General features: G+C 41.4%; 1 protein-coding gene across 2 annotated transcripts; it reads left to right on the top strand.

Annotated features, from left to right (window-relative positions):
- The first annotated feature begins 66,012 nt into the window (after positions 1 to 66,012).
- Positions 66,013 to 158,210, top strand: mapk1 (mitogen-activated protein kinase 1). 2 transcript variants are annotated; one of them, XM_059983214.1, is made up of 10 exons: positions 66,049 to 66,171; positions 121,816 to 121,887; positions 125,267 to 125,449; positions 127,444 to 127,633; positions 139,085 to 139,201; positions 147,051 to 147,165; positions 149,192 to 149,323; positions 151,164 to 151,273; positions 153,148 to 153,290; positions 156,319 to 158,210. In XM_059983214.1, exons 2-9 carry the CDS (start codon positions 121,877 to 121,879, stop codon positions 153,265 to 153,267), a joined length of 978 nt encoding a protein of 325 aa, XP_059839197.1. In that variant the 5' UTR covers positions 66,049 to 66,171; positions 121,816 to 121,876; the 3' UTR covers positions 153,268 to 153,290; positions 156,319 to 158,210. The 2 variants fall into 2 exon arrangements, with proteins under 2 accessions (XP_059839196.1, XP_059839197.1); XM_059983213.1 differs by lacking the exon at positions 121,816 to 121,887 and having other exon boundaries at positions 66,013 to 66,171.
- Positions 158,211 to 223,241: the final 65,031 nt, after the last annotated feature.

Genomic DNA, 223,241 nt, shown 5'->3' with positions numbered 1-223,241 from the left:
GATCTTCAGGCCGCAGGTCTCCTTTATACAGGGGCCTGTGGGAGGAGCCACAGGAGCAGTCAGCAGGGGCGTGTCCCGACAGGCACATAGTTCACCACAGAGCTGAGAGGTTATGTTGCAATTTTACAAAATGCTGGTGAGAAAATTGTGTGCAGTTTGGGTTGCCACACAATGAAGGATGTAGTTGTGTTGTGGAGAGTGCAGAACATTAACCAACTTGTTACCTGGATTGAATGAGATCAGTTACAGTACTTAAATTGGATAAGCTGGGCTTGTTTTACTTGGAGAAAAGAAGGTTGAGTGATGAATTGATTGAGGTGTATAAAAGAGATGGGGTACATAGTCAAAATGTTATTCCATTTGCAGGAGAATCAACAAGGGTAAATTAGTTACATGTACAAAGGTACAGTGAAAAACTTGCATATCATTCAAACAGAACAGTTCATCACAACAGTATGTTGAGGGATTACAAGATAAGAGTGCAGAGTAGTGTTGCAGTTTGATAATAAAGTTTACTTTGAGCTGTACTTTCTCTAAGTACATATGTCACCATATACAACCCCGAGATCCATTTTCCTGTGGGCGCACTCTAAATTGAAAGAATAATAACCATAACAGAATTAGTGAAAGACCAGGGGAAAAACTAGGGTGTTCAGCCAGAGTGCAGAAGACAGCAAGCTGCAAATACAAAGAAGAAATACTACATAAATAAGCAATAAATATTGAGAACAAGGTGAATCCTTGAAAATGAGTCCATTGGTTGTGGGAACATTTCAATAATGGGGCAAGTGAAGTTATCCCCTTTGGTTCAAGAGCCCTGATGGTTGAGTAATAACTGTTCCTGAATCTTGTGGTGTGAGTCCTGAGGCTCTTGTACTTTCATTAGAGGGAAGTCACATGCTGCAGATTGCAGTAAGAATAATTTGAAAGAGGTATATTTAAAAGAATATTTGGAACCATTGTCTGCAGTGTAGGTAGACTGGTGCCTGGTCATAGCGAGATAGACTGAGAGATGAAGAATTCATCTTATTGTACTATGGAATCATTCAGTACTCATAACAGTGGGACAGAAGCTGTCCTTGAACCTGACAGTACATTTTTCAGGACTTTGAATTTTCTGCCAAATGGAAAGGTGGGGGGAAGAGAATGTAAAGGGTGGGTTACGTCTTTGATTATGCTGGCTTCTTTACCATAGCAGTGAGAAGTGTAGACAGTGCATGGGGGTGGGCACAAGTTTCTGTGATGTGCTGAGCTGTGTCCATAACTTTATGTAGTTTCATGTGGTCAGTTACCATGCCGAACCACGATGATTTCCATGATGAATTGCTTAAAAATTGTTGAGGGGCACACCAAATTTCATTAGCTTCCAGAGGAAATAGAGGCACAGGTAAATTTTATTTCATACAGTGTGAATATGGTTGGACGAAGACAGGTTATTGGTGATGTTCACTCTTAGGAACTTAAAGCTCTTGACCCTCTCAACCTCAGTGCTGATGACATAGACAGGAGCATGTGCACTGACTCGCCACCCTTTTTGAGGTCTAAAACAAGTTATTTCTGAGGTCTAAAACAAGTTATTTCTGAGGTCTAAAACAAGTTATTTCACTGAGATTGAGGTAAAGATTGTTGTCATGACAGCATGTCACCTAAGCTCTCCATTTCCTTCCTGTACTCTTACTCATCATTATTCGATGAAGTTATACGGTGTGCTGGCATCCATCAGTCGTGGGATTGAACTCAAGAGGTAATGTTACAGCTATATAGGACCCTGGTCAGACCCCACTTGGAGAACTCTGCTCAGTTCTGGTCGCTTCACTACAGGAAGGATGTGGATACTATAGTAAGAGTGTAGAGGAGATTTATAAGGATGTTGCCTAGACTGCATTTCCTCGGCAGTTTGAAGGGGGCACAACTGCGCAAGCGCATTAAAGTCGGCCCGTGAGGCAGTGGAAGAATTTTAAAAGCATGCAGATTAATGGAATGGGTGACAGAGTAGGAAGGCTTTGGTGAGCAGAGGCTGAGGATAAGCTTGATCCCATTCAGGAAAGGCTCGGTAAGCTCCTTTAATTATAACATATAACAATTATAGCACGGAAACAGGCCAAACACTTATTCTCATGTAATTAATCTAAATTAGCTTAGGAGTAGGTAATGGAGGCAGCAGTTAGGGCAGTCGAGTGCTCCGTTTGCAGTATGTGGGAAGTCAGGGCTAGCACAGCTGTCCCTAATGACTACACCTGTAAAAGGTGCATCCAGCTGCAGCTCCTGACAAACCGTGTTAGGGAGCTGGAGCTGGATTAACTTCGGATCATTTGTGAGGCAGAGGCAGAAATAGACAGGAGTTACAGGCAGATAGTCACCTCTAAGAGTCAAGAGACAGGTAGCTGGGTGAATGTCAGGAGAGGGAAGGGATTAGACAGAATGAGCAGAGCACCCCTGTGGCAGTTCCCACCAATAATAAGTATATCATTTTGGATACTGTTGATGGGGACGACCTACCAGCGATGTTGCAATGATTGCATCTCTGGCACTGTGACTGGACCCTCAGCTCAGAAGGGAAGGATGGAAAAGAGGAGAGCAGTAGTGATAGGGGATTCAATAGTTAGGGGGACAGATAAGAGGTTCTGTGGAAGAGATCAAGAATCCTGGATGGTCTGGTGCCAGGGTCTGCGATATCTCAGATTGAGTTCTCAATATTCTCAAGAGAGAGGGTGAGCAGCTGGATGTTGTGGTTCATGTAGGGACCGATGACATGGGTAGGAAGAGTGAGGAGGTCTTGAAAGGTGAGTTCAGGGAATTAGGTGCCAAGTTAAAGGTCAGGACCTCCAGGACAGCAATCTCAGGATTGCTACCAGTGCCACATGCAGGCGGGTTTAGAAATAGTAAGGTAGCACAGATCAACACGTGGCTGAAGACATGGTGCAGGAGGGAGGGCTTTAGATTTATAGATAATTGGGCAGTTTTCCAGAGAAGGTGGGACCTGTTCCAGTGGGACAGTTTACATCTGAACTGGAGGGAGACAAATATTCTTGCAGGTAGGTTTGCTAGAGAGGCTCCAGTGGATTTAAACAAAATACAAGGGTGGAAGGGAATCAGAGTGTAGGAACAGATGTATGGGAGAAGGAAGGAAAAGAAGAAAGTAAAGTTGTTTTCACTATTGGTGATAAACAGAGTAAGAGGTGGAGAATTTCTTAAATGCATTTATTTTAATGCTAGGAGCATTGTAAGAAAGGTGGATGATTTAGAGCATCAGTTTGATACCTGGAAATATGATGTTGTAGCTATTAGTGAAACATGGTTGCAGGAGGGGTGTGATTGGTAACTAAATATTCCTGGATTTTGTTGCTTCAGGTGTGATAGAATCGGAGAGATAAAAGGCGGAGGTGTTGCATTGCTCATTAGGGAAAATATTACAGCAGTGCTCTAGCAGGATAGATTAGAGGGCTCGTCTAGGGAGACTATTTGGGTGGAATTGAGGAATGGGAAAGGTGTAGTAACACTTATAGGAGTGTATTATAGACCACCTAATGGGCAGCGAGAATTGGAGGAGCAAATTTGGAAGGAGATAGCAGATATTTGTAGTAAGCACAAGGTTGTGATTGTGGGAGATTTCAATTTTCCACACAGACTGTGAAGCCCATACTGTAAAAGGGCTGGATGGTTTGGAGTTTGTAAAATGTGTGCAGGATAGTTTTTTTGCAGCAATACATAGAGGTACCAACCAGAGAAAGGCAGTGTTGAATCTCCTGTTAGGGAATGAGATAGTTCAGGTGACGGAGGTATGTGTTGGGGAGCACTTCGGGTCCAGTGATCACAATGCCATTAGTTTCAATATAATTATGGAGAAGGATAGGACTGGACCCAGGGTTGAGATTTTTAATTGGAGAAAGGCTAACTTTGAGGAGATGTTAAAGGATTTAGAAGGACTGAATTGGGACAACTTGTTTTATGGGAAGGATGTAATAGAGAAATGGAGGTCATTTAAAGGTGAAATTTTGAGGGTACAGAATCTTTATGTTCCTGTTAGGTTGAAAGGAAAGGTTAAAAGTTTGAGAGAACCATGGTTTTCAAGGGATATTGGAAACTTGGTTCGGAAAAAGAGAGATACCTACAATAAATATAGGCAGCATGGAGTAAATGAGGTGTTTGAAGAATACAAAGAATGTAAAAAGAATCTTAAGAAAGAAATTAGAAAAGCTAAAAGAAGATATGAGGTTGCTTTGGCAAGTAAGGTGAAAACAAATCCAAAGGGTTTCTACAGTTATATTAATAGCAAAAGGACAGTGAGGGATAAAATTGGTCCCTTAGAGAATCAGAGTGGACAGCTATGTGCGGAGCCAAAAGAGATGGAGATTTTGAACAATTTCTTTTCATTGGTATTCACTAAGGAGAAGGATATTGAATTGTATAAGGGAAACAAGTAGGGAAGTTATGGAAACTATGACGATGAGCAAGTCCTGGCACTTTTAAGGAATATAAAAGTGGATAAGTTTCTGGATCCTGACAGGATATTCCCTAGGACCTTGAGGGAAGTTGGTATAGAAATAGCAGGGGCTCTGACAGAAATATTTCAAATGTCATTAGAAATGGGGATGGTGCCAGAGGATTGGCGTATTGCTCATGTGGTTCCATTGTTTAAAAAGGGTTCTAAGAGTAAACCTAGCAATTATAGGCCTGTCAGGTTGACGTCAGTGGTGGGTAAATTAATGGAAGGTATTCTTAGAGATGATATATATAATTATCTGGATAGACAGGGTCTGATTAGGAACAGTCAACTTGGATTTGTGCGTGGAAGGTCATGTTTGACAAATCTTATTGAATTTTTTGAAGAAGTTTTGAGAAAAGTTGACAAGGGTAAAGCAGTGGATGTTGTCTATATGGATTTCAGTAAGGCCTTTGACAAGGTTCCGCATGGAAGGTTAGTTAGGAAGGTTCAATCGTTAGGTATTAATATTGAAGTAGTAAAATGGATTCAACAGTGGCTGGATGGGAAATGCCAGATAGTAGTTGTGGATAATTGTTTGTCAGGTTTGCCGGTGACTAGTGGTGTGCCTCAGCGATCTGCACTGGGTCAAATGTTGCTTGTCATATACATTAATGATCTGGATGATGAGGTGGTAAATTGGATTTATAAGTATGCAGATGATACTAAGATAGGTGGTGGTGTGGATAATGAAGTAGATTTTCAAAGCTTGCAGAGAGATTTAGGCCAGTTAGAAGAGTGGGCTGAAAGATGGCAGATGGAGTTTAATGCTGACAAGTGTGAGGTGCTACATTTTGGTAGGAATAATCAAAGTAGGACATACATGGTAAATGGTAGGGCATTGAGGAATGCAGTAGAAGAGAGTGATCTAGGAATAATGGTACATAGTTCCCTGAAGGTGGAATCTCATGTGGATAGGGTGGTGAAGAAAGCTTTTGGTATGCTGGCCTTTATAAACCAGAGCATTGAGTATAGGAGTTGGGATGTAATGTTAAAATTGTACAAGGCCAAATTTGGAGAATTGTGTACAGTTCTGGTCACCAAATTATAGGAAAGATGTCAACAAAATAGAGAGAGTACAGAGGAGATTTACTGGAATGTTACCTGGGTTTCAGCACCTAAGTTACAGAGAAAGGTTGAACAAGTTAGGTCTTTATTCTTTGGAGCGTATAAGGTTGAGGGGGGACTTGATAGAGGTATTTAAAATTGTGAGGGGGATAGAGTTGACATGGATAGGCTTTTTCCATTGCGAGTAGGGGGGATTCAAACAAGAGGACATGAGTTGAGAGTTAGAGGGCAAAAGTTTAGGTGTAATGCGAGGGGGAACTTCTTTACTCAGAGAGTGGTAGCTGTGTGGAACGAGCTTCCAGTAGAAGTGGTAGAGGCAGGTTTGATATTGTCATTTAAAGTAAAACTAGGTGGGTTAATGGACAGGAAAGGAATGGAGGGTTATGGGCTGAGTGCACGTAGGTGGGACTAGGTGGGGGTAAGCATTCAGCACAGACCAGAAGGGCCGAGATGGCCTGTTTCTGTGCTGTAATTGTTATATGGCTATATGTTAATTGGTTATATTGGAGAGCTTGCCTTATGAGAATAGGTTGAGTGAACTCGGCCTTTTCTGTTGGAGTGATGGAGGATGAGAGGTGACCTGATAGAGGTGTATAAGATGATGAGAGACATTGATCATGTGGATAGCCAGAGGTTTTTTCCGCAGGGCTGAAATGGCTAACATGAGGGGGGCATAGTTTAAAGGCGCTTGGAAGTAGGTACAAGGGGGTTATCAGAGGTAAGTTTTTGACACAGAGTGGTGGGTGTGTGGAATGCACTGCCAGTGAAGGTGGTAGAGGTGGTTACAATAGGGTCTTTTAAGAGACTCTTAGATATATACGTAGAGCTTAGAAAAGTAGAGGGCTATGCAGTAAGGCAATCCTAAGCAGTTTCTAGAGTAGGTTACAATGTCAGGACAACATTGTGAGCCGAAGGGCCTGTATTATGCTGTAGATCTCTATGTGCTATGTTCAACTTGTAGATGGCATTGAAGAATTTCGCCTCAGTCATGAGTGTACAGTGAGTAGAATAGTGGGCAGAGGACGCAGCCTTGTGAGACACCAGAGCTCATAATTGTGGTGAAGGTGTTGCTGCCTGTCTGTTGGTCAAGAAAATAAGGATCCATCTGCAAAGGGAAATGTTGAGTCCCAGATCTCAGAGTTTGGAGATGATTGTTCTTGAAATTATAGTATTAAGAGTGGAGTTGTAGCCACTAAACAAATCTAATCCAAGTGTCTTTACTGCACAGATGCTGCAGAGATGAGTGTGGATCCAGGGAGCTGGCAACTAACTGCTGTAGGTGAATTGCAATGAGTCAAGGTTGTTTCCGAGGCTGGAGTTAGCATGTGCCATGACCAGCCTCTCAAAGCACTTTGTGATGGTGGATGTCAGAGTCACTGGGCGGTAGGCATTAATGCACATTGCTCTGCTTTTCAGGGTGATAAGTGAGAGGAAGAAGTTTTAAAGGGAACCTCAGCAGTACATCTTTTACACAGCGTAATTCTCATCCAGAATACGATGCCAAAGGACATGGTAGAATAGAATTCAATTACCACATTTAAGAGGCATTTAGGTAGACACTTAAATAAGCATACATTTGGTCCTAATGCAGACAATGGGATTGTGTAGATGGGCCGACAGGTTGGCATGGACATAATGGCTGGAGAGTCTGTTCCTGTGCTGTAGTCCTGCACTTAAACTACATTGACAATTATGCAGATTTCCAGTATAGGCATAATTTTATTTTATTGCACTCAGTATTTGGCATGCTGCCTAAAGCACCAGTTCCCTATCCCCCACTCCACCCCAACAGCTTCATTCTCAGGGCAACACCACCTGCCACCGCCCTTAACTCTCTTCTGCTTTGCAGTCTTTGTTATCCAATGTTACTTGCCTAGTGATTCCACAGTCATGAGATCTGTATTAAGTGTTATTAATTTACTTGAAATATCAAGAACAATGACCGTTCTCTAGCACCAAACTAAGTTGGTATTTGAACAAGATAAATTTTATCTATGTTCCCATATAATCCCATAATATCACAGAGGGCCTGCACCTCACAACATGATTATTAGGTGAATATTTGTTCTCCAATCAACCTGGAGTAGCACAGTCAAGGGCAGAATACCAGTAGCTGTGCCACCATTGTGCATGGGGCAGTGATCAGCAATATGCAAGAGCCCTGATTACTGCTTCCGAGTGAAGGAATTCAGTGGCAGAGGCTGGTGAAACTTCCAAGAATGTTATCATGTTCTCTCAAACAGTCCCTCCATACTGAGCATAACTTCCTCACCCATTCTTTCAGAGAAAAACAGCACAGAATCATCCATCTGGTCCACACTGATCAATTAAACTAATAAACACAATTTTTGTTCTCCTGTTGTTTTACATTTCACCCCCCTTTCTTCCCCTGTCCTCCACCAGGTTCTTCCACACACCTATGCAGAGGGCACCTTAGTGGCCAATTAACCTACCAACCTGAAGGAAACCCATGCAGCCACAAAGTTTGAGGAGAATTAGTATGTCATCACATGTTTGCACATTTCTACAGGTGTACTGTGGAGAGAATTCTTTCTGGCTGCATCACCACCTGGTAATGAGACTCCAGAACACAGATCACAAGAGGCTGCCGAGGGCTGTAGACTCGGCCTGCTCCTTCACAGGTGCATTCCTCCCCACCAAGGACGTTTTTAAAAGGAGTCCCAAGAAGGCAGCATTAATCACTACAGCCCCTCGCCATTCAGGACATGTCCTCATCATTACTACTAGGGAAGACCCACACTCAACAACTCAGAGTTGTAGTCGTAGATATTTATTCTGAGTTAAATACTGTATGTAATTAGTTTTGCTACAATAAGTGTATGGGGCACTGGAAAAATGTTGAATGTTGAATTTCCACTTGGGGATGAATAAAGTATCTATCTATCTATCTAGCCCAGCACATTATGGAAACCAGCCTCCCCTCATGCATTCTGTCTGCACTTCACACTAGTCAATAAAGCACAATCAGACACCATCCATCCCAAACATTTTCTCTTTCCCTTCTCTCATCGGGAAGAAGGCAAGAAAGCATCTACCACCAAGTGCAAGGATAGCTTCTAACCCTCTGTTATCAGACTATTATGATGTTTGGATTATAAGACTAGTAGGATACGATGAACTCTTGACCTCGCAGTCTACCTTGTTATGATCTTGTACCTTATCGCTGAACTGCACTTCATTCTGCATTATGATTTTGTTTTACCTTGTTCTACCTCAATGCACTGTGTAATGATTTGATTGGTATGAACAGTATGCAAGACAAGCGTTTCGCTGTATCTTTATCCATGTGACAATAATAACCCCATTCTAATTCCAATGCAGAAACAACTTCTTCCCCTCTGCTGTCAGATTTCTAAACAGTCCTAGAACAGTACATCATTATTGCTTTTTTAGACATTATTTATTTATTTTGCAACCAAGTAATTTTATGTTTTTACACTGTGCTGCTGCAGCAAAACAACACATTTCATGATGTGAATGACAATGATAAGATAGCAGCCTCTGGTTCTGAATGTGCATTCACCACACAAACAGTGCCCAAGGGCAGGATTTAACCTGGGTCTGGTGCTGTGAGGCAGCAGCTGCCAGTGTGATATGGCCAGTGTACGCCAGCTACCCCACAAGCCTGGTCCAACGGCAAGCAGGTTGAAACAGTTGGAGACCAGGCTCAGCTGCACATCCTCTTCCCTCACATTCCCTGCCCTCAGTACCCCAGTTACCAAGGGCTCGTTCTCTCCAAGAGTGAAGCCCGAAGGACCTCTCCCGGTTATCCACCACTATTGGGCTCACTGCCTGCACTGCCCAAAGTCAAAGGACTCACTCAGGAATACATTAAACACATCCCATACTCAACTGCTCTAGCCAGGCAGCTAAAATAATACCGTGTAATTGCTATTATTGTTTTAAAATCTAAATTGGTGTTATAAAAATGACATGGTACAATTTTCCTGTCATTGCAAGAATATATCCCATAAATATTGCATTTTGCTACACACTATTCTCATACTTATGATGTCTGCTTGCTACTTTTTCTGTGACTGTCCTCTGACTCTAGGGCTGTTCTGGAGTTGTAATTCTATTTTTTGAAGATGGAAAGCACTGTCCAAAGTTTAGCAGGTCATCACAAATGAAACAAAATTCAGGAAATGCTCAATGGGGTCAAGCAGCCCCCATGGAGAGAGAAGTAGATTTGGTGACATCGCTATCAATTTGACCGGACAACCCTGAACCTCCAGTTGCCTTCACTTCAATTGTCCTTTACTCTGTCATTCTGACATCTCTCGCCCTTTTTAATTTTAGATTTTGAATGACTGCAGTTCTGATTTTTATCACAATCACCCAACTTTCACTCTTATACTTTTCCTTCTTTCTCTTAAGTTATTAATGTCCTATCCCAAATGGCTAAGAACTTTATATTTTCTCAAGTTCAGATGAAAGGAGGGGGTGATCTTATTGAAATGCCAATCCTAAAAGGGCTTGACAATAGATGTTGAGGTGTTTCCACTAGCGGGAGAGTTTCAAGCAACATTATAGTCAGTCATTTAAAATTCAGGCTTGAGTGAACTTTTGCACAGGGTAGTTAATCTCTGTAGTGTAGCATTTAACACAATGCTTTACAGTCCAACAGCTTTAATTCAATTGATCGTGTGGATAGTCAGAGGCTTTTTCCCAGGGTTGCCACAAGAGGACACAGGTTTAAGGTGCTGGGGAGTAGATACAGAGGAGATGTCAGGGGTAAGTTTTTTACTCAGAGAGTGGTGAGTGCATGGAATGGGCTGCTGGGAACGGTGGCGGAGGCTGATACGATAGGGTCTTTTAAGACACTTTTGGATAGGTACATGGAGCTTAGAAAAATAGAGGGCTATGGGTAAGCCCCTAGTAATTTCTAAGGTAGGGACATATATTGTGCTGTGGGTTTTCTATGCTTCTATGATTCCTACTGCTGCTTGTGAGGAGCTTGTACTTTCCCCACATGACTGTGTGGGTTTCCTCCTATTGTCCAAAGACGTAGTGTTAAAGTTAGTAAGTTGTGGGCATGTTCTGTAGACACTGAAAGCACAGCAATACTTGTGGGCTGCTCAGCACAATCCTTGTTGATTTGATGTGAAGCAAACAATGCATTTCACAGTACATCTGATAAATAACATTAATCTCTTTAAATCTTTCTCTATATCTTTAAGGATTGTAGAGGCAAGATAAATGGAATATTTAAAGAGGTGGTAGATAAGTTGTTGAAAGAAATGGACTGCAGACTCTGGCGAACTGACACAGAAAGGGAGATGAGGCCTGAGGCAGATCAGCCACAAGTGACTTAGGTGTTTTGAATTCTTGACACTTCTGATATTTCTCAGGGATGCTTGCAGCACTGAAGAGGAAAACATTGTAGTCTACGACCAGAAGGTTGATAGAACTAACAGTTAAGAGATAACCTCCAGTAACACTACCAAGTATTGCATCTGGATGGGTTCAAGTACACAACGGAAAGGGCAGATTAAAATAATACGCTGTTATAAATGGCAGGGGAGAATTTATTTCATGCTCATGAAAGCTTTGATAAGCCCGGTTGTTTATAGCAAAGTATAAACATATAAGAGTATCATGAAGTGGAAGTAATTGTAACAAAAATGTGAGTACATGGATCTATGGTTGAGAAGCAGCAATATGGACACAAAGGTGAAAAAAGAGTATTGATTTGGGCAGAAACTAAATGCAATGAGGTTTCAGTAGGAATGCTTTTATGAAATGCATTTATATTACTAATGCACTTCGAGCCCATACTTGCATCTGCGGTATCAGAGCAATGTGGCTGAGGACTATAACGGATGTTAACTAAATTGGAGGCATTCAGAAGAAGAGTATTGCAAATGCTGGAAATCTGAAATAAAACTTGAAAACGAAATGCTGGAAATGCTCCAGTCAGGCAGCATCTGCAGAGAGAGAGATACAGAATTAAGCTCTTAGGTGCAGGACCTTTCATCAGAACTGGGAAAGAGAAAACAAGTTACAATGAGGGTAAGGGAGGGATGGTTCTGTGATGGAGTATGGCTAGGGCGTGTTGGATTAGGGTGTGGAATTGTTACTTTCCTTATAATATAACTTTCCTTTGCTTGTATTTTATGATCATGTAATTGTTCAGTGAACTTTCCAGCTATTACAATACAGTCGCTTCTGTATTGTTCTAGAAACTCCTTAGTTTTCAGTAGTAGGTGTCACACTACCTGAGTCCAGCTATTTTATAGGTTAACTGTTATCAGTGGAATGCTTGCTATCTCTGGTCTGAGTATGAGAAGACTACGGCTTTTCCCTTTGTCCTCTTGGCTCCTCTTTCTTTTCTTCTCTGTTCTTCAAACATGTACCAATACATCAATCTTAAGCAGCAAGTTTTGTGCCTCATTCTTGACATCCAAAAAGTCATTGGATGGCAAATGCATTAGCATCCAACAGTGATAAACTGCAAATGAGGTTGTCTGTTTGATGGGTTGATGGGGGCATTTAGTGAGATAACACCGTTCTTTATTTACACAGCTAATAAATGGGGGTGGGGGGGGAAGGAAACTAACACATTGGGGATTTACAGACAGAGTGAGAATTATCTGAAGATGTCAAGTGGGTTGCAATGTGCCAAGGCAGAAGGCGAGGTGATGTTTTTCATCCTAGATTATTATAGCAGTGCAGGAGACCACAGGCAGTGTTAGTGGGATGGTAGTTTTAAGGAACAGACAATCAGAAGCTCAGTGTCTCCCCCCCAGTAGACTCAATACAGGTTTTCCACAGAGTCATTACCAGATCTGCATTTATTTTCTCCAATGTAGAAAAGACCATGCGGTGAACATTGGAGGAAATGCAAGTGAATCACTGTCTCGCCTGGGGAAAATGTTTCAGTGCCTGCACGGTGGAAAGCGAAGAAGTGAAAGGACAGGGGCTGAAACTCCTGCAGCTGCATAGAGGAATGCCGGAAGACAGGATCAGGTCCATGGGGATGAAAGAGTGGACCAGGGAGTCATAAAGGGAGCAGTTCTTGAGGGTGCTGAGAGGAGAAGCTGTGCCTGGTGGGAAGGCATTGCACTCAGCAGATACATATGGAGAAAATCTGAACAATAGGGAGCTGTGCTATAGGAGAGTGATCTCTGTGTGGCAGCTGCGAAGGAGAGACTGAACAACCAGTAACCACACCCCCCACTCACTCTCTCCACTCTTCAGCAGGATTTGTGGATCCCCAATTGGCCTCAACAACCAAATGAGGACCCACCAACAGCCATTCCGTCAGGAAACCATCGTACTAGTGGGACAAGAAAATCCGCCAGGCCGACAAAGCTAAATTAATGAGCATGCCCACAAAATCAGTGTTTTACTATACATTAAATATTACAGAATTAACTTCAGCAGGTAGGTCTTTTTACCTAGAGTGAAAAAGGTAGAAAGATGGCACAATGGAAGTATATAAAATTATGAGAGGCAAAGAGAGGGCACCTAATCATTGTCTGCTTCCCACAGTAGGGGCATCTGAAACTAGAAGGGGTAGGTTTAAAGGAGATCATAGGGGTAAACTTTTCACACAAAGGGTAGTTGTTATCTGGATTGAGCCACCAGAGGAGGTGGTGGGGGCAGGAACAATAACAATATTTAAGAGGCACCTGGACAATGAGCAATACACGTAGGAGTAGGGAATTGATACAGGCAGGACGGGTTAATATAGATGGGTATGATGGCTAGCATAGAGATGATGGGTGAAGGGCCTGGTTCTATGCTGTACAACACAATGACTCTGTGTACTGAGATGTTATTGAATACTCTGAGCAACCCAGATGATAAGAAACTGAAGCAGGAGGGGTCATTATCCTCATGACCTTTTTCACTTTTTTTGCCAGATCGGTTACCCTCCCATTCCCTTCCAATCTCAGGGATCCACAATCCCTTACAGTGGGGAACTGAAAACCCCAGTAACCCCCTCAGTGTCCAAGTCTTTCCTTGTTTCAATCTAAAAAGCTGAAAGCCTTGCTCTGAGACCTTTGCCCCATTATCAAACTGCTCTTCCGAAGATCACAACTGGGGAGTGCTATGGACCCAGCGCTGAATCTCCACTTCCACATGGTGTCTAACCTTATCCCCACCGTTTTTCCCAATCCTTCCATGTACTCCTCTCCCCACTCCCATTACCTCTCTGCTGCCAGATTATTTGATGTACATCTAATCTTGGGTTTCCTTCGTTTAAGCACAGGGGAATCTGTAATCAGTGGGAATCATTTTAACTTTGAATCATTACGTAGTGGGTGACGTCTATTCAAATGTTGGTTATGTGCTTCTCCCTGTCTGATTTCCATTTGTTTGTGATGATAAAAATAGGGAAATATACGTATACATGCAGACAAATTCAGGTTAGGAGTAGGACACGAGCCCCTCAGACCTGTTGTACTCTTCAGTCAGATTGTGTTTAATCTCATTGATGTTCACCTCATGTAACCTTTCACAATTCTTCCCCCCCTCCCTCCCCGTACATCATCTATCCATCTGTCTCAACAGGAAAGATATAAATTGGCTCTGTTCAGTTACCCTTTCAAGGAAAGAGTTCCAAGACCCAACACGCTCTGAAATTTTAAAAAAAATCATCTTTTCTGTGTCGGAAGTAAGCAACTACTTATTTTTAAACAGTGACTCTTTGTTCTAGACTCTCCCACAAGAGGAAACTTCCTCTTCACATCCATCCAGTCAAAACTCTCAAAATTTTACATGTTTCAATAAAGCCCCCTCTCATTCTTCTGACTTTTAGTAGATTAAAGGTGAGCTAATTTCAAACTTTCTTCTTAAGCTAAACTGCCCATTCCAGATCCCAGTCCGGTATACCATAGTGACTTATTTGGAATGTATTCATATCTTTTTTTAAATAAGTTGAGCAATACTGTATGCCCTACTCCAGATGTAGTCTCACCCGTAAACTATGTAATATAATGTACTATGTTATATACCGTGAAATCTAACCTCTGCAATAGGCAATAACATTCTGTTGGGTTTCCTAATTAATTAATATCTTACCCTTATGCAGATCATGTGCTTGGACTCCTAGATCCCTTCCCTTATTGACACAATATGCTTCTTTTTTCCCCATTATTCTTGTCTAAAAGGGCAACTTCATATTTTCCCACATTATAAATCATTTGACAAATGTTTGCCCACTCATTTGACCTATCCCTATCCCTTTTCAGTGTTGTCTTCACAACTTGCTTGAATATTTTTCTGTGAGTCACCATCAACTTTAACAACATAGTTCAATCCATATATAGCAACTATAAATAGCTGAGGCCCCAGCACCAATCCCCGTTGCACGTCACTCATTGCATCTAGCCATCTAGAGAAAGGCCCATTCATGTCTATGCTCTCTTTCCTGTAGGTCCAAGATTTGCGTCAATGCATTGCCACCTATACCGTGAGATTTATTTTTCTGCAATAACCTTTGAGATGGTATCTTACCAGATGCCATCTGGAAGTCTAAGCATTGTAACATGTTTCCTTTTATCCTCGACACATGTTACTACTTCAAAACATACAAAGAAAAACAAATGCTCACTTCTCATTGACACTGTTTTTGTCATACTTTTGCTTGCATTCCAGTGTTTACTTTGCCGCAGATCTTACTGGCAAGTCTATCTTCCTGAATCAGACTGTTGTTGTTAGACAATGCATCAAGCTCTGTTCATGTTGTAACATCTTCCACTTCCACTTCCCCAATATTTCTGGCTTCCTCTCTAATGTCTTGAAATTCTGACTCTTATTCCAGTCTCAATTGTCTCTAGCGTGAATTACAAGTAAATTTTATTATCGAAATACATATCTGTCACCAAATACCAACCTGAGATTAATTTTCATGCAGGCATTCACAGCAGAACAAAGAAGTACAACAGAATCAATGAAAAACTACACACAAAGATTGATAAATTGCAAATACAAAAAGAAGCAAGTAATAGTAGATAAAGCTGAGAACGTAAGTTGTAGAGTCTTTGAAAGTAAGTCCAAAGGTTGTGTTTAATGATCAGTTCAATGGTGAGGTGACTGAAAATGTCCACACTGGTTCAGGAGCCTAATGGTTGAGAGGTAATAACTGTTACTGAATCTGGTGATGTGGGACCCAAGGATCCTGTACCTTCTTCCTCATAGCAATAGCAAGAAGAGAGCATGACCTGGGTGGTGGGGGACCTTGAATTTGGATACAGCTTTCTTGCAACAGCATTCCATGTAGATGTGCTCAATGGTGGGGAGGGCCATATCCACTACTTTTTGCAGGGTTTTATGTTCTTGGGCACTGGCGTTTCCACACCAGACTGTGACTGCTGCTGAGGTAACAAATTTCACGTCACATACCGGTGATAAACCTGATTCTGATTCTGGTTTTGAGATCAACGTCTCTGCTCCCCAACTCCATCACTACAGTACTTCATTATTTCCTGTCAGTCACCTTAGGTACAGCCTAGCATCTAAAGAGACATACTTCTAGTCTGAGGTTGTACCCTCTGGCCTTCTACTATAGGAAACATCTTCTCCATTTCCACTCTATAGCCTTTCAATATTCATTAGGTTTCAATGGGTTCTTCCCTCATTCTTTGAAACTCACACAACTTCAGGACCAGAGCCATCAAAGAGTCCTCATACATTAATTCTGCGATTCCTGGGATCATTCTGGTGAATCTTTTCCGGACACTCTACAATGCGAGCCTATCCTTTAGGAGCCAAAGCTGCCCAGAATACTTCAAGTGCAGTCCAACTTCTGTACTCAATATTTTGATTTATGAAGGCCAGCGTGCCAAATGTCCTCTTTACAACCCCATCTACCTGTGACAAACTTTCAAGGAATTATGGATATATGTATATTTCCTGAACCCTCTGTTCTACCACACTCTTCAGTGCCCTTCTGTAAGTCATAACCTAGTTTGTACTCCCAAAGTGCAATACCTCACACTTGTCTGCATTAAACTCCATCTGCCATTTTTCAGCCGGTCCACATCCTGCTAGAAGCTTTGATTGCTTTTCCTCACTGTCCACTATGCCCCCAATCTTGGTGTCATCCACAAATTTGCTGATCCAGTTTACAACATTATCATCCTGATAATGGTGACAAACAACAACCAACCCAGCACCGATCCATGCAGCTCAACACTAATCACAGGCCTCCAGTCAGAGAGGCAACTATCTATAACCACTCTCTGGCTTCTGTGAAGCCAATTTCTAATCCAATTACTACCTCATCCTGAATGCCAAGTGACTGAACTTTCTTGACTAACCTCTCATGCAGGGCCTTGTCACAGGCCTTGCTGAAGTCCATATAGACAACTGGTTTCCCTTCATCAACCTTCCTGGTAACCTCCTCAAAAAATCTTAGATTCAAAAGGCACAACCTACCACGTAAAAAGCCAAGTTGACTATACCTAATCAGTCCATGTCTATGCAGATACCTGTATATTCAGTGCCTTAGAATATCTTCCAATAATTATAATTTACTCACTAGCCTATAATTTCCTGGGTTATTTTAAGAGCCTTTCTTAAGCAATAGAATAACATTAGCTATCCTCCAGTACCTCACCCATGGCTAAGGATGTTTAAACTACCTCTGCCAGGGCCTCTACATTTCCTTCCACAAGGTCCAAGGGAACACCTTGTCAGGCCCTGGGGATTTATCCACCCTAATTTGCCTCAAAATTGCCAGTGCCTCATTCTCTGTATCCATATACATTCTGCAAGCTCACTGCTGTTTTGCCTCAGTTCGATAGACTCTGTCTCCATCTCCCAAGTAAATACAAATGTAACAAATCCATTTAAGATGTCCCCCATCTCCATGTATAGATCATCACTGTAATCTTCAAGAGGACCATTTTGTCCTTTATCTTTCTGCTCTTAATATACAGTGCCAATAACAAGTATTTACCCCCTTTGGAAGCCTTCAAGTTTTATTGTATTGCAGCATTGAATCATGGTGGATTTAATTTGGATTTTTTGATGCTTGTCAATAGAAAAAAATTTTCATGTCCAAGTGAAAACAAATTTCTACAAATTGTTCTAAATTTATTACAATTGTTCATACAAAATAATTGATAGCTGCATTACTCACCCCCTTCAAGTCAGTATTTAGTAGATGCACCTTTGGTAGCAATTACATCCTTGAGTCTGTGTGGATAGGTCTCTATCTGGACATTGCAATTTTTCCTGTTCTTCGTTTCAAAACTGCTCAAGCTCTGTCAGATTGCATGGGGGTCGTGAGTGAACAGTCCTTTTCAAGACCAGTCACAAATTCTCAATTGAATAGAGTTCTGGATTCTGACTTGGCCACTCTAGGACATTAACTTTGTTGTTTTTAAGCCATTCCTGTGTAGCTTTGTCTTTATGCTTGAGGTCATTGTCTTGCTGGAAAACAAATCTTCTCCCAAGTCACAGTTCTCTTGCAGACAGCATCAGGCTTTCTTCCACGATTTCCCTGTATTTTGCTGCATTCATTTTACTCTCTACCTTCACAAGCCTTCCAGGGCCTGCTGCAGTGAAGCATCCTCACAGTATGATGCAGCCACCACCATGTTTCATGGCAGGGTAGGTAAGACCAGTAAGGCCTTTGACAAGGTCCCACATGGGAGGTTAGTTAGGAAGATTCAGTCGTTAGGTATACATGGTGAGGTAGTAAATTGGATTAGACATTGGCTCAATGGGAGAAGTCAGAGAGTGGTAGTGGAGGATCGCTTCTCTGAGTGGAGGCCTGTGACTAGTGGTGTGCCACAGGGATCAGTGCTGGGTCCATTGTTATTTGTCATCTATATCAATGATCTGGATGATAATGTGGTAAATTAGATCAGCAAATCTGCTGATGATACAAAGATTGGAGGTGTAGTGGACAGTGAGGAAGGTTTTCAAAGCTTGCAGAGGGATCTGGACCAGCTGGAAATATGGGCTGAAAAATGGCAGATGGAGTTTAATACAGACAAGTGTGAGGTATTGCACTTTGGAAGGAAAAACCAAGGGAGAACATACAAGGTAAATGGTAGGGCATTGAGGAGTGCAGTAGAACAGAGGGATCTAGGAATACAGATACAAAATTCCCTAGAAGTGGCGTCACAGGTAGACAGGGTAGTAAAGAGAGCTTTTGGTACATTGGTCTTTATAAATCAAAGTATTGAGTATAAGAGTTGGAATGTTTTGGTGAGGTTGTATAAGACATTGGTGAGGCTGAATTTGGAGTACTGTGTGCATTTTTGGTCACCGAATTACAGGAAGGATATTAATAAGGTTGAAAGAGTGCAGAGAAGGTTTACAATGATGTTGCCGGGACTTGAGAAACTGAGTTACAGAGAAAAGTTGAATAGGTTAGGACTTTATTCCCTGGAGCATAGGAGAATGAGGGGAGATTTGATAGAGGTGTATAAAATTATGATGGGTATAGATAGAGTGAATTCAAGCAGGCTTTTTCCACTGAGGCTAGGGGAGAAAAAAACCAGAGGACATGGGTTAAGGGTGAAGGGGGAAAAGTTTAAAGGGAACACAGAGAATGGTGGATGTGTGGAATGAGCTGCCAGACGAAGTGGTAAATATGGGCTCACTTTTAACATTTAAGAAAAACTTAGACAGGTACATGGAAGAGAGGTGTATGGAGGGATATGGGCCGGGTGCTGGTCAGTGGAACTAAGCAGAAAAATGGTTCGGTACAACCAAGAAGGGCCAAAAGGTCTGTTTCTGTGCTGTAATGTTCTATGGATAGTATGCTTTTGATGATGTGTGGTGTTTAGCTTATGCTAAACATAACATTTAGTCTGATGGCCAAGAAGTTCAATTTGGGTTTCATCATACTATAGAACATTCTTCCAGCTGACTTCAGAGTCTCCCACATGCCTTCTGGCAAACTCTAGCCAAGATTTCACGAGAGGTTTTTTCTCCCAACAGTGGCTTTCTCTTTGCCTCTCTCCCATAAAGCTGTGACTGGTGAGGCACCCAGGCAACAGTTGTTGTATGTGCAGTCTCTCCCATCTCAGCCACTGCAGCTTGTAACTCCTCCAGAGTTGTCAAAGGTCTCTTGGTGGCTTCCCTCACTAGTCCCCTTCTTGCACAGTCACTCAGTTCTTGAGGACGCCCTGCTCTGTGCAGATTTACAGCTGTGCCATATTCTTTCCATTTCTTGATGATGACTTAACTGTACTCCAAGGGATATTCAGTGATTTGGAAATTTTCTTGACATATTTTCTTGGAGTTGCTTGGAGTGTTCTTTTGTGTCCATGGTGGAGTTTCTGCCAGGATACTGACTCACCAGCAGCTGGAGCTTCCAGACACAGGTGTATTTTTACTCCAATCAACCCTGACTGCACACAGGTGATCTCCATTAACTAATTACGTCACTGGTGAAACCAATCGGCTGCACCAGTGATGATCTGGTGTTCGAATTAAAGGGGGTGAATTCTTATGCAATTATTTTGTGTTTTATATTTGTAATTAATTTAGATCTCTTTGTAGAGATCTGTTTTCACTTTGACACAAAAGAGTCTTTTTCTGTTGATCAGTGTCAAAAAAGCCAAATTAACTCCACTGTGATTTAATGTTGTAAAACAATAAAACATGAAAACTTCCAAGGGGAGGGTGAATACTTTTTATAGGCTCTGCATCTGTAGAAGCTCCTGTGATTTTCCTTAATTCAGCTTGTCTACTAGAGCAACCTCATGCCATCTTTTAGGGGAGAGGGAGAGATATGTAGTTAAGGGTTAAAGTCTTAAGGTACATATGTCTGCATTTAGGGGTTAAGGTATGCCTTGTAAGGAGTAAGGGGCATGTGTGGTCAGCATGCTGATATCTATTTGAAGTTACCTTGAGTTAGAGGAAAAAGAAATCCAGTGGATTCTGGTTAATCAGGGCGATCACTCATTTTGGACAACTCTGAAAGAAGAAAATCTAATCAAGAAAATAGCCAGCATTCCCCTTGCCTATTTGGGACATCTTGCTGCTTAATTTAGGGCAGGAGACGATTACTGAATAGGTTCTAATGTCAGTCATGTGCAATTATGTGGCTGTTAGACACTACAGCATGCTTACTGCAAACAGTTTTTGAATAGCATCAGTTGCACGTGTTTGTGTTCAAAAAGCACTGATTTTTCTCACTGATTGTTGGCTAGAAATAAACATTAAAGTATTTCAGAACTATTTGGCTCACCGCGGTTTCAAGCAATTGGGCTTGGAGATGCCAGAAACAGCCAGGAGTGAAAATGAAATGATTTCACTGCTCCAACAAACAAGGGACTACAAAAAATTTGAAGATCTCAACAATCATCTCAAACATTGCAATGAAAATGAAGATTTGGAGAATGCAATTATCTATAGCGTTGTATAAAGGCTGTCAATTATCTGCACCAGGTGTCTACAATGATTTTGTTCATTGCATGCACTGGATAAATTCCTCCAGCAATAACTATTAAGAACTAACACAGTTTTATAGTACAGTAGTACTATTGGGAGTGTTCTAATTTGTTCAGTATTTCATTTAAATACATAATTGGTTCTCTGTATGTCTCTTTTATACCATTCTAATAATTTCATTGGAACTTCAGCTAACTGGGGTAGGCACTTCATTTGGCCAAAATGTAGTGGTTGCGATGTGTCCCAATTAAGCAGAATGCACTCTAATTACTGTAAGAGGAAAGCTGTGAAGGCAACTGCAACAGGACTGACTGTCTGTAGGGAGGGAGAGATCAGAAGCTGCGTGCAAGGGTTAATGCATGTTAGGTACAGCACAAAGATCCTCCTGGACAATCAGAATCATTAACAATGATCTTTCAAGAATTGATAGATTCTGGCATTGTATCGGATGACTGGAGATTGCAAATGTTGCTTCGCTATTTAAGAAGGGTGGGAGGCAGCAGAAAGAAAACTACAGACCTGTTAGCCTGACATCAGTGGTTGGGAAGTTGTTGGAATCGATTGTTAGGGATGAAATTACGAAGTACCTGGAGACGCATGACAAGTTAAGACAAAGCCAGCATGGTTTCCTGAAAGGAAAATCCTGCCTGACTAACCTACTGCAATTTTTTGAGGAAGTTACAAGCAAGAGATGCAGTAGGTGTGGTGTACTTAGATTTTCAGAAGGCCCTTGACAAGGTGCCGCACATGAGGCTGCTTAGCAAAATAAGAGCCCATGGGATTACAGGGAAGTTACTAGTGTGGGTGGAGGATTGGCTGCTCGGCAGAAAACAGAGAGTGGGAGTAAAGGGATCCTATTCTGGCTGGCTGCCGGTTACCAGTGGAGTTCCACAGGGGTCAGTGTTGGGACCGCTGCTTTTTACGATGTATGCCAATGATTTGAACTATGGAATTAATGCATTTGTGGCTAAATTTGCTGATGATACAAAGATAGGTGGAGGAGCAGGTAGTGTTGAGGAAACAGAGGGCCTGCAGAGAGACTTAGATAGTTTAGGGGAATGGACAAATAAATGGCAAATTAAATACAATGTTGGAAAGTGTATGGCCATGCCCCTTGGTGGAAGAAGTAAACGGGCAGACTATTATTTAGATGGGGAGAGAATTCAAAATACAGAGATGCAAAGGGACTTGGGAGTCCTTGTGCAGGATACCCTAAAGGTTAACCTCCAGGTTGAGTCAGTTGTGAAGAAGTTGAATGCAATGTTGGCATTCATTTCCAGAGGTATAGAATATAAGAGCAGGGATGTGATGTTGAGGCTCTACAAGGCACTTGTGAGACTGCACTTGGAGTATTGTGTGCAGTTTTGGGGTCCGTATTTTAGAAAGGATATACTGACATTGGAGAGGGTTCAGAGAAGATTCACGAGAATGATTCCTGGAATGAAAGGGTTACCGCATGAGGAATGTCTGGCAGCTCAGTGCAGGCATTAAAGTCCACAAGTTACCAAAAAATTGTAACAAAAAAGGAACAACAAAGTAACATTCATCAATTGTTCAAAAATCTAATGGTGGAGAATTCTGAAATTGTTGAGTGGGGGGGGGGGGGGGGGCTTGTTTTGATGAAATTGTTAAGATGAAAAGGACTTGTCCCGGGCAGTGAGGGTGCTGAGTGATGGATGCTGCCTTCTTGAGTGCAATAACTGCAACATTTTCTATAACATTTGACAATTTCAGGTAACAATGGGTGTGATATAATTGGTAATGCTTACTATTAATTTATTTATGGCATGTACCTGTTGTTTATAGGTTTTAACAAAGTATTTAAAGGCTGTGTGATCTTTGTCTGATTTTCCCCACCCCTTCAGATTCAGACCAAATTCAGAGAGAAAAAAAATGGCTGTTGGAGAAATTACCCCCCACTGCTGATGTCAGGCTTACAAATCAACAGTTTCCTGTTTTGTCAGCTTCCTTTGCTAAAATAGCAGGATTAGGCCCTGGGCAGGGTGGGTGGGACCCTTCATGATGTTACTGTCCCTTTTTCGGCACCCTTCTGTCCATGATGCTGGTTCTAGTGATACATGGGGCAATCTTGGCTACCTGTTGTATAGCCTTCCTTCTGTCCACTGCAGTTCAGTTTTTGTACAAAGCAGTGATGCAGCTTGTTAGAATGCTCTCCAGTGTGCATAGAATGACATGAGTCTGAAGTCCAGCTCTGTTCAGCCTCCTCAGAAAGAAGAGGCTTTGGTGAGCTTTCTTGACCATGTAGAATGTGTTCTGGGACCATGAGAGGTTGTGTGTGATGTGCACTCCCAGGAGTTTGAGACAGCTCACAGTTCCCCTTTACACCAATGTAAAAAGGGGCGTGAGTGGTGCGAGTTCTCCTGAAGTTGATAACCATCTCCTTTATTTTGTTGACATTAAGGAAGAGGTTATTTGCCTGGCACCAGAACTCAAGGTCTTCCACCTCCTCTCTGTAGACCATCTCGTCATTGCTGGTGGTGAATCCCATCACTGTGGAACTCATTGCCACAGACAGCTGTGGAGGCCAAGCCATTAGGTATCTTTAAAGTGAAGGTTAATAGGTTCTTAATTAGAAAGGATGCCAATGGTTACGGGGAGAAGGCAGGAAAATTATGTTGAGAGGAGTCATGACTGAATGGCGGAGAAAACTCGATGGACTGAATGGCCCAATTCTGCTTCTTTGTTTCATTGTCTAAGATATTGGTAAAGCCCAATTTGGATTATCACATGCAGTTCTGGTCACCTACCTACAGGTAAGATATCAAAAGAGTACTGAAAAGAGTACTGAGAAAATTTTACAAGGATTTTGATGGGACTTGAGAACCAGAGTTATAGAGGAAGGTTGAATGGGGTAGGAAGTTATACCCTCGAGCATAGGACAATAGACAATAGGTGCAGAAGTAGACCATTCAGCCCTTCGAGCCTGCACTGCCATTCTGAGATCATGGCTGATCATCTACTATCAATACCCAGTTCCTGCCTTGTCCCCAAATCCCTTGATTTCCCTATCCATAAGATAGCTATCTAGCTCCTTCTTGAAAGCATTCAGAGAATTGGCCTCCACTGCCTTCAGAGGCAGTGCATTCCAGACTCCCACAACTCTCTGGGAGAAGTTTTTCCTTAACTCTGTCCTAAATGACCTACCCCTTATTCTCAAACCATGCCCTCTGGTACTGGTCTCTCCCAGCATCTGGAACAAATTTCCTGCCTCTATCTTGTCCAATCCCTTAATAATATTATATGTTGCAATCAGATCCCCTCTCAATCTCCTTAATTCCAGTGTGCACAAGCCCAGTCTCTCTAACCTCTCTGCATAAGACAGTCCAGACATCCCAGGAATTAACTTTGTGAATCTATGCTGCGCTCCCTCTACAGCCAGGATATCCTTCCTTAATCCTGAAGACCAAAACTGTACACAATACTCCAGGTGTGGTCTCACCAGGGCCCTGTACAAATGCAAAAGGATTTCCTTGCTCTTGTACTCAATTCCCTTTGTAATAAAGGCCAACATTTCATTAGCCTTCTTCACTGCCTGCTGCACTTGCTCATTCACCTTCAGTGACTGATGAACAAGGACTCCTAGATCTCTTTGTATTTCTCCCTTACCTAACTCTACACCGTTCAGATAATAATCTGCCTTCCTGTTCTTACTCCCAAAGTGGATAACCTCACACTTATTCACATTAAACGTCATCTGCCAAGGATCTGCCTACTCACCCAGCCTATCCAAGTCACCCTGAATTCTCCTAATATCCTCATCACATGTCACACTGCCACCCAGCTTAGTATCATCAGCAAACTTGCTGATGTTATTTTCAATGCCTTCATCTAAATCGTTGACGTAAATGGTAAACAGCTGTGGTCCCAATACCGAGCCCTGTGGCACCCCACTAGTCACCACCTGCCATTCCGAGAAACACCCATTCACCACTACCCTTTGCTTTCTATCTGCCAACCAGTTTTCTATCCATGTCAGTATCTTCCCCCCAATGCCATGAGCTCTGATTTTACCCACCAATCTCCTATGTGGGACCTTATCAAATGCCTTCTGAAAATCGAGGTACACTACATCCACTGGATCTCCCCCATCTAACTTCCTGGTTACATCCTTGAAAAACTCCAATAGATTAGTCAAGCATGATTTGCCCTTGGTAAATCCATGCTGGCTTGGCTCAATCCTGTCACTGCTATCTAGATATGCCACTATTTCATCTTTAATAATGGACTCTAGCATCTTCCCCACTACTGATGTTAGGCTGACAGGACGATAGTTCTCTGTTTTCTCCCTCCCTCCTTTTCTTAAAAAGTGGGATAACATTAGCCATTCTCCAATCCTCAGGAACTGATCCTGAATCTAAGGAACATTGGAAAATGATTACCAATGCATTCGCAATTTCCAGAGCCACCTCCCTTAGTACCCTAGGATGCAGACCATCTGGACCTGGGGATTTGTTAGCCTTCAGTCCCATCAGTCTACTCATCACTGTTTCCTTCCTAATGTCAATCTGTTTCATTTCCTCTGTTACCCTATGTCCTTGGCCCATCCATACATCTGCGAGATTGCTTGTGTCTTCCTTAGTGAAGACAGATCTAAAGTACTTATTAAATTCTTCTGCCATTTCTCTGTTTCCCATAACAATTTCACCCAATTCATTCTTCAAGGGCCCAACATTTTTCTTAACTATCTTCCTTCTCTTCACATACCTAAAAAAGCTTTTGCTATCCTCCTTTATATTCCTGGCTAGCTTGCCTTCGTACCTCATTTTTTCTCCCCGTATTGCCCTTTTAGTTAAGTTCTGTTGTTCCTTAAAAACTTTTCAATCATCTGTCTTCCCACTCACCTTAGCTCTGTCATACTTCTTTTTTTTAATGCTATGCAATCTCTGACTTCCTTTGTCAACCACTGTGGCCCCTTTCCCCCCTTTGAATCCTTCCTTCTCCGGGGGATGAACTGATTTTGCACCTTGTGCATTATTCCCAAGAATACCTGCCATTGCTTTTCCACTGTCTTTTCTGCTAGGATATCCATCCATTTAACTGTGGGACAATGGGAGGAGATTTGATAGAAGTATGGAAAATTACCAATGTGTATGATCTTGGGGGATCATAGAGAGGCAGCTTCCAACAAGAATGCTTGGTGTGCAGAAGTCCATGAGGTCACGAAGAATCGGACTTGAATTAATGACTGAACAACAACAACAATGGAAGATTATGAGGGGTAGAGGTAGGGTAAATGCAAACAGGCTTTTTCCACACGTTGGGTGAGACCAGTACAAGAGGTCCTGGGTGAAAAAGGTGAAATGTTTAAGGGGAACATGAGGGGATAATTCCAGCAGAAGGTGGAGAAGGTGGTGAGAGTGTGGAATGAGCTGCCAGCAATGTGGTGGATGTGTGTTTGATTTCAACATTTAAGTGAAATTTGGATAAGTTCTTGGATGGGAGTGGTATGGAGGGCTATGTTCCAGATGCAGATCAATGAGACTAGGCAGAATAATAGTTTGGCATGGACTAGATGGGCCAAAGGGCCTGTTTCTGGGCTCTATGCTGTACATATAATCCAAAAATCACATTTTTGATAAATGTAATACTCTCTTTCTCATTGTACCATCTCCATTTTGTATCCTTTAAATAAACAGATGTTCACTTTGCAGCTTTGAAAGGTATGTGTTCCTTTGTCTTACCCTTCCTGAAGTCCACAATCAGCTCTTCTGTCTTACTGATGTTGAGTGCCAGGTTATTGCTGTGGCACCACTCCACTAGTTGGCTTATCTCACTCCTGTACGCCCTCATGTCACCACCTGAGATTCTACCAACAATGGTTGTATTGTCAGGAAATTTATAGATGGCATTTGAGCTATGCCTAGCCACAGAGTTATGTGTATATAGAGAGTAGAACAGTGGGCTAAGCACACACCCCTGAGGTGCACCAGCGTTGATCGTCAGTGAGGAGGTTATGTTATCACCAATCCGCATAGATTGCGGTTTTCCGGTTAGGAAGTCAAGGATCTGCAACTTCTCAATCAGGATTGTGGGAATGATGGTATTAAATGCTGAGCTATAGTTGATGAACAGCATCTTGACATAGGTGTTTGTGTTGTCCAGGTGGTCTAAAGCCATGTGAAGAGTCATTGAGATTGCGTCTGCCGTCGATCTACTGTTGTGATAGGCAAATTGCAATAAGTTCAGGTCCTTGCTGAGGCAGGAGTTCAGTCTAGTCGTGACCAACCTCTCAAAGCATTTCATCACTGTGGATGTGAGTGCTACCGGGCGATAGTCATTAAGACCCCTCACATTATTCTTCTTAGCCACTGGTATAACTTCTGTCTTTTTGGAGTGAGAACTTCAGCCACAGCAGTGAAAGGTTGAAAATGTCCTTGAATACTCCCACCAGTTGGTTAGGATGGGAATCTCAGTCCATGACTTGGTTGATTTTTGGTTGTCTGTGGTTAGACATTCCTGCTGAAGGAATATGACTACAATGGAATACCAAAGATTTTGGAAAACTGGCAGAATTGGTCAAAACCAGCAAGGATATGTGAAAGAAAACAATGCCTAAAAATGTTATAATTTTTTGCGGATGTAGGTGGGGAAGAATCAATGGATTGGTAATGGTATTGGTTTATTATTGTCACATGTACCAAGATACAGTGAGAAACTTGTTTTGCGTGTAACCCCCTGGGTCACCTCAGGCTCGCTCAGCTCGTTCTCGTCTAGGGGGAGCAGCCTTCGGCCCCGCCAAACTGGGTAATCAGCTGGTGTGGATGCTGTGTGATGTCCCCGCCTCGCCCAAAACCAGACAGTACACCATAAGCGATTAAATGAGTGCAATTTATAAAGGTTACTATAACTAAGTGATTAATAACGATACAGTATATATGAAGAGAAAAAATAAAGAAAAGGCACCAAACTTATCAAAGTCCAAACCACTTCGTGCACAACCGTTGGAGCTCAATTACTAAAGTCTTCTAGCCACTATTCGATCCCCTCCGAACTCCTCGACTCACAGCTCAGGACCCTCCGAGTGGTCAACCAAGCACATCTAGCTTCATCCCCCCCTCCTCGGAGTACCTCCTGGCCTCAGACCCCCGCTTGGGGTCCGTTCCTCGCCCAGCTTACAGCATTGCGTCCTCTCTCTCGACCCCCTCGCGCCGATCTCCCAAAAGCCCGTCAACAAAAGCTTACAGACTCAGAAGAAAGAACATTAATCGCCATTTGGTTTACAAAGGAATACAATTCTCGTTATCAGTAAATTAGCATTCCTGCTAGTTAACAAAACAAAGAAGCCCAAAGTAACAAAGAAAAAAGAAGAAACCCCCTTTACATGGGTACTGTTCATACAGATCAAATCACAGTGCATTGAGGTAGAAGAAGGTAAAACAATAACAATGCAGAATAAAGTCTGAGGGTTGGAAGTGACAAGGGGCTGAAGATGATGGAATCTGATAAGAGAGGTAAGTGGAGTGTGGAATAGAGGTGGGGAGGTGTTAATGTGGACTAGTTGGATCAGGAGGAGAGAACCAAAATATCAAATGCCCATTTTCCTTCTGACCCATGGTGTTCCTCCAGCACCTTGTGTGTTTATGATCACCAGACGACTGGGCTGGTCAGATTAGGAAGATTATCTCCAATGATAAGTAAGTCTGAAATCAAGGTCACGGCCCAAGGATTGGTAATTTAGGACTAAAATGCGAAGAAAATTCTTCACCTAAAGAGTGACGGATATGTGGAATTCTCTACCACAAGAGACAGGTGAGCCCAAATTGTTAAATAAACTGAAGATTATGTTAAACACAGATGACCTCTCCTGACAGAGGGTGGATTTCATTCTTGCAAAACAACCTGCATCACAATTTACTCTAACTGTGCATGCATCAAGAAACACAAGTTGATTTAAAAAATGTTTATTTATTTACATTTTTCCACATAAGTTCATCCTGTCCAAGGAACTCTGGTCCTTGGTGCACCCTTTAGTGACAGACCTTATACAATTCCTGTTCTCTGGAATTTTGTCTCTAAATTTTCTGCCTCTTTCCAATTCTTTTCAAACTCATTTTTTCCAACTAACCTTTAATCTTGTCCATCATGAAGTTAATTTGTCATCCAAGCCCTTAGGAGAACTTTATGTAAAAAGAATGTAAATGGCGCTGATTGTCAAATGGAGCAACAGAGAAACAGATACCAAAATATATAACATGGAGTCCAAGTCATGAAGTTTGAATTCTAGCGAATAGGTTTTGGTGGGCTTTTTATTTCATAGCTCTTTTTAATGTTATTACTGAACTGGGCTTATCTCTTGTTTTCATTCTTAATACTTAAAAACCATCAAGTAGATTGAATACTGATAATCAGATATACTGTTGATTGCTGATAAAGAGATGTTTAACTTACTTACAGGAAAATGAATATTCTGATTCCTGTTCTTGATCACTGTCCTGCTTATCATAGAGGTTTCCATTGGCTTCTGTCTTGAGAATGAGGGAGATGATGAAAGGCATAGGTAGCTTCTTTCTCCCCAGGGTGGCAATGAGAGGTATGAGGTATAATGGTATGAGAGGACATGCCTTTAATGTGATTGGAGAAAAGTATGGGGTGGGTGGGGCGGGATTGAAGTGTTAGAAGTAGTTTTTTTAAACACAGCATTAAGCGCACTGCTGCGGTTAATAGTAGAGGTAGACATAATTCAAAAGACTCTTAAATAAGCATATGGATGAAAGATAAATGGAGGGGTACGTGCAGGTAAGGGTTAGATTGATCTTGGAGTAGATTTAAAGGTTGGCAAAACATTGTGGACTAAAGGCCCTGCACCGAGTTGTACTGTCCCATGTTTAGTGTCAGGGGACTCAATGTTTGCTTGAGACCCATACCAAAGCATCGAGTGGTCACCTAAATCTGTTTGAATTAGAAAGAGCTGAGGGGCTAATTGTCTAGACTTCAGACCCAGATCACAGACACTCAGTGGCAATTCAGGAGTCAGAAAACCTGATCTTGAAAAATACTGAAATATCTCCTCTTCCCACTGGTTTGAGAAATCTGTCTTACCTCAGGCCTTGAGATTCCTGATGAACTGCATAGCATGTTTGAAGATTTGGTTCTGTTTAGAACATAGAACATAGAATAGTACAGCACATTACAGGCCCTTCGGCCCACAATGTTGTGCCGACCTTCAAACCCTGCCTCCCATATAACCCCCCCCCCACCTTAAATTCCTCCATATACTTGTCTAGTAGTCTCTTAAACTTCACCAGTGTGTCTGCCTCCACCACTGACTCAGGCAGTGCTTTCCACACACCAACCACTCTCTGAGTGAAAAACCTTCCTCTAATATCCCCCTTGAACTTCCCTCCCCTTACCTTAAAGCCATGTCCTCTTGTACTGAGCAGTGGTGCCCTGGGGAAGAGGCGCTGGCTGTCCACTCTGTCTATTCCTCTTAATATCTTGTACACCTCTATCATGTCTCCTCTCATCCTCCTTCTCTCCAAAGAGTAAAGCCCTAGCTCCCCTAATCTCTGATCATAATCCATACTCTCTAAACCAGGCAGCATCCTGGTAAATCTCCTCTGTACCCTTTCCAATGCTTCCACATCCTTCCTACAGTGAGGTGACCAGAACTGGACACAGTACTCCAAGTTTGGCCTAACTAGAGTTTTACAGAGCTGCATCATTAAACGCGTCTCTTAAACTCTATCCCTCGACTTATGAAAGCTAACACCCCATAAGCTTTCTTAACTACCCTATCTACCTGTGAGGCAACTTTCAGGGATCTGTGGACACGTACCCCCAGATCCCTCTGCTCCTCCACACTACCAAATATCCTGCCATTTACTTTGTACTCTGCCTTGGAGTTTGTCCTTCCAAAGTGTACCACTCACACTTCTCTGGGTTGAACTCCATCTGCCACTTCTCAGCCCACTTCTGCATCCTATCAATGTCTCTCTGCAATCTTTGACAATCCTCTACACTATCTACAACACCACCAATCTTTGTGTCATCTGCAAACTTGCCAACCCACCCTTCTACCCCCACATCCAGGTCGTTAATAAAAATCATGAAAAGTAGAGGTCCCAGAACAGATCCTTGTGGAACACCACTAGACACAACCCTCCAATCTGAATGTACTCCCTCCACCACGACCCTCTGCCTTCTGCAGGAAAGCCAATTCTGAATCCACCTTCCAAACTTTATTGAAATGTTTTAAGGGCTTTAATTACAGGCAGCTTTCCAGGGATGTTTGTGGTTATTTTTGTATTGGTTAAACATAACTGATAAATTTTGGTATTAACAAATGCAATTTTACGGTAAAAGATGAGCATAAGGCAGGAAATCCCACAAACAGCACTAAAAGGTGCTGAGTAAAAAAGATCAAGAAAAGCAATCAACTTCTAGTCTTAAAAAGTGTTAAACATTCATTTTTAGTATCTTCATCATCAAGCTTTTCATCCAGAAGGTAAGGACTCTTTCTTTCAAAATAGTTTTGGATCATGTCATGATCATCGCTTCTCTTAATCCTCTGCTTTTGAAAGGCTGTTAACATATATCAATCTTCCACTATGAATTCAAGTCGAATTCCTCCTGCCACTGTACTGTGACTTCCAAAAGGACCTCAAGCTTGTCATGGTTTGGAGGATTGCGTGCCTCAATGACCTGGAAAGCTGTGTTGGCTGGAGTTAGAACCTTGTGCTTTGGCTCTTGGTAGGGTCACCCATGCCAAACAGGTCAAAGGGTAGAAGCCAGGCTAAGTGGTCCACCAGTCCTCCAGCTCAAGGTTAACAAGCCTGACTGGTCAAAAAGAGTTGTTACAGAAACAGCAATGAAGTATGCTTCTAAATCTGTGTGTGATGGTTTGCACAGACAGAGATGGAGGACCTTCATTGCTGCCCTAAACACCAGCAGTGTAACGGGCAGTAAGACTTTACTGTGAAACTAACCTGCAAGCATTCTCATGCTGGGATTCATCTCTGGTATGTTTTTGTTAAAAGTTCCCCGTATTTGTTCTTTCTTTCGGCATCTGTCTGTGTATGCTTTGTGTGTGTGTGTATACCTATATCTGTGTACAGTATATGCATGCCCATATGTAGATAGATGTGCTGTGTGTAGCCTTGTCCATACATTTTCATCCATGTATGTCTGTGCCTTTGCTTGGGCACATGCATTTCTGTCTGTGCATTTGTGCAGATCTGCATGTCTGCATGCACACATCTACTTATGTGCATAAGAAATTTGTATCTGGGTGCACACATCTGTACGTGCATCACACATATGCACTCTGTCTGAATTTTATGTGTGTGCAAGGTCACTTGCATGACACTGCATTAGTGAGCGTGTACATTTTGTGTTTGTGTTGCTTGGTGTGTATGTATGCATGCACACATTTGTGTGTTGGAGTCCTGTCAAAATCTCCTAAAATTACCTTTGCAGGTTAATTGTCAATTTTAACCTTTTCTCTAAAATCTACTTCAAATTGTAAATTAAGAAATTACTTTTCCAATTCTTTCCTTCTATTTCTTCTGGTCCTTTCTTTTCTTGGTTCGATAAAGGCAAATACTTCCCCATTCAAAGGCAGAGCTTCTATCTGTCTTTTCTTTTAAACACTGTCCATTTCCACTATCTCCCTCATTCTATCTCAGCAGCCTAGACTGAGTGAAGGACCCCCTATTTATCCACTGATCAGGGTTGTTTCTCAGTATGTGTTTCCTTCTTTCTATGTTAAATTTATTAGTCATGGTTAGGTTTTTATTGGCTTTGTATTTTTATACGCAATGTCTGTCATATCTTGTTATTTCAATGGCAGACTGCAGTCTGTTTCAAGCTAAGCAATACTTGAAGAAAAGGAAGCTTGCTCCATGTAGCCTGCATCTGCGGGCTTCACAGCCACAAAGTAAAAAAACAATTTATTGCCCAACATCCTGTCCATAAAACAAAAATTTGCTATTTGTGAGCTGTTCTGAAGCTTAGTGTACTTGGTTGCTAGTTACACAAAATGAGTAGCAGAATAGGTCACACCCTTGCTCTGTCATTCTACAAGAGCTCCAGTCTCCCATTTCTGTGTCCTCTACCAGTGTCCATAACATTCTGGGGTACAGAATTCCAAAGCTTTACAGCTGTAAGAGTAATCCTAAGTGTTTGACTCCTTTTCACGTGTCAGTACTCCTGCCTGGGTAGACAGCCTCTTAGTATCTACCCTGAATCTTCCATGTTTGAATGTACAAGCAACCCTTGCTCCATGTAAAACTCTCTTCGCAGCAATCAATCCAGCAAATGTCCAGGACAAGTAGCTCCTTCCTTCAATGATGAGAGGCATTGATCATGTGGGTAGTCAGAGGCTTTTTCCCAGGGCTGACAGGTTTAAGGTGCTGGGGAGTAGCTACAGAGGTGATGCCAGGGATAAGTTTTTTACTCAGAGAGTGATGAGTGCGTGGAATGGGCTGCCGGTAATGGTGGTGAAGGCGGATACGATAGGGTCTTTTAAGAGACTTTTGGATAGGTACATGGAGCTTAGAAAAATAGAGAGCTATGGGGAAGTCTAGTTATTTCTAAGGTAGGGACATGTTCAGCACAACTTTGTGGGCTGAAGGGCCTGTATTGTGCTGTAGATTTTCTATGTTTCTAAAACTACACTCTATGTGTGGTCTGACCAAAGCCTTGTAGAATTGCTGGAAGACTTCCCCATTGAGGTGCTCCAATGCAACATCTGTTTTGCTACCTGCTTGTTACACTTTCATTTGGCATTTCATTAACTTGAACTGGAAGATTTCTCCCTTTTCACACCATCTTCTCACAGTGTATTTCAACATTCTCCCTTTCAAGATAAATACCCTCACCTATGCCGATATTGTTCTTCACCACCTTTCTTTTCTATTCACATTGTAGACTATACATCCATCTCACAGAGTGTTACACCTGACAGAGGTGATCTTTCACTGGGTTGACAGTGGTACACCTGACAGAGGTACTCACTCACTGGGTTGTCAGTGGTACACCTGACAAGGCTGCTCTCTCACTGGGTTGACAGTGGTACACCTGACAGAGGTGCTCTCTCACTGGGTTGACAGTGGTACACCTGATAGAGGTGCTCTCTCACTGGGTTGTCAGTGGTACACCTGACAGAGGTGCTCTCTCACAGGGTTGACTGTGGTACACCTGACGGGGCGGCTCTCTCACTGGGTTGTCATTGGTACACCTGACAGAGGTGCTCTCTCACGGGGTTGACAGTGATACACCTGACAGAGGTGATCTTTCACTGGGTTGACAGTGGTACACCTGACAGAGGTACTCACTCACTGGGTTGTCAGTGGTACACCTGACAAGGCTGCTCTCTCACTGGGTTGACAGTGGTACACCTGACAGAGGTGCTCTCTCACGGGGTTGACAGTGATACACCTGACAGAGGTGCTCTCTCACAGGGTTGACAGTGATACACCTGACAGAGGTGCTCTCTCACTGGGTTGACTGTGGTACACCTGACGGGGCTGCTCTCTCACTGGGTTAACAGTGGTACACCTGACAGAGGTGCTCTCTCACTGGGTTGACTGTGGTACACCTGACAGAGGTGCTCCCTCACTGGGTTGACTGTGGTACACCTGACAGAGGTGCTCCCTCACTGGGTTGACAGTGGAACACCTGACAGAGGTGCTCCCTCACTGGGTTGACTGTGGTACACCTGACAGAGGTGCTCCCTCACTGGGTTGACAGTGATACACCTGATGGGGCTGCTCTCTCACTGGGTTGTCATTGGTACACCTGACAGAGGTGCTCCCTCACTGGGTTGACTGTGGTACACCTGACAGAGGTGCTCCCTCACTGGGTTGACAGTGATACACCTGACAGAGGTGCTCTCTCACTGGGTTGACAGTGATACACCTGACAGAGGTGCTCTCTCACTGGGTTGACAGTGATACACCTGACAGGGCTGCTCCCTCACTAGGTTGACAGTGATACACCTGACAGAGGTGCTCTCTCACTAGGTTGACAGTGATACACCTGACAGGGCTGCTCCCTCACTAGGTTGACAGTGATACACCTGGCAGTTCTGCTGTCTCACAGTTCCAGCAATCTGTGATCACTCCTAACCTCTGGTTCTGTCTGGGTATTTACATTTACTCTTATGAACACGTGGGTTTTCTCCAGTTTCCACCACATCTCAAAGCTGGTGATTTAACTGGCTCACAGTAAATCGCCCCTGGTGTGTAGATGAGTCATTGAATCTGGGGTGGGGGGGGTGGTTGTTGAAAATAACATGGAGAGAGGGGGACTTGTTGGGGTGAATGTCTTGTTTTCATTCTTTATGGCTTCACTCCCTCTTGGACCTGTATTGTCAATAAGTTGGAAGTGTTAGATTTGGATGAGAATTATTATTAAAATAGAATCTAGGTAATTAAGAGGTCACTGAATTGTACAAAATGCCATCGAGAACAGTCTACATGTTGGAGAAGGATCTATGTACCCTAGCATAGGAGGCCATTCAGCCCTTCGGGTTCATTCCAGCTTCCAGGTGAATAATTCCATTAGTCCCATTCCTCCCTCCTTCCTCACTGTTGCACTGATTACACCCTCACCTACCCCAGGGGGTAATTAACCCTTTGAGGAAACTGGAACTGGAACAAACCAAGACAGTCACAGGAAGAAGCAGAAGCCACGAGCAAACCCAGATTTCCAGATCAGTGAGAAGGCATCAGTAACTGGTGCCCTCTGGTCCCTGTCCCATCCCATTGTTTTTCTGTTCTTTAAGCAACACCCTGTCCATTCATACAAACCCATCATTTTATGTATCAAGCTGCTTGAAAATGCATTAAAACACATACCACATCCCCTTTAAGTCTTGCTCTCATAAAACTCCTTAGCTTTCCTAATCTGATGTTGCTTTCATAAACCACACTGAATCTGCCTTATCATAATACAGTTTTCTAAGTAACCATTTACTGCTGTTTAATAATGAATTCCCAGCAGTGAAATCAGGCCAGCTGATATGAGTTTATCCAGTTGCCTACATTCTCTTTCCTGGAATAGAGTCACAGAAACAAGCTCACTGTTATCCTGTACGTAGGGGAGGAATGGGTCTGAGATAAGTCCCTGCAGAAAGATTGAGCGTGACCATCTTCCAAAGTTCCTGAAATTCAGTGGTAACCAGTCCCATTCACACGTCCTACATTATTCTCACCAGATCCCTCACTTTGAATCTGTCTGCGCTAAGGGTAACTCGCAGCGGTTAATAAGCCTGCTACATGTACATCTTTGAGAGAGTGTGGCAGAAGACTATTGGAAACCTATGTGTTCGCAGAGAGGACGTGCAAATTCCACACAGGCTGCACCGGAGGTCAGGACTGAATGCAGGCCTGTGATACTGTATGGAATAGGCTAACTTGTAATTCACTGGTACAGACAGACAGACATACTTTATTGATCCTGAGGGAAATTGGGTTTCGTTACAGCCATACCAATCAAGAATAGTGAAGAAATATAGCAATATAAAACCATAAATAATTAAATAATAATAAGTTAATCATGCCAAGTGGAAGTAAAGTCCAGGACCAGCCTATTGGCTCAGGGTGTCTGACACTCCGAGGGAGGAGTTGTAAAGTTTGATGGCCACAGGTAGGAGTGACTTCCTATGATGCTCAGTGTTACATCTCAATGGAATCTCAGTACATCTCAGGTCCCACACAGGAGATTAGTGTGCAAACTTAAAGCACACAGTATTGGGGGTACGGTATTGATGTGGGTAGAGAATTGGTTGGCAGACAGGAAGCAAAGAGTGGGAGTAAACGGGACCTTTCCAGAATGGCAGGCAGTGACTAGTGGGGTACCGCAAGGCCCAGTTGTTTACAATATATATTAATGATTTAGACGAGGGAATTCAATGCAGCATCTCCAAGTTTGCGGATGACACGAAGCTGGGCGGTGGTGTTAGCTGTGAGGAGGATGCTAAGAGGATGCAGGGTGACTTGGATAGGTTAGGTGAGTGGGCAAATTCATGGCAGATGCAATTTAATGTGGATAAATGTGAGGTTATCCACTTTGGTTGCAAGAACAGGAAAACAGATTATTATCTGAACGGTGGCCGATTAGGAAAAGGGGAGATGCAACGAGACCTGGGTGTCATTGTACACCAGTCATTGAAGGTGGGCATGCAGGTACAGCAGGTGGTGAAAAAGGCAAATGGTATGTTGGCATTCATAGCAAAAGGATTTGAGTGCAGGAACAGGGAGGTTCTACTGCAGTTGTACAAGGCCTTGGTGAGACCGCACCTAGAATATTGTGTGCAGTTTTGGTCCCCTAATCTGAGAAAAGACATTCTTGCCATAGAGGGAGTACTGAGAAGGTTCACCAGATTGATTCCTGGGATGGCAGGACTTTCATATGAAGAAAGACTAGATCGACTAGGCTTATACTCACTGGAATTTAGAAGATTGAGGGGGGATCTTATTGAAACGTATACAATTCTAAAGGGATTGGACAGGCTAGATGCAGGAAGATTGTTTCCGATGTTGGGGAAGTCCAGAACGAGGGGTCACAGTTTAAGGATAAAGGGGAAGCCTTTTAGGACCGAGATGAGGAAAAACTTCTTCACACAGAGAATTATCTGCCACAGGAAACAGTTGAGGCCGGTTCATTGGCTATATTTAAGAGGAAGTTAGATATGGCCCTTGTGGCTAAAGGGATTGGGGGTATGGAGAGAAAGCAGGTACAGGGTTCTGAGTTGGATGATCAGCCATGATCATACTGAATGGCGGTGCAGGCTCGAAGGGCCGAATGGCCTACTCCTGCACCTATTTTCTATGTTTCTATGAATGAGTCTCTGGCTGAATGTACTCCTGTGCCTAACCAGTACATTATGGAGTGGATGGGAGTCATTGTCCAAGATGGCATGCAACTTGGACAGCATCCTCTTTTCAGACACCACCATTAGAGAGTCCAGTTCCACACCCACAATATCACTGGCCTTACGAATGAGTTTGAATCTGTTGGTGTCTGCTACCCTCAGCCTGCTGCCCCAGCACACAACAGCAAACATGATAGCACTGGCCACCACAGCTTCATAGAACATCCTCAGCATCGTCCAGCAGATGTTAAAGGACCTCAGTCTCCTTAGGAAATAGAGACAGCTCTGACCCTTCTTGTAGACAGCCTCAGTGTTCTTTGACCAGTCCAGTTTATTGTCCATTCGTATCCCTAGGTATCTGTAATCCTGCACCATGTCCACACTGACCCCTTGGATGGAATCAGGGGTCACCGGTGCCTTAGCCCTCCTCAGGTCCACCACCAGCTCCTTAGTCTTTTTCACATTAAGCTGCAGATGATTCTGCTCGCACCATGTGACAAAGTTTCCCACCGTAGCCCTGTACCCCGCCTCATCTCCCTTGCTGATGCATCGAACTATGGCAGAGTCATCAGAAAACTTCTGAAGAGGCAAGACTCTGTGTTGTAGTTGAAGTCTGAGGTATAGATGGTGAAGAGAAAGGGAGACAGAACAGTCCCCTGTGGAGCCCCAGTGCTGCTGACCACTCTGTCTGACACACAGTGTTGCAAGCGCACGTACTGTGGTCTGCCAGTCAGGTAATCAATAATCCATGACACCAGGGAAGCATCCACCTGCATCACTGTCAGCTTCTCACCCAGCAGAGCAGGGCGGATGGTGTTGAATGCACTGGAGAAGTCAAAGAACATGACACTCACAGTGCTCGCCGGCTTGTCCAGGTGGGCATAGACACGGTTCAGCAGGTAGACGATGGCATCCTCAACTCCCAGTCGGGGCTGAAAGGCAAACTGGAGGGGGTCTATGTGCGGCCTAACCATAGGCTGGAGCTGCTCTAGAACAAGTCTCTCCAGGGTCTTCATGGTGTGGGAAGTCAATGCTACCGGTCTGTAGTCATTGGAGCCACTGGGGTACAGGAACGAGGCAGGACGTCTTCCACAGCACAGTTGAATTTCATGAACTTCGGAAGATAATCACTCTCTCTCTTCCTGCAGCCGTATGTCTTGGACCCTTCCCCCCCCACCCCCAACATGCTTAGAGGACTTGTTGACTTTCAATCTCTTTAATTTCCACAGTGTTTTCTCTTTGTAATTATTAATACACTAGGTTCATCACTATAATCGGGTTCTTGCTCATCCATTATTTTTGATGTATCTTCAGTGAGGAAAACAGATGTGGAATTTATTGAAAGTAAAATCAGAAACATTCAGTAGGGCAGGCAGCATCTTGGAGAGATGAAATGGATTAATATTTTGAGTCATTTTCCTTCATCAGAATTGGAAATCTGAGAAAATACATGTGTCTCAGTCTGCAGGGAGGGAGAAGGAATGAAATGGACACAGGGGATGTCTGTAACGGTGGTGGTGGGGTGGAGAGATACATGCTGTCCAGGTTACACGATGTTCCCGGTGTTGTCTAGTTAACAGATGACTGACAGTATTGGGAGTCAATAAGGTGAATTGGAGGGAGGAGCAGAACTTCTTCAAGGTGGTCAAATTTGCTTATTGCTTGAATCATTCCTTTATACCATATAATAATATCTTCTGTCTGATCTGTGAAGGAATCAGTTTATTTTTTATCTCCTCACACCCAGGCGTTATGGAGGGAGACAAATAGCCCCCCTCCCCCACATATTGTAAGACTGGGGGACAGTTACTCCACCTAATTGGCTGAGGACAGCATAAACCCCCAATAGGAGCTACTCAGACAGATAGAAAATCAACCAAAGATAGGGCAGGGAAAATCAATGCAAATTTCAGAGCAACTCTGTCATTAAGGGTGGAGGAAAGAATGCATGGGATTAGTTTCTTGTCAGACATTCTGTGTAATAGCTATTAGTGTTAACTGCCGAAGACTGATAACTCTGCAGGAGCAAGTGTTGCATTGTTTTCTTGTTGCATGTTTCAGTTTCAGTACAATTTATTTACTTGTAAATAAATTCTACTTGCATTTTCAGCCTGAATAAACATCTGACTATTGTCCTTTTTAAACCAAAGATTTACAAAGGTTTGCCAATGCTGTTGGCCTCTCTTTCCTTGTTGGTTTGCTGTACAGGGAGTCCAAAGTAGGTGGAAAAATTGGGAAGTCAGATAAGGCTATTAAGGCATTGAAAGTAAACTAATTCCTTCTGATAAAGTTGACAAATTATGAGTCAATTTTCGGAGACAATTTGGCAGCATTTCCACAGAGAGAACAAGGAGGAAGGAAGGATTCAAATTAACTTATTTTCTGCTGCAGCAGCTTTCAACTAAGTCACAATAATAGACAAACACAATCTGCCTAAACTAATAACACACAAATAATTGTACTGAGTACACCATTTAAACAATTACAGTCCAGGTTCAAAACAGTATGTGAACCTCTGGGGCAATGCCTTCCACAAAAGCTATCCAATCAATGAGATGAGATTGGAGGTGTGGGTTGTAGAGGTGCCCCACCCTATTTTAAAAAAAGGCACACAAATTCAGGTTACTGGTAGAGCCTGCTTTTCTGTAGAAAGATCTGTTTATGTGCACCATGTCTCGATCAAAACAACTTTCAGAGGATCTTAGAAGAAGAATTGTAGAGATGCATGAAGCTGGAAAAGGCTACAAAAGCATTTCTAAAGACCCATATATTTATCAGTCCACAGTAAGAGAAATTGTCTACAAATGGAGGAAATTCGGTACTGTTGCTACTCTCTCTAGGAGTGGGTGTTCTGCAAAGATCACACAAAGAGCACAATGTGCAATGCTGAAGGAGGTGAAAAAGAACCCAAGGGTAACAGTACAAGACCTGCAGAAATCTCTAGAACTTGCTAAAGTCTCTGTTCACATGTCCACTAGGAGAAAAACACTGAACAAGAATTGTGTTCATGGAAGGACACCACAGAGGAAACCACTGCTCTCCAAAAAGACATTACTGTATGTCTAAAGTTTGCAGAAAAACACCTGGGTGCTCTGTGGACAGATGAGACCAAAGTTGAACTTCTTGGCAGAAATGCACAGTACTATGTTTGGTGGAAAAAGGGCACTTCACACCAACACCAAAACTACATCCTAGCTCTGAAGCATGGTGTAAGGAGCATCATGATTTGAGTCCTGACGAAGGGTCTTGGCCCGAAACGTTATAACCATATAACAATTACAGCACGGAAACAGGCCATCTCAGCCCTTCTAGTCTGTGCCAAACGCTTACTTTCACCTAATCCCACTGACCCGCACTCAGCCCATAACCCTCCATTCCTTTCCTGTCCATATACCTATCCAATTTTACTTTAAATGACAATATCGAACCTGCCTTTACCACTTCTACTGGAAGCTCATTCCACACAGCTACCACTCTCTGAGTAAAGAAATCCCCTCTCGTGTTACCCTTAAACTTTTGCCCCCTAACTCATGTCCTCTTGTTTGAATCTCCCCTATTCTCAATGGAAAAAGCCTATCCACGTCAACTCTATCTATCCCTCTCATAATTTTAAATACCTCTATCAAGTCCCCCCTTAACCTTCTACACTCCAAAGAATAAAGACCTAACTTGTTCAACCTTTCCCTGTAACTTAGGTGCTGAAACCCAGTTAATATTCTAGTAAATCTTCTCTGTACTCTCTCTATTTTGTTGACATCTTTCCTATAATTCAGTGACTAGAACTATACACAATACTCCAAATTTGGCCTTGTACAACTTTAACATTACATCCCAACTCCTATACTCAGTGCTCTGATTTATAAAGGCCAGCATACCAAAAGCTTTCTTCACCACCCTATCCACATGAGATTCCAAAACATTGACTGCTCATTTCAACGGATGTTGCCTGACCTGCTGAGTCCATTCAGCCTGCTTGTACATCATGGTTTGGGAATGCTTTGAAAATAAAAACTTAATTCTTTTGTAGCTATCTAGCCCAGTGCATGATTGAACCATGAAAACACACTGGTACTAATGATATAATGAATTGAATGAACTAAACTAATTAACAAACAGAAATGGGTGTAGAAAGAATCAAACTGGGTGAAGGACAACCAAACTAGAAGGTGAGGGTGTGGCAGATGTGACAGTTTAACTTTCAAGTCATCAGTCCTTACACCATGGCAAAAGTGAGCATAGCAACAAGACACAAGGTGAACATTCTGCATCAGCGAAGTCTCTCCCAAGCAGAAATTTTGCAGCAGATGGGAGTTTCAATATGTGCTGTCCAATCTCTTTTGAAGAGCACAAAGAAAAGAGTAAGGATGAGAACCAGAAATGCAGTGGTTGGCCGCGGAAACTGAGTGCAGCAAACAAGAAGTACATCAAACTGATGTTCCTTCTAAATCAGAAGAAATCCAGCACTGCTATCAGCTGTGAATGCTCAGAAACCCCTGCAGCAGATGATATGGCCTCCACAGAGCCCTGATATCATCATTGAGGTTGTCTCTTATGTGGAGAGGCAGAAGCAAGCAAGACAGCCAAAGTCTGCAGAAGAACTGTGGCAAGTTCCACGATATGCTTGGAACAACCTACCAGCTGATTTTCTTCTAAAATTGCTTGACAGTACTTAAGAGAATTGATGCAATTTTAAAGGCAGAGGGTGGTCACACCAAATATTGATTTGATTTAGATTTTTACTGTTTACTGCTTTTTATAGTAATTTTTTATATTGAGAAACTTTGCATTTCATTACTTTTGAAAGCCTCTTTGCTTTCCAGATTTTTTTACAAGTACCTAAGATTTTTATGCACATATATGTGTGCATGTGCAGAAGTCTTTTGTACTATATATATATATATTTATATACACACAAAATTACAATAGGAAATATACATTGTGATCTATAGTTAGACAGTAGACAATAGGTGCAGGAGTAGGCCATTCGGTCCTTCGAGCCAGCACCGCCATTCAATGTGATCATGGCTGATCATCCACAATCAGTACCCCGTTCCTGCCTTCTCCCCATATCCCTTGACTCCATTATCTTTAATATTTTGAGTCATTTTATATTTTATGTCTTGCACTGTCTTGCTGCACAACAACAAATTTCACAACATACAGTATGTCAGAGATATTAAATCAGATTCCAAACCTAAGAATCCTTTCTTGTTATATAAGTAAGTTTTATTCACAATGTGATTTCTCTGTCATGAGGCACTATCTGTATTGCTCTGCTCTGAGCAAAGTGCGGCCCAGGGCTCCTTAATTGGAAATTATGTACAAGTATTCCTATTTTGTCCCTTGCTTATAAGTAATCCTGTATGAAAACAAGTTAGTTTGTTGCATTTATCGTCTGTGGCTGAAACTACTTTACAAAAAGTTTATAAATGGTAAGGCTGTTTAGAAATATTTAAGATCAGCCATCAGGATGTCTTCATATAATTTGTGAATTTTTAAATATTTCATTGGGAATTCTAAAAGAAATTCTACTGATTTGCTAAAAACATAACTCAAAGATAAAATTGTTTTTTGTTTGCCTAGAGTCACGTATGATTTGAAACGTACTTACAAGAGACTGATTGTTACATCAGTATTGTGGTTATCTACCTAGTTTTTGAATATTTTCCTGATTACATTATGAGTAAGGGATTAGTTATAAAGTCCCATCCATCCTATACATAAAGTGCAGTGAAGATACTTGCTCGTATGAAACTCACAGAAATAAACAATATATGTTGTAATAATAAATACAACAAGAAGCACAAATCAGCAGAATGTGCAAAGAACGTCGTGTAACTTGGAAGTTACGCAAAAAGAAATCCTAAAGTAACAATTATAGAACAACCAAGAGAGATAGAATTAAGAATCTAAGAACGTGGTATCACCACTAAGGAAGGCAAAATGAAAGAGGTGATTGGTTCAGAAGTCTTATAGCAGTAGGGAATAAGTTATTCTTAAGCCTGGACATCCAGGCTTTCAAAATCTTCTCCAGGAAGGTAGAAGAGAGAAAAGGGATTGTCCAGAAAAAAGGGAACCCATATTTCAGCATTTCCCTCTGTCTTTTACTGATACTGCTAAATCCCTTTCAACTTCATCCATGGTTTTTTAAATGTAATTCTTGGAGTAATCTGTCTCTCTTGCCTGAATGTAGAGCCGGTCTCACATCTGGCTCCCAACTTACTGGGAGATGAATTGAACACTTCCAGTAACCTGTAAATGGATCTGCCATTCCTTAATAAAGTCCATTTGGATCTCCTGATCCACTCAAAATGTCAAGCATTAATCCCTTGATTCTCTGTACCAACGAACAAATGGATCACACAATCATGCCTGCAACTGGGCAGCCGGATTTTCCAATACAGCCATGCGATAGGGCATCTCTAGGCAGTTTCTAGAGAAGATTACATAGTCGGCAAAACATTGTGGGCCAAAGGGCCTGTAATGTGCTGAAGATTTCTATGTTTAAATGATCTTTCAATTGCACAGCTGGATCTCCTGATTTGTCGAACCTGATACACCATTAGATCTTTCAATTGCAAATGTTCTTGAGCACTTTCTGATTATCTTTACTGATGAACAGCTGGATCCCCAGGCAGAGTGAGCCACTGCACATCTGGATCCCCAGGCAGAGCAAGCCACTGCACATCTGGATCCCCAGACAGAGCTAGCCACTGCACATCTGGATCCCCAGACAGAGCTAGCCACTGCACATCTAGATCCCCATACAGAGCTAGCCACTGCACATCTGGATCCCCAGACAGAACTAACCACTCCACAGCTGGATCTACCGAATCCCCTTCCTGATGTTCAGCTTTTTGAACCAGTTTGGAGGCAACAGGATTAAATTTGTTTACAGGACCTTAGAGCAACAACATGGTTCTTAATTTGACAGAGAGCTCTGAAAATCTATCTAGTTGTTCTTTTATTACTGGGGAAAAAAGAGAAAGTGCTGTGCAACACTACAGAAATCAAACAGATAGTGTTAATGTCTCAGGTTAAAGATCATAACACCGTTAAGACAAAGGAGCAGAATTAGGCCATTGGGCTCATCACATCTGCACCAGCATTTCATCATGACTGATTTATTATCCCTGTCAACCCAGTTCTTCTGCCTTCTCCCCATAACCTCTGATGCCCTGACTAATCAACCACCACTTTAAGTATACTCAATGACCTGGCCTCCACAGCCATCTGTGGCAAAGAATTCCACAGATTCACCATCCTCTGGCTAAATAAATTTCTCATCTCCTTTCTAAAGGGATGTCCTACTATTTCAAAGCTGTGCCCTCTGGTCCTAGACTCTGCCACTAGAGGTAACATCCTCTCCATATCCACTCTATCTAGGCCTTTCAATGTGTGATAGGTTTCAGAGTAAATTTATTATCAAAGTACATATATGTCACCATTTACAACTCTGAGATTTGTTTTCTTACGAGCATACTCAGTAAATCCAAGAACCATAACAAAATCAGTGAAAAGCCTCACCCTACAAGATGGACAAACAACCAATGTGCAAAAGACAACAAATTATGCAAATGCAAAAGAAATAGCAACAAATAAATAAATAAACAATAAATATCAAGAACATGAGCCGAAGAGTCCTTGAAAGTGAGTTCATAGTTTGTGGGAACATCTCAGTGATGGGGTGAGTGAAGTTAACCCCAGTGGTTCAATAGCCTGATAGTTGAGAGTTAATAACTGTTCCTGAACTTGGTGCATGAGTCCTGAGGCTCCTGTACCACCTTCCTGATGGCAGCAGTGAGAAGAGAGCATGGCCTGGATGGTGGGTCCTTGATGATGGATGCTGCTTTCCTCCACAGAGCTCCTCATAGATGTATTCAATGCTGTGGAGGGCTTTACCCATGGTGGACTGGGCTGTCTCCATTACTTTTTGTAGGATTTTCTATTCAAGGGCATTGGTGTTTCCTTACCAGGTTGTGATGCCACCAGTCAATACCACACACATCTATAGAAGTTTGTCAAAGTTTTAGATGTCATGCTGAATCTTCACAAACTTCTAAGGAAGTAGAGGTACTGCCATGCTTTCTTCATAATTGCACTTACATCCTGGGTTCACGACAGGTCCCTCTGAAGTGATAGCACTAAGGAATTTAAAGTTGCTAACACTCTCCACCTCTGATGAGGACTGGCTCTTGACCTCTGGTTTCCTCACTCTGAAGCAATAATCAGCTCATAGGTTTTTCTGATATTAAGTGAGAGGTTGTTGTTGTGGCATCACTCAGCTGGACGTTCAAGCTCCCTCCTATACGCTGATTCATCACAGCCTTTGATTTTAACTAATGGCAATGGTGTCCTTAGCAAAATTAAATATGGCATTGGTGCTTAGCCTCGCAGTCATAAGTATGAAGCGAGTGGAGCGGGGGTAAGGACACAGCATCTTGCTGATGAAGATTGTGGAGGAGATGGTGTTGCCAATCTGAACTGACTGAGGTCTGCAAGAGAGGAAATCGAGGATCCAATTGCACAAGGAGGTATTGAGGCCAATCAATGTCTTGGAGCTTATTGATTAGATTTGAGGGGTTGATGGTATTGACTACTGAGCTGAAGTTGATAAAGAGCATCCTGATACCTGCATCTTTCCTGTCCAAATGTTCCAGGGTGGAATGAAGAACCAATGAATGGCGTCTGCTATGGACTTGTTGCTCTGGTAGGCAAACTGGAGTGGAGCAATCTGCCTTGCTTCACAGGCAGGAGTTGATATGTTTCATCATCAACCTCTCAAAACACTTCATCATATATATAAACTAGGGTGCCTAAGAATTTGCACAATACTGTAGAAATTTTATTTATTACACTGCACTGATGCCACTCAAAAAAGAAACAAATATGCTGACATATGTGTGTGTCACGATAGTGCACTGAGAAGGAGAAGGGGAAGGAGTGCGAAGCACCAAAGACAATGATCAACAAACCAACTGTTTGTAATCAAAAGACCTCGCCTGGTGTCTCAGGGTTCAGAGTGTCTGCACCATGCCTACTCCTGGCCCTGGTACTCCTTCTCTGCCACCTGTCTCACACCCCTCCTGTAGTGCTCCACCCTTGCCATTCCCAACATCCTTTGCTCCTTTCAGATTACAAACTCACTCTCTGCTCCACGTTGATAATTACAGTACTGTGTAAAGGTCTTAGTTACCCTAGATGTGCCTAAGACTTTTGCACAATACCGTAGGTGCTGGTGGACAATAATCACCGAGTAAGATTACCACATTCTCCTTGGGCACCGGAATAATTGAAGCTTGCATGAAGCAGGTGGGTTCCTCAGACTGCCATAGCAAGAGGCTAAAGATATTGATATTAAAGATACTGAGACTTTTCTCTCATTATTCTAAACTCCAGTGAGTTTTGGTCCAGAACCAAACATTCCTTGTATGTTAACCTTCCATCCCTGGGATCATTCTAGTGAACCTCTTCTGGACCTTTTCCAAAGTTGGCCCTTTGTTAGAAATCAGAAAAGTTCAAAAGTGAACATATTTTAAATTGCAGAAAGAGAAGCATTAAAAGAAAGGCTGGTAATTGGATGTAAAGATTCAATACCACAAATAAAGCTGGTGGCAACTATAAAATTGTGGTGAAGGCTGGTGAAAGACAAAATCCATTTGTGGAAAGCATGTATATACTGTTGATAAGTAATGAAACCTGCAATATAAGATGAGAAAATGTGAATGCTGGAAATGCAAGGAACAAGCTAATGAAGTCAATCTGCATTCAGTTATCCCCACATTGAACGTTAAGTGTGGTTGACTGGAAGATGCATAAGGTAATTGCTACATTAATTTGTGGAACTATTTGAGTACGTAAAAGTGGAAAAAATGGGAGCTAAAAAGGCAGATTTTGCTCTCCATGCGAAGGTCCCCTTTAGGATGTTGAAATGGAGTGCTTGTGTGTGTGTCTGTGTCTGTGTCTGTGTGTGGGGGTTGGGGTGGTTGTTGAAATGTGCCTGGCCCTGGTAGTAACTTCACGCATCAGAGGTGTTGGAAATTATGGAGGGTAAATGTGTAGACTGGTAGGTTAGACAAAGGAAAACAGCATCCTTGCACTGATGGGGGATCAATTATGCAAGGTAAGTATGGGAGATGGAGGACCATGGTGAAAGGTGGTCATGTTGAGGAAAGACGAGGAGATACTGGAAGCACCGATGTGACAAGTGGTGCCACCAGAACAAAGGTGCCTCCAAAATGAAGATTGAGAAAAGGAAGGGAAGAGTTGGAGGAAGTGAGAGGTGTTTGGAAATAGTCAGTAACACTTCAGAAATCAAACAAAAATTAAAAAAAGAAATGAAAACAGAAAATACTGGAAAAATGTTGACAAATGCTCTTCTCAGCCTGAAACATTAACTGTTTCTCTCTCCACACATGCTGTCTGACCTACTGAGTATCCACAGCATTTTCTGTTTGATGAATCTTTGAGTTCAGTTTGTGTCCCAGAGGCAGCACTGATACTCTGCCTTGCTTCTTGTCACCAATTACCAGATAATCTTGATGTTAGTTTGTGTTGTAACCACTTTTTCTGAGAGATTTCTTAAGCATTTCTTTATCATTGCTATGATCAAAATTGTCAGTACACAAGATTGCCAGCAGATATGTGCTGCTGATCAAATAGCAAGGCCACATTTTTTAAAATGTTTCCTCATTCAGAGATGACTCTCCCCTTGACAGAACAGGGATGCAGTAAGTACCTACTGCCAAGGAAATTGAAGGATGGTCACTTTGAACAAAAAGCTCACATGACCTGTTATGTCTAAGCCGGATTCCCTTGCTCTTTTTCCACAACCTTGCAGCTTTTGCTATTTGTTTTGCATTACTGGTCAATCTGTTTGCGAAACAATCCACTCTCACCCATTTGCAAACTATTTTAAGTCTCCCTTCTCTGGTTGTGTAGCTTGTTGCCAATGGAAACAGTCTCAGCCTATTTACTCTAGCAAAATCACTTGCAATTTTGAACCTCTCTATTATATTTCCCCCTTTTGCTTCACTAAGTAGATGATCTCATCTTTTCCAGATAATTGAAACCCTCTCACTCATCCATGGCAAACATGGTAAATGTTTGCTCTACCTTCCCCAAAACCTTAATATGTAGCACACGCAATTAAACACGTTGATTTATATGGCATCCTATACGGTCTGCTTTTTCCTTTTAAAGATAAAACAACTTAATGAATTTGTTCTGCTATCCTCAAAGATTTGAATTAAGAACAATCAATGCTGTATGCACTCAGCAGGTCTCAGAATATAAGAGCAAAGAGGTTTATGGTACAACTTCATAAAACGTGAGCTAGGCCACAGCTGCAGTATTGTGTATTCATTCCTGTAACCACACTTGAGGGAGGATGTGACTGCACGTGGAGAGGAGAGGAGACTCACCAGGATGTTGCCTGGATTTAATATAATATTCTGAATCAGGTTTGTTGTTTGGTGTTGGCAGTACTGTGCAAGACATACAACTTATTATAAATCACATACATACAGATATAAATAGCGAGGAAGAAGAAAGGTGAGGTAGAGTTTATGGACCGATCAGTAATCTGATGGTGGAGGGAAGAAGCTGTTCCTCAGATGCTGAGTGTGGGTCCTCAAGTTCCTGTACCTCTTCCCCGATGCTAATAATGTTCCAGGTGGTGAGGGTCCTTAATAATGGATGCCGCCTTCTTAAGGTAATGCCTTTAAAATATGTCCTTGATGGTGGCAGGGATGTGCCTGTGATGAAGCTGACAGAGTCTGCAAAACTCTGAAGCCTCTTTCAATCCTGAGCATTGGAGCCTCCATTTCAAGTCTTTCTTTCTGCCTGATCCCCATTATCCTACATCCACTTATATTAAAAAACAACTCATAGATTTGAATACCCCATGCTAAAGAAACTTCAGTAGTGAACAATAGGATTCAAGACTCACTAGTCAAAGGGAGCAGCCCCTCATCTACCTTTATCAACCTTTGTCAACCTTTGTCAACCTTTATCAGAATCATGCATATCAATGCTCTCTCATTGTTCTGTGCTTCAGTCAAAGGCTAAATCTTGTTTTGTACCAGAATTTCACAATCTACTGAATCTTTGCTGCACTTTTACATATGATCATCATGTCGCTGACTTGCTTTCACCAAATTCCTGTAGCAAATGCAGCAAGATCTTTTACACATACTGCAACCTTGCACTGGTGGATGGCACGGATCAAACTGAAATGACCCCTTTGTAACACTTCATTTCTCAGCAATTACATCATCAGTACAAACAAAATTCACTAAAAAAAATTAAACTGAACAGGTATTATATAAGATGCAGGAGACATCACAAATAACACTCCAGCAACCTACAGTTGTGAGTGGATTGCAATACGAATATTGATATCAGCAGCAAAATAAAGTCACTATTCATTCCCCAACTGTCAGAAGTAATTGACTTCACCCTTGCACCCCTTAGCACTCACTGTATGCACTACTTCAAACGTCCATATTATCAAAGGTGAACTCTTTCCCCAGTAATACATCTAGTCAGCTTGTTGATCAACATACATTGATTGATCAGCAGGTTATAAGGAAGTTTGCTTGTACCATCCTCACACAGGAACAGAACACGTCAGCAAAAACATCTACTGCAGATAATGGAGCATAAAGCAAAGTGACTGAAGATAAAGAGTTATCTAATTACAGTATCTCCATTTTGGTTATCAAAATCATTAATGATTAAGTATCACAGCATCCGGATTGGCCTAAAAAAAATTCTCATTTCTTTACAGCACACACAAGATGCTAGAGGAACTCAGCAGGGCAGGCAGCATCAAGGAAAAGAGTATAGTCGATGTTTTGGGCCAAAAACCTTCAGCAGGACTGAGTCTGGCTTGCTGAGTTCCTCCAGCAGTATGTGTGTGTTACTCAGATTTCCAGTATCTGCAGATTTTCTCTTATTTGTGATTGGGTCTCTCTTTTCTCTATATTTTAGCCCATTATACGTTTTCCATTCCCTTCTCTCTCATGTATTTACTTCAATAGATCAACCTTCTGCCTTGAAGTCTAGATTAGAGAAGATATTGTATCCCCATCCTAACATTGTTCTAAGTTGACTAAAGCAGGATTCTTAGGTAGCCCAAAAGCACCAATACCACTGAATTATTTAGATAAAATAATACATCTTAGTCTAGAGATGAAATGCAGTTTGGTGCATTACAAATTAGCTCATTTTAAAAAAGGTTGACGTGGAAGTTAATTCAACCTCTTAAACAATGGAAAGAGGGCCAAGTGAAAATTCATTGCAGTTTTGTAATATTAAACCACTGATGTATGCATAGAAGCACAATGGAACATTTTACGGGAAACAATCCAAACATGCTATCAAAACTTTCAAAGAGTAATGTTGGATGAAAAAAGTTTGAAGTAAATTTATTATCAAAGTACATTTATGTCAGCAAATACTGTGGATTCTGGTTAACTGATCCATTGATTAATCGGGCAGCCACTTATTTGGGACAACTCTTAAAGAACAAAAACTAGTTGAAAAAATAACTATAGTTCCCTTCACTATTTTGGGGCACTTGGCCTCTTAATCGGGACAGGAGGCTGATGTTATTTTCTAACTAGTGCCAGCTGAGTGTACTTGGGTGGCCATTGGACACTACATTGTGCTTAGAGTGAACAGTTTTTAAACTGCATCAGTTGTGTGTGTTTGTGTTCAAAAAGCAGTGATTTTTTTCAGAGTTGGTGAGAAATAAGCAGTAAGACAATTTAGAATTGTTTTGCGGTTTCAAGCATCCAGATGTGAAAATGAAACAATCTCATTACTTCAATAAGTTAGAAACTACAAAGAATTAGAAGGTATCGAAAATCATCTTGAATGTTATAAGATCTGGAGGATGCAGTCTTCAAAAGCATTATATGAAGGCAGTCCATTTTCTGCACAAGGTGTCTGTGCTAATTTTGTGCATTCAGTCACTCAAAAGGGCAGGGCAGTGTGTTGGTTGTCGGTCATATCCAGCGAAGACGGCGAAACTTGTGCAGGAGAATTTTAAAAGTGGTAAAACCATTTCACTGAGACAGTTCCACCCTCTTCATCTCAGGAGTCCAGATACAATGCCATGAGAAATCATCACAAACTGGGGTCTTCCTTACTACAGTGGATAATCATGACTTCTTCTGTGCCTTATCTTGCTCTTCGCTCTCCATGAAGCATTGCAGAACCACCTTCTTGCCCATTGGATCTCACTGTCGATCTTATCTGCTCAGTCCACTGGAGCTGACTTCTCATGCTAGGACTGGCATGTCCCTATTCCACCAGGTTATGGTTTCGCCAGCTTTCCTCCCCTGGTTTAGCCCCACTTTTGAAGTGATGTACTGTGTGGCTGCTGTTGCATGCAAACACCACTTGGAGCCACAGGTGAAAGCAGGTGTGGGCGGGGACCAAAAGCGAGTGGACTGCTCGGAATGGACATGGTAAGCCCCTTCACCAGAGCTGCAACCCCTGCCTAAACATGGTAGTGTACACTGCACTAATTCCTCTGTCAATAACTAAATACACAGGAATTCACATAGTATAATTTGCAAACCATTAGTTGATATCAACTGATTGATAATAAGATATTTTGGTGGAAAACAGTCAGCTTCATTATCACAGACATATGTTGTGAAATTTGTTGTTTTGTGGCGTCAGTACAGTGCAATACAAAAAGTATAAGCCCCAAAAATAAATAAATACTGTGAATAGCACAAAAGCTGAGTGGGGGGGGTGGTGTTCATGAGTTATGGACTGTTCAGAAATCTGATGGCGGAGGGGAAGCTGTTCTTAAAACAATGGGTGTGGGTCTTCAAGCTCCTGTACCTCCTCCCTGATAGTGGTAATGAGAAGAGAAGATGTCCCAGATGGTAAGAGTCCTTAATGATGATGGATGCCGCCTTCTTGAGGTACCACCTCTGAACAATGTCCTCAGTGGTGGGGAGGGTTGTGACGTGAGGGAGCTCTGCAGCCTCTTTTGATCCTGTGCATTGGAACCCCAATACCAGGCGATGAGGCAACAATTCAGAATGCTCCCCATTGTACATCTGTAGAAATTTGCTAGAGTCTATGGTGACATATCGAATCTCCTCAAACTCTTGCTGAAGTACAGCCTCTGCTGTGCCTTTTTTGTGATTGCAACAATGCCCCAGGATAGATACTCTGAGATGTTGACACCCAGGAATGTGAGGCTGCTCTCTTTCCACTACTGATTTCTCAAGAAGGATTGGTGTGCATTCTCACAACTTCCCTTTCCTGAAGTCCACAATCAATTCCTTGGTCTTTCTGACATTGAGTGCATGGTTGTTGCTGCGATACCACTTAACCAACTGATCTATCTCACTCCTGTGTGCATCCTTGTCACCAATTGAGACTCTGCCAGCAACCATGGTGTCATCAGTGAATTCCAGGATGGCGTTTGATGAGTTTTCTTCAAAATTTAAGGGATCATTTAAGTTTAGGGAATACAAGGTCAGAAGGGATAGTAAAAACTTATCAAGATGTTACATTTTTAATGGATAGATTTGTCCAGAAGAACAAACTGGGGAAGAGCAAACACGAGGAAATCTGCAGATGCTAGAAATTCAAGTAACACACAAAATGCTGGTGGAACACAGCAGGCCAGGCAGCATCTATAAGGAGAAGCACTTTCGACATTTCGGGCCGAGACCCTTTGTCAGGACAATTGGGGAAGAACAAGTTTTATCCAAGATCTGTTGAAATCCTCATTCAAAAAAGAAAAAGAAGTCATTGTTAATGCTCTGGAAAAAGTTAGGATGAAATCCATAGACAAGGAGATCTTTGGTGCTGCTGAAGAGGTGACAAGCTCATGCACAGGTGAATCTTAGGATGTGGTAAAGCTCATATCTCAAGGCATAGTTAATATCTAGAAGATGCCCATAAATGACAAGGGAATAAATTTAAAGTGAATCAACATGGATCAAGCTAGAGCTGGTGACAGTTGTGGAGTGAGCCTGAATTGATGCTGGATCAAAGACTAGAAAATAAGCAGAAAGTTACAAAATTTAAAAAGTTCAAAGAAACAATGGAAATCCTGTGGCAATTGTGGAATGGAAGCAACGTTGAATTAAATAATAAAGCAAAAGCAAAATATTGCAGATGGTGAATCTATGAATTACATACATGCAACTAATAGAAAGCTATTAAATATAAAGGGAGGCAGGAATAATAGCAGACAGTTTTTAAATTGTATCAGTTGGGTTGAATGAAATCCTGCCCTTCACTTAACTCCAACAACATATCCTTTTATCAGCATGCAGTTACTATGACAAATAACTGGTTTCTGTGCTGGAGACACATATATGGAGACAAAAAAATATTTAAAAGCCATTAATATTTCTGTTGTTTGTTTCATCCTTTCCTGAAGGAGATTTTACAGTTATAACATTTTAGTTAGATTATGCTTGGAGCGTTATACAAAGAACTGATCTTGTACTAAAGAAATGTTATTGAAGCACAGACAAGAAAAAAAATATGTAAGAGCCTTACAAGGATGTTAGCAGATGTGAGAGATGTAACTACAGGTAACATTCAGTAGGTTTCTGCTTTTCTCTAAAAGGGAAGAAGTTAGGCAACACTGACTGCAGTCTTTAAAACTAGGTAGGGCTCCAAAAGTATGAGCACATGTATGAACAAGTATAAACTGCTTATATTTCTAAGGAAGCTTAAAACGCAGGAGCATCATCTCAAGACTGTCAGGAACAGATCAAATAAGTAACAGGAAGATTCTGTGGTGAGAATCTAGTCTTTCTCACACTGAAATTGGGTGAAGGAATTAACATCAAATGCACTTGGGGGAAGCTTGATGTTTATGAGAGGAAAAAAATTAAGACTAATATAGGAGCAGTCAGGGGTGAGATGATTACCGTGAAAGAAGGTTCATAATGAATAGAAACAGTCTGTAGTAGTTGGCCCATATGGCATGAATCTGCAGGCTGAATGCAATTCAAACTACATGGATTACATGCTAAACTTAATTTTGTATTCTTTGTTCTGATCCAGAAGCCTCTGGAACAGCCACTCATGGTGTGTCACAGAAAATGGAAATTTATCCTTAAGCCTATGCTCAAGTCTGTCAGAAGTCCATTTACACCAATCTGACATGTCCCCCTTTCACTCTCCTCATACTGTGTCATTTCCTATTCACCTGCATCTTCCCTCTAACCTTGCAAATGATCTTCTCACATGTCCCTTTGATTATTTAAGTACTTAGGCATGCTGGGGGCAGTGACCAAGTAAACCACCAATGCACATGCCTTGTGGATGTGGGAGGAAACCAAAGCATCTGGAGAAACCTACAAAATCACAGAGAGAACATGTAAACCCCACGCAAAAAGCACTGAAGGATGGACTGAACCCTGGGCGATGGAACTGAGTAATTAATAAGAGTGGTATCCATACACTTAATGTTTGGGCTTTCCCCCACAATCCTTGATTACCTTGGAGTTGAAAAAAAATCCATTTCATAGACTTAATGATTCCAAATCCACAGCGTTCGAGAGTAGAGAAGTACAAAGACTGAAATTTACCTGAGGGAAGGAATTCCACCTCAGCTCAGTCTTAAAAGACTGTGCCTAATGTTAAGATTATGTTCTCTGGGGAAAACATCCTTACAACAAGTTTGATCAAGCTCCCTTCGGAATCATATTTCAGTGAAATCTCTTCTTGTTCAAACTCCAAAGTTAGGTTCATTTTTTCATCGAATACTTCTCATAAGATCCCTCCTATATTTCAGGAAGCAATCCAGCGAATCTTTTCTGAAATGCTTCCATATACATTCTCAAGTAAATAAAGAAACCAAAAGTGCACGCTGTATTCCAGGTAAGATCTCACCAACACTCTGACACTGGAAGTAAAACTCCTTCAGTTTTGTGCTTTTTTTTTGCTTTCTAAATTACAAGGTACCTACTTTTACGTGGATGCTAAATTTTGAGTTTTTGTACAAGAATCAATTGTGGCAACATTTAATTTTGACCCTCCTTAATGGGATTGTGATGGAGCTAGTAGAGCCACTGCCTCACAACACCAGAGACACGGGTTCAATCCTGATCTCCAAAGCTATCTGTATAGTTTGCACATTCTCTCCAGAATGTTGTGGTGCCTTAGTTTCTTACCCATTGTAGAAACACAAGCTGGTTGATTAATTGGCTGCTTTAAATTGCCTCTGGTGTGCTGGTGAATGGTAGAATCTGTGGAATTGATGAGAATGTAGGGAAAGTAAGATTAATACGGGATTGGTGCAAATGGGTGTTTGATGACTGGTTCACTTGGTGGGCCAAAGAGCTTGTCTCTGCTGTTTCTCTCTAGGGCTCTAAATTATATTTCCTATCCAAAAGTGGAAAATATAACATTTTCCTTCTTTGTTTTCCATTTGCCATCTCTGCCCAGTTGCTTAAACATGTATCTCCCTGGAAAACGTAGTCTCACTTTTTTTTGTGAAATTGGTAGACATGCTGGTTGATAACACAAACGATGCATTTCACTATATATTTCAATGTAAACATGATAAATAAACTTGAATCTTGAGGGGAAAAAACTATTCTTGGTTCCTTCATCCTGTAATTAGCCCTATCTCGCTCAATCTTTCCTCAAAAGACATGCAATCTAAGTATCCCTTATACTAGGGCTTAGTATCCCTAGTAAATCTCCTGGGCAACCTCTCTAAAACATTCACATCCTTCCTATAATGAGGTGACCAGAAATGAACACAATATTCCAAGTATGGTCTAACCAGAGTTTTACACAGCTGCAACTGTGGGCCTGCACAGCTGTATTTGTTAATTGTTGTCTATCTAGAGTCGTTCAGTCCTTATTGAGTTTATTTTGATGGTATGGGTTTTCTGTGTACTGTGATTATTTAAAGTGGACTCCCCATTAGCACAGTGCTTGCAGACCTTAATCACCACCTGCACAAAAATGTTTCCCCTCTTTGTCAGTTTGGATTCTTTTGCAAATTACCTTCATTCCATATCTCTGGTTCTGCCAATGGGAACAATTGCTTTCTGTGTACGCTGAATACACTGGCCACAATCTTAAAGTTTTATGAGAAACAATTGGTATCCACTCTTTTCCAACAAAAAAATTCTCCAGACTATCCACTTACAGTATTCACTGGTATCATTTTAGTAATCCTTCTCCAACGCCTCAACGTTTTTCTTAAAATTAAACACAGTAGTTTTTTTCAGGTTGTGCTCAAAATGTTATATTATGATCTCTTTGTCATACACTCTATGTCCCTATTATAAAGATCAGGATCCCACTTGCTTTTAACTACACAAGGTTAGCGAAGCTCTGGGTGTTCCGGAGCTTGGAGTTCAATTCCAGTGTGGTTCTGTTAGGAGTCTCTGTCCATCCTCCCTGAGTACTGTGATTATTAGGTTTTCACCTGGTGCTCTGCTTTCCTCACACAGTCCAAAGGTGTACCGGGTAGGTTAATTGGTCATTGTAAATTGTCCCGTGATTAGATTAGGGTTAATTAGGATGGTGGGGATGCTGTAGCTGCATGGCTCGGAGGGCCAGAGGGCCGACTCCATGCCATATCACTAAATAAATAAATAATAAAACTTTGCTTCAAGCTGTCCTACAGTTTTTATTGGTATAGTCAGATCTCATTATTTATGTACCCCTGTGCTCTTGAGTTTATATTCCTCTTCCCAATATTCCTACCCAAATCTAATATCTCACCTTGCTCAACGACAAATTTCACCTGTCAGCCTGTAAAGGAGTATTTTAGAATTCAATGAAGTGTAACCAAGAAATTGATAAAGAAATAGAACTGAGATAGAAAATAGAAAAAAATCTGAGATAGCTTCTGTGGGTATTTAGAAAAAATGTAATCAAGCAATAAAGGAATTTATAAAAGAGAATTAAAAATGACAGATTAATTAAATAAATATTTTACACCTGTTCTTAAAGAAGCCACAATAAAACCATTCAGAAAAACTGGAGAACTTACACAAAGGACATGAGAAAAAAATTGCATTGCTTAAAAAAAATCTAAGAGAAGTTAATACAGCTGAAAATTGGTAAGAAACAAGGACCTGACGAGGTACATACAAGAATTTTGAAAGAGATGACTGTAAATATGATGGATAATCCAATTATCCCTTCCAACATTCTAGAGAATTTAGAATGGTGATAAATGTGACTCCACTGTTTAACAAAGGGAAGAGGGGAAAAACTATTATTAAAAATACTGTATACCATAATAATGAATGGGATATCAAGTACTGAGAAAATAATGTGAGTGAACAGAGTCTATATTAATTTATGAAACAGAAATTATGGTTAACTAATCTATTAGTTATTTGGGATGTATTTAGTAGAGCAGAAGGGGGGAACCGGTGGATGTGATGTATTCGGGTTGTCAGAAGACTTTCAATAATGTCCCATTTAAGAGGTTGGTGAACAAAATGGAATTGGTGGGGAGGAGGGTAATGGACTGGTGCAGGTTGAGAGGATTGTCAGTCAGTTAATAGGTAAAAAACACAGAATAGAAATAGTGGGTCCTTCTCAGTTTGACAGAGTTCGATTAGTGGGCTATTGCAGAGAACTATGCTATCATCCCTTAGTCAAGTCACTTTTCATTGTCATTTCGACCGTAACTGCTAGTACAGTACACAGTAAAAACGAGACAATGTTTTTCAGGATCATGGTGCCACATGAAACAATACAAAAACTACACTAGGCTACAGACCTACCAGAACTGCATAATGTGCACAAAACAGTGCAGGCAGTACAATAAATAATAAACAAGGCAATAGGCACAGTAAAGGGCAGTAAGTTGGTGTCAGTCCAGACTCTTGGGTATTGAGGAATCTGATGGCTTGGGGGAAGAAACTGTTACATAGTCTGTTTGTGAGAGCCCGAATGCTTCAGTGCCTTTTCCCAGATGGCAGGAGGGAGAAGAGTTTGTGCGAGGAGTACGTGGGGTCCTTCATAATGCTCTTTGCTTTGCGGATGCAGCATGTAGTGTAAGTGTCTGTAATGGTGGGAAGAGAGACCCCGATGATCTTCTCAGCTGACCTCACTATCTGCTGTAGGATCTTGCGATCTGAGATGGTGCAATTCCCCAACCAGGCAGTGATGCAGCTGCTCGGGATGCTCTCAATACAACCCCTGTAGAATGTGATGAGAATGGGGGGTGGGAGATGGACTTCTCTCAGCCTTCGCAGGACGTAGAGACGCTGCTGGGCTTTCTTTGCTATGGAGCTAGTGTTGAGGGACCAGGTGAGATTCTCCGCCAGGTGAACACCAAGAGGAGCTGTCGATGTTCAGCAGAGAGTGGTCGCTCCGTGCCCTCCTGAAGTCAACAACCATATATTTTGTTTTGTTCGCATTCAGAGACAGGTTGTTGGCTCTGCACCAGTCCGTTAGCTGCTGCACCTCCTCTCTGTATGCTGACTCATCGTTCTTGCTGATGAGACCCAGCACGGCCGTGTCATCGCGAACTTGATGATGTGGTTTGAGCTGTGTGTTTCAGCAGTCGTGGGTCAGCAGAGTGAACTGAGCACACAGCCCTGGGGGGCCCCCATGCTCAGTGTGATGGTGTTGGAGTCAATAATTTTTGGTTTGGTGTATTTTATTCAGTGTTTTTCACTTGTTTTTTTCTTTGCTGTTTGCGCAATTAGTACTTTTTTGCGTGTTGGGGGTTGATGTTTTCCTTTGAACGGGTTCCATAGTTTTCTCTGTCTGCAGGAAGACAAACCTTAGGGTTGTATATTGCATACATACTTCGATAATAAATGCATTTTGAATCTTTGATGAGGAGGCAAAAAGTTTTTAATGAGACTATAGACAAACTGAGTGGGTAATAACATAGCAGATAGAGAACAGCACAGAAAAATTTGAGCTGAGAAAAAATGCTGAGTTTTTTTTCTTTATTAGAGAGAGAGAGACAGGTAAATATTGCAACTCAAGGGACCTAGATATCCTTATACACAACACTGAACACGGTTGTCTAAGGATAGGGTTACAGACGCTGAACATGGTTGTCTTAGGATAAGGTTATGGATACTGAACAGTGCTGTCTAAGGATACGGTTATGGTAATGCTGTGCAAGGTTGTCTGCCAATAGTGTCATGGACACTGAATACAGCTGTCAAGGATAAGGTTATAGACGCTGAACCCGGATGTCTTATGATAGGGTTATAGATGCTGAATACTGTTGTCCAAGGAGATGGTTATATACAGAGAACAGGGTTTTCTAAGGATAAGGTTATAGACGCTTAACACTGCTGTCCAAGGATAGGGTTATAGAAACGGAACATGGTTAACTAAGGATGTGGTATCGACACTGAACATGGTTGTCCAAAGGTAGGGTTATAGACGCTAAACATGGGACTCTAAGGATAGGGCAATGGTCACTGAATATGTTTGTTTAAGGATAGGATAATAGAAACTGAGCACGATTGTCTAAGTATAGGATTATGGGCTCTGAACACGGTTGTCTTACGATAGGGTTGTGAACACTGAACTCTGCTGTCAAATGAAAGGGTTATAGACGCTGAACACGGTTCTCAAAGGATAGGGTTATAGATGCTGAACACAGTTCTCAAAGGATAGGGTTATAGACGCTGAAAATGGTTGTCCAAGAGGACATTTATATACACAGAACACGGTTTTCTAAGGATAAGTTTAAGGACGCTGAACATGGTTGCATAAGGATAGGGTTATAGACACTAAACACCACTGTCCATGTTATAGAAGTGGAACGTGTTTAACTAAGGATGGGGTATCAACACTGAACACGGTTGGATAGGGTTATGAGCGCTGAACACTGCTGTCTAAGGATAGGGTTATAGAGGCTGAATACGCTGGTGCAAGGAGATGGTTATGTACACAGAAATGGTTTTCCTAAGTATAAGGCTGTAGATGCTTAACACCCTTGTCCAAGGACAGGGTTATAGATGTGGAACATGTTTAATTAGGGATGGGGTATCAGTGCTGATCACAGTTGTCTGAGGATAGGGTTATAGATGCTTATCATGGTTGTCTAAGGATAGGATTATAGATGCTGAACATGCTTGTGTATGGATTGGGTTATAGACACTGAACACAGTTGTATATGGAAGCGGTTATAGTCGCTAAACACTGATGTCTAAGAATTCAGTTATGGATACTGAACACAGTTGTCTAACGATAGCGTTATGAACACTGAACACGATTGTAAAGGATAGGGCTATAGACCCTGAACACATTTGTCCAAAGGTAGGGTTATAGACGCTGAAGTCATTGTCCAAGGACAGGGTTATCGAAGCTAAACATGGGATCTAAGGATAGAGTTATGGTCACTAAACATAGTTGTAAGGGTTGGGTATTAGAAACTGAACACGGTTGTCTGAGGATAGGGTTATAGACGCTGAACACAGTTCTCAAAGGATAGGGTTACTGATGCTGAACGCAGTTGTAAAAGGATAGGGTTATAGACACTGAACACAGATGTGCAAGGAGAGGGTTAAATACACAAAACAGGGTTTTCTAAGGGTAAGTTTATAGACTGAACATAGCTGCGTAAGGATAGGGTCATAGATGCTGAACATGGTTCTCTTAGGATAGGACTATGGACACTGAACACAGTTGTCTATGGATAGTGTTATATACAATGAACACAGTTGTCTATTATATTATGTTGATATTATATATTATAATATTGAAGTAGTAAAATGGATTCAACAGTGGCTGGATGTGAGATGCCAGATTGTGGATAACTGTTTGTCAGGTTTGCCGGTGTCTAGTGGTGTGTCTCAGCGATCTGCACTGGGTCCAATGTTGCTTGTCATATACATTAATGATCTGGATGATGAGGTGGTAAATTGGATTTATAAGTATGCAGATGATACTAAGATAGGTGGTGTTGTGGATAATGAAGTAGATTTTCAAAGCTTGCAGAGAGATTTAGGCCAGTTAGAAGAGTGGGCTGAAAGATGGCAGATGGAGTTTAATGCTGACAAGTGTGAGGTGCTACATCTTGGTAGGAATAATCAAAAATGGTAGGGCATTGAAGAATGCTGTAGAACAGAGTGATCTAGGAATATCGGTACATAGTTCCCTGAAGGAGGAATCTCATGTGGATAGGATGGTAAAGAAAGCTTTTGGTATGCTAGCCTTTATAAATCAGAACATTGAGTGCAGGAGTTGGGATGTAATGTTGAAATTGAACAAGGCATTGGTAAGGCCAGATTTGGAGTATTGTGTACAGTTCTGGTCACTGAAATATAGGAAAGATGTCAACAAAATAGAGAGAGTACAGAAGAGATTGACTAGAATGTTACCTGGGTTTCAGCACCTAAGTTACAGAGAAAGGTTGAACAAGTTAGGTCTTTATTCTTTGGAGAGTAGAAGGTTGAGGGGGGACTTGATAGAGGTATTTAAAATTATGAGGGGGATAGATAGAGTTGACGTTGAAAGGCATTTTCCATTGAGAGTAGGGGATATTCAAACAAAAGGACATGAGTTGAGAGTTAGGAGGCAAAAGTTTAGGGGTAACACAGGGGGGAATTTCTTTACTCAGAGTGTGGTAGCTGTGTGGAACGAGCTTCCAGTAGAAGTGGTAGGGGCAGGTTTGGTATTGTCATTTAAAGTAAAATTGGATAGGTATATGGACAGGAAAGGAATGGAGGGTTATGGGCTGAGTGCAGGTAGGTGGGACTAGGTGACAGTAAGCGTTCGCCATGGCCTAGAAGGACCGAGATGGCCTGTTTCTGTGGTGTAATTGTTACAAGTCAATGAAAGCTAATATGCAAGTACAGAAACCAATTAGTACATTGACCTTTATTATTAAAGAACTTGAGCACAAGAGTAAGATGTCAGATGTCTTACTGCAACTGCCTTATCCTTAAAACATCCAACACATTAATGCAATCATGAAGAAGGCATTCTTGCAGCTATATTTCATTAGGAATTTGAGATGCACTGTGACCCTAGCAAATTTCTGGATGTACAGTGCGAGAACATTCTGACTGGTTTCATCACCACCTTGTTTGGTGGCTCTAATGTGCAGGGTCGAAAATAAGCTACCTATAGACTCAGTCAGCTCCATTACGGCCACAACCCTTTCCACCACTGAGAATATCTTCAAAAAGTTGGAGCCACAAGAAGGAAGCATCCTTCATTAAGTTTACTCACCATTGGAGCCATGCTCGCTTCTCATTATCATTGGGGAGAAGGGACAGGAGCCTGAAGAAGCACACTCAATATTTTAGAAACAGCTTCTCCTTCACCACCATCATATTTCTGTTTGTGAACCCATGAACACTACCTTACTATTCCTCTTTTGCAATTTTTTTGTAATTTATAATTTTTGTCTTGCACTGTACTGCTGCCACAGAAACAATTTTCATGACCTATATAGTAGGTACAGAGGGAATGTCAGGATTAAATTTTTACACAGAGAGGTGAGTACGTGGAATGGGCTGCTGGTGACGGTGGTGGAGGCAGATACAATAGGGTCTTTTAAGAGACTCCTGGATAGGTACATGGAACTTAGAAACATAGAAGGCTATGTGTAACCCTAGGTAATTTCTAAGGTAAAGACAGGTTTGGCACAGCTTTGTGGGCCAAAGTGCCTGTATCATGCTGTAGGTTTTCTACATTTCTGTATTAGTGATAATAAACCTGATTCTGATTTAGATCACACCTTAAGTTTTGCATACAATTATTATCTCCTTACCTAAAAAAATACTGTGGAGGACATGCAACAGATTCATTAGCTGTGTTTCTATGCAGACTGTGACGCTAAACATCAATTGTTTAAAGTTTAGAAGATTTACAGGTGATCTCATTAAAATGTACAAAATTTGAGGCTCCACGAATTACATTTGTGGAGTGTACTTCTCCTTGCCAATAGTCTTGTATCAGATGATTCAAGACAGAAAAGTTTTTTCACTGGCAGATTTTTGGAGGATTCTGGTGACATAGTCATCGATTAAATCAGCAGAGATCAAAGTTCAAAGTAAATTTATTATCCAAGTACATATACGTCACCATATACAACCCTGAGATTCAGTATTTTGTGGGCATACTCAAAATACCCATAATAAAATCAGTGAAATATCTCAACTTCTGATGCATCTACCTTTGCTGCCCATATTTTCCAGGGTTGATTGAAGAGCCAATAGGATAGCATCTGCTTTGGACCTGTTGCTCCAGCAAATTGATGCAGATCCAAGTTGCTTCTCAGGTAGGAGTTGATTGGTTTCATCATCAATCTCTCAAAACACTTCATCACAGTGGATCTAAGTGCTACAGGATGATAGTTATTGTGGCAGATGACCATGTTCATCTTTGGCACCAGTATAATTGAAGCCTGCTTGAAGCAGTTGAATACCTCAGACTGCTGAAGTGAGAGAATAAAGATCTTAGTGAGCAGTCCAACCAGTCTTTAGTACCTGCCCTGGGCTGGATACTTTTCATGGCTACACCCTGAATGCTGCTTGCATGGCAGCCTCAAGAGACCAAAATCACAGGTTCATTGGGGGCCATGGGAGTTCATGATGCTTCCACCATGATTTTATGGCCAAAAGAAGCTTAGACGGCATTGAGCTCATCCGGAAGTGAGGCCCTGTGGTCACCTATGTCACTTGATTTAACTTTATAAGAAGCCTGCCGCAGCTGTTGAGCATCTTTCGTTGATTCAAGCATAGTCCAGAACTGCCACATTGCCCGTGAGATGGCTTTTTGGAGATCGTACCTGAACCTCTTGTAATTTTCTTGTTCACCAGACCTAAATGCCTACGAGCTGATCCTCAGCATAGTTAATCCAGAGCTTCTGGTTGGGGAAGACTGAATGATTTTGTGGGGACACGTTCACATACAACTGTTCAAATAAAGTCTGTAATAGTTATGGTGTATTCACTCAGGTCCACAGATGAATCCTTGAACACAGCCCTATCCACCAACTTGAAGCAATCTCGTAGCTGTACTTCTGACTCCCACTACCTCCTTTCTGAATAGCCTACTTCTGCTCCTTTATCTTATGGTCTTTTTGTTGTGCTAATATCTGGAGCTTTGGTCTTTAGCCTCTGCCTGGATGTAGGAAGAAGGAAAGACATGTGATCTGATTTACCAAAATGTGGTCTGGGCATGGGCATGGGCATTACTTACCTCAATATAACAGTGGTCTAGTGTGTTGGGACCTCTGGTGCTACAGATTATATGCTGATGGTAATTAGGCAGGGTTTTCTTCAGACAAACTTGGTTGAAGTTCCTGACTATGATTTGAAATGCATCAGAATGGAATGTTTCTTGCTTGGAGATGGCATCTCAAGTGACTGCTGACGGTATGTAAACTGCAGTCAGGACCCTGGAGAATTCCAACAGGCGTACTTATTAAAGCAATTGGTAGACATGTTGGTCTTCACAAATAAAATGACATGAGGCATTTTTTGTTAAGAAAAAATGTACAACTTAATTATTGAACTCCAAAAAAAGGGAACATAAAAACATAAAAGATGACATAATTACATCATCTCGTCAGACCAGCCTCTTAAAGTGAAACCCCAACTCAAGGCCAATGGATGTGAATAATGTCCATTTCCACCCTACATTTACGTTACCCTACAAATACAGCCGAAAAATGATGGTTCAGATATTGGCCGAAGTATGTACAGTTTCTCTTTCCATACATGCTAAATTTTGTTTTGATTGCATATTTTCAGTGTCTTAATTTTTTTTTAAATTTTCAGTTGAAGTAGAAAACCAGCCGTGACGATGTTGAACGAGAGCGCAGGTTCAGGGCGTTGACTGGTTTACAATTAAAGTCATACATTACTGTTTCTGGATCCTCTTGTGCATCGTAGCAATCAGTGGTGCTTCTAGCGCTCTTTCGCGGAGCCCGAAGACGTTCGCTGATTACCGCGCTTTCAATCGCGCGCTTGTCGTCAGGTGATAGTTCAGGCCGCCCAATACGCTGGCTGATTAACGCTGGGGAATCATCTGGTGCGTGAATGGACCAATAGAATTTCACATTGCGGGTTCCATCCGCTGACTCGTCGGTTGCTGCCGTGCAGATGGGTCCTTTATCGCCCAATCAACTTGTTCGTTCGCCAATCGCATCAGATGGTCTACCACTGTCCAATCAGTTTACTCGACGGTTGCTGCAAATCAGCTGGTTTCCAGCTGTCCAATCCCTCTGCTCCCTGTTGATCTGCCGTCACGTGTGCCTGGCAACCCAATAGGCGGAAGCCTTGGCCATTCCGGGTTATCTGTGTAAGATGGCGGCCGCGCCGACTCTGCCTCCGTGCGCAACCGGGCCTGAAGTGATCCGTGGGCAAGTGTTCGATACCGGGCCTCGATACACCAACCTCAGCTATATCGGCGAGGGAGCTTATGGCATGGTTTGGTGAGTACAGTATCTGTTGCGGGAAGAGGGGTAAAATGGGAGATGCCTGGAGGCCGCGGTAGGAATGACAGGGGCTGTAGAAGGAGGCCGAGATTTAGGGAGGGGAGAGCGGAGGGGCAACTGAAAGTAGGAGGGGTTGTGGAAATGCGTGTGGAATTTTATTCAGTCGAGCAAGGATTGAGGTGGACGAGAGGTTAAAGAGGCAATTGGGGCGTTGAGTGGGGTTAGATTGATAGGAGTTACGGAGAGTTACGGAATGGATGCTGGATAGTAAGGACCAAGGAAAATGAAGAAAAAGAGAACAAAATACAGGGGAGTAGTTCAGGTGTTTGGGGAGAAGAGAATGATTCCGGGAAACGTGAATGAGAAGAGGGAGACCTTGGTGCAGCGGGAAATAATGGATTGTAAATATGGAAAGTGGATTGTAATCAGGGTGTGGTTAGTCTTACGATATTGAACTCAAGAGTAGGTTTTGATGCCATTTAGAAATCTGCTCACTCTTTTGGAGTTATACGTCTTAGGTTCTATGTTTTTGCTTCCACTTTTGTATCTAGATAACTTGTAGAGTTGAGATATTTATGTAGTTGCCAGCCAGCCCTGATGCAATTTGTGATTTCGAGAGCCCTGCGTTCTCCAGCACAATCAGTAACGTGTTGTGAATGAGTGTTGTCTCAAGCGGCGAGATGCAGTTTAAGATACAATTTCTGCTAAAGCCTGTAGAGGATTTGCCTGTTGTGACAGGCAAGCAATGGAGCTGCTTGCCTGTGCTTGTAAATTTGGTGCTGTGTTGTTGTATAATATAAATTAGGTACAATTTGCAATTGCAATATCTTTGGTTGGTCCCAAAAGCATTGCATTAGGGGTAATCCTTAAGAGTTTAATATTTGTATCAATTTTTTTTATTGAAAAGGACTATAGTTGGGAGTTTTTTATGGAAGCTTTGTCAAATCATGATTTTTGCGGAGTTATTATTCACTGTCATTAATTGGCCTCCATTATTTTGGTAATTTTTCATGAGTCTGGGCACTGTGTGGGTTTATACCTATTTGTGGGTTGTGCTGATATACTTGACTCTATTTTCCAGCAGTGACTAAGTGAATATCAAAGGGAGACCCTGATGCAGAACATTTGTTCCATTGAAATGACTGTGCTCACTTAATGTTTGCTCAAAGAACTTTTGCATAAATGTTAATTAAATCTCACTTGTTGCTGCTTTTAAAGTGCTGAATAAGTTTTGTTTCTTACAATCTCATGATTAGATGTTACCCAAGTAAAAGATGCATCCAATATTAGTAGAAGTGTAATTGGTAAAATTAGTTTATTATTGTCATATGTACCAAGATACAGTTAAAAAAGATGGTCTTTCATACTGTCAAGAAGATCAATTACTTACAATCATCCATTGAGGCAGTACAAGGTAAAACAGTGAGTACAGAATAGTATTACAGTACAGTAAAAGTGCATTGCAGGAGGTAATTCTTAAGAGTAAATTGATTAATAGAAGTAATGAGTAGATCTGCAGAGAGCAGCTTGCAACGAGTTGCCACACTCCGGCGCCATCTTGATGAAAGTTATGGCTTTTATTACAGAATAAGGCTTGAAGAATCAACATTTGTGCTTTGTAGAATTATCATTTATGCTCTGATATTTTAAAGCAATAAATTGGAATAATAAGTTGTCTTGTGCGAATGACTTGCTGTGATACTTTTGATGGTATTATGATGACAATATTTGATTGAACTTATGCACTTAGGTAATTGGTCTAATAACTTAAGCACATTAGGGTATTAATTGGGTAAGTTCCACCATCTTTTCAGGAGTATTTCCACAAACTGCAGAAACATTCTCTTTGTCTCCCCATTTGATGTTTTGCCAACACTTGTAAAGCTACAACCTGTTTATTGATCTATTTGCCCGAAGGTTAGTATTTTCTCTACTGCAATTGCTTACAAGGTTTGCACTGATAGTTCCTCAAGAGCTTATGAATGGGGGATTACTGACCCTCTTATTGATTTTCATGTATTGTAAGTTCATTTATAAGCAGAAATGCCCCCATTCTTAGTTGCCTCCTTATAATTCAAATCATCCTTTCATTTGCAATATCCTGGACCAGAATTATCTTCTGTTGTCTAGCTGAGATTAACTTTTGATTGTATAAAGTTTTAGCAGCATCTCCTTTTTGTTCATTCGTCACAGCTAGGCGTATTTCTCTATTACAGTAAGATGCTTCTTTTGGTCCTTGTTTTGAAATATATTTTTGAAATTTATTGTGGAAAACAAAGTGATAGATTATGAATAATAAGGATTTTTTAAATTAACAAAACCCTAATTATATTGGCATTTAAACATTTAATTGCAAATGTCCATTTTGACAGCATCACACAAGTTTTATGATATTACAGAATTTCTATTGTCCTGCCTAATGTTTGTTTTTCCTAATGTTTGTCTAATGTTTGTAATGTAGCTACTTGGAAGCTACAGTTTATTCTACAGGTTTATTCTAAAGGCCTGTTAACAGAAAACTATGATATGTACAATTCCCTCACCAGAACTGGCTGATGGAGATGTTCTTCATTTAAGCATACTGCATAAATATGACTACAGTCTCCTTCCTTTTCTGACACATGGGATTTAGTGTACAGTTGCTGGCAAAACTGGTTTAGCCTTCTATGCAGTAGAATTTTACTTTTTGTTTATTGACTGCTTTCATTTGTACTAATGATTGAAGTCTTTGGTGTTAATTCACCTTTAACATTTTCCTGAAAACTGCAGATGAGGGAGATACTGTTGTGCAGAGGACAACCATTTAGTCCAGAGTGCTTTGATTGGCTCTTTGAAAGAGTTGTCTAACAAGTTGTACTTCTGTTTTTCATAACCTGGATTCTTTTCAAACTAATTTTTAAATTTCTTTTGAGTGATACCATTGAGAGTGACATGGTAGCATAAGGCTTTACAGTACAGGCGACCAGGTTCAATTCTTGCCACTCTTAGAAGGAATTTGTATATTCTCCCCGTGACCACATGGGCTTCCTCCAGGTGCTCTGGTTTTCCCTTTGAGTCCAAAGACGTACTGGTTGGTAGGTCAGTTGGTCATTGTAAATTGTCCAGTGATTAGGTGAGGGTTAAATCGGAGGATTGCTGGGCATCATGGCTTGAAGGGCTTGTTGCGTTCTATAGCTCAATAAAAATAAATCGATTTCTGGGATTCTCTCATTGAAATTCAGATCATGGGAATACCTGTTTAAAGAAGTTGCAACTTTCCTCTCATTCTGCTGTTAGTTACCCAATATGTGGCCATTCTGGTACCTGACTGTAACTGTAAACAAGGCAAAGTAAATTGTCATCTTTCCTAGTGTGCTTTTGCCAATTGTAAATCTGCACACTCTGGAACTGGCCATCCTGCCAATGATGTTGTAAATGCAGAGAAACTCCCCAGACAATTTCAGCATACTATCATGTTAAAAAAAAACAACAAACAACTACAGGTAATGATAGCTGGATCACAGGAGTGAGGGTGGTAGACTTGAGGCAGTGCTTAGCTTACAGTCGAATCATAAAGTTGTGTATAAAATGAGAAAATTGAAGATTCACTACCAGGTGATTTCTTCTACCATTTCTTAAAATGATCATATCAAAAGCAGAAGGTAACAGAAGCACTCAGTAGTATTTGTGAAGAGAGGAACTGTGCTGTTGTTTCCGGTTATTGACTCTTGTTCTCTCTTCCCACCCCAACCAGTTGTGATCCCATCAGATCTGGTTTGAATGGTCAAACCAGTTTTCTCTGATTTGAGTGCATCCCTATTACTAAGAAAGTAGAGTAAAAACCATGATAATGCTACTATAATTAACAGTACTGCTATTTGTTTCTACAATACTCTTCTGGTCCACAATCAGGTGGTTTACTGTATTTGAAGCAGGCAAATGAAATTGTATGACTTTGTTATCCTAGTTGAGTGTATGAAGTCTGCTGATATATGAAGTGTTTCCTGTTCTCTGTGCATCACCTTTCAATTGCCGTCAATTCTACTGCGGTTGGTGTACACGTAGTGTTTCTTGCAAAGCTTTAGATTCTTTACTAGTCTCTCAAAACTGAAACCATCTTGCTTCCATTGTATTGCTTTCGGGGATTATGAGAAGTCTGTTTGGAGAAATGAATGAAATACTTTGCCTCAAAGTTTTGAAGTTTGTGTGATGGTATCTTTGCTATCGATATTCATATATTTTAAGTTTTTGTTTATCATGTTCAGAAGTAATCTTAAGTTAACTTAAAAGTACCATTAGGACATTTGAAGTCTGTATAAATGGTCAGCAGATTTTGGCCACAATTTGGCTAAATGTGTGGTTTTGATGTATACTTGATTGAGTAGTTGCTACTTTGGTTGACTGCTCCTTCTGTCAGGCAGGTTTCAGACTGTCATTGCTAATCTATTATATCACTGTAGTCTGTGTCAGTAGAGACTGCTGCAGGTGAAATTAATGAGTTTGAAATGCTGTATTACGACTGTCCCTTATGTGGTTTGTTAATATCAACATTTACAGGAAAAGGATTTAAGGGTCTTTGTGGAAAGGTAGCCAGATGACATTGACAGTGAGTCAGAGATGAGGTGAAGAATAAGTACTTGCACTTTAGGAGATGGGGCCAAGGGGATTTTGACGAGTTGCTGCTTGTGCAAGGTTTGTTAGTAAGTCGGCTAAAAGCCAAGTTGAATACTGCAGCCTAGAATTACAGAAGCACAATGAGTGTTTCACCAGTGTATAAAGCAATGGCAGATCGAGGTGGTAAAGTATTTGTGTAAGAGCGGATATGGGGTTGAGATTGGAAGCTCGTCTTCGGGTCAAATAATGTTAAGTCAAGAGCATTCTACTTAACATAAAGGGATGCAATTTGTAGGGAGAGAAGGGATGGTGGTAGGACCAAAGCAATCATTTAATTGTTTTATATCAATTTTAGAACTGGATTAGATGTTGGATGTACAAGCTGACAAAGGCAATAGGGAAATTGCAATGTGTGTAATTGCAATGTCCAGTTTTACTTTGGTTCTGTTAATGCTGGTATTTTTATTCAAGTGTTTGGAATATTCATTGGAGCTCCCTGTTTTGAATGCAAGCTGTTCCTTTGAGAGTGCTATGAATTGCAATGGCATATTTCTGTTTTAAGACAATGCAATACATGATAATATAGAAAGGAAGCTGTTCCTAATTGCTGAATGTATCTTCAGGCTACCTACTATTCAATAAATGTATACTGTAATTTATTCATTATTATTTTACTTTTTTACTGTATTTTGTATTGCTTTGAACTGCTGTTAAGTTATCAAATTTCATGTCACATGCTGGTAAAAATAAACCTGATTCTGGTACTGTACCTTCCTCCTGATGGTAACAATATGAGGGCATGTCCTGGGTGATGGGGGGTCCTTAATGATGGACATAGCCTTTCTGAGGTACTGCTCCTTGAAGATTTCTTGAGTATTGTGGAGGCGAGTAGCCAAGATGAAGTTAACTAAGTTTACGACTTTCTGTAGCTTTTGGTCCTGTGCAGTCACCACCCCCTCCCCCCCCCCCCCCGGTACCGGACAGTGATACAGCATGTCAAAATACTCTCCATGGTTCATCTTTAGAAGTTTGAGTGTTTTGGATGACAAACCAAATCTCTTCAAACTTTTAAAATATAGCCACTGTCTTGCTGCCTTTATAGCTGCATCGATATGTTGGGACCAGGTTAGATCCTCACAGATCTTGACACCCAGGAACTTGAAATTGCCCACTCTTTCCACTTTTGACCCCTCTGAAGATTGGTTCATGATTTCTCATCCTTTCTGAAGTCTACAGTCAGCTCTTTCATCTTACTGACATTGAGTGTAAGGTTGTTGCTGCAACACCACTCAACTAGCTGGTATATCTTGCTCCTGTACTCCCTCGCATCTCCATTTGAGATTCTATCAACAATGGTTGTATCATCAGCAAATTTGTAGATGGTATTTGAGCTATCCTGAATCACAATCATGCATATGAGAGAGTAGAGCAGTGGGCTAAACACACACCCCTGAGTTGTGCCAGTGTTCATTGTCAGCGAGGAAGAGAGATTATCACCAATCCCCACAGTTTGTGGTCTTCCGGTTAAGAGGTCAAGTATTCAATTGTAGAGGAAGGTACAGAGTTCTGTAATTTGTCCATCAGGATTATGGAATGATGGTGTTAAACGATAATAACCCAGTTAGTAAAGGCCACATTAGGAGTGCAGCCTAGACGGTTTCAAGCTTTGCTTTGTAAGAGTTTGCAAATTCCTTTGGTTTTGGACATTTCTAACATCTATCACAATTGTTTTAAAACAAAGTTTTAAGAATAAATGAACTTAAACTGAGTTTTTTTGTTTGCCATCAAGTCAGAAATTCACATTCAAATAGGAATTCTGATTTTGCTGATGTAAAATTGCAGAGGTTGCCTCAATGTACTGGCATGTGTCACTGAATACCAAATTATATTTAGTCTATTTATACACTCACTGTCATTTACTACCTGCACAACAGCCATTGTTTGATGTTGGCATCATTAGTCACCTCACACCTTACAAAGCCATAGTAGAAGTGAGTCCTTGTTTCTGAGGAACTGCCTGAGATTAAATTTCCCAGATATCAGTCTGCAATTTTGTTGATTATGACTGAAATATTCACTTGGAAAATGTGCCATTTTCACGTGTGAATGTTCACATGTCAAAATGGCATGTTACTTGAGTGAATATATCAGGTAATGTTATTGGGTTAAATTGTTAGGATATTTTGATTATAAGTGTGACTCAAGTTTTCCTAATCAGAAGTGGGTCCTTTTCAAAATGAAGGCACCTTGGGTAATAGTGATGCTTTCTACTTTTGCAACTGTGAAATAGTAATGAAAGTGGAGTCCAAGTGTAAGTTTGATTATTCTTGAGCTGTCTGATGACCATTCCTATCTGAAGCACTAATGATTTAGAGTAGTGGACTTCTGTGTTCAGTACAACTTGTATTCTCTTTAATGTAGCAATGCCAAATCAAGAGCTTCCCGGTCTTTCAAAAAGCATCAGCTTTTAAATGAAGGATTTTCTTTTTGTGGATAATGCAGTGATAAAAGTAAGAATGAATGGTGAACTTGTCTTGCATCAGTTTGAAAGCTTGTGATCTAGTTTGAACCTTTTAGAGAAATTTGGCAGCACAATGACACTCTTTGCTGAACTTCAAGCTCTAATTCCCTTTATTTTCATACTTTTGCAGTGCAGTATTAACAGCATTTGTGTTGCACTGTTAATGATAAATTGTTCTCCTGATGTGCAGTCACAATGTGTTGCCATTGGAATCCAGCTTTTGGCTATAGAGAATGCTAAGTGCTGCAATATTGCATCTGTATCTACACAAGATGACAACACATTTAAAATACAAGTATAATTATTTTTGTAATGTATTTTTCTATTTCTATCATGTCTCTCAGTAGAGCTTTCAATGCACTGTTGACAGTAGTGATGAATATTTAATTCTGATTCCACCTATACCCCATCAGTTCCTATCCTAACCGTCCCTTGCCCTCCTACTGCTACATGATGCCAATCTTGCCTCTTCTCTATCAATCCTCGTACGGAGTCTTGACTCAATGTGGCTTGTGCCTTCTGCTTCCACAGATGGAGAACTGGAGAAGTACAACACAGAAATAAACCTTCTGGCCCAGTGAGTTCACACCGACCATCAAATACCCTTTTTCAATAATGGTGATTGACCCACTCAGTTTTTCACATGTTCTGTTTTTTGTTGCACTTGTATCTGGTGAAACTAATCACATAAGTTTCTGCTGTGAGTCTAGATTGTATGAAGGCTCCTGATTTGGGAGTGGTACATAGATAGCTTGAGTCAGCTTCTGAAAAGCATTTTGTAATGTTACACTGCTTAGCTGTGTTAATTGCCCAACCATGTGATCACACTTTATTCAAGTTCATTCAAAATGTTTAATTCTGGAACAAATCTTTGAAGTGCTCGTTAACTGCATGAAGCTACTCTTTTCTCCATCTCTTCCCTCCTCTCTCGAAAGAGCGGTATATCATTTCAGTGCTTGTCAGATTGGAATGGTAACAAGTCTCTAACCCTCCCTCCAGTCAACACTTTCATTGGCTGGGTAAATTCATACTACTTGCATGGAGCTGACTTTATATCATGGTGTACAATGGAGTAATCTGCATTGGTTTAGTGCTTCACATTTGAAAATACACAATGACCAGCTCTTTTTCTATTCTGGGGAATTCCACCTAGTGAAGAGCTATATGAAAAACACATTCATGCTAATTGAGCTCTTGCCCAGAGCTTCAAAGTTGTAACCCAAATAGTTGGTTTATTTCCAAAACGATGGTTGCGTTATAACTTCTCCAATGTGTTTTTTGCTTGTGTTTCATATCTATGAATCTCAAATACTTGCAGGGCTGCCTCAGTAGGGATTCACTGCAGGAGCATGACTGCTGTCAAACTCTCTGTGCAAACAGTAACTAGACAGTGATATTTCAAAATCTGATTTGATAGGCTAAATATAACTATTATTCAAAAGCTGCAACCAGCACTTAGCCTCCTTAGTCAAACCATTAGGACTCTTTTAGAAATAGTAATCATGTTTAACAGCTTCTTTTGTTTTCTGTATATTTAAAATGTGATGGGCTATTGGTGAAGTAGGTGGGAGGAGTTAAGAGTCTGACAGTTGAAATGACAAGACCGCGGAAGTACCTTGGGTTAATAACTGTTTACTAATAATTCTGCTCTTGCACTGTTTGAATTTGTAATGCCTCCAAAGCAATTCTGTTGGCATTGGCATTTGCTGGTTTAAAAAAAATCTTGCACCCGTTTTGTATTGCAAGCAGTACTTATCACAAGAGACAAAACTAATTAGTTACTTCTATTGCAAAATTTGGAGGGTTAGTGATTGCTGATTCCTGTTCCTTTTTACATTTAGGTTAGGAACAGTTACAGCAGTTTGCTCCTGTGTAAAGCTGCTATTTCATTGTTGTAAAACTGGCTACCACAATGCTTGCTCTGAACATTTATAATAACTTGCTTTAAGGCTCTTTGGGATGTTCTGAGGCTGTGAAACATTTTTTATTTATATATAAAACCATTAGATATAGGAGCAGAATTCAACCATTTGGCCCATTGAGTCTGTTCCACCATTTCACCTTGGCTGATCCATTTTCCCCTTAGTCCCAATCTCCTGCATTCTCCACGTAACCCTTCATGCCCTGATTAATCAAGAATCTATCAACCTTTGTCTTAAATATACCCAATGACTTTGCCTCCACAGCTCTCTGTGGTGATGAATTCCACAGATTCACCACTCTGGCTAAAGAAATTACTCTTCATCTCTGTTCTAAAAGGATGTCCTTTTATTCTGAGGCTATGCCCTCTGGTCTTGGACCATAGGAAACATCATCTCCATATCCACTCTGTCAAGGCCTTTCAATATTGAATAGGTTTTAATGAGGTCACCCCTCATTCTTCTGAATCCCAGTGAGTAGAAGCCCAGAGCCGTGAAACGCTCCTCATGACAAGTTTTTTCAATCCCGGAATCATTTTTGTGAAACTCCTTTGAATCCGCTCCAATGTCAGCAAATCCTCTTTTGGGTAAAGGGCCCAGAGCTGCTCACAGTACTCCATGAGGCCTCATAAGTGCTTTATCACATGTAGTCCTCTCAAAATGAATGTTAACATCGCATTTGCTGTCCTCACCACTGACTCAGCCTGCAAGTTAACCGTTAGAGAATTCTGCACAATGACTCTCAAGTCCATTGGTAAGCTTACTGAATATGTAGCATGTGAGTGCAATTGTTCAGTTTCTGCTAGTTATAAACACTGGGCACCGAGATCAAAGAAAGCATTTCTCGCAGCATTGCGCCAGTGTTACCCTATATAATTTACTGTTGTTCAAGATCCTTGGTGTTCTGACTTGGGTGACTGTGTTACCACTGAATGGTAACCAATGGTATTTCAATGGTATTGAAACCATTGGTATCCAAGATACTTACCAGCTTCAATCCTCTGAAGTGAAGTAACTCCAGAAGTGGTTTAATGCAAAAGTAGCTTCATAATATTGTTTTCTTTTCACAGATCTTGAAATATAGAAAAATTGATCTATGCAACTAGACTTAGTTCTAAATGATATTGGTAGAAGACAGGAATCACTTATTACTGGTCATTAATCAGAAAAGAGCTTGATTGAATTGGTGGAAATGACATGGAGAGGATTTATTTATATATATTTTTAAAGACAGTGCAGCTACAGGCCCTTCTGGCCCAATGAGTCCATGCTGCCCAATTGCACCCATGTGACCATTACCTTTACCTTTCGAATGTAGGGGAAAGCCGGAACACCCAGAATTCCCAACGTCATGGGGAAAATGAACAAACTCCTAGTGAACAGTGGAGGAATTGAACCTGGGTCACTGGCGCTGTAATAGTGTTATGCTAACTGCAGTATATGGGAAGTTTTTTTTAAGTATATATTCAAGATTGGTAGAGCAATAATCTAAAACAATTTGTTGCAGTGGAATTTTATTACCTCCTGGGTAACTTTGCACGTGGTATACATTTTGCAGTTTGTTTAGATAAAGTTTGCATGTCTCGCATATATTTGAAATGTGTTATAAAAATGTGGATATATAAAACATTCTTGAAGCTAAAGTTAGTTTATTTTTGACTAGACATTTGTTCTTTAAATGACTCTTTCCAGCTATTGAGAGAGAGGAAATTGAGTCTTTTGAATCCAAAAGAAATATCTGAATTAGAGTTGAGTTTTCCTCACAATGATGGTTCATAATTGGCTCAGCTAGTTAGTTTCCCATTCCTGAAGTAATGGAAGAACACTAGCATGACATCATTACTTCAAAGATGAATCTTGGACTTTTTGGCATTGAATTTCACTTTGAATTACTCAAGTCTTTTTTCTCAGCCACCTACATCCACCAAAATAAATTTATCAATATCTAGTCAACCAGCTGATATCAACTAATTTGTGAAGTCTACTACATGATTTCCTCTAGAGAAGGTTGGAGAATGGAGTTGATAAAGGTGCAAAAGCAGCATTGTCAGCCAGGACTTGCAGTCTCTTGGATATGGAGTGAATAATGAAGATGGGCAAGGAATTTATGGTGGCAGTATTACCACTGTATCCTCAATCACACAGATTTAAGGATGCAGGCATGGATTCAGTGGCTGTTATCTAGGTGGTGCAAATTCTGTTTTTGTGTTGCTGTATTTTGACCTTAGTAGTCATGTTCCTGTTCTACCGAAGTGCTGCAAAGCTATGACTATCCTCTAATGGAAGAGTCTAGAATGAGAGGGCAATGAGAGTCTTAGGAAAATGGTACTGGCATTTGATGGTACTTTGGCAATTAGTGGTGTTTCATTTTTGGCAGAAGTTGCTCAGGTGTACAATGTTCAGGATCATTGGGGACCAAAGTTACCCCAACCACAAACTGTTGTAGCTGCTACCATCCAGGAGAAGGTATCGCAGCATTAAAGCCAGGACCAACACTCTCCAGGACAGCTTCTTCCACCAGGCCATCAGACTGATTAATTCATGATTAGTATTTCTAAGCTATATTTACTGTTCTGGTGTATATCTTACTGTATGTACTATTTGTTACAAATCGCTGTGATTTGCATGTTCAGATGGAGTTGTAACGTGAAGATTTTTACTCCACACGTATGTGAAGGATGTGAGATGTAAAGTCAATTCAATTCAATGTTTGTTAGTATTAGCATTAGTTTTCCCCTCCTTGCTCAAAGGAAAAATATAAAAGTCATTGCTTTGATGCTTGTGCATATCTGCTTTTAAAGCCTGCTCATGGTATTGGATTCAATGAGTTCTTTGCAGATGAGTCTGCTTAGTTGATCAAGTTGATTCGATAAATGGAAACAAGGCTGAAGCAATATAGATTTTGGATTACTCTTCCTGGTTGCAATTTTGTAGCTAATAACTACATCCAAGTTGTTGTATTAGAATAGAATTTTCCAATATAGAGGGCTTTCCTCACTGCTTACAATGAGAAACTCGAATCCTTGCCACATTGGTGATCATTTTCTAATTCCTTGTTTTCAGGAGTTTCTGAAGGCATGAATTCATGAAAGCGCAGTTTTTAAATTTATCAAATTAGAAGAATATCCATGGAACCTTATTTCATTCGAGCCTTCATCAAACATTGCTCTTTAAAAGTTTTGATGGCATGATGGGATTATTTCTCTAAAAATGCTCCATTGTGTTTCTATGTATACATCAGTTATATGGTTATATAGTTGTTTACTGTCATATAAGTACAATGACTTTGCACTTGGTACCCTTTACATTGTTTGAGGTTAAATTAAATTTGTAATATACTAAACTGCTAGTCAGAATTTCCCAATTTCATTTCTAGACTGAGATGCATTACTTTATTTTACTAATGTAATAGTATCTCTGCTTTTGGGGTGGCTAAGAATGTTGATTTAATCAATGTAGTATAACGTTGGCATAGAGACAATATTATCTTTAATCCCTATCTAGTCTTTAGAGGGTTGATTATTTAAGGAACAGAGGGAAGGGAATGGAAGACACATGATGAACTGAATTATAGAGAAGGGAATTTTTTTAGGCCAATCCAGGTGCTGTGATACTTGATCTTAATGATTGTAGCAACCAATGGATGTGTAGATATTTAGATAACTCCTCATCTTCAGTCCCTTTACTTTATGCTTCATTGTCTGTGGTAGATGTCTTTGCTGAATGTGCTTTTTCTTTATGGGGGTGTTTACAAGCAATCTTCCTTTAAATCTGTTAGCAACAGAAGCCTTGAGTATTACTGAGAAAAGAGTTCACCTTTGATAATATGAACATTTGAAGTAGTGCATACAGTGAGTGCACAAGGGTGAAGTCAATTACTTCTGACAGTTGGGGAATGAATAGTGACTTTATTTTGCTGCTGATATCAATATTTGTATTGCAATCCACTCACAACTGTAGGTTGTGATATTTCCTGCATCTTATATAACGCCTGTTCAGTTTAAATTTTTTTTTAGTGAATTGTGTTTGTACTGATGATGTAATTGCTGGGAAGTGAAGTGCTGCTGTCATTTAGTGTTCTATAGAACACTACAGCTCAGTACAGGCCCTACAGCCCTCCATGTTGTGCCGACCCATATAATGCTTAAAAAAATATTAAACCCACACTACCCCATAAGCCTCCATTTTTCTTTCATCCATGTGCCTGTCCAAGAGGCTCTTAAATACCCCTAATGTTTTAGCCTCCACCACCATCCTTGGCAAGTCATTCCAGGCACTGTGTTTAAAAAAAGAACACAAACAAACAAACTTACCCCTTGTGTCTCCCCTAAACTTCCCTCCCTTAATTTTGTACATATGCCCGCTGGTGTTTGCTATTGGTGCCCTGGGAAACAGGTACTGACTATCCACCCTATCTATGCCTTTATCACCCTCTTGTAGACCTCTATCAAGTCCCCTCTCATTCTTCTACACTCCGAAGAATAAAGACCTAATTTGTTCAACCTTTCCCTGTAACTTAAGTGCTGAAACTCAGGTAACAGTCTAGTAAATATTCTCAGTACTCTCTCTATTTTGTTGATATCTTTCCTATAATTCGGTGACCAGAACTGTACACAATACTCCAAATTTGGCCTTACCAATGCCTTGTATGATTTTAACATTACATCCCAACTCCTGTACTCAATGCTCTGATTTATAAAGGCCAGCATACCAAAAGCTTTCTTCACCACCCTATCCACACAAGATTCCACCTTCAGGGAACTATGCAACAGAGATCACTCTGTTCCACTGCATTCATCAATGCCCTACCATTTACTATGTATGTCCTTTTTGGATTATTCCTACCAAAATGTAGTACCTCACACTTAACAGCATTAAACTCCATCTGCCATTGTTCAGCCCACTCTTCTAACTGGCCTAAATCTCTCTGCAAACTTTGAAAACCTACTTCATTATCCACAACTCCACCCATCTTAGTATCATCTGCATACTTACTAATCCAGTTTACCACTCCATCATCCAGATCATTAGTGTATATGACAAACAACATTGGACCCAGTACAGATCCCTGAGGCACACCACTAGTCACCAGCCTCCAATCTGACAAACAGTTATCCACCACTACTCTCTGGCATCTCCCATCTAACCACTCTACATCTGACATCTGCATCTAACATCTCCCATCTGACCTCTACATCCAGGTCATTTGTAAAAATCACAAATCTGTTTCAGGACAGATCCCAAAAGAGCAATTTTAGTTTGATCCATGCCATCCATCAGTGCGAGGTTGGAGTATGTGTAAAAGATCTTGCAGCATTTGTACAGGGATTTGGTGAAGACCCTTGGCCTTTGACTGAAGCACAGAAATATGAGAGAGTGCATTCATGTGCTTGATTTTGATAAAGGTTGACATCATTAGATGAGGGGCTGCTCCCTTTGACTAGTGAGTCTGGAATTTGAGGATATAGTCTATCAATTATGACTGCAATTTCTTTGCCAAAGGACCTGTGGCTGTACTATCTAACTGAATCTAGGAATATGGAGAATCGGGCTAAAAATGTACTTGAAATGCTGGACTTGCCATGATCTAATTGAAATGCAGATCAGGGTTTAAGGGTCCATTATTTAAAGGGTATTTTAATATTTTGTACTCTGGAGTAAAGACGATTCAGAATCCTATAGCTTTCAAAGTGGCCAGGCCTTAAATTAAAACTTCTTGAGCTTTAAATTTATTTTAAGATGTTGTTCACATTCCTGTTTCCTTTCTACTTTGGCTTGCATTTTCCTCTCCAAATGTTCAAATGCCACTTTTATAAAGGCAGAGAGAAAAAAGTGCCAATATTTTAAATTTGGATTCCAATTGAGAGGTAGTCCTGATCTCCAAATGTAAGCAGGTTCAAAAAATAAATCAATATGCTTTTAAAAAAAGAAATAAAAGCTGAAATTACTGATATCATTCTCATGTAAATCTTTAATTCAGTATGGCATTAACTTCATCCTGAATTCACCTGTCAGCCTGGCGAAGGGTCTCGACCCGAAACATTGACTGCTTCTTTCAACGGATGCTGCCCGACTTGTTTGTTTCCATATCTGTCACCCCATGTTGAACCCTTTTATAATGAACACATTTTAAAATTAGCTTTGAAGCAGTGTTCTGCATTTGTTGCTTTTACTTAATGTTGAAAATGTATATGGACTAAATTGAGTTTCTGACGTTGAAAACGTCACTTGTCGGTATGAATATTTGATGGCATATTACAGGCCTGAAACCTGTGAAACGTATGCTCATTTATAGTGGCAAAAGTGAACATCGAAATAGTAAATGGGTATTTTGGCTCACTGTAGAATTATGGGAATATTGGATAGTAATTGTGTAAGTACAATTACTATACACTTTTTAGTTTTGTAATGTCTGGACTGTTGAGTGCCTACATTTAAGTGCTGTAGATTCTGGACTACTAGCGCACCTGATTAAAAGCTGCAGGCTCTAATTTTAGAAAGAAAATCAATTTTGTACTTGTACAGGCCACACCGGATTTCAAGCCGCAGGTGTCCCACGTTGTAATATGAGATATTTACACAGAAAGATATTACACGTGAGGATTTTTTAACTTTTAATTAAATCCGTATGGTAACATAAACAAATACATATTGCAAATGCTTTTTTTCGAACAGTGCCTGTAACACAGCTACTTCTAAATATACATACATATCGGTAACACACAAATTACGTTGCGTATACTTTTTTACTGAACAGTGCACGAACAACATTCCAATATCTCCTAACAACTGGTAAAAAAAATATGTATACTGCAGCCTACCAGGAAAAGTTATTGATCGCCTTCTTCATCTTCCTCCTGCGCACTAAAACCATCAAAGTCCTTCAGTGTCCAAATTGAATAAAACCTCAGGATCTCGTCACTCACTTCAGTCTCTTCGTTGTCGCTCTCACTTGAGCGCACGTGGTCCTCTTCATCATGCAGCAGTCCAGCCTTTCGAAACCCGTTGGTGATGTTGTGACACGGCTCCACGCATTTAGAATCCACTGGCAGACTTGAGTTAAAGATGCTCTTCGCATGCGTCCTGTTTTGGTAAAGGATTTCTCGCCGCTCGTCATCCAAGCCTCCCACTCAACGCGCAGCGCCACTTTAAGTGCCCGGTTTACGCTGATGTCCAGTGGCTGCAAATACTTTGTGGTGCCCCCTGGAATCACAGCTGGAATTGAGTTTGTACTCTTGATGGCAGCTTTCACTGAACTTTCATTGTCAGCCGCTTAAAAATCACCATCGGTGGAAGCTTTAGTCCGGATGCTGTGCAGCTCAGAACACGTAAAATGCGTTCTCTCATGGCCATTTGTTTTCAGTGTGATGGACCTTTTTTATTAACAGTCCGAGTGAGAGGCAGGTCAAACGTCAAAGGTATTTCATCCATATTTATGATATCATCTGGCCCGATGGAATTCTCTGCTATCTTTCTTTGAGTGAATGTGCGGAAGTTAGCAAGTTTTTCCTCGTGGTTGGAAGGGAGCTGCTGACACAGAGTCGTGTGTACCCTGATGGACAGGCCTTTTTGTCTCATAAATCTAAAACACCACGATGGCCCACCTCTAAAATCTTCGATTTTCATTTTGGTGGCGATTGCTTTAGCCTTCAGTCTGATCTGCACGGTGGAAACACCGCGGCCGCCTGCTCTCTGTGTGTTAACCCAGTCTTCAAGAAAGTTTTCAAGTTCGGGCCATCTGCTATGATTACCTCTGAAAGCTTTTGTCGTCTTTTTGCATTGACTCAGTTCTTCACACTGGCGTCTCCACCGTCTCACCATCGATTCATTTATGCCAAGATTATGTGCAGCAGCTCGATTTCCTTCTTCAACCGCCAGATTGATCGCCTTTAACTTAAAAGCTGCATCATATGCTTTTCTTCGAGTGTTTTCCATGTTGATGAGGGTGAGTACAAATGACTGATTTACAATAATTTAATTGTGAAAGTGCGCTTGATTTATCGTACAATTTCATTGGACCTCTGTGAACTACTCATCAATATTATTGGTCTACTGTTACGAGGCAAAATGTTTTTGGCGGCATGAAAAAAAAACATGCATTAGTAGTATAGGCCGCAGTGTTGCCGCAGTGTTCAAAGCGTGGGAAAAAAGTAGCGGCTTATAGTCCAGAATTTACGGTACTCAATGAGGCTGTGAACCAGGTTTTGAAAACGGGAAAAGTTTGGTTGTTTTGGGATTCGGGTCTTTTGAGTGAGTTAATTTGACTCTTAAAGAACTTGCTGCTGAGTGGTGAAGGATCAGCATACTTTTCCCAGATACATAGTACTGAAATCTCAAATTTAATTGCAATTGATATTTCATCTCTCATTTCCTTATATGGCATTGCCAACAGCGGAATCGGTTCAGTGCATTCGGCTTAGCACATATTGTTTCTGAGTGCAGGCTTGGCAGAGGAAAGGAAATCCCATATCCAGAATGAGCTAGTTAAATTTAGTGGCAGATGGAATTTAATGTAGATAAGTATAAGGTTTTGCACTTTGGGAACCAGGGTAGGGCATCGAAGTGTGTGGTAAACCAAGAGACCAAAGGATACAGATGTAAATGTTTCTTGAAGGTGGCATCATGGGTAGAAAGGGTTGTAAAAGGCTTTTGCACAGTATCCTTCATAAATTAGGGCACTGAATTCAAGAGTTGAATGTTACATTGGAGGAGACATGGGTGTGGCTAAATTTGGAGTATTGTATGTAGTTCTTGCCTACCTACCAGACAGAGAGGGAAGAGCCCTGCATGCAACAACTGGAGGTCATAAGTTTAGGGTGAAAAGTGAAATATTTAAGGGGAATTGGAGGAAATACTATTTCACTTGGAGGTGTGATGTGGAATGAGTTGCCAGTGGAAGTGATAGATGTGAGCTTAATTGTAACATTTAAGAGAAGTTTGAATAGGTATGTGAATGAGTGAGGTAGATGGGTCTAGATGGGCCAAAGGGCTCTCATCTCTATGGTGCAGGACTAGAATGTGCCCAGAATCCCAAATACACTAGACCTTTGCAAAACATGTAAAAGAATGCATTACTCCGGATACTTGTGTCCGCTGAAAGTGTCTAAATACATTAAAGCATTTGTGAGCTCTTGAAATGAGCCAAGTAGAAGGAAAGAAGCATTAAAAGAGACTTTCTAGCAATAATAGGAATTGTATTCTTGTGGCGACCCATTTCCTGGCACATCCGAACCGGCTCACAATTAGATAGGCTACGGGGGTTTGCGAGCACAGAGCTTTGGAGCCTCTGCGCCACGGGGGGCAGGTTGAGGGAGGCTTAAAAGTGAGGCTGAAGATTTCGAATAAAGTTTTTCCTTCGACTGCAGTTACCGACTCCGTGTCGTAATTTTAGCGCTGCATGTAGCACACCGCTACATTCTCATGTTTTTATGTTTAGAATATGACTGCAGTGTTTGTGATGCCTTTGACACTTGTTCAGAATAAATCTCCTAATGCAGTATAGAATCATTACTTTGTTTTTATTTAGGGAGGTGGATACATTTTGTAAGTTATTTCCAGCATCAACTGAAAAATGCTACACAAAACTATTGGCAATGAAGATTTTTGGCTTGATGAAATCCTTAAGAGAACATTTTCAATGTTACTATTTCAAGCAGTTGTGTTCTGAGTACAGTTGATGATGTCATGGGTGTTACTTCAAATGCTCTGGAAATGTAAATCAGCCTTCAATTGATTGAATTCTGCTGTGGTGAGTCCACTCTCAGGGTGGAGGAGCAATGCCTAATTAGGGAGCCTTCAAATTGATGGTATGAACATGGATTTCGGTATTCTTTTCTTTAACCCCCTCCCCTTTCTCTTTTCTATTTCTCAGCTCTGGCCTCTTATCCCATCTCACCTGCCCATCACCTCCCCCTGGTGCCCTCCCCCTTCCCTTTCTCCCATGATCCACTGTCCTCTCTTATCAGATTCCTTCTCCTGCCCTTGACCTTTCCCACCCACCAGGCTTCAATGAGCACCTAGCCTGTCCTCCTTTCCTTACACCTTCCTTTCTGCTCATGATGAAGGGTCTCGGCCCACAATGTCAACTGTTTATTCATTTCCGTAGATATCACCTGATCTGAGTCCCTCCAGCATTTTGTGTGTTGCCTTGGATTTCCAGCATCTGCAGAATCTCATGATTTGCTACTCTGCTGTGAAATCTCTTTGAAGTATGTTTTCTCTGAAGAAGTTGAAATCTTTGATCGGAGTTCAGTGAGACCTTGTCACTGATCTCTGCTGCTCTCCAACTCTTTGACCACGTACTTGCCCAGACACTCTACCACAGCCATGTACTTTTGTTTTGTTTGACTTGACCTGCAGCTCTGTTTTCAGGTCTCCCAATTTGGACCCAGTGAAGATCCCAGGTACCTGCATTCAGTTGACTACTGCTCCCTCTGAATTTTATGTGCCACCCTCTCTGCTATGCAGAGATACCTGCGGGCCCTGTTTCAGCCTCTGCCACCGCTCTGAGCCCCTCTCTCCTCTGCCTGCCATGCACCCCTCTATTTCATCCTCTGCTGGATCCATGCTTTCAACCACTCGTTCTTTTTCTTTCTCACATTCAGGAAGGATCGGAAGATAGCTCTTCTCCAGACTGTACATCCTGCTGCCTACTCCGGTGGCCCTGGATGCCTCCATACTGTCGATACCACCTTCATCAACTCCAGCTTCAACAATCTCAAGCAACCCCAGACCATACATCCCACCGTTGCCAACACTGGTTCCAAATACTCCAGATGCCTTCAGACCACGAGTTGTGTGGTCCAACTCTAGCCAGGACCTCAGCTGCCATTACTTCCAGACTGAGATCTTCCTTGCTGCTTCTAGGCCCCTGGGCTCTCCTTTCCCCACCACTACTCTCCAACCCTGGGTCTTACAGTCTCCCCTGTCACTTCGGGTCCTTAGAGCTTCCATCTTCCACCCACCCTAACTTCCGTGACACCAGAACTTTCTCCACTCCTAATGCCACCAACTCTCATTGCCCTCCCCGATCCCAGCTCAAATCTGCGCATTCACTCCGACCTCTCCCTCTCTGAGGTGGCCTGCTCTGTTGTCAGCAAGGGCCTTACGTTTTGTCTCCCTTTGCCCACACCTCGGTGAGTTCTGTGCCAGTAATGACACTGAGCTCTTCTCCTTTGTCTCCGAGCCCACTTCTTTAACAAGAATTCCCCACTCTGTCCGCTCTGGATCTTTTCATCTTTAATTGATGACAATCCATCAGCCAACTCAACCAGCACTCCTCTTTCCTCCTCAAACCTTATCTCCTCTGAATGCACTGCCCTTCTTGCGCTCTCTAATCCCAGCATTGCCATCAAATCCACAGACAAAGGGAGTGGTGTTGTAGTATAGCAAGCTGATCTCTACCTTGCTGAGACCAGGTGGCAGCTCTCGGACACCTCTTGCGTACCCCTGGGAAAGGACCCCACTTCAGACTGTTAATCCATTGCCTCCCGCACTAACATCAATTTTGGAGGTCCTCTATTCACTGCCACCAAACTCATAGTTCCCTTACCCGGCACTCTTCGTTTCTACCTCCTTCCCAAAATCCACAAACTTACTGTCCAGGTATGCCTATCGTCTCTGCCTACTCCTGCACCACTGAACTTGTAGCTAAATATCTGGACTCCATCCTTGGTTCAGCCCCCTGCCCCTACATTTGTGACACTTCACATGCTCTTAGTCTCCTCCACAACTTTTCAGTTCTTTGGCCTTGACTACCATGGGTGTTCAGTCCATATATGCATCAGGAAAGCCTTAAGCTCTCTGCTTTCTCAATAAAAGACCCAACCAGTTTCCCTCCACCACCCTCTTCCGTTTGGCAGAACTGATTCTTGCCCTCAACAATTGCACTTACTCCTCCCACTTTCTCCAAACTCCAGGGGTAGCCACATCTACATCTGTACTCCTCTTCTTCCCATCCCCCCTCCACTCTCCACTTTCTGCAGGGATCTCTACATGATTCTGTTGTCTATTCATTCCTCCCCACTAACTACCTTCCTGCATGTATCCCTGCAAGCAACAGAAATACTACTCCTGCCCATTCTCCTCCTCCTTCAGGGCCCAAAGCAGTCCTTCCATCTGAGGCAACTGTTCACATGAAAACCTTTGTGGGTCATCCAGTGTTCCCATTACAGTCTCTTACATTGGTGAGAACTGGCATAAGTTGAGGGACTGCTTTGTTGAGCATCTCCACATCTTTCAAAAGCAGAATTTCTAACCACTTTAATTCCCATTCCCATTCTCATTCTGATATGTCAGTCCTCTTCTGCCATGAAGAGGCCACTCTCGGGGTGGAGGATCAACAGTTGGTGTAGCCTCTAACCTGATGGCATGAACATCGATTTTAGTGATTTCCCCCCCCCCCCTTCTATTTCCCGCTCTGAACTCTTGGCTTTTCTCCTCGCCTACCTATCAACTCCCCTGGTGCCCCTCCTTTCCTTACTCTCATGGTCCACTATCATCGCCTTTCTTTAGTCTCTGCCTTTTCCCACTCTCTTGGCTTCACCTGTCATATTCTAGCTCATCATCCTCTCTCTCTCTCTTGCCCCCCCCACCACCATTTTAGTCTTGCATCTTCCCCCTTCTTTTACAGTCCTGATGAAGTGGTTCCATACGAAGTGTTGACTGTTAATTCATTTCCATCGATGCTCCCTTACTGCTGTTCCCCCAGCATTTTGTGTGTGTTGCTTTGAATTTCTAACATTTGCCCAATATCTTTGCTTTTCCCATTGCTGTATAGAAAATGGTTTATTATTTGAATATCTTGAATGGACAATTTATGATGACGTAGCGCAGTTGTATTTTGCTAGATAATTAATCACTTGTTGCCTCTGAGTACACAGTTTGTCGATATTGTAAATTATTGTAATGTTATCAAACACTTAATGTTATTTTCCAACTTGTGTTATTCGAAGAATATAATTGGGAGCAATGGAAAGCATTTCTCTGCTATCCCCCACTCCTTGATTCAGTTAATACTCAGAAATCTAGTAGTCTGTTCAGAACACAGTGATAAAGTCCACTGTGTTCCAGAATAGAGGTTTCAAAGATTCTTCACCCTGAAGAATTTCTCATTTCAGTCCTAAATGTTGATGGCCTAAGACAGGAAGGGAAGGCTCAAGCTGGTGTTCAGTCACTGACACAATCTTCAAACAAAATAGGCAAGTTTGTAATTTATGGAGTTGTTCTTGAAATGGCATTTGACTAGCTGTAGAAATCGTAACTGATTTGGTTCAGGTGAATAGAAAAGGCTGCCAAAGGCCAGAGAACACTGGAGTGGCAAAGGATCCAAGGAGGAAAATCTGGGTGGTTGTATGCTCTGGAATACACTACCTGTAACTGGTAGAGGCTCTTTTAGCCATGACTTTTGAGAGTGAATATAGGAAATAGAAACATAGAAAACCTACAGCATAATATAGCCCCTTTGGCCCACAAAGCTGTGCCGAACATGTCCCTACCTTAGAACTACCTAGGCTTTACCCATAGCCTTCTATTTTTCTAAGCTCCTTGTAGCCATCTAGGAATGTCGTAAAAGACCCTATTGTTCCTGCTTCTACCACTGCTGCCGGCAGCCCATTCCATTCTCTAATCACTGTTTTTTAAAAAAAACACTTATCCCTGACATCTCCTCTGTACAGTTGGCCCTCCTTATCTGCAAATTCAACCAACCGCGAAAACCTGGAAGTGCTCTTCCAGCACTTGTTGTTCCAGCATGTACAGACTTTTTTTCTTGTCATTATTCCCTAAACAATGCAGTATAACAACTATTTTACATAGCATTTACATTGTATTAGGTATATATGTAATCTAGAGATGATTTAAAGTATACAGGAATATGCGCGTGGGTTATCGTGGATTGGGATTGAAAAAAATTGGGAGTTCTCTCAGTAAGTCGGAACAGGTACGCCTGGTTTTATTTAGCATCAGTTAGTCAAACGTTTGCATTTGTATATAGTATATATTTTACCTTTCTGTGCATATAAAACTCTTAAGAACGTTATGTTTCAACGTTATGTTGGGAAGTTTCCGAGTTCGATCTAGTGACAGATCGCTATCGAGTGCGCACTCCACCCGTGTCAGGTTCATGCGGAGGATCAAAAACCCAAAACCCAATAATTAAACCACTGAGTTGCTTAGTAATAATTGTAGTTTTCATCAGGGCACAACCTTTCTCACTTTATCCTTTAAAATTGTCCGGATTGTTGACCGACATAGCCTAACGCTTTTCCAATGACTGATGGTGTTTCACCTCTTTCGAGTCGCCTTATTATTTCCACTTTGTTTTCAATCATTATCGTGATTATTTTCATGAACAGAAACATTGTGGATACAGATCTCTGCCACTGGGTTCTAATGTCCACTGCACTGAGACAGGTTAAATAAGGTCTTTTGTTCCGCTGGATCCTAAGGTCCACCGCATTGAGACAGGTTGAATAATAAGGGACTTGAGCATCTGCGAATTTTGGTATCCGCGAGGGGTCCCGGAACCAATCCCCCGCGGATAAGGAGGGCCGACTGTACCTACTTCCAAGCACCTTAAAACTATGCCCTCTTGTGCTAGCCATTTCAGCACTGGGGGAAAAGCCTCTGACTATCCACACGATCAATGCCTCTCATTATCTGGACACCTCTATCAAGTCACCTCTCATTCTCCGTCGCTAGAAGGAGAAAAGGCTGAGTTCACTCAATTTATTCTCTTAAGGCATGCTCCCCAATCCAGGCAATATCCTTGTAAATATTTAAACACAAATGTTTGCAGGGCTGTAGGGAAAATGTGGAGAATGTGAATACAGTAGCGAGATCTCTATTCAAAGCCTATACTGGCTTGATGAGCTGCATGAATATCTTTGGCATTGTTATGCTTTTAAACTTTGTATTTTCTGCTAACTTGGAAGCACTTTGGGACAATTGATTAAAATGATAAGTTATTGATCTAAACTATATAGATAGACTTTATACCTTGGCATCCTAAACTGTAGTCCTTTGATCAGAAAAATGCACAGTACTTGGAGAATGTTTAAACTTTCTGGCTAAATGATGATATTGTATGTTTGTCAAGATATTCAAGGATCTTGGGAACAGATTCTGATGTAGAAATTGAAGTTTCATTTCAGGTGCTTGGCAAATAATCTATGCTAATGAATGACTGCCTTAAAGAACTTTCAATCACGACTGTCTGAAGTGCGACTGCTTTATTTTATAAGTCGTATGGAATATCATGTTTTTGCCAGAGAATATTTACTGCAGAGCATCTTAGTTTATCCATGGAGTTGGTGCTGTGTAGGACTCCAGCAAGTATTGGAGTTGTTAAGAGTTCAGAGGAACTTGGTGTCTTCTGTATATGTGTTGTATTGCCAGTTTCTGAATGGATCAGACTCAGTTTGAAGTGATATACATCTCAGTTTTATTCTTGAATATCCTGAATGTCAGAGGGTAAATGAGCATTTGACTTGTATTCTGTTTAAAAAAATAATTACATTTAAATTAGTATGCAGGATGTTTAGGGACACTTGAAGAGCTGTGATGAGACAATATTTTTACAGATTAGACTAGTTGTCAAATGAAGAGACAGAACTATTTGTAGAAGATGGGTTTATTATAAATATTGAAGTCGAAATCAAATTAGCTGAATTTTGTTAATGGTTCTTTAATCATGGATGTTTTCTCTTATAAAAATGATTCATTTTATTAACTTACTGATCACAGAGCACTTTGGTTGGGTTTGTTCACTTGCCTTTGTAACCTGGGTAAACCTTTTGTGTTCTGGTAGGGTAAGTCCTGAGGAAACCAGATTTGGGTTGAGATTGTGGAGGGCATTAGAAGAGAAGTTTCAATGCAAGTACTTTAAGTAATGCAGAGGGTTTTTTATCCTTAACGAAATGTATAAATTGTATAAAGTGTTGAATGCTGACAATCTATATTAAATGTGTTTCTGCTGTTTCAGAGAAGATGGTATTTAAATCATATTTTAAAATAACTTAAAATGAAAGATACTTGCAGTTTACTTTAGTGCTGTTATTACGGAGGAGGATTAAGATGGAGAGGGTTCAAATTTTGTGCTTTACAGACATTAGCATTTTATTTGAGCTTCCTGCTCTTTCTTCTATCATATACATTTTTAATATAGTAAAATATCCCAAGGTGCATTTAGAAAGATTATGACATCAAGACATGAGGACAGTTGGGCAAAGGTTTGGACAAGAGGGTTTTAAGGAAAGGGAAGTCATTAAAAAGGAAAATGATCACAGGTATGCACTAAAGAAAGCTGTCAATGTTTTATTTGGGTGCTTGCTCCAGTCTGGATGGAGGATCTCAGTCAGACATGCTGACTATCCATTTTCCTCCATAGATGCTGCCTGACCTGTCAAATTCTTTCAGCAATTTGTGTATTCCTGCAGATTTGCAGATTCTTGTGTCTCTGGTTAGTCACCATCTCCTAGACCAGGGGTCGGCAACCCGCGGCTCCGGAGCCGCATGTGGCTCTTTCATCTCTGTGCTGCGGCTCCCCGTGGTTTGTTAGTTTTTGAAATGTAATTCGAAATTTGAAGATTATGGTGATCTTGTACAATCTAAAAACGTTGTGGAGACCCCATTTCCTGGCACATCCGAACCGGCTCACAATTAGCCACCGTTCCGGCTAAGGGAGATAGCCTACAGGGGTTTGTGAGTACGTGTCTTTTGGAGCATCCGCGCCCACGGGGACGGGTTGAGGGAGGCTTTAAAGCAAGGCTGTTTAGTTCGAATAAAGTTACCTTTGACTGCAGTGTCTTTATTTTAGCGCTGCGTGTAGCGCTACACCGCTACAACGTGTTTTTTATCGCTATTAATATACATCACCACTGCCAATGCCTGACACCCGCCAGTGCGCGCTTTCTTTTAATTCTTCGATCCAAGGTAGGCTAACTATGGAGTAACCTTCAACCCAACGTCTTTTTTTCGGAGTTCAAAATGTTTTTGTTGCATGCAGAAATGTAATTTTGTTTTCTCTGCAGGAGTTCATCAATTTCATAAATGCAACACAGTATAGTTTGTTTATACATAGCATAAAGGCAAAAAAAACCCCATTGTATGCAGTGTTATTTCATTTTAAATATCAAACGGGTTTTGTGGCTCCCAGTGTTTTCTTTTCTGTGGGAAATGGGTCCATATTGGCTCTTTCAGTGGTAAACGTTGCCGACCCCTGTCCTAGACTAAGGTGCTTAATGCCCATTGTGCAGTTAAATTAGTCATGGTGAATAAGCAGTCCTTTTGGGCAAATGTTTGATCTCCTTTTTGCAGAACATCTCTAGCATTTTATGCTTATTTCTGATTTCTAGCATCTGTAGTTTATTTTTGCCACCATCCTACCTAGTTTTCATGGAAACAAAATCCTATGAAGTAACTAAAATATCTTGTTAAAGAATCTTGGTGTTTTTAATAGCTTGAAACTTAACTAATAAATGCAAATGTATGTAAATCAAGGATTGATTTTTCATTTTGGAATATGGTTTTTAGATGGTTAATATAAATATTTTAATCTGTTGGTTTTGTCACAAGAATTTCAATATAATAAGTCATTGCAAATTTAGTTCTGGTGTGAAGAGATAGACATGTCCCAGTGTTAAATTTTATTATTCTAACAAGTTGTCTGCATGTAATTGACTATTAAAAGATGGCTTGTCTTACTAGAGAGTGGCAGCATTACTTGCCATTTAGTTTTCAGTTAGGCACTAGGTAATGCATGGCTGCAGAATTTGAGTTAAGGCTAGTGGAGAATATGTTGTGCACCATTTAATATTACTGGTTGTTAACCATAGAGTTACACTTTACAACATGTTTAAAATCAAGGTTTAGTAGTGAAAGGATGACCAGGAGATAAAACAATTAAAACAAATGATTTGGTAAATGTTACCAATATGCTGAATAACTGTAGTCACAAAACTGTTCACTGAAATAAAGGACTATTGGAATGGTGTGTAAAATATGTTATATCTAATTTGAATGGCTATGGTTAACTTGTGTTTTGTAATGAAGGGAGCTTGACAAATTGTTACTGTGGTGGTAGTGGCACATAAATAACCTAAATGTGGCACAGCTGACTTTGTTCCTAATCCACAGTCGTGATTTCTTCCACCTACCATGATCTAGTTTAAGCATTAAGCTGCTCTGATTTGTTTGTATCATGATAAAAAAAGCTATCAAGGTGCAAGAATATTAAAATGTATAATCTTTGGGTAAGTGCATATTACAGCATGCTCATGCCAGTTTCAGAACTGTTTGCACTATGGGGAAGCGTCTCAGCTATCTGAATATTCTGAGATTAATTTCTTAATTTATAGCAGTGTAGAAACCTGATCTGCTAACTATACAAGGAGCATTCAAGGTGCTTGCCAAGCAAGAATCTTACATAGACCTGGGGCTGCCTTAATGTATGTTCAGCATATACTTGTTATTTTGCATTGGTGTGGAATGGAAGTGTTTGAGTTTTATGGCAGAAGTATGAAAGGCTTTGCACTTTTCTGCAGAGTTGAAGATTTTCTGTGGATGTAGAAGTGATTTCAGCATGATGCTCCAGTGAGTGCTGTCTCAAGATCCAGACAGTTCAGTCCAGTCCTAACCACAGACAGCACATAGTTTTCACATTCACTCCATGAAATACAGTTTGTGAACCCTTTGTATTGACCTGTTTTCTGCATTAATTACTCATTAAAATGTGGTCTGATCTTCATCTGATTAACAATCATAGACACAGTCTGCCTAAATTAATTACAGACAAACAAATGTATTTTTCATGTCTTGAAAAACATTGTTTAATCATTCATAGTCCAGGCTGGAAAAAGTAGGTAAACCCTTGTATTTAATAACTGGCAGAACCTCCTTTAGCAGCAATAACCACCAAACGTTTGCTGTAGCTGCTGATCAGACTTGCACAGAGGTGAAGAGGAATTTTAGACCATTCCTTCACACAAAACTATTTCAGTTCATCAATATTTCTGGGATACTCTGCATGAACATCCCTCTTCAGGTCATGCCACAGCATCTCAGTTGGGGTTAAAGTATGGACTCTGACTTGGCCATTCCAAAACACAAATCTTTTAAACCATTCTGATGTTCATTTACTCATGTTTTGGTTCATTGTCTCGTTGCATCATCCTACTTCTATTAAGCTTCAGGTGACAGACTGCTACTTTGACATTCTCCTGTAAAATGTCTTGATACATTGTTCCCGCAACCATTACAAGCTGTCCAGACCCCAAACCTTGATGCTCCTTCCACCATGTTTCACAGTTGGGATGAAGTTTTGGTGTTGGTATGCAGTGCTCTTTTTCCTCCAAGCATAGGAGGATTTCTGTGCATTTCTGTGAAAAACTTCAATTTTTTTTCTCAGCTGTTCATAGAACATTGTCGCAGAAGTGTTGTGGAATATCCAGGTGGTGTTTTGTAAACTTGAGACGTTCAGTAAAGTATGTTTTAGAAATAATGTGTCCTTCAGAGTGTCCTTCCATTCTTCTCGTAGTAGATACATGAATGGAGACTTTAGCAAGGTCTAGAAATTTCTGCAGGTCTTTTTTTGTTACCCTTGGGTTCTTTACCACCTACTTCAAAATTGCAAGTTTTTCTCTTCGTGCAGGGCAGCTCTACTGCCCACACCTCCAATCTTGTCTCATTGATTGGAGCACCTGACCCCCAAATAGCTTTTGTAGAAGGCATTATCCCAAAGGTTCATACTTTTTTTGTACCTAGACTGTGATTGTTTAAATGGTGTACTCAGTATTGACGAGAAGTACAATTGTTTGTGTGTTATTTTGTCTATTATTGTGACTTAGATAAACATCAGACCTCATTTTATGAGTAATGCAGAAAACTAGGTAATTGCAAAGGGTTCACAAACCTTTTCTTGCAACTGTACAGGGGTTTCCTCTTGTGCTTCAGCCTATTCAAAAATTCCACTGAAGTACTTGTATTGGTTATTATAAGTTATTTTTTTAGTGTAGGTTACAACATTACAGCACAGCATAGGTCCTTTGGGCCCTAATATGCCGATGTTTTAACCTGCTCTAAAATTCAGTCTAACCCTTCCCTGGTTATTGTATATTATCCATATGTCTATCTAACTGTACCTAATGTATCTGGCTCTATCAACATCCCTGTCAGGGTATTCTACTCATCCACCACTCTGTTTAAATCTGATAGTCTCTCTTTAATTTCTTCCAATCATCTTAAAATTATACCCTGTTTATTGGCCATTTCTGCTAAAAGAAGAACCAAGCAGGAGCCGAATTCTGTTTATTTTAGGGATACAGCCTGGGACAGGCCATTCTGGTCCAGCAAGCCACCTTGTACATCAACCACTTAACTCTACTGTAATCACAGGACAATTTACAATGACCAATTTGGACCATAGGAGGAAACCAGAACACTCAGAGGAAACCCATATATTTCATGGAGGTTGTACAAACTCCTTATAGAGAGCATCAGAATTGAGCTCTGAGCTCTGACACCACAGGCTGTAATAGCGTCATGGTAGCCACTGCACTATCATTATGCCCCAATTCTCTTTTTTTTAGGTTTTTTTTAATGGCAAAAAGAATCAGATGATAATTTATGGGTATGTGTGGGGAAGAATAACTTCCAGAGAAAACGTCATGGACCTTGTACAACAAATGGTTGCCGTCTGTTTTAATTTAAGATAATGCAATCCAAATCTGGGTAATAGATAATTGAATTTTTTTCTTTCTTTCCCATCTTTTTTTGGCCTGGTACATTTCCTTCTGTATATGAGACTGTTCTTGTAAATCTGTGAATTTCTGTAATGTGGCCACTTGTAAACTTGTAAAGCTTTTCTTTTCTTCTTGACTAGATTTACAACAGCCTTTCTACACCATGGTTCCTGTAACCTGCCATCCCTTCCATCTCATTGGAACATACCTACGTAGAACTCCACACAAATATCCCCTGAATATATGCCACATTTCTTCCACACATTTCCCTGAGAAAATCTGTTCCCAATTTATGCTTCCAAGTTCCTGCCTGATAGCTTCATATTTCCCCTTTACTCCAATTAAATGCTTTCCTAACTTGTCTGTTCCTATCACTCTCCAGTGCTATGGTCAAGGAGACAGAATTGTGATCACCATCTCCAAAATCCTCTCCCACTGAGAGATCTGACACTTGACCAGGTTAATTTCCCAATACCAAGTCAAGTACAGCCTCTCCTCTTGTAGGCTTATCTACATATTGTGTCAAGAAACCTTTGTGAACACACCTAAACAAACTCCACCCCATCTAAACCCCTTGCTCTAGGGAGATGCCAATGAATATTTCAGAAATTAAAATCTCAACCTATTATTACACCTTTCCAGAATCTGTCTGCCTAAATGCTTCTCAATATTCCTGTTTCTATTGGGTGGTCTATAAAAAACATCCAGTAGAGATATTGACACCTTCCTGTTCCACTCACAGGGACTCTGTAGACCCTCTATGACACTAACTCTGATCAATAGTGCCACGCCCCCACCTCTTTTGCCTCCCTCCCTGTCCTTTCTGAAACATCTAAAGCCTGGCCCCTTAAAGTAGCCATTCCTACCCCTGAACCATCCAAGTCTCTATAATGGCCACAACATCCAAGTACTGATCCATGTTTTAAGCTCATCCACTTTGTTCATAATACTCTTTGCATTAAAATAGACACATCTCAAACCATCAGTCTGGGCATGTCCCTTCTCTATCACCTGCCTATCCTCCCTCTCGCACTGCCTCCAAGCTTTCTCTATTTGCAAGCCAAACGCCTCTTCCTCTGTCTCTTCAGTTTGGTTCCCACCCCCAGGCAATTCTAGTTTAAACTCTCCACAATAGCCTTTGCAAATCTCCCCACCAGGATATTGGTCCCCCTGGGAATCAGGTGCAACCTGTCCTTTTCAGGAAACAGGCAGCTGTACTGCCTCAATGAAAATTGGACAATGTTATCTGGAGAGGGGGGAAAAATGGGAAAAGATTTTCGTGCCCTCTTCTCAGTGAAAATTGAGAACAGTGATATACAGGCTTTCCCCACAATCCTAAAGCAGAGCGTTCCTTTGAAACCTTTCATAAGCCGAAAAGCAGTAAAAGCAAGGTGTATATGATAAATATACACCCTGTATAAAGTAGAAATATTGTAGGTACGGTGTAGTTTCACTTATCAATATCGGGAAGACAATCAATTCGGAGAGAAAAAAAATCAGCACGTACACGCATGTGCAAACAACTGCCTGCACAAGGCTTCACGGTCACTGCAGTCTTTTTCGGGGTAAACATTGGTATAAAGCAGGCGATTTTTTTCATAAAAGCGAATGTTCGAAAAACGGGCCACCTGTACATCTGTCATGTATAGATTTCCAAAGCACAAACAAGGTAGAAACCCTACAGCACTGATTTGTAAACTTTATTTTGTTCTGTTCCCCACACCTCAAAGTACAATTCAAACAAAAGCCATATTACAAAACTGCTGAGATCTACAATTCAAGGTTAAAGCTCTTATCACCTTGTGTAACTCAACACTCTTTCCAGTATTACTGGCAATATGCCAGATTTTACACGCATTAGAAGGAAGAGATAAACTGTCAGAGGTGCAGTTTTCCACATGACTATGGTGCTTTTGTATCTGGTGCATACAGTGGCTTGGGAGGGGTGGAAGATTAAACTAAAAATCTCAAACAGCTAACTTGAGGTCAATTTTAATCTGAAATTTCTCCAATTTGGTAAATTAGCTGACTTTCACTGCACTATTATTTTATTTGAAATTTAGCTCATGCTGCAATAAAAGGTAATTACACTGATGGTTCTGTGGATACAGGGGCTACACTAGAGCCATGAAATTACATCAGCTACTTGCAGTAGACATTATTGATTACAGACACCCAAATTTACTCAATCTACTTTCTACTCTGAAGTAGACACATCCAGAAGGGACCTCTGCTCTAATGCGTTAGCAACTGATCCCTTTCAACATCAAACATCAGCTGGGCTCGACAGTCATCAGCTAAAGCAGCTACACCAGGGGTGGGCAAACTTATTGACTTGAGGGCCACAAAGGGTTCTAAAATTTGACAGGGGGGCCGGACCAGGAGCAGATGGACGGAGTGTTTTGGTAATACACCTCATAAGAGAAAATAAAGTATCATGGGATATGTAGAAAACATGTGCTTTAATTTCAATTGAAAATGAACAAATGCATTACAACAAAATATCTGTCTTTGAAGTCCCATGGTATTTAGCTATTTATTGAAATGTCTTTTAAAACACTGAAAATTAAATGAATAAAATACAGCTTTTTTTTAATAGTAACAGTTATTATTTTAAAGCACTGAAAATTCTGTTATCCTTCAAGATATTATCATCATCACTCTCCTCCTGACTGTCTTTATTTCAAAAACGGTAGGAGATGCAGGTCTAGTTGTCCTGCTCCTTCTTATTCAATTGTCCCCTGTGCCAAAACTCAACAACGACCCGCACAATGACAGAACAGTGAGAGTGCGCCAATATGCGGAGCTCTGTGCTCGCAAATCCCCGCAGGCTATCTCCCTTAGCCGGAACGCTGGCTAATTGTGATCCGGTTCGGATGTGCCAGGAAATGGGTTGCCACAAGGTCACAAGGTAAAGCGCAAATGTGGAGTAATACGCTGCACCTCAACAAAGGTCAATGTATATAGAGTGCGTCATCTATTGGGAAACGCCAGAATTGAGGGGAAAAACCATTAACAAGGTTTATTAATATAATTTCATCAAGTTCTGCGGGCCGGATTAAAAAGCATATGGCCCGCGGGCCGCAGTTTGCCCATGCCTGAGCTACACTCAGCCTTTCAAAGTATCCCGGAGAGACAGCCCTCAGAGGATTTTCAGGGGACATTGTTTTATGTATCAAAATGAAATGCAACAAACGGATTACATCAAAGAACAAAGAAATCAAATTAAGTGTTCACCCAGAGTCTTGCTTCCAGATCTCTGCTGCTTCTTAAAGGGGATAGTAGTGGGAGAGGAAATTAGACAGTCTTAAATTTTCTAGACAGATAGACATATTGTACATTTGTTCACTATTGTCTACTTCACATGACTAATTCCACAGAATTAGCTTGAATGGCTGACAAATCCACAGAATTAAAATGATCAGCTCAATGAAGCAAATTTGGCAAAATCCCTATTTCCAAGTTTCCAGATAACTTGCTCAAACAGGAAAACTAATGTAACAATTTACCTCATGTCCGGCCCAATTCAAAACACAATTTTATAGAATTAATCGGGTTTTGCCAATGTGGCCTCCTGTACTTTGGTGAGGCCCATCATAAATTGGCACAGGGTTAAGAAGATTATAACTAGGTGTGTGGTTCAAGGATTGGTATGGGAGAAGTGGGTTTGAATTCATGGGAGACTGGCACCAGTATTGGGGAAGGTATGAGCTGTTCCATTGGGGCAGGCACCACCTGAACTGTGATGGGACCTGGATCTTGGCGAATCGCATAACTAGAGTTCTGGATAGGGCTTTAAACTAAATAGCAGGGGGGTAGGTTCAACAGACTGGAGTGTATGGATAAAGATAAAAGCAAAAGTTTAAAAAAAGAAAAGTAGGGTGCAGAAAAGTCAAGTGCATAAGAGATAAAGATGACCAGATTTTAAAAGACACAATGAGTGTAACAGCACTTTATCTGAATGCCCATAATATTCGTAACAAAGTCAGTGAACTTGTGACACAAATCAGTATAAAGAGGTATGATTTAGTGGTTGATACAAAAATGTGGTTGTAGAGTGGGGAGGATTGGGAATTAAAGTTATCAGGTAATACGGAAGGATAGGCAGGAAGGTGGGGTAGTGCTCTTAATTAAGGGTGAGATCAGGGTGATAATGAGAGAATACAAGATCTAAGGAGCAGAATGTTTTATCCATCTGGATAGAGATTAGGAATAGTAAAAGGGGGAAAAAAATCACTGGTGGCAATTGTCAATCGGCCACCAAATAATAACATTACAGTGGCACAAGCAATAACCTGAGGAATATCTGGGGCATGTAAGAATGGAACAGCAGTTGTCCTGGGGGACTTTAACTTGCACATGGATTGGGTGAATCAAGTTGGTCCAGGCAGTCTTGAGGACATCATAGAATGCATGTTCCTTAAACTGCATGTTAGTGAGCCTACAAGGGAACATGCCACCTTGGATCTAGTCCTGTGCAATGAGACAGGTAAAATTAGCAATCTTGTAGTTAGGGGTCCTCTTGCAAAGAGCGATCACAGTACGACTGAGTTTCTCATACAAATGGATGGTGAAATAGTCGGAACTAAAAACCAGTGTATTATGCCTAAACAAGGGAGACTAAAACAGAATGAGGGAACCGTTGGGTAGGGTGGACAGGCAACACAGGCTATGTGGTGGGACAACTGAGGAACAGTGGAAGACTTTCAAAGAGATTTTCACAGTGCTCACAACAGTATATTCCAGTTAAAGGCAAGGACAGGGAGAGCCATCCATGGGTAACTAAGGAAATAAAGGGAGGCATCAAACTGGTAGATTGGGTATACTTTAAAAAGCAACAAAGAACCACTAAGCAAACAGACAGACAAACTTTATTGATCCCGAAGGAAATTGGGTTTCGTTACAGCTGCACTAACCAAGAATAGTGAAGAAATATAGCAATATAAAACCATAAATAATAATAAGTTAATCATGCCAAGTGGAAATAAGTCCAGGACCAGCCTATTGGCTCAGGGTGTCTGACATTCCAAGGGAGGAATTGTAAAGTTTGATGGCCACAGGTAGGAATGACTTCCTGTGATGCTCAGTGTTACATCTCAGTAGAATGAGTCTCTGGCTGAATATACTCCTGTGCCTAACCAGTACATTATGGAGTGGTTGGGAGTCATTGTCCAAGATGGCATGCAACTTGGACAGCATCATCTTCTCAGACACCACCGTCAGAGAGTCCAGTTCCACACCCGCAATATCACTGGCCTTACGAATGAGTTTGATTCTGTTGGTGTCTGCTACCCTCAGCCTGCTGCCCCAGCACACAACAGCAAACATGATAGTACTGGCCACCACAGACTAATAGAACATCCTCAGCATCGTCTGGCAGATGTTAAAGGACCTCAGTCTCCTCAGGAAAGAGACGGCTCTGACCCTTCTTGTAGACAGCCTCAGTGTTCTTTGACCAGTCCAGTTTATTGTCCATTTGTATCCCCAGGTATTTGTAATCCTCCACCACGTCCACACTGACCCCTTGGATGGAAACAGGGGTCACCGGTGCCTTAGCCCTCCTCAGGTCCACCACCAGCTCCTTAGTCTTTTTCACATTAAGTTGCAGATGATTCTGTTCGCACCATGTGACAAAGTTTCCCACCGTAGCCCTGTACTCAGCCACATCTCCCTTGCTGATGCATCTAACTATGGCAGAGTCATCAGAAAACTTCTGAAGATGGCAAGACTCTGTGTTGTAGTTGAAGTCCGAGGTGTAGATGGCAAAGAGAAAGGGAGACAGGACAGTCCCCTGTGGCGCCCCAGTGCTGCTGACCCAGTGTTGCAAGTGCATGTACTGTGGTCTGCCAGTCAGGTAATCAATAATTCATGATACCAGGGCCCATCCACCTGCATCACTGTCAGCTTCTCACCCAGCAGAACGCACTGGAGAAGTCAAAAAACATGACCCTCACAGTGCTTGCCGGCTTGTCCAGCAGTGTGTTGACATAGTTCAGCAGGTAGACGATGGCATCCTCAACTCCTAGTCGGGGCTGATAGTGTGGCCTAACCATAGGCCGGAGCTGCTCTAGAACAAGTCTCTCCAGGGTCTTCATGATGTGGGAGGTCGATGCCACCGGTCTGTAGTCATTGGAGCAACTGGGGCGCAGTGTCTTCAGTACAGGAACGAGGCAGGATGTCTTCCACATCACAGGAACCCTCTAGAGACTCAGGCTCAGGTTGAAGACATGGTGAAGTATTCCACATAGCTGGGTGGGGCACAGGATTTGAGCACCCTGGGGCTGACACCATCCGGGCCTGCAGCCTTGCTTGGATGGAGACGTTTCAGCTGTCTTCTCTCTCACCTGTTCAGCTGTGAAGCCCAACATGGTGGTTTCAGGTGAGGGAGGGGTGTAGTCACGAGAGCAGGGTGGGGGCTGTGAGGAGGGGAGAGTGGAATATGTGTTGGTTGGGGGCCAACAACAGATGAATCATGTGGGGGATGGGCAAGGGCCACGGTGTCAAATCTATTGAAGAACAGGTTTAGTTCATTGGCCCTGTCCGCACTGCCTTCATCTCCTCTGTTGCTGGTTTGCCGGAACCCAGTGATGGTCCTCATCTCACTCCAGACCTCTCTTGTGTTGTTCTGCTGGAGTTTCCACTCAAGCTTCCTCCTATACCTGTCTTTAGCCTCCCTGATCTTAGCTTTCAGGTCCCTCTGTATTATCCTCAGCTCCTCCCTATTTCCATCTCCAAACGCCCTCTTTTTAGCATTCAGGATGTCCTTAATGTCCTTAGTACCCATGGCTTGTTATTTGAATAACAAAGGACAGTTCTTGCCGGAACATTGCAGTCCACACAGAAGTTGATGTAACCAGTGATGCACTGTGTGAGCCCATCAATGTCCTCTCCATGTGGCTCACAGAGGGCCTGCCAGTCTGTCGCCTCAAAACACCCCTGGTGTGCCTCATAAGCCTCCCATGACCATTTCCTCACTGACCTCAAAGTTGCAGGTTTACTCTTCACCAGAGGCACATAGCAGGGTCTGAGATGCACCAGGTTGTGATCTGACCTTCCCAGTGGGGGGAGGAGAGAGGAGCTGTATGCATCCTTAACGTTAGCATACATCAAGGCCAAGGTCCTCTCCCCTCTGGTTGTACAGCTCACATACTGGGTGAAGTTGGGCAGTGTTCTAGCCATGGTAACATGGTTACCAAACAAGAAAGAAATGGACAATAGATTATGAAAATAATCAGCGCAAAATATAAAAAACACATAGAAGTTTTTATAATTATATTAAGCAGAAAAGAGTGGCAAATGTGAATGTAGGAGGACAAGGGGGAACTGATATTGGGTAATGAGGAAATGGACGAGGCTTTGGATGACTATTTTGTGTCAGTTTTCATGATGGAGAACACGTCTAACATGCTCAAGAGAGATAATATGGATGCGATGGAAGGTGAGGACCTCGAAACAATAGCTGTCACTAAAGAGATAATATTGAGCAAACTTACGGGCCTAAAGATAAGTCCCCTGGCCCTGATAGAATGCATTCCAGGGTACTAAAAGAAATGGCAGAGGTTATAGTTAAGGCTTTGGTGATAGTTTACCAAAATTCTGTGGCTCTGGGCAGGTCCTGGCAGATTGGAAGATGAATGTCACATCATTGTTCAAAAATGTAGGCAAAAGGCAGGCAACTCTAGGCCAGTTAGTTTTATATTTGTAGTTGGAAAAACACTTGAAGCTACCATTAAAGAAATAGTGAGGCATCTGGAAAGAAATGGATTCATCAGGCAGACACAGCATGGATTCAGCAAAGTTTGACAAACTTACTGGAGTTCCTTGAGAATATAACAAGCGCAATGGGTAGAGAGGAACAGATGGATGTTACTTACTTGGATTTCCAGAAGACATTTATAAGGAGCCACATAAAAGACTTATCCGTAAGATAAAGATTCATAGAGTTGGGGGGGGGGGGGTGTATTTGCATGGATAGAGAATTGGTAACCAATAGAATGCAGAGATTTGGGATACATGGCCGTTTGGTTGGCAATCAGTGGGGAGTGGTGTGCCACAGGGGTCAGTGCTGGGTCCACAACTGTTTACAATGTACACTAATGATCTGGAAGAGGGGACCGAGTGTAATAAATCTAAATTTGCAGATGAGTGGAAAAGCAAATTGTGCAGAAAATACAGAGTCTGCCTAGAGACATAGATAGGTTAAGTGAATGGGCAAGAGTCTGGCAGATGGAGTACAATGTTGGTAAATTCAAGGTCATGCACTTTGGAAGGAGAAATTAAAGAGCAGATTATTATCTAAATGGTAAAAGATTGCTAAATGCTGCTGTGCAAAGGGACTTGAGAGCGCTTGTGCATGAATCACAAAAGGTTGGTTTGCAGATGCAGCAGGCTATCAAGGTAAATGGAGTACTAGCCTTCATTGCCAGAAGGAGATGAGTCCACAGTCAGATCAGCTATGATCTTATTGAATGGCAGTGCAGGCTCAACAGGCCAGGTGGCCTACTCCTGCTCCTATTTCATGTTCTTGTGTTAAATTAGGGGACCACTTCATCGAGCACTTCCACTCCATCTGCCAAAAGCTGAACTTCCCTGTGGCGAAACATTTAAATTCTGATTCCCATTCTGACATGTTGGTCCGTGGCCTCCTCTTGTGCCAAGTTGAAGCCACTCTCTGGGCGGAGGAGCAACACCTCATATTCATTCTCGGTAGCCTCCAACCTGATGGGATGAATATCAATTTCTCCTTCTGGTTAAAAAAAATTTCCTTCCCCCTCCCCTCTTCAATTCCACACTCTGGCCTCTTACTTCTCAACCTACCTATCACCTCCCTTTGGTGCCCTTTCTCCTATGGTCCATTCTCCTCTCCTATCGGATTCCTTCCTCTCCAGCCCTTTACCTTTCTTACTCACCTGGCTTCAGCTTTCACCTTCTAGCTATCCTTCTTCCTCTCCCCCAACAATTTTATTCTAGCATCTTCTTCCTTCCTTTCTGGTCCTGAAGGGTCTCGGCCCGAAACCTTGACTGTTCATTTCCATTGATGCTGCCTGGCTGCCTGACAGCCTGAATTTGAGTTCCTCCAGCATTTCGGGTATGTTACATAGAATTAATTTGACAGTTTTCAAAATCTAGTCACATTTCCACTGTCCAGAGACAGCAACTTTCTTACCAAGCAGCAAGATTAAAGCCAAGTTTGCAATGTGGAATTAAAATTGAATGCTATCACACAAGCTTTTTATTGCTCATCCTGATTAAAATGCTGCTCCAAAAGCAGAAAATGTTAGAAACATTCAGCAAGTTAGGCAGCAGCTGTGGAACAAGAAATCATTAACATCTCCTGTCCAGGATCATTTAAACGAATGGGGAAAGAGAAACATGTTGGCTAAGGTGATGAAAGACTAACTTGTTTCTCCCTTTTCCAGTCCTGACGATAGCTCCTGGACTCAAGACATTCATTGTTTATCTTTCCACTGATGCTGTCTAACTTGAGTATTTCCCAGCATTTTGTTTTCATTACAGCACTTCCATTTTTTTTAATCTTCTAGTTGTTGCTCTAGTCTGATATTCCCAACCCCCGGTGTCCATGGACCCCTTGCTTAATGGTATTGGCATGGAATATAAAAAGTACAGAACCCCTGCTCTAGTCCCTTTGAAGATTGAGTAGAATTAGAAATAAAATCTCAATTACAAATCAGTTATATTAACTCACTGACTAGACATGATCCAATGAAGTCCTCAGTATTCAAATCAAGTGCCAGGGGTGCACCAGACATAAGGACGAGAGGTACTGGGTTCAAATCCGGCTGGCTCCTTGCTCAAGTTCCACCCGTGTTGTGTTGGTGTTGAGTTGGCTACTCTGCCTCATAAAACAAATGCAAAAGGGCAAAGTTACCGCCCTATGCACCAAATTAGGTGTGGGAGGATCTCACTGTATTTGTTCAAATCAAGATGTAATCATTCATTCTGATTATTTAAACTACAAAAGGAAACTGGCAAAAATCTTTCATTGCATTTTTACATATTACACAAAATTACTTCCAACCAGCTCAGTCCAAGCACTAATTTTTGAATCCAACCTTAGTAATTTATTGCTGAGGTGTTGCACTCCAACATTGTCCTTGGCTTGTCATTGGCATTCCTCTACTTGTTGGCTTGTTTTATCTGCAATTGCTGTTCAATGTGTAACTATCAATTTACACAACCACACCCTGCATTGCTGTAAGCAACTCCCAAACCACATGCATTTCAGTGTTGCTCCCAGTCAGTCAATATTTGTTTATAACATTCCTTCAAAGAGTAGAGAGGCAAGCAATAGTGCAGAAAAATTTTGAACCAACCAGTGTTCGGCTAAAAATCAGTCCAGCTCACAAGACAACTAAATAACAGTGGGAATAGCCCACAAGATTCCTCAAGTATGCACTAAAATCAAGGGCTAATCTATGTTTTGATCAGAAAGCCTGTTAGCAAGTTAGCTTTAAAATTAATGTAGGCAGAAGTTGATGGCTGAAAATAGCCTGGGCAGAGAGCAAATGACATCAAGCACAGTCCTTGAAGCCCTTCACAACCCTCACCCCAGTCCCACTGGACTTCAAATATTTCCTTGTCCTTCCTGCTTCAATGGGTTAAGTGGCCTTCACCTTAGCAATCTGCCCTGTTGAGCTCCAGGTGATTTGGGGGCGGGGGGAGGGAAGTTCCAACTCTTGCTGCCACTCAAGGAGCAGCAGAGCACTTTTGAAAAGAGAAAACTTGGTGGGTGGGGGGGTAGTAAAGAATGAGATGGTAAGATTGTTGAAAGGGCGAAGGCATGAGAAATGAGTCAGTGAAAAGGAAGAAATAGGAGGGAAGGCTTGAAGGTCAAGCTCTGGAATCTCACACTGGTCAACACTGAAATGTAGACCAAACCTACCTGAATAGTTACTTAATGGTCAGCCCCTTGACCAGTGTAAATAGCTTCAACAAGAATAACCCTGGGACAATTTTGCAATACACCTAACTTCCTTCTCTTTCCCCATCTAACCTCAATTTTCGACAGAATTTGACCTAATTTAGCACAAATTATTGTAATTATCATCATGCCTTCCCTCTCTCTCATTCTCTGCATCTTCAACCTTGTTTAACTCCAAAACTTTTCCAATTCCAATGAAAGATGGTTAGGAGTTCCCTGCAGATAGAAACATAGAAAACCTACAGCTGTGCCAAACATGTCCTTACCTTAGAAATTACCTAGGGTTACCCATAGCCCTCTATTTTCTAAGCTCCATGTACCTATCTAAGAGTCTCTTAAAAGACCGCCTCCACTATCAGCACCGGCAGCCAATTCCATGCACTAACCACTCTGAGTAAAAAACTTATCCCTGACATCTCCTCTGTACCTACTTCCAAGCACCTTCAAACGATGCCCTCTCATGCTAGCCATTTCAGTCCTGGAAAAAGGCCTCTGCCGATCCACACAATCAATGCCTTCCATTACCTTGTACACCTCTATCAGGTCACCTCATATCCTCTGTTGCTCTCATAAGGCATGGTCCCCAATCCAGGCAACATCCTTGTAAATCTCCTCTGCACCCTTTCTATGGTTTCCACATCCTTCCTGTAGTGAGGTGACCAGAACTGAGCACAGTTCTCCCAAGTGGGGTCTGACCAGGGTCCTGTATAGCTGCAAATTTACCTCTCGGCTCCTAAACTCAGTCCCACAATTAATGAAGGCCAATACACCGTGTATGCTTTCTAAACCATAGAGTAAACCTGCGCAGCAGCTTTGAGTGCCCTATGGACTCAGATCCCAAGATCCCTCTGATCCTCCACACTACTAAGAGTCTTATCATTAATACTACATTCTGCCATATTTGACCTACCAAAATAAACCACCTCACACTTATCTGGGTTGAACTCCACTTGCCACTTCTCAGCCCAGTTTTACATCCTATCAATGTCCCGCTGTAACCTCTGACAGCCCTCCACACTACCCACAACTTTTGTTTCATCAGCAGATTTACTAACCTATCCCTCCACTTCCTCATCCAGGTCATTTATAAAAATCACAAAGAGTAAGGGTCCCAGAACAGATCTCTGAGGCACACAACTGGTGACCGACCTCCATGCAGAATATGACCCATCTACAACCACTCTTTGCCTTCTATGGGCAAGCTAGTTCTGGATCCACAAAGCAATGTCCCCTTGGATCCCATGCCTCCTTACTTTCTCAATAAGCCTTGCATGGGGTACCTTATCAAATACCTTGCTGAAATCCATATACACTACTTCTACTGCTCTACCTTCAATGTGTTTAGTCACATCCTCAAGAAATTCAATCAGGTTCATAAGGCACGACCTGGCTTTCACAAAGCCATGCTTACTGCTCCTAATCAAATTCTGCTTCTCCAAATGTTCATAAATCTTACTTCTCAGGATCTTCTCCAACAACTTACCAACCACTGAAGTAAGACCCACTGGTCTATAATTTCCTGGGCTATTTTTACTCCCTTTCTTGAATAAGGGAACAACACCTGCAACCCTCCAATCTTCCGGAACCTCTCACGTCCCCATTGATGCTACAAAGATAATCACCAGAGGCTAAGCAATCTCCTCATTTGCTTCCCACAGTAGCCTGGGGTACATCTTGTCTGGTCCCGGTGACTTATCCAGCTTGATGCTTTCCAAAAGCTCCAGCACATCTTCTTTCTTAATATCTACATGCTCAAGCTTTTCAGTCCGCTGCAAGTCATCCCTACAATCGCCAAGATCATTTTCTATAGTGAGTACTGAAGCAAAGTATTCATTAAGTACCTCTGCTATCTTCTCCGGTTCCATACACACTTTTCCACTGTCAGACTTGATTGGTCGTATTCAGTCATGTCTTACCCTCTTGCTCTTCACATACTTGTAGATGCCTTGGGGTCTTCCTTAATCCTGTCTGCCAAGGCCTTCTTATGGCCCCCGTCTGGCTCTTCTAATTCCATTCTTAAGCTTCTTCCTGCTAGCCTTATAATCTTCTAGATCTCTATCATTACCTAGTTTTTTGAATCTTTCATAACATTTTCTTCAATGAGAGAAGAAAAAGCAGGAATGATATGATAAATACACAGCCTATATAAAGTAGAAAAAATGTATGTACAGTGTAGTTTCACTTGCCAGAATCGGGAAGATTCGACCAAAAACTGATTTGTAGAAAAAAAAATCAGCATGTGCACACACCTGCCCACACAAGGCTTCAGGTTATGGTTGTCTTTCTCGGGGTAAGCACAAGTTTAAAGCGGGTGACTCGTTTTGTAAAAGTGAAAATCCTCTTCGGATTTTTTTCATTTAGCAAAAGCAGGTACTAATGTAGGTCTTTCGTAAAAGTGAAGTGGCTTAAAGCGGGGGACACCTGTATTAAGTTATTTCTAGGAATTTAATGTTTGTATACACAAACTAATCCAGGAACTTGGGGCTAATTGCATGATGCTAAAGAAAGCAAAGGTATATGGAATGTTGGGCATGTCTGAAAGCATGCCTCATTTATACTGGTAGATCTGTTAGATTATCTAATTGCCTTTCTAATAATGCTTTTCCCTTTAAGTAATTACACCCAATTTAGTCACCAGCTCTCAGTTGAGTTGGTATTAATTGTGATAGAAGACAACTTATAGTCTTCTATACTTGGGCAAAGGATGGATATATCTGCTTGGATTCCTGATCACAGTTCGTCGTTTTCTGTTGGCAAAGTTATGAATGCAGATGTCAGGTTCAAGTGCCTAACTCTGTTTACTGTACACTGACATGGGATCCAGAAACCTGGCTGGGGTTTTGAAGTGGGCCCCCTGTAGAATCTTATGATGTGGCCTGGATTTTGTAGCTAATGGCAAAGAAACAGTTTTGTTGTGTGCTACATTGATAGCAGGCAGGCCTTTTAGATTCTGTGAAGTTCTGAGTCCATTTTTGAACATCTGCTATGCCTCAGCCTTTGGTACAGGAATGTGTAGGTGAACAGCTGAAGAATCCTCAAACTTGTGGTATATTGTATATGGGAAGCAAAATATAAAGACACCTGTGATTGAGAGAGAAACATAAAGTGTTTAAGTTATCCAGCAATAGTGAGAATCTGCAAGTGGAAAAGTAAACTTTCAATGCTAGTAGTTTTGCATTTAACTGTATGTATAGTTGAAAGAAAAAAGCTTGTGAACCCTTTACAATTACCTGGTTCTCTGCATTCACTATTCATAAAATGTGGTTTTATCTTCATCCAAGTCACAATAATAGACAAACATAATCTGCCTAAACTAATCAAACAAAAATAAGTGTACCAGTCAATATTGAGTACACCATTTTAAACAATCACAGTCTAGGTTAAAAAAATAAGTATGTGAACCTTTGGGGTAATGCCTTCTACAAAAGCTATTTGGAGTCTGGTCACAAATGAGAAGATATGCAGATGTTGGAAACTCAAGCAACACACACAGAATGCTGCAGGAACTCTCCAGGTCAGGCAGCATCTACGGAAAAGAGCACACTTGATGTTTCAGGCTGAGACCCTTCATCAGGACTGGGGAGAAAAAGGTGAGGAGTCAGGGTAAGAAAGTTGAGGTGGGGGGGAAGAGGGGAGGAAGAACCACAAGGTGATAGGTGAAGTAAAGAGCTAGGAAGTTGGTTGGTGGAAGTGATACAAGGCTCGAAGGGGGAAGTCCATAGAAGAGGACAGAAGGCCATGGAAGAAAGAAAAGAGGAACTAGCACCAGAGGGAGGTAATAAGGTGAGAGGGGGAAATAGTAATGGTGAAGGAACGGGGGAGCTTTACTAGAAGTTTGGGAAATTGATGTTCATGCCATCAGGCTGAGGCTACCCAGATGGAATATAAGGTGTGGCCCCTCCAACCGGAGTGTGGCCTCATTGCAAGAGTCGAAGAGGCTTTGGAATGGCATGTTGGAATGGGAATTGGAAGTGGGATTAAAATGGGTGGCTACTGGGAAATCCCGCTTTTTCTGGTGCATGGGGTGTAGGTGTTCTGCAAAGAGGTCTCCCAAACTGTGTCAGGTCTCACTAATTATATAGGAGGCCACACAGAGCAGTGGATACACTAGATCAACAGACTCACAGGTGAAGTGTTTCCTCACCTGGAAAGATTGTTTGGGGTACTGAATGGTTGTGAGATAGGGAAGTGTAGTACTTGTTCCGCTTGCAAGAATAAGTACCAGGAGGGAGATTAATGCAGCGGGATGAATGGAGAAGGGAGTCACATAGGGATCCTACTGGAGATGATGGAAGTTACAGAGAATTGTGTTAGACACAGAGACTGTTGCAGTGGTAGGTGAGGCCAAGAGGAACCCTGCACCTGGCGGGGTGGTGGGAGGATGAGGTGAGGGGAGACGTGCGAAATGGAAGAGATGCATTTGAGGTTAGCATTGGCGGAGAAAAGGAAGTCCCTTTCCTTGAAGGAGAACATCTCCTTAGTTCTTGAATGAAATGCCTCATCCTGAGAGCAGAAGCATCGGAGATGGAGGAATTGAGAGAAGGGGATGACATTTTTACAAGTAGATGAGATTGGAGGTATGGGTTGTAGAGATGCCCTGCCCTACATATTTTAAAAAAAGACACACAAAGTCAGGTTACTGACAGAACCTGGTCTTAAGAAAGATCTGATTTATATGCACCATGCCTTGATCAAAATGACTTTCAGAAAACCTTTAGTAGAATATTGCAGAGATGCATGCAGCTGGAAAAGGCTACAAAAGCATTTCTAAAGACCTGTGTTCATCAGTTCACAATAAGAGAAATCATCTACAAATGGAGGAAATTCAGTACTATTGCTACTCTCCCCTAAAAGAAGGCATCCTGCAAAGATCACGCCAAGAGCACAATGCGCAGTGCTGGAGGAGATGAATGAAAAGGAACCCAAGGGTAACAGTAAAAGATCTGCAGAAATCTCTAGAACTTACGAAAGTCTGTTCGTGTGTCCAATATAAGAAAAACACTGAAAAAGAATGGCCTTCATAGAAGGACACCACGGAGGAAACTACTGCTCTCCAAAGCAAAAATTGCTGCACATCTCAAGTTTGCAAAACATTTTTGGAACAATGTTCTGTGGACAGATGAGACAGAAGTTGAACACTTTGGCAGAAATTCACACTATGTTTTGAGGAAAAAAGACACTGCACACCAACACCAAAACCTCATCCAAACTGTGAAGCATGGTCTAAAATTCTACCTTGCCATTGTGCACATCTGTTCAGCAGCTGCGGGAAAAATTTGCTGGTTATTGCTGCTAAAGGAGGTTCTACCACTTATTAAGTACAAGGGTTCACATACTTTTTCTAGCCTGGATTGTGAAAGATTAAACTGTGTTAATAAAGACATGTAAAGTACAATTGTTTAGCCAGATAGTGCTGGCTAGTGATTGTGAATTAGATGAAGATCAGACCACATTTTGTGAGTAATTAATGCAAAAAACCAGGTAATTGCAAATTGTGCACAAGCTTTTTCTTGCAACTGTAGGTATTCTGGAAGCTGCTGTAAAAATTTGGTGAAGATTAGTTCATTTAGCCCCTCTGGTTTACCTTAAAATCCAGCAGTTTCCTCAACTGGTACTTGAACTTAATGGGCTCTGCACTACTTTCCTCAGTTTCCATCTATGTTAGCACTATTTCATGCATTTTAAAAACAGTTTTAAAAAGATCGCTCCTTATTTATGATTGAAATAACTAAGTTTTTCAATTGCGGCACTATTTTGATTGCTTTGCTTTACTTTTGCTGTTTCAGGCTTTAGATTTCAAATTTGATCCAGCAATATGTGAAAAGCAATGTGATGTTTTGAAGTTGTCCATATCTTTTGCATTCTGAACTTGTGTGTCCGAGCAATTTTAGTTCTAGGGGAGGATCGACAATGAAGAGAGTATTAGAACTGTTGAATTTGGAGGCACCAGTTGAGGTGGGGAATAAAGCCTTAGTACTACCTTTTTTAAAATAAAAGGTGAAGATTTTGTGGAATATATCTAATTGTGTACTTCAGCCAGTCTGAAGTAAAGTCACTCTAGCTTATGAAATTGGATACTGCTTGAATCCGTGCCTTGTACTGCAAACCCATCCTCATTTAGTAGGTATTTGTAAATTGCAAGGATGATTGTATTACTGCTGTTCATTTTGGATTTGCAGTAATGGGGATTATGATTACATGGTAAAGATCTGCCTCCTGGTGTAAGTGCAGAGATCTGAGCTTGGGTTTGATTGTTGTTAGCTAATCTCAGAGTATCATTATTTTTGCTAGAAAGAGACAACTTTGTATTTACAGTGGTGCTATCTGGTGATTTGTAGAACATGTACATTTCCCTTTTGAAATATTCCGTTTTTCCCTTTGTCCTGTCAACAATTCTGTTTTTTTTCCCCCATAGATGCCTGGACTGCTTTGTTCCTCCAGCATTTTGTGTGTTGTGGAATTCCAGCATCACCGATTTTGTCTTGTTTATGTTAGGCTCAATAAACTGATTAGAAAGGCTGGCTCTGTTATAGGAGTCAAACTGGAGACACTGGAGGCTGTGGTAGAACAAAGGACCCGACGAAAAATCCTGGACAATGTTTCTCACCCTCTGCCAGCCACCTTGGCTGAACTTTTAGTAGTAGACCAAGACAGCTGCACTGCTCCAAAGAGCGCTACATGAGGTCACTCTTACCCTTGGTCATTAGGCTCTATAATGAGTCAACTTATAGCTGGGGAAGTGATGACCCCGTCTTCTGTCAGATTGAGGTATCTTTGTATTCTTTCTTACTATTTTTCTAATATTTGTATATCTGTGCACTTGTAATGCTACTGTGACACTGCTATTTCCTTTGTCGATAAAGTATCTATACAAATTTGTCAGCTTCAACGTGATTTGCAGCAACAAAAATAGGTATCTCTGGAGTGCTATCAAATAAAATTTGTTCAACTATGTACAAGAATTATGCTCAATCTAGTCCACTGCTGAGTTCCCATCTTGCTCCATGTGCCTTGATGAGTTTTTGCACAGCTATCTATTTTCGTTTGTACCTAAGAGGTAGGTTTTTGGCTACTGTAAATTACTCCCACTTTGTGGTAGTGGAATTAGAAGGAATTAATGGGCATGTGTATGAGAGGTTACAGAGATAAGTGAGGAAACCATGGTGAGTCCATTGATGAAGCAGAATGCCTGATCCTTTGGTACTGGATTTCCAGCTTTCCCTTGATGTCCCCACTTCCATCTGTAGGCAAGGATGTCAGAGATGAGAAACATGGTGAAAGATTTTCAGGAGGGCCTTGCAGATGGAGCAGAATTGTCCAGAACCTTGAGCCTCAGCAGTTTAATGTACAATACTAGCAGTGGAGTGACTGAACGTGAGAATGGGCAAAATGCCAGAATGAAAGACTGCAAATATCCTGGATTTCAGAAAAATCAGGAATTATAGATGGGGAAGGGGGTGAATTACAAAGTTCACTGGGATTTGTAAATGGATGAGGAAATTAGTGGTATTTGCTTAACCAAAAGCTTGTGCCTTAAGGTACATTTGGGATGGGCAGACTATTTCAAATTTGCTAAAAGTAACAAGGGGGAGAGGGTGGCCAAGAACATGCTATAATTGTTCAGTTTATTTTATGTATAGTTGTGGCTAAAGACTTCAGCAACAAACGAGCTGGGATTGTTGAGCCTGGCTAGTGTTACAGTGGTAGAAATAGTGTTTCTCTAATAGAAATTTCTCCAAATTCTGCCCTTTGGGTGAACAATTTGAGTGGTTTTATGGAACAAGAAAGTTGTGGAGCTGGATCTTGTTAGTACAGTCGGCCCTCCTTATCCGCGAGGGATTGGTTCCGGGATCTCTCGCGGATGCTCAAGTCCCTTATTCAACCTGTCTCAATGCGGTGGTCCTTAGGACCCAGTGGCAGAGACCTGAATCTGCAGTGTTCCTGTTCACAAAAATGATCACGATCACGATTGAAAACAAAGTAGAAATAATAAAGCGATAGGAAAGAGGTGAAATGCCATCAGTCATTGGAAAAGCACTAGGCTATGTCGGTCAATGATCAGAACAATTTTCAAGGATAAGGTGAGAAAGGCTTTGCCCTGAAAAAATCTACAATTATTACTAAGCAACTCAGTGGTTTAATTATTGGGTTTTGGGTTTTTGATCCTCCACATCAACCTGGCACAGTGGAGAGCATGCTCAGGAGCGATCTGTCACCAGATCAAACTCGGGAACTTCCAATCCCAAGCCCAGCGCTGAGACATAGGTTCTTAAGTGTTTTATATGCATAGAAAGGTAAAATATATACTATATACTAAGACAAGTGTTTGACGAACTGATGCTAAATACTACCAAATGTACTTGTTCTGACCTACTTAGTAAGAGAACTTCCAGTTTGTTTCGATCCCGATCCATGATAACCCACGCATATCCTCCCGTATACTTTAAATCTACATTACTTATAATACCTAATACAATGTAAGTGCTATGTAAAATAGTTGATATACTGCATTGTTTAGGGAATAATGACAAGAAAAAATGTCTGTAAGTGCTCGAACAACAAGTGCTGGAAGAGCACTTCCGGGTTTTCGCGATTCGCGGTTGGTTGAATTCGCCCATGCGGAATTCATGGATAAGGAAGGCCAACTGTATTCACATAGACTCTGAGTGTTGATACGAATGTGCCACAACTCTGAGGGGCCGAAGGGTACAAAGTAGCCCCCTCCTTTTTGAGAATCGCAAGATCGCTATTAATTCGGGTCTGGGACCCAGGAAATGAGAGAGAATCCTCAAGGTTTTGGAATGTGTCCTGGCCTCAGCAAGACAAAGCCACGGATAATGGCCATTGTCTCTTGGAGATGGAATTGTGTATTGAGTACTGTACTATTCATTGAAGCCCCCAGGGGATGACCAGAGTGGGCTGGTTGAGGGATTGCATCATCCTAACCTGATTGACATCTGAGACCCCATGAGTAAGGATAAAAGAGGGTCTGGGGAACAACCCCTTCAGACGCACCAGGAGAAACGCTGGAAATCCCGTGACAGCGTTTAATAGCGACAGCCGGTGGGAGGCTCGCATGCGTCCTTTCCCTTTGCCTGGGATTGGGGCCTTACCATGGAAGAACGGCTTTAGCTAAAGGAGAGGCCATAAGTGACTGGCCACACCAACGTAACTCTCGAAGGATCATAAAAGGAATTGGCAAGTTTCTAAAAAATCTCTCTCTTGACTCCAACCAAAGGCTGCAGCCTGAATGAACTGAGTGACTTTTATATTTCCATCGGACAATACATTATCCCCTAGACAACGATAGAGCTTATTTCTTATTGATTATTATACCCGCACTTTTAGATTTAGTATTGATGACGTATATTATCTGTATGTTTGCATTGATATTATTTTTGTGTATTTTTACTAATAAATACTGTTAAAAATGGTACCATCAGACTTCAACGGACCTCTCTAAGTGACCCAGTTACGGGGTTCATAACAGTGTTCTTAGACATTGGTAATAACAGGCCAATGAAAGATCCTCCCCTTCAGAGTACTGTATATCAGTATACAGTGTGCAATGCAAGATTCTTCACTGAGTGTTTTTCATAATATAGTGTAAAGATTTGGATAAATACAATAGACCTGGGTAAATTAGGATCAGAAACGTAAAATCATTGGAAAAAACAAAGACAACATTGGAGAAGCCCAGATTGAAGGTAATTGATGCATGAATCAGTGGTTGATTTACAGATGGACATGATGGAAGGCTTGGTGATAGAGGATTGGGATCATCTGTAAATCAACAGAACTTTTTGAATGGTGTGCTTTGGCAATGTTGACTGATTTAGCTTTGGGATTTATGTGATGTTTCTCAAAGGTCAATTTATAACATAACTGAATGCACCAAGTTGTGTAAGTATTACTCCACTAAATCAGAGAACCCCTTTCAACTGTCATTCTCTGTCTGGGCTTATAAAGTCAAATATTTGACTTGTGTCCTAGATTAGTGTCCTAGATCTAGATTTTTGTGTACTTTTTTCATAGTGCTCTTTATTTTCCAAACCTGTAATTCATGCACCATTTACCAGCCAGTTGCGTGTAGTATGAGGTTTTGCCAGTAACCTCAGACTTTTGATTCGTGGTATTATGTCTAGCCATTGTTGATCTTCAAATGCTGTGTTGATTGAGTGTCAGAACATCACTGGAGAATCCAGCTGAGACCAGAGGCTCATTAAGTAGAACAATAATTTGGGTGCAGATAATATTTTATCACTAGGCCAATTTAAATTTTAATGAGCAGTTGATGTGCCCATATAATTTAACAATTAACATAATCAGCACTGCACATACCTTGGAGGTGAAAATCCCTGTACAGCATTGAAAATTAGAAGCAAAAAGTGTCACTTATTTTCTGTGAGGCCAGCTGTAGTTGCTTTGACAACAAAAAAAAACTGGAAATACTTGGGTGTGGCAGCATTTGTGGAGAGATAAACAGAATTAATATTTTGGCTCTTTATCAGGACTACAAAAAAGCGATCTATTCAAAGTTGCAGAGAAGAGGGTGGGGTGAAGAGAACAAAGCTTATATTTATAATGGGGTGGAGACAAAAGTATGACAACACTGGTAGATGCACTGATGCAGAAAAGAAGGGGGAAAGTAGTAGGCTATGTTTGAAGGAAGTGGGATTGAATGAGAGCAGAAGGTGAAATAGAATCAGTACTGGGACAGACATACAGAATACAGCTGGAAAACTGAAAATCAGAACACCGGAAATGCTCATCAGATCAGACTGCATTGCTGGAGAGGGAGATGGAGTGTTGCAGTTTGTTGACCTTGTATTAGAATCAGTGAGCTCTGATATGAACTGGAAAGACTGGTTAGCTGAAGTTGCTCAGTTCAGTACTATAATGTGCCTAGTAGGGGAAAAATAGATGAGATGTGGTCCTTTGAGTTTTGAGATTAGTTGGAACAGTATGAGGTGGAATAGTGCTGAATTAAAATGATGGGTAAATAGATCATTACAAGTACTGAACAAAGGTATTCTGCAAAGCATTCACACAGCCTGTTTAGATTCTGTATTGTGATCACTCAGTAAATTAAACATACTGTATTGTTTTCTGTATTTTTTTAATTTTCCTTTAAATGCCTGCCAGAAAATGAAGCTCAAGTTAGTATATGCTGACATATGAGATCTGAGGCCTCCATTGGTCAGAGCTGACCATGGATATTGCATCCCAGTTGACTACACACAGAAGCCTGAGTAGAATGCTATGGAGAGCAAGCTGTTGTCCATATTGTAGCAGATTTCCCCCTCTCCATGCATATTTGATGAACCCAAAGGAATGGCAGAGACTGATACAGTTTGGTACCAGCAGTGTTGCAGGAGTTGCCAGTCAGCATTGAATACAATGTGTAGGACTGCCTTAGGGACTCCAGCTGTGAATTTTTCCCTCGGGAGTTTCTCCAGAAGCCTTCCTTGTGAGTGGGTATAGCCTCAAGGTGGTGGAGGTTTGAGCTCAAGAGTTTTCCTTCTAGATGAGCTGCCAACCGTGCTGTCAAGCCCCATCTGCCTGAAGCGCCTGGTTTAAAGGAGCCAATAACCCGCTTTTGCCCCTTCTGTCAGTTGAAACTGTGCCACTGGGCTTAATATCTATGCCACACTTGAAGGCCAGAAGCTGCACTTAGTTGTCAGAATAGGTAGTGGGAGCTTGTGCCCATTAGCACCCCCCTGGGGCACCCCCCCCCCCCCCCGCTATAACCTTAAGGAATTGGTGACATATACATACTTCAGTAAATTTACTTTGTATTTCTTATCATTTGTTAGTGTTGTACTGTTTGGATTTAATAATGGAAAAATGAAAACATTTTGCGATTTTGAATTACAGCACTTTGGTGACCACTTTTTGTTACAGATATTCCCAAATAAAGTTGCTATGGACTGTTTTGAAGCTGGTAATGAAATGTAGAGTAGTTGCTAATATTTTTCCAAGAGGGATAATAATTTTTTCAAATAATTAAGCCTTTTGTCTGCCCTCCAACTGAATTATATGCCTGGGGTACTTTAACATTATTGACAAAGAAATTGGCTTCCTCTAATTTACAGGTTATGCCTTCCTATTTTGGTTATAATACTTTTTTCCATATTCTCCTTTATGCTAGCAGTTAATGACGAGAAGAAAAAAAATAAATGTCAGTTTCTCAAGTTAAGTATTTGCATGTTTATAAAATGGATTGTTGTGTTTCTAAAGTTCAATTTATCATTTAACCGTGCATGAATATAGCCAAATGAAACAGTGTTCCTCTAGGGCCAAGGTGCAAAACACAGTACCAACAGGCACACACAGAACAAGGCACAATGTCACATAAAGTGACATGTCCTGTGCATGGGTGTTATCAGCATGAACAAGCAGTTTTCGGCAGTCTTAAGATGAACTTATGCACACACTCATGAAATCCAGCCTGTCAATCAGCCAAACACTGGAGGACAATACTGATGGCATGGACACTGTGCTACACCACTTCCGGTGTCTCCTCTCCTAGATTGCAAAAGGCAAGCCCCACAGCTTGAGACCTAGTACTCGCTATAACCGAGGCCATACAGCTCTCTCCACCGTCTGTCTCGCCAGTAAATGAGGGAAATGGACCAAGCATTTTCTATTATTAATGTCCAGCAAGGTCTTGCAGTCACAAGAGAAATGTCCAGGGTAATCACACGCAGTTATTTTGCACACCACCTTGGGCCACAGACTCTGGTGCCTTCCTGCAGCAGGCAGTAACAGGTCCATACCAAGTCCAACTCCTCCGCCAACGAGAAGCTCACTGATGAGGTGGACTTGTGCATGTGTGGTCTCTTTCAGAGTTAGGAATTTGTCTTGATCAAATATGGCTGATATGCTGAGCTTCACTTCCAATTGAATAGTGAGCTATGCAAAATTGTTTCATCATAATGTGCACTCTTCAGGTGAAGAAAATCTATGCTTTCTAAAATGGGAAATCAGTTGAAATGTTAGCAGTAACAGCTATAATTAATCTTTTTAAAAATGTGTGACATATCTTTTAATTATTAATGCTTTGACAACAAGGTGTTTCCATGAAAAAACAGAATTCTCTAAAAATGGATTGGGTGCTAATACATTAGTTAGACTATATATTTGTCAAAAAGCTTCTTTTACCAGGATGACCTTTTTTTAAAGTTTCTTTTGCAACCTGAATGTTAAAAGGCTAGAATTTATTGCCTTTGGGAAGGTGGTGAGTGGTTTTCTTCAAAGATACTGCTGTAGTATTGTTAATGGGGAGTTCCAGGATTTAATAATAATAAAGGACCAGTGAAACCTTTCTGAATCAGATTCTTGTACAGTTTGGAGGAGAAGAATCTGCAGATGCAGATAAAATAGCTGTATAAATAGGGGGTGTGGTACAATTTGGTTTAAAGTAGTTTATTTGATTAAATTTTGCAATGATTCCTTTTGCATGCAGTTGCTGATATTGATTTACGTTCTATTTTCAAATGGTTTAACCCAAAGGAGTTGGAGGAACTGAATGGGTCAAGCAGTATCTGTGGAAGGACATGGGAGGTTATCTCTTGTTGTGACCCTTAATCAGGACAGAAAGGAGTGGTGGGAATAAGTGAAGCAAGTGCTAGCAGGTGATAGTAGGTCTAGTTGAGAGGGATGATGGGCAAGTGATGGGGTAGGAGGAATGGCAGTGATGCAAAAAGTTGGAAGAAGTGACAAAGGACTGAAGAAGATGACATCTGAAGATGGACAGTAGAGGATAGAATAAAGGGAAGGAGGTGAGTGGGGATCTGGTGGGAGGAGTGTGTGGTTGATGGGTAGATGGCTGGGGAGGGGAAAGGAGGAGCAGTGGGTGCTGATTGGGAAAGAGATTTCCAAATGGAGTACATCTGCTGTGCTCGAGCAATTGACTGCTGTGCCGAGAAGATAGAATGAGTTTGTTGCCTTGTATGGTTCTTCATGGAGTGGATGACAAAGTTTGTTCTAGCTGACACCATGATATTTTGTGGACTATACCCATACAGTTCTATTCGCTAGTTTGCTAAGTTGTTCGTAAAAGCAATACACACCTTATTATTCCATTTCTAACACTGGAGCTGTTGCTGCATACATTTATAACAAACCACTTTATTTGCAAGCTTTGTATATTGTTTAAATAGACAACCACTGGACAGAAGCCAACAAGATACTTGGAGAGATAAGCATAGGGACTTGTCTACCACATTGCATGCATGTTTGGTTAACCTTGCAGAGCATCAGGAATGGGTAACCATGGCAAGCTGTGCACTTAATTTTGAATTTGATACTGTCATAGTCTTGTTTTCACTCATACCTTTGAATTCAGCAATGTAGTACTTTAGTAGGAATTGTGAAAATTTGCCTTGAATCTAACAGTAAATCATTGCAGCAAAAATGGACCAGAACTGCTGTAAAAGGGCACTCATTATGTGATGATGTATTGCCCTATGGGACTGGCTTTTCATGGCTGTATAATGGTATTCGCTCTGGAAGTGCTTTCGAGGTCACCAAGATCACCTTTCAAGGTACCTCAAATTTGGCTAATGCACTCACTGAAATGTCTAATGATCAAATAGCTCTGTATAGGCTGCAAGAGTTACGTTTTCACCTTAAAGCTGAAAAAGGTGAGGATCAATTCTGAACATGTACAAATAAATGTTAGGACTTTAATATTTGTGACTGCAGTAACATGAAGTTGCATATAATCTATAAAGGCTATAGTCTGAAGTGTAGTTATTTTTGGTGGGAAATTTTACTTTGGAAATTCACAAGATGGTTTAACAAGATGCTAATACACAGGATAAAGTAGAACATCCCAGTTTTTAAGATTAATATGTATTTGTTGAATGTCTTTGAAATTGCCTGCCCTGTACATGGTGGTAATATTGTTGTTTCATCCTTCAGGGAGATTGCAGACAATGTAACAGCAGTGTTCCAGTACAATTAAAATCCAGTGAAGACCTTCATGTACATTTGGCAAGTCTTTACTCTGTGGATATCAGCTTTTGAAATTCTGTAAACAATTAGAAGAAGCAATGAGGAAAAACCAGGAAAGAAAATGTATTCAGGTTGAGAACAAATATTGATTTAAGTTTATAACGTGCAAATATACTAGTATGTTCATCTATAGAACATTACAGTGCAGGCCTTTTGGTCCAGGATGTTGTGCCTGCCTTTTAACCCTCTTTAAAATCAATCTAGCCATAACCTCCAGCATAGTCCCACATTTTTCTAAGAGTTATCTTAAGTGCTTATCTAAGAGTTTCTTAAATTCCCCTAATGTATACCCCTCTACCTGCACCCCTGACAAGGTGTTCCACACAATTGTTTTTTTTTTCTGTTATTAACCCCCCTCTTTATATTCTTCAGTCACCTTAAAGTTATGCCCACACATATTTCTGCCCTTGGGAGGGGGAGTCACATCTTGTACTCTTAAGCCTCTTAAGACCTTGCACATCTCTAGCTCCCTTAATCTATCCTCATAAGACATGCTCTTGGTAAATCTCCTCTGTATCCTCTCTAAAGGTTCCACATTGTTCTGAGTAGTAGTGAAGGTTGGAACTGAGACAATAAAAAGGCTGCCAAAACTTGTGTATGCTACTGCTTCCCAATCTGGGATCCATGGACCCCTCAGTTAATGGTAGGGGTCTGTGGTATGAAAACAAGTTTGGGATCCCCTGCTTTAAGCAAAAACTATGTGCCATGTAGAGAAAGGTACTACACCTCATAGGTAGTACCTTTCTCTACACCTTATAGGATTATGTAGTAATCAAGTGGCTGAGAACTACCAAGGTTTTACATAATCTGTATAATTAGAAATGCTGTACATCAGATATTGTTGCTGAAATAAAGTGCATATCCTGAAAAATGAGCCCCAAGTTTCATAGAAGTGCAATTGCAAGTGCAAAGAGGTTAGTCAAAAAGAAAAAAATGGTATTATTTTAGTAGGATTCTTCAATCACATTAATACTGAATGGATGACATGAGATCTATTTTGCAGCAGTACAATGTAAATATAAAATTACTGTAAATTGCAAAACTAATGTTGGAGGAGGAGGAATAATGAAGTAGCATTCGTGGTCCATTCAGAAATTTGGTGGAAAGAAGAGGCTGCTTCTGAATCAAAGTGTGGGCCAAGAGTGCTGCTTCAGAATTGAAAGTTTACTCTTTAAAGACCTGCCTTCAGATGTCAATTAACTCGTTAAATATTTTCCATTCTTCTTTGCCCAGGAATCAGTAAACCAGATTGTGACCCGCATATTGCAAATCACATCAGTATTCATTATTGTAAAAATTGGACAGCAGCTTGCAGTGTTAGTGTAAATGCAGTTAAATAAAATCCAAACGCTGCTGTATAATTTTTCTTGCTTATTCACACGTTCACAACATCACAAATTGAACACTGGAATCCACATAAGGGCACTTAGCTGCAGTGGTTCCAGGTTGATGAAAAAGATCCTGAGAGGCAGGATTTACAAACATTTGGAGAGGCACAATATGATTAGGAATAGTCAGCATGGCTTTGTCAAAGGCAAGTCGTGCCTTAAGAGCCTGATTGAATTTTTTGAGGATGTGATGAAGTTAGAACCGTAGATGTAGTGTATATGGATATCAGCGAGGTATTTGATAAGGTACCCCATGTAAGGCTTATTGAGAAAGAAAGGAGGCATAGGATCCAAGGGGACATTGCTTTGTGGATCCAGAACTGGCTTGCCTACAGAAGGTAAAGAGTGGTTGCAGATGGGTCATATTCTGCATGGAGGTTGGTGACCAGTGGTGTGCCTCAGGGATCTATTCTGGGACCCCTTTGTGAGTTTTTTTACTATATAAATGACCTGGATGAGGAAGTGGAGGAATGGGTTATAAATGTGCTGATAACACAAAGGTTGGGGTGTTGTGGATAGTGTGGAGGGTTTGTCAGAGGTTAGTGGGACATTGATAGGATGTAAAATTGGGCTGACAAGTTGCAGACGGAGTTCAACCCAGATAAGTGTGAAGTGGTTCATTTTGGTAGGTCAAATATGATGGCAGAATATAGTATTAATGGTAAGGCTCTTGGCAGTGTGGAGAATCAGAGGTCTCTTGGGGTCTGAGTCCATAGGACACTCAAAGCAGCTGAACAGGTTGACACTATGGTTAAGAAGGCGTATGGTGAATTGACCTTCATTGACGTGGGATTAAGTTTAGGAGCCAAGAGGAAATGTTGCAGTTATATAGGACCCTGGTCAGACCCCACTTGGAGTACTGTGCTCAATTCTGGTCGCCTCACTACAGGAAGGATGTAGAAGCCATAGAAAGGGTGCAGAGGAGATTTGCAAGGATGTTGCCTGGATTGGGGAGCATGCCTTTTGAGAATAGGTTGAGTGAACTTGGCCTTTTTTCCTTGGGAGTAATGGAGGATGAGAGGTGACCTGATAGGGGTGTACAAGATGATGAAAGGCATTGTTCATGTGGATAGGGGAGGCTTTTTTCCCAGGGCTGAAATGGCTAGCATAAGAAGGCACAGCTTTAAGGTGCTTGGAAGTCAGGTAAGTTTTTTACGCGGAGTGGTGAATGCATGAAATGGGCTGCCGGTGGTGGAGGGGGATACGATAGGGTCTTTTAAGAGACTCCTGGATAGGTTCATGAAGCTTAGAAAAACAGAGGTTAATGGGTAACCCCAGGTAATTTCTAAGGTAAGGACGTGTTCTGCACAGCTTTGTGGGCAGAATGGCCTGTATTGCGTTGTAGGTTTTCTGTTTTTAGAAACAAACTAAATCCACAATATCAATTGGGGCTTGTATGTTCAGATTTTAATTGTATATTTCAGAGTTAAGTCCTAAGTAAAGACAAATGGCACTCTGCCATTGAGAATATACTTTTACGTATACTCTTCCTTCAGAGTTTGATTAATGGAGGTAGTTAATGTAAAAATTTGAAAGCTTTTACTTGATATCTAGCTTTCTGTATGCGTGATTTCAGAAACTGAGACCAGACACAATTTTGTGTGCAATTGTAGACTTTATACACATTAGCAGTTGTGCTATTGACAGTGACTGGTTAGCTTCATATTTTGACAAGTTTCTACTATTTCCGCCAATGAGGAAAGTGTGAAGTTATTTGGTGTATTTTAAATATATGTGACTGTTTTCAGATGTTGCTGACTTCATTATGTTTGATCCATTTATTGGAAAATCCAATTTCTTCCCTTCCCTTTGCTCTTTCATTTCCCCTTTCATTTGCTCTTAATAGCCCCTCCCCTTTCTGATAAGCAATAGCTTTGTTGTATTGTCTATCAAATTTTTGATAGATTTTTGAAAACTTGCTTTTCAGTCAACTTGTATTCCACTTGTGAAATAAATTTGTGTTTTTACAGCTCAGCTCATGACAACGTGAATAAAGTTCGTGTGGCCATCAAAAAGATCAGCCCTTTTGAACATCAGACATACTGCCAGCGGACCTTGCGTGAGATTAAAATCCTGCTGCGCTTCAAACATGAGAATATCATCGGCATCAATGACATCATCCGAGCCCCCACCATTGACCAAATGAAAGATGTGTATCCTTATGATTAAGTGTGTATGTGATTATATAAAGGTTAATATAATTTGAGAAACAGCTGCAGAATGTTTGCATTGTTGGTTGGACTTAATAATCCAGAAATCTGAAATAACAACATTCTTGCATACGTTCCAATCCATTAAGATACTGGGCAATTTAAACTGTATTAGCTAAATCTAGAATTAGTTTAAAAAGCACTTTCTGGTGGTAACATGAACTCTCTTGTTTGTAATGTAAACCTCATATTAAATCACTCAAGTCCTTCATGGAAGGAATTCTTGTCAGCTGACCTGGTCATCAGAGTAAGTCTGAAGTGGTCCATTAGTCTGTGCATTTGTAACGACATCATTATTAGGCTGTAATTTGAGATGTAGCATAGCTGTTGTTATTCCAGGGGACTTCTGTGTGCTCCATACAGTTGTACTTGGACTAGTTTGTGGGTTGGGAATGCTGTCCCACACACCTATTTCACACAAGTATAGCCATACTCTTGGAATTGTACCTTGCATCCAGCATTCTATCATGATCCTGGGGTGTGACTGTTCTGTCGTCTATGAGAAGTGCAGTGCAGTCAGGAATGAGCACCCTATTCCCCTGGCAGCTTTCAGCATTGAGTTTGGTCCCCGTGAAGTCTCATGAATTAGTGCCCAAGTTAAACAATTGTTTACCACTGGTTGTCTTCAGCTGAATTTTCAACATTCCATATTGTGCAATTGAAAGAAATCATGAGAATAACAACCCAAATGTGTTTGGGTTGGGGACTTCGTTGTCCATGCCCAAGCAAGGTTTGCCACTGTCAACTGAGACCTGAAGAGCATGACTGCTAACCTGTAACCTGTTATGTGTGCACAGTGCGAGGGATCCATCAACTTGACCTTGGCTAAATCCTTACAGTCTACCTTATACAGAGGCAGTTGTAGCAGAAGTTTCCACACTTTAGATACCCTCAGTTTAGGTGTATGGCACTGCAGTCGTACTAAACGAAATTGATTTAGAATAGGCCTGGCATTACTGCAGAGCCCCAAAGCAGTGAGCATTCTTAGCAATAAAATTGTATTTCAACACAGTGTATTCACATGGCCTGGTGTGCTTTCACTTTTACAGTTGGCATTTAGCCAGTGTCAACTCGGATTCAATGGTGACTGTAAAGGGGCATTCAGGAGCTTCATCAGGTCCACCTTAAGATGCCAACCCACAAAAGTGACCATCATGGAACATTAAACAGCAATGCAATCTTGCTAATCTGCCTCGTATCAGTGAATCAAATCAAAGTTCTGCAATAAATGGTGGTGAATGATTATCCAGCAAATGAGAGGAGACTCCAAGAATATCTCCATCTTCAGTGATACTAGAACCCATCAACTGAAAGCCAGAATGTGGCTGAAGCATTTGTATCAACCTTTGGCCAGGTCCCAAGAGGATAATCCAAATGTCTTTCCTTAAATTCTTGCGATCATAGTAGTTTGTCTTTAGCCGAATAGATTTCTTCTCACTTAATGTCAGGAAATGGCTAGGATCATTGGATACAGCAGTGCAAATGGAGCCAGACAACACCTCTACAGGTGCTCAAATCAGTCTCCAGAACTAGCATTTCTCTGAGCATCTTTTGCTCCAAAGCAATGTAGAAAATTGCCTGTTTGACCTGTTAACAAGAAATCCTTCCCTGCTTAGTGCCACTTTTGGTTTTTATCAACTTAAGTGTATCCAATACTCAGATGGCATTTTTCTCACTAGTCATTTTACCAGAGCTCATTTTGGGCTTAGCCAAGGCCCACAAGTCTCAATCATTAAAACCATGGGTAGGATTAAATTGGCGGAGGTCAGTGATTGATCTTGAAATCAAGATATCACTGTGGCATGGTGAAATTAAGGCATTGAATTTGAGGGAGAATTTCCTATTGGCTGGGGTCATCCTTTGCACCAAGAGATACTTTTATAAGCAGGTTTTCCAGAGTGAGAATGTTGGTGTGGTTTCCTTGACTTTGTTTACAGGTACATTGTACAGGATCTGATGGAAACAGACCTGTATAAACTTCTGAAGACTCAGCACCTTAGCAATGATCACATCTGCTACTTCCTGTATCAGATTCTCCGAGGGTTAAAGTACATTCACTCTGCCAATGTCCTTCATCGGGATCTCAAACCATCCAACCTTTTGCTCAATACTACTTGTGACCTGAAGGTTAGTATCTTTTCATCTCATGTTTTATAATCACATATTACATTGATAGAAACTAGTGCAGTGAAATATTGGTGTGCCAGCAACCTTGGTTGCTACACTACCATTTTTCTGTCCCCTCAAGCTGGAGAGCATAATCAGCACTTTTCAGAAATAGCAGTAAGTGTTTTGGATGTCTGGTCATTGAGGCCAGTCTAAAGTAGAAGGGAATGTATTTGATACAAGTTGAGCAGCGTTCTCTGAAGTGCTTGGGGCTGGAAGTGTTTTGGATTTGAGTTATTTGGATTTTGGAATATATCAATCTATGTAATGAGATATCTTAGGGGTGGGACCCAAGATTAAATAAGAAATCCATTTACATTACATATACAGCTTGTATATACCCTGAAGGTAGTTTTATATACTTGCTCATCACACATGTACTTCTGAAGCTGTTCAGCATGTTAGGTTTTAATCCGCAACAATCTTGGCAAACTCCTCAGTTTCTTTGCTGCTTCGTGATCAGCAGGCACTTTTATCACCACAAATCTTTAGAAATTTAATGCCGTGCCTTTTCTTAAATTTGTGCAACTAGCCTGTTGAATATTCACAAGTACCTTCAATTTTCAGTTTATCGTGATAGATCTTGGATTGTTTCATGATCAACATTCAGTTAAGCTGCATGTGTTCACTCTGGCACTGACGAATCTGTTCATTACATATGTAAAGTCACTTCTCAGAATTGTCTGTGGTGCATAGAGACCTGCCTGGGAACATTCATAGCACCTCATGGGGTTTTCCATGTGTGCCATCATGTTAGAACTCAAAAACATTTTGGATTTCAGAGTCTTTCAAATTATGGAATTTAGTATAAGTGGTGCCCAACCTATATATTCACTCATAGAATGTGGGTACTGTTGATGGGTTTGCCATTTATTGCTCATCTCCAATTGTTCTTACAAAGATGGTGGTGGGCCACTTGAAGCCACAGGTATTAATGTACTGAAGGTTCTTCTACGGAGCTACTTAATAGGGAATTCCAGAACTTTGACACAGCAACAATAGGAAGTATTGGGGGGGGCATTAGTAGGGATGGAGAGAGGTAGTATATTTCAATTTAGAACAAATTGCAAGGACCCTAACACAGATATTTAAGACAACCTTGGACATGGGTGAGATGCTAGAGGACTGGAAGATAGCTAATGTTCCAATGTTCAAGAAAAGTGGGGAATAGTAGGCCGGTGAGCCAGACCTCAGTAATGGGTCATATTATTGGAAGATATTCTAAGGGACTGGATATGAGTATTTGGATATACAGTGCCTGATTAAGGCGTGGTCAGTATGGCTTCATGTGTGGTAGGTCATGCCTAACCAATATTAGTTTATCACGGTTACCAGGAAAGTTGAAGGAAGGGCAGTGAATGTTGTCTACAGAAATTTAGCAAGGCCTTTGACAAAGTCCCACATGGGAGGCTGGTCCAGAAGGTTCAGTTTCCTGGCATTCAGGATAAGGTTGTAAATTGGATACAACATTGGCTTTGTGGGAGAACCTAGAGAGTGGTAGTACATGGTTGCCTCTCTGCATGGAGGCCTGTGACTAGTGGTGCACCACAGGGATCAGTGCTGGTTCAGTTTGTCATCTACATCAATGATCTGGATGATAATGTGGCAAACTGAATCAGCAAATTGGCAGACAGCGTTAAGATTAGGGGCATAGTGGAGAGTGAGGAAGGTAATCAATGCTTGCAGCGGCATCTGGATCAGCTGGAAAATGGGCTGGAGGATGGAATTTAATGCAGATACATGTCGGGTGTTGCACTTTGGTAGGACAAACCAGAATGGGTCCTTGTATGGTGAGCAATAGGGCACTGTGAAGTGTGGTACTGTGGAATCTGGGAATAGAGATCTATAAATAATTGAAGCCTATGTCACAGGCTGATAAGATTATAGAGAGCTTTTGCACGTTGTCCTCTATAAATCAGAGTACTGAGTATGGGCAATTGGTTGTTATGTTCAAGTTGTATCGGGTGTTAAGGCCTAATTTGGAGTATTTTGTGCAGCTCTGGTCACCTATGTATGGGAAAGGTATCAATAAGATTAAAAGAATACAAAGAAAATATACAAGAAAATTGCCGGGATAGGTTGAATAGGTTAAGACTTTGAGGGGGATTTGATGGAGATGTATATGATTTTGAGGGGTATAGATAGGGTTAAAATTCAAGCAGTCTTTTTCCATTGAGGTTAGGTGAAACTAGAACCAGAGGTCACAGGTGAAAGGTGAAATGTTTAAGGGGAACTTCACTCAAAGTGTGGTGCAAGTATGAAATGATGTGCTATGAGAGTGGTGGATGCACCTTCAATTGCAGCTTTTAAAAGAAGTTTGAAAAGTAGATGGATGGAAGATGAGAGCTTTGGGACTATGTAGAGCAACAGTTTGACTTGAAGTGGTTGGGGTGAAGGGTCTTTTTGTACTATAGCACTCTGACTCAAGGTTTGCAAGTGAATGAAGTGGAGGAAGTAGAAGATGAGCAGTTGAAGAGAATAATAACTTGTTGTTCACAATCACAAACAAGAGAAAATCTGCAGATGCTGGAAATCTAAGCAACACACACACAATGCTGGAAGAACTCAAATGGCCAGGCAGCATCTTTGGAAAAGAATATAGTCGACATTTCGGGTAGAGACCCTTGAGCAGGATGGTACCTCCAGCATTTTGTGTGTGTTGTATCATTTTGCTTAACCAGGGTTTTGGAGGGGAATGTAGTTGGTGTAGTGGCAAGTACCCAGTGACGTATCAAAGAGAAGTGGAAGGGATTGTTACAGAGAGTGATGACGCATTGGGATTGAATAGTTCAGAAGTGCTATTGTGAGGATGGAGGAAGCAGTTCACAGGTTTAGAGCATGCTAAATAGTTTGAGCTATCGGCACAAATAGCTAGTAAACCTGAGAAACTGTCACCCTTGGATCTCCAGTATCAAACTGATTTCATTTCATTTCATTTCATTCCATATCCATGCTTAAGCTCATTTTTATAACTTAATTATTCTTTAGAATTGTTGAATATTGTTGTATGTTGCACCCTAACCAACACACCACAGCAAATTGCTAAAACAGGTAAATGTATGTGGTGAATAAAGTTGATCCAAAGTTCAGATATTTGCATGTGATATGAAAATGAAGTATTGTAAACAGTGATGCCGTAGCAGACTTCAGGAGGCTGGTCGTGTTGAGCTCGACTATAGTAATTAATCTTTGCAGTACATCTTGAAGGATTCAGAAGGGATTAACTGGAAAGGGACTATCCTTGCCAAAATCATTCAGTTAACTAGCTTCACAAATAGTTAATTCTTGAATGTGGGTGGAGCATGCATCTAATGTGATGGGTATTCTGAAAGGCTAATAAGTAGTGGAAGTACAATTTTAATATCCTTGAGCACTGAGTTATTGCCGGTGGATTGACCTATTCAGTTTGGTTGAATTGCATTTGGAACTGGTGAAATTGCATTAGGATTTTGGTGAAAGTAAAGGTAACCAGCTCTGTGCAAGCATCCTGCAACTTAATATTTCTCAATCCGCATTACGTCGTGTGTCGTTATGAAGGCAACCTGACCAGGTGATGAAGCTCCAGATTCATTGTTTTTCACCCAAAGAAATGGTGAACAGTATTTGACATGAACAGTGAGGACATTAATGCTAACATAATAACAGCTGCTTCTCCAGTGCTCAAACTCAACACTTCAATGTTGAGTCTGAGCACTGGAGAAACAGCTGTTACGATAGCATTAGTCTTTGCTGTTTATGCCAAATACTGTTCACTACCTCATTGGGTTATAAATGAATCACTGGATTTGTGGTATATATTTTTCATCATCTGAAGTCAAGGTGGCGCACAATGTAATGTGCATTTGAAACAAAGTAAAGAATTTTCTTGTTTGATCCATGAGGGCCTGCCCTTGGATTTTTAAGGTGGGAGTAATTTCTAGTTTAAATAGGGTTATGACATTCAAAAATAGTCATGGTGAATGATTCAGATGAGCAATCTAGCCAATAAACACAGAAATAGCAATCCTTTAACTTACTAAAATGTTTCTTCTGTTATAAATTGAGATTGGATTGAATTTTGATGTTTGCAGGTAACTAATCAGAATTGGAAATTTAGAGGGCATTTCATTTCTTTTTTTTTGAAAAATCAGTCTCCTTTGTTAAAAGCCCAACTTTCTCACAGTCATTCACCATGGAACCAGGCCCCTTGCTGTTGTGCAGCAAGTTAAACCCATCTGTCGGCCTTTGGTCCGTAGCTCTCTAAATCTCTTCTATCCACGTACTTCTCAAAAGCAATATACACAAAATGCTGGAGGAACACAGAAGGCCAGGCAGCGTCTATGGAAAAGAGTAAACGGTTGACGTTTCAGGCCAAGACCCTTCATCTGGACTTAAGAGTAGGAAGTCTTTCTTCAGAGTAAGAAAGGTACTTCAGAGTAGGAAGGTGGGGGGGGGGGGGAAGGAAAAAGCACAAGATGATTAGTCAGACAGTGGGAGGGGATGAAGTGAGGAGCTGGCACTGTGGGTTGGAGGACCCACAGGTGCTTGTATGGGTTCCAGCTATGCCTGTGTTTTTTCTTTTGTTGTCTACTTGGAACTTTGGAGCAAGAAGGCTGTGAGTGAACTGATTTTTCGGAGCGAAAGGAGTTTTTTACTACTTGGGTTAAAGAGAGGTGAGACTGCGCAGGTGCATGTCGTCAGCCAGTTGAGTGCAAAAGAAGACTGCCGTATCCAGTGGGCAGCGGAGTGAGAGGCAGCAGAGTGGTAGGACTTTGGCTCAACAGGCGTAGGTGGTAACGGGATGAGGTGAAATAGGCTGTATGTGCGTGAGGCCAGTTTTCTGTGCTGGGTGTTAGATTTGGGGGGGTCCTGGACTCTCCCAGCCTCCCAGATGGTGTGTCAAGCTGCAGCTCCTGAGGGACCAAGTTAGGGAACTAGAAGTGCAGCTTGATGACCTTCGCCTAATTAGGGAGAGCGAGGAGGTGATAGAGAGGAGTTATAAGCAGGTGGTCACACCAGGCTCACGGGAGGAGGACAAGAGGGTCACAGTCAGGAGGGGGAAGGGGAAGAGTCAGGTACTAGAAAGTACCCCTGTGGCTGTACTCCTTGACAGTAATTACTCCCGTTTGAGTACTGTTGGGGGGGACAGCCTACCTGGGGGAAGCGGCAGTGGCCATGCCTCTGGTACAGAGTCTGGTCCTGTGGCTCAGAAGGGTAGCGAAGGGAAGAGGAAGGAAGTAGTGATAGGGACTCTATAGTTGGGGGTCAGACAAGCGATTCTGTGGATGCAGGAAAGAAACTCGGATGGTAGTTTGCCTCCCAGGTGCCAGGGTCCAGGATGTTACAGATCGTGTCCAAGATATCCTGCGGTGGGACGGGAACAGCCAGAGGTCGTGGTACATATTGGTACCAACAACATAAGTAGAAAAGGGGAAGAGGTCCTGAAAAAAGACTGCAGGGAGTTAGGAAGGAAGTTGTGAAGCAGGACCACAAAGGTAGTAATCTCGGGATTACTCTTTGTGCCATGTGACAGTGAGAATAGGAATAGGATGAGGTGGAGGATAAATGCATGGCTGAGAGATTAGAGCAAGGGGCAGGGATTCAGATTTCTGGATCATTGGGACCTCTTTTGAGGCAGGTGTGACCTGTACAAAAAGGGCAGGTTACACTTGAATCGCAGGGGAACCAATATCCTGGCGGGGAGGTTTGCTGAGGCTACTGGGGAGAGTTTAAACTAGAATTGTTGCGGGGTGGGAACTGAATTAAAGAGACTGGGGAAGAGGAAGTTAGCTCACAAATAGAGAAAGCTTGTAGACAGTGCAAGAGGGAGGGATAGGTAGATGATAGAGAAGGGACGCGCTCAGACTAAAGGCTTGAGATGTGTCTATTTTAATGCAAGGAGTGTTGTGAACAAAGAGGGTGAGCTTAGAGCGTGGATTGGTACTTGGAGATATGATGTGATGGCCATTACAGAGACTTGGATGGCTCAGGGACAAGATTGGTTACTTCAAGTGCCAGGATTTAGATGTTTCAGAAAGGACAGGGAGGGAGGCAAAAGAGGTAAGGGTATGGCACTGTTGATCAGAGATAGTGTCTCGGCTGCAAAAAAGGTGGACGACATGGAGGGATTGTCTACGGATTCTCTGTGGGTGGAGATTAGGAACAGGAGGGGGTCAATAACTTGGTGTTTTTTATCGGCCGCCCAATACTAATAGGGATATTAAGAAGCAGATAGGGAAACAGATCCTGGAAAGGTGTAATAATAACAGAGTTGTCGTGATGGGAGATTTTAATTTCCCAAATATTGATAGGCAACACCCTAGAGAAAGGGGTTTTATTGGGGTGGATTTGTTTGGTGTGTTCAGGAAGGTTTCTTGACCCAGTATGTAGATAAGCCTACAAGAGGGGAGGATGTACTTGATTTGGTATTAGGAAATGAACCTGGTCAGGTGTCAGATCTCTCAGTGGGAGAGCATTTTGGAGATAGTGATCATAATTCTATCTCCTTTACAATATCATTGGAGAGAGATAGGAACAGACAAGTTAGAAAAGCATTTAATTGGAGTAAGGGGAATTATGAGGCTGTCGAGCAGGAAATTGGAGACTTAAATTGGAAACATGTTCTCAGGGAAAAGTATGGAGGAAATGTGGCAAAATATTCAGGAGATATTTGTGTAGAGTTCTGTATAGGTACGTTCCAATGAGACAGGGAACTTATGGTAGGGCACAGAAACTGTGGTGTACAAAGGCTGTAATAAATCTAGTCAAGAAGAAAAGAAAAGCTTACAAAGGTTCAGAGAGCTAGGTAATGTTAGAAACCTAGAAGATTATAAGGCTACTAGGAAGGAGGATTAAGGAAGACCCCAAGGCATTCTATAAGTATGTGAAGAGCAAGAGGATAAGACATGAAAGCATAGGACCTATCAAGTGTGACAGTGGGAAAATGTCTATGGAACCAGAGGAAATAGCAGAGGTACTTAATGAATACTTCAGTATTTACTGTGGAAAAAGATCTTAGTGATTGCATTGATGACTTGCAGCAGACTGAAAAGTTTGAGCATGTAGATATTAAGAAAGAGGATGTAGTATCAATTAGGATAAGTCGCCGAGACTGGATGAAATGTACCCCAGGCATCATCAGTGGGAATGAGAGAGTTTCCAGAGGATTGAGGGTTGTGGATGTTGTTCCTTTATTCAGGAAAGGGAGTAGAGATAGCTCAGGAAATTATAGGCCAATGAGTCTTACCTCAGTGGTTGGTAAGTTGATGGAGAAGATGCTGGGAGGCAGGATTTATGAACATTTGGAGAGGTATAATATGATTAGGAGTAGTCAGCATGGCTTTATCAAGGGCAGGTCATGCCTTACGAACCTGATTGAATTTTTTGAGGATGTGACTAAACAGATTGATGAAGGAAGAGCAGTAGATGCAGTGTATATGGATTTCAACAAGACATTTGATAAGGTACCCCATGCAAGGCTTATTGAGAAAGTAAGGAGGCATGGGATCCAAGGGGACATTGTTTTGTGGTTCTGGAACTGGCTTGCCCACAGAAGGTAAAGAGTGTTTGAAGATGGGTCATATTCTGCATGGAGTTCGGTGACCAGTGGAGTACCTCAGGGATCTGTTCTGGGACCCTTACTCTTTGTGATTTTTATAAATGACCTGGATGAGGAAGTGGAGGGATGGGTTAGTAAGTTTGCTGATGACACAAAGGTTGGAGGTGTTGTGGGTAGTGTGGAGGGCTGTCAGAGGTTACAGCGGGACATTGATAGGATGCAAAAATGGGCTGAGAGGTGGCAGATGGAGTTCAACCCAGATAAGTGTTAAGTGGTTCATTTTGGTAGATCAAATATGATGGCAGAATATAGTATTAATGGCAGTGTGGAGGATCAGAGGGATCTTGTAGTCCGAGTCCATAGGATGCTCAAAGCAGCTGCACAGGCTGACACTGTGGTTAAGAAGGGATATGGTGTATTGGCCTTCATCAATCGTGGAATTGAATTTAGGACCCTGGTCTGACCCCACTGAATACTGTGCTCAGTTCTGGTCGCCTCACCACAGGAAGGATGTGGAAGCCATAGAAAGGGTGCAGAGGATGTTTCCTTGATTGGGGAGCATGCTTTTTGAGAATAGTTTGAGTGAACTTGGCCTTTTCTCCTTGGAGCGAAAGAGGATAAGAGTTGATTTGATGGAGTTGTACAAGATGATGAGAGGCATTGATCGTGTGGATAGTCAGAGGCTTTTTCCCAGGGCTGTAATGGTTGCCACAAGAGGACACAGGTTTAGGGTGCTGGGGAGTAGGTGCAGAGGAGATGTCAGGGGTACTTGTTTTTTACTCAGTGGTGAGTGCGTGGAATGGGCTGCCAGCCATGGTGGTGGAGGCGGATACAATAGGGTCTTTCAAGAGGCTTTTAGATAGGTACATGGAGGTTAGTAAAATAAAGGGCTATAGGTAAGACTAGTAATTTCTGAGGTAGGGACATGTTCGGCGCAACTTTGTGGGCTGAAGGGCCTGTATTGTGCTGTAGGTTTTCTATGTTAGTCCATGTTCCAAGCCTGCACTAATATTGCACCCTAAGGTTGTCTTGGTTATAGAGACAACTGCATTGGTGCTGCTTCCTGCACCTATGTGGAGCTTGTTGACTTCATCAACTTTGCCTCCAGCTTCCATCCTGCACTGAAATTTACTTTCCATCTTTCCCCTTCTTGATCTCTCTCCTTCTCTGGAGAGAATGTCTACAGATACTTCTAATAAACATTACTCGTGTGGCCTCACCCATGTCTTGTTTATCACAACGTAACTTCCTTAATCCTGTTCTCAGTATCCTGCCAGTGTGCCAGACAGCTTTATCTGCCAGTAATGTCACTTGCACTTATTGGCTCCTCTGTTTCTCCAGTGCCCGACCATGCACTGTACAAGTCCTGCCTTGGTTTGATCTCCTAAAATGCATTATTTCACATCATGTGAATTGAAAGCACTTGACAATTTTCACCCTAGGTAGCCAGCTAATCAAGAATCCCTATAATATTTCACTATTTTCTAAACTATACATAACACCACTCATTTTTGTATCTTCTGCAAACTTACTAATCAAATCTTGTACACATGACTAATTGTTTTGTACAAATAACAAAAGTCTCAGCACTGACCTGAGAATACCACTAGACCCAAGCCTCCAGTGTGAGAAACAACCCTTGACCATCACCTTCTGCTTCCTCCCATTAAGCCAGATATGAATCTAACCCGCTATATTCCCATGGATCTCGTGCAGTCTGACCTTCCAGACAAGCTTGCCATGTGACCATGTCAAAGACCATATCAGTAAGCAGAAGTAGTATTTGAATTGAGGACTCAACTACGTCTGGAGGAAAAATATATGGTTGAACTTTGAAAATAGAATCCTCCCTATCCTTAAGATGATTAGTAACATCTCTAAATTAGAAACTTTAGATGTGAATGGTCTCCCTGAATTGGCCCAGTTGGCAAAAGCCATAATTGGATTAGGTTCCTTGTCAGTTCCTATGCGGTGTGCTGTTGTATTAAAGGACAGTTTTCATTTGCTAATCATCCCCACAACTCTGACATAAGCTCTGCCTCCCTGGTGATAATTTCCATTGAGATGCATTTTGTTGACATGTGGTATCCTCCAATGCAATAACCAATTACCTCTTTGCCACTTCCTTAATGGTAAGATATTCTGTTGATCCTGGATATATCCAACATAAAATTTCAAATTCCCAAGAGCTTCAGGTTTATCAGGTAACTCTCTCCTCAGTCTCTGGTGAGCTTAATAATTTGGTAGTGTGCGTTAGAGCTTTTGGAAATCAGGTGATTCAAAATAAGAGTATTTAATATTGATAGTGGTCAAGAAGAGGTTGGAATTCACAAGTAGCTTTCCTTGTAATCTGTGAAATTTATCCTTAGATTTCTGCAATTGCAACTTGCTGGTTGCCATAATTTACCAAGCAGTTTAATATAAAAGTTTGTATATAAGCTACCTGCCACTCCCACTAAAAATGGAAATTTAAAGGAAAATGTAGGTAAAACACTCAAAGGACCTATTCAGCTTAATATTTTTTTTACCCTAAATATGCTTGATGAGTAGCCTGTTTTAGTTGAATATCAATATCCCAATTTTTAAAAGGTGAAGTTTTCATATTTTCTCTCCTATACTTAGACTTCTGAAGATATGATTAATTCTCTGGGTAGTTCAGTTTGTTGCTTTTTGTATTTATCCTGCTGGGAAGAAGTATTAGCCATTGCTGTATCAGCCTAATCAATTTATATTGGTCATGGTGTAAATCAGTACTGAATCTGCAACAAATATAGCTGCTGAGCAAATCAGCACTCTGCCTGATTTTTAATTTCTGCTGACACTGTGGAATGCTTAAAGCCAGATTTACGTGATGTTGCCCAGTAGTTGTATTCTTGCTGATGCATTTAAATTGGTGTGTCCATGAAAGGAACAGTATCCAGTCTGGATAGTCTAATACATGTAATTGAATAGATTATGTATGGGAAATTGAAAAAGCCTGTTTTGTGGAAAGTTGATTTTTGACATTAAAGTAGAAATACAATATAACTTGGTTGCTTGCTAATCAGTAAAACTGAAATCTACATATGTGATAGTAAAAATGTTTTAAAACATTAACTGTTTCTTTAACCTGGTGTGACAAATCACATTGCATCTTGACCATGACATTTAATTTGTGATAGCCAGCTGAAAACAATAGACTGGGTTGGTTTTTATTTGTGTGACACTGGACCAGAATAATTCTACTGTTTCCTCTTCAGTTGGTGCTGAATATGCTGTCTATTCCTGCTGTAGTTGGTATAAACAAGACTTTCTGAAAGATTGTTGTGTCCTGCTTGTTTAGGACATCAGATTTTGCTTTGTGTCAACATAGCAAAGTGTAGCAACTAAGTCAGTTTAGCCTCCTAGGCTGACTATTCAGCATAATTTTCACTATTTTGGGCACTTTTACCTCCCCTGACTGTCAGTTTAAGAATAATTTTTCAGTGAGTGAGCAACTGATATCAGCTATCAGACTGTAAAGCTGTGTACTGCCTTGTGTTCTTGGCTCCATCTTAGCACATTATATCAGACATAATTAGAGTTGAAAATTTGGAGTAGCTGTACTGCTATGAATCTCACTTGTCACTATCCATCCAATCAAGTATGTGTTTTCATGAGGGTGTGGGGCAGGGCAGCTGAATGTATATTCTGTGAAAACCTACTGAAATTGCTACTGGTAGTGTTTGGACGCTTTAGAATGACCATAACAACTTAAGTTGTGACTGGAATTAAATTCAGTACCTGCTTGTATGCAAAGTTTTGAGTATAAAGGTGAGTTTCTCATCAAATATGAGAACCACTTCAGCGTGTGTCTTCCTGGAGGAAAAATTAAACTACTTTTTCCTCCACTACAGATCTGCGACTTTGGACTGGCGCGTGTTGCTGATCCAGACCATGATCATACTGGGTTCCTGACAGAATATGTTGCTACCCGTTGGTATCGGGCACCTGAGATTATGCTTAACTCCAAGGTGAGCTTTTGGGCCCTTTATTTTAAATCTCGTCACAGAGCTGAAATGTAAACAAAGCAAGTGATATTTATTTTAAAACACTTAAGTCGTGCCTTATCCAAAAAAAGCCAAGGACACTTGAGCTACTCAGCTGCATTATACTTGTACAGCAACACAAACTTCAAGCATTTGTTTTCATATAAAAAACTCTGATACATTAACTAACGTCGATTAACTGTTACTCATTAACAGTTCAGTGAAATTTGTATACTTAATTTCTTTCAGTGGAAAGAGCAATAAATTGTAGAATTATCTCAGTGGCAAAGTACTCTTGCAGAGGTAAATTTCACCAGAAAAGAACTGAGAAATTGGTGTTCGTGATGTGACCACACTTAGTTTTAAACTCAGGCTTAATCTGCAGTAATTCACAGAAATGGCAGGAAGAAAGCAAAGGTGTATCACTGAATTGAGTAGTCTTGTTAAAAGCAGTGAGTTCCATTAATATTGCATTGTTAAAACTACTGTTTACAGCAGTTGAACAGATTTGAATCTACTAAAATTCATGAATATTTTTTTTGTTTAAAATGATGGGAACATAGTGGAGACCCTTCAAAGTAGTTTTGGTGAAGGCTCTTCTACCTGAAATGTTGCCTGTTTCTCTCTTGATACACAGATGTGAGAAAAAAATTGTGAAACCTTTGCATTTACCTGGTTTTCTGCATTAATTACTCATAAATTGTGGTGTGATCTTCATCTAAGTCATAATAATAGACCAACACAATCTGCCTTAACTAATAACACACAAACAATTGTACTACTATTTGTCAGTACAGAGTGCATCATTTAAACTAGTGGTCACCAACCATTTTAAGCCGAAGATCCCCTACCTCGGCCTTAGTAAAAGGCAAGATCGACCCCACATCAATTAGTTACACGCATGCACACCAGGGCAAAAAAGACCGGAAGTAAAAACCTGCAACCCGGAAGCAGCAATCATATAAACACCTGGAGTACCCACCTTTTTTTATGCACCGCAGACAAGTTTAATATTGATAATATTCTTGCAGACTGGCCGGCGGGGGGTTGTTAAACATGACCGGAATACAGCGATACTTGAAGAAGGTTCCTTATGTCCAGTCTATTCTAGTTTTCATTGCTCTTGGCTTCTGTACCGCTTGCTCATGTTTTTTCCGCTGAGAAAACTCAGCGGGTTCATCTTTAAGTGCTCGGTGCTTGGACTCAGGGTACTGAAGCAGTTTTGAGACATTGCCTCATTAGATAACCTCCGGGCCCGAACTCAGCCTCCCGCTCACCCGCTGCCAGACGCCTTGGCCAGGTGCGGCTGTTCGTGGGTGGGGTGAGAAGACAAGTTCAGGGCTGGGGGTCTCCGTACCAGGGCCGCAGCAGTCACAGTTCAGAGAGTGTGGCCGACAGAGTGCCCGCCCGCCCCCCCCCGTAGGAGCTATCAGCCGACAAATGTTTGTTTCAGTAGATCGCAGCGCGGTAGCTGCTCTGATACTTACAAAACGCCGAGTCCAAATTAGGTCGTCTGCAAATATTTTAGCACTGGGTTCCCCACAAACATTTGGTGTGCTAAACAGGTTCAGAGGCAGCACTCCAGGCCAGTAGCGACCGCACTTTCTGCTGGCCGCCCGAGGCCAACCGGTGATCCCTGGCGCAAGGGTATCACTGTGTTTAGTCGCCTGGTGACCTCGCGTGGGTTCAAGTTCAACAGTGAGCGTGACAGGGAATGAGGAAAAGTGCAGCAGAAAGAATGTAACTAAAACCCCGCAACCCAGAAACAACCTCTCAACAGTATTTGTGTATTTATTTTTCATTTTTTATCAGGTTCAACTGGGAAAGTCTCAAAGATGGACTAGTCAATCGTGATTGATGGGTTGGCGACCACTAATTAAAAAGGGTTAATTGGGGTTGTTGGGGGTTGCTGGGGTAGTGTTACTTGAAGGGCCAGAAGGGCCTACTCTATCGCTAAACAAAAATTAAATTCTTCTGGATTTGGTTTTTGCCTAGAGTTGGCTGGATCCATGCATTTATACACAAGGTTAAAACCAATGGCAAATGATTTGCTTTGAAATATTTTTGTTCTGGCAATTTAACAGGCAACCTACTATGAAAGATAACTTTTCTCGTGCCACTTTCTTCAACTGAATACCACAATGTTGGGCCACTTATTAATTCAGTGATAAACATGGTATCACTTGCAATGTGATACTTTTACTCTTCCTACTTTCACAGCATCAGGTCTGGTATTCTCAAGGATCTATCTGTCTCTGATTTCTCATGTACATTCTGCTCCCAGATGATGTCACAAATTATCTCTACCTCACTTGCATCAATTCTTTCACATTCATATATATATCATTGTCTGACACCTAGACACATGAGAGGGAAAAATGGGGTGCAAATAAATATTGGAACAACAATGTGTGAGAGGTTCTTTTAACTTTGCTGTCAACTTTATCCCATTCCCTGGCAGTTATTTGAAACAAAGCCAGACCATTTCCAACCTTGACTGACCCTGTGATAAACTTAGTTGTACTCAGTCCAGTTCTCTAATGTAATTGAAGTCAGATACTTGTCTGAGCTCATTGCCTGCTTACATTCCCACCTAAATCTTTGTTGCTTCTATTCAAATTCTCTGCCTAGACTGTAAAATTCACCCTCTGTAAACTTGAACTCACTAAAAATTGTTTACTTGTTACGTGTCCTTGTTAGCTTATTAATTCTTGGTCTAGGAGCATTGAGTTTTAATTGTTTCATCCTTATTTACAAATACTTCAGTAGCCTCCTTTCAGACCAAGTCACTGGGTTCACTGTTCTAAATTTCTTGCTTGTGCATTCTGTATTGGCTGCATTACTTACTGAGGATGGATGGGGAAGAGTATGTGTAAAGATTATGGCTTCTGTTTCCAAGAATTTACCCTTCCTAAACTCCTCTGTCTCTCTATGTCTATAAAGTGCTCTAAAATCTACCTACCTCTTTCATCTTTTGGTTGTTCTAATGTCAGTTTGTTTGATGGCAACCTGTGGTGTTCCGGAGATACTTCATCACATTTAAAAGCAATATGAAATCATGCCCCACAGGAAAAGACCAAACAAGTTCTTGCTGACCATCAAACACACAGTAAATCCAACACATTGTATTTTGTCTTCACATTCATGATTCTTCCAGTTTTCACAGTCACAGACATCAGAGGCAATATGCTTGGGCCAGCTTAACTCTGAACCCACAAGTTAGTGATGAAGGAGAAAATGGGGGCACTGGGAGGAGACCAACATGGTCATCGGGAGAATGTGTAAACTAGTCAGCATCAGAGGATCAGGATCAATCCTGGATCACTGGAACTGTAAATTTTATCAAAGCTAGTTTTATATCATAACTGGCCCATGATATCAAAATATATTAACAGGCAGACGTAGCTATGTGATTCAAGTTCTGATCTATTGTTCACAGTGATTGAATATTTCAGAAAAGCCACATTGTACTAATAGGCGGTGCAAATTAATTCTTTGAACTAAACTGACAGCTGAATCTAACTCTGTCAATAACTGTTAAGACCATAAGACATAGGTGCAGAATTGGGCCATTCGGCCCATTGAGTCTACTACAGATCATGATGGCTGATCCTGGATCCCATTCAAGCCCATACAGCTGCACTCTTACCATATCCCTTGATGCCCTGACCAATCGAGAATCTATCAACATCTGCTTTAAATATACCCACAGAATTAGCCTCACCTGTAGTCTGGCAGAGTATTCCACAGATTCAGCACTCTGGCTTAAAAAAAATTCCTCCTTCTGTCTCCTCTTAATTTTGAGGCTGTGCACTCTAGTTCTGGGTGCCCCCACCAGAGGACACAACCTCTCCACATCCACCTTATCTTGTCCTTTCAGCATTCGGTAGGTTTCATTGAGATCCCGACGCACTCTTCTAAATTCCAGTGAGTACAGGCCCGAAACTACCAAATGCTCCTCATGTTAACCCCTTCATTCCAGGAATCATCCTCATGAACTTCCTCTGGACTCTGCAATTACAATACATCCTTTCTGAGATAAGGGGCCCAAAACTGTTGACAATACTCTGTGGTACTTATAAAGCTTCAGCATTATCTCCTTGTTTTTGTATTCTATTCCCCTTGAAATAAATGCCAACATTGCATTTGCCACCTTTACAGACTAACTTTTAAATTAACCTTTTGAGAGTCTTGTGCAAGGACTCCCGAGTTCCTTTGCATGTGAATTTTCTCTCCATTTGAATAACCTACACTATTGTTCTCTTTATCAAAATGTGTTACCATACATTTCCCAACACTGTATTCCATCTGCCACTTTTTTTTGGTCCATTCCAATTTGTCCTCTGCAATCGCATTGCTTCCTCAGCACTACCTACCCATCCACCTCTCTTCATGTCATTCACAAACCAGTCAATTCTGTTATCTAAATCAGTGATAAACAATGTGAAAAGTAGTGGTCCCAATATTGACCCCTGAGGAAAACCACTAGACACTGGCAACCAACCAGAAAAGGCCCCCTTTATTCCCACTCGCTGCCTCCTGCCTGTCCGCTGCTCCTCTATCCATGCTGGTATCTTTACTGTAATGCCATGGGATTGTTGAAATTATTTCTACATATTGTATTGTAAATGCCACCTATTGCAAGAATGTCATGATTGATGAATAGCTGATTCATTGATGCTGAATTTGCTCCAGAGGAGGACTCTTTGGAGTCTCATTTAGTATTGTGTAGCTGCATGGGGAAGATGCAAGGTGCTGAAAGTGACTTGTCCTGTGCTTACTGGAACAGGGCAGAGGCTCTTTTAATGATTATTGGACATGAGTTGAAGACATTGGAATTAAACTGAATTACTTCTCAGTAACAGCCGTCCAACTGTGTGACTTCCCCATGGGTGAAATAAATCTGTTATATTTTATAAACTTGAGTAGCCCCATTGTTCAATCTGCAAGTCTTGACTAATGTATGGTTGTGGAGAAGACAAAGTCTCCACAGTTTAAAAATGTTGCTTTTGTATGTTTGGCTCATCAACTGTCGGTGAAAACCCAACCTAATTATTTATGTGCTTCGGTGGTTGTTGACGATTACTATAATTAATTTTGAACACTAAGGGCAGCTTTTTGTTTTAAGTAAGCCTGTTTCCTTTATATAAAAAAAAGTCCACAACTTGCATGATACTCAATGTTCCTGTTGCAAGACAGTATTCCTCTGTGGGTCACCACTGACCTCTAAAAGCACAAACTATGGTTATAATTACTGTCGATAATGTGGTTGGTGGGAGAGGGGGTGTTGTGGGACAAATACTTAAAGTGCAAACACTAGAGCTTAAAATGTACTGTCAGCAGCTGAAAGAGATTAGATGAATAAATTCATTTGCCTTTTTGCGAGCAACCCCAAAAAAAACCTTTGTCTACTACAGACTTCTCCAGTATTTGTTAAGTAAAACATTTAACTGTCTGTGTTAAATTCTTGATGCTTTTCTGAGGATTGAAATATGAAGAATGGTATTAGTTAATGATATAATGGTATCGAGGTATTGCTACATTAAACGATTTAATTTTTAACCTCCAGACAGTTAACACTCAAGATGTCCAATTTCACTCCATTACTGGAGTGTTATAAAATTGGAGCATCTAGGAGCAAGTATGAACTTTGCAATTAGCTTCACGAGGTTTACTCATCTCTGCGCTGAACTCGGGTTGTGGCCTGCAACTAAAAGGTTGAGATTGACTTTGTGGCTGTGGACTCACTTCCGTGAACTTCAATTCTGAATATTATTTGGTTACTTTTAATGGGTTCTATTGTGTTTTTGTGTTGTGGTTGACAGAAGAAAAATCTCAAAATTGTATACGGTCGGCCCTCCTTATCCGCAGTTTCTGCATGCGCGATTCAGTCGGGAAAACCCAGAAGTTCTCTCTCCCGCACTTGTTGTTTGAGCATGTACAGACTATTTTTTCTTGTCATTATTCCCTAAACAATACAGTATAACAACTATTTACATAGAATTTACATTGTATTAGGTATTTTAAATTATAAGTACAGGTAGTCCCAGGGTTATGAATGAGTTCCGTTCCTGAGTCCGTCTTTTAGTCGGATTTGAAGTCAGAACAAGTACATCTGGTATTATTTAGTGTCAGTTAGTAAAACATTTTTCTTAGTATGTATTTTTCCTTTCTATGCAAATAAAACTTAAAAAACATATGTATTTCAATAATTAAACCACTGCGTTGCTTAGTAATAATTGTAGCTTTCATCGGGGCAGGGCCTTTCACATGCTCCATTAAAATTGTTCCAATCGTTGGACCAATTGTAGCCTAACACTTTTACAATTACTGATGGCATTTCACCTCTTTCTGATCACTTTATTACTTCCACCTTATTTTCAGTCATGATCGTGATTATTTTCGTGAATATCGCACTGAGACAGGTTAAATAAAGTCCAGGGTTCTGCTGGGTCCTAAAGACCACCGTACTAAGACAGGTTAAATAAGGGACTTGAGCATCCACGGGTGGTCCCGGAACCAATCCCCCGCCGATAAGGAGGGCCGACTGTATTGTATACATACTTTGATAATAAATGCACTTTGGAAAAATTGGGAACATGTTGCACAAAGACTCTGAAGAGTCCACGTTATGACTGTCCTGTACACCTCTGCAAGCCTCTGTATTGAATGGTCACTGTTATAGAAATTGATTTAGTGATTCTGATCATTGGCCTTGATCTTCATTAAACTTTGAAGCATTGATCATGCGGATAGCCAGTGGCTTTTTCCCAGGCTGAAATGGCTAGCATGAGGGGGCATAGTTTTAAGGTGCTTGGAAATGGGTAAAGAGGGGATGTCAGGGGTAAGTTTTTCACAGTAGTGGTGGGTGCGTGGAATGCACTGCTGGTGGCAGTGGTGGAAGTGGATACAGTAGGTTCTTTAAGAGCCTCTAAGTGCCTCTTAGATAGGTACATGGAGCTTAGAAAATCAGGGCTACACACTAGGGAAATTATAGGCAGTCTCTAGAGTAGGTTATATGGTTGGCACAACATTGTGGGCTAAAGGGCCTGTATGGTGCTGTAAGTTTCTATGTTCTAAACTAATTTCTTGCTCCTTGATCAGTTAGCATCTTGCAGTGTCATGGGGCCATCAGCAGCACAGGAATCGATCAGATCATCATGTGGGGTTTCAGACAAATGGAGCACAAAGTTATTCACACCTCCTGTTCCCCTCCTTTCCATGTTGGCAGTGCTGCAGCTGGCATGGAGAGTATTATTTAAGTTCAAACTCATTTTTCCAGTGTTCACCACAGCAGTAAATGGAAGCCACAGTCCTTGGTGGAAACTATTGCATGAGTCCAGTTCCAGAACATCAATCTGCATGCAAACCCACAGGACTTCTTACAGTGTATTTTCACTGGTAACAAGTTTCAACGTACTGAAGTGAAATCCAACTCATTAGCCAGTCTTGACCACGTGTTCAAGAGCACCATAGATAAAGATGGGAACATTTTTCTCATGTCTGAATTTATGCCCAAGGCTAACGCTTTTGAAATTTGTAGGAGCACTAAAGCTTTGCATGGCTAATTATCTGGTCTGATTTGTCTCATGAGTATATATCATTTCACTTCTGCAGTTCAGTTTTTTGTGGATGCAATTGCTAGTCTGTTTTATAAATAAAATAAGGGTAGCATTGCATTAAATGAATACCTGCAGAACACTTAATAGCAAACAGTAAAAGGTTAGTTTATTTCTTAAGTGCAGGATTTATTATAAAACTAATTGAACTGCCCTGGCTGCTCTGTTTTTATAATTAAATTCCAATGTGAAAAAAAAATTGTTTTTTCTTACAGGGTTATACCAAGTCAATTGATATCTGGTCAGTAGGCTGTATTCTGGCTGAGATGCTGTCCAGTAGACCGACTTTCCCAGGCAAACACTATTTGGACCAGCTCAATCATATCCTTGGTAAGAAACAAAGTACCACCTTAACTTCATGCCTTTTCATTTTATGAATAAGAGGAGATGGCTTTCTGATCGAATAGTTACAGCATTTAGTGTGACCTTAGTATCTGAATGAGGTGGTGGAAATCTTTCAGAAGGAAGAACATTGCTTGGTAAATGTTTTTCCTTCCATTTGAAATTGCCCTAGAGTATATTTCACTTCAATGATCTATTTTGTGTGAAACTTGCTGTGAAGTGTGCAAGCTATTGGTTTGACTGTGGGAAGAAACAGAATTAGCTAGAGAAATGACCAGCAGATCGAACAGTTGATTAATTGCAAACACCAGGGATTGCTGGATTAAAGGTTGCACTATTCTACAATGGAAGCAAAATTGTCCTACATGTGCCTGAAGGCAGAGATCCAGCAGAAACCCATGACACAAGGAACAGGGTGATGGATGGAAAGGGTGGGCAAGGCTCATGATCAGGAACTTCACCACTGTAAAAGCTTTCTATAGGTCTAGCAACCTTGCTCAGTGAGCCAAGGACAGCAGTGGAGGATGGAGAGGCAATCACTTACTGGTAGGAAAATATTGAGATCTCCTCAATTTGTTCAGGCCATTCTTGCCACTTCCCTTGACTAGAAAGAATTCAGAGAATATCCCAACTAAAGAATGATGAATCCTTGGGAGTAGACAGTTTATGCCACTGAAATTCTGAAACTTGGTGAAGAACTTCAGTCATGAAGCCACATCTCACCCAAGAGCAGTATTTGTACCAGGAGACCTTAGATACTGTAGTCATGAGCATCTTCAGGAAAAGAGGCATTCTGACTGTGATAATTACAGTGTAGTTTTGCTAGTTTCCTCCTCCTCCCCCCCCCCCCCCCCCCCCATTGCTGATCCTGGAATGAAATTCACACTGCAATTCCATCTAGTGGCACAGTGGATGTGATCACCACTGTGCTAAAACTCCCAAGAAAAATGCCAAGAGCAGCATCAGTCACTATACATGTCTTTTTTTCCCAGCTTGTTAATGTTTTTTGACTATTCTCAAGTGAGTGTCTGCAATGCCCTAAATTGGTCTTGTGTTTGACAATATGCAAACCATGAGACTCATAAAGTCTGTAGTGGTGCCAGTCTCAGTGAAGACTGGCACTATAATGCTGTCACTACCCCATCTCTTCAATCTTATTGCAGTGTGCACTTTATCTTCAATTAACTTCTGTGGAGTGGACCACGTATTCAGGGTTATTTGAATCTGTGACTGCACCCCAAGAGTTGGTGGCTGAAATGCTTGTCACAAGAGGACACAGGTTTAAGGTGCTGAGAAGTAGGTACAGAGGAGATGTCAGGGGTAAGTTTTTTTACTCAGAGTGGTGAGTGCATGGAATGGGCTACTGGCAACGGTAGTGGAGCGCAGATATGATAGGGTCTTTTAAGAGGCTTTTGGATAGGTACATGGAGCTTAGAAAAATAGAGGGCTATGGGTGACCCTAGGTAATTTCTAAGGTAGGGACATGTTCAGCACAGCTTTGTGGGCCAAAGGGCCTGTATTGTCCTGTAGGTTTTCTATGTTTCTAACCACAGTCACCTGAAATTATATAGTTGAACTACAGTATGCAGCCCCAAGCCGTTGTTAACTTGTTCGCTGATAGTTGAAGTTTAGATGCATCAGCTATTTCAGGTCAATTCTCACAATTTATTTCCACCACGCTTGGAGCCGTGGCTGGATAATTTAATTGAGCTGGGAAAGCTGAAGTTTTGATTATGAACTAGTATTTTTTTTAATGGAGAACCTGATCTTGTGACCTTGGGTAAGTCATCCCATTTGGAATTGTGCTGTCAATTGATGTAATAAAGAATTTGGGATTATTAGTGAGGGGAGCACTGTGTGGAAAATTGAAACTATCTGTTTATAAGCAGATAATGTACAGCTGAGATTGGCAAACAGCACAAGTGATTAAATGTGGAATTTTGTTTGCATGCTTTATCAGACAATAAATTTACTGACTGAACGAGGTTTCATGTTGGATCACAATTTCTTTTAGGTATTCTTGGCTCACCTTCTCCAGAGGATCTGAACTGTATAATTAACGTCAAAGCCAGAAACTACCTACAGTCTCTGCCACACAAGAACAAAGTTCCTTGGAACAGACTGTTCCCCAAAGCTGATGGAAAAGGTAAGATTTAGCAGCAGTGACTTTTGTACTAGTGTGCTTGTAATGTTGTCTGAAGTGAGACTTGAAAAGAAATTTGATACACCCAAACCTGAAAAGCCCCTTCTAGAGAATAGTACTATGTTTTGGTGACTTTCCCTATGGCCCAAACTAAAAAAAGTGTGCAATGTTGGAAAGGTCAGATCAAGATTGGTAGCCAAAATCCATTGAACTTGCCCAGTTGATGAGTTGACTTGCATTCAGGTATTGCCTGTAAGGTTCATAGCAGATGAGGGCATCAATGATCTAACCATTTCGAAATCATAGAATATAAAATTTAAAAGTGCAGTAAGAGTCAACAAGCATCTGTAGGTAGAGAAATACTTAGTTTTGGTTTGGCAATCTTCCATCAAAATACAAGCAATGAATACTTACACAAGCTGTATTAATGGTTCACATCGTTTCTGCCTCAGTTTAACTCTGTTTCAGGGCTGTCTATCTTGGCCTGCGTGTGTGAGCTCTCATGATGCATCTCAGATTAACTTAATCAAACTTGCTGATTCAGATTCATTTATTTATCACATGTACAGTGAGACATACAACCTATGGATGTGCTGGTGGCAACCTGCAAGTATTTCTGCATATTTTGGTGTGAACATAGCATGCTATAATGCTCAGCAGACCAATGACAACAAAGCAGCAATAAAGCAAGCCCCCTTTCTTCCTTCTATCCACCCCCACACCCAGTCCTCCAACCTGAGAATGGGCTGTCTCTAGCTTCCCCAGTGGACTCGTGGACTCAGACCCAGGGCTTCAGCCACTATGCTTCAACTTCTGGACATTTGATCGACCTTCAAGCTTTGATCTTCAATACTGACCACAGGACATTAGCTCTGTTCATGTGGAAAACATCAGCAGAAGCTCATTGCACCCAGATATCATATGGTCAACCATTGCACAATCCAGTATACTGGATTTTTGGAAAATCCAATTCTTAATTCTTGAGTAGTTGCAGGTTAGAACATTATTGTGCTAACACGAGAGGGCACAGTTTTAAAGTGCTTGGAAGAAGGTACAGTGGAGTTGTTAGGGGTAAGTTTTTTACGCAGAGATTGATAAATGCGTGGAATGGACTGCTCACGACGGTGATGGAGGCGGATATAATAGGGTCTTTTAAGAGACTCCTGGATAGGTACATGGAGCTTAGGAAAATAGAGGGCTGTGGGTAACCCTTGGTAATTTCTAAAGTAAGACATGTTCGGCACAGCATTGTGGCTGTATAGGGCCTGTATAGTGCTGTAGGTTTTCTATGTTTCTATTAGACTGCACTTGGATTATTGTGCTCAGTTCTGCTTGCCTTATTATAAGAAGGATGGAGAGATGCAGAGAAGATTTATCAGGATTTAGAGAGCATGTCATATAAGGATAGGTTGAATGAATTAGGATTTTTCCTCTGTGGAATGAAGGAGGATGGGGGTGACATAAATAGAGGTGTACAAGATAATAAGAGGCATAGATTGAGTGGATGGCTAGAAACTTTTTTCCCAGGGTAGAAATGACTATTACCATAATTTTAAGGTGATTGTAGGGAAGTATAGGGGAGATATTAGAGGTAAGTTTGTTTTACATGGACTAATGAGTGTATGGAATACCCTGCCATGGTGTGGTAGAGGCAGATATATTAGGGGCATTTTCGGCACATGGGTGAAAGAAAAGTAATGAATTATGTAGGAGGGAAGAGTTGCATTGACCTTTAGTGTAGGTTAAAATGAAGAAAATGTGGCAGCTTAATGTTACAAATAGCTGTGCAAATGAGAAATGTGCAGATGCTAATTTTGATGTATTATGTTCCTTTCTCTTACAGCTCTGGATTTATTGGATAAAATGTTGACTTTCAACCCACACAAGAGGATTGAAGTAGAGGCAGCTCTTGCTCACCCTTATCTGGAACAGTACTACGATCCCAGTGATGAGGTAGGATGCAACATTGACTTCCATATCACACCCCTCTTTACATTGACAGCACAGCAGTGAAAGCTGTGAACAGTTTCAAGCTCTTGGGAGGACACATCTTGCACAACCAATTTTGGTCCAATCTAGTTCCAGAACACATTCTACACAATAAAAAAAAAGCGCTCACCAATACAAGGAAGTGAAATGTTCTTGAGCTCTTTGTTGTGACAGATATTACACTTCTATCTCTGCCACAAACAAGAATGACAAGTTTTTTTAATTGTTTCTCTTAAGTAGCTTCAGTCTGCTATGGGGCCAGTGGGAATAATACCCATGAACTGGAAGGGGGCAATAATATTTGTTCACTTGGGGCTATATAAAAATCAATCACTGATTAAAAGCAGGTTGCAAAGTACCCAATTACAACAACAGAAGTTGTATTTACCTGTAACACACCTTTATTCTAGCAAACTAATGCATGGTATACTGCTAACAAAATCTGGCATTGACTTAATAAGAAGATATTTGGACAGATAACCACATGCTTGGTCAAGAAGACTTTAAAAGCAAAGAAAGATACACAGCTCAGAGGTTTAGGGAAGAAATTTGAGAGCTTGGCGTTTTCTAGTTGAAGGCATGGCCAACAATTATGGAGTAATTTCAAGATGATCAAGGAGATAGGGTTGGGGCATGGGTGCAGATAATAGGGTTTTGAAGCGGGGGGAGATTACAGGTCCAGTCATAATCAGGGAAGTTCTCCAATGCCTCTACTTTCTGAAGAGGTGGAAGTGCATTGGACAAGTGCAGAGAGCATCCTAACGTGCTGCATGGTAGAGAAACTGCTTTGTGGTAGACATGAAGTCTCTACGATGGAGTCAAAACTGTCAACAAATCGCTGGCACAAGCCTACCTGCCATCAAGGGCATATATACAGAAAAGTGCCAGAAAAAGACTAGCAATCAGATAAAGGATCTCACCCACCCTGCTCATGCACTGTTTGTCCCACTCCTACCATGGAGAAAGCTGTGTAGCATCCACACTAGGACCACTGGACTCAAAAACAGTATTTTTCCCAAGCAGTAAGGCTGATTCACACCTCCACCCATTAATCCACCCCACCAACACTAATTTTATCATTTCTTGTCAGAGCCGCCTTGTCTACAGACACTCCTGTACCAGGCATCACTTGATGTACATAGTCTATGTATACAAGCTACCTGATTTATATTTATTGTGTTTTTATTACTTAGTGTGATTTTTTTTTTCTTGTTGCATTGGATCTGGAGTAACAATTATTGGAAATGACAAACAATCCTGGATCTGGGATCTGGAATTGCAGTGTGCGAATTGTTGTAGAAGGAAGAGTGGGTTTGATTTGGTCTGTCTTCTGGGGGTGCACATCAGGGCTTGGAACTCAAGTTCTTTGAAAGGAAGTATTTTATAAAATTAATGGGGCGGTTGTTATGTACAATTAATGTTGGGTAATATCTAAAGATCAAAATAAGCTAATAGTCTTTCAGAATTGAGTGTAAGCTTTAAGCAGAGAGTGGGGTGCAGTGTGGTGGAAAATGAAGTGTTGCAGAAAGCCAGGGGGAGGAGGAAATGTGAGTAAGAGGTGATGCAGCCACATGGTAGTGAAATCATTTCAAATTTTGAAAAGAAAGAAACTATTATTAACATTTTAAGTAACTTTGCTGTAGGGAATAGCTGTTTGTTGGCACAGGTTTAGGCAGCTAAATGGTTTCATTCCCTAAAGTGAAGAATTCCTTGGTCTGGTAATTAGCATTAAGCTTGATCTACTATGTTTAGGAATCATGATGTTCAAGAGGAAACCTCTAAGCAATTGGTGGTATTTTAATCTCCAGAAACTGTATTAATTGGTGATGTAATTTCAGCCTATTGCAGAAGCCCCTTTTAAGTTTGATATGGAGTTGGATGACCTACCCAAGGAGAAGCTGAAAGAGCTGATTTTTGAGGAGACAGCCAGATTTCAACCACATTATCAGCATTCCTAAACTACAAGCACCCATGCATACAGGTAAATTTCAGCATGCTGGTATACAGAAACAACTGAGGGCCATACAAGTGCTTCCCATGTGTGGATTTCCTCTGGATGCTTCGGTTTCTTCCTACAGTCCAAAGATGCGTGGGTTAATAGATTAATTGGTCATTGTAAATTGTTCTATGGTTTCACTGTATCTCGAAACAAAAATAAATAAATAAATATTCAGCCCAAAAGTAAATCTTGCTCAACTTTCTAACCTTCTGATATGAAACTTCCCTGTGGGGTTCCAAAATTGGTTGATCCTTTAAGTTTTAATAAGAAATACTAGAGATGAGGAATTGAATAGATTCTGCACCAGGCATTTACTGATGACATTAAGCACCTTGGCTATCTTAGAATGAAGGTTAATTTTGGTCTGATCTAACACACCTCTCTAAACTTGAAGTTCTCAGTCTATTTTTATTCCCCATAAAACCAATCCTTAGAGATTATAAATCAGATTGTTGGTTAATGAGCTTGTGTCAAAAAGATCAGCCTTCTAGCTAATGTCTGATCTTGGTGCAGGTATTCGCACCACATTGTTTTATCTTCAGTACTGAGATATAAATTCACATAACTAAGCATTCCTTAGATTCTCCAACTGGGGCAAGTTTTGAGGGGAAAATTCTTTGTGCCGTGCTAGTTAGTAAAATAATTCCTGAGACCCAGCATGCAATCTGGAATCTGAAAGTTATGATTCACAAATGCAAAATCCCTTTGAGCTCATTTATTTCAGTTAAAGGTACAACTCAGATTTCTGGATTTCTTTACTTTGTTATATTGATTTGCTACATTTTACATTTCACCATGCCAGATCAATACCCTAATGCCCTAAGGATTTTGACTTGAGCCTTGAAGCCAAAGATGGATGAGATTACAGTTAAAGGGTTTAAATTATCAAGTGAGTTTGGGGAAAGAATTATGATGTAACAAAGAGCTAACGATCTATTCCATTTTTCTCATAGAAAGGGTCTAAATAGTTTTCTATTGCTGGTGTCTAACCGGTTTGATACAACTGTTCTCGGGCTAACCAGTCTACAATTTACTTTTTTTCTCTCTCTCTCCTTTTATTGTGGGTTTGCATTAATTAACCTCCGAATCTAGAAGAATTAAACTGGAGTCCAAAAGATGGGAAATGACCACCAATTATATCCACTGTTTCTAGGGCCACTTCATAGAGAATTAGACATCTACAACATGGAAATGGGCCTTTTGGCCCAACTTTTCCATTCTGACCAAGACATTTTCGAAATCTACTCCCATTTTCCTGTATTTGGCCCAAGATCCTTCTGAACCTCTTGACCTTTCCTGTCCGCATACCTGTCCAAAAGTATCAACCCTTACATTTGTATCCACCTCTAACACCACCAGTGGCGGCTCATTGCACATATCTACCACCCTCTGTGTGTGGGAGAAACTTGCCCTTCATGTTTGTCTTCACTCCCCCACTTTAAACCTATGACCTTTCATTTTAGACTTCCTCATCCTAAGTAAAAGACTGTGACCCTCCACCTTATCTGTGTCTCACATATTTTAAAACTGCATAACTACAACCCTCAGCCTCTTTCTCTCCAGGAAAAGCAACCTTGCATTGTAACTCAAATCCTCTAGTTCCAGTAATGTCCTTGTAGATCTTTTCTGTGTCCTTGTGATTCTTTCTGCACCTTCTCCAGCTTAATCATATCCTTTTTGTAGTATAGTAACAAGCTGCTGACACAATATTCCTAGTGCAGTCTCACCAACATCTTTTACAGCTGTATCTTGATGTTGCAACTTTTGAACCTAGTGCCCCTGTTCAATGAAGGCTGGATTGGCATGCAACTTCACTTTCTCTGTATTTTCATTTTCAGGGAACTCTGTTGTACCCTAAAGTTCCTCTGTTCTACATCACTCCTGTGGTAATTTCCATAGGTCACTCCACAGTAATTTACTGTGCAATTCTTGCCCTGGCTTAACTTGCCAAAATACACCACTTCAAATGTGTCTGAGTTAAATTCTATCTGTTATTCCTGGATGCCCTTTCCCAGTTTACTTACATGCTATTGTAAACTTGGACAACTTTCTTCACTGTCCACCACACTAATTTCGAAGGTTCATTTAATGTCAGAGAAATGTATACAATATACATCCTGAAATGCTTTTTCTTTGTAACGATCCACAAAACCAGAGGAGTGCCCCCAAAGAATGAATGACAGTTAAATGTTAGAATACCAAAGTCCTCCCCAACTCCCCCCCCCCACCCACACGCATAAGCAGCAGCAAGCAAAAATCCTCCTGTCCCCCCACTAGCAAAAAAAAAGCATCAGCACTGATTTTGGTGTCATTTGCAAATTTACCATGTTGACAACTTTGTAATCCAAATCATTTACAGTAAGTGAGCCCCAGCAACAGAACCTGCAGCACATTACTGGTCACACATCTCCAAAGGGGGAGAAATAACACTCCTCCCCCCCCCCCCCCATCGTCTCTTTCTACCAAGCCAATTTTGTATCCAGTTGGCTACAGACCCAATGATCAAACCTCCTGGACTAGTTTACCATGTGGGATTTAATTCCTATCTCCTCTTAACACCGTTTTCCTCAGTAATACTGATTTTCTTTGGTGATTCTTTCTCACTGGACTTGAGATTCCTTGCATTTGGATCTGAAGATGGCCTGAAAGTATTTATTCACTTGATCTGTTGTTTCTGTTCCCCTGCTTCTAACTGAGGGATTTCATTTGTATCCATCATTCTAGAAGTTTTCATTGTCAGTTTTATGTTCCCTGAACATTGTCCTGTATGGCTTGAACAGTACAGTGGAGTCTAAATTAAGCTGGAACTCTGTGATTAAATTGCAGATTAATAAATTGTGATATCAAGATTTGAACTACGAAGTGGGAATCTGAAACAAGTGTAAAATGTTGGCAGATCATGTGTTAATATTTTTCAACTGTCAACAATAGGGCTGCGCATCATTGGCATTTTGTTTTTCACGGCACGAATATGCATCAAAGTTTATACTAATTTTCATTGTCTTTCTAGGGCCAGGACTGCAGGACTGGACATGCTCAGAATTCATTTGTTTCTAACTCCTCCTGAATCCTGTCTCGCGCATCTCAGCTTATCCATTGTACTCTTAAAAACTCTGCCATGGCACCTGTAACCATGGTGATTGTCCATACTGGAAGCCTTGGCATTTTTTTTTGCTTGTTGTGGACTCTCTACGCGGAGATGAGAATTCACACAGTTGTATTGATATTTGCAAAAGATCAGAAAGTTGTACAGCCAGTGTGCGCACATTTATTGATCTATATCCTATGTAACTTAGCAATGGTGTTTGAAAGAAAGCAGGACTGACTTGGTGAATAAATATACAGAAAATACCACAGGCACATTTTGAGCACTTCAGTTTAGTTTTTTGATGCACTTTGAGATATATCGAAACATAACTGATGATTCAGTATTATGGTTGCTGTGTCTGGTCACATCAAATGTTTCAAATCTTTGAATGCATTGTGTGGGATTTCTATTCCTTGCATGTTCCTGTGAGATCCCCCAAGCATAGGAAAATATTTAGATATTCAAGGACAGAAGATGTGACTAACCTGCATTCTTTTAAACCAGTGTTGCTCTGTTGAATGGTTGTATAGATTGTGTATTCAGACACTGAAAGCCCTGTCAAGGTGGCTCCCTCACTAATGTCTTTTATTGATTTTAAAAGTAATTTACTGGCATATATCCCTGAAATATTTTGCAGTGCTGATGTCAACAGAACTTGTGTATTACTTTAGTTTACTTTTAACAACATTCCATTCAATTTGTTATAAAAACAAACTGGATTCCATTTCAGAAATTTGTATTGGATAACACAGATCGAAAATAAAGTACCTGATCTGTGGAAAAAGTCTGCCTTGCATCCTCTGAAGAATTTCTGTACTGGCTAAATCAGAGGAAGTGCAAATGGTCGCTTTGCTTTGGGGGAAAAAACATCGAGCAGTTTTCAAGGAAGCCTAAGTGAGTGGGTCTCCTTGACAGCAGCTTAGAATTCTAAGACCCTGTGTGCTTATGGCATTGAGAATGAAGGGTGTCACAAAGATTTCTGTCCCTTTTTCTGTGTTTGCAGAGTGTTTGTGGATGAAGCCTGTACAATGTGGAGCTTTCTTAGCTATATTTGAATTCAAAGTGCAGTGCCTGATCCTTAGTCTCAAAACCTATTGTGGTGACAATTGCCTTGTACAATTTACTGTGTCCAAGCATGACTGTTAAGCTTTGTATACAAAGACTGTCCAAGTGCCACACACAGACACACATACACATATGCGCACACACACACATGCACACATGTACATTTACCACGGACACATACAGACCCATAGTAGGAATAAATCTTACTGCTTCAAGCTTCGTCCTAATCCTTCCTTCAGTTTCCTTTCTGGTTTTGCTTTCTGTATAAATCATGCTATATTCCTTTTTTAAAAAAAAAGCCGCCTTTTGCAGACTCTGTGATGTAACTGTATAGAGCACTCTTATCATGTAACTTGTTCAGTTGGCTTTTTGTTCTAGTTGATCTGTTGCCTTTATAAATTGTGTACCCTCTGGAGAAATTTAAACATGTATAATAAATGGAAAAGCGGTTATGGTTAAATTTTATTGGAAGAAAACCTGCAACAATAGGTGTCAAAATGTGATGTAACCGCATAGACATACCTGATTGTATTGTGACTGGTATTGGATTTAAGCATATTATATATATGGACAAACTTGTAGGTACAAAAATTTATTTTGCCTTAAGTTTTTTTTTCAATGTTATATATGTAAACAAAATTTAATCCGTTAATGAATGTTCTTTTTGTTCCCGGCACATACAGCTCTTGTAAAATTCTTTAAATTGGTGTCTCCCTGCATCTTTTAAATACAGTATGTTCTATACACAACTAACTGTGTGTATGACTAATCTCTTGTCTTGCCTTGTGTCCTATACATTCATCAGATCTTAAGCTTTTATTTCTCTGGCCTTCCATTCCCCTTCTCACTGGAAAAGAAGAAGTGTGATGAAGGACAGCTGCCATGTATTGGTTTGCACAATTAAATGGAGCAAGAGCTGACTGAGGCTAATGCTAACCAACCAAGAAACTTCCATATGTCATTGCAACCCTGCAGACTTTGAAATCAGATGCATAGGGTTGAGAATTGATGGAATAAAGAGTCAAATATGGCTCAAAAGGTCAGCTTTAAAGGATTCGAGGGAGAGGGTTCAGGAAACTTTATGGAGAATGTTCTCTCAACTGGAGGGATCACCTATGTAAAGCCCATGTTCCTCCAATTGTATAATTGTATCCATTATGACAGTGAAGCTACTTGGATAAAACTTGTTATTGTTAGCTTACAATTTTGTGTTGTATATGTAGGCTTCCATGCTGTACAATTGTGCAGATCAGCATGGCTCCCCCTACAATTAATGTTAGTAAGAGAAGGCAGAATGTTGAGCTGGAATGGGAGCATGAGCTACATAGCCTTCCCATGAAAACCATTCGATCTTTCAAACACAATAAGAGAATTAGCAGACAGATTGTTACTTCTATCAGAACCAGGATTCATAGTCAAAATTATTTACCAAGTAAAATGCCGGATTGTATGCAATTCCTTTTATATTGGGTAATGCATTTGTTAATGGTTATTTTTTCCATTAAAATGTGCATTGATTAATCTACAATGCAGCTTTATTTACAGGGATGAGAAAAGTGACTTCTGGAGAATTCTGACAGTGCGGTTACTAAATTCAAAAATGTTAGAAATGTCTTACTCAACTTGCAGGTTTGCCACTAGGGATATGTCATTGTTTCCTTCCTGATTGCACAACCACTCTTCTAGCAGGAGCCCAAGGACATGTCTTTGGAAAGCAAGTAAAACCACATTACTATGAGTTAATTTACTGAAGGCTAAACCAAACTGGTCAATTAAATCAGTATTTATAAAATTGTGCTGGAAGAAAATTTATGGATAACATTATACAGTCATGTTTTGGTGTTGGTCTTAACATTTTTGAGATTCTTGTGACAGCAGCTTTACTGTTTTAATTTCTCCTCATACCTTGTGCATCTCCTGATTTCCAACCACTTGGCACTTGTGGCTTGTTTCTTCCTTGACAAACGCATTCTTCACATGAACCTGCTCAGAGTCAATAGTTTAAACACGAGGTGGAAATCTGTAAAACTAAATGTTGTAAATGCAAGGGTCGGGCAGCATCTGTGTCGGAAGATGAGCGAGGGGGAAGCTTCAAATAATCTGCTTGAGGAACTTGGTTCATCATTAGTCAAGTTAAGTCATTTTTATTGTCTTTTTGACCATAACTGCTACAGTATAGTGGTTACTTACATGGAAAGGTGCTGTGAGAAGAATGGTGAAGATATACAAGAGTGAACCTGGTGGGTGCAGAGTGAATGGGCTTATCAGTTGCCATGTTTGTTTTTGGGGGGGTGGTAGAGAATCATATTAAACAAGGAATGCATCATGTGACAGTTAATATTCTGGAAAGGCAGGTAACTACCAACTTCAAGCAGTGATTGAGAAAATTGCTCTTTTGCAGCCTTGCTGAGTCCAGCTGGTCATGTGACTGGAGATGGTTAACATGATTCCTGATGTAATAGGGACTGAGAATGTGGTGGCTTTTGATATGTGCGGTGATGGATCTGAGGCCATTGCATTGGATTTCAGTATAAAATGGTCCTTGTGGACTTCAGGTAAAGAATGCACTCATCAATTCTGTGCACTGTATAAAATAAAAAATTACAGGATTTAACATTAGAATGCCTTCAAATGGTGGTCTGAACTTGAAAACAGGATGCTTTAATCATAAACATATCAGTTCTCACTAAGAAAAAAAGAAATAGCAGGGGTAAGTGCAGACTATGGTTTACCTCCATCTTCTGTCTTGAATCTCTTGCTCCTTTATCGGGCTGTTTCAAATGTATACAATAACCCTCTGCAGCAGAGAATCCCAGAGGTTCATCACTCAGTGCAAATATCTCTGTCCTAAACTGTCCTTGTTCTTGACATCTGAGCCTAGGGAACTGCTCTCCCTGCATCTACCATGATCCCTTTAAAAAAAAGATTTATTTCAATCAGATTCTTCTAAGGTGTACAGATATTGCCAACCAGTGGAGGTGTGGATCAGCACTGGACTTCGAAACAAATGGTCCTGAGTTTGAATCTGGCCGGCTCCTTGTACACTTTCCATCCGTGCTGGGTTGAAAGTTGAGCTAATAACTTGGCTTCATTTAAAAAAAATTCAATCAAATGCTACGGAAATTGCAAAAATGCTGCTTGATGTGCCACAAGGTGCAAAACAAACAACAAGGTGTAGAGAGAACACCCTGTATGCTAGTGTTCTCAATTTCTACTACCCCTGGCACCAGTCTAGTTGATCTTCACTGCTCTCACTATGACAATTACTTCCTTCAGGTAGGGAGATCAGGAGTGTTCACAATATGCCAGGTGATCACTATAGTCAGAATCAAGACAAATTAGATTTATTGTCATTGACTGAAATTAATTTGGAAACAGCATTACACTGCAAAGGCAAAAATATATATAAATAACAGTGTAACAAATGCAACAGTGATGTTGTGTTTATTAGCCATTCAGAAATCTGATGGCAGTGGAGCAGAAGCTTTTCCTAAATCAGTGTGAGCCTTCAAGTTCCTCTCTGGTAGTATTGAGAAGAGGACCCTTAATGATGAATGCTACCTTTTTGAGGCTGTGCCTCTTGACGATAAGCTTAATGGTGGGGAGGGTTGTACCTGTGATGGAGTCAAATGAGTCTATAAACTCTCTACAACCTCTTGCATTGGAAGCTGCATTACCAGGCTGTGAAGCAACCAGTCGATGTTGTCTGCTTACTGTATATAGAAATCTAAGTATCTTTTGTGGTGCCAGATTCTTTTGTGCATCTCACAGTACACAACACATAATGTAACATTAATACAAGCAAATTAACAAATAGGTGCATTTACAACAGAACTTAAAAAGTAAACAGTAAATACCTACTGGTGCTTCATGTAGGATGAGACCTGGGTGGTGGCGGGGAATTAAATAGTCGTACAGTTTAGGGGAAGAAGCTGTTTCCCATGCTAACAATTCTTGGCCAGTACCTCCTGCTTGGTGTAGGGATCATAGAGATTATGGGATGGATCATTGACAATGCTAAGGGCTCTGCCTGTGCAGTGCTCCTGATACAAATATCTCTGCTGGGTGGAAGAGAGACCCCGATGATCCTCTCAGTAGTCCTCACAATCCTTTGTAGGGACTTAAATTGAATTGACTTTATTACTTTCATCCATCACATACATGAGTAAAAATCTTCGTTACATCTGTCTAAATGTGCAATTTTTCATAAATAGTATGGACAACTGGAGAGTCAATATAACAGAAATGCAATTGTATCAGTGTGAAATAATCAGTCTGATGGCCTGGTGGAAGAAGCTCTCCCAGAGCTGGTTATATTGCTTTTATGCTGTGGGGCCATTTGCCGGATAGTAGCAGCTGGAACGATTTGTTGTTGGGGTGACTTGGGTCCCCAACGATCCTTCGAGCTCTTTTTACACACCTGTCTCTGTAAATGTCTCTGCAGAGTCCTGCGATTGAGGGATGTACAGTCCCATGCCAGGCAGCAGTGTAGCCAGTCAGGATGCTCTCAGTTTTGTGCCCCTGTAGGAAGTTCTCAGGATTTGGGGGTCCATACCAAATGTCCTCAACTGGTTGAGGTGTAAGAGGCACTGTTGTGTTTTTTCACCACACAGCTGGTACGTACAGACCACGTGAGATCCTCGAAGATGTATATGCCAAGGAATTTAAAGCTGTTCACCCACTCAATCCTAGTTTTATTGATATCAGTAGTGGTTAGCCTGTCTCCATTCCTCCTGTAGTCCACAACCAGCTCCTTTGTTTTTGTGACATTGAGGAAGGGGTTGTCTTCTTGACACCACTGTGTCAGGGTGATGACTTCTCTGTTCACTTGATTCCTATACCAGATGGTGATGTGAGGGTTAGGACAATTCTGATGCTGCTCTGGAAAAAATTGGTTACAATGGGGAGCCTCACTTGTTTCAATCTCTTCAGGAAGAGGAGACGCTGCTGGGCTTTCCTGACCAAAGAGGTGGTGTTGAGATTATCTGTTTATGTGCCCTCCCAGAAACTTGGTGTTCCTAACCTTCTCCATGGAGGAACCTTGTATACAGCGAGGAGTAGTCAGCGTTCACCCTCCTAAAGTCACATTGGGCTTGTCCATGTTGTGCTTGCACCATTCTACCAGCCACTCTGTTCACTATCTTGTCATCATTGTTGTTGAGGCCAGCCACTGTTGTGCCATCAGCGAACTTGATTTGGTTTGAACTGGATCTAGCAGTGTAGTCATGTAGCAGCCGCAGGCTGAGCACCAGTGCTGAGCGTGAGGGAGCTAGAGAAGTTTCTGTCAACATGGACTCTCTGGTCTTCCTTTCAGTAAGTCTAGAATCCAGTTACAAAGATATTGAGACCCAATGAGGATCAGCTTCTGAGGAATGATCATATTAAAATGCCAAACTGAAGTTGATAAATGGCATCCTGGCAGTTGAGGCCCCTTTTTCTAGGTGGGGTAGGATGAAATGGTATTCAGAGGCATTATCAGTGGACTGATTTGAGCAGTAGGCTAACTGGAAAGGGTTCAATACAGCAGGAAGATGGGATTTAATGTGATCCATAACCACCTGCTCAAAGCACTTCATTATAGCTGAGGTCAGTGACACTAGATAGTAGTCATTGAGGCAGGTTACTGTCACCTTCTTAGGCACTGGGATGATGGTGGCTGCCTTGAAGCCAAAGGGGACAGTGGACTGTTCCAGAGAAATGTTGAAGATGTCTGTTAGAACCTCTTAACAGGGCTGCTTAGTCCCTCAGCACCTAACCAGGTTATCAGGCCCCACAGCTTAAGTGGGTTAGGGCATTCCTCACATCAGGCTTCTTATCATTGAGAAATGTAAAATGTGTTTTGCAGCAAATACAGTGCAATACATAAAATTGCTACAAGTTACAATAAGAAATATTAAATAAGTGGTACAAAAAGAGCATAATAATGAAGTATTTTTGTTGGGGTCACAGGCTGTTTAGAAATCTGATGGGAGACGAGAAGAGGCGGTTTCTAAATATTAAAAATACAAATGAGAAAATCTGCAGATGCTGGAAATCCAAGCAACACACAAAATGCTGGAGGAATTCAGCAGGCCAGGCAGCATCTTTGGAAAAAAGTAGTTGATGTTTTGGGCCAAGCCAGAGTTGGTACATATTGGTACCATTGACATAGGGAGGAGTTCCTGAAAACAAACTACTTGGAGTTAGGAAGGAAGTTGAGAAGCAGGATCTCAAAGGTAGTAATCTCGAGATTACTGCCTGTGCCATGTGACAGTGAGTACAGCAAGAGAATGAGATGGAGGATAAATGTGAGGCTGAGGGATTGGAGTGGGGGCAGGGATTCAGATTTCTGGATAATTGGGACCTCTTCTGGGGCAGGTGTGACCTGTACAAAAAGGACAGGTTGCACTTGAATCTTGGGGATGGTTTGCTAAGGCTATTGGAGAGAGTTTAAACTAGAATTGCTGGAGGGTGGGAACTGAACTGACGTGATGGGAGAAAGGAAGGTTGGCCTACAAATAGAGAAAGCTTGGAGAGGGAGGATAGATAGGTGATAGAAAAGGGGCGTGCTCAGATCGATGGTTTGAGATGTGTCTATTTTAATGAGAGGAGTATTATGAATAAAGCGGATGAGCTTAGAGGGTGGATCAGCACTTGGAGCTATGATATTGTGGCCATTATAGAGAACTGGATAGTGCGGGGCAGGAATGGCTACTTCAAGTGCCAGGCTTTAGATGTTTCAGAATGGATAGGGAGGGAGGCAAAAGAGGTGGGGGTGTGGGACTGTTGATCAGAGATAGTTTTACGGCTGCAGAAAAGGAGGAAGTCATGGAGGGGTTGTCTACAGAGTCTCTATGGGTGGAAGTTTGGAATAGGAAAGGGTCAATAACTCTACTGGGTGGTTTTTATAGACCACCCAATAGTAACAGGACAGATTCTGGAAATGATTAATAATAACAGGGTGGTTGTGGTGGGGGATTTTGATTTCCCAAATATTGATTGCCATCTCCCTAGAGATGGGTTTAGATGGGGTGAAGTTTGTTAGGTGTATTCGGGAAGGTTTCTTGAAACAATATGTAGATAAGCCTACAAGAGAAGAGGCTGTACTTGATCTGGTATTGGGAAATAAACCTGATCAGGTGTCAGTTCTCTCAGTGGGAGAGCATTTTGGAGATAGTGATCATAAGTTAGGGAACTGTTTAATTGGAGTAAGGGGAAATGTGAGGCTATCAGGCAGGGACTTGGAAGCATAAATTGGAAACAGATATTCTTAGGGAAACGTATGGAAGAAATTCGGCAAATGTTCAGGGGATATTTGCATGGGGTTCTGAGTAGGTATGTCCCAATTAAACATGGAAAGGATGGTAGGGCACAAGATCCATGGTGTACAAAGGCTGTTGTAAATCTAGTCAATAAGAAAAGAGCTTACGAAAGGTTCAAAAACTAGGTAATGATGGGAATCTAGGAGATTATAAGGCTAGCAGGAAGGAACATAAGAATGAAATTAGGCGTGCCAGAAGGGGCCACGAGAAGGGCTTGGCAGACAGGATTAAAGAAAACCCCAAGGCAGTCTACAAGTATGTGAAGAGCAAGAGGATTAGATGTGAGAGAATAGGTCCAATCAAGTGTGACAGTGGAAAAGTGTGTACGGAACAAGAAGAAATAGCGGAGGTAATTAGTGAATACTGAAGCAAAGTATTTATTATGGAAAAGGATCTTGGTGATTGTAGGGATGACTTGCAGTGGACTGAAAATCTTGAGCATGTAGATATTAAGGAAGATTTGCTGGATCTTTTGGAAAGCATTAAGTTGGATAAGTCACCAGGACTGGATGGGATGTACCCCAGGCTACTTTGTGAAGTGAGGGAGGAGATTGCTGAGCCTCTGGCAATGATCTTTGCATCAACAATGAGGATGGGAGAGGTTCCAGAGGATTTGGAGGTTTGTAGATGTTGCTCCCTTGTTCAAGAAAGGGAGTAGCAATAGCCCAGGAAATTATAGGTCAATGAGTCTTACTTCAGTGGTTGGTAAGTTGATGGAGAAGATCCTGAGAGGCAGGATTTATGAACATTTGGAGAGGCATAATATGATTAGGAATAGTCAGCATAGCTTTGTCAAAGGCAGGTCCTGACCAGACTGATTGAATTTCTTGAGGATATGACTAAACACATTGAAGGTAGAGCAATAGATGTAACAGTGTATCCATCTTTTGTAAACTCTTCAGTAGCTGCATAGAGTAGACTATCTGTTGGATGGAAGTGACCAACAACTCTGATAGAGGCAGATGCCAAGTTGTTAAACTCATCAGTGGGAGGTGGTTGGCCCACCACCTCAAGGGAGTCTTGATCATAAGCGGGCCGAAACTTCTGAAGACAGGTAGCAGATCAACTGATGATAGCACAGGACAGTTAACATCTTAGTCCACGTGTATTTTCAATTCTTAATTCTATGGATTTTAGCAAGGCATTTGATAAGGTACCCCATGAAAGGCTTATTGAGAAAGGAGGCATGGGATCCAAGGGGACATTGCTTTGTGGATCCAGAACTGGGTTGCCCACAGGAGGCAGAGTGGTTGTAGGTGGGTCATATTCTGCATGGAGGTTGGTGACCAGTGGTGTGCCTCAGGGATCTGTTCTGGGACCCCTACTCTTTGTGATTTTTATAAATGACCTGGATGAGGGTGGAGGAGAGGGTTAGTAAGTTTGCTGATGACACAAAGGTTGGAGGTGTTGTGGATAGTGTGGAGGGCTGTCAGAGGTTACAGCAGAACATTGATAGGATGCAAAACTGGGCTGAGAAGTGGCAGAAGGAGTTCAACCCAGGTAAGTGTGATGTGGTTCATTATGGTAGGTCAAGTAAGATGGCAGAATATAGTATTAATGGTAAGTCTCTTGACAGTGTGGAGGATCAGAGGGATCTTGGGGTCCAAGTCCACAGGACTCTCAAAGCTGCTATGCAGATTGACTCTGTGGTTAAGAAGGCATACTTCATCAATTGTGGGGATTGTGTTTAAGAGGTGAAAGGTAATGTTGTAGTTATATAGGACCCTGGTCAGACCCCACTTGGAGTACTGTGCTCAGTTCTGGTCACCTCACTACAGGAAGCATGTGGAAACCATGAAAAGGGTGCAGAGGAGATTTACAAGGATGTTGCCTGAATTGGGGAGCATGCCTTATGAGTATAGGTTGAGTAAACTCGGCCTTTTCTCCTTGGAGTGACGGAGGATGGGAGGTGACCTTATAGAGGTGCATAAGATGATGAGAGGCATTGATTGTGTAGATAATCAGAGGCTTTTCCCCAGGGCTGAAATGTTTAGCACGAGAGAGCATAGTTTTAAGGTGCTTGGAACTGAGGAGATGTCTGGGGCAAGTTTGTTTGTTTTTTTTACGCAGAGACTGGTGAGTGCGTGGAATGGGCTGCTGCTGCTGGTGGTGGTCGATAGGGTCTTTTAAGAGACTCCTAGATAGCTACATGGAGCTTTGAAAAATAGAAGTAGGTAAAGCCTAGGTAGTTCTAAAGTAGGGACATGTTCAATACAGCTTTGTGGGCTGAAGGGCCTGTATTGTGCTGTAGGTTTTCTATATTTCCATGAAACCCTTCGGTGAATTGCTGCTGAAACCCTGCCAAAGTGTTTTGGCCTGAAACGTTGACTGCCTGGCCTGCTGAGTTCCTCCATTTTGTGCATGTTGTCCTAAAATGTTGAGTCTGTTGAAGTAGAGCAACTGTCTTGCTGCCTTGGTTGAATCAATGCTTTTCGCCCAGGATTGATCCTCTGAGATGTTGATGACCAGGACATGAAAACTTGTCCCTCTCTCTTCTAGGTGTGTGTTGATCTACCTACATTTGGAGTCTATCATTCCAGAAAGATAGACCAGAACAGACGAGGCAGCATCTATAGGGAGAAGCGATGTCGACGTTTCGGGCCAAGACCCGAAACGTCGACATCACTTCTCCCTATAGATGCTGCCTAGCTTGCTGTGTTCTACCAGCATTTTGTGTGTGTGTTGCTGTTTGAATTAAAAGCATCTGCAGATTTCCTCGTGTAGACTAGAACAGGGTGGTTTTCGATTCAATACAATGGCATCAGTCTGAAAAACATACTGCTCACTGGACCAGACTTGAGTAACGGTCATAACAGAGTACAAAGAATTTAAAGAGCAAACACGAGGAAATCTGCAGATGCTGGAATCTGCAGGTTTTTTCTCAAGGGGTAAACCTCAACAAGAACAACCCACTCACTAAATTGAATCCAATCGTAGGCAAAGACTGTCTGCTCAGAGTTGGAGGTTGATTAAAGCAAGAACCCCTTTATCCTGGCCACCAAGCATCGCATCCCCATGTTGCTCATACACCACTGTCATGGACAGGTGGCGCATCAAGGACATATATTCACAGAAAGAAAGTGCCATTAAAGCAGCTGGTATATGGCTGATTGATGGCAAGAGATGCATAAGTAGCTTTTTATATGACTGTTACTTATTCCAAGCTGCAGGGTAAAATGATGTCAGATTTGTCAGAGGAGTGACTAATCTCCTCTCCACCCTTCACATACACTGGCCTGGATATCTTTGGTCCTTGGACTGTGGTTAGTGGACATACAAGAGGAGGTCTAGCTCTTTACTCGCCTGAGCACTCGAGCTATTCAAATAGAAGTGATTGAGTCCATGGATACATCTAGCTGCATTAATGCTATGGACAGTTCTTTGCCATTTGTGATCCCTCTAAAAGACCATATTCTGGTTGAGATACGAATTTTGTTGGTACTTGCCATGAACTTGAGTTCTAGAAAGTTATGTATGATTCTGAGATGCAGAGGTGTATCAAAAGCCAAGGCTGCACTTGGGATTTTAATCCACTGCACCCCTCACATATGGATGGCACATAGGAGCACATGATCGAAATGCCAAAGAGAACCTTGGACTCTACGCTGATGTGCACAGGACCTTCCAGATTGAGCCATGAGGTTCTCTGCATTCTCGTGGCATAAGTAATGGCAATTATCAACCCGAGGTAATTGGCATGTGGACTGTGGAAGGAAACCCACGCGATCATATGGAGAAACTTCTTATAGGCAGCGGCAGGAACTGAACCCAGGTTACCTGTGCTGTAAGGCTTTGTGCTAACCATTATGCTACCATGCCACCCCATATCTAATTTTCAAATTCTAAAGGAAATTTCTTTTGAGCCTTGATATGCCTAACTCTATAGTTTTTAAAAATCCGTTTCCATTCCACCAAGTATCCTGCATTTTTTCACAATTTTGCATTCACATATGTTTTGTTTAAAATGATTACCATCTGATTTTAATTTCATGGAAGTATTCCATTCCCTTTTACAAGTGTTGCCTTGACTCTGGAACCAATTGAAGTTTAGTGATGATTTAAGGATGTGTAAAGGGGTATGTGTATTAGAAGTAAATCCGTAGGGTAAGTTGACAAAATAATGTTAGAACATTGGATCTCCTTGCATATCATTCATGATGATGACAAGGGCATTTTGAAAGTCTACAGTTTAAGAAAGGAGGGTGAGAGAAAACACAATACTTGTATGTTGAAATTGACAGTTGCAAATTACTGCAAACTATTATTATCAGGGCACTTTCAGAATAATAGTACTTTTGAGCAGGGTCAATGCTAACTTATGAAAGAGAAATCATGTTTGCCAGATCTATTAGAGTAATGAGTTGAATAGATGAAGGCAAACCAGTTAATGAATGAATGGATTTTCCACAGGACTTCAATATGGTTCCATTAAAAAAAAAAATTATCGATCAAAATTGATGCTGTGCACTGTTTGCTGGTTAAGGAACAAGAAGCAGTGCAGTAAAAATGGAGTCATATTCAGGTTGGAAACTCTTGACTGATTTGCCACTAGGACTGGTGCTGGAATACCAGCAGCTCTCATCTATATCACTGATGTGAATGAGGACATGCTATCAGTCTCTGGATTGCTGCCTGTGCCACGTGCCAGTGAGAGTAAGAATAGGATGATTTGGCTGAGAAACTGGTGCAGAGGACAGGATTACAGGTTTCTCGATCATTGGGAAGGTACAACCCGTACAAAAGGGACAAGTTACACCTGGATCCGAGGGGGACCAATATCCTTGTGGGTTGGTTTGCTAGAGCTGTTAGTGAGGGCTTAAAATAATTTACAGAAGGGATGGGAAGCAGTGTGAGAGGGCTGAGGGCTGTTAGTTTACAAGCAGAGGTCATGTGTAGTGAGACTACTAGGAAGGACAAGCAGATGATAGGGCAAAATTGCATTCAGTGGGAGCAACTGCTGTGTAGAAAGAGGACAAAATAAAAGGGGTGTTGGATATAGTATTGAAGGTTGAATATTTGAATACATGCAGTATACAGAATAAAGTAGATAATTTTGTAGCGCAGTTAGATATTGGCAGGCATGAATTTGTGGCCATCACCGAGTCGTCGCTGAAAGAAGATTATGGTTGGAAGCTTAACATCCAAGGATACACATTGAATCAATAGAACAGGCAGAGTGGGTGGTGCAGCTCTGTAGGTAAAAAAAATGAAATCAAATCCTTAGAAACAGGTGACATAGGTTTGGAAGATAGAAACATAGAAAATCTACAGCACAATACAGGCCCTTCGGCCCACAAAGCTGTGCCGAACATGTCATTACCTAGGGATACCCATAACCCTCTATTTTTCTGAGCTCCATGTACTTGTCCAGGAGTCTCATAAAAGACCCCATCTGCCTCCACCCCAGTCACCGGCAGCCCATTCCATGCATTCACCACTCTCTGAGTCCCTACCATATAGGTCATGAAAATTGTTTTGTGGCAGCAGGACAGAAAAATTATTAAGTCAGAGGTGAGGAAGGCAACTGCAATATTAGCATTCATTTTGAGAGGACAAGAATATAAATGCAAGGATGTAATGCTTTATAAGGTACTGGTGAGGCCTCACTTGAAGTATTGTGAGCAGTTTTGGTCCTGTTATCTAAGAAAGAATGTGCTGACATTGGAACCCTCTGCTGCAGAACCCTCTGTGTGACCTATTGCTGTGCCTGGAGGGTAGGCCTCTGTACTCAAGCCATTTCTCTCTCTTTCCATGATGTCGGGGGGTGTTGCCAAGGTTCTGTATTTATGGGTTTGGATTATGGATTTTTTCAGTCTTATTTTTATTTTCTGTGTTGTTACCCATTCTTTCTCGTTTTTTGTGTGGGGGAGGGGTTTTGGTGGTCAAGTTCTTATTGCGTTTGTGTGCGTGGGGAGAAGGTTGGGGGGGGGGTGATCGATGTTCTTGCATTTTGTGCAGGGGTGGTGGGTTTGCTGTTTCTGTTTGAACTTACTCCCATGGTTTTCTTTGTGGCTATCTGGAGAAGAAAAATCTCAAGAGTTGTATAGTGCATATATACTTTGATAATAAATGAACTTTTGAACCTTTGAAAGCTATCAAGTGTTGAAAGGTCTAGAGTGAGTGGATGTGGAGAGGGTGTTTTTTTAAGTTCAGGAAATCTAAGACCAGAGGGCAAAGCCTCAGAATAGAGGAAAGATGCTTTAGAATGGAGATGAGGATGAATTTCTTTAGCTGTAAGGTGGTGAATCTGTGGAATTCATTGTCACAGGTGACTGTGGAGGTAAGGTCATAAGGCGGAAGTTGATAGGTTCTTGATCAGTCAGGGCATCAAAGATTACAGGGAGAAGGCCTGAATGGGGTTCAGGGAGAATGAGGTTAAGAGGGAAATGGATCAGCCATGATGAAAAGGCAGAGCAGACTCGATGGACTGAATGGTCTAAATCTGTTCCTATGTCTAATGGTCTTCTGGACATCAAGCGTCAAAATATGCAGGTTTGCTTTAGAAAGAAAGCTGGGAGGTAGCAAGGGCCATAAACAAGATGCAGACAGGTTTCGGGTGAAAAAGACAGATCAAGTGAGACCACATCTGGAACTTGGTACAGATCAGTCTGCTTGACTAAAAGATGATATACAGGTACTTGTGACACAGGGAACACAACCAAAGGTTGTTTAGATTGATTCTATCGATAACCTAGTTACCAAATGTGGAGAAGAGAATTGGACTTGGCCTCTCACTTGCATTTTGAAAGATGAAATGTGATTTCTGTGAAATGTACAAAATTCTTACAAGATTGGAAGCATAGATGTAAAAATGCTGTTTTCACAGGACTATAGCATCTAGAACTGAAGTCATAATCTTAAAATTGAGGATAGAAATGAAAAGATTTTTTTCTGCCAGAGGGGAGTGAATATTTGTATTTCTGACCCAGGAGGTTGTGGAGATGAAAGATTAGCTTTATCTGTCACATTGAATCATACAGTATATCCTAGACAAAGGCCAAGTGATTTTTTTTGCTCCTGAGGGAATTGGAGGATGTGAGGTTAGAGTATGAAAGAGGGAGCAGGCAAGAAGGGACAAAGGACCTATTCCTGCTATTTAGTCTTGTGAAGTGTGTGAGGGGGTGCAGGTATTGAAATTATGGGCAGATTTTTTCCATTGTCTCAAACTCTAGGAACCAATTCAGCCACACTTAATGTAATTATTATTTCAAAGTTTTAACATTGAATGCATTGATGTGTAACTAATGTGATTCAGATAATGTCCTGCATTATAGAAAGAGATGCAAGGGAATGTTTGAGTAAATATCTGTCTCTGAGGCAAAAATGTCTAACTGGGGAAATCAAGGAACAGTAATTGCAGGAGCAATTATTTAAAAAGTTATATTTGTTACTGACTGGAAATAAACTTCTAAATTCTATTATCTGCCACTTGCATAAGGAAAGCAAACTGAGAATAAATCACATGGAAAGAATGAGCCAATCAGCAACAGTAGAATAAATAAGTTGTGACAGAAGTGTAACTAAGATGCTATGCTGGCATATAATATATGGATAGATGTTCTCACATGGTCTTGTTCATAGATCGTCAAGGAAGTGGAATGTTTTTGAGCTCTTTGTTGTGACAGATGACAGACATTACACTTCTATCTCTGGCACAAACAAGAATAACAAGTTTTTTTTTGAAAATTTGTTTATTTTAAGGAGCTTCAGCCTGCTATGGAGCCAGTAGGAATAATACCCATGGACTGGAAAGGAGCAAAAGTATTCACTTAGTTAGGACTATATAAAACCAATCACTGATGATAGCAGGTTGCAAAATACCCTATTACAGCAACAGAAGTTGCATTTACCTATAATTCTAGCAAAATAATGCAAGGAGTATTGCAAACAAAATTTGGCACTGACTCAATAAGGAGACATTAGGACAGATAATCAAGTACTTGGTCAGTAAAAGTTTAAAAGCAAAGAAGGATACACAGCACAGAGGTTTAGGGAAGAAATTTGAGAGCTTGGAGTTTTGTAGTTGAAGGCATGGCCAACAATTATGGAGTAATAATTTCAGGATGGTTAGGGAGGTGGGAATGGTGGGGTGGATGCAAAATTAGGAGGGTTTTGAAGCTGGAGGAGATTACAGAGACAGAGAGTGCAGGGGTGCTTTAAACTATGGATGGTGTGATGCTGAACTAGGGTCCTATGTAGGCCAGCAGTGAAGAGAAACCATTATAACATTTAAAATTAATTTTTAAATGTTGTTTTATTTTTACCATTTTATTGTACCAAACTCTGATACCAGACTATGTATGCCTGGAGCATATCAATCTGCACTTCTACCTCTGAATTGTTGAATTGTGGGCTTGGTTAGATTCAACCTCCACTCAAGAGACTTAAGTTTAAAAGATAAGCTAACATAGAGATAATGAAGTGATGCTGTTCGATCTTTGCTTTCACATGAGCCACTATACCAAAGCCTTGACAGATTGATTGGAAACTCCCCATGACACAAATGGGAGAAAGGATCATTTTCTCTTGGTATCCTTCCATTATTTAACCCTTAGCAAACACCAACTAGAACAGGATTTCTGGTAATTACTGCATGATGATTTGTGGAATATTTCTGTACTTAAATTGACTGCTGCAACACAGACAATGTAATAATGTCAACATTAGAGGTATTTCAAGATTCAAGATTGTTTAATGTTATTTCTTGAACACAAGTGTAAAGGAGAATGAAATAATTGTTACTTCAGATCCAATGTAGCACAAAACTACCAAAGATAAAGAACACAATACTAAAAAAAAAGCACAATAAATATAAAGACATAAGATAACTTGTATCAGAGATTGATTTTATGTTCATAAAGAGACACTAGGCTATACATAAGGTGACTAACAGGAAATAATAAAATCAAACATAGAAACATAGAAAACCTACAGCACAATACAGGCCCTTCAGTCCACAATCCTGTGCTGAACATGTCCCTATCTTAGAAATTACCTGGGGTTACCCATAGCCCTCTATTTTTCTAAGATCCATACACCTATCCAGGAGCCTCTTAAAAGACTCTGTTGTATACACCTCCACCACCGTTGCCAGCAGCCCATTCACCACTGAGTAAAAAACTTATCCTGACGTCTCCTGTACCTACTTCCAAGCACCTTAAAACCGTGCCCTTTCATGTTAGCCATTTCAGCCCTGGGAAAAAAAGCCTCTGATCATCCACACGGATCCATGCCTCTCATCATCTTATACACCTCTATTAGGTCACCTCTTATCCTCCACCACTCCAAGGAGAAAAGGCGAAGTTCACTCAAACTACTCTCATAAGGCATGCTCACCAATCCAGGCAACATCCTTGTAAGTCTCCTCTGCATCCTTTCTATGGTTTCCAAATCCTTCCTGTAGTGAGGTGACCAGAACTGAGCACAGTACTCCAAATGGGGTCCTATATAGCTGTAACATTACCTCTTGGCTCTTGAACTCAATCCCATGGTTGATGATTACTACTATACTCTGCTATCATATTTGACCTATCAAAATGAACCACCTCACACCTACCTGGGTTGAATTCCATCTGCTACTTCTCAGCCCAGTTCTGCATACTATCAATATCCTGCTGTTACCTCTGACAGCCCTCCACACTATCCACAACACCCCCAACCTTTGTGTTATCAGCAAACTTACTAACCCATCCCTCCACTTTCTCATCCAGATCATCTATAAAAAGGAGAAAGAGATCCCTGAGGCACACCACTGGTCACCAACCTCAATGCAGAATATGACCTGTCTACAACCATTCTTTACCTTCTGTGGGCAAGCCAGTTCTGGATCCACAGAGTAATGTTCCCTCAGATCCCATGCCTCCTTCCTTTCTTAATAAGCTTTGCATGGGTTACCCAGCAAATGCCTTTCTGAAATCCATATACACTACATCTACTGCTCTACCTTCATCAATGTGTTTAGTCACATCCTCAAGAAATTCAATCAGGCTCGTAAGGCACAACCTGTCTTTGACAAAGCCATGCTGACTATTCCTAATCGTGTTATGCCTCTGCAAACGTTCATAAATCCTGCCTCTCAGGATCTTGTCCATCAACTTACCAGCCACTGAAGTAAGACTTACTGGTCTATAATTTCCTTGGCTATCTCTACCCCACTTTTTTTGAACAAGGGAACAAAGTCTGCAAACCTCCAATCCTCTGGAGCCTCTCCTGTCCCCATTGATGATGCATAGATCATTGCCAGAGGCTCAGCAATCTCCTCACTTGCCTCCCACCGTAGCCAGGGGTACATCTCGTCTGGTGAATTATCCAACTTGATGCTTTCCAAAACCTCCAGCACATCCTCTTTCTTAATGTCTATATGCTCAAGCTTTTCAGTCTGCTGTAAGTCATCCCTACAATCCTTTTCCATAGTGAATACTGAAGCAAAGTATTATGTACCTCAGTACCTTCTCTGTTTCCATACACACTTTTCCACTGCCACACTTGATTGGTCCTATTCTCTAATGTCTTATCCTCTTGGTCTTCACGTACTTGTAGAATGCCTTGGGGTTTTACTTAGTCCTGCCCACCTGGCCTTCTCATGGTCCCTTCTGGCTCTCCTAATTTCATTCTTAAGCTCCTTCCTGCTAGCCTTATAATCTTCTAGATCTCTATTATTACCTAGTTTTTTGAATCTTTCATAAGATTTTCTTCTTGACTAGATTTTCAAATGGCTTTGTATACAACGGTTCCTGTACCCTACCATTTTTCCTTGTCTCATTGGATCATACCTATGCAGAACTCCACGCAAATGTACACTGAACATTTGCCACATGTCTGCCGTATATTTTCCTGAGAACATCTGTTCCCAATTTACATTTCCAAATTTCTGCCTAATAGCTTCATATTTCCCCTTAATACAATCAAAAATGCTTTCCTAACTTGTCTGTACCTATCCTTCTCCAATGGTATGGTAAGGGAAATCAAATAATGATCACTATTTCCAAAATGCTCTCCCACTGAGAGACCTGACACTTGACCAGGTTCATTTCCCAATACCAGATCAAGAACAGCCTCTCCTCTTGTAGGCTTATTAACATACTGTGTCAGGAAACCTTCCCGAATACACCTAACAAACTCTACCCCTTCTAAACCCTCTACTCCAGGGAGATGCCAAACAATATTGGAAAAATTAAAATTCCCCATCGTGACAACCCTGTTATTACTTTACCGTTCCAGGATCTGTCTCCCTATCTTTTCCTCGATGTCCTGTTACTATTGAGTGGTCTATATAAAAAAACACACCCAGAAGAGTTATTGACCCCCTTTCTGTTTCTAACTTCCAGCCAAGAGACTCAGTGGACAATCCCTCCATGACTTCCTCCATTTTTTGCAGTCGTGACACTATCTCTGATGAACAGTGCCACTCCCCCACCTCTTTCACCTCCCTCCCTGTCCTTTCTGAAACATTTAAAGCCTGGCATTCCTGCTCCTGAGCCATTCAAATCTCTGTAATGGGCACAACATCATACTGATCCACATTCTAAGCTAACATCAAATGGAATCACTTAGATTTGTATGTGATCTTCATTTTGATCAACAAGGGAATTATCTAGCTAGACACTTATGTACTTGTAAAACTTATTTCCTGTTGGCACAATCACATACTGACTGAGAACTGTTAATGATGTCTGCTGTGATCTGTAATAAACTGAACTTCTTTATCTGTCAGCAAATGCGTTGATCTCTTCACACTGGTGTAGAATATTTTCAATATGATTTGGATGCTTATCCAAGTGCCTATCACCTGCTAGTATGAACTGTCAAGAGGATGCAGAGGTTAAAACAGAGATGTACACAGGTTAATTAAGCAGGAAATGGATTGGATTACAATGTGATAGACAGGACTTTATTAATTTTTGCAGGAAGAATGGAAAAACTGATTATTTAAATTGGAGGACAAGTACTGGATGGGTATGTTCAGAGTGAATTAGTGCAAACTTTGTGCAAGTTACAAATTTAGCGTGTAGTAATATGTAAATTGTTATGATATGGCAACAATGAATATAGAATTGAGACAGGTTTTTATAAACAAAGAAACATTTATTTAAACTCAGCTCAAATGACTAACTTAACCGGAAGTTAACTGCTATACAGCAACTCCAACAGTTTCTTAAAGCGATAAATGCTAACACAGTTCTTAGAGCGATAAATGCGAAAGTCCAAATGATTTACACAGTTAGTTAGGAGACACTTTCCTGAAGTAACAAATTCCTCGACAACGTGACGTTACTACTGACCCCAGCTGAAATATGCTTTGCCCGAAGGATTTATGATGAAGGAAATAAACATGGCTTAAAGGAACTGACCTTTTCTTTGGCGAATAACACTGTCCCAATCCTTTCTGCTCTTACAGCAGGGATTATCTCAGTTGCAGGTTACTATCTCATTGAACGAAGATTAAATATCGTCGATCCTGTATTACCGCCGACAACACCAACTTTACTCGATCCTTCAGGTTCCTGTACTTCAGTAAATTCTTCACTCTTCCGACTGGACTGCAAAGGTAGGAACCAAAACTGGCAGCATTGTGACAAAACTGCCGGCAATAATCTTTGAGATTTAAGATAGAAAGTAAAACTCCACTTTCAAACAAAACTGCGTCACAGCAAGGCTTTCCCATTTTATACCTGTTGAAACAGGCCATCACATGACCTCTCACTGGCAGGAAAATTACATCATGTGATCTCACACTGGCGGGAAATTACATCACCCCACCATCACAAGACCATTACATCATGCTCAGCAGATACTCAATTACATCATGGTCATAAGTTAGTCACAAGATACCCACGGGGTATGTAACAAAATACACAAAGTAATTAGGGTTGATACACAAAACAAATGACATATTGGCCCTTTCTGCAAGGGGCTGGGCAGAAGCATAAGGAATTCTTGTTGCAGTTTTAAGTGAGACCACATGTGGAAAACTGTGATTAACTTGTTCTGTCTCAGCAAGCAATGCAGCAAGCATTTATCAGGCTAGTTCTTGGGAGGTGAGGTGTAACCCATGAGTAACAATTGAATAAATCTATGGGGTATACAAGAAGAGATGATTTCATGGCAGGTACAAGATTCTGAAGAGGCTTGATAGGGCAGACACTCAAACACTATTCCCTTCAGCTGTAGAATCTAGAACTAGAGGGCATTGTCTTGGAGTGAGATCAGGAGGAAACTTTATCATTTAGTGGGCTGTCACTCTTTGAAATGCTCAGTTATTCAAATGAATAGATTTATGGATTCCAGGGCAGATCAATGAAACTGTGGTATACAGGAAGATTAGCCATGTTTCTGAAAAATTTCTTCTGCTAACATTGAGCTCAGGGTAACGTGCATCCTTATTGGCACATAACTTTTGGGGGGCAAATACTAAAGGAAAGGTTGCATAACTGCTTATGGCTCCAGCAATCGGAAGATCAGGGTCAATTCCTGCCATTGTCTGTAAGGAGTGTGTATGTTTTCCCTGTGACCCTGCATGGGTTTTCTCCAGGTGTTCCAGTTTCCTTCCACATTCCAAAAATGTATAGTTAGAGTTAGTAATTTGTGGGCACTGAAAGCATAGTGACAGTTGTGGGCTGTCCCCAGCACATCTGGTGGCTCAGTGTGTGACTGACAATTGGCAATGGCTTTCAACTCAGATAACCACAAACTGTTCCATCTTTGGAAGTCAAACCAGGGTAGGACTTGTACAGTGAACATGAGCACTGTGAAATAGAGGGATCTAGGACAACAAGTACATACTGCAGATGACACTATGGTAGATAGGGTAGTGAAGAAGGTGTTTGGCATGCTGGCTTTCATCAGTCAGAGCTTTGGACGTTATGTTGCATGCAGTTAGACAAGACATCAATGAGACCGCAATTGAAGTATTGTCTACAGTTGTGGTCATCCTGTTCTAAAAAAAGTCATTAAACGGAGTAACACACACACAAAATGCAAGAGGCACTCAGCACATCAGGCAGGATCTATGGAAAGTCAATGTTTTGGTCCAAGATCTTTCCTCAAGACTGGAAAGAAAGGCGGAAGAAACCAGTATAAGAAGGTTAGAGGAGGGGGAAAAGAGTACCCACTAGAAGGTGATAGGTGAAGCCAGCTGAGGGGGAAGGTAGGTGGATTGTGGAGGGGGCAATAAGTGAGAAGCTGGGATGAGATGGGTGGAAAAGGTAAAGGGCTAAAGATGAAGGAATGTGATAGGAGAGGAGGATGGACTGTGGGAGAGAAGATTAAACAAAGAAGATTTACAAGGATGCTGCTAGAATTTGAGGCCTGAGTGATAGAGGTTGACATGGGTAGGACTTTATTCCTTGGAACATAGAAGATTAAGTGGTATAAATAGGATGAACACACATTATCTCTTTCCTAAGGAAGGGAACTAGAAACTAAAAGGCAAAGGTTTAAGGTGAGATGTGAAAGATTTTAAAAAGGTACCCAAGGAGCAACTTGTTCATTCTGAGGCCAGTGTGTATATGGTATGAGTTGCCAGAAAAAGTGGCTGAGAAAGGGAACAATAGTAATATTTAAAATACATTTGGATAAATACATGCACAGGAGGCTTTAAAGGGACAGGAACCAAAATTGGCAAATTGACTAGCTTGCGAACAAGGACAACAATTATTGCCCTTTCCCAGTTTAGCTGAGAAGATGATAACAAGGCATCTCCTTACATAATAATATATCTATTGAAGGTACTTGTGCAACCTTATGCATGTTATAAGTTCTGCAATTTAAATATATATTTTTGCTGTTTAATATAAATTCTATTATATTATTTTCTTGTAAGTGCCTGCAAAAATGAATCTCAAGGTAGTATATGGTGACATATACAGTACATTTTTTTGATAAAATTTACTTGACTTTAACCTGCATTGATGTAACAAAGGCAATATATGGTATATCCCAGTCAGGATTGGGTGTCACTCGAGAACTTAAGAGGTGCTGCTGTTCCTGTGCACCAACTGTCATTATCCTTCTAGCTGGTAAAGGTCGCACTCCCGGGCAGAATTGTTGAAGGAGTCTTGGTGTTTTAATTGCAGCAAATTTCCCAGCTCCAATGAACCTTACCTTCTACCTTGAACCTTAACTCTGATTCACTGTTCACACACACTGTCTGACCTACTGAGCATTTCCAATTGGTTGATTATCTTTGCTGCGGATTGTATTTATTGTGTACATTCTAGAGATGGTAAGTCAGTGGTGGAGAAGTAAACTGTTTGGCCTCTCTGCTGGCACCAAACTGTATTGGCTTTTGTTGTTCCTTTGGACCTGTCATCAGCATGGAGGGGGGGGGGGGGGGTCCCACTGCATGGGCAACAGACACATCTCCATATGAACTACCGGAGGCGCAGTACCCCTGGTCAACCACAAATGACGGAGGCCACACACATAGTGGTTAACAAATAAAAATCATTCTCCATGGCTTACTCACTCTCCACTAGACTACACAACTACAAAATGGGAATTCATAACTATACTCATTCGCTTCTACCACGCCCCAACCCATGTGACAGAAAATATATATGGCTCCTACAATCATATCGAAACTAGAATTTGTAGAACTTCTCAAATCCACCTTGAAGGATTAATGCCTTGAGAGTATATTTTTAGAATAATCCACAATAAATGAATTTGAGAAGCATCAGTGTGCTGGAATAGCAGAAGAAAATGGAGAAATGCTTAATGTCTTTGGAAAGGGAATATTCTTGTTAAGGTGAGATCTTCAACCTCTTTTTCTGACTAAGCATCAATTTCACCTTACCAGAGATATTCCCTGCAGCCCTCCGCCCTTCTTCCAGCTTTTCTGTAATTCAAAACTAATTTGTTTTCTCCCTTTGACATTCTGATGATGATTTTTGCATTGTTCATGATCTTCACCTAGACAGAAGCTTGGTATTGTCCAACTGTGGCAATAGCCTGACCACCAATGTAGAAATACAGGTTTATTCAGTAGTAGCATTGGGGATGGAGCTATGAGAGAAAGAAACTCAGCAATTTGTGACTGTTTGATGAAGAACAAATGGCCCTCTGTTCTCCTGCCAACACTACTGCTGATAACTGCCAGGTAAACACTATGATTTATTTAGCACTCTTCACAGTTCCTGAATGTTCCAGATTGCTTGACAGATAATGCTTCACAGAAAGGCTCCACAACAGTAGTTAAAACTGCCCAACACAGGACTGGCACCAGTCTGCCTGCCATCAAGGACACATATACAGAAAGGTGTTGAAAAGGGCTAGTAACATCATGAAGGATCCCACCCACCCTGCTCATGGATTGTTTCCCCCATTCCCATCAGGGAGAAAATTACAAAGAATCTGCGTCAGACCAACCAGACTCTAAAATAGTTACTTTCCCCAAGTAGTAAGGCTGATCAACACCTCCACCCACTTTATCCACCACCAAAGTGAGCTAGACCAGTGGGAAGGATTTAAAAGGAGAAGAGTGTTTTTCCTTAGTGGTTTGATTGAGGTATGACTGTGCAAGCGCGTGGACAGCAGCAAGTTAGACCAGTGGGAAGGATTTAAAAAGACAGCTTTATAGAGCAGGCACTGGGGTGAAAGAAGTCAGAGTAGGAGGGCTTTGGCTCAACGGGGCTTCGACGATAACAAATTGAGGCGAGGTATGTTACTTGTGTAGAATAGAAACAGTAAGTATTTCTGTGAGGCCAGTGTTCCATACAGGGTGTTGGATGTGGGATGTCCAGGAGTCTCCCAGCCTTGTGGACGGCCACACTTGCGGCAGGTGCGTCAAACTGTTTAGGGTTCGGGTTAGGGAACTGGAGATGCAGCTCGATGATCCTTGTCTGGTCAGGGAAAGTGAGGTGGTGATAAAGAGGAGCTATAGGCAAGTAGTCACACCAGGGCCTCCGGAGACAGATAAATAGGTAACGGTCAGGAGAGAGAAGGGCAAGAGTCAGATACAACAGAATACCCCTGTGGCTGTCCCCCTTAACAATAAGCACTCCTGTTTCAGTACTGTTGGATGGGGACAATCTCCCTAGGGTAAGCAATAATGGCCGCGCCTCTGGCACAGAGTCGCCCTGTGGCTCAGATGGGTAGGGAAAGGAAGAGGATGGCAGCAGTGATAGGGGACTCTATAGTTAGGGGGGCAGACAGGCGATTCTGTGGACGCAGGAAAGAAACACAGATGGTAGTTTGCCTCCCAGGTGCCAGGGTCTGAGATGTTTCTGATCATGTCCATGATACCCTGTGGTGGAGGGAGAACAGCCAGAGGTTGTGGTACATATTGCTACATAGATAAGAAAAGGGAGGAGGTCCTGAAAACAGACTACAAGGAGTTAGGAAAGAAGCTGAGAAGCAGGACCTCAAAGGTAGTAATCTCCGGATTATTGCCTGTGCCACGCGATAGTGAGTATAGAAATAGTTGGAGGATAAATGCATGGCTGAGTTATTGGAGCAGGGGGCAGGGATTCAGATTTCTGGATCATTGGGATCTTTTTGGGGGCAGGTGTGACCTGTACAAAAAGGACAGGTTGCACTTTGTTTTTTTTCCCACTTTCTTACCGTACCATTTAAATGGCTGTGGCGTGTTCTTCGTGCCAGATGTTGATGAACTAGGAGACCCAAAGTCTCCTGGGGAACTGCATCTGCGTGAAGTGCATCCAGCTGTAGCTCCTTGAAGACCGTGTTAGGGATATGGAGCAGTAACTGGACAACCTTCAGCTTGTATGGGAGAGTGAGGACATAATTGATCAAAGTTACAGGGAGGTAGTCACCCTGAAGTTGCAGGAGGTGAGTAGCTGGGTGACTGTCAGGAGAAATGGAAATAGGCAGATAGACAAGAGCACACCTGTGGCCATTCCCCCCAAAAACAAATATACTGCTTTGTTTTTTGACCTCCCAGGAGAATGCCACGGCAACCGGGTTACAGGCACTGAGCATGGGTCTGTGGTCAGGAGGGAAAGAGAGAGAAGAAGGGAATGGTAGTGATAGGGGACTCAATAGTGAGGGGAAACAGACAGGAGATTCTGTGGATGTGAATGGGACAGATAGTATGTTGCCTCCCAGGTGCCAGGGTCAGGGATGTCTCAGATCCCATCCACAATACTTTGGCGAGGGAGGGAGAGCAGCCAGATGTCTTGGTACATATTGGTACAATGACATAGGAAGGAAAATCAATGAGGTCCTGAAAAGAGAATTTAGAAAGCTAGGTAGAAAGCTGAGAAGCAGGACCTCCAAGGTAGTAATTTCTGGATTGCAGTCCGTGTCTTGTGCCAGTGAGGGTAAAAACAGGATGATTTGTGGCTGAGAAGCTGGTGTAGGAGACAGGGCTTCAGGTTCTTGAATCATTGGGATCTCTTCTGGGGGAAGTATGACCTGTTTAAAAAGTGACAGATTGCAGCTGAACCTGAGGGGAACCAATATTCTTGCGAACAAGTTTGTTAGAGCTGTTGGGGAGGTTTTAAACTAATTTGGCAGGGGGTGGGAACTGGAGTGAAGGGACTCGGGATAAGACAGATAGTTAAAAAAAAGTAAAAATAGCGTGCAGTCAAACTGTCAAGGAAGGACAGGCAGGTGATGGAAATCATTAGGGATGCAGAATCAGAAAGGACAGCAAATATTGGAGAAATAGGAAGGTAGGCAGAGGGGGTGGTGTGGCTCTACTGGTTTAACATGCAGGTCGATTGGGAAAATCAGGTTGATAATGGATCTCAAGTGAGTGAGTTTGTTGAATGCATAAGAGATAACTTTTTAGAGCAGTTTGTCATTGAGCCTACTAGGGATACTGATATCAGCTATACTGGATTGGGTGTTATGTAATGAATCAGAGGCAATTAGTGAACTTAAGGTAAAAGGACCCTTGGGAATCAGTGATCAAAACATGACTGAGTTCAACTTGAAATCTGATAGGAAGAAAGTAAAGCCTGATGTAGCAGTATCTCAGTGGAGTGAGGGAAATCACAGCAGTATGAGAGAGGAGTTGGCCAAAGTAAATTGGAAACTGGGACGACAGCAGAGCAGCAATGGCATGCGTTTCCGGGGAAAATGAGGAAGGTGCAGGACACATGTATTCCAAAAATGAAGAATAACTCAAATGGTAAAAAGTACAACCATGGCTGACAAGGGAAGTCAAAGCTATCGTAAAAGCAAGGGAAAGGGCATATAACAAAGCAAAAATTAATGGGAAGATAGCGGATTGGGAAGTTTTTAAAAACCTAAGGAAGGCAACTAAAAGAATCATTAGAAGGGAAAAGATGAAATATGAAAGCAAGCTAGCAATTAATATCAAAGTGGATAGTAGAACTTTTTTCTTTTAAAAAAGTTTTTAATGTTAAAAATAAAAGAGAAATGAGAGTGGATATAGGACCACTAGAAAATGAGGCAGGAGAAATAATAATGGGGGACAAGGAGATGGCTGATGAACTAAATGAGTATTTTGCATCAGTCTTCACTGTGGAGGACACTAGCAGTATACCTGATGTCGTAGTATGAAGGAAGAGAAGTGGGTGCAGTTACTATTACAAGAGAGAAGCTGCTCAAAAAGCTGAAAGACCGAAAGGACCAGAAGAACTGCATCCTACGGTTCCAAAAGAGATAGCGTTAAAGATTGTGGTGGCATTAAAAAATGATCTTTCAGAAATCATTGGACTCTGGCATGGTGCCAGTGCACTGGAAAATTGCAAATGTCATTCCACTATTTAAGAAAGGGTGAAGGCAGCAGAAAGGAAATTATAGACCAGTCAGCCTGACCACAGTGGTTTGGAAGATGTTAAGAGTCAATTGTTAAGGATGAGGTGATGGAGTACTTGGTGACATGAGGCAAGGATAGTACAATGTCAGCACCGTTTCCTTCAGGGAAAATCCTGCCTGATGAACCTGTTGGAATTCTTTGAGGAGATTACAAGTAGATTAGATTAAGGGGATACAGTGGATATTGTATATATGGACTTTTAGAAAGCCTTTGACAAGGTGCCACACATGAGTCTGCTTACCAAGTTAAGAGCCCATGATATTACAGGAAAGTTACTAACATGGTTAGAGCATTGGTTGATTGGTAGCAGGCAATGAGTGGGATTAAAAGAATCCTTTTCTGGTTGGCTGCCAGTGATTAGTGGTTTTTATTAGTCCTTGAGCCAGGACTCCAAATTTGGGCCACCGGTACCATCTGGGGAGAATAATTCTTATAGTGATTTTTGGCAAGGTATACACCCTAGTGTTAGGAAATATGTGATAGCATTGCAGCAGTGGTAGCTTTCTTCATCACATATCAGATCAATCATTAGACAGGAGATGACTGTGACTTCCTGGCCATTCCATCCATCTGATGTGAAAGATAGTGCTCATACCTCCATACCGGATCAACTAGAGCGGCTTCTTGTTGGACAGCTCACTGGAAATCCTGACAGCAAGACTCAAACACAGAGGGTCTCTGCTCTGGTTCAGTCAGTTAGTCAGGACATAATATCTGCTGTGACATGTGGTCAACTTAAACCACCAAAGCACCTTCTACTTCCTTATGCAGTAAAAACACTGTCGGGTAACACTGAGCTCATCCAAACACTGAACAGGCTTGGGCATGGGGTGTCTCACTCCCAACTTGAAGAGAACAACACTGCTCTGTGTCTCCAAAAGCTAGCAACAGCCTTCAACCAGGGAGTTGTACTTCCAGCCTCCATCAAGCCTCATGACTTCACCAATCTTGCATGGGACAATATGGATAGACTTGAGGAAACTCTCACTGGAAAGGTACAGTCAATGGCATAGTGGTACAGGCCAATGTCTATGGACCACATCTGCCAAGAGCTGAGCTTCCACATATTGAGAAACTGAAGCAGAGATCAGTCACCATTGAGGACAAAGAACTGGAAGTATATGTAGCAGGTGCACGTGTGGGCCCATAGTCTCTCACAACCAGGGAACACTGTGTCCAGAAAACCAAGCAAGCTGCTCTTCTTGCCTGCAAGAAGAACCTGGTGTGGACACTTGCAAGGCAAACAGATCCAGAGAATCAGACAATCCCAAGTTGGACTGGTTTTAATATCAGCACCAGGGACCAAGAACCAAACTCACAAGATATTGTTGGGTATCTGCCAACCATCAATTCACCAGCCACAGAGTTGTATTTGAAATACTGAACCAAAGAGAGCTAATCAGGAAGGAACTTCATCTGGAAACAATTGTGGTAGTCATGGATCAAGTACTCTATACAAAAGCCACTGAAATTGCCTGGAAGCAGAAAGAGTGCTTCTCCAACATTCTTCTCAGGATGGGGACATTCCATACCATATGTAATGCCTTAGCCATCCTAGGAAAGCGATTTCAGGATTCTGGTCTAAAGGACGTATGCACAGAGGCTGGAATTGTCGCAGAGAGGTCCATCAATGTAATCCTTGATGGTAAACACTACAATTGTGCTGTCAAGGTCCACAAGTACATCTAAGAAGCACTGATGAGACTCGCAAGGGCAGAGTTCACACTATGGGCTGAGGACAATGTTCCAGAGAGGAGTGGGATGATCAAATCATTCTTCGACCATGTGAACGACGTGCCCAGTGACTTGAACCAACAGAAGTTGAACAATCTGCTGCAAGGTCCACTCTTAGCTGAGGGTGATAACCCTGTGGACAGACTTTCTGGAGCACCTCCGTCACAACAATGGAGAGCTATCCGCATTCTGGATAAATTGACATGATAGAGAACTTGGGTCTCCTGTGAGGGGGACTGGGAGTTGCACCTCCATGCCAAAAGAACCATGATCCCATGGTGCTTTGCCTATGATAAGATGAATTATGCCAGGTACCTGTCCCCTTACTTTGCTCAGATGAACCACCTCCCAGAGAATCCTTCTGTGTATGAGGCCTTCAAGACAGGCCAATTCTCAGTGCAGCTGTCGAGTAACAACCCCTTTGGGCAGATCCCTGTGGACCAGGCTATTGAAGCCACAGTGAACAAAGACACACAGACTCCTGGAGGCACTTCACGGTTCAGCCTGAATCAAGCGTTACTACATAACAGTTGGTCACTGTAGTGCGTTCCTGGGACAGTTAAGGGAGATGGTGCAAGGCAACAAATCAGAGCTTGTCATGCAGAGCTACAGCGGCAAAGAATCCAGAAAGATGAGGAAGCAGTTTCAGCAGTGGTTAGCCTCTTACATGAATGGGTCAACCTATTTGCAGAAAAGCGGGACCTTATTAGCATCTCTACAGCCCCCAAGGACATTGCCTCCAACCTGATGAAGGCATGAGATTGGTGAGCAATGCTATGCAACCTTCAAGGATGAAAGACTAGAGGAAGACCCACCAGCAAAGAAATTCCATGACTCAATGAAATCCAACAAGCTGCATACATTCAGTGACATGTGTAAGAAGAGAGAAGCGAAATCAAATGGGAGGGCGATCATCTTGAAAGCTGTTGTGATGCATTTTGTTTGGATGCATCATAGTGATGGCACAAGGTCGCACTCTACATATGGAGGATATCCTTTCTCATCTCCTTGGACCATTGCTCTGGACCCTGTCCACACCAGAAGGATAGCTGAGAAAGACAAATAAAGCTACTTTAGCCACAACCTTGCAGAAAAATGTAGCAGTAGAGCAGCAACTTCCAGGAAACTCTGCTACAGTGTTTAATGGAATGAACTTGGTCCAAAGAGTGAAAGGTGATCAAGTTACTTTCAGAGATGTTGCCACAACAATTCTGGGTATGGCTCTGAGGGAAGGCAGTTAGAGTAGCAGAATAGATGTTGTGTTCAACACATACAAGGAGAACTCTATCAAGAATAGTGGAAGATCTCTATGGGGTGAAGAGATGGGTCATGGGACCTATATTACAGGCATACAGATGGTGAGGCAGTGGAGGAGCTTCCTGACCAAAGTCAGTAACAAAAATAGTCTCATTAGCTTCATAGTCCATGAATGAAGGAAGACAGAGTACAGAGCGAAGCTACAAGAGAAAATTCTGATTGCAACTGTGAATGACAAATGTTACAGAATCACATCTCAAGACAGTGAGGAGGTGTCAGCTCTTCAGTGTCAACAAGAAGAAGCAGATGGCTGCCTACTTCTCCATGCTGCCCATGCCACAAGAGAGGGATACCAATCTGTAGTGATCTGCTTAGAAGACACAGATGTCTTTATCATGCCTTTAGCATTTTGTGACAAGATTGAGGCTCCATTGTTCCAGAAGTGCGGCACTAGAACCCATACAAGGCTTGTAGACATCAGGAAGGTTGCTGCCACTGTTGGCATAGAGCAGGGGTCACCAACCTTTTTTACACTGTGGTCTGATTTAATATTGACAATATTCTTGTGGACTGGCCGACGGGGGGTGGGGGAGTGTTAATCATGACCGGAATACAGCAAAACTCGAAGGGGGTTCCTTATGTCCAGTCTATTCCACAGTTTACTGTAGTTTTTGTGGCTCTCAGCACTTGCTTCTGTCCCGCTTGCTCACATTTTTTCTGCTCAAAAAACTCAACGGGTTTGTCTTTAATTGCAGGGTGCTTGGACTCAAAATACCGAAGCAGTTTTGAAGGCTTCATTGCCTCATTAGACAGCCTCCGGGCCAGAACTCCAGCCTCCCGCCCACCCGCTGCCTTGGCCAGGTGCGGCTGGTCATGGGTGGGGTGAGAGGACAACGTCAGGGCTGGAGGTCCCCGTGCCGGGATCGCAGCAGTCACAGTCCAGAGAGAGCGACCAACCGATCGAGGAGTGCGACAGGGCACTCCCCCGCCCCCCTTGTACGTAGGTAGGATCTATCGGCCGACAAAAGTTTGGCTGGAGGGATAACTTTCAGTAAATCGTAGCAAGGTAGCTGTTCTGCTAATTACAAAATCCTGAGCCCGAATTAGTTCGTCTGAGAATATTTTATCACCGGGTTCCCCACAAGCATTTGGTGTGGTAAACAGGTTTAGAAGTTGAGCCCATCTATTCGCGCTCCAGGCCAGTAGCAACGACACTTTTCGCCAGCCACACAAGGCCAACCAATGATCCCTGGCGCTAGGGTATCACTGCATTTAGGCGACTTATGACCTCGCGTACATACAAGTTCAACAGTGGGTGTGACGGGGAATGAGGAAAGGTGCAGCTGTCATATCTTTTCATATCGCCAAATCATATTGTTTCCTCGCGGCCCTGTAGCATATGCTTTGTGACCCGGTGGTTGGGGACCACTGGCATAGAGGTTTATAGGGCTCTCATTGGGTTGCATGCATATGTAACCCCCTGGGTCACCTCAGGCTCGCTCAGCTCGTTCTTGTCTAGGGGGAGCAGCCTTTGGCCCAGCCAAACTGGGTAATCCACTGGTGTGGATGCTGTGTGATGTCCCCGCATCGCCCAAAAACAGACAGTACACCATAAGCGATTAAATGAATACAATTTATAAAGGTTACTGTAACTAAGTGATTAATAATGATACAGTATATATGAAGAGAAAAAATAAAGAAAAGGCGCCAAACTTATCAAAGTCCAAACCACTTCGTGCACAACCGTTGGAGCTCAATTACTGAAGTCTTCTGGCCACCATTCGATCCCCTCCGAACTCCTCGACTCGCAGCTCAGGACCCTCTGAGTGGTCAACCAAGCACATCTAGCTTCATCCCCCCCCCCCTCCTCAGAGTACCTCCTGGACTCAGACCCCCGCTTGGGGTCCGTTCCTCGCCCAGTTTACAGCATTGCGTCCTCTCTCTCAACCCCCTCGCGCCGATCTGCCCAAAAGCCCATCAACAAAAGCTTACAGACTCAGAAGAAAGAACATTAATCCCCATTTGGTTTACAAAGGAATACAATTCTCATTATCAGTAAATTTTAACCCAAACAAGCTTCCAACAGTCTCTCGCAACAAAGAAGCATTCCTGCTAGTTAGCAAAACAAAGAAGCCCTTTTGATTACATACACAGTAACAAAGAAAAAAGAAGAAACCCCCTTTACACATATACAGGATGTGACACTGTAAGCACTTTTGCAGGTAAAGGGAAGACAAGTGCCCTAAAACTTCTGACCAACAATATGGAAACTCCGGACACATTGTTAAGAGTTATGTCAGGAATGGGACCTCTCCACAGAACTGATGGACAAACTGGAGGCATTTACATGTCTCCTGTATGCTCCAAAAGCATCGACCACAAAGGTCAATGAGCTCAAGTGCCAAAAAAGGTGAAATCGAAAGTCATCTACTCCCACCATGCAAGGACTGCTTAACAAAACATGCACAGTGAGCCAACAACCAGGCTGATATATGGAGAAGGCATTTGATAAGGTCCCACATAGAAGACTGGTGGGTAAAATCAAAGCTCAGGGCATCGGGGGGAAGGCATTGACATGGATAGAAAACTGGCTGGCAGATAGAAAGCAAAGGGTAGCGGTGAATGGGTGTTTCTCGGAATGGCAGGTGGTGACTAGTGGGGTGCCACAGGGCTCAGTATTTGGACCACAGCTGTTTACCATTTATGTTAACGATTTAGATGAAGGCATTGAGAATAACATCAGCAAGTTTGCTGATGATACTAAGCTGGGTGGCAGTGTGACATATGATGAGGATGTTAGGAGAATTCAGGGTGACTTGGATAGGCTGGGTCAGTGGTTAGATGCTTGGTAGATGACGTTTAATGTGAATAAGTGTGAGGTTATCCACTTTGGGCGTAAGAACAGGAAGGCAGATTATTATCTGAACGGTGTAGAGTTAGGTAAGGGAGAAATACAAAGAGATCTAGGAATCCTTGTTCAGTCACTGAAGGTGAACGAGCAAGTGCAGCAGGCAGTGAAGAAGGCTAATGGAATGTTGGCCTTTATTACAAAGGGAATCCTCTTGCATTTGTACAGAGCCCTGGTGAGACCACACCTGGAGTATTGTGTACAGTTTTGGTCTCCAGGGTTAAGGAAGGACATCCTGGCTGTAGAGGAAGTGCAGCGTAGATTCACGAGGTTAATTCCTGGGATGTCTGGACTGTCTTACGCAGAGAGGTTAGAGAGACTGGGCTTGTACATGCTGGAATTAAGGAGATTGAGAGGGGATTTGATTGAAACATATAAGATTATTAAGGGATTGGACAAGATAGAGGCAGGAAATATGTTCCAGATGCTGGGAGAGTCCAGTACCAGAGAGCATGGTTTGAGAATAAGGGGTAGGTCATTTAGGACAGAGTTAAGGAAAAACTTCTTCTCCCAGAGAGTTGTGGGAGTCTGGAATGCACTGCCTCGGAAGGTAGTGCAGGCCATTTCTCTGGATGCTTTCAAGAAGGAGCTAGATAGGTATCTTATGGATAGAGGAATCAAGGGATATGGGGACAAGGCAGGAACCGGGTATTGATAGTAATTGATCAGCCATGATCTCAAAATGGTGGTGCAGGCTCAAAGGGCCGAATGGTCTACTTCTGCACCTATTGTGTATTAAGATGTTTGGAGAAGGACCCACAAGTGCCAAGCCCTGTTGGCAGAGGATGGAAGATGGAGAGAGAAGAGGAAGCTGACCAGTTGGCGGTGCACTGGATGGAAGGCCAGCCAGCACCCAATGCCGGCCTGGATCTACTGGCCTGTAACTGTCCAAAAATTTGTTCACTCCCAAGATGTATGTGTATTGCAAATGGCCTCAGGTGTAGACTGGCAGACTGTGAGCACCAGGCATCCATCTCAGAGTGTGTAAAGTTCAAATGAAGATTTGGAAGACTTGGAAAATTATTATGATTATTAGTAGGTTATGAAAGTATGGAAAGCAGTCTTTGATTAAATACATACATTTTACAACTAAGTAAGGCTTAGGTTATGGCCGTGTGGAACCCCACATTTGAATTATTGTACTGTAATTCTATATGCTATGACAAAAGCTTAAGATTGTTTTGATTTGATAGAACAATATGGAAAATATCAGGATATTGATAAAACTCCAGAAATCTCTCCAAATGAGCTTGTTTACCTTTTGGGGGGGGGGGGGGTAACATTTTCTTCTGTACTGATGTTAATATGGAATATATACAAAAAGTGATTACTTATTTGAATTCCTGAATAAATTCTCTACAAATCCATGCGCTTATATATGTCCTAGGGTTTTTTATTGACTTTTCCAAAATAACCAACAGACAAATACCTTTCTAAAAATGAAATGATTCACTCTACTGAAATTGGTCACTGTACTGCAAGTGCCACCAATGACATAGTTTTCAATGCAGAATTTTATAACAACATTTGATGAGAAGTACTTGAACTCAGCTATCATTGTGGCAAATTTCAATGTTGAGGGATCACTGATGACAAGATACCACTAGGTTGAATATATATGTTGAACTTTATATTGGCCACTTTTCAGAAATGCTTATTTTATGGTAGTGTTGTGAAATACATGATAGCACATATTGGTGCAATGCTATCACATATTTTCTAACTCTAGAGATGTATACCTTGCCAAAAATCATTATGAGGATTATTCCCCTCAGATAGTACCGACCAATCCTACTGGCTCACTGACTATATGCTGTATATAAATGATTTAGATGATGGAACAGATGGCTTTGTTGCCAAGTTTGCAGATGATATGAAGATTGGTGGAAGGCAGGTAGCATTGAAGAAACAGGTAGAATGCAGGGGGACTTAGACAGATGAGGAGAATGGGCAAGAAAGTGACAAATGAAATACAATGTTGGAAAATGAATGGTTATGCAATTTGGCAGCAGAACTATTTTCTAAATGGGGAGAAAATCCAGGGGTCTGAGGTGCAGAGGGACTTGGGAGTCCTTGTGCAGAACACCCTGAAGGTTAACTTGCAGGTTGAGTCAGTGGTGAGGAAGGTAAATGCCATGTTAGCATTCATTTCAAGAGGTCTAGAATACAAGAGCAATGATGTGGTGCTGAGGCTTTATAAGGAACTGCTGAGGCCTCACCTTAAGTATTGTGAACAGTCTTGGGCCCCTCATCTTAGAAAAGATGTGCTATCATTGGAGAGGATCCAGAGGAGGTTCATAAGAGCGATCCCAGGAATGAAAGGGTTATCATATGAAGAACGTTTGATGGGTCTGTACTCCCCGGAATTCAGAAGGATGAGTGTGGAACTCATTGAATCCTTTTGAATATTGAAAGGCCTAGACAGATGTGGAAAGGATGTTTCCCATGGTGGGAGAGTATAAGACAAGAGGGCACAGCCTCAGGATAAGGGGTGCCCTTTCAAAACAGAGATGCAGAGAAATTTCTTTAGCAAAGGATGGTAAATTTGTGGAACTTGTTGCCACATGCAGCTGTGGAGGCCAGGTCATTGACTGTATTTAAGGCAGAGATCAATAGATACGATTTTACGTGGCATCAAAGGTTATGGGGAGAAGGCTGGAAACTGAGGTTGAGGAGGAAAATGAAGAAGGATCAGCCATGATTGATTGGCGGAGCAGACTCGATGGGCCAGATGGCCTCATTCTGCTCCTATGTCTTATGAATTATGGAGTCTGCTCCACCACTTCATCATGGTGGATCCACTTTCCCTCTCTACCCCATTCTGCTGCTGCCTTCTAGTGCTAATCAAGAATCTATCAAACTCTGCCTTAAATAGACTCAATGACCTGGGCTCCACAGCCACCTGTGACAATTAATTCCAGAGATTCAGCATTCTCTGACTAAAGAAATTCCTCTTCATCTCCATAGTAAATGGTCATCCCTCTATTCTGGGGTTGCGTCCTCTGGTCCTAGACTCCCCCACTATAGGAAACATGTTCTCCACATTCATTCCATCTAGGCCTTTCAACATTCAATAGGTTTCAATGAGATCCTCCCAACCCCCCCATTCTTCTAAATTCCATCAAACTCATCATATGATAAACCTTTTATTCCCAGAATAATTCTTGTGAACCTCCTCTGAACCTTCTCCAATGTCAGCACATCTTTTCTTAAATAAGAAGCCAAAAACTACTCACAAAACTCCGAGTGAGGTCTCACCAATGCCTTATAAAGCCTCAGCATTACATTCTTGCTTTTATATTTTAGTCCTTTCAAAATGAATGCTAACATTGCACTTGCCTTTCTCAGCACCAACTCAACCTGTAAGTTAACCTTTAGAGAATGCTGTGTGAGCACTCCCAAGTCCTTGGGTTTTTGAATAATTTGCCCATTTAGAAAATAGTCTACACTTTTATACCTTCTACCAAAGAACATGACCATACACTTCCAGACACTGTATTCCATCTGCCACTTCTTAGCTCATTCTCCTTATCTGTCTAAGTCCTTCTGCAGACATGCAATTTCCTCAACATTACCTGCCTCTCTGCCTATCTTCATATCATCATATATATCAGGAGGTGATAGAAAGGAGTTACAGGCAGATGGTCACATCGGGACCACAGGAGACAGATAAGTGGGTCACAGTCAGGAGGGGGAAAGGGGAAGAGTCAGGTACTACAGAGTACCCCTTGACAATAAGTACTCCTGCTTGAGTACTGTTGGGGGGAACAGCCTAACTAGGGGAATTGACAGTGGCTGTGCCTCTTGCACAGAGTCTGGCCCTGTGGTTCAGAAGGGTAGGGAAGGGAAAAGGAAGGCAGTAGTGATAGGGGACTCTATAGTTAGGGGGTCAGACAGGCGATTCTGTGGACGCAGGAAAGAAACTCGGATGGTAGTTTGCCTCCCAGGTGCCAGGGTCCAGGGATGTTTCAGATTGTGTCCAAGATATCCTGCAGTGGGAGGGAGAACAGCCAAAGGTCGTGGTACATATTGGTACCAATGACATTGGTAGGAAAAGGGAAGAGGTCCTGAAAAAAGACTACAGGGATTTAGGAAGGAAGTTGAGAAGCAGGACCACAAATGTAATAATCTTGGGATTACTGCCTGTGCCCTGTAACAGTGAAAATAAGAATAGAATGAGGTGGAGGATAAATGCGTGGCCGAGGGATTGGAGCAGGGGGCAGGGATTCAGATTTCTGGACCATTGGGACCACTTTTGGGGCAGGTGTGACCTGTACAAAAAGGATGGGTTGCACTTGAATCCTGGGGGACCAATATCCTGTCGTGGAGGGTATGCTAAGGCTATTGGGGAGAGTTTAAACTAGAAATGTTGGGGGGGTGGGAACTGAACTGAAGAGACTGGGGAAGAGGTGGTTGGCTCACAAATAGAGAAAGCTTGTAGATAGTGCGAGAGGATAGGCAGGTGATAGAGAAGGGATGTGCTCAGACTGAAGGTTTTAAATGTGTCTATTTTAACGCAAGGTGTATTGTGAACAAAGTGGATGAGCTTAGAGTGTGGATCAGTACTTGGAGATATGATGTGGTGGCCATTACAGAGACTTGGATGGCTCAGGGACATCAATGGTTACTTCAAGTGACAGGTTTTAGATGTTTCAGAAAGAGGTGGGGGCGTGGCACTGTTGAGCAGAGATAGTGTCATGGCTGCAGAAAAGGTGAATGCCATGGAGGGATTGTCTACGGAGTCGCTGTGGGTGGAGGTTAGGAACAGGAAGGAGTCAAAATTTTACTGTGTTTTTTATAGGCTGCTCAATAGTAATAGGGACATAGAGGAGCAGCTAGGGAAACAGATCCTGGAAAAGTGTAATAATAAGAGTTGTCGTGATGGGAGATTTTAATTTCCCAAATATCAACTGGCATCTTCCTAGAGCAGTGAGTTTAGATGGGATGGAGTTTGTTAGGTGTGTTCAGGAAGGTTCCTTGACACAATATGTAGATAAGCCTACAAGAGGAGAGGATGTACTTGATTTGGTATTGGGAAATGAACTTGGTCGGGTGTCGGATCTCTCAGTGGAAGAGCATTTTGGAGATAGTGATCATAATTCTATTTCCTTTACAATAGCATTGGAGAGAGATAGGAACGGACAAGTTAGAAAAGTGTTTAATTGGAGTAAGGGGAATTATGAGGTTATCAGGCAGGAAATTGGAAGCTTAAATTGGAAACAGATGTTCTTAGGGAAAAGTGCAGAAGAAATATGGCAAATGTTCAGGGGATATTTGTGTGGAGTTCTGCATAGGTACGTTCCAATGAGACAGGGAAGTTATAGTAGGGTACAGGAACCGTGGTGTACAAAGGCTGTAATAAATTTAGTCAAGAAGAAGAGAAAAGCTTACAAAAGGTTCAAAGAGCTAGGTAATGTTAGAGATCTAGAAGATTATAAGGCTACTAGGAAGGAGCTTAAGAAGGAAATTAGGAGAGCCAGAAGGGGAGGATTAAGGAAAACCCCAAGGCATTCTACAAGTACGTGAAGAGCAAGAGGATAAGAATAGGACTGATCAAGTGTGACAGTGGGAAAGTGTGTATGGAACCGGAGGAAATAGCAGACGTACTTAATGAATACTTCAGTATTCACTACAGAAAAGGATCTTGGTGATTGTCGGACTGACTTGCAGTGGACTGAAAAGCTTGAGCACATAGATATTAAGAAAGAGCATCAAGTTGGATAAGTCGCCGGGACCAGATGAGAATGACCTCAGGCTGCTCTGGGAGGCGAGGGAGGAGACGGCTGAGCCTCTGGTGATGATCTTTGCATCATCAAAGGGAGGACGGGAGAGGTTCTGGAGGATTGGAGGGTTGTGATGTTGTTCCTTTATTCAAGAAAGGGAGTAGCAATAGCCCAGGAAATTACAGACCAGTGAGTTTTACCTCAGTGGTTGGTAAGTTGATGGAGAAGATCCTGAGAGGCAGGATTTATGAACATTTGGAGAGGCATAATCATGGCTTTGTCAAGGGCGGGTCGTGCCTTATGAACCTGATTGAATTTTTTGAGGATGTGATGAAACACATTGATGAAGGAAGAGCAGTAGATGTAGTGTATATGGATTTCAGCAAGGCATTTAATAAGGAACCCCATGCAAGAATTATTGAGAAAGTAAGGATGTATGGGATTCAAGGAGACCCTGCTTTGTGGCTTCAGAACTGGCTTGCCCACAGAAGGAAAAGAGTGGTTGTAGATGGGTCATATTCTGCATGGAGGTCAGTGACCTGTGGTGTGCCTCAGGGATCTGTTTTGGGACCCTCACTCTTCGTGATTTTTATAAATGAAATGGATGAGGAAATGAAGGGATGGGTTAGTAAATTTGCTGTTTACACAAAGGTTGGAGGTGTGGATAGTGTGGAGGGCTGTCAGAGGTTACAGCGGCACATTGATAGGATGCAAAACTGTACTGAGAAGTGGCAGTTGGAGTTCAACACAGATAAGTGTGAAGTGGTTCATTATGGTAGGTCAAATATGATGGCAGAATATAGTATTAATGGTAAGACTCTTGGGAGTGTGGAGGATCAGAGGGATTTTGGGGTCCGAGTCCATAGAACACTCAAAGCAGCTGTGCAGGTTGACTCTGTGGTTAAGAAGGCATATGGTGTATTGGCCTTCATCAATCATGGAATTGAATTTAGGACCCTGGTCAGACCCCACTTGGAGTACTGTGCTCAGTTCTGGTCACCTCACTACAGGAAGGATGTGGTAGCCATAGAAAGGGTGCAGAGGAGATTTACAAGGATGTTGCCTGGATTGGGGAGCATGCCTTATGAGAATAGGTTGAGTGAACTCAGCCATTTCTCCTTGGAGCAATGGAGGATGAGAGGTGACTTGATAGAGGTGTATAAGATGATGAGAGACATTGATCATGTGGATAGTCAGAGGCTTTTTCCTGGGGCTGAAATGGTTGCCACAAAAGGACACAGGTTTAAGGTGCTGGGGAGAAAGTACAGAGGAGATGGGTAAGTTTTTTTACTCAGAGAGTGGTGAGTGCATGGAATGGGCTGTCGGCAATGGTGGTGGAGGTGGATACGATAGGGTCTTTTAAGAGATTTTTGGATAGGTACATGGAGCTTGGAAAAATAGAGCACTATGGGTAAGCCAAGTAATTTCTAAGGTAGAAACATGTTTGGCACAACTTTGTGGGCCAAAGCGCCTGTATTGTGCTGTAGGTTTTCTATGTTTCTATCTGCAATCTTGGCCACAGAGCCATGAATTTCATCATCCAAATCATTGAGATATAATGTAAAAAGAATTGGTCCCAACAGCAACCCTCACAGAGCACCACTAGTCACCGACAGCCAAACAGAAAAGGCTCCCTTTATTCCCACTCTTTGCCTCCTGCCAATCAGCCAATCCTCCATCCATGTTAGTAACTTTCCTGTATTACCATGGGCTCTCAGAATCATGTGCATCACCAGATAAAGGATTTCTGAAAATCCAAGTACACAACTTCCACCGATTTTCCTTTGTCTATCCTCAAAGAATTCAAACAGATTTGTCTAGCAGAAATTTCCATGAAAGAAACCATGCTAAATTTGGCTTACTTGATCATGTGTCTTCAAGATCTCACCCTTAACAATTGATTCCAACATCTTCCCAACCACTGAGGTCATGCTAAGTGGCCTACAATTTCCTTTCATCTGCCACCTTCCCTTCTTGGAGTGACATTTGCAATTTTCCAGTCTTCTCTATTTTGAAAATACTATGCTTTTGCATTTCCCCAAAAAAATGGATGACCTCACAAGCCACATTTTCTCTTCTTCACATAGTCTGTTTTACATCCCCTTGAAGTCTGTCTAGATTTGCCCCACAATTCACAGGGCCATCCATCTATGTATCATCAGCATATGTAGATAAATTTTACTTAATTCTCTCAGCCAAATCTTTGACACAGACTGTGAACATCAGAGGGCCAGGTACCAATGTCTGCGTCTTAATCTCAATAGCATGTCTTCTAATTGTGTGCACCTAATCAAAAGCATTCTGAATGTTCAAATACATCACATCCACTGATTATACATTCAAAAAATGTATAATTTACTAGTTATACATTCAAAAAACATAGTCATCCGCATAATACTACTTTCACGAAACCACATCAACTTAGATTAACCCATTATTATTTTCTATGTTCCCTACTGTTTCATCTGCAGAGCAGTAGATCATGGAGTGAGTTGGAAACCATTCCTTGTAGACTTAATGCACCAGTTTTAAAAACCAGTTGGCATGTCTTCAGACTGGTGCTTGCATGGGTTAATAAATAGCTACGACCAATAAAAAGAAGCGAGGTTTACGCAAGTGGCCATTGTCTGAGTGGACAGTATGAGCAGGCTTTGGCTCAACAGGCATGGGAGAGAACATGTACAGTCTAGAACTTAAGTTTGCTAAGTTGGAGGTATAAGAAAAGAAGGCAGGATGGTAGTTCAGGCTCCTCCTGTGAGATATAGGATTACAGGGTACTTAACAGTCTCCCTGATGACTACATCTGCAGGAAGTGCACCCAACATCAGCTCCTGACTGGCAAGGTCAAGGAACTAGAGCTGGATACACTCAGAACCATCTAGGAGGCTGAATATTTCATAGATGAAATTTTTATTGAGGAGGTCACATACGACAGTGCAGGCTTCAGATAACAATGGATGACCCACCAAGAGAAGTAAGGGAAGTATGCAGTCATTGCAGGGATTCCCCAGGTGTAATTTCTCTCAGCAGCAAGTATACCCCTTCAGATAGTGCTGGGGAGATGACGTTTCAGGACACTGTGATCAGCTCCAAAGCTCAGCAAAGAGGGTAAAGTCAGGCAGAGTCAGACTCATTAGTCAGGGGATGGACAGCAGATTCTGTGGCCGCAAAAGCCAAGCCATGATGGTGTGTTGCTTCCCAGGTGCTAGGGTCCAGGAGGTCTCAGAGTGACTGCAAAGGATTCTCAAGAGGGATGGTAAGCAGCCAGATTTAGTGGTGCACATTGGCACAAATGACAGGTAGAAAGGGGAAGAGGTCCTGTGCAGTGAGTATAGGGAGTCAGGGATGAGGCTGAAGAGCAGGACCTCCAAGGTAGCAATCTCTGGATTACTCCCAGTAATACCTGCTAGTCAGGGCAGGAATAGGATAATAGTATAGATCAATGAGTGGCTGTGGAAGTGATTCAGGAGTAGATTTCAGATTTCTGGATCATTGGGTTCTCTTCTCAAGAAGTTATGACCTGTACAAAAAGGATGGGTTGCACTTGAATCCAAGGGGAGCCAATATCCTTGTGGGCATGTTTACTAGAGCTGTTGAGGAGAGTTTAAACTAAATTGGCAGAGAGATGGGAACCGAGTGATAGGGCTGAGGATGAGGAAGTTGGTTATACAAGGTGGTACAGAGTGTAGTGAGACTGTCAGGAAGGGGAGGCTGATGATAAAGCAAAATTGCAGACAGTGGGATGAGGTGGTGTAACTTGGGGACAAAATCGAAAAAGGTGATGATTACAGGACTGGAAGAGTTACATTTGAATGTACAGAGTACACGGGTTAAGGTAGCTGATCTTCTAGCACAGGTATGATGTAGGCATCACTGAGACGTGGCTGAAGGAAGATTATGGCGGGAGCATCAAAAGGACTGGCAGGTAGGCAGAGGGGATGATGTGGATCTGTTGTTGAATGTGGTTGAACCCACTAGGGGAAAGGCAATTCTGGATTGGGTGTTGTGTAATGAACCAAATTTGGCTAAGGAGCTTAAGGGAAAGGAAACCTTGGGAGGAAGTGATCATAAACTGATAGAATTTACCCTCCAGTTTGAGAGGGAAAAGATAGTCAGATCTATCAGTATTGCAGTAGAGTAAATGGAATTACAGAGAAAGCTGGCTGAAGTTGATTGGAAGGGGACATTAGTAGGGAGGACAGCAGAACAGAAATGGCTGAAGTTACTGGGGGCCAATTCAGAAAGTGCAGTACAGATACATTCTAAAGAAAAAGAAGTATTCTAAAGACAACCATGGCTGACAAGGGAAGTTAAAGACAGCATAAAAGCAAAACAAAAATCATGCAATACAGCAAAAATATACTGGGGAAGTTAGAGGTTTGGGAGGTTTTTAAAAACCAAAAGAAGGCAACTAAAAATCCATTAAAAAAGGTTAAATATTTTTCTATTTTCAGGTAAGCTAGCCAGAAGTTTTCTTTCCCCCAGATATATAAAGAGAAAAAGAGAAGCGAGAGTGGAAATTGGATTTCTGGAAAATAACACTGTAGAGGTAATGAGGGACAAAATAAAGGCAGATGAACTTAATCATTATTTTGTGTCAGTCTTCACTGTAGTAGACATGAGCAGTATGTCAGAAATTTGAGAGTATTAGGGGGCAGGAGTGAGTGGAGTTGCTATTACTAAGCAGAAGGTATTTGGGAAACTGAAAGGTCTGAAGGTAGATAAGTCACACGGACCAGATTGACTAGACCCCAGTGTTCTGAATGAGATAGCTGAAAGGATTGTGGAGGAATTAGTAATAATCTTGCAAGAAAAGCTAGATTCTGGAATGGTTTCAGAGAACTGGAAAATTGCAAATGTCACTTCACCCATTAAGAAGGGAGGGAGGCAGAGGAAAGGAAATTATAGGCCAGTTAGCCTGAATTCAGAGGTTGAGAAGATGTAGGAGTCCATTATTAAAGAAGTAGTTTTGGGGTATTTGGAAGTGAACAATAAAGTAGGCCAAAGTCAGCATGGTTTCCTTAAGGGGAAATCATGCCTGACATAGCTGTTGGAACTCCTGAAGAAATAACAGGCAGGATAGTTAAAGGAGAGTCAATGTTTATTTGGAGTTTCAGAAGATCGTTGACAAGGTGCCATACTTGAGGTTGCTTAACAAATTAGGAGCTACAGTACTACAGGAAAGATAGTAGCATAGATAGAAATTGGCTGACTGACAGGAGGCAAAGTGTTGAAATAAAAGGGGTCTATTCTGGTTGGCTGCTAGTGACTAATGGTGTTCAGCAGGGGTCAGCATTGAGACCACTTCTTTTCATGTTATATGTCAATGATTTGAATGATGAGATTGATGACTTTGTGGCCAAGTTGGCAGACAATACCAAGATAGGTAGAGGGGTAAGTAGCGTTGAGGAAACAGTGAGTCTGCAGAAGGCCTTGGACAGATTGGGAGAATGGGCAAAGAATTGGCAGATGGAATATAATGTAGGGTCATGTACTTTGATAGAAGGAATAAAGACATAGATTATCTTCTCAATGGGGGAGGGGGGAATTCAAAAGTCAGAGTTGCAAATGGACCTGGGAGTCTGTGTGCAGATTACCTAAAGATTAACTTGGAAGTTGAGTCGGTGGCAAGGAGGGCAAATGCAATATTAACATTCATTTTGAGAGGACTAGAATATACTGTAAGAGTAAGGATGTAATGCTGGGGCTTTATAGTGCATTAGTCAGACAGCATTTGGAGTATTGTGAGCTGCTTTGGGCCCCTTATCTAAGAAAAGATATGTTGACTTTGGAGAAGGTGCAGAGGAGGTCATGAGAATGATGCCCGGAATGAGAGGGTTCATGCGAGAGGAGTGTTTGATGGCTCTGGGCCTCTACTTGCTGGAAGGCAGGAGAATGCGGTTGAGAGGGATGATGAATCAACAATGATGGAATGGCAGAGCAGACTCGGTGGGCCTAGTGGCCTAATTCTGCTTCTATGTCTTAAGAGATTCTGCAGATGCTGAAAGCTCAGAGTAACATACACAAAATGTTGCATCTATGGAGAAGAATATAGTGACGATGTTTCAGGCTGAGACAGGTTTAAGCTTTGTGTCATCCATAATTTTATAAATTGCCCAAGTCTAGGATATTAAAAGTAATACCTGAAAAACACTACTCTTCACTTTGCTCCAGACAGAAATACAAACATTTAATGCAACCTTCTCTTGTCTGTTACTAAGCAAACCTTCTATCTACAGTGGTGCTAGAAAATTTGTGAACCATGTAGAAGTTTCTCTATTTCTGCATAAAAGTGATAGAGTTGACATGGATAGGCTTTTTCCATTGAGAGTAGGGGAGATTCAAACAAGAGGACATGAGTTGAGAGTTAGGGGGCAGAAGTTTAAGGATAACACGAGGGGGAATTTCTTTACTCAGAGAGTGGTAGCTGTGTGGAACGAGCTTCCAGTAGAAGTGGTAGAAGCGGGTTCGGTATTGTCATTTAAAGTAAAATTGGATAGGTATATGGACAGGAAAGGAGGGTTATGGACTGAGTGCAGGCCAGTGGGACTAGGTGAGAATAAGCGTTTGGCACGGACTAGAAGGGCCAAAATGGCCTGTTTCCGTGCTGTAATTGTTATATGGTTATAAACTGCAAAATCAAAAATAAATAAATAATAAAAATCAATAAATAAACACTAAATATCAAGAACATGAGATGAATAATTCTTGAAAGTGACTCCATAGGTTGTGGGAGTATTTCAAAGATGGGGGAAGTTGAGTGAAGTTATTCCCTTTGGTTCAAGAGCCTGATGTTGAGGGGCAATAACTGTTCCTGAACCTGGTAATGAGAGTCCTGAGGCTCCTGTACCTTCTTCCCTGATGATAGTAGTGAGAAGAGAGCATGCCTTGGGTGGAGAGGGTCACTGACGATGGATGCCGCTTTCCTGCAACAATGCTTTGTGTAGATGTGCTCAATGGTTGTGATGATAGACCAGGCCATATCCACTACTTTATGTAGAATTTTTCCATTCAAGGCTTTGTGTTTCCATACCAGGCTATGATGCAACAGTCAATATACACTCCACTACACCTCTATAGAAGTTTGTCATAGTTTTAGATATCATGTTGACTCATCGAAAGCCCCTAAGGAAGTAGAGCTGCTGTGATGCTTTCTTCCTAATTGCACCTACATGAAGGGCCCAGGACAGACCCTCTGAAATAATAACACCAAGGAATTTAAAGTTGCTGACCCTCTTCACCACTGAACCTCCGGTTTACCCTTCTAAAAGTCAATAATCAGTTGCTCGGTCTTGCTGACATTGAGTAAGAGGTTGTTGTTATTACATCACTCAGCTGGATTTTCAATCTTCCTGCTATATGCTGATTGTCACCACCTTTGATCCAGCCAACAACACTGGTATCATCAGCAAACTTGAATAAGGCATTGGAGCTGAGTGTATCCTCACAGTCATAAGTGTAAATCGACTAAAGCAGGGGGATAAGCACACAGTCTTGTGGTGCATCTCTGCTGATAGAGATTGTGGAGGAGATGCTGTTGGAGACCTGAAATGACTGGGGTCTGCAAGTGAGGAAATTGAGGATCCAATTGTACAAAGAGGTATTGGAGTTTATTTATTAGTTTTGAGGAGATGATGGTATTAAATGATGAGCTGTAGTCGATAAAGAGCATCCTGATGCATGCATCTTTGCTGTCCAGATGTTTCAGGGTTGAATTCAGAGCCAATGAGATGGCATCTGCTGTGGACCTAATGCTTTGACAGGCAAATTGAAGAGACTCCAAGTTGCTTCTTAAGCAACTTAGGTTGGTAAGTTTCATCACCAACCTCTCAAAACACTTCATCACAGTGGATACAAGTGCTGCTGGATGACAGTCACTGAGACAGGTTACTACATTCTTTTTAGGCACTGGATAATTGAAGTCTGCTGGAAGCAGGTGGATACCCCAGACTGCCAAAGAGAGAGGTTAACGGTATCAGTGTGGGAGTTTGTGATGGTTCCTCCAAGTTTTGTGCTCCCTTGTGTTACAGAAACTAGCTCTTGCTATCCATTGATAGAGTTCCACAACAAATATGAGGCTGGAAGCTTTATGAATTTTAGTGTATTACTAGATTTCCCCTGGCAATGACCATAATTAACTGTTGAATGTATAATTGCTGCCATTGGTACAAAGCCTTTGGCAGGACCACTACTGTTTACATTTGATGTAGAAAGGGAAATAGTAATATAGAAATTTACAACAATGAATGTTGGCAGAATTGTAACAGCCAGAAGTGAAATTTGTCCACAGGAAATCCATGCCCTTTGCAAAATTTGCAATCACATCAATAGACAATTTGTAAATTCACAATCATTTTGAATCTGTCATTTTGTAATCCCTTTGTTAGTTTACCAGTGCATTCTTGGGCTTTCAAATGCATTATTTTAAAGAAACAAATACATCTAAATGCAAGAGCATTGGAATTCGTTACCCATGTTGGTCATGGATTAATTTGATCCATTTCATGCCAGCTGAGTGATCATGCTGACAGGGAGGATGGGGGCGGAGTGTCAGAGCCTGGAGCCATCTGTCTGCCTGCGGTGCCATTGTCTTCGTGTCGGCTTTCATCTCTCTTCAAGCGCTGTGAAGTGTTCTATTTTTCTGCTTTGTACTGACGGCCATCTCACTAGGCAACATGAGGACCAGTGCAAGTGGAGGGGCTCAGCTGTCTACATGGCATGAATAAATGCCACAAATCCCAACTCATTGACAGATTAATTTGTTTTTTCGGCTGCTTGAACCTTGAGCGTCAGCATGTCCTGTTGGTGTTTGCGAGCAATGAAGGGAGCAGGGTCCAAAACTGAAATTTTGGAACTCCATCCTACATTTCTGATTCACTGAAGTCAAGATTTAAAGATTGTTTATTGTCATTTTTCAGTACACAGGTGTAAAGGAGAACGAAATGATTGTTACTCTAGATCATATGCAGTACAAAACAAAACACAAGCATAAAGAACACAAAAAAAATATAATAAATATAAATTTAAAATAATTCTATAAAACACAAAGTACGAGTAATTGTTACTTTGCTAAATGCATAGGCTGATTGTATGTAAGTAAAGCGACATACATTGTATCTCTATTGAGATATTAGGTGATTTATGAATCTATAATTCATCTTCCTTGGAAGTGAAAACCAATGGTCCTTTCCCCATCTTGGTCCTTTTTTAAAAAACATTATGCTTGTTCACAATTCCTATTTGTCACATCACTGCCCTGCGTAATGACAGATAAATATATTCTCACATTTCTGTTTTGAGGCATTCAATTTCTTCCAAATTTCTTTGCAACAAACTTTCTTTTAAATAGGAAAAACAAATAACTATTTTTTTGCTCTCTAGGAGCTATAAACTTACAGAAACTTCCAAACTGCAAACCTCTCTTAAGTAACAAATGGGTTTTTTATCCTTAGAAACATAGAAAACCTACAGCACAATACTGTCCATTTGGCCCACAAGCTGTGCCAAACATGTCCCTACCTTAGAAATTACCTAGGGTCACCCATAGCCCTCTATTATTCTGAGCTCCATGTACCTGTCCAGGAGTCTATTGTATCTGCCTCCAACACCGTGGCCGGCAGCCCATTCCACGCACTAACCAATCTCTGCGTAAAAACTTACCCCGACATCTCCTCTGTACCTGCTTCCAAGCACCTTAAAACTGTGCCCTCTCATGCTAGCTATTTCAACCCTGGGGAAAAGCTTCTGACTATCCACACAGTCAATGCCTCTCAATATCTTATACACTTCTATCAGGTCACCTCTCATTCTCCGTTGCTCCAAGGAGAAAAGGCAGAATTCACTCAACCTCTTCTCATAAGGCATGCTCCCCAATCCAGGCAACATCCTTGTAAATCTCCTCTGCACCCTTTCTATGATTTCCATGTCCTTCCTGTAGTGAGGCAACCAGAATTGAGCACAGTACTCCAAGTGGGGTCTGACCCAGGGTCCTATATAGCTGCAACATTACCTCTCAGCTCTTAAAGTCTTGCTGTTAATGCTATATTCTGCCATCATATTTAACCTACCAAAATGAACCACCTCTCGCTTATCTGGGTAGAACTCCACCTGTCGCTTCTCAGCCCAGTTCTGCATCCTATCAATGTCTTGCTGTAACCTCTTAGCACCCTCCACACTATCCACAACACTCTTACCTCTGTGTCATCAGCAAATTTACTAACCCATCCCTCCACTTCCTCATCCAGATCATTTATAAAAAGGACAAAGAGTAGAGGTCCCAGAACAGATCCCTGAGGCACACCATTGGTCACTGGCCTCCATGAAGAATATGACCTGTCTACAACCACTCTTTGCCTTTTGTGGGCAAGCCAGTTCAGGGAGGCACTACTCCTTGGCCTACAGACACTTTCTCTGAGCTCATAACATCAGACATTCCTACATTCATTTTTTTTGTGAAGGATAATAATGTAAAGTGTTCATATTACTGCCCTGTTTGTGGTGGTGAAGCCTCAAATGTAGTGAAGGAAATGGAGAGGCTGGATAAGCATGGTGCAGGAAACCTATGCACAGATGTGTTGGATACATTTATATATTATAAAAGTTTGTTAGAAAAACTGAAGATCATGACAAACAGATAAACAGGGATATAGAACAGCAGAACTCTCACAACTCAAGGATCAATACCGACCTTGGGTTCTCTCTGTGTGGAGTTTACACATTGTCTCTGTGACTGTGTGGGTTTCGTCCTGGTGCTCTGGCAATAGGTAGGTTAATTCCCCTGATATAAGTGATTGGGAGGAGAATTGAAAGGTACTAATGAGCATCAGTAAGAAAATAGTTTGCAGGGAAAAAGGGGATTGACAGGATGGGCCCAATCGAACCTGATCAAACCTGACCCAATCAAAACTGACATTATGGGCCAAATGGGCTTCTATATTGAAATAACTGGGGATTATAAGACAAAGGAACAGTGGTAACACACAGTCTCAGTACAAATAACGTTACTGTTTTCCCATTTCTGAACAATTTGGACTTATAGTAGAGAACATTATGACAAGAAGGAAAAAGACGAGAGGGGATTTGAGGATCTTTTTCCCCATCCAGAGGGTGGGCAGAATTTTGGAGCATTTTCTGGGTGGATGGGGAGGACAGCTACTGTTTCAACAGTTAATAGTTACGTGGTCCTGGTTAGATGAGTACCTGGTCCAAGTGATGAGATAAATAGAATGAGGATAGGTGGTCAATATGGCCACAGTGGGCTGAAGAATGTTTCTAAGCTTTACAATCATGTTAAAATCTGCAGAAGGCTCAAAACCCAGAAATGTAATCGTGCTGGGAAGTCTGTTTAGATTCACAAGGACAGTATCTAGATTGGAGGACTTCAGTCATGTGGGGAGATAGGGTAGGCTGAGTCTGATTCTCCTGGAGTGAAAGGGGCTGAGGGGGAACCTGATAGAAGTAATATGATTGTGAGAGGCATTGATAGGACTGACATTGGTTGTCTACAAATTGGTCTTAATTTATGACAATTATTAAACACAAAATAATTGATTGCTTCATTACTCACCCTCTTCAAGTCAGTATTTAGTAGATGCATTTTTAGCAGCAATTACAGCCATTGAGTGGGTAGGACTCTATCAGCTTTGCACATCTGAACACTGCAACTTTTCCCTACTCTTCTTTACAGAATTCAAGCTCTATCAGATTGCATGGGGATTGTGAGTGAACAGCCCTTTTCAAGTCAGCCACAGATTAAGGTCTGGACTCTGACTTGGCCAATCCAGGATATTAATGTTTTTTAAACCATTCCTGTGTAGTTTTGTCTTTATACTTCAGGTCGTTGTCTTGCTGGAAAACAAATCTTCTCCAAAGTCACAGATCTTTTGCAGACTGTATCAGGTTTTCCTCCAGGATTTCCCTGTTTTTGCTGCATTCATTTTACCCTCTACCTCACAAGCTTTCCCGCCCCTGTGGCAGTGAAGCATCCCCACAAGACAATACACAGTAGGGATGATGAGTCTTTGATAATGTGCAGTGTTTGGCTTACGCCAAACATAGCGTTTAGTCAGATGGCCAAAAAACTCAATTTTGGTTTCATCAGACCATAGAACCTTCTTCCAGCTGACTTCAGAGTTTCTCACATGCCTTCTGGCAAACTCTAGCCAAGATTTCATGTGAGTTGGTTTCAACAGTGGCTCTCTCTTAAAGCTGTGACTGGTGAAGCACCCGGGCAACAGTTGTTTATGTGCAGTCTCTTCCATCTCAGCCACTGAAGCTTGTAACTCCTCCAGAGTTGTCATGGGCCTCTTGGTGACCTCCCTCACTAGACCCCTTCTTGCAGAGTCACTCAGTTTTTGAGGCAGAATCAAGGGATATTCAGTGACTTGGAAATTTTCTTGTATCCATCTCCTGACTTGTGCTTTTCAATAATCTTTTTGTGGAGATGCTTGGAGTGTTTTTTTTGTCTGCATGGTGTAGTTTTTGCCAGGATACTGACTCACCAGCAGTTGAACCTACTTCTTCTTCTACTGACTTTTAATGGCAATTGACAGTCCAACTTAAAAGTGCATTACCAGCACCAACTGGACTGGAGTGTGATGTAGACCATTGAGAAATAAAACCCCTACTGGTTCATTATCAAATGAAAACCAAATTACCCCAAAAAGCCCTATAGATTATAAATAATGAAAGATAATATTGTGAATTAAATCCACTTACATAGCTTATTAAAGTTTTTTAAAAATGAAAACTATCAACCCCCAAAGCTTGCAGTGCAGTCTGCATTTGCTTTCTTTCAAACTTATATGCTTCACATTGTAAAAGAATGTGTTCAACTGTTTCATAATGATGACAAAACCTACACACCCCAGAATGATGTTTTCCAACAAGATATAAGGAATAATTAAACATAGTATGCCCAATTCTAAATTGAGTCAATATAATTCCTTCCCTTCTTTTACCCCCCCCCCCTTCCATCAATCCAAGTTTTAGGTATTCTGTAAAGGTGTCTCCTCTTATGCTCATTATCCTACGTCTTGCCAAGATCCCCTAATTCTTAACCCTGCCAGCTCCTTAGCTTCTGATTTGTTAAGTGGAAGGTCTATATCCACAGATGAACTTTCAACAGCTTTTTTGGCCAAACAATCAACCTACTCATTCCTCTCAACACCTCCATGTGCAGGGGCCCATAAGAAGCAGACATGAAAACCAATACTTTGAATATAACCATATAACAATTACACTATGGAAACAGACCATATTGGCCCATTTAGTCCATGCCAAACACTTACTCTCACCTAGTCCCACCGACCTGTACTCAGCCCATAACCCTTCATTCCTTTCCTGTCCATATACCTATCCAATTTTACTTTAAATGACAATATCGAACCTGCCTATACCACTTCTACTGGAAGCTCGTTCCACTCTCTGAGTAAAGTAGTTCCCCGTCATGTTACCCCTAAACTTTTGCCCCCTAACTCTCAAGTCTTCTTGTTTGAATCTCCCCTACTCTCAATGGAAAAAGCCTATCCATGTCACACTATCTATCCCCCTCATAATTTTAAATACCTCTATCAAGTCCCCGGCAACCTTCTACGCTTCAAAGAATAAAGACCTAACCTGTTCAACTTTTCTCTGTAAGGTGATGAAACCCAGGTAATATTCTAGTAAATTTTCTCTGTACTCTCTCTATTTTGTTGACATCTTTCCTATAATTTGGTGACCAGAACAGGACACAATACTCCAAATTTGGCCTTGTACAATTTCAACATTACATCCCAACTCCTATACTCAGTGTTCTGATTTATAAAGGCCAGCATACCAAAAGCTATCTTCACTACCCTATCCACATGAGATTCCACCTTCAGGGAACTATTCACCATTATTCCTAGATCACTCTGTTCTACTGCATTCCTCAATGCCCTACCATTTACCATGTATGTCCTATTTTGATTAGTCCTACCAAAATGTAGCACCTCACACTTATCAGCATTAAACTCCATCTGCCATCTTTCAGCCCACTCTTCTAACTGGCCTAAATTTCTCTGCAAGCTTTGAAAACCTACTTCATTATCCACAACTATCTTATTATCATCTGCATACTTACTAATCCAATTTACCACCCCATCATCCAGATCATTAATGTATATGACAAAGAACACTGGATCCAGTAGAGATCCCTGAGGCACACCACTAGTCACCGGCCTCCAACTTGACAAACAGTTATCCACCAGTACTCTCTGGTATCTCCCATCCAGCCACTGTTGAATCCATTATATTACTTCAATATTAATACCTAATGATTGAACCTTCCTAACTAACCTTCCGTATGGAACCTTGTCAAAGGCCTTACTGAAGTCCATATAAACAACAGCCACTTCTTTACCCTTGTCAACTTTCCTAGTAATCTCTTCAAAAAATTGAATAAGATTTGTCAAACATGACCTTCCACGCACAAATCCATGTTGACAGTTCCTAATCAGACCCTGACTATCCAGATTATATATACCATCTCTAAGAATACTTTCCATTAATTTACCCACCACTGATGTCAAACTGACAGGCCTATAATTGCTAGGTTTACTCTTAGAACCCTTTTTAAACAATGGAACAACAGGAGCAATATGCTAATCCTCTGGCACCATCCCCGTTTCTAATGACATTTGAAATATTTCTGTCAGAGCCCCTGCTATTTCTACACTAACTTCCCTCAAGGTCCTAGGGAATATCCTGTCAGGACCCCAGAGACTTATCCACTTTTATATTTCTTAAAAGTGCCAGGACTTCCTCTTCTTTAATCATCATAGTTTCCATAATTTCCCTACTTGTTTCCCTTACCTTACACAATTCAATATCCTTCTCCTTAGTGAATACCAAAGAAATGAAATTGTTCAAAATCTCCCCCATCTCTTTTGGCTCCACACATAGCTGTCCACTCAGATTCTCTAAGGCAGTGGTGTCAAATTCATTTTAGGTCACGGGCCGGATTGGGCAAAATGCAACTTCATGCGGGCCGGATCAGTCGGGCGCGTGTGAATGCAGCTTTCTTTGCCTCCGTTTTTTTCAGCCTGTTCTCATGTGTCTCAGTCTCTGCTATAACTACAAAGTGTTTCACTTCACCAATTCCATTTCTTATGAAGAAGACTGCTAAGCAAGCATTATTTTTATGATTGGTATTAACTTACAATCATAGGCTTCATATCACCGGGCCATTAATAATTAAAATAATAGATCTATCTAAAATGATCTCGCGGGCCGGATATAATTGTACGCCAGGCCGGATATGGCCCGCAGGCCTTGAGTTTGACACCTATGCTCTAAGGGACCAATTTTATCCCTCACTATCCTTTTGCTATTAATATAACTGTAGAAACTCTTTGAATTTATTTTCACTTTATTTGCCAAAGAAACCTTGCACCTTCTTTTAGCTTTTCGAATTTCTTTCTTAATAGTCTTTATACATTCTTTATATTCCCTGAGCATCTCATTTACTCCATGCTGCCTATATTTATTGTAGATATCTCTCTTTTTCGGAACCAAGTTTCCAATATCCCTTGAAAACTATGGCTCTCCCAAACTTTTAACCTTTCCTTTCAACCTAACAGGAACATAAAGATTCTGTACCCTCAAAATTTCACCTTTAAATGACCTCCATTTCTCTATTACATCCTTCCCATTGAACAAACTGTCCCAATCCACTCCTTCTAAATCCTTTTGCATCTCCTCAAAGTTAGCCTTTCTTTAATCAAAAACCTCAACCCTAGGTCCAGTCCTATCTTTCTCCATAATTATACTGAAATTAATGGCATTGTGATCACTGGACCCGAAGTGCTCCCCAACACATACCTCCATCACCTGACCTATCTCATTCCCTAACAGGAGATCCAACACTGCCTCTCCTCTTGTTGGTACCTCTATGTATTTCTGCAAGAAACTATCCTGCACACATTTTACAAACTCCAAATCATCCAGCCCTTTTACAGTATGGGCTTCCCAGTCTATGTGTGGAAAATGAAAATCTCCCACAATCACAACCCTGTGCTTACTACAAATATCTGCTATCTCCTTACAAATTTGCACCTCCAAATCTCGTTTCCCATTAGGTGGTCTATAATACAGCCCTCTCCCATTCCTCAATTCCACCCAAATAGTCTCCCTAGATGAGCCCTCTAATCTATCCTGCCAGAGCAGAGCTGTAATATTTTCTCTGACAAGCAATGCAACACCTCCCCCTCTTGTCCCTCTTATTCTATCACACCTGAAGCAATGAAATCCAGGAATATTTAGTTGCCAATCACACCCCACCTGCAACCATGTTTCACTAATAGCTACAACATCTTATTTCCATAGCTACATTATATTTCCAGGTATTAATCCATGCTCTAAGCTCATCCACCTTTCTTACAATATGAAATAAAGTTTTAAGAGCTTCCCCCAGTAAATCTGGCCTACTGCTAGAATGACCTGTTTTAAGTCTAGTTAAAACTGAAAAAGAATCTGAACAAATTATAACTTTACAAGGACAAATTTCTTCTACCCACTGTAAGGCCAAAATGATAGCAAATAATTTTGCCGTATATACAAACATTTCTTTATTGTTACCTGTAATCCAGGCACAAAAACAGCCACACCAGCATTCCCTGTTAAATTATCTTTTGATCCATCAGTAAGAATGGTTAACATATCACAATAATTCTCCTTATCATATTGATGAACCAACAGACTCTCAGGCATATCAGGATCCTTGGACTTCATTAAATCATGCAACCTAAAGTCAACTACAGGCGTTGGAAAAAACCACGGTGGGGTTACCGATAAAGTAACAGTGGGACATATTGCATAATCCAGCAAGACCATACTCCTAACGTGGTAAGAACACAGCCACCCAAAACTAAAAACTCTCTTCTTGTGACGTTTCCAACAGTCTTCCAACACACTTTTATCAGAATGATCGTTCCTCTGCCCCTCAAATTAATCCAGTATGTTAACATCAGCTTCAACCTCCACAACTCATTTCAACTAGTAATTGAAATTAATGGCATTGTGATCACTGGACCCGAAGTGCTCCCCAACACATACCTCCGTCACCTGACCTATCTCATTCCCTAACAGGAGATCCAACACTGCCTCTTGTTGGTACCTCTATGTATTTCTGCAAAAAAGTTGAATTAATTTCAATTGAAACTAATGGCAATTGCCTCATTTCAACTAGTAACGCCGAAACAGGAGACGACCTTACTGCACCACAACATAGTTTTGTATCACATCCAAACATTTTAAATTTGAAGATGGAGCTGATCTTTAAGCCACACAGCCATAATTAAATATAGATCTTATTAAACACGTATAAATGGTCAACAGAAATTTTTGTGTACTTTGTCCATTATTTTACTGATATGGTGCTTTCACGTCAGCTTATTATCCAGCCACATGCTGAGAAATCTTATCACTGACACTTCTTCAAGAGTTTAATCACATAATTACAAATTAAGTGCAGGTTTATTGATCCTCTTTGTAAAACACATAATTTAAGTTTTAGCTACTGAAAGCTTAAAACCCTATCTATTTGCCCATTGTTTGACCTTATTAATCATTAATTGCATCATATACACAGTTAAATTGAAATTTCTACATCTTGAAATTTCTACATAAAGCTCCATTATCTGCAATAAGTGATTTGCCCACTCCAGTACCTATCTTAGAGAAATATCATTAATCACAATATTAAACAATGAAGGACTGCAAATACAGCATGTGGGGTCCCATTCCCTATCTCATAGAAGCCTGAAAATACCTTACCTAACCTTACCTACAAAGACTATCAAAATAAATTATATAGCCTTCCTCTCACTCCTAATTTCCATAATTTAATCAGACCTTCCCTCCATAACATATCATATGCTTTTTCAATATCAAAAGTACTGCCATTACAACTTCTTTATTTACTTGTGCTTTCCTAATATCATCTTCAAAACATAGAAGTGTATCCAATGTCATTCTACCCTTCTGAAATCCGCTCTTACAAAATGCTCTATTGCCTCTTTTTTCCGAAATATAATTCATCCGCTCTATTACTGTACATTCCATAAGTTTACACAATTGGGATGTTAGTGATATCGGTTTATAACTAGAAGGATCCATGGGGGTTTCTCAGGTTTTAGCATTGGCACTACTACTACCATTTTCCATGAAGAGGGAAGATGGCATAAGCACCAAATATGATTCAAGTATTCTAATATTATCCCAACAGAGTTGTCAGCCATATGTTTAAATATACAATAACATATATAATTGTTTACTGGAGCTGTCTGACCTGTACTAACAGGTGGAGCTTCCAGACACAGGTGTATTTTCACTCCAATCAATTGAAACACCCTGACTGCACACAGGTGATCTCCATTTAACTAATTATGTGACTTGTGAAACCAATTGGCTGCACCAGTGATGATCTGGTGTGTTGTATTAAAGGGGTGAATACTTATGCAATCAATTATTTTGTACTTTATATTAGATCACTTTGTAGAGATCTGTTTTCACTTTGGCACATAAGAGTCTTTTTCTGTTGAACAGTGTCAAAATAAGCCAAATTAAATCCACTGTGATTCAATGTTGAAAAGTTCCAGGGAGGGGTGGGTGTGAATACTTTTTACAGACAGTTGTATAAGCAGTAGTTGTTCAAACTCAGTGTTTCTGTACTGTGAATTGTGACAAAATATGCAACTGGAGTGATTAAAAACAAGCAAATAACTTCTTTATCATAATGAAATTAGGGTTTATTACCCATTGCTCAAATAATGAAAGTAGGACTAAGAAAGATGGAATGAAGTATAAGATTTATACCTTGCCATAGTAAATAGAGCTGGAAAGAGCCTATGTCTTTCCAAATGTTTTAACCCCAAGATAGACAAAATTGTGAAATTCGATCATTATTTTTGCACCATTAATGCTTTTTTACATTTTCTAAATTACAGAGATCTACAATAGGTTAAAAAACTCATTGGCTCACCGTCTATCATCCAGCCTTTCTATGCCTTTCTCTTCATATTCCCACTAACACTTCATCCCCTACCACCTTCAGATTTCACCACTGTGCTGTCCCAGGTTAGGTTTAATTTAAATTGGAAGTAAAACATATCATCCGTGTCAAATGGAAAAGGTGATAAATATCTCTTTATATTTGCAGGGTTTCAGATTTCTGAATCATTAGGACCTCTTTTAGGGCAGGTGTGACCTGTACAAAAAGGATGGTTTGCACTTGAATCCGAGGGGGACTAATATCCTGGCAAGGATGTTTGGTAATAACAGGGTTGTCGTGGTGGGAGATTTAATTTCCTAAATATTGATTGGCATCTCCCTAGAGTGAGGGGTTTAGATGGGGTGGAGTTTGTTAGGTGTGTTTAGGAAGGTTTCCTGACACAATATGTAGATAAGCCTAAAAGAGAAGAGGCTGTTTATCTGGTATTGGGAAATGAATCTGGTTAGGTGTTAAGTTTCTCAGTGGGAGAGCATTTTGGAGATAGTGATCACAATTCTATCTCCGTTACCATAGGAAATGGAGAGGGATAGGAACTGTCAAGTTAGGAAAGCGTTTAATTGGAGTAAAGAGAAATATGAAACTATCAGGCAGGAAGCATAAACTGCGAACAGATATTCTCAGGGAAATGTACGGCAAAAATGTGGCAAATAGTCAAGGGATATTTGCATGGAGTTCTACATAGGTATGTTCCAATGAGACAGGAAAAGGATGGTAGGGTACATGAACTGGTGTACAAAGGCTGTTGAAAATCTAGTCAAGAAGAAAAGTTTACAAAAGTTTGAAAAAACTAAGTAACGATGGAAATCTAGAAAATTATAAGGCTAGCAGGAAGGAGCTTAAGAATGAAATTAGGAGAGCCAGAAGGGGCCATGAGAAGGCCTTGGCAAGCAGGATTAAGGAAAACCCCAAGGCATTCTACAAGTATGTGAAGAGCAAGAGGATAAGATGTGAGAGAATAGGACCAATCAAGTGGATAGTGGAAAAGTGTGAATGGAACCAGAGGAGACAGTGGAGGTACTTAATGAATACTTTACTTCAGGGATTACTTACAGCGGATTGAAAAGCTTGAGCATATAGACATTAAGAAAGAGGATGTGACTAAACACATTGATGAAGGTAGAGCAGTAGATGTAGTGTATGTGGATTTAGCAAGGCATTTGATAAGGTACCCCAGGCAAGGATTATTGAGAAAGTAAGGAGGCATGAGATCCAAGGGTACCTTGCTTTGTGGATCCAGAATTGGCTTGCCCACAGAAGGCAAAGAGTGGTTGTAGACTGATCATATTCTACATGGATGTTGGTGACCAGTGGTGTTCTGGGACCCCTACTCTTCATGATTTTTATAAATGACCTGGATGAGGAAGTGGAGGGATGGGTTAGTAAATTTGCTGATGACACAAAGGTTGAGGGTGTTGTGGATAGTGTGGAGGGCTATCAGAGGTTACAGCAGGACATTGATAGGATGCAAAACTGGGCTGAGAAGTGGCAGATGGAGTTCAACCCAGATAAATGTGATGTGGTTCATTTTGGTAGGTCAAGTATGATGGCAGAATATAGTATTAATGGTAAGACTCTTGGCAGTGTGGTCACCTCACTATAGGAAAGAAGAGGAAATCATAGAAAGGGTGCAGAGGATATTTACAATAATGTTGCCTGGATTGGGGAGCATGCCTTATGAGAACAGGTTGAGTGAACTCGGCCTCTTCTTCTTGGAGTGGCGGAGGATGAGAGGTGACCTGATAGAGGTGTATAAGATGATGCCAGGCATTGTTCATGTGGATAGTCAGAGGCTTTTTCCCAGGGCTGAAATGGCTAACACAAGAGGGTACAGTTCTAAGGTGCTTGGAAGCAGATGCAGAGGAGATCTCAAGGGTAAATTTTTTGCACAGAATGGGCTGCTCGCGACAGTGATGGAAGCAGATACAATAGGGTGTTTTATGAGACTCCTGGATAGGTACATGGAGCTTAGAAAAATAGAGGGCTATGGGTAACCCTAGTTATTTCTAAAGTAAGTACATGTTCAGCACAGTGTTGTGGGCCAACTGATGCATCAGAACTGATACTCTCCTTTATAAGAGCATCAAAGGTTACACAGAGAAGGCAGGAGAACAGGGTTGAGAGGAAAATAATCAGCAATGATGGAGCAGACTTGATGAGCCAAATGGTCTAACTCTGTTCTTAGCTGTTATTGTCCTATGGTCTTGTTGCATTTGTTGTCTGAGCAGGAGTTGGTCTTTATGCACTGGGGACCACAACCATTGACTGTTTTAGTTCATAATCAGTACAATAAGTGTTTACTAACTCATTTAAAAAAAAACATTCATTTGCCATCAGTTGTACATCTTGCACTTTGCAGTTGGCAGGTAGTGTGAGTCTGTGGTTTCTAGCTGTGCTACTGCTTCATTTAGTGTAGGTGGGTGACATAAGAATTGGGGTGGAGGGGTAGTTAGTGAGAGAGAACAGGCTACAGGGAAATAAGTGAGGGAGTGAGACTGACAGTACAGCTAAGAGAGTAGTTGTGAACTTAAAAGGGTTTTGTGAACAACAATCTTGCATTTCAAAGGTTCAATGGTCCATTTATTATCAAAGTATGTAGCCCTGAAATTTGTCTTAATATGAAGAAGTAATGTGAGAACCAATTCTCCCATGTGGACCATTTAACCAACCGGATTGACAGAAGGCGTCACCAATTCCTAGAATAAAGACTTAAGGGGTGTGATTTGAACAGAAGGTAATATGAGAATTACAAAGGTTTCATATACTGGTTGAGGTGACCGGTTTAAATGGGTCAAATCCAGTTGAGGTTGCTCATTTAAAATTTATTTTCCATTTATTGCAAGTTGATTTTCTTTTCTTGCAACAGAGCAAATCATCTAGCAGCAATAAATAGTTAAAAAATAGTAAACACAAATGCAGTTTGCCTAGTTTTAAGAACAGTTTAATGTGTACTGCTATCAATTTGCTTTGAAATAGTTGCAGACATTGCCCTCCAGTGGCTCAAAGCTTTTAAACATCAGCTGACGTGGCTGATGTTTGCATTACATAGAACAGGAATACAGCACAGGAGCAGATCCCTCGGCCCACAATGTTCTGCTGAACCAATGAAATTAGTAATCATATTGCCAACTAACGTCCATATCCTTCCTTTTTCCTCATATTCATGTGCTTATCTAAATGTCTCCCAGAAGTCCCTGATGTATCTGCCTCTACCAGCGCATTCCAGGCACCCGCCACTCTCTGTTTAAAATACTTGCCCCCACATCTCCTATGAAATTATTCTGTCTCACCTTAATGCATGCCCTCTGGTATTATAGACATTTCAACCCTGGGAAAAAGATTCTATCTGTCTACCCTATCTATACATCTTATAATCTTGTAAACTCTATCAAATCTCCACTTAGCCTCTGCCTCTCCAGAGAAAACAACCCAAGTCTCATTATAGCACAGGCCCTCTAAACCAGGCAGCATCCTGGTGAACCTCTTCTGCACCCTCTCCAAAGCCTCAATATCCTTCTTATAATTGGGTAACCAGAACAGTATACAATACTCCAGATGCAGCTTCACTAGAATATTATAAAGCTGCAATCTAACTTCCTCACTTTTGAACTTAGTGCCTTGACTAATGAAGGTAAGCATGCCGTACGGTTTCTTAAACACTCTATCAACCTGTGTAGCCACTTTCAGGGAGCCATGAACATGGACCCTAAGATCACTCATCAACACTGTTAAGGGTCTTTCCCGTAACAGTCCCTTTACATTTGACTACCAAAGTGCAACTGATCTATATCTGTCCCAGTCTTCCATGCTATCCACAACACCACCAATCTTCATATAATCTGCAAACTTAATAACCTACTCATTGATATTTTCATCCAGGTTACTTATACACATCAGAGGTCCCAGTACAGATCCATACCGATCAATACTAAAAACAAACAACCAGCTAGAATAAGTCCCTTTGACCACTGCCCTCTGCCAGTTCTGAATGCAAATAGCCAGTTCACCATAGATCCCATGCATCTAATCTTCTGGATGCACCTCCCATTAAGGACCTTGTCAAATACCTTACCAGAATCCATATAGACAACATCCACAACTTTACCTTCATCAATCACCCTGGTCACCTAATCGAAAAACTCAATCCAGTTAGGAATAGTCAGCATGGCTTTGTTAAAGGCAGGTCGTGCCTTACATGCCTGATTGAATTTTTTGAGGATGTGACTAAACACATTGATGAAGGAAGAGCAGTAGATGTAGTGTATATGGATTTCAGCAAGGCATTTGACAAGGTACCCCATGCAAGGCTTATTGAGAAAGTACGGAGGCATGGAATCCAAGGGGACATTGCTTTGTGGTTCCAGAACTGACTTGCCCATAGAAGGCAAAGAGTGGTTTTAGACGGGTCATATTCTGCATGAAGGTTGGTGACCAGTGGTGTGCCTCAGGAATCTGTTCTGGGAACACTGCTCTTCATGATTTTTATAAATGACCTGGATGAGGAAGTGGAGGGATGGGTTAGTAATTTTGGTGATGACACAAAGTTTGGGGGTGTTGTGGATAAATGTGGAGGGCTGTCAGAGGTTACAGCGGGACATTGATAGGATGCAAAACTGGGCTGAGAAGTAGAAGATGGAGTTCAAACCAGTTAAGTGTGAGGTGGTTCATTTTGGTAGGTCAAATATGATGGCAGAATATAGTTTTAATGGTAAGACTCTTGGCAGTGTGGAGGAACAGAGGGATCTTGGGGTCCGAGTCCTTAGGACACTCAAATCTGCTGTGCAGGTTGACTTTGTGGTTAAGAAAGCATAGTGGTCGCCTCACTATAGGAAGGATGTGGAAACTAAAGAAAGGATGCAGAGGAGATTTACAAGGATGTTGCCTGGATTGGGGAGCATGCCTTATGAGAATAGGTTGAGTGAACTCAGCCTTTTTTCCTTGGAGGGACGGAGGATGAGAGGTGACCTGATAACATGATGAGAGGCATTGATCATGAGGATAGTCAGAGGCTTCTTCCCAGGGCTGGAATGGCTAGCATGAGAGGGCACAGTTTTAAAGTGCTTGGAAGTAGGTACAGAGGAGATGTTAAGGGTAAATTTTTTATGTAGAGAGTGGTGAGTGCGTGGAATAGGCTGCTGGCAACGGTGGTGGAGAGAGATACGATAGGGTCTTTTACGAGACTCTTGAACAGGTACATGGAGCTCAGAAAAGTAGAGGGCTATGAGTAACCTTAGGTAATTTCTAAGATAAGGACATGTTTGGCACAACTTTGTGGACTTGTATTGTGTTGTAGGTTTTCTGTGTTTCTAAACTAATAAGATACAATTTGTTCCACACAAAGTCATGCTGGCTTTCCCTAATTAGGTCTTGCTTTTCCAAATGCACATAAATTCCATCCCTAAGAATTCCCTTCAGCAACTTCCCTACCACTAATATGAGACCCACCAGTCTATAGTTTTCAGGATTATCTCTGATTCCCTTCTTGGATAATGGAACAACATTAGCCAGTCCTCCTGGACCTCGTCTGTGGCAAGGAGGACGTGAAGTTATTGGTCAAGGTCCCAGCAATCTCTTCTCTTGCCTCTCTCAAAAATCTGAGGTATATTCCTTCAGGCCCTAGGGACTTATCCCCCTTAATGCTCTTTAAGAGACTCAACACTACCTCCTCCATTACTTCGAAAAGCTCTAGTAATGCGCTTGGTACTGATCTCTCTATCCTCCATACACTTTTCCTTGGTAAACACTGATACAAAGTACTCATTACGGACATCACCACATTTTCTGCATCCAAGCAGATGTTCCCCCATTTATTATTGAGTGGTCCTACCCTCTCTCTAGTTATCCTCTTGCCCTTGATACATGTTTTACAAGTGAAGTTGAAGTCCCCCATGACAACAATGTTTTTACACCTTTCCTTAATCTGCCCGCACATTGATTCCTCAACATCCCAGTGGTTATTGAGGTCCCATCAGAGTGATTGCACACTTCCTATTTTTGACTTCTTCCTGTAGAAACAATGGAAGAGCCCTCCATTATGCCCACTGAGTGCAGCTGTGATATTGTCCCTGATTATCCCCCTTTCTATCTTTTCTAAAACATCAAAACCTCAGGACATTAAGCACCTACCACTGTCTCTCTCTCAACCAAGTCTCTGTAATGGCCATAACATCATAGTTCCATGTACTGTTTCAGGCTCTAAGTTCATCATCTTTACCCATAATACTCCCAGCATTAAAATGCACACACTTCAAACTACTGGTCTCAGCATATCTATTGCTTAGCTCCTGCCTGTTTTAACTATCCAGACATCTACCTTCCTCTTTCTCCCTCTAGTTTCTGAGCTGGTGCTCTGGTTCCCGAACTCCTGCCAAACTAGATGCACTCAGAAATATCACGTGGACAGTGGCAATATTATTTTTTCAGGTTGGGAAAAGAAGTGTTTTTGTTAAATCTTTTATAATATCAGAACATTTTAGAGCATTAAATGCATTAATTTTGTAACACAGAGAAGTTGTCAGCCAGCTTTTGCACAGGAAGCTCCCATATCGAGCATTATGAAAACACCAAATAGTCAAATGTTAAACACAAAGTGCACTGCAGATGCTGTGGTCAAATCAAGACGTACAAAAAAGCTGGCTGAACTCAAAGGGTCGGGCAGCATCTGTTGAAAAAAGCAGTCAACGGATGCTGCCTGACCTTTTGAGTTCATCCAGCTTTTTTGTAAGCCAAGTGTTAAATGTTGACCAAGGCAACTGAGATAACTGCTTTACTGCTCTTCAAGTTAGTCCCACAAACATTCTACCTCCATCTAAGAGAGCAATCCAAGATGTTGGCTGAACATTTAATGTTAAAGAATCAGAAACTGGTTTAATATGGCTGGCATATTTTGTGAAATTTGTTGTTTTGTGGTAGCAGTACATTACAGTAGACAATAAAAAAACTATAAATTACAATAAGTATTCTGTTTATATTAAAAAATTAAAAAAAAAATAAAAATAAAGAGAGGGAAAAATCATGAGGTAGTATTCATGGGTTCAGTTCCCTTTCATATATCTGATGGTGGAGAGGAAGAAGCTGTCCTGAAGCAGTGAGTGCATCTCTTCAGGCTCCTGTACCTCCCCCTTGAGGTAGCAATGTGAAGAGGCCACATCCTGGGTGATGGGGGTCCTTAATTACAGATGCCGCCATTTTGAGGTATCACCTTTTGAAAGTCTTCTCGATGCTGGAGAAGCCAGCGCCCATAATGGAATTAGCTGAGACCCCTCCATACCAGATGGCAATGCAACCAGTTAGTTGAGTTTACAACTTTCTGCAGCTCTTTCTGAACCTGTGCAGTGGTCCCCTCCATACCAGATGGCAATGCAACCACTTAGAATGCTCTCCATAGTACATCTATAGAAACTTGTGTCTTTGGTGACATATCAAGTCTCTTCAAACTCCCAATGAAATATAGCTGCTGTCGTGCCTTCTTTGTAACTGCATCAATATATTGGGCCCAGGATCAAACTTCAGAGCTGTTGACACCCAGGAATTTGAAACTGCTCACTCTTTCCACTTCTGATCCCTTGATGAGGACTGGTGCGTGTTCCTTCGACTTCTCCTTCCTGAAGACCACAATCAATTCCTTGGTTTTACTAACATTGAGTACAAGGTTGTTGTTGCAACACCACTCAACTATCTCTCTCATGTACACTTCCTCATCACCATTTGAAATTCTACCAACGGTAGTTGTGTCATCAGCAAATTTATAGATGGCATTTGAGCTGTGCCTAGCCACACAGTCATGGATGTAGAGAGAGTAGAGCAGTGGGCTACTGCTTGAGGTGCGCTAGTGTTGATCATCAGTGAGGTGGAGATGTTATTTGCAATCCACACAGACTGTAGTCACCCATGAGGAAGTCAAGGGTCCAACTGTAGTGGGAGGTACAGAGGCCAAGGTTTTGGAGCTTGTTGATTAGAAATGAGGGTATGATTGTGTTAAACACTGAAATGTAATCAATAAACAGCAGCCTGACATATGTATTACTATTCTCCAGGTGATCCAAGGCTGAATGGAAACTAGTTAAGATTATATCCG

Source organism: Hypanus sabinus, chromosome 10 (assembly GCF_030144855.1).
Source record: "Hypanus sabinus isolate sHypSab1 chromosome 10, sHypSab1.hap1, whole genome shotgun sequence".
NCBI classification, from domain to species: Eukaryota; Metazoa; Chordata; class Chondrichthyes; order Myliobatiformes; family Dasyatidae; genus Hypanus; species Hypanus sabinus.
The sequence above is the reverse complement of the archived record's forward strand: the minus strand, read 5'-3'. Positions and strand labels throughout refer to the sequence as shown.

What these genes read in the sequence shown, in the direction of transcription:
- mapk1 (XM_059983213.1), top strand. Translation starts at nt 66,044, where the DNA reads ATGGCGGCCGCGCCGACTCTGCCTCCGTGCGCAACCGGGCCTGAAGTG. An exon ending in ATTGACCAAATGAAAGATGT is followed by an intron (nt 125,450 to 127,443) that starts GTATCCTTATGA and finishes CTTTGTTTACAG; the next exon opens with GTACATTGTACAGGATCTGA. An exon ending in CCAGCTCAATCATATCCTTG is followed by an intron (nt 147,166 to 149,191) that starts GTAAGAAACAAA and finishes AATTTCTTTTAG; the next exon opens with GTATTCTTGGCTCACCTTCT.